The sequence below is a fragment of the Morchella importuna genome (genome assembly GCF_003444635.1).
Source record: "Morchella importuna strain M04M26 chromosome Unknown Morimp01GS026, whole genome shotgun sequence".
NCBI classification, from domain to species: Eukaryota; Fungi; Ascomycota; class Pezizomycetes; order Pezizales; family Morchellaceae; genus Morchella; species Morchella importuna.
Genome location: NW_025763423.1, coordinates 484,837 through 758,495, shown reverse-complemented (window position 1 = coordinate 758,495; position 273,659 = coordinate 484,837). Strand labels below are relative to the sequence as shown.

General features: G+C 47.0%; 62 protein-coding genes across 62 annotated transcripts; 33 read left to right on the top strand and 29 right to left on the bottom strand.

Moving 5' to 3' along the window:
- Window positions 1-789: 789 nt before the first annotated feature.
- LAJ45_07937 (uncharacterized protein) lies at window positions 790-1,305 on the top strand (the record flags this gene model as incomplete). The annotated part of the gene is made up of 2 exons (XM_046117492.1): window positions 790-807; window positions 928-1,305. The coding sequence occupies 2 exons, from the start codon at window positions 790-792 to the stop codon at window positions 1,303-1,305; spliced, it is 396 nt and encodes a 131-aa protein (XP_045969477.1).
- Window positions 1,306-7,990: 6,685 nt separating this feature from the next.
- Window positions 7,991-9,719, top strand: LAJ45_07936 (uncharacterized protein; the record flags this gene model as incomplete). The annotated part of the gene is made up of 4 exons (XM_046117491.1): window positions 7,991-8,566; window positions 8,620-8,781; window positions 8,831-9,079; window positions 9,132-9,719. 4 exons carry the CDS (start codon window positions 7,991-7,993, stop codon window positions 9,717-9,719), a joined length of 1,575 nt encoding a protein of 524 aa, XP_045969476.1.
- A 3,508-nt stretch (window positions 9,720-13,227) lies between these two features.
- On the top strand, window positions 13,228-13,638 carry LAJ45_07935 (uncharacterized protein; the record flags this gene model as incomplete). The annotated part of the gene is made up of 3 exons (XM_046117490.1): window positions 13,228-13,333; window positions 13,422-13,496; window positions 13,547-13,638. 3 exons carry the CDS (start codon window positions 13,228-13,230, stop codon window positions 13,636-13,638), a joined length of 273 nt encoding a protein of 90 aa, XP_045969475.1.
- A 1,937-nt stretch (window positions 13,639-15,575) lies between these two features.
- On the bottom strand, window positions 15,576-17,065 carry LAJ45_07934 (uncharacterized protein; the record flags this gene model as incomplete). The annotated part of the gene is made up of 2 exons (XM_046117489.1): window positions 15,576-16,179; window positions 16,254-17,065. 2 exons carry the CDS (start codon window positions 17,063-17,065, stop codon window positions 15,576-15,578), a joined length of 1,416 nt encoding a protein of 471 aa, XP_045969474.1.
- A 3,690-nt stretch (window positions 17,066-20,755) lies between these two features.
- On the top strand, window positions 20,756-21,814 carry LAJ45_07933 (uncharacterized protein; the record flags this gene model as incomplete). Its single annotated transcript, XM_046117488.1, has 3 exons — window positions 20,756-21,217; window positions 21,283-21,430; window positions 21,489-21,814. 3 exons carry the CDS (start codon window positions 20,756-20,758, stop codon window positions 21,812-21,814), a joined length of 936 nt encoding a protein of 311 aa, XP_045969473.1.
- A 124-nt stretch (window positions 21,815-21,938) lies between these two features.
- On the bottom strand, window positions 21,939-23,251 carry LAJ45_07932 (uncharacterized protein; the record flags this gene model as incomplete). The annotated part of the gene is made up of 5 exons (XM_046117487.1): window positions 21,939-22,058; window positions 22,111-22,633; window positions 22,693-22,884; window positions 22,937-23,065; window positions 23,172-23,251. 5 exons carry the CDS (start codon window positions 23,249-23,251, stop codon window positions 21,939-21,941), a joined length of 1,044 nt encoding a protein of 347 aa, XP_045969472.1.
- Window positions 23,252-24,997: 1,746 nt separating this feature from the next.
- On the top strand, window positions 24,998-26,732 carry LAJ45_07931 (uncharacterized protein; the record flags this gene model as incomplete). The annotated part of the gene is made up of 5 exons (XM_046117486.1): window positions 24,998-25,186; window positions 25,250-25,308; window positions 25,373-25,779; window positions 25,845-26,335; window positions 26,388-26,732. The coding sequence occupies 5 exons, from the start codon at window positions 24,998-25,000 to the stop codon at window positions 26,730-26,732; spliced, it is 1,491 nt and encodes a 496-aa protein (XP_045969471.1).
- A 6,719-nt stretch (window positions 26,733-33,451) lies between these two features.
- Window positions 33,452-35,537, top strand: LAJ45_07930 (uncharacterized protein; the record flags this gene model as incomplete). Its single annotated transcript, XM_046117485.1, has 8 exons — window positions 33,452-33,599; window positions 33,661-33,897; window positions 33,964-34,041; window positions 34,221-34,543; window positions 34,603-34,705; window positions 34,760-34,926; window positions 34,990-35,048; window positions 35,105-35,537. 8 exons carry the CDS (start codon window positions 33,452-33,454, stop codon window positions 35,535-35,537), a joined length of 1,548 nt encoding a protein of 515 aa, XP_045969470.1.
- Window positions 35,538-36,272: 735 nt separating this feature from the next.
- Window positions 36,273-37,031, top strand: LAJ45_07929 (uncharacterized protein; the record flags this gene model as incomplete). The annotated part of the gene is made up of 4 exons (XM_046117484.1): window positions 36,273-36,502; window positions 36,561-36,678; window positions 36,746-36,835; window positions 36,897-37,031. The coding sequence occupies 4 exons, from the start codon at window positions 36,273-36,275 to the stop codon at window positions 37,029-37,031; spliced, it is 573 nt and encodes a 190-aa protein (XP_045969469.1).
- A 482-nt stretch (window positions 37,032-37,513) lies between these two features.
- On the bottom strand, window positions 37,514-39,092 carry LAJ45_07928 (uncharacterized protein; the record flags this gene model as incomplete). Its single annotated transcript, XM_046117483.1, has 9 exons — window positions 37,514-37,517; window positions 37,602-37,741; window positions 37,811-37,961; window positions 38,012-38,096; window positions 38,159-38,536; window positions 38,596-38,683; window positions 38,742-38,852; window positions 38,975-39,006; window positions 39,080-39,092. The coding sequence occupies 9 exons, from the start codon at window positions 39,090-39,092 to the stop codon at window positions 37,514-37,516; spliced, it is 1,002 nt and encodes a 333-aa protein (XP_045969468.1).
- Window positions 39,093-39,785: 693 nt separating this feature from the next.
- On the bottom strand, window positions 39,786-41,125 carry LAJ45_07927 (uncharacterized protein; the record flags this gene model as incomplete). The annotated part of the gene is made up of 8 exons (XM_046117482.1): window positions 39,786-39,896; window positions 39,963-39,978; window positions 40,066-40,110; window positions 40,187-40,277; window positions 40,359-40,398; window positions 40,474-40,497; window positions 40,559-40,746; window positions 40,963-41,125. 8 exons carry the CDS (start codon window positions 41,123-41,125, stop codon window positions 39,786-39,788), a joined length of 678 nt encoding a protein of 225 aa, XP_045969467.1.
- Window positions 41,126-42,225: 1,100 nt separating this feature from the next.
- LAJ45_07926 (uncharacterized protein) lies at window positions 42,226-43,060 on the top strand (the record flags this gene model as incomplete). The annotated part of the gene is made up of 3 exons (XM_046117481.1): window positions 42,226-42,518; window positions 42,610-42,797; window positions 43,035-43,060. 3 exons carry the CDS (start codon window positions 42,226-42,228, stop codon window positions 43,058-43,060), a joined length of 507 nt encoding a protein of 168 aa, XP_045969466.1.
- An 11,051-nt stretch (window positions 43,061-54,111) lies between these two features.
- Window positions 54,112-56,538, bottom strand: LAJ45_07925 (uncharacterized protein; the record flags this gene model as incomplete). The annotated part of the gene is made up of 4 exons (XM_046117480.1): window positions 54,112-55,154; window positions 55,214-55,384; window positions 55,442-56,261; window positions 56,434-56,538. 4 exons carry the CDS (start codon window positions 56,536-56,538, stop codon window positions 54,112-54,114), a joined length of 2,139 nt encoding a protein of 712 aa, XP_045969465.1.
- A 9,514-nt stretch (window positions 56,539-66,052) lies between these two features.
- LAJ45_07924 (uncharacterized protein) lies at window positions 66,053-71,704 on the bottom strand (the record flags this gene model as incomplete). The annotated part of the gene is made up of 16 exons (XM_046117479.1): window positions 66,053-66,194; window positions 66,259-66,274; window positions 66,346-66,393; window positions 66,452-66,485; window positions 66,565-67,230; window positions 67,297-67,432; window positions 67,492-67,826; window positions 67,890-67,907; window positions 67,970-68,077; window positions 68,132-69,591; window positions 69,649-70,029; window positions 70,081-71,047; window positions 71,101-71,306; window positions 71,379-71,409; window positions 71,464-71,603; window positions 71,683-71,704. 16 exons carry the CDS (start codon window positions 71,702-71,704, stop codon window positions 66,053-66,055), a joined length of 4,710 nt encoding a protein of 1,569 aa, XP_045969464.1.
- A 7,366-nt stretch (window positions 71,705-79,070) lies between these two features.
- Window positions 79,071-79,613, top strand: LAJ45_07923 (uncharacterized protein; the record flags this gene model as incomplete). Its single annotated transcript, XM_046117478.1, has 3 exons — window positions 79,071-79,154; window positions 79,228-79,425; window positions 79,530-79,613. The coding sequence occupies 3 exons, from the start codon at window positions 79,071-79,073 to the stop codon at window positions 79,611-79,613; spliced, it is 366 nt and encodes a 121-aa protein (XP_045969463.1).
- A 3,369-nt stretch (window positions 79,614-82,982) lies between these two features.
- Window positions 82,983-84,077, top strand: LAJ45_07922 (uncharacterized protein; the record flags this gene model as incomplete). The annotated part of the gene is made up of 4 exons (XM_046117477.1): window positions 82,983-82,995; window positions 83,238-83,570; window positions 83,665-83,750; window positions 83,850-84,077. 4 exons carry the CDS (start codon window positions 82,983-82,985, stop codon window positions 84,075-84,077), a joined length of 660 nt encoding a protein of 219 aa, XP_045969462.1.
- Window positions 84,078-86,497: 2,420 nt separating this feature from the next.
- LAJ45_07921 (uncharacterized protein) lies at window positions 86,498-87,608 on the bottom strand (the record flags this gene model as incomplete). Its single annotated transcript, XM_046117476.1, has 2 exons — window positions 86,498-86,823; window positions 86,891-87,608. 2 exons carry the CDS (start codon window positions 87,606-87,608, stop codon window positions 86,498-86,500), a joined length of 1,044 nt encoding a protein of 347 aa, XP_045969461.1.
- Window positions 87,609-91,085: 3,477 nt separating this feature from the next.
- Window positions 91,086-94,326, top strand: LAJ45_07920 (uncharacterized protein; the record flags this gene model as incomplete). Its single annotated transcript, XM_046117475.1, has 11 exons — window positions 91,695-91,737; window positions 91,789-91,816; window positions 91,876-91,953; window positions 92,075-92,094; window positions 92,176-92,249; window positions 92,322-92,375; window positions 92,589-92,597; window positions 92,744-92,811; window positions 93,360-93,438; window positions 93,654-93,724; window positions 93,792-94,326. The coding sequence occupies 11 exons, from the start codon at window positions 91,695-91,697 to the stop codon at window positions 94,324-94,326; spliced, it is 1,059 nt and encodes a 352-aa protein (XP_045969460.1).
- Window positions 94,327-95,250: 924 nt separating this feature from the next.
- On the top strand, window positions 95,251-98,296 carry LAJ45_07919 (uncharacterized protein; the record flags this gene model as incomplete). The annotated part of the gene is made up of 8 exons (XM_046117474.1): window positions 95,251-95,343; window positions 95,426-95,485; window positions 95,547-95,625; window positions 95,722-95,838; window positions 95,896-96,456; window positions 96,529-97,284; window positions 97,338-97,768; window positions 97,829-98,296. 8 exons carry the CDS (start codon window positions 95,251-95,253, stop codon window positions 98,294-98,296), a joined length of 2,565 nt encoding a protein of 854 aa, XP_045969459.1.
- An 830-nt stretch (window positions 98,297-99,126) lies between these two features.
- Window positions 99,127-99,582, bottom strand: LAJ45_07918 (uncharacterized protein; the record flags this gene model as incomplete). Its single annotated transcript, XM_046117473.1, has 2 exons — window positions 99,127-99,268; window positions 99,335-99,582. The coding sequence occupies 2 exons, from the start codon at window positions 99,580-99,582 to the stop codon at window positions 99,127-99,129; spliced, it is 390 nt and encodes a 129-aa protein (XP_045969458.1).
- Window positions 99,583-101,221: 1,639 nt separating this feature from the next.
- LAJ45_07917 (uncharacterized protein) lies at window positions 101,222-101,995 on the top strand (the record flags this gene model as incomplete). The annotated part of the gene is made up of 3 exons (XM_046117472.1): window positions 101,222-101,313; window positions 101,378-101,590; window positions 101,656-101,995. 3 exons carry the CDS (start codon window positions 101,222-101,224, stop codon window positions 101,993-101,995), a joined length of 645 nt encoding a protein of 214 aa, XP_045969457.1.
- Window positions 101,996-102,794: 799 nt separating this feature from the next.
- On the top strand, window positions 102,795-104,293 carry LAJ45_07916 (uncharacterized protein; the record flags this gene model as incomplete). The annotated part of the gene is made up of 5 exons (XM_046117471.1): window positions 102,795-102,863; window positions 102,923-103,387; window positions 103,439-103,493; window positions 103,557-103,607; window positions 103,659-104,293. The coding sequence occupies 5 exons, from the start codon at window positions 102,795-102,797 to the stop codon at window positions 104,291-104,293; spliced, it is 1,275 nt and encodes a 424-aa protein (XP_045969456.1).
- A 1,931-nt stretch (window positions 104,294-106,224) lies between these two features.
- Window positions 106,225-107,032, top strand: LAJ45_07915 (uncharacterized protein; the record flags this gene model as incomplete). The annotated part of the gene is made up of 5 exons (XM_046117470.1): window positions 106,225-106,390; window positions 106,461-106,478; window positions 106,549-106,616; window positions 106,685-106,803; window positions 106,867-107,032. The coding sequence occupies 5 exons, from the start codon at window positions 106,225-106,227 to the stop codon at window positions 107,030-107,032; spliced, it is 537 nt and encodes a 178-aa protein (XP_045969455.1).
- A 2,535-nt stretch (window positions 107,033-109,567) lies between these two features.
- Window positions 109,568-111,059, bottom strand: LAJ45_07914 (uncharacterized protein; the record flags this gene model as incomplete). The annotated part of the gene is made up of 3 exons (XM_046117469.1): window positions 109,568-109,822; window positions 109,906-110,971; window positions 111,034-111,059. 3 exons carry the CDS (start codon window positions 111,057-111,059, stop codon window positions 109,568-109,570), a joined length of 1,347 nt encoding a protein of 448 aa, XP_045969454.1.
- Window positions 111,060-111,537: 478 nt separating this feature from the next.
- Window positions 111,538-113,799, top strand: LAJ45_07913 (uncharacterized protein; the record flags this gene model as incomplete). Its single annotated transcript, XM_046117468.1, has 5 exons — window positions 111,538-111,669; window positions 111,738-111,807; window positions 111,884-111,928; window positions 111,990-112,763; window positions 112,853-113,799. 5 exons carry the CDS (start codon window positions 111,538-111,540, stop codon window positions 113,797-113,799), a joined length of 1,968 nt encoding a protein of 655 aa, XP_045969453.1.
- Window positions 113,800-116,667: 2,868 nt separating this feature from the next.
- Window positions 116,668-122,743, top strand: LAJ45_07912 (uncharacterized protein; the record flags this gene model as incomplete). The annotated part of the gene is made up of 7 exons (XM_046117467.1): window positions 116,668-116,675; window positions 116,756-116,948; window positions 117,003-118,529; window positions 118,580-121,372; window positions 121,423-122,230; window positions 122,299-122,509; window positions 122,569-122,743. 7 exons carry the CDS (start codon window positions 116,668-116,670, stop codon window positions 122,741-122,743), a joined length of 5,715 nt encoding a protein of 1,904 aa, XP_045969452.1.
- A 186-nt stretch (window positions 122,744-122,929) lies between these two features.
- LAJ45_07911 (uncharacterized protein) lies at window positions 122,930-123,577 on the bottom strand (the record flags this gene model as incomplete). Its single annotated transcript, XM_046117466.1, has 1 exon — window positions 122,930-123,577. One exon carries the CDS (start codon window positions 123,575-123,577, stop codon window positions 122,930-122,932), a length of 648 nt encoding a protein of 215 aa, XP_045969451.1.
- Window positions 123,578-126,321: 2,744 nt separating this feature from the next.
- LAJ45_07910 (uncharacterized protein) lies at window positions 126,322-130,282 on the bottom strand (the record flags this gene model as incomplete). Its single annotated transcript, XM_046117465.1, has 6 exons — window positions 126,322-127,389; window positions 127,443-127,540; window positions 127,601-127,676; window positions 127,742-127,763; window positions 127,825-128,459; window positions 128,513-130,282. 6 exons carry the CDS (start codon window positions 130,280-130,282, stop codon window positions 126,322-126,324), a joined length of 3,669 nt encoding a protein of 1,222 aa, XP_045969450.1.
- Window positions 130,283-131,971: 1,689 nt separating this feature from the next.
- On the bottom strand, window positions 131,972-133,871 carry LAJ45_07909 (uncharacterized protein; the record flags this gene model as incomplete). The annotated part of the gene is made up of 5 exons (XM_046117464.1): window positions 131,972-132,604; window positions 132,671-132,864; window positions 132,949-133,126; window positions 133,201-133,330; window positions 133,462-133,871. 5 exons carry the CDS (start codon window positions 133,869-133,871, stop codon window positions 131,972-131,974), a joined length of 1,545 nt encoding a protein of 514 aa, XP_045969449.1.
- A 2,007-nt stretch (window positions 133,872-135,878) lies between these two features.
- On the top strand, window positions 135,879-137,358 carry LAJ45_07908 (uncharacterized protein; the record flags this gene model as incomplete). Its single annotated transcript, XM_046117463.1, has 5 exons — window positions 135,879-135,922; window positions 135,973-136,238; window positions 136,297-136,840; window positions 136,911-137,234; window positions 137,289-137,358. The coding sequence occupies 5 exons, from the start codon at window positions 135,879-135,881 to the stop codon at window positions 137,356-137,358; spliced, it is 1,248 nt and encodes a 415-aa protein (XP_045969448.1).
- A 2,269-nt stretch (window positions 137,359-139,627) lies between these two features.
- Window positions 139,628-144,908, top strand: LAJ45_07907 (uncharacterized protein; the record flags this gene model as incomplete). Its single annotated transcript, XM_046117462.1, has 9 exons — window positions 139,628-139,936; window positions 140,001-140,249; window positions 140,301-140,580; window positions 140,647-140,756; window positions 140,807-142,613; window positions 142,663-144,141; window positions 144,193-144,359; window positions 144,417-144,661; window positions 144,716-144,908. The coding sequence occupies 9 exons, from the start codon at window positions 139,628-139,630 to the stop codon at window positions 144,906-144,908; spliced, it is 4,839 nt and encodes a 1,612-aa protein (XP_045969447.1).
- Window positions 144,909-148,242: 3,334 nt separating this feature from the next.
- LAJ45_07906 (uncharacterized protein) lies at window positions 148,243-150,182 on the bottom strand (the record flags this gene model as incomplete). Its single annotated transcript, XM_046117461.1, has 5 exons — window positions 148,243-149,271; window positions 149,332-149,547; window positions 149,635-149,738; window positions 149,824-149,944; window positions 149,997-150,182. The coding sequence occupies 5 exons, from the start codon at window positions 150,180-150,182 to the stop codon at window positions 148,243-148,245; spliced, it is 1,656 nt and encodes a 551-aa protein (XP_045969446.1).
- Window positions 150,183-151,379: 1,197 nt separating this feature from the next.
- LAJ45_07905 (uncharacterized protein) lies at window positions 151,380-153,221 on the bottom strand (the record flags this gene model as incomplete). The annotated part of the gene is made up of 5 exons (XM_046117460.1): window positions 151,380-152,105; window positions 152,340-152,474; window positions 152,544-152,722; window positions 152,939-153,028; window positions 153,113-153,221. 5 exons carry the CDS (start codon window positions 153,219-153,221, stop codon window positions 151,380-151,382), a joined length of 1,239 nt encoding a protein of 412 aa, XP_045969445.1.
- An 862-nt stretch (window positions 153,222-154,083) lies between these two features.
- On the top strand, window positions 154,084-154,859 carry LAJ45_07904 (uncharacterized protein; the record flags this gene model as incomplete). Its single annotated transcript, XM_046117459.1, has 5 exons — window positions 154,084-154,132; window positions 154,205-154,290; window positions 154,361-154,531; window positions 154,607-154,776; window positions 154,853-154,859. The coding sequence occupies 5 exons, from the start codon at window positions 154,084-154,086 to the stop codon at window positions 154,857-154,859; spliced, it is 483 nt and encodes a 160-aa protein (XP_045969444.1).
- Window positions 154,860-159,099: 4,240 nt separating this feature from the next.
- On the bottom strand, window positions 159,100-159,799 carry LAJ45_07903 (uncharacterized protein; the record flags this gene model as incomplete). Its single annotated transcript, XM_046117458.1, has 4 exons — window positions 159,100-159,195; window positions 159,280-159,468; window positions 159,530-159,666; window positions 159,790-159,799. The coding sequence occupies 4 exons, from the start codon at window positions 159,797-159,799 to the stop codon at window positions 159,100-159,102; spliced, it is 432 nt and encodes a 143-aa protein (XP_045969443.1).
- A 1,777-nt stretch (window positions 159,800-161,576) lies between these two features.
- Window positions 161,577-166,829, bottom strand: LAJ45_07902 (uncharacterized protein; the record flags this gene model as incomplete). Its single annotated transcript, XM_046117457.1, has 4 exons — window positions 161,577-164,063; window positions 164,119-166,280; window positions 166,343-166,442; window positions 166,512-166,829. The coding sequence occupies 4 exons, from the start codon at window positions 166,827-166,829 to the stop codon at window positions 161,577-161,579; spliced, it is 5,067 nt and encodes a 1,688-aa protein (XP_045969442.1).
- A 952-nt stretch (window positions 166,830-167,781) lies between these two features.
- On the top strand, window positions 167,782-170,584 carry LAJ45_07901 (uncharacterized protein; the record flags this gene model as incomplete). The annotated part of the gene is made up of 2 exons (XM_046117456.1): window positions 167,782-167,935; window positions 168,003-170,584. 2 exons carry the CDS (start codon window positions 167,782-167,784, stop codon window positions 170,582-170,584), a joined length of 2,736 nt encoding a protein of 911 aa, XP_045969441.1.
- Window positions 170,585-172,895: 2,311 nt separating this feature from the next.
- Window positions 172,896-176,455, bottom strand: LAJ45_07900 (uncharacterized protein; the record flags this gene model as incomplete). Its single annotated transcript, XM_046117455.1, has 6 exons — window positions 172,896-175,294; window positions 175,368-175,476; window positions 175,536-175,585; window positions 175,668-175,885; window positions 175,951-176,083; window positions 176,155-176,455. 6 exons carry the CDS (start codon window positions 176,453-176,455, stop codon window positions 172,896-172,898), a joined length of 3,210 nt encoding a protein of 1,069 aa, XP_045969440.1.
- A 5,168-nt stretch (window positions 176,456-181,623) lies between these two features.
- LAJ45_07899 (uncharacterized protein) lies at window positions 181,624-182,224 on the top strand (the record flags this gene model as incomplete). Its single annotated transcript, XM_046117454.1, has 3 exons — window positions 181,624-181,895; window positions 181,990-182,078; window positions 182,163-182,224. The coding sequence occupies 3 exons, from the start codon at window positions 181,624-181,626 to the stop codon at window positions 182,222-182,224; spliced, it is 423 nt and encodes a 140-aa protein (XP_045969439.1).
- Window positions 182,225-184,777: 2,553 nt separating this feature from the next.
- LAJ45_07898 (uncharacterized protein) lies at window positions 184,778-185,998 on the bottom strand (the record flags this gene model as incomplete). The annotated part of the gene is made up of 3 exons (XM_046117453.1): window positions 184,778-184,988; window positions 185,048-185,513; window positions 185,680-185,998. The coding sequence occupies 3 exons, from the start codon at window positions 185,996-185,998 to the stop codon at window positions 184,778-184,780; spliced, it is 996 nt and encodes a 331-aa protein (XP_045969438.1).
- Window positions 185,999-189,789: 3,791 nt separating this feature from the next.
- LAJ45_07897 (uncharacterized protein) lies at window positions 189,790-190,458 on the top strand (the record flags this gene model as incomplete). Its single annotated transcript, XM_046117452.1, has 6 exons — window positions 189,790-189,809; window positions 189,934-189,958; window positions 190,029-190,174; window positions 190,243-190,249; window positions 190,315-190,348; window positions 190,415-190,458. 6 exons carry the CDS (start codon window positions 189,790-189,792, stop codon window positions 190,456-190,458), a joined length of 276 nt encoding a protein of 91 aa, XP_045969437.1.
- Window positions 190,459-194,034: 3,576 nt separating this feature from the next.
- On the top strand, window positions 194,035-196,292 carry LAJ45_07896 (uncharacterized protein; the record flags this gene model as incomplete). Its single annotated transcript, XM_046117451.1, has 5 exons — window positions 194,035-194,161; window positions 194,333-194,432; window positions 194,515-195,271; window positions 195,373-195,944; window positions 196,004-196,292. 5 exons carry the CDS (start codon window positions 194,035-194,037, stop codon window positions 196,290-196,292), a joined length of 1,845 nt encoding a protein of 614 aa, XP_045969436.1.
- Window positions 196,293-200,741: 4,449 nt separating this feature from the next.
- Window positions 200,742-201,778, top strand: LAJ45_07895 (uncharacterized protein; the record flags this gene model as incomplete). The annotated part of the gene is made up of 3 exons (XM_046117450.1): window positions 200,742-200,975; window positions 201,091-201,208; window positions 201,303-201,778. The coding sequence occupies 3 exons, from the start codon at window positions 200,742-200,744 to the stop codon at window positions 201,776-201,778; spliced, it is 828 nt and encodes a 275-aa protein (XP_045969435.1).
- Window positions 201,779-203,197: 1,419 nt separating this feature from the next.
- LAJ45_07894 (uncharacterized protein) lies at window positions 203,198-204,687 on the bottom strand (the record flags this gene model as incomplete). Its single annotated transcript, XM_046117449.1, has 5 exons — window positions 203,198-203,375; window positions 203,426-203,681; window positions 203,753-204,170; window positions 204,233-204,537; window positions 204,594-204,687. 5 exons carry the CDS (start codon window positions 204,685-204,687, stop codon window positions 203,198-203,200), a joined length of 1,251 nt encoding a protein of 416 aa, XP_045969434.1.
- Window positions 204,688-205,530: 843 nt separating this feature from the next.
- LAJ45_07893 (uncharacterized protein) lies at window positions 205,531-206,105 on the bottom strand (the record flags this gene model as incomplete). The annotated part of the gene is made up of 3 exons (XM_046117448.1): window positions 205,531-205,674; window positions 205,754-206,041; window positions 206,097-206,105. The coding sequence occupies 3 exons, from the start codon at window positions 206,103-206,105 to the stop codon at window positions 205,531-205,533; spliced, it is 441 nt and encodes a 146-aa protein (XP_045969433.1).
- An 808-nt stretch (window positions 206,106-206,913) lies between these two features.
- On the bottom strand, window positions 206,914-208,471 carry LAJ45_07892 (uncharacterized protein; the record flags this gene model as incomplete). The annotated part of the gene is made up of 2 exons (XM_046117447.1): window positions 206,914-208,173; window positions 208,436-208,471. 2 exons carry the CDS (start codon window positions 208,469-208,471, stop codon window positions 206,914-206,916), a joined length of 1,296 nt encoding a protein of 431 aa, XP_045969432.1.
- An 84-nt stretch (window positions 208,472-208,555) lies between these two features.
- On the top strand, window positions 208,556-210,819 carry LAJ45_07891 (uncharacterized protein; the record flags this gene model as incomplete). Its single annotated transcript, XM_046117446.1, has 6 exons — window positions 208,556-208,733; window positions 208,839-209,377; window positions 209,463-209,666; window positions 209,732-209,862; window positions 209,926-210,416; window positions 210,485-210,819. 6 exons carry the CDS (start codon window positions 208,556-208,558, stop codon window positions 210,817-210,819), a joined length of 1,878 nt encoding a protein of 625 aa, XP_045969431.1.
- A 4,231-nt stretch (window positions 210,820-215,050) lies between these two features.
- On the bottom strand, window positions 215,051-215,617 carry LAJ45_07890 (uncharacterized protein; the record flags this gene model as incomplete). Its single annotated transcript, XM_046117445.1, has 1 exon — window positions 215,051-215,617. The coding sequence occupies one exon, from the start codon at window positions 215,615-215,617 to the stop codon at window positions 215,051-215,053; it is 567 nt and encodes a 188-aa protein (XP_045969430.1).
- Window positions 215,618-216,060: 443 nt separating this feature from the next.
- On the top strand, window positions 216,061-217,464 carry LAJ45_07889 (uncharacterized protein; the record flags this gene model as incomplete). Its single annotated transcript, XM_046117444.1, has 2 exons — window positions 216,061-216,186; window positions 216,274-217,464. The coding sequence occupies 2 exons, from the start codon at window positions 216,061-216,063 to the stop codon at window positions 217,462-217,464; spliced, it is 1,317 nt and encodes a 438-aa protein (XP_045969429.1).
- Window positions 217,465-224,187: 6,723 nt separating this feature from the next.
- LAJ45_07888 (uncharacterized protein) lies at window positions 224,188-226,247 on the top strand (the record flags this gene model as incomplete). The annotated part of the gene is made up of 7 exons (XM_046117443.1): window positions 224,188-224,656; window positions 224,737-224,816; window positions 224,871-224,971; window positions 225,021-225,445; window positions 225,513-225,971; window positions 226,100-226,145; window positions 226,199-226,247. The coding sequence occupies 7 exons, from the start codon at window positions 224,188-224,190 to the stop codon at window positions 226,245-226,247; spliced, it is 1,629 nt and encodes a 542-aa protein (XP_045969428.1).
- A 4,587-nt stretch (window positions 226,248-230,834) lies between these two features.
- LAJ45_07887 (uncharacterized protein) lies at window positions 230,835-231,587 on the top strand (the record flags this gene model as incomplete). The annotated part of the gene is made up of 1 exon (XM_046117442.1): window positions 230,835-231,587. The coding sequence occupies one exon, from the start codon at window positions 230,835-230,837 to the stop codon at window positions 231,585-231,587; it is 753 nt and encodes a 250-aa protein (XP_045969427.1).
- Window positions 231,588-234,180: 2,593 nt separating this feature from the next.
- On the top strand, window positions 234,181-234,748 carry LAJ45_07886 (uncharacterized protein; the record flags this gene model as incomplete). Its single annotated transcript, XM_046117441.1, has 2 exons — window positions 234,181-234,589; window positions 234,690-234,748. 2 exons carry the CDS (start codon window positions 234,181-234,183, stop codon window positions 234,746-234,748), a joined length of 468 nt encoding a protein of 155 aa, XP_045969426.1.
- Window positions 234,749-235,080: 332 nt separating this feature from the next.
- Window positions 235,081-235,943, bottom strand: LAJ45_07885 (uncharacterized protein; the record flags this gene model as incomplete). The annotated part of the gene is made up of 2 exons (XM_046117440.1): window positions 235,081-235,382; window positions 235,460-235,943. 2 exons carry the CDS (start codon window positions 235,941-235,943, stop codon window positions 235,081-235,083), a joined length of 786 nt encoding a protein of 261 aa, XP_045969425.1.
- A 2,414-nt stretch (window positions 235,944-238,357) lies between these two features.
- LAJ45_07884 (uncharacterized protein) lies at window positions 238,358-240,273 on the bottom strand (the record flags this gene model as incomplete). Its single annotated transcript, XM_046117439.1, has 3 exons — window positions 238,358-239,316; window positions 239,409-239,532; window positions 239,596-240,273. The coding sequence occupies 3 exons, from the start codon at window positions 240,271-240,273 to the stop codon at window positions 238,358-238,360; spliced, it is 1,761 nt and encodes a 586-aa protein (XP_045969424.1).
- Window positions 240,274-242,407: 2,134 nt separating this feature from the next.
- On the bottom strand, window positions 242,408-243,343 carry LAJ45_07883 (uncharacterized protein; the record flags this gene model as incomplete). The annotated part of the gene is made up of 5 exons (XM_046117438.1): window positions 242,408-242,430; window positions 242,501-242,545; window positions 242,616-242,752; window positions 243,068-243,099; window positions 243,290-243,343. The coding sequence occupies 5 exons, from the start codon at window positions 243,341-243,343 to the stop codon at window positions 242,408-242,410; spliced, it is 291 nt and encodes a 96-aa protein (XP_045969423.1).
- Window positions 243,344-243,625: 282 nt separating this feature from the next.
- On the top strand, window positions 243,626-246,063 carry LAJ45_07882 (uncharacterized protein; the record flags this gene model as incomplete). Its single annotated transcript, XM_046117437.1, has 3 exons — window positions 243,626-244,558; window positions 244,665-245,582; window positions 245,644-246,063. The coding sequence occupies 3 exons, from the start codon at window positions 243,626-243,628 to the stop codon at window positions 246,061-246,063; spliced, it is 2,271 nt and encodes a 756-aa protein (XP_045969422.1).
- Window positions 246,064-249,148: 3,085 nt separating this feature from the next.
- LAJ45_07881 (uncharacterized protein) lies at window positions 249,149-250,282 on the bottom strand (the record flags this gene model as incomplete). The annotated part of the gene is made up of 1 exon (XM_046117436.1): window positions 249,149-250,282. The coding sequence occupies one exon, from the start codon at window positions 250,280-250,282 to the stop codon at window positions 249,149-249,151; it is 1,134 nt and encodes a 377-aa protein (XP_045969421.1).
- Window positions 250,283-252,496: 2,214 nt separating this feature from the next.
- LAJ45_07880 (uncharacterized protein) lies at window positions 252,497-257,914 on the bottom strand (the record flags this gene model as incomplete). The annotated part of the gene is made up of 11 exons (XM_046117435.1): window positions 252,497-252,504; window positions 252,561-252,587; window positions 252,650-253,073; window positions 253,127-253,717; window positions 253,775-254,816; window positions 254,878-254,965; window positions 255,022-255,298; window positions 255,352-257,248; window positions 257,306-257,495; window positions 257,560-257,695; window positions 257,768-257,914. 11 exons carry the CDS (start codon window positions 257,912-257,914, stop codon window positions 252,497-252,499), a joined length of 4,827 nt encoding a protein of 1,608 aa, XP_045969420.1.
- Window positions 257,915-259,444: 1,530 nt separating this feature from the next.
- Window positions 259,445-260,968, bottom strand: LAJ45_07879 (uncharacterized protein; the record flags this gene model as incomplete). Its single annotated transcript, XM_046117434.1, has 5 exons — window positions 259,445-259,495; window positions 259,554-259,879; window positions 259,947-260,666; window positions 260,750-260,829; window positions 260,916-260,968. The coding sequence occupies 5 exons, from the start codon at window positions 260,966-260,968 to the stop codon at window positions 259,445-259,447; spliced, it is 1,230 nt and encodes a 409-aa protein (XP_045969419.1).
- Window positions 260,969-263,307: 2,339 nt separating this feature from the next.
- On the top strand, window positions 263,308-264,938 carry LAJ45_07878 (uncharacterized protein; the record flags this gene model as incomplete). Its single annotated transcript, XM_046117433.1, has 5 exons — window positions 263,308-263,377; window positions 263,447-263,713; window positions 263,843-263,934; window positions 263,993-264,636; window positions 264,701-264,938. 5 exons carry the CDS (start codon window positions 263,308-263,310, stop codon window positions 264,936-264,938), a joined length of 1,311 nt encoding a protein of 436 aa, XP_045969418.1.
- A 3,480-nt stretch (window positions 264,939-268,418) lies between these two features.
- Window positions 268,419-268,947, top strand: LAJ45_07877 (uncharacterized protein; the record flags this gene model as incomplete). The annotated part of the gene is made up of 3 exons (XM_046117432.1): window positions 268,419-268,598; window positions 268,652-268,658; window positions 268,748-268,947. 3 exons carry the CDS (start codon window positions 268,419-268,421, stop codon window positions 268,945-268,947), a joined length of 387 nt encoding a protein of 128 aa, XP_045969417.1.
- Window positions 268,948-271,693: 2,746 nt separating this feature from the next.
- On the bottom strand, window positions 271,694-272,987 carry LAJ45_07876 (uncharacterized protein; the record flags this gene model as incomplete). The annotated part of the gene is made up of 4 exons (XM_046117431.1): window positions 271,694-271,816; window positions 271,940-272,590; window positions 272,669-272,743; window positions 272,886-272,987. The coding sequence occupies 4 exons, from the start codon at window positions 272,985-272,987 to the stop codon at window positions 271,694-271,696; spliced, it is 951 nt and encodes a 316-aa protein (XP_045969416.1).
- Between the last annotated feature and the right edge of the window lie 672 nt (window positions 272,988-273,659).

The window sequence follows — 273,659 nt, the reverse complement described above, 5'->3', positions numbered from 1 at the left end:
ATGAAGGGTAGGGATCCTGGCGAGCAAGAAGTCTTATAAGTCAAGCTAGGCGACTGGGACCAAAACTAGAGCAGAAGGACGAGCATGCCAAATAACGGAAGGGTAACCCCAAACATAAGTTTACCCTACCTTGGAAGTCAACCTTTGAGGTGCAATAACTTAGCAACCGATGCTCGGAAAATATGCTTTTAAACACGTCAGGAAGGATCCTGACGATGCTCCGGTCCATTTGGGGTGGTTGAATGAACGGATTGCGGAGTTGAGGAAACACTGCAAAATAAACACGTTTTAGACCCCAAAAATAACCCCCGGAGCGTCGAACCGCCGGAACCCTCCTGTTTCAGCCCGGAGCACCTTTGAGGGGGAGTAGGAGTACGACCCAAGCTACTAAAAGCAAACCTCGCTTTACAAAAACACCAAATCTGTTCTAAAACAAATTGAATAAGCAATTGCTATCTGGTCGGTTGTTTCCGCTAGTTCTTAGGATCCCGACCAGCTCTTGGCAGAGATTGCGTGATTTGACTCGGGCGGAAGTTCGTCCGAGGGGTGGCAGCAACTCCTCTCGCCCCTCATAGAAAAAAGTCGCGGTGTCCCCGGACTAGGGGGAAAAAACGAAGGGTCTAGGGAGAAAAAAAAGCGGAACTTCGATAAAAGTACTCGGTTGCCCCCAGTTTGAACTCGGGGAGGGATGGAATCTTTACTAGCGAGGAGACCCCTTAAAGTTATTAAGTTTTTAGACTACAAATACGATCAAACAAATAAACTCCATCTTTCGATCGAACGAGCCCAATGAATCCATCGTTGCCCGTTTACCCTTTCTATGTCAGATCGAAGTCACGGTCGTGTATCATCCTAGCACCCCCGTTACACCAAATACCTTAGGAAGTATCCTTTCGGTGTCGGGGTTGCTGACCAAACTTCTTACAGGGGACGATCTGGATACCTGCCGGGATAGCAGCCAAGAGAGCTGCTGACGCACTCGCGGCTGCTTGTGCTGGAGGTGGTGGTGGTGGAGGTGGTGGTGGAGGTGGAGGTGGTGGTGATGGAGGTGGTGGTGGAGGTGGTGGTGGTGGTGGTGGTGGTGGTGGTGGTGGTGGTGCTGGTGGTGGTGGTCTAGGACCTCCACCGCCTCCGGGCGGACCTCCTCCTCCTCCGGGCGGCGGTGGTGGTGGAGGGCCAGCTGGAGGCGGTGGTGGTGGTGGTGGTGGGCCAGCTGGAGGCGGTGGTGATGGTGGTGGTGGGCCAGCTGGAGGCGGTGGTGATGGTGGTGGTGGTGATGGTGGTGATGGTGGTGGGCATCATTAGTTCCCTTTGGTATAATCTCTAACTTCCCTTCCTGCGGAATTGTCACTAACCTTTTAATAGTTGTTAGGATTACTCCCTGAGCACTCGCGATAGCTATTGAGGTGCGGTACGATTTGGTGTTTTGGATTTCCCTTTGTCTTGCGAGAGTATATCAATGGATGGGTTATATCGGGTAGGATTAGATTAGATTAGATTAGATTAGATTATTCCAGGTAGTAATTGCATTGCTTTTATTTCAAAGTCGAATCAAACTCCTAGATTGCTCTCAGAACACTCGGTACCGCTTCAGAAAGTGCAGTAAAACAAGTGATGATAAATGATGCGGTTGAGTGCAGAAATTGTGGTAACATAGGATGATCCCTGCCGTAAGAGGATTAGCGGTGCAAATTTTTCTTGATTAGCGGCGCAAATTTTGTCGCCAAGAATTGATTTCTAATCGAAGATATCGCGAGTGCTCCTAGAGCACTGCGGATATTCCTGCCAGTCATCAGAATGGCTCCCACCAAGCGCTCCTCCGGTTCAGCACCTCTTGCCCCAAAGCGCCCACGACTCCCAAAACGACCTGAAGAACATGAAGATTTACTGACTGACGAGTCTGAAATATCTTACCGAACATTGACTCCACTGCCAGCCCGCACTCGGAGTAGTCAGTCGACCACCGCCGCTCAAATAACTCGGAAAGGTCTTCTCCGTTCCTCCGAAACCCCCACTGGGAGGAGCAGTCCTAGGAGGGTAGAATTTCATCTCCCCGAGGATCATACTGATAATTTTGAAGCGCAGGAGGAGCCTGAGGCAATTGAGGCGCCAGAGGCAATTGAGGCGCCAGAGGTGGAAGAAATAGTTCATACTAGCCACTCAGACTATGATGATGCTCCGGAGAATGACCACGAGAGCTCTGAGGAGGATGAGGATGAACCGGAGGATGAACCTCAAGCCCCCCCCCCCATCTTACACACAGAAGTCTCAGACTGTCGGAAAGAGACCTCATACAGTTCAGCCGACTACTGCCAGAGCACTGGGCAATGCTCGGAGGAAACCAACTGGCGCGGTAGCGGAGGTCATTGCTTCTTCCAACGTGTCGGTGGACGTGGTACAGGTTCGACTCTATCTCGCTCATTGATGCTTTTTAACATGTAAGTATTAGTGGCTAACGATTCAGAGGGGAACTCGACCGGGCGCGAAAGTAATACGTAAACAAGGTCAAGGGAGAGCAGCACCCACTTCAGCACCCAGCCAGAATGCATCCCAGAGAGCACTCCCGGCATCCCAGAGAGCACCCCCAACACCCTCACAGTCTAGGCCCTCTGCACCTGTTTATACTCATGAGTATACCTCTTCTACGCGCCATATCGATTTTTCCTCGATGCGCTCTCGATACGGGGAGTCGTCCCCCACTTACCGGACATATCGTTCTTCACCGCTTAGCGAGGTAATTGGCGAGAACTCTGTGAGCAGTCGTCAGATTCCTTCAAGCCAACTTCACGGTCAAGGTAGATCGCGAAGAGTCTACGAAATCGAGTACCTTCCCTCATCTAGGGAGGAGGACGAGAGTACTCCGATGCCGGAAAGCGAGGGTATTTTGATTCCGGGAAGCGAGGTTTGTATTCCGGAGGACACTCACGACGTCTTTGAGAACACTGGCGACATTCCTTCGAGCCAATTGACTCAGAGGTCTGTGGTCCCTAACTCTAGGAGTGCAAATGTGCTGTCAGTGCAGGCTCAGAGGATTGAGAAGGAGTGTAGCGTGTTAATCGGGGAGCATACTCTTCTACATGAGCCCTTTCCACCTGCAGCAAGACTTTTGGTACTGGTAGTGAGCATGTGGGCAACTGCTAGTCGCCGAGTGGGGTGTAGAGTAGACCTTGATGAGGTCGTTATTAAACAGGTGAGTGCCCCCAAAAGGATTACGAGTGCTCTGGAAGCATAATTGAGGATGATAGGTCAGAAGTCTGCACTCCCGTATCCGTTCCCACTTGATGCACGAGGTGAAAGGGCGCCTGGCGGACTCTACGATATACGGGCTTGGAAATTTTGTGGGGCCTGAGGCGAGGGCGGCTCAAGTGGAATACCTTTTGAAGAATGATCGTTTCTTGAGCCCCCAACAGCATTACGAGGTATGATGCCAGTGGATGCCCAGAGAGCACTCAGGATAGCCGGTAACAGATTCTAGACCTACCGACTGCGCTTCCTGGCTCCGGAAATTATCGATATATTGTATTTTAAATACTTCGATGGGGTAAGAATGCGAGGGGTTAGGGATCCCGAATTTCTAGAGCGGATAACCCCTACCCTTATTTGCCTGATATCGACGGCGATCTGGCACGGCATTCGGGCGTGGTCAACAGGGAGTTACGTGAAGCCTGATAATTTTCAGTCGCAGAATGAGAGTGTTGTGAGTAAGTATGGCCCGATGCCCTCATTGATATGGCGAGTGCCTTGGGAGCAATGACGGATGCTCCTAGGGCTATACGGGATTGCCAAGATAACATCCAAACACGAGTAGAAACGTTCAACAGGATGAGCAACACTTGGAAGGGGAGAAGTAAACAGAACCAGGAGGCAACCTTGGAGGTAATCAAAGATAACCTTCGAGAAAAGGTATGATACTTCTAGATGCCGGTAATGCGAGTGGTATTCTAAATGCTAACCCTAATAGATACGAGATAAAAAAGGGGTAACGATTGAGATTATACCGGAGGAGGGTTTTAGTGAGGACGATGAAGCTCTGGCTGCGGATCTTGCCGCATTCCGAAATGCTCGGAGAACACCCACGAGTGCTCCAGGAGGTCGGGTTGATTCCGACAGCGCCCAGGACGAAGTGATTAATGCCCGACTTCGCGGCATTGACACCGAATAGGAGGGGGAGGAGGAAGAAAAAGAGCCGGAATTACCTGTAGCGGGGGATTACGAAGGGGGGGGGGAGGAGGATGTGTAGAACAATCACGAGTGCTAAGGGAGGTAGTGGGGGATTTCTTCTGATTCGTATATTGTATTAGGGTTAGTTAGGGTGTTAAATGGCGTATTGTATTTAGTATTAGGCGGAGGATCACGGTGTTGAATACACCAATTCTCAAAGTGCAGTCGCGAGTGCTCTGGAGACAGTAGAGATCGTCGTGCGAGTGATGTTTTTGTAATCTCATGGGGGAATTGTGAATACCAGAGGCCGGAACGGCGGAGAGGTGTATGCCTAGAGAGAACGGGGCGCCGACATGTAGGAATCGGTACGTCGGGCATGAGCCAGATTTCAAAGCACCCCATCCGGCAACGTCAGGGGGAGTCAGGGCAATCATTCTATCCCCAGAGCCAGCTGGAGCAGTGAAGAGTGCTCCAGGAGCAGTCAGGATATCCAACCGCGCAACTGGCGTTCTCTAGCGGGTAGAGTGACATCCTAGTTACACCGGGCGCTATTATTTAGTGTCGGGGCCCGTTGTGCGGACTAGTGTGCCCCGGGGCGGAATAATGTTCGCCAGACCTCGCCAGGAGCACTGGCGGTATCTCTGGAGAGGTAGTTTACCTACCGAGCGCCCTGAGCGCCCTGAGCGCCCCGGGCGTCTGGCGAAGGCTACAGGTTTGCTGATGAACAGAGAACGGAGTCCTTTGGAGTATAAGTACTCGGGACCCTTCCCGCGCAACTATCCAATCTCTCCAGTCCTCATCAGAGTTATCAAGTATATTCTACTCGGTAGCAGAGCCCTTACAGATTATTGAGTTCTAGTGATAAATCTTTGAATAATCTAAACCTAATTTCTATCTTGCATGGCCACATCTCTCTATCAGGTTCTAGCGATACGTGGAAAGACTGTCCCCATTACATAGTGTACTCTTGTGGTCTGGTACGCATCCCTCACAGGTTCCCCACTGGATCATATACAGGTTCGTATACCAAACAGAAAGGAATGCGAACGATGCAGGTTCAGATTTAGAAGAGAAGGGATGAAGAGAAAGCGTGCCCCTACGTCTTACTTTTCCTGTAGTCTCTGCAATTTGGTCCTGTGCTGAGCATGCTTTGTAGAATATTAATGCTCGTAATAGTACATCTGCTTGCAATAGTACATCTGCTCGCAATAATACCTCTACCCGCAACTACCTCTAACAGTACCTCTCCTCGTAACTAACTACTCCCTACTAACTACTCGCAATAGTTCGTCAACCCGTACCAGTTCCTCAACCCGCAACAGTTCCTCTACCCGCAATACTTCCTCAACCCTCAGTCGGTCCGCAACAGTTACTCCACGAAATCTGATATCACATGACTTCCAAAAATGGTTAGTACTTGCTTGGTGCACAGTCCAGGTCGCGAATTTGACAAAATTCATCCGCCCAAGCGATAGTTCTAGTCGCGATAAATCAACATTCTTGCCATTGGCCAAGGGGAAAAACGATATACCAATAGATATATTGTGGTTTTCGGCCTCAGTAAATGGTTTAGTTACGTAGTTAGCTGGTTTGGTGACGTTTAAATAGGTTATCTGGGTGTTTTTTCACCACCACCATTAGGCTGGAAGGTCCTAGGTTTTTGAACCGTATCTACTCTTTCACAAACTGCAGATCGAGGAATCGAAAACTGAGAATACGTAGTACTGGTGATTACCTACAGATTTTCTGTCCAAAATTTGACTCTTATTTTCGAAGGGAAGGATATATTTGAGCCGGGTGAGCTTTTTTTGGATGTGACCGGAACCATACTCGTAGGTTACTCAATTCTCTGAGACATGCGCCTAGCCTTTCTCATTCTTTTTAGGTCTTTCGACCCCCACTGAAAATGGTCAATCTGCCAGACAAATTGAAGAGATGCAATCAACTAGCTTTATGTAATGAGCGGTGAACAGTAACTACAATATAACAAGGTTCTTCGGTTAATTCGGTGACATATTGGGATTTGGCTTGGACGGCCAAGGGGTACCTGATCTTGATATATATCAGTTCCGGAACGCCCTCGGCTGAGGTTTAACTTACTTATATGTAGTCCCCCTTTGGCGTTTCCTGCATTATTTCTACGTAGCCAGATTGCTAGATCGAACATTTAGCACGAATTTCATCCCTAGAGGGGTTGAGCCACGAGCACACATGTTCAGGACAACAGGTACCTAGGTAGGGGCGAGATTTAAGAGGCCTATCAGATTATTGCTGAAGTCCCGGCGTAGTCGACTTTCCCTATAACGGTGGCGCAAAAGTAGCGTGAAGTCTGTCACGTTAAATTTGTATATACGAAGCCCGATATAAACCGAGCACTAATCCTTTGTAAATAGACTACCCTCATACTTATAGGGAGAGTTGGCTGTAGTATATCATATATCCTTGTCGAAATATTTATTAGCTAGGAGCTTCAATTAATGCCAAGAGAAACGACGAATTAGGCGCCGCTGGTCGTTAGTGGGTCGAGTGAGTATTTGTGCGCCAAGCCATACGTGAACTCTGCCGTTGCTACATGTATATAAGACGCACCTTGTACTACATACATACTGCTCATGCGTTAATTAAGTTCTGAGAATTCTTGGTAGCAACGACCTCACAAAATTTCTCAGGACTTAATTAACGCGCGAGTACATGTAGGGAAGAAATCTAGAATGCTTGTATTCGACGTATGGATATAGTAAAATTGTGTGGCCGCTGGTTTACAATAGGAGGGATATACGTGTAGTTCACAATCGAGAAATTCCTGACAAGGTCGTGATGTATCCTTAATTCATTTCAAATACCATTCTCACTTGGGATAAACCTCTGCTCAGCTCTCATTGTATTTGTAACCGGATATCTTCCTTTGTTTAGTCACAAACATTGTAAATACATGTACTAAATGTAGCTTCCCATAATTCCACATATTTCTAGTTGCGCACATCCAGTACTGTAATAGTATCTATCACTTACAAGACATCATATGTGCCTCTCTGTGCTGGAAATTGATCACCGGATACCAGGCATACTAGTACAGGATATAAATTTACACGTACGTGTTATCACCGTACGGGTATTACTACATGTATGTACACTCCAATCATTTTGGACGTTCTCGATTCATGTTTTCTGAAATATTGTAGAGGTGCGGGACGATGTATAAGTATGTACATACATGTAGCTATAGTAGTACATGTATCTAGCAATATGGAATAATACGTGTACCACATGTAGTAACGCTTTTCATGTATAACACGGGCACCTGAACTTTCATACTATGTTATTTTTCTTACGATCTACTGCTGAAGCCGACTGATGAATTCAATTGGCAAGGATTTCGCCGAACATTCTTCCGGCACCAGAGATCACTCGTCACATTCATCACCTCCAACGCTGATAAACTACATGTATATGTACATACATGCGCATGTACTGTAGTACATATAATACATTATATACATGTAATTCGATACCCACCTCCGTCATACATTTTCCCACTACATGTAGTGTTTCCCATTTCTTGCCATACCCTTTCTAACTCCCGCTACATGTACTGTATGTACCGCCTATCTTCCTATACAACCTATCACCACCGCCGCCACTACGGCCACTAACCACTTCCTCTATCCTCCCGTTCTTCCTCTTTATCTCTCCTCCTGTCTCACGCTACTTCTACCTCTTACACCTCGCTACTCCAACCCAATAGACCCTGACAAATACGCTATTCTTGGCGTTTTGTTCGCTCATTCTCCACTGAGCTATTGGCAAGAAATAAAGTATAACACTCATCATGGCTTCACCTGGGTCTCTCTATTCTGGATCTCTGGAAAGCAAAAGTACTCCCGATACTCCCGAAACTGGACCTTATGACGGGTATTTCAACCTGAACACGCCATCACACCTCCGTCTTTCCCCAGGTGATGACTTTTATGCTGAGTGGAAAGCACTCCCTTCACGGCTACTTGAATCCCCATCACCTATCCCACCTAATGTACAGTTTCACTCACATAAATCGTCCCATGGAACGGCGACTCAACATAACCTGCCTAGAGACTGTACGTTTGACCTTGCTGGAGCTCAAGGAATACAACATTGTCCAAACGAGAACAGTGTCGAATGCTTCGCTGCGGTCACGGATAAGTCCTCTCCAAACTCTGAAATATTCCGCTACTATCTCGAAAATACCGACTCAGGGGGTCAATTACACTCCTCTCGGGTACTAAGCGATATGTGCCTCACTTCCAACAAATACCAATCAGATTGGAGTATGGATCAAAATGAGCTATCAGCTGCGTCCACCCGTCACCTAAAAATCTGTAATATTGCTCCGGCAACCTCCCTCGTCATTCTTTATGAAACTTTACAGGTACGTCATTGTGCTCGTTGCAGCTTGAGAAATCAAAATTCACAGTTTGTCAGGAATTTGGCGATATCCAAGAGTTTTACACCCAGAAACTTCATCTCGACGGATTTTGTGTGGTTTCCTACTTCGATATCCGCGACTCGATGACTGCTTACCGCAAACTTCAAGCCGAACACCCTCTATCGATACAGTTTTGCCCTAGTGGATATGTCACTATGGTGTGTACCCGGTGTGTGTGCGTTTCCGGGCATACTGCTAACGCACCAGAAGCTTGTAATTGGCAGTAACCTCTCAGGACGAGAGATCGACAATCAGTCAGATATTATGTGTATAGTTACCTCTGGTGGTTGCTCGAGTAATGTCCGCCGCATTCTATACTATGTTCTTTCCGACTTTGGCTCCATCTCCAAGTTTACGGCACTTGAAAACAGTAGTCCTCCGGCGTTCTTGGTCACTTTCTTCGACACACATGATGCGTTTGACATCATTGATACTCTCGACGGGCAATATGTCGAGGTAAGCTGATCTATTTCTTCGATATATAGCTATCAATCTTACTTTTCAATAGGGTTTCCGACTTAAATTGAGTTTTTACGATCCCGATATTCTCGCCTGGAACCCTGGATTCAGCGCGCTTCGTACTCGAACGGATGAAAACGGCCGTGTGCATATCGTATCTTCGCAGGATACAGATGTTGGAGTATATAGTCCTAAGTCTAGTCACCCGTCTATTGATTTCACTTGTCGACGTGACTCTAGCAGTTCTGTCGATAGCAGATATGGTGCGGATCGAGAAGGCGAGAAATACTTCGAAGCAGTATATTCTGGTGGTTATGTCACTCCCAAGAGATCCGGGCTTACTCCACTTGGTTTAAAACCAAGTTATAGGCGCACCCCAGATAACTTCCGGACTGATAGTGGTCAATTTCAAGATTCGTTTTCATATCTTCCATCCAACAAATCCCATGTACCAGACATAAAAATAAAGGATCCCACAGTATCAGCTTCTCCTACATGTCCATACCCACTCTTTGGCAATGAAATATCACCAAAGTCAAACGAAAGGTTGCATGGTCAAGTTCAAGTTCCGGGGAAGAATGTAATTGATTTGGAGCGTATTGCGCGCGGTCTTGATACCAGAACCACGGTGCGATAGGAATACTTCGAAAGTCAATGCCTAAGTTTACTCACTATATTAGGTCATGCTGAGGAACATCCCAAATAAAGTTGATCAGGTATGTATGCCCCCGGCAGTAATGCCACCACCATTAACCTTGGCTGATCTTGTATTTCAGCAAACACTGAAAGACTATGTCGACACGACCAGTAAGGGTCTCTACAATTTCTTATATCTGAGAATAGGTGAGTAAATTTATAACCTATCATTTTTAGACCGTCGTTGCTTACGCATTCCTAGATTTTAGAAACATCTGCAAGTAGGTCCTTGAAATCGATATTTTTTGCCTTTTATCCTGAGCCTTTCTAATGAGATACACAAATAGTGTCGGCTATGCCTTTATCAACTTTATTGATGTGAGATATCTAAAGTGATCCTAATTATTACAGGCAAAAAGCTGACTGTAGTCAATGACTAAGCCTCTTGATATTATTGATGTTGGTTCCAACAGGTTTAGACCATTTTGATGTGATAAAATTTGGCTGACCTTCAACAGTTTGTGAAAGCAAAATCTGGCACGAGATGGTTAGTAGTGCAAGGCTGTTGTGTTCAGATCTTTTACAGCTAATATAATTTAGGAATAAATTCAACTCGGAGAAGGTTCTTGATGTTACGTACGCGAGTAAGTTTATGCTTATTTAATCAGTAATTATCGGGGTCGGGCACTAACTACAGTTACAGATATTCAGGGGATCGATCAACTTGTTGAAAAGTTCCGTAATAGCTCAGTTATGGATCAAGATCCTTCGTACAGACCCAAGGTAGGCTAAGGTTTTAAAAGACCTCAAGAACTCGTTACTAATGTTTATATACTGCCATTGTTTAGCTGTTTCACTCCTCGGGCCCACTCACAGGTATGGTCTTTCTTGATCAGGAGACAGGGCGGTTTCCTGACAATATTTTATTTTAGGTGCTGAAAAGGAGTTTCCTCCAGCGAACAATATTTTGAAAAAATGCCGTAGCATCTCGGCAGCTCAGCAGATTGGCAAGTACAGGCGAGATATCGCTTTCATATCTGAGGAAAACATCTAACAATTTGTAAGGTCTTTTTGCACCAAAGATGTCCACCAATGGTAAAGGCATTTGGAGGAAGCGAGACTAGGACCGTTAAAAGTAAAGAACCTTCTCTTTGTGAAACCTAGAGACATTGAAGTCTCGGTTTTTCTTTTACATGACGCTATTGCGTCTTGGAACTTTTTGTTTGGCAACTTTGGCATATTCACTGGATGGAAGCGGACATCTTAATTGTTTCTTTGGTTTTGTTGGAAAAGGACACTCTTGGTGGGTAATAGTAATTTGTGATGGAACGAGAACGCGAGTACTGGAAACCGGACAACCAGAAATTTGTTGCTGATATAAGGAGTGTGGTTTGTTCACTCTTCTACCCTAAATTGGAGGTGTGTATTTAGCTAGATCGGCAGAGATTTGCTTCCATTATTATTCTAAAAAAAAATATAAATGCAATCCACTCATTGCAACTACAGGAATCAAGGGCTTAATCGAAAAGGGCGGTTTTTACGGGAGATGAAGTGGGGGGTTACAGTTCTCACGGAAGATCTTGCTCAATGACTTCCACTCGCCTATATTAGTAATGCGGCGGAAGTTGAGGCTTGAAATATTAAATTCAATATGCACTGCCACTTTTTATTTGTTATTGATATATCACATGACACTCCCGAGCAGTGATGTACCTCCCTTAAAAGAAATACACTGGAACCCGTAGAACGCGGCTTTATACTTGTACAGAGGCCGATTCATTCTAATCTTACTGTATTGGTCAAATAGTTTTATAAGGTATATCGCTTCGATTTTCAGATGCACATGACCCTTCTTTGAGGGGCGTTTTTTCGCTTCGTTTTGTTCATTAATTGCACGCATTCTTTGAAGGGTGGGCATACTTACGTAAAAAATTAAGCAGAACACTAATTCAGATAAAATAATGATTCGGTACTAAAAAGTATACTAGATATGTGTATGCATTTTAAACATAACATTATATGTACGTAAGTACATATATGTTCAAGGAATACTACATCCATCCATCTATACATGTAGTACTAGGACAGAAGTTTTGGTAATATACCCTTTTTCCAGCCAAAGTAGCCATGTTTAGCTACCCGAAGCAACCACCCAGCCTCATCCAAAAAATTTCAAAGTTTCAAGGACAGTTGAAAATTATCTCAAGGCAGAGCACAGAGAATTCTAGAATTTTAAGTCCATTCTTCAGGTGTGTGCGATCTAATTTTTAAAGTCATGATTTGAGTGTTTCTGATTTTGTATAGTGTTCCCATGTTGCAACGGCAACCAAAATTTACCAAAACTTCTGTACCCCGACTGTACTTATATTTAGTACATGATGTAGTAACGAATGCCAACTTGAACATTATAATACATACATGTATATGAAAGTATTCGCTGAAAAATAATTTACCTCCTAGAATCATGTACATTGTATTTAATAAGACACGAGGTACGTACATACATGTAGTACCGATACATTCTAAAAATTACATGTACTACATGTATATACATGTACCCAGGGTCACGGTGTTGGAAAGTGATGCACATTTGGTTTGACAACGGCCAATTACCTTACCGTCGAAACGCATACAATTTTGAGCCTTATTCAGTCGGCTTATCCAGAACATAGGCTCACAATAGCCTTATGAATACAATAAGGTTCAAATAAGTATTATTTAAGCATGTTTTAAGGATGAAATAAGGTTTAAAAAAGGATTTTTGTACTGATAAAGCGGACTGAATAAGGCTCAAAATTGTATGCGTTTCGACGGTAAGGTACCCCAAATACCTATATTTTGGCGCAACGCAACACGCTCCCTAAATTCAAATTTCGAGTGTAGAGTGTCTCTACAATGGCTAAGAATTCATTTGGTGTTAATTGAATACAAAATAGTTATTCTTCAAGCAAGAAGTCTAGTACTATCCGGTAGCCAAAATCAGTGGTAAAACAACCAAAAAGTATCGATGACAGACCTTTTTTATTTATTTTTCTTATGAAAGGAATCTACACACTTGAATTGACCTCAAGATAGACTTGTCTAAAGACTAATTCTCTCGTGGTTGAGATATCACCCAATGTGCATCATTCCCCGACACCCGGGTACATGTAGTGAATTCTGAGGCAGTAGGTAGGGCAAACCCCTGCATTAAATGCAGTGATCCACTTAGATCTTCAGATAAGTTCATTTATTAATTTCTTGAGCCTTACCTACAATCATTTTACCAGCTGCATCATTTTAGGTCACTCGCTCTACTGGCTAGGATGATGTGGCTTGGCAAGTGAAATACATGTATAATGTAATGTTTAGTAGCATCTTGGCGTAGTGAACCTCATGCTGAGAAAAACATTGCGTTAAAACTCAACCCTAACAAGTCCCACGGTTAACAATTCGGCAATCCTCTTCATAACATACTAAATTCGCCATCAATATCACCCTCACTACTCGTCCAATCATCTCTCGATATAATGGATTCCCAGGCAGCGTCTAGCATGTCCGATTTCAGTGATAAGGACCGCAAAGAGTTGCAACAATTCATCGAGAACGAACAACAGAAATCAAAGTTTCAGACAAGTAAATTCCCAATGAAATCTTTCCAGTTTGAAATTCCTTGTCCATAATTAAAGACCTATACCTGAACCCTTTCTAAACGGTCCAATAGATGTCCACAATTTGACCGACATGTGTTGGTCCAAATGTATGACGTCCAAAATTACTGGCACGGCAATCGACAAAGGTGAAAATTCTTGCCTGGAGAATTGCGTCAATCGATTTATCGACTCCCAGAAGACGATCGTGAAGCAGCTAGACCACATGGGCGGCAGGGCCTAAAAGACGATGTTCGAGAGGAAAGGAATAGAGATCAGCCTGTTCGATAGTTACTTCGGCAAGAGTGTTTGGGATCGATATTCTTAATCAATAAACTGCGGCGACTAGATACAGTCTGCTATCAGGGGTGAATATATAAAAGTTCATTTTATGATATTCCCTCGATTGTTGGACACGTGATAGGTGGCTGTTGAGGAAGATCATTGTATTCCGTATACATTAGTGCGAAGAATAAAGCCCATTTCTTCTCAATCAAGACTTGAGAAGGAAAGCAGTTCCTTCCTTACTCGTTTTTCTGTGGGTAACCCGCTGCGGTCGGAATGCATCACTCATTCAAGAATCAATAGACAGCGGACGACTTCCCGTAGCCGTTCTCAACGCATCTAAACCAGCCAGATAATGACCCCATAATTAATTTTCGAAAAGATAGAATCTGGGGCGGCCCCCACCGCCATCCCCAGGCTGTCTGAAGCATTCAGGACTATATTTGAAGCGCGAATCTGATCTATGCAAGTATGCAACCTCTCAAACCTGAAAACCAGTGGAAACCCATGACATATATGTAGTTATTAACACTCTCCACATCATAAACTAGCGTTCAAATTCTAGAGCTTGTTCTAACTACGTAGAACGACTACGGGAAGTAGTGATTTATGAAGTACACGGCTTTCCGTAAGAATTCCGACTTTATCTAGAAAACAATCTAAATGATACCCTTAATCCCCAGTGTTTTAAAAAGATAGAATCCAGAAATCTCTCCCCAGACTGTGTATCTGGAGTGAAACCGGATGACTCCCCGTAGTCATTCTGAGTGTATCTAGACCCACCAGAATATATTCAGATAGCGATTTGAATGACAACTTCACTCTCCAGATCTTAGAGGAATATATAATCTGGGGAGGCCCCCAAACCCCCTCCTCAAATATATAGTCTAAATACTTCAGAACGATTTCTCGAAAAATAAGCGACATTCCACCCTCTCTATTCCATTCTTCGACATCAATACATCTGTAGGCTGGGTATCACCCTGCTGGAAATGAGACTAATGGTCCGCTTATGGGTTAGAAAACCATCTTTCAAATATCTCCTGACTGGATTCAGAATGACTACAGGAAGTCATCCACTAATATCAAAGAAACGACAAGACAGGGGGGAGGGCTGATTCAAAGTAAATGCCCAAATCGATAAATTGAGGCGTGGATGAGATATTTAACCTTTAAATGTTTAAAGGATATCTTGAATTCAAAACGGGAAATTAATCAATAGATGATTTGTACCAAACTTTACACATCCAGCAACCCTTAGTATTTTAACCCGAGCAACCAAAATCAACCATGTTACGTTCCAAACCTCATATCAAAATCTTGAATCCATCACATCACACCTAAACGTTTCCGACTTTTCTCCCTATTCCAAAAGGAGTCATGCCAAACTTTGTTCATCCCTTCCATTCATCCCCCAACTTATCGCCCTCAATATCCATCGATTCATAAATTCACCGTCTTTTCCGCTCAATATAACCGAATCCTAACCACAGTAATTATCGATCATACTAGATACTCTCTTCCGTAAAAGAAGAAAGAAGAAAGAAAAAACTCAAAATAAGGGGGTGTACATATAATAACGTATCAACAAGAAGATAATTTGCAGATAGTCAAAATCAAGAAAGAAAGAACAATACCTTATATATAAAGTGTCATCAAAGGGGTATAGAACATTACGGAGAGTGAAAACAAGTATATAATGCATTACAGTATTCCGCAACACATGTAACTTCGTCACCTATGGTATCTTAAAACACCATGCCCTGTTCCATTATTATTGCAGGGGACACGACGTAACAGTCATTGAATTCATGAGAAACATAAGAGGGCAAGGGTTTTATCAATAATGCAAGTAGAGAATAGAAAGAAAGGAAAAATACCACCCAGAGCCAGCTAAGGCAACACCGAAAGAAATCCGTGAGAGGAATGGGCATTGCATGCAACTAAACACCCCGTGTTGCAGCAAGAACACATAGTGCAATTATGGCACCGATAACGAGTAGTCCAACAACGGACATTGTTCGATTTACGGTTCGCCACCATTTCGCGTTCTCATACTTTCGTTGTTGTTTTACAGTATTATTTGATCCAGCCTCCGCATCGACAATATAATGGGATGGTTGGTCAACGATTTGAATGGGTTGCTTGTAGTTGCGTCCGTGTACCTCTGGCAGCGGAAGGAATGCAGCAATTATCCAGCATACTGGTAGAAGAAATCCCAGGCAAAACATTACAAGTTGGCGGTCGATGGTCTCAAACCTGGACAGCGGTGTGTGATCTAGGTGTGGTGTTGACCACTGAGTCGCGATTTCGGCGTCCATAATTTTGGTTCTGGACCCCACCCAGTCCACGCCAGGAACACTCTCAGAAGAGCCCCATTGCCTTTGACCTTGATATAATGTACCTGGCGGGATGACTTCTGTTATCTGCATTGAATCATCGCTTTGTTGATGTCTGATTTTGTGCTCTGCTGTGTCTTCATTTCCGTACCTGGGCATTTCGGGCTCAATAATACTTCCTCGTCCTCCCTTCTTGCTATAGAAATACCTGGAGACAAGGCCGTGTAAGCAACATGTGCTAGATTGTCCAACAGTTCGCAAATAAGAAGCGCAGGAACGTACCTTGCCCATGCCGGAAGTTGTTTGGCTGAGGCGAGAAGAGAACCAGCAGTGCCAGGGCGTTCCATAGAGGCATTACTTCGAGAGCGCACTGGGGCAGGTTGTGGGTGAACCATGCGTGCACCTTGAGCGCTCGACTCACCCAATCGCGGTGACGGGGTAACTCTCGGAGATATAGTGACGGGGCGCTGACGATTGACAAGCCCCCCGAGTATATCGCCTTGTTCACTACTTTCATCGTTACTGTCCTCGCTGCTCCCTACTATCCTGAGTGTGTGGGAATTCATTCTAGATCCTTCTGAGCTTGTTGGGCTTTGGGCACTGTTTGCTATCCATGAATTTGATTTTTCGTTGTATTCTTCCACTGTATATGGAGGCAGCGCGGGCCGAGAAGGCTTTTTTAGGATGGACTTTGGAAATGTCTGCACTTTTGGGGGCGTTGTTGTATTAGGGGCTGGAATCGAGCCACTGGCCAGTGTGTCTGGGTTCTGAGACTCCCCGATTACAACGCTTGGTGGATCTCGGGACACAATAAAGGCAGATTCCCTTTTGTAGATCTTCAAGGGAGGTACTGGAGGTAAACTATCTATGGAACCAGAAGGTCCACGGCTACTGTTTGTACTTGCAGTGTGCGAACTCGAGCGTGTGCTGTCCCTCGATATGGAGGCTGCAACTGGATGAGGGACCCATGCTGAAACGTCAGTTGCTTTGTGTGAAACTGACGAATTATTGCTGTGAATAGAAGGATTTGTCCGGACTTCGTTCGTTTCGGAATCGGAGCGCTGGTGGAGGGCAGCGCGACGACGGTTGTTCATTTCCATAAAAACTCGAGATCCCTTAAGCTCTCCGACTTGATTGTTCTTTGACCATAGAGCAAGCAAGAGACAATGGTAAATTCCGGCTCTAGGTAAAGCCGAAGAGATGTGTCAGATGCTGGATAAGCCGTAACGCAGCAAAAGCGACAAAAATATAAGGATATAAAAAAGATGCGATAGAATATGTGGCGGCAAAACAACTGATAAATAATAGTAAGAAACAAAAATACAAAACTCTTCGATGTAAACCGAAGAATCAGAACAAAAAATTAAGGCACCAAGGAAGGACAGACAACGGAGCGTAAACGTCAAATTAAGTGGAGAAACCGAGCCAAAGAGGGGAATGGGCCAAGTGGTTCAGATAAAAGAGTGTGGAGGGATTGAACCCAAGGAAAGATTGTGGGGAGGGAACGAGTGAGGGAGAGTGAGGTGAGTGAGTGTGCGAGAAAGAGAGAGAAAAGGTTAAACGAGTGCGCATGCCTGAGAAGCGCTTTGTTTTGTTTACCACCCCTATTTCTGCAATCTACTCCTCTTACTGCTAGGAATATTTAGCCTGACATATAAGCAATCTGCAGGAACGGTACGTATCTAGAGTTTATTCTTTTTCTCTCACTCTCGTTCTCAGCAGCATGCTTTCTGTGCGTGCCGGCACACTCCAGAGTCGTTGCTGTGATTGTCATGAGTGGTTAATGCAGAGAAGAACCCGCAGCTCTAAACTTATCTACCTAGGATACCACTTACCTAGCGCATTCTAGGCTAATGGGGTGTAGATTTTCCGCTTCCGTCTGAATCTCTGAGCTGTTCTATCGACACTCGCATTCCCGACCCCTGGTATGTTGTATGTATAATGCATCACTAGACTCTAAGGTAGACTGTTCCTGGGGGCGTTTCCCCAATTTGAGCATGGCCCTGACAGAACGTTGCATCAGACATATCCCTGAGATCCTGAAACACAGCTGTGTACCGATTCGCCCTTGCGCTTGCCCCGTGCACGATAAAATTGGCGATGTAGCGGGTAGGCACCTACCAAGTAAAGTCTACTACATTGGGATGGCACCAACATCCATATTCGTAAGGTCTTGGCACATCCGGTGGTAGGTATGTACTACGGGTGCCGGGGTAAGTCTGTAGACAGGTGGCGGTGACACACAAACAAATATTAAGGAATCTCCTCCCTATGCACCGCCACCTGTCTACAGACTTACCCCGGCACCCGTAGTACTACGCCTGTGACGGTAAGTCTGTAGACAGGTGGCGGTGACACACAAGCAAATGTTCAGAGATCGTCCCCCAATGCACCGCCACCTGTCTACAGACTTACCGTCACAGGCGTAGTACATGTATCGACAGCCGAACTACATACAATTCAGATATTCGGCCTATATTGTGCTATACATATATAGATCATTGCGTTATATGGGTGAGAGGGCTAAAATACTTTATTTAATTGTTCTAACCATGGGTTCTGACTCGCAGGGCGCCAAAGGCCTACGGACACGGTACCTAAGCGTGGATGCACTTCGGGGAATTCCTCCAATTCTTCACGAAGGCAAAAGCCGGTTCACGCTTGGTGAACTCTGATAATTAAAAAATGTAGTTATGTATGTAGGCACATACTTGAGGAGCTGTAGTGGTGTCTCGTTACCCGGACGCGTCTGTGGCGCTGTCCTTCTAGGTTTGTGGCTTTTTATCATGATTTGGCCCGTAACGTACTGTATTTTGTAGTTGCTGTGCCAAGACTTTCTGTGAAAGTTAGCGCAACAAGAAGTTTGTGGATGGGATCGAGCTCACCCCCGGCCTACTTGTGTCCATTAAATCACTTGTATTTATTGGGTGGCTCAATCTTACTTGAATCTCGGCGTTTGTGGCGTTGGAAGAATATAATATTGGGTGGTAGACTTTGTTCGGACGGACGTGGTATTTAATACTATGGTAAATTCAGTTGCATGCTTTCAGATAAAATCAAATAGACGGCTTCCCTAGTCACCCGAACACTGAACAGTCAACGTCAAAAAGAAAGGATCTTCGTTGTAACCGATTTCTGTACAGCGATGGGTAATAAGTCATCAGACGGAACGCCACCAAAATCCGCGTTTGCAAGCAAAATTGTGGCTAGGTCGTCCGATGACTTATTACCCACCGCTGTACCAATCATACTCAACTGTTTGGGTGGGGGGGGGGGTGTTCGGGTGGCTAGGGAAGCCGTCTATTCGCCAAAGACAAAAGTATTCGGATGAAGTTAAGGTATTGTTAAGTAGACATATAACGGGAAATAAATACCTCCAGAGGTATTTGTATCAAAACCAATAATTTGGGCTCGAATACTACACTGACTTACTGGGGGTGAATACCATGGCATTGACACCGTCCGAACAGAGCCTAAGCTATAAGCAGTGTATTATTATATCATCCCTGTATTGCAGAGCTTTACGTAGTCCAGCCCTATCAAGTGTTTACATAAGTACTTGCTTACCAGCATATGAACCAGAAAATGCGAGTTCGAGAGTCAAGGATTATTTGTATGGAGTGGCGCGGATCTGCCGTACAAAATAGACATTTGCATTTTCTGGTTCATATGCTTGTAAGCAAGTACTCGTTTACCACGAAAAGAACCAGAAAATGCAGTTGCTCAGGGCAAGGATTATTTGTATGGGGTAGCGGTGATCTCTCATACAAATCATTACAGTTTCCGTCACTTGCATTTTTTGGTTCTTACCCTGGTATACGAGTACATAACTTTGGTATTAATGTTCTGCCCAATAGGCGAAACCCTCCGGTTCACAAACTGGATGCCCGGTTCAGTAAATTTTCCCAATGGATCATCCTGCTCAGATGCACCATACAAAATTTGAACGGGTTAAATTTGCCCCATTCGGAGGGTAAATCCGCATAAGAAGCCCCAGCCCAAAATATTCCTCCTGGCAGATCATAGTACTCGAGCTCATTAATTTGATTGATATTATATAATTATGTTAATTCGATTAAGTACTGTATATATTCAATTACTTCTTGATATTTTAAAATAAAACCGTGAGTTCGCTACTAACAAGAATTCTCATTACTTAATGAATGAGTATATATATGGCGATAGCCTTAGAGAATTAAAAATAAGGTTGATTAAAGTTCATACTTTCCCAACCGTGCCTTGTTCAGAAAAGCTATCCAGTTCACGAACTTATCATCCTATCGGGGAAATCAACTCAACCAGGCGCCTAGTTCATGAACTGGAAAATCCCGCCTATCCGGCAGAACATATACATGTATTATCATGATAAATCGCTTCGTGCCGGAGTACTGCTTAACCATTCATCCAATTGTTTGTATATCTTTAAACCAGCCTGTGATTTCTGTGGTAATTCGACCAGCACCTAATCAGATGGATGGTATTTGATTTTCTCTTTGATCGAAATTATCACCTAATTATAACCTACAATTAAACATGTATCCTTCTACTGAAACTTAAGGTCTTGGAAAAATATTTAACAATTACCAGGGCTTATGGGCTTCAATCAGCACTTTATACCAATATTGTATGTTTCCTCCAACGTTTCTAGATAGGGACCCGGCAGTCGTTGTTAGGTCAAAACATCAGCACTGATCGCCAGGGACACACCATGTTGACTTAGCGCCCCTGTGTGCCCAGCAGCAAAAGGTCTCTGAATCCAAACTCAACAACCACAACACACTTCCATGATCATGGTGTACACTCCAGAGGAATTTCCTCGATTCACACCCCTCTATGCCAGCCTCATCTCAATCATATACACAATAAGCTATGTCGGTGTTCTTTACCTTAGCCCCCTCTCGCGCCCTGATCCATCTCTTAACCGCGATTCTCCCTCCGTAATACGGATCCGGATCCGCGCTGTAACAGTTGTCACTATCGCAGCCCTGGCAGTTACATCCATCATCACTGCTTTGACAACGCCGAGACGAGCATTGTCCGAAGTTCTCTCCTTCTTAGGCTTATTATCGCCGACACCAACATCTATCCTCGACGTTTTTAGATCTTTGCTTCTCACCGCAATTCTATTCACGGGTCCACTCGCGCAGCGGCTATGGTTTGATGTAGTCGACTATGGTTGGGGGGAGGTTAAATCTGATCTGCAGAAGATGTTCTACACCTGGACAGGCTGGAGAAATTTTGTAGCTGTAGGTCATGCCCTTTGGGGCCTCTTTGAAAGCTTAACGAGCTTAACCGCTCGCTTTATTTTCAGCGAGCTGGGATTAACCGTTTTTTATTTGGTCGTCAGGCGCCTTTCACTGAAGAAATTGTGTTCCGGTCATGTTTGGCCCCACTGCATCTGATAGCAGGGAAATCGCCTATCTCTGTAGTATTTTTATCTCCACTATATTTTGGAATAGGTTTGCCCTAGCCCTTCCCTGTAAGGATGCTAGTTTCCTGACTTTCCTTTTAATGCAGCGCATATCCATCATGGCTATGAGTTTTACTTGAGCCACCCCAACTCTCTCTTTCTCACTATCGCGCGCTCTTTAATCCAGTTTGCGTACACCACATTGTTTGGCTGGTTTGCAACATTCATACTGCTTAGGACAGGGTCCGCTTGGGCGGTGATCGCCGTCCACTCATTCTGTAATCATATGGGTCTTCCTCACTTGGGCATGGTTGATGGCCCTAAATGGAGATCGGGAGTTTACTTTGCGAGCTTACTTGGAGGTGCATGGGGTTTCTACACCCTTTTGTGGACGTTATCAGAGTCCCCAAATGCCCTAGCATCCTTCAGTTGATTCTTGGGCATATCCCATCTTTTCTCGTTTCTCGACCCATTACCCTGTTCATACACATATGGGTAAAAATAATTCGATTTGAAGTAAAGAGAATTTATAAAATGCGTCCAATACCCTGCTCTGTTCATTTAGGAACAAAAAGTTCTGGGTGCATATTTATTTTTGATAATCGTGCCACGCAGCCTTTCAGCTGTAGAAGGGTTGAGACACCTTCGAGGATACGCATATGTGTAAACCCAATTTCCTGACAAGCTGTTAGAAGTGAAGTGCGTGTACCACAGAAGTATTGTTCCCACCTTAATGAAGTTCAACTTAGCATGTTCACTCAAACTATCAATAGTCTTGGTAACCCTAAACATAGTACTAATTATATCAACAGCTGAATACCCTTTATCCCATAGTTCTTCCAATTTTTCGAGCGCCGAGTCAATCTTTCCCTCATTGCAAGCCTTGATCATTGCCTGTACGGCAATTGGATGTGGGGAATCAACTACTTTGAACACATTATCCCCGTTCACAAACCCAAAGCCTGCCACAGTGCTCTGTAAATTGTTGATTGCCTGCCTCATGTCTCCCTCTGCCGAAAATATCAAGGCTGCGATTCCATCATCTGAATAATCAACTTTCTCTGCCTCACAAATTTCCATAAGTCGCTTGAGAACTTGCTGGTCTGTCAAGCGTGAATATCGGAGAATTGCACAACGGGACTGAAGAGGTTCAATGATCTTGTTGGATTGATTACAAGCAAAAGCGAACCGGGTAGTGGATGAGTATATTTCCATTGTGCGGCGAAGGGCCTGTTGGGCGCCGGCAGTCATGCTGCGGGGTGGTTAATAAAATTTAATTTCCCTAAAGGTATCGGAATATCGGCAAAGTACCTATCAGCTTCATCAAGGATAACGATCTTCTGTCGACCAGCAGGTAGGGTGACTTTCTTTTGTGCAAATCCCTTTATACGATTCCGAACTACGTCGATTCCACGTTCGTCAGACGCGTTCAGTTCAAGCACAGCCTCTTTATAGGCATCGCCTAATAATGCGCGAGCGAGACAAAGCACTGAAGTTGTTTTCCTAGGCTTAAAGTTAGATATTGGGAAGTATTAAAGAGACCCGATAGACAAACCCGATACCCGGCATCCCAGAGATGATGACGTGTGGCATATTCCCATCCTTTGCAATAATCTTGAGACGTTCAATCGTCTCATTGTTGCCCACAATATCGTCAAGTAGTATAGGTCGATACTTTTCAACCCTTTGAAATCCGCCCAAATTAGTCAATATACATTGGTGTGGGGATGAAGCAATCTCGAATGCGCTGTCTCGCAAAACTAATGTTAGGAATTAGGAACTTAGCTCACCATGGCAATTCGTAAGCAGGAGCAGATGAGGGTAAAGTATTTGTAGCAGTGCCATGACCAGCTGATGATTCCCCACCCATGATTAGAATTTTTTCAGTCGAGATGTATCTTGGATTTATTGAGTTGAAGGGGTCTCCGTGCGATCAGATTGAATTGATTTTCTAGCCCTAGATTACTCTCTCGCGTAGGCACGTGAAGTTGAACTCATGACTTGGCGCCAACCCTAATGATCTCCGGCCTACAGCATCTACCATCTCTCGGCATTACACTCAATTTGTACTCTCCCGGTACTAGCCAACTAAGTCTCCCAACGTGCCGTTCCGTACCGGAGATTTCTGCGGAGATTTCTGCGTCAAGGAATTCTGAAAGATCTACCCGTAACCTCGAATTCCCCTTTGTCTCAATCCTCCGCCGCGGGTCACCGTTAAAAGGAAACCAAAAGACATTATGAACGCCCCTCTCTCCCCAAAAAAGAAAGAGCTCCAGATTTTACCTCATCTTAGTCCATCTAATGATAAAATCTGGGATATTAAGGTACTCGAGCTCCTCTATTTAACTCACTCTCAGCAAAGATGCTTGAAGTATCTACATTCAGCCCCTTATACCTACATGTATGTACATGTACATACTTTCACGCCCCCCAGCACGGAACAAAACGCTTTTCTGGTATGTAAATGTGCGCATAGAACCAAAAGTACCTACATACACATGTACTATCATACATGTAAAGACACAATAAAGATACATAAAGGTAGCTTTAGATAAATGTGAAAATGCAGCATCGGGACACAGATATCGCCTCATTGAAATTTCAGATATGTCGGTCTATCGCACTTTGGCCACGCGGGGACGTCTTTTAATTGATATAGGAACAATGTACTCTTGCAGTCCCTGCGTTCTGCACATATTGTTTGAGGGGTATTTGTGTTTGAAAAACGACGCTGTTGCATGAAGGTATGGTATCTATTGCTTGACCCTTTGCTTGACAGTTGTTTGGCGACTTGGCACAACCCAGCTAATGCAGCCAAGGTCGATCCGCGGGTAACTTTTACACTTTCGGTGACACTCTACCTGAATTTGCCAGTCTCTCGGGTCGTTTTTTTCCCCCCGGTCATAAGCTCCGATGTAATCAGCTCCTAGGCAGTATAACTTAAATAGGTACATGTACTGATGTCACAAACACCATAGAGTACATGCAACTTCCAGGTACGAATTTCACATTTTGCTTGTCATTGGGCTTGAGGCAAATGCGGGTTGTCGTCGTCCTCTTCGCAACCTCAGCAAGCCGAAGAGCCGTGAACCTCAAAGCGTAGAAAAACGATGAAGACAGCTTACGCGGCGAACGACCCACCAATACTAGGATCCATCCACCCAGCATGGCTACAACACGTATCTATTTTATTCCGCATCGTAGTTTGGCCGTCTTGCTCAATTACATGTATCCTTGGGTTAGACAATGTGCATCAGGTGGCATTGCCACCCCCGTCAACCTGTATTTTATTGAAGAAAAAAACTCCTTTCGTTCTTTCTTTTTTAGCTCTTGATCCTCTGCATCACACCTGGCTATACATACATATTTAACTGTCCTCCCCCCTTCACGACGTTCAAGATACAATTTCACTTTGGTGATCTACCTATAAGTCTGGGTTTGTTATCTCTTCAAGCCATTGCAATCACCCCCCCCAAACCCCCACCTCATCCACATCTCACATACTCTCATTATAAGGTCTACTTTGTTCCTGGCCTCCCTGTCATTCGCTCCTTGCCTTAGTTAGTCTATTCTAGTCCTTAAGGTCGACTCTCACAGCAGATAGATCATATAGACGATGGGTTACACTACATGGTTTTGTGCCACTTTGGCATTGCTTGACGGAGTGCTTGCTGTAAATTTGTCTCCACCCACTGGCTCTACTATACCACGCTCCTTTGGATTCGATAAGGTTAAAAAAAACCTTGACAATATCCCCAAATTGCGGAAAAGAGCAGACACAATTTTACAGCGCTTAGATAATATGGTATGCCCTCTTTAAAATATATTTTCTCGATAAAACGTTCTATATCTAACCGTTGTGTTTAAGGATTATTTATATTATGCAAATATTAGCATTGGTACACCGCCACAGCAATTGCGTCTACAGTATGTTTGGTCGATCCTTCCCCGTTTCATCAAAAGTACAAGTATAAATAATAATTTATAATAGTATCGACACTGGTTCTTCGGACATTTGGGTTGAAAGTGCGGACTCTTCTCTGTGTATGCAATCAACCGATCCGTGTGGCTCTACCGGAACGTTTAACTATAACGATTCTTCAACATACTCAAAGATTGCAGATGACTTCAGCATTTCTTACGTCGATGGAGAATATGCGAAGGGTGACTACGGCAAAGACATATTTTATTTCGATGATGGTTCAAACGTTACGGGTCTTCAATTCGGAATTGGACTTAGTTCGAGCTCCAGCGAGGGAATCATGGGAATTGGTTTCAATCTTAATGAAGTTCAGGTCCAAAGATTGGGCAAGGCACCCTATAGAAATTTGGTTGATGTGATGGCCGATCAAGGACTTATCAAGTCTCGGGCATATAGTCTCTGGCTTAATGATCTTGGTATGTAATATAAAATTTCGGGGTGCAGGCCTAATCGTGAACAAAATGATTGATTAGGTTTCTAGATGCTACTACTGGACAGATCCTCTTCGGGGGTGTGGATACGGCCAAATTTCACGGCTCCTTAACCACCCTCCCTATCGATAAAAGAGAGGGTGAAACTCAATCCCGTGAGTTTGCGATCACGCTCACCTCTGTCACACTTGTCAATGATAACGCCGATTCCCTGACTATAACTAAAAGTGGCTTCGAAGTCGCTGCCCTCCTTGATACCGGATCTACATATACATATTTACCAACCGATCTTGCCGCCGCACTGACGGATCAGGTTGGCGCCCAAACAGTCGAAAGTCTCGGATGTGCTATTGTGCCTTGTGATGTTAGAAGTTACAATGGTAGCATTACCTATGGATTTTCTGGAGCAAATATCACGGTGGCGTTGCGCGAGTTAATCGTCGATGCGTATGATAATGACGGAAACCTGGCTACATACACCGACGGCACACCTCTCTGCTATTTTGGTATATTGGATGCTGCTGGTGGTTCAAATGTTCTTGTGAGTATTCGTCTGTGGACAAAACCAAAATTATTTTCTCTAAATCATATAGGGTGATACTTTTCTCCGATCCGCCTATGTCGTTTACGACCTTGACAATGAAGAAATCAGCCTTGCCCAAACACTATACAACGTTACAGATAGTAACATTCTCGAAATTGGAACTGGGAATAATTCTGTTCCAGATGCAACCGGGGCCGCCAGCGCGGTGACGATACCCGCAACTGGTGAAAGCGATAGGTCAAACACAATGCCATACGTCTCTGGATTCGTCACTAGGACAGCTACTGGAGTTATGGCTACAAGTACTTCAGACAGTGTGCCTTCATTCAACCCATCGCGCTTTATTCTCACCTTTATAACAGCCGGCTGTGCCCTTCTGATCTACATATTGTAGAATTGATCCTCTCTATTTTTTTATTTGCTTTCTTATTTTTTTTACATACGCTTGGGAGTTATCTTTGTCGGGAATTGGACGTGGTTGGACACCCGTCCCTTTAACTGTTTTATGGAGTTTATACACAGGATCTGGGGTTGCTGTCACTCATTATGTTACACCTTTTGTACAAAGAATAGCCCATTTGTTAATATTTGATTTAGACGGTTAGAACACGAAAGACGAATTGTTATGATAGGAATTACATGTTCTTTATGAAATAAGAAACTAGGTTCCCGAAACATTTATGACCGGGCTCTACGGTTTCGTTTTGTGATTTATCAACGAGATTTCCTTTTCTTCTTCTTTTCCTGAAGCTCATCTCTCATTTGCGCAATTAATGAATCCACAAATCGTTCCAAAAAGTGTAAAACCTCCAAATTAAATTGGAATCTCAAGTACCATTATTAGCGTAGCAATATAATATAGAAATACTGTAGTCTCGTAATGAATACATAAACTAGCTGGTACTGTAGATTAAATACTTACATCCCTTCGTCTATTCCTGAGGTTATAGCTTCCTGCCGGAGAAACGGCGTACCGTGGCGATCGACACACAATCCCAACGATAAGTGGTACACCACTACTTTTTAGACCAATTTTGCGTGACACTAGTGGTCAGTTTTGCGCCGCCGACTAATATTACTTCAAGTTAGCTTCTGAATTTTGTATGGTGAGCTACAAATCGCCATAAATCTTGAATATAGACCAATTCGAAGGGATATATTTATATGGACTATAAAAACGGCAAATAGTGGAAGCCATCCCGTAGATATTTTTGAAGGTTTGCAGGCGCTCAAATGTGGTCTATAGACTCCCCACCCCCCAGGAGGTGTCTACAGATTTACCCGCCTGGCAGTCTTCTTACCACTCTCATGCTTTGATTAACTACCACAGATTTTTGGTGAGAATTAAGGACGGGTGTTTTGCGGGGGAAAAAATATTTGTAAATATGCTTAGAACTAGTACAGTCCGTATATATATATATATATTCCGGAATTCTTATATTTCTGTACATTAACAAAATAATGATCATCAAACTAGGCTGGTTTCAGTTTCTTTGGCGATCCCGTACGTACTCAAGATGAAAAGGTTAATTGGGTACGCAACCCTGATCCACTGCTGATACTCCAGATGCATGTACTCAAAGGTCTGTAATTAAATGCATAGACAAGCCTATAATATGTAGTCTCTTACGCAGTATACACCCCCGGTCCCCTCAAAACACCAAAAGCGTTTATATATCAAATCTAGAAAGTACGAAGTATTGTAATTATAATTACAATTATATCTTTGGCAGTTGGATCCGATACTGTAGCTTTCAGTTTCTATTAGTAACTATAATATATAGAGATCAATTCTATCGATTTTATGGAGTTCCGTTCATCAAATTTGGGATGAAACAATTGGCGACAGAACTGGTACATGTATTAGCTACATACAAAATATATTTCTCTATATAAACTACATGTATGATGATAGTATAGCTCTTACGGATACTCTGCACGAGTTTTCTCAAACTTACTATCGGATGCTGTATCATTGACCTTATATTTTCCTGCATTAGGTCATCACGTGTGGCCTTGTTATTCTATCGGTGCTATATACATGTATTACTACGCAACCCAATGTTGCTAGTCCACCTAGCGACTTCTTTTTGCACTTTTCCTTATATTCCAGTGTGTGGATATAAGGATGTTTCAAATTATTCTCGGAACATAACCACAGCCGTCATGGGTTGCAATTAATAAATTAAACAAAACAAAAAAAGCCGTCATGGGCTATCACTCGCGCTAGCTCTAGCACAAGACTACATGTACCGGCGCAAAGTTTGTACTCGGCGTTCCTCCAGATCCGGCTGCTATTAATGAATTCGAATCCCCTACATCATCAGGGTTAAAGAAATTATCTTCACATGTACGTTATGTGCTTACTACCTATAACAACATTCTATTTTCTCATACAGATGTTTTGCACATCCTAGGATACACGATCCTAGACGCCGAGCACGGGGTGATAGTATATACAGTTGGGTCTCCCTATAAGGGTACGATGGGACCGCAAGAGGGTACGATGGGACCGCAAGATGGTACCCTTATAGGACAGGTACCCTTATAGGCTGATAAGGGTTAGGGTTTATGTCCGGGCTTGGTTTGGTTTTCGAGATTTTCGACAGTTCTAGGGGTAAAATAGTCTACCTGCATGTTGGGTAGGATATAACCTATAAACCTAACGGATATGATACATGTATATATATACTCCAGAATACACTTCTCCTGCTCTTTCCGGACACCCTTCCGACATCTTTCCGACGATTGCAAATGTCCATAGGCAGACTGCACATTGCTGATGCACTACCTTTCTGGATGCTCTTCCTCATAGCTATAGTACACGCTTCTGATACTTTTACAGCTGTATGCAGATATATTACGTTAGACGCATTTCTTATATTATTTGATAAGTATGCTGATAAATAATAGTCAATTATATGTACTCATTCACCTAGGCCTTAAACACATGTAGTATAGTGATGTAACTAGGAAGGTGGCCCATTCATAATGTAGGGGGTGTCTCAGAGAGGGTATCGATGGTGATGGTTCTATTACGAGGTTTCGGAGAGAACCTCCCTTAAGTACATGTACTCTAGCTCTACGAGACTGTCATAATGACTACACGTCTCCTCCGCCACGACATCCGTAACTATATGTACATGCACTATTGCACACATTGCTATAGTCACTTAACAGCTCCCTACATATATGTATATATTAGAAAATACATATCTTTAACTACATATATTTAGCCTACGACAGTTATATATACGTGTACTTTTCTCTTTATAACTACAAGTAATTTCAGTAATAGAAGCAAATATAGCAAGGACATACGTAGCCTCAGGATCACGTGTAGGTTTTTTTTTTTAGCGCGCTATATGAAGGAGAGTGAAAGTAATGAGACTTGGTGACTTTTAAATTTCCTCTTTGCTAGTTTGGGTTTTTCGGCCACTTGGAGAAACGGGGATCGAGTTGAGCCAACAGAAATCATAACTATAGTTCTAGGCCATAAATCATGGGAAGGCGCGGCGTAGCAACCTCCCGGGCCACCACGACTACCCACCCAGCAACCACAATTGATCCTTTAGAGAGCTGGTTTTTTATACAGTTGTTAAATAGTAGATAAATAAAAATAATTTGACATTTAATATCTTGTGTACTAACCTCTTGCCTTTATAACAGCTCTATTCTCCTAGGCATGCTCTCAACTAGCTACCAAAGAAATCATCAGGTAACAGTTCCCAGCAATGAATTAGACCTTCCTCCATGAGGGGCTTTAATACTTAAGGTGATCCAGTACCATATGCCAAATGGGGATACTGTTGATGGTAAAGCTTCTTAAGGTGTACCCAAACATATTAATGGAATGGAATAGGCAAGCCAGTCCTCCAGAATGTAACGGGGACAGTCTTTCCACGTATCGCTAGAATCCGATGGAAAGATATGGCCGTGCAAGATAGAAATCAGGTCTAGATTATTCAAAGATTTATCGTTAAGAACTCAATAATCTTTAAGGGCTCTGCTACCGAGTAAAAAATACTTAATAGCTCTCTTGAAGACTGGGGAAAACAGATAGTTGGGCGGGAAGGATCCTGAGTAGTTATGCTCCAAAGGATTCTGTTCCGCTGCTCCTACTTCCTTACTAAGTTCCGGTACTGCCTTCTAGCGGAAGGGAAGCAATAACATGGCTACCCCGCTTCTCTCTAAGCGTCAGCGAGTGCTTCCAGTTCCGAAGGCAACCACCCTTAGTCAAAGCCTTTGTAACACCTGCAGTCTTGGCTGTCGAACAACCGGAACCTGCATGAATGAGCTGCCGCTCAGGTGTAAGCTTAATCGTTGCTGTAGAGCTCTTCGCTTATTGTAAACTTTTCAGGCATGGTCCCTACCGATACCGGTGGACTCACAATGCTCAGAGGATATAGAGGATTGCCGAGCACTCAGAGCTTCACTCTGGCTGGCTTTCTAATCATTGGTGAGGCATGGACTCGTCAGTCATTACTTCCATGAATAGACACTCTTCCTAACGCTCAGAATGTAGTTACTCTAATAGCTGGTAGCTAACCACACTGCCGGTACTTGCATGTCACTGTGCAACTGGCTTCTATCAATAACTCTCAGCATGTAACTGGGCCCTGTGTGTACTCATACACCAGATAGTTGAAGTGGCTCCATTACACTGCTGACTATATGTACTTTAATGGAATGGAGGAGCCGGCCTTTCATGAGAAAAAATAATTTATCTCTATTCTATACTGTCAATATTACTTTAATAGAGCACCCGCCAGGTATACTGCACGTGGTACCTGCCGTGTATATGATCCTGTAACGGGGGTGCTATGATGGGGCACGACCGTGACTTCGATCAGGTAGAAATGATAAAGAATGCGAACGAGTTATGATGGGACCCGTTCGACAGAAGGATAGAGTTTGTTTTTTGTTTGATCGTTATTTGTAGTCTAGAAACTTAATAACTTTAAGGGGTCTTCTCGCTAGTAAAGATCTGATAATTCTGAGAGGCCAACCTGGAACATTACCGAGTTCTTTATAGAAGTTCAGTGCCTTTGTTCAGGTTCTTTGTTTCTGACGGCAAACTGCCTGTCAATAGTCGGGGGCACAGCGACTATTTTCTATGAGGGGCGAGAGGAGTAGCTACTACGCCTCAGACGAACTTCCGCCCGAGTCAAATCATGCAATCTCTGCTAAAAGCTGGTCGGGATCCTAAGAACTAGCGGAAACAACCGATCAGATAGCAATTGCTTATTCAATTTATTTTAGAATAGATTTGGTGGTTTGTAAAGCGAGGTTTGCTTTTAGTAGCTTGGGTTGTACTCATACTCCCCAAAGATGCACCAGGCTGAAACAGGAGGGTTCCGGCGGTTCGACGCTCCGGGGTTATTTTTGGGGTCTAAAACGTGTTTATTTTGCAGTGTTTCCTCAACTCCGCAACGCGCTCATTAGATTAGCCCAAATTGACCGGAGCGCCGCCAGGATCCTTTCTAGCGTGCTAAAGCATATTTTCCGGACATCGGTTGCAAAGTTATTGCACCTCAAAGGTCAACCACCAAGGTAGGGTAACTTATATTAGGGTTACCCTTTCTGTTTGGCATGCTTGTCCTTCTGTTCTAGTTTTACTCAATCGCCTGCCTTGACTCATGAAGCTCGTTGCTCGCTAAGATCCCTACCCTCCATACCAATAGAGGTAGGGGCTCACCTGCCCTTGTCTTCACCCGTCGATGAAGAACAAGCTGCGGTTACCCTAGGGTCGTATGGCTCTGACTGGTAGAACAGGTATTATTATAACAGCCTGATAGTAGCCCCGTTATAGATCCATCCCCAAAATTACATGTAGATTGAGCTGGCCAAGGATTACTAAATGTAAACAAGTAGTTTCCAGCCTTCGGCCGGTACTATATGTATATCAATCAGTCCAATATATAGGCAAGCCGCTTTGCGTCTTATTCTCTTTTGAATGTCAGTCGGGGCTTTCAGGCCGATGAGGGGCCCTCGATCCCTCCTGGCAGGCAATGTCAATCACTATATCTAGATCTGCTCTGGTCAATATGTGCCTTTTCTGATATCCCCGATATATCAACAGATAGGTCAAACAATTTCTTCAGTTAAAACTACAGGTATATCCCTTTAGCAGCCACCAAGCTGCTAAAATCGAACTACTAACTGATTCCCAGAACCAGTAGAAACTTTATTAACACTCTGGCAACACTCAGCACAATACCCTATGTTAATATCCAACATAACATGTTTCAAGTGAAACAAAAACAGCTCTCAATGAACCAATCAGAAGACTATAAAAGCACATTGCAGATGCAGGTTATAATTATATACTTATTAAATGTAGTAACCCATTCAAAATCATGAGTGGGTACAATGCACCAGTAAAGTACATCCATTGTATCCGCTCTTAGATTCAGATAGGCACTTTAGTTATTCTTATTTAGGTGATTCTATAATAAATTTATATATCTAGCTACTGATTGGGAGTATTCGGAAGCGTGCGTTTCTGAAAAAAATTGAGTTACTCGGCTCTACAACTAGAATCGAACATGAGAAGTTTCTTTGATAGTCAGAGGTCATCGAGCTATAAACAAGCTGGTATGTATGTAGATATTATACTATGAATCTGCTTTGACTATGGGTACGATTTTCTCGAAGTACATGTAGGTGCGCAGGCACAACCTTACTATTAGTACGGGTACCAGATGCAGAAAGGTTGAGCACATGTAGTTAGGATGGGTTACCCTACATCGATCGATCAAGAACCCGGTCACAGTCGCGATAGGATACATGTAACTACATGTAGGGATGATACTATACCCTGCCCATATCGCACGTTCACTAACCCATCGAGAGAAAACGGATTGACTGTTGCATAACAGCCGAACCCTCTCAAGCCCGCCCACCACCACATCCTCCCCATCGCCGCTCCCCGTCCATCTCTAACGTCTCGGGGCATTCGTCTATATGCCTTCGCATTCTCCCCTTCCCACCAACGTCTCTTCCTCTTGTTTGTAGCCCTAATTCGCGCGCTTTCAAACCTGTTTAGATATTCCACAAGCATTTGTACTGTTCTACATCACTCATCCGCCGTCCGCGTTTGGCTTGTAACAAATGTCCTCGTTCTCCCGTAATGATAACCAGCATCTCATCAGGCATGTATCGAACTCTCTGATTGTTCGCCAGCTTCAGGCTGTCTTGAAAGCAGAGGGTCAGCCTGCAAGTGGTTTAAAGGCTATGCTGCAGAAGCGTCTGGTAGCATGTATGTCACCTCTTAGTTACCCTTGTCCACCACTGTTCCTTCTTTCTAATTCTACCCAAAGATATTGAAAGCCTCATGAACGCCAACGACACCGCAGGAATCGATAGAGTTAAGCAACTCATCTATCGTTCAGATTCACCTACACCTAACAGGGGCGCAGCCTCCCCGGCAAGCTTCCCTTCATCCAACGGTTACGGTTCACCTCCTGTGGTCAATATGGGGTCAGGACACTATCCGGCCTCCGCTGCCGCAGCCGCAGCCGCGGTGCCTCAGCCGTATCCTCCCCAAATTAGTTCAAGTTGCGCTCCTGCCCGTTAGTTGTTCTTGGCCCTGACGCAATTACACTAACTTGAAGCTTCTATAGATATCACTCGGATACATTTCAAAGAGAGCCCTTTTTACACAGTTTTAAAGGCACTTAGCAATATCGAACAATGCCCAGGTACGAGGGGTAGACCTTTTTTACCTTTTTTACCTTTTTTTTTACTCTTACCTTATTTCTTATCTCTCTCTTCCTTTCCTCCCACCATATAATATATATATATATATATATATATATCATTATTATTATTATTACTCTTTCTCTTTAGGACAAGAGTAAAGTATTAACATGTAAATTAGTGATGAACACCCATCGCAACACCGTTACGGCCATAGTTAACTTACCCCCCGCGGATACGCAACAGCTCACAGATAAATCTTACCGTTGTATGGTATATTGCGCAGCTGTTGATGGCATAACTCCCTTTACGAAAGATACAGAAATAGCTTTTCCGCATCAAGTTGAACTTCGTGTAAACAACGAGCAAATCTCAGGGCTTAATCTTCGCGGACTAAAAAACAAACCTGGATCTACAAGGCCTGCTGACATCACCGACTACATATTAAACAAGAAGGCATTATATCGTAATGAAGTTACTCTTACTTATGCCCTTACCCAAAAAGTGAGTGTCGAATTTTTGTACCTAGTTTACGGCTAAGACTAACTCACCTCCCCCAGAAGTTTGCGTTTGTAGTGAACCTTGTACAGCAAGAGTCCGTTGATCAACTTGTTGAGAAACTTCGTGTTGGAGCATTCATTGCAAAAGAAACCGTAATTGCTGACAGTGAGTATTCTGATTCCCCAGCTGGTATTTAATCTGATACGAACGGCACTGTAGTGGTCAAAAAGAACGAAGATTCCGACCTTGTAGCCACAGCTAGTATTATGTCTTTAAAATGTCCACTGTCCACACTTCGCATCAATCTTCCTGTCCGCAGTACATTCTGCAACCATATCCAATGTTTTGATGGTACATCCTTTTTGCAATTGCAGCAGCAAGCCCCGGTAATTTTTCCTTCTCTTTCCTGACATCAACATTCTGTCTAGACAGATAGCTGACAGTAATAGACATGGAGCTGTCCAACTTGTAACAAAAGTATCGGATGGAAGAGTCTTGTGGTTGATCAGTATGCTCTCTATATCGCCTGTTTTTTTATTTTACAAAGATTGCTAATTCTTCAAGATATTTCCTCAACATCTTGAATAACACACCAAAAGCTGTGGAATCAGTAACAATTGATGTTGATGGTCGATGGTCCATTGCTGCGACGGCGACAAATTCGCCAATGCCTGACTCTGATGATGATAATTACGGCGATGAGATTATTGAGATATTGGATAGTCGTGTCACAAAGATCAAGGATGAAGCAACCCCTTCATCTGTTTCGCCTATTGCTCAATCTTCTGGGGAAGTGTCACCACTGACCAGAGGTGGCAGCGGCAAACGGCCATTTTCTCAAGTTATTGATCTTACGCAGAGCGATGACGATGACGAACAGCTACACCCCTCAAAACGGACAACCCCGTTCATAGCACCCGCGAGCATCAATTCTGGCAATGGGAGACTTCCAGGAGTTCCGTATTATGATTCGTTGCCAGGGCTCGACAGCCGATGATATGCCCAATCATGTTCCCAATCCTACCCTCAATCAATAGTAACTTTACTATATCCTAGTCTTCATTTAGCCGATGCACCTCTGGTCCTTGCTTGACGGGTCTGGGACCATCACTTGCCCATCCTTTACTCTGTCTCTCTCTCTAAACCTTAAAGCCTTAGTCTTATGTTAACTCTTTTTCTTGCGGGTATCGGTGTTGTTTTGTTACCAAGGGTTTTTCTTTTTTTTTCTTTTTTTTTAAGAATTCTATTATGCGGAGTAATGGTTTTGTGCTTTTTCGTGAGCTTATCTCAGCTTGAATGAATGGTCTACTGGGTCAAGGGGGCTTAAGTGTACGTAAAATGCCTCGGATCTTTTGTGCTAGCTCAAATATGTACCTACAGTAATTATATCCTATCATCTAGCTTGGCGAATTTGGTTCTATTTGGATATCACGTGACAACTGATAATGCAGTTAAAGTGGCTTGAAATCCCCTGTTCAGCCACATGGGGCTACAACTGAACTCTGGAGCTGCAATCTTATTGACAAACACCACGCTCAACGCTTAAACGGTATACAAGCATCCTTTCCCGTGGGAGATGCACTGCTGTCCCTCCCGTATTCCCAACGACTGACGATCTATACATCCCTAATAAGGGACATTGATTCCTCCGATCCATCAACACTCCTGCCATTCCCACCCGCTCCCGCCTGTTACCTTGGGGACATCCGAATTTCTACTGGAAAGAAGAATAATGTCTTTCGATGCGCCGTTGCCCCCATACAATGCATCCGACCCGCATGCCTCTTTTCTAAACTCGACGTGCTTAGACCTCTTACTCATCGAGATTGTCCCATTGGCGCACCGACTAGCGAATGAGTTGAGCGTGACGAATGAGGCTCTGGATGATGAAGAAGAGAGGGAGGCCATGTTTTATCGCCTCGAGTCGTTAGGGTATCGAGTTGGACAAGGGCTCGTAGAGAGGTTTGTTCGGAAGCTGGGAGCTGGTTTGTTCTTGCAACACTAACAAAAGAATGTATAGGTTTTCGAGAGACCGGACCAGAATGGTTGATACACTCGATGTTATAAAATTCATCTGTAAAGACCTGTGGACTATCGTTTTTAGGAAGCAGATCGACAACTTAAAGACAAATCACCGTGTAAGCTATCCATCAGTGTATAGAGCTTTTATCCGGAGGTGAGGGGTGTTAACAAAACGGGGTATAGGGTGTTTATGTATTAACCGATAATACTTTCCGTCCGTTTGCACGGATGAGCTCAGAGGCTGGCGGAAATGCTGTTGCCAGAGCTCAACCTGTAAGTATAACTATACATCCATCGTTACTCCTTATTTTGTGCTAATCATGAGTGGATGTAGTTCCTATGGTTCCCTTGTGGTATTGTTAGAGGAGCACTGGCGAATATGGGTGTGAATGCGAGCGTTCAGGCCGAAACAACAGAACTTCCAGCTGCGACGTTCAAGATAGAGACAATATCTAAATCCGCGGTATGAGTTTCCGGGATTTCGCTTTAATGGTGTTTCTACTCTTTCGCCAAGCTACAAGCAGACGGTGGTTTTATAAAATTGATATATCCTCGGCGTGAACTTGAAATAATTCTACGTTTTTTTTTTTTTTTTGTTCATTGGGCAGACTGGAGAAGAACAGTCTGGGAGTTAGGGGAGTTCGTCAAATTCAAGATTAGTACCAATCAAATTCACCTTATATCGGTCACAAAAAAACTGATTCGATTGATCTTGCTGAAAATACGCATGTCCGTTTCCTGGGTATATATTATGCAACAAACGAGCCTTTAAAAAAAGTTTCTATCTCAGAATTCTCCCATCACAATAATCCTTTTGTATCTGGGCCTCAATTGAAGGGGTACAAAGGAAATCCAAGTACACAAACGACAGTTGGTGACGTTGAATTCTAACCCCAGTTGTTTTTTTCTTCTTTTTTCTTTGTTTTCTTTTTTAAATAGTCGGTAAAATATTTATCTACAAATACATCATGAAGCCCATTGTTAGCTTCACACCCAAGCATACGAGTGATAGGAAAGAGCTTTTATCAGGGTTTACAACTTTGCAGGCTCAGCCGCTCTCGCGAACTCGACACCCTTCTCAATGTTTCCCTTGAGTCCCTTGATCGCTATCTCGAGAAGCTTCTTCTCGTTGTCGTTGATCGTGGGGATGGGGTTTGTCGCCTTGACGGCACCTTGGGGCTATTCAATAGTTAGTATCTCATCCCAACAGCATTATTTCCATTAATAACAGGGTGGGTAAATTCGTACTCCGAGCTCAACAGGGACAGCGAAGAAGTCGATGCCACCACCAAGGGACTTGCTGACTTCATCACCACCAGAGACACCAGGTAGGTAGACAAAAGTGGGTTCAACAATGCCCTTCTCGCCCTTGAGGGCCTTGATCACCGACTCAGCGAATCTATTTTCAAGTTAGCTTTGAAGTCAACCATTTAGCTAGATGTCATGCACCTGAAACCAGCAAACGCCATGGACAGGGTGGCTGAACCACCACCGTTCTTGGCCGCAACAACCTCGTCACCTCCGAACTGGATACCTGCAAAACCAGATCTGTCAGATGAAAGGCCTGAAAAACAAGATGCCAGGCGGATAACTTACGGTGGACAAGTCCATCCAATTTATCAGCGGGAATGTCGCAAGCAGGTTTGGCCAAGCTCAATAAAGGAACAATGGTCTCTCCACTATGGCCACCAATGACGGGTACCACGATCTTGCGCGAGTCCTTCTCCCCAGTGATCTGGGCGGTAAAGGTTGAAGCACGAACAACATCAAGAGTAGTTACACCAAAGAGACGGGAGGGGTCAAAGACCTTGTGGGCCTTGAGGATCTCTGCGGCAATGGGCACAGTTGAGTTGACAGGGTTGGAAATAATCAGAATGAAAGCCTTGGGGCAGAACTTGGCAATGCCAGTAACAAGGTCACGGACAATTCCGGCATTGATCTTGAAGAGGTCATCGCGAGTCATTCCAGGCTTTCCTATCAGTAGTTAATATTTAATGCCCACGAAGCCTGCTAACATAGATGACCAAACTTACGGGGGATTCCAGCAGGAATAACAACGATGTCGGCACCAGTGAGAGTCTTCTCGAGGCCATCATCGGCAGGGAGATATCCAGTTATTTGCTAAATATCAATGTAAGCTCAACTATTACGGTACAATATGGATGAAAGAGGCACCTACTGCGGGGGAAGAGATGTGGGAGAGATCGGCGGCAACACCAGGGGTGTTGACGACGTCGTATAGTGACAATTCGTCAATGAGGGGGCTAGCCTTGAGGAGGAGGGACAGAGGCTATGGTTGTAGGACCTCGTTAGCATGACTGAGCTCTTCCATTTTTTTCCCCCTTCTTTATTTCTCTTTCGTCCGTTCTCATCAAAAATCTAGAACGAATCCTCAGGAGGCGCTTTGTTTACCTGCCCGATTCCACCGGAAGCACCAAGAACAACTATTACATCCTTTTTTTTTAGCAAGAATAATAACGACTATACCAAATAAAAGAGTCCACATAGGCTTCTTACCAGCTTTGACCATTTTGATTACGGTGTCGGATAATAAAGAGGAAATAAAGTCGTAGTGTCAAGTAATCTCTTAAGTAGTGGACGAGTAAGTGAAGATTGGAGAGAACTTTGAAAGGGGGATGAGGAGGATCAATTGATGTTTTATGTATTTGGTGGGGTCATGGTGGGGTGGGTTGACGTTGCAAATCCCGCAGCAGCGGGGGTGCCGGCTACGAACACATGCACTCCTCATCGAGTCCTTCATCTTCATCGTAGCCAGATGTACCCCACGCTGTGAATTTCACACTTACATCTCCCGTACATCCCTACCTTTCGCAAAACGATTCACGTATTGGATTCTACAAATTCGCCGGCCGAAACTCCGCCTCGGATGATTGCGGGGATGTCTACCGCGGGCCGAACTACGGTCGCACAAGCATTGTACTGAGTGGTTGGCTCGGAGGGAAGCTTACAACACCATGCGCTTAACCGCTTTGCTTTACATGTGGGTTACTCCAGACCTACTTTTGCTTCTCAAATCGGATAGATGGCTTAGTGCCTGGTAGCTGGGTAATTATTCCAGTACCGTATGCAGACGAAAAGAAAAGGAAAGGAAAAAAGTAAAGGTAAAGAATTCCGAGATAGTAAAGTTTTTCATTTATTTTCACTACAGGAGAAAAAAAAAATGCTTCGACCCCCACTCTCCACACAAAACCGTTTATTTTATCTAAGCCTTCTCGGCGGCGGCCTTGGCCTTGACACCTCTCGGCTTGCTGGCAGGGGTGGCCTTGACGGGTCTCTGCGACCTCTTGATGGCACTGGCACGAGCAACAGCCTCCTGTTCCGGTTGTTAGGATCGGCTATCGGGTAAGTACGGGAGTTAAGGGAAACAGGAATAACATGCCTGGCGGAGGTCGGGTCTAATTGAAGTGAAAACCTCAAGTCAGCAAGCCATCCGAAAGATACCGAATACCAAATATCAAAAAGAAGTCAGAATCATAACTTACCGGTAGTGCTTCTTAGCGACACGGTTGACAATCGCAGCATAGGTCCTTGAGTGATCGATTTGTCAGCTAACCCAACCTATCATTGGCCCTCCCCCGGGTAATTATTTCTCCGTGAACCTACTTGCGCTGAGACTTGTTCTTTGAGAACGCGGTGGTGTCATAGAGGGAGGCGGGCTTTGAGCCGTACTTCTCGTGGCTCTTCTTGGTGATCACTGTGGTCCATGTTAGTGTCTGCTTATATCATGAAGTGCCCCGGCCTCTCCCTCCTCCTCCATTTCAGAACTGAAACATACAAGTAACACCGCCATTCTCGTTAGCCTGAACGCCAACAGCCTATTTACAGAAAATCACTCGTTAATCAATAGCCCTGGTTAATGCACCGAGCACGTGATGTGGAGCAATTCCAACCTTCTCGTTGACAAGTCCGGAGTGCTATTACTAAGTCAGCAATCGACTCGAGAGCCTCTCTATCTCAAAATATAAGGGGAAATACCTTGCGAGAGTGCTTGTTGGTCAAGTTCAAAGGCTCCTTGGAGAAGGTGACCCGCTCATTTCCAACACCACGCTTGACGATGTAGGAGGAGTTGTTCCTGGTGATGGCCCACAGAAGGTCAGAGGAGACATTGACGACAACGTTCGACATTGTGATGTTTGGTGATTTGTGTGATGTGGGAGGGGTTCCTACAGGAGCTTGTATTTAGTAAAACTCATTTAATTAAGCTTTGATTCTTTTTGAGGTACATCTCCTCCATCCAATATCCCCAAAACCCTAAAACCCCAAAACCCTAAAATTCCATACTCTTCAATATTTCACCCAAAAGAGCGAAGCACAAAGGCACAAAATTCCAGCAGAACTAGACTCAAATGACGACGGGACTTGAGAATGGCATTACTGACCTAAAAAGCGATATTGACGGCGTCGAAATGGTGGGTGGTCGTTGTAATGTTTGGGGGGGGTGAAACTTTCGGTCAACTGGCGTAACGGTTTGGGTTTGTGGGCAATCCGTGACGGTAACCAGGGTTTCCCACGACCTAGCCCCAAACCCCAAACCCCATGCATCAGGCGCCCTACGACTATACTTTATCCAGGCCAGGGTCCTTTTGACGATTGACGTTCTAGAAAGCAAGAATCATCGCTTCCCGTCACCCTTGTGGCCAGACTCTCGTCTCTATTTCTAGACGCTAGTCAAGTCTGGAATGAATCCTTTCTGTTTGCAGATGCCTCTCCCTTTTCTGGCATGCAGCGTTCTGTAAGTTACACAAGTTACCGCCCGATTTAGACAATAGGCTTTGTTTACCTCACTGACTTCTGCAGAACATGCAAATGCCTAGTTTGTACAGCGGTGGGTAATAAGTCATCAGACGGAACGCCACCAAAATACGCGTTTGCAGGCAAAATTGTGGCTAGGTCGTCCGATGACTTATTACCCACCACTGTATGGCAGCTCAGCGCCACTCCATACAAATAATCCCTGCTTTCTCACTTGCATGTTCTGGTTCTTTTTCCCTGACGCGAGTACATGACGACGCCCACTTTTAATCCCCCCCGGCCAATCCGCCTACGATCCACCAAGCTCCCGGGCGCGCGCGAAACACACACCACTCCCTCCATCTTACTATGTAGAGTAACCTGTAACCGTACCCAGTGATTTCTAAAACACCGCCACAGCCAAGTAAAGGCACCCCAAACATCCCCCGTCATGCGTTTCTATTTCCATTGACGGTTCCGGATCAACCGCCTGGCGTTAAGTTCTTGACGATCCTTTCCTCCCCAAAACTATTCCTCCTTTGCAAACCAAGATCTCTATCAGCTCTTTTCTACTTTGGCAGTGAAAAACACCAAACAGCACACTCTATTTCCCTTTTGTCACATCCTAAAACTGCCGCTCTGCTGGATTCCACTCATTCCTTGTTTTCTTTTGTCTCGCCTTTACCCCCTCCGCTTACCCCCCGCATATCGATTCCTCTCCACACAGCTACCTACATCTGCATACAGCTACCCCAAGCCCAGAAACCCGCTCGTTCCAAAGAAAGGGCTTCTCCCTAAAGCCATACCGAGAAAGAACATACAAGTCTAAACTTGGAATCAATAGAAAAAAAATAAGGTGCAGGTAAATCACAACATACATAACATCCGCACACACCCCCCCCCCTCTCGTCATGGCCATCTTGACAGAAAACTACATCCTCTGGTCGTGGGCCATCTTCTTAATGGTGATCTCAACCGGTATGTCGTCGCCGCCTCCATCCCCCGTTCGTTCTGCGCAACAATATTCAGTGCAATCGCAGCCTAACTCTTCTTCTGCTTCCCCTTCTGCTTCTCCCCCTGCGTCACCAATAGGCCTCTATATTACTCGTTCTCGTTGGTTACCGTTTCTCTCAAATATCATTCCCGAGAATGCATACCATCGTCTAAGCTCTTCATTTGAGGGCGATATCGAGGCCGGATTAAGGTAAGCGATAGCTCCGGGTAGCTAGCTAGCTATGCTAGCTCCCAATACCGCGTCTTGATGATATTCAGAAGTTGATACTAATTCTACGTAGTTCCGATGCCTTTAGCCTCGCCGGCAATGTCCAGGACGGCGACTCGCGCGCCGGTCTAGACGTCGCCTCCAAGAAAGAAATCCTCAAAATCATGAGGAGCCAGAAAGTCGGCTTTGATGAAGCCCGCCAGCTATACATGGTTCAAAAGCTCGCAAAGAATGGAATCGCTCCTGACGGCAGGCCCATGGGTAAGCACCACACAATGTTCTTTATTTTCTCCAAAAATAGAATTGCACGAGGTTTGAGGTTTCGGGCAATTTGGACAGAAATGGTTGGGTGATGCAACCAGTAAGACATGCAGAAATCGAATCCGCTTTCTGTCCAAATTCCCGGCCCTCTTCTCTGTCCAATTCGTGCGATTTTCGCTAGGCGTTCATGAATGTTGGTATATTGCAGAGCATCATGGCTAACAAGTTCTTTTTTAGATCCCCGAGCTGTGTTTTTCTCGTAGGGATATTCAAACCGCATATTTGCCGCATACGTCTAGCTTGGCTATACCCCCCCCCCCCCCTGTTTCATTGGATTACTCGACTCTATCATATCTGGTCTTCCTTTTGTGTTTCTTGTGTTTTTCTTCTTTTCAATCCGCTCTGTACCGAAGAGGGATGGTGTTTGGATTAGGGTGGCCTGGAATTGGGTTGGAGTTTTTACTTTGGTTGTAATTTTGGGGGTTTATACTGGTGGGTTGGTTGGGTTAGGCTGGGTTAGGCTGGGTTAGGCTGGGCTGTGGTTGCATCACTACTCCTCTCCCGGAGCGTCCTGCGACCGTTGCAGTGCTCGTGCAATGGCCCCGGGAGTGGTGTTTGTGCCAAAAGGGGATATAAAAAAAGGATCAAAAACCGAACAAAAAAAAAAGGGATACCCTAACGGCAGCTCTTGTTGTCATGGGTAGCTTGCAAGGACACTGCCGATAACAACCACAGCAGAGTGCCAAGGTTCAATGGCTAGGTGCTAGAGGATTCAATTTACTTGGGAGATCTCTATACTTTTTTTCATTTTCGATTTCTGCACTTTTATTTTGTGAACTTTGAAGGGGGATTGAGGTTTTCCCTTTGTTGTTATTTCTTGTCGCCTCTCTACCGGTCAAACAATCATTTGTTTGCATTTTTTTTTTCAATCCCATTTGTTCATCTGCATCATCATCATTATAACATATTACCCCCTTAGTTACCAAGCTATACGCTCCCTCTGTACTATTTTCTTTATCTCTCTGCATGTATTCTACTATCTATCTGCATACCGGGCGGCCCCTTCTGACCGGACGTTATCTGGATCTAATTTATATTCACCATCGATCGGGAAGACCATCTCAATCTCCCCCGCACCGGCACATGTAGTCCAGATGAACAGGAACAGCCGGACCTTCACGGCCACGGTTACGGCCACGGCCACGGTCAATGTCGGGGGTTGATAAGGGGGGACAGGCAGGTGGGCAGATAAATCTATAGAAATTCACCCACCCACCCATCCATCGATCCATCCATGACATGTCAAGGCTTTCCCCCCTAGGCTTCTCCCCCTTTTTTCTTACTCCCGGGGCGCTGGTACCTTTATAAGGCCACCCTTTTACCCTCGTTCTACCCCGGGTACCAAACGTCGAGACGGGGGGGCGAGGGGGGGCGTCTACCGACGTTTCAGGGGGACGCTGGAAGGGTTTCAGACAGAAACCAAGATTAAGCTTTCGTCTCGGTAAGACTAGCTAGGTACATAGAGTAGACAGAGAGCAAGCGAAGGCAACGGTTGCTGCGTGTGTTTTGTTTCGCCGCAGGCGTGCAGGTAGATATGGTGCAATACGTACCCACATGTATGTATGTATCAGGCAGCAGGCAGCACACAGGCGGTTGGTCGTTGGTTGCTCACCGGTAACGTGACCTTCACCGGACGCGGGGGGGGGGCGATTGGTGGAGCGATAAGAGCGAGAAAAGAGGGGGAGAGAGGGGTTTAGCACGGTGCTGTGTCTACGTGTTGGTGTTGTGCTTATGGGCTGTGGTTGTTGGTGGTGCGTGGTGTGGTTACATACAGCCTTCGTGTCGTGGGCTGGCCAATGATCGGGATGACGGGTTTTTGTGGTTTTGGCGGGGCGCGGTGTCAGCTTGGGCGGCCGGGGCGTGGGTTATGGCTTGGGTGCGTTACGTGTGTTACGTTCGGAGAGGGAGACAGTGCATAGGCGGATCGGAATTGCTCTGGCTGGTTCTTCGGGCCTTGCACCCGGCGTTGCGGGGTGGGCGGCGAGTGAGAGCGTGTGATGCTATTGCGGGTAACGTATCGACACGACCGGGGTGGTGCGGCACGGGTGCGAGACACAGCGCTGATGGTCGGCGGGTACTCGTGGTTGAGTTCCCCCGCCTCTAAACCACACTCTCGGTTTTCTTCCCGTGGGAACTTCATTGTCATCCGCTGCGCTACATGCTTGGTCTCGCCTCGCTCTCCAATCTGTGCGCTATATCGACCCTTAACAGCTATACCTCCCGCCCCGTCGCACGCCCGTTGTATACTCGCTCTACTAATCTCCGCAAAGCGGTGTATTCAGCCCTAGGCGACCGCGCAGGAATACATCCGAGAGACCCGGGGCTTCATACGACGTCAGCGAGCGCAGAGCGCCGTAGACATTTCAACCCGTCGCCCGTCTGCCCGACCCACCGGCGGCCGGACCATCTATAGCAACAGCCCCCCCGCGCCGGTACACCCTGTGGGTGCGTACCCGCATACCCGTCCTGTTGGTATGGCATGGTAGATGCCTCTGTCGGCGAGGGTGGGCGGGTCGGGTTGGTGCCGGAGTCATAGGTTATCACTCGGAGTATTGGACTCTTGTGTTGCCGGCTTCTTGCGCTTCGTAGGGGGTATCTACCTAGGGCTGAAGGCTTTAGGCTATTGATCATAGGTTAGATCTGATTGAAGATTTCATAAGGTTTTGATTGTGTTTCCATTTCGCGCGGTGGGCCGGAATTGAAGACTATTCGTAATATCTCCCACCAAGCTCTACGTCTCTTTCCGCGGATACCCGTATATGTAGCTATAATACATGCCTGCAGTTGGCTACCAACTAACCGCAGACATAGATGGGCTAGAGTCTACAAACATCTTTTAAACTAAGCCAGCCGGTCAGGGCCGTATTAATAGGCCCATGCATCGTCTTTAATTTACTCCGACCCCATTCCAGTCTCTCTGTTCCCGGCGCCAGGCTCTCCCTTCCTTCTACCCCTGTTCCTACACCCCTCTCGGTTCCACTTTTTTTCGAATATTACCACAGAGAGAGTATTTGTGTATTCGAGATAGCTTGACTGATGTGAATTGCAATCATGGAGTATCACTCGGTTTTCAATGCTTGATATATCGGATTTCTTCTCACCTCTAATTGGCTTGCTACGGGCTATGGGTGTTCTGTAGATATTTTAGGAACGGTCTAGGCTTTGATTCTGTTTTCTCGCCATATGTAAGAAAAGTTTACCTTGCAAGGTCCACCGCCTGACTGCCGTTCCACCCGAAAGCCCCAGTCCCTTTTCTTTTCTTTCTTCTCTTTTTGCATACGATATCTACACAGAACAAAACAAGGTATTTAGTACTAGCATAACTTAATCCTGGCGCCTTTAAACCTGGATATACAGAGAAACCTATCATGATTCCACCCTCTCGAAATTCCATCTTTACCAAACTTCCAGCGGTTGGAGGGAACGATACCTGCAGTTTGTTAACAAATACCTCTCTCTAAACTCCATCCCTACGATAATTCCAGCAAACTTCGGCTACCGCGGGGTGGAATTATGATAGGTTTTGCTGTAGCCACAAACACCATATATAGCCACACACACTATAAAGCGAGGACTTGAGGCTAGATGATCTGTTACTTTCCTATCCATATTTTCCAGGAAAGAATTGGAGTAGCGTAGTATATGGACAATATCAACTATTTCTTCAAAACAGCCTTACCCTCCGAGTACCGCTGGCATTAATGAATTAAGCAGAATAAAAGAAAAAGAAAAAGAGCTCCGCTGGCTCTGTAGCTACCCAACAAGAGTAAGAAAGATCACAGCCTTTTTTTTTTTTTACCAGTTCCGGGTACAAACAGACTAGACTGAAATTAAAGTATCCCGGTCTACTCCTGCGGGTCGAGAACTGATGTTATCGGAGACATATATCGGTCAGAGCCTTCTATATGGAGCCACGCGCCGGCCTCGGCCATGCGATTACAGTTGATATCCCCGTTTATAAGAGGTCTTGCGCGTAGTAATGGGCACGAGATATCCAGAGGCATAACCCAAGCTAGTACATATAGTGATGTCGATGTATCTCGATGAACAACACCTCACTCTGTCCAGAATATTGGAGATAATTATGTGCCCTTCTAACTCAGTCTGGATGATAGGAGTATAATTGATAAAGAGGTCTTCAAATTTCTTACGCCATGAATGTTGCAATACGTCACCGTACCTACTGACAACTAAGTACTCGAGGCAGATCAAGACAACTCGAGGCCGACCTCCTTCGAGGCTGAAGAAATCGAATATATCCCATCATTCTCCCTCAATATGGTTCTCCAACCGCAACACTACGGCGATCAAGGACAAAGAAAATTCCATATGATAGGTTTAGGTACAGCTCCAGTTCAAAAGTCATCGTACGACAACGAAAACACACCAAATTCGCCAAAACGTGGCATTTCCCCATAACGCAGTAACACTGATAAATTCTTGGTATTACATGAACAGATAAATATACTTATAAGCACCTCAATTTATGAATTTCACGCCCAGAAAACAGTTACAAAAGCAGCCAGACCGCCCAGTATGGATGTGATGTTGGTCTTGGAGTTTCAAGAAGAAACCCCACAGTTCATGCAAAAATATATATTTCTGCAGTCCGAATTTTTGGGATAGACATTTTTATTCCTGGAATATGTTCTGCAAAGCCTCATATTATCACTCACCACAGGTGTGGCGGGGCATGAAGTTGAAAAGGGTTGCTTTTTGGTGTGGTTTTGTCGTTGGACGATGACTTTTGGACTGGGGTGTACATTATAAGGTAGACTATCGTCATGATATATCACTCGTGTGCCAAGAAAACAGGCCTTAAACCCTAAACCACCCCACCAAAGCCAGGTGAAGAGTCCTAGCCACTTCATCATACTTTTCATTCTCGGCCCATCACCCACCCTGGTAACACCATTTCTACAAAGAGTTTCCTCATCCAAAATCTAGTTCCATATACGCAACCATGCACTACACATCAACGGTTTTCGGAGAGATAGAAAGAAACCCGCATAGGGATCGTTGTTCAAACTTTTGGAATCCTCCCCATTCTGTCACGAGATTCCGACCCCCGCTATCTCCGCTATATGGACTAAATTTTCTATAGTGAAGTGAAGAGCAAACGTACCTACACTCTCTTTCGCACCCGGAACAGCAGGAGAGGAAGAAAGGGAGGGAGTTGGTACCCTGCTTGTGGTGGGCAATCACCAAGTTAAATCGGTGCCCTCCTGGCCCGAGCTTGGAGCCATCAATGGATCGTTTAAGTGGTGTAAATTATGATTCATGGTGCATAGTTCGACAAGGTAGGTCCCGAAAAAGGCGAAAGGCACGGGGTTGAATGATTTCCCTCCACTCTGAGAGTCCAACGAGACGGGAGCAACAATACAAGCCAGCAACAATCGGAACTCATCCAAAAATTGATATACTTCATCCCCTCCGGGGATACAAGTATATTTACGGGACCAGCCGACAGAGGCAGCTCAAGGACCTCAACTTCTACTTCGGCCTCAAGAGTTCTGTGTTCAACGTGGTCATATACCACGTTCTTCTGCTAACATGGTCAAAAAGCTTTAATTATCTTAAGAGTTGATTCACCCCCTGCGTGGGGGACAACACCTTGTGGATTGACCACCTATATACCCCGTTACTGTTGGCTTAAACTACTCACCGACCGAGGAAGCCTGCTCTGCTCGGCTTGTGGTATCACATCTGGTCGTAGCAAAACTCGGGCATCTCAAAAAGATTTAAAAAAAAATCAAATTAAAACTCTACTGATACATCAGACCAAGTACCCAAATATACACTTCTAGAAAGCCTGACTCATCATTAAGGCTCTGGCAAGCATTATGTTCGAGCTGTGAACTCGAGCAGACCCGGCTCGTCGACTACAATACCTATATGGGATAGTATTAAAGACCGTAACTTCAGTCACAGAAAGTTTTTTTCTCGCATTTGGTCGATAACCCTCCTGATCATCATTGGCACGACTGTTCACTATTCCTATTTGCCACAATCATGGATTGTGGTGATGTATTAATGAGCCAAGGACATACACACACTCCAGCTACGACTCTGGCAGTTCTGGCTGGATATATCATTCTCGTTTTCAAGCCAACGTCTAACGGGTATTACAGCAGTTTGAACTTACTAGAGAAATCTCGAGGTGCAGTAGTATAGGGAGAAGTACAGTTTATGATCTACCTCGAAGGCCTACCCCCAAGGCCTACTTCTAAGTAGTGCGGCCCACGAGGACAAGCGTCTCTATGCCCCCGCGCCCTTGCCTCAAGGACACTACCTGTCTTTTGCTCGAGGGCCCCTGAGGAAAGTTCTTGGCACACTATACACCTATATAATCTTCCCGATTGAGATGAGGTCAATTGCCCAAAGATAGATTATGGTTTTTGAATGAAATATATACCGCGTTTTGCTCTCCCGGAACCTTCCTCGAGGACAATGATGTTGGACCTCGAGGTCAGACAAGGACAGAGGTCAGCGAGGATGAGGAACCTCGAGGACACTCTCAAACCTCGCTTCGAGCCTCCTCGCAGACCACACTACTTCTAAGGGAGAGAAAATACAGTATATATACACACTACCTTGTGTTGATGTTTATCCTAGACTATACAAGAATTGGCGCCGCCGCCATCAGAGTTTATAAAGAGCCGGAGAGCTCGCCGTAACAAGAACTCCTCGCCCTGCTATACTCAATTATAGAGGGAGAAAATAGGAGGAGCTATTCAATGAAGATTCCCATCAGATTCAAACTACTCTGCAGAGGGGTCGCCGAATTTTCCTTTGAGATACAACGAGTCGTCCAATGCAATTAATGAATTAAACAAAAAAACAAAAAAAACAATGAGTCGTCCGATCATGAAACGTCACTCGGCTTTATCACATCTCACCTGACCTAGTCGCTGAAGCGCGTCCTTGCATGTCCCATTCCTGGTACAACATTGTGTTAATTTCAGTTTACCTGCATAGAAAAATTACCACAATTACCTATCTTTCGATACCTAGGTCATTTTAGGTTATCTATATTAAATCACTTCTGGGTTTCGTAACTCTAGTTCAACTTGTAGCTTGTCAAAAGTTGAGAGCGCGCTTAGGGATCTTATATCAAGCGTCAGCCAGTACATATTATATCCACAGTGGTGATACATTGCGCGGGTGACACCATACATACTTGAAAGCGTGTATCAATCAAATAAACCGGTCACCGCACACCAATGTCACAAACACTCATACACTCATACACTCATACTTATCTTATGGAGGAACCCCCACGGGTCTCGTACATAGGACTGCAACTCGATTAAAGTGGTCTCCATGCATGACTAGAAAATCTATCCACTTTTACGTGGCCTACTCACTCACAGGCCATCACTCGGCACGGACCTCCTACCATTCTTTCTTCGATTAATTGGAAACCTACTGATAGATCGACAAAATAATGACGTGGTCTTTAAAATGGTCACTATCTACCACACCATCAATTTCAAACATGAAAATTCATCGATATCATATGCAGGCATGCGCAATACAGCTCGGGGCCAAACATAACCAATTCATGACGATCAGTGTCAGTTTATGCTCAGTTTGATATATATTACATGTAAGGGGCGTTGATGAGAAGTAAGCCTCGTATCAAGCCTCTGCGCGTGCTTCTTAGAAAACAGGAGGTGTTAGCATGGGATAATCACATGCTGGACTAAGTCCTGCATCACTATTGGCAGGAGACCAATTCCCTTTGTAGATACCATAGGCCGCTAAGGTCAGCATAAGCACTAGTGGCCGTGTAACAGAGGGGTTGACTCTAAAATTTGCGAAACTCGCTCAAGATATTCGTGGGCTAGGGTTCTGCACGGGGACATCACCTAGATTTACCCGATAATCAATAACTTCATTGTTGACATTGGAATAATGCTCCATCAGTACCTACATCCTTATATCTAGGATCTACTCTAGAAGTCCAAGATTAAGTTCTCACCCAAGGCCGCCCAACTCCTGCTTTGTATGGTAGTTGATCCGCCCCTCACCGAATTAAACCTCATCCTATAACGACTCTAGACCTTCTAGGCCATAGATAAACGACGCAAATCACTACCCCTCTACAGTGCCTTCATTCTTCAAGTGCCTTCTCGGCGCGGTATGGAAAAAAAAACCTGTAGACCTCAAGCCAAGTTTCAACAAAGAATCAACATTAGTTCAACTAGTCTTGAGGCGAGAGTATTGGCGATTTAGGCAATCGTATACAGAACGGCAATGTCATCTCCTGAAGCTAGCCTGGGTTCCTATTTCAATCGCGCTTTCTCAACACTAGGTAGGTCTTGTGAAGATATCCAGTGCACTCATCAGACCTAACCTCAGTATTCTTAATGATGCCGTGGTGGTCATGGTCGCGGCACATCTATAAAGGATACAAAGCACAGAAGAAGCTCAATACTGTTCATCTTCACGGCATGTCAAAGTGAATTTCGGCGAGTGGATCTTGATCAGACCCATCCCCCCGACACAATTCTCAACTCGGTCCCCATCTGTGCCGATACATAACCCATGATCAGTCAGTTAATCGGCATCGGCATACCTCATACCGGTTACGTTCTTGCAGTTTGAGCGGCGACTCGCGTCGATACCAATCATACGTATACCATTAACGTGAATAAAAATTATAGCGCACGAAAGGGGGGATGAGGATGGCTTGCCTCTTAAGGCTACTGACACAATAGTTAAAATAACACCCCCGCAATGGCGTCGGGAACACAAAACTGGAAGTCTGGAACACTGTGGCGTGCATTAGAAATGCTTTAAACCCGTTGATGGTTTGTGCAAGAGACACGGGTCGGCCACAGGAATGCTGATGATCGACCGTGACCCATAAGCGTGGGCTGGCATTCAAGAGCCAAGAGTCATATTCACCACTTTCTGAGACCTGCCCGTAACCACGCCTCTTTGACTCTCATGAAAACCATGTGGAACACGTAACCTGCAACACACAATTCTGAGCTTGGACCAAGACAGACTAAGAAAAGAGTTTTGAAACTAGCTTGCTATGTAGATGCAACATCCCTTTCGGAGCTGAACTCCTCGGCCCAATAAAGAATGGCTGAATGATCTCGTTTACAACTATTGCGGGGTGGAGGTGGAGGCGGACCTGGGGGCGTGTTTAAGGAACGCATGGGCATTGGGAGGTAATAGGACTGCGGTGTTGTTGCAATAGGGGGTTGTCCTCCGGTTACTTTCAAATATGTTAGGCTACTAGCGCAAGGACCTCTATCCCCGCGAAGAACCTGGATAGGTGTATCAATATGAAATTGGAAATATACTGTCGGAAGGGAGACTTATCTTTTCTGTGAGAGTTAAGTGCATACACACACACACACATACTCTAAGTTTGGATGGCCACCGCTTGGCCGTCGTTGAGTAAAGATGTGGAAATGGAGATAAGGTGTGCGCGCTTTGTGCGTCAACTTCGGATATTTACCTTGGCAAGAGTAACGGCAGCGGTGAAAAGTGCAATTAATCTAGTAAGAAGAGAAATGACTTTTGGCAAACGCGGGAACCAGGCGAATAACTGAAGACGCATGATTTCCTCTTAATTAATTTCCTTTACTAACTGTACAGCTGTGTGGCCTAATTCTAAATACCACTTGCATATTTTATATATTCTACATGCTATTAAATACCCATACGTACTACCTGTATACATACTGAACTCACCATATCCATGGTACGAGCTATATGATTTGCAATTATATCATTACCTTCTTTGCCTTGTACCCCTGCTGAACTACGACCGAGTGATCTCACATGATCGATCCCTGTCTTCCGGATAAGATTCATCCAAGCCAAACCTCGCATGAAGACCCTGCATACATGTAGAGTAATGTGTTACCAAGAATAAGCTTTCTTATCTTTTGTTTTAAACGACGACGATAGATGTTTGTGCCGGAGTAGTCTGACTTCATGTATATATCTGGATCGTGTACCCTATCATTGAGCTCATTCGTCAGTTCCTAAATCATTAGCCTCTTTATATTCGTCAAGGCCGCCCTAGTCGTCTTGGTGATATGCAAATTTTCATAACTTCCCTTTCTTTCCACTTTCTTCTTCGGCCCCTTACCCCACTCAGCCCCCACTCGGTAACTCCCCGTCATGGCATCGCTCCCACTACCCCGCAATTATCCTACCCCCATCATGGGCTAGGAGGGTATGCTGTAAATCTTCATGTACCTACAGTCGGCCAATCTGCTGCAGAGAATTTGGGCCAGGGTTATGCAGGTAGATTGGTAGGAGACGGATATTAGCGGGATTGTCACCATTCCTGTACTAGCGGTAAGTCTGTTGACAGTGAGAACTGTTGCAACCACGGCCACCGTCAACAGACTTACCCCTACCCGCTAGTACACACATCCGTTTATTGTAGATATCTACTTTGAGTAGACACCGATACCCTATGGTGTTTTTTTTACATTGACAGTGAACGAATCGGAGGAACTGAAACTTTGATAAGATGCTTGATAGTATTGTGTATTGTAGTAAGAATAAGTGAAGTTCCTAGTGGTCCGCAGTACCTCGTGCCTTCTTCAGTCCTATAAATAACGAGGAAATTCAACCTTACCCGTAAAGTTATGTCTGAGAATGCACGGATTGGAGTAAAATAAAAATAAAACAAATCAACACAATATCTTTGTAAATCCCCACAAACACCTTGAATACGACTCCCAGCTCAACCCTCTCGCTAAATAAAAAGAACATCATACATGATCAACTGCCTAGTATAAAAATATAGGCAAAAAACATAACAGAAAGTACTTATATTGACATAAAAAATGATAAGGATAGGACGCTCAAATGCCTAGCAATTTAAATATACAGCAGAGCATGGGTATTAACAAATCTCTTGCCAAAACCAGTGAAGAAAGAAAATGGAAGCATCTCTGAAAAGGAAGAAAAAAAGAGGAATACCTCCAACCCGTAATGAAATAAAACCCAAAATGAACAAAGAAAAATAGAGAAGTGACTCAAAGAAATAGAGTAAAGCTTGCTTCCGACTCAATCTGCGGCACGTACGTATCATTGATACTAAAGTAAAAGAATAAAACTCCGCGGCGTAACCATACCTACGCAACGCCTCCATATCTTGGCAAACAAAACCCATGCAGTTGAAAAAAAAATGAAAAAAGTTGATCTCCTTACGCCAGAACCTTGAACTCACAACTCCACCTCCCCAATAGATACTGAAAGAAAAACATGCTATTTACTTGCTTGGCACAGCCTGCTGGCCATCATTAACATTCCCAGCAGAATTCTCAGCGTTTGCCAAGTCACTGGCGAGAAAGTCGGAGTAACTGATGCCGGAGTTGTTGTGAGTATTCCTCATAGGAGCCGGCATGGCATGGTTTTCGTACTGTTCGTTGCGATTCTCGCCTCCATCAATATCATGAGGAGGAGATGTGACCAGAGGTTGCTGATGCTGATGCATTGGCGGGAGAGGCGGGGGTAGCTGCATCGGCTGTTGGTACGAAGAAGCAGTCACGGGCGTGGGAGGTGTGCTTCCAGTCTGCGAGACACCATGCACTTGATGGTGGGGTCCGTGCGGGGACTGCTGAGATTGGGCGCTGGGGCTGTAAGGGGAGTACATCCCTCCCCCGCCTACCATCGAACCATTAGGCATGCCGCTGGGGATCTGAGAGTTCCAATTCTGATAGGCCGCTGATGTCTGGGGGACAGCAGGCATCGTATTGCTGCGTCGGAGATGCGGGGTGTTTTGCACCGGGAAATGAGACACAGAGTGACGATGTTGCTGTTGCTGTTGCTGCTGTTGCTGTTGCTGGTGGCTCAAGACACTGAAGTACATGGGAATCTGGTGGTTATTCATGTACTCCTGCTGTTCCTCTTGGACGGCTGATGATTGGGGAGCAAAGGCACCAGTGCTATACCCAAGAGCCCCGGTTGGGTTAAGAGGCTGAATGTTCGTCTGGGTTCTTGTCCCTGAGAAGGGATTGTGCGGTTGCAGACGAGGCATTGTGTTTGACGCAATTGCGTCGCCTGTGTTAATTCGGGGAGCAACTCGAAGATTGGTATCTCTAGTTGTGAGAACTGGAGAAAGCTGCTGTCCATCTGGGCTAGCCGCCGACATCCTACGACCCAAATTGGATCGAATGGATCCTCCAGCATGCACACTACTAGCTGGGGACGAGGATGAGTTTCCACCTCCAATCATTTTAGGGGAAGGCGCCTTTTGATTTGGACTTTTGACGATCTTTTCTGAAGCTGCAACGTAGCACAGAGTTCCAGGCGCTGTAATTTAGTTAGCATTGGAACGGTATAATCGAATATCAGAGATAAGTGGAAGGTACCAAGTCCACCAGCTAGAAAACGCTCTTCTAGCTTCGCAACACGGTAAATCTCTTCTAGGAGCGGTGCTTTTTCGAGGGGAATGTGGGCTGTAGCTTCAGCTGTAGCAGCTTCCAGTTTTGACACAGGAACCTTTCGGCAGCGAAGCATAGTTAACAGCAATCTTAGACGTTCTATGAATCAATTAATAACCGCTCTTCATGTTGATTTTAAAGATTGGTGTGACATACCAGGTTTCATCAAATGATCTGGCTCCTTGTGCCGGGCGTTCGCAGGCCACCATGATGGCTTACTTTCCTCGCCTCGATTGTAAGGGAAATTCGATTGCTTCTTGGGCTCGATAACCTTAATCCAACATTTTGCAACCACCTTGCAAACAAGCTGCTGCATCTGTCGGAGACGGGTCTCGAAAAAGGTATTAACCTCTTCCTCGTTCGTAATGTCTAATCCCTTGTATTCTACCTCCTCTTGTAGAACAACATCGCCAGATTCGCCCGACGATGATGATCTGCGCACATTTCGCTTTACAGTTGGGCGCCGCTTCTTTCCTGGTGTTGTCTCGTTGTCGAGCGATCGCTTGCGATGATTGACACGCATCATGCGACGCTGATCCTCAGGTGGTGGTGGAAGAGCATTGCGCATTATTTTATCAACGCCGTATTGTGGGGGAGTTTGCTGTCTGCTAGAGTGGTCACCATTTTCGTCCTCCCCCTCTGCGTCCGCCCAAGTTGCGCCATCCTCATCGTTTCCCTCATCATCGTCGTCTACGTCACCATCAGCAGCGATATCGAGCTGCCTTGGTGATTGGTCGTCCTTGTCGTAGTTCATTCCGTTGCTGCGCTGCTGCATCCCGCATTTTTGGACAGATTGTACTGAAATTTGGGCGGCTTCCCTGCGGACATGGTCTGCAAACCAGGCATCCAGGCGAGGTTTGAAAGCATCGGACCCATACACCTGAGAGGTTCCGTGCGAGTCGACTATAAGGAGTGCGTACTGGCTAGCAGTATTGCGGCAATAATTTTGGAGGTTCTTGACCTCTCCGATATGGGCCTGAGGACATAAATGAGCCACTTTTCAAGAATCACAGAAGTTTTGAAAGTTGAACGATTGGACAAAATATTTAAATAAGAATTGATATGGAAGTGTAGAGAACAGGATGTTTTTTCTGCAGGTAAAAAAAAAAAAGGAAGGAGGGAAATGATAGGAACATCAAAAAGCGTACCGCAAAGGACTTCGAACGAAACTGCATATTATTGGGCGACTTGTCCACCGGCGATGACACAGGAAAATGCGTTTCCCTAGTAGGGATTCGACCAAGCAAAGTCATTCCAGGACCACCTCAGCAGCTGGGTTGCTATTTGTGAAGGTTGTGGAAAACAAATGTCCACCAAACCACAAATAACTTCTATCTCAGCCTGCAACTAAACAAGCTTTCGCGCAGCCTCCTTTGTAAAAAAAAAGGTTCTATCAACCTCTGCCTTTGCTTCCTTGCTTAGCTCCCTACACCAACGCACTATTCTTCCGCGTGCGCTTCCTACACGACGTACGCGATCGAAGCTGCAATCAAATCGGCCGTTTTCTAGATCTAATGCGATCAGATCTCAATTAACCGGACTCGATTGCTTGATTGCTTGAGATGAGATAGATGGGCGATCAAAAAGGCGTCAAGGCGATATAAACGGCCTTCCGCGACAAAAAATCTCACCGCCTTCGATTAGTGGTTTTATTCTAGAATGCCGTTGTTGAGCACACAGGATGTCCTGTCAGATCTCCCAGAATACCCCGGCAGTCGCAGGGATTTCGATATGAGAATTGATGTGTGTCGGGAATGCGCGTGGTAACGATCGCGATCGCTGACTTTTTGTCGCGAATGTTTTGCAGCAGCAGCAGCCAGTGAAGGTAAATCTATTTTTCACGAGGACCGCTAGGTATACTTCTTTTTCAAAGGTACGTAGTTACTGGGGATCGACAATCGACGATCCACGAAATGTTGTTGGAGATTAAATTTGGGGGGGAAACCGAGGAGACCAAGGAACGATGGGGGGAAGGATATCAAAAAAGCTGGGGAAAGAAGCTTCTTCCTGGGATGGGTAAGTGCAGCAGCAGGATTGGCTGGCTTTGCTGGGTAGCTCGAGGCAAAAAAAGAGTAGCAAGGGGGAGTGAGTAAAGGGCAAAGGAAAAAAGTCACTGTGCGCAGGTTCAGACTAAGAAAGCGGTTGCGTTGGATCACCCTCTAGTAAGGAACCCACCAGAATTCCGCGGGCGCGAGGGAAAGGAAGGCTTGTCGAGGAGCGCTTCAAAGCAAAAAGTTGCAAGCAGCAGTAGGTAGGCAAGAAAAAGGTTTTGTGAGGCAAAGTGATATGTGATACTGATGAAGAACCTGCGGGGCATATATAGCACTGAGATGTGAGCGATTCACTCTCTAGACGACTGTGTGGTTACCCACTCGCCCCCAGCGTAAAACTACCGTTGCACAAAGTGCAAGGAAGGCGGCCTGGATCATCCATTGGAGGTCCGAGCGTATCTACATATCGGATTTTTTCAGCTCCTCAACTTGATGTATCACATTTGGCGCCTCTCTCGGTCCTATGCACGCTGCAGACAAGAGCTGCTGCGTGGGTGCGTGGATGGGTTATTCCGCCAGTCGAGGTAATGGATGTACTGTGCTGTGCAGCAGCGGGTGCTGCCCACCTCCAGCGATATTTGAATTATCTATTTGGTCCACAGAAGTCGCTGATGCGTATGGAAATCTATGTGGAGAGGGTGTAGGTACCGACACCGTGAGGAGCCTCTTGTCTAGCTCTCCCTCACTCATCACCAAACAAGACTCGGGAGAGCATCTGCGGAGTACATACATCCATACGTACATACATTACATGCAAAAGCAAAATACGGTTGTGTCTATCTGTCTGGAGGCGGGAGCGTCCGAAAAAGGGGGGTCCGTAGGTTGACATATCTGTGGCTGACTGAGACTGATTTGCACAGCTCCTACCTACTCCTCTCTATTCCCACAACCTCCACCCTACCACACCTCTTTCTCATTCAGCCCAGGACCATGACCTGCATGCCTGCAGGCAGCAAATAGAAACCGATGGCTCACAAACAAGTCCTGCCTCTGCCTAGCAATAGCAGAGTGCTGAGCAACAAACCGACGCGGTTAGCTGCCCTTCTCGCGGGCCAATGACCGGCCGGTGGGGCAGGCTAATCTCGGCGGAACCGGCATGGCATTTGTGGACGCAGGGAACAGGGATAGTCACAAGACTAGCAAGGATTTCTGGTTGGTCCAGGCTACAAAGCTGGATGAGCAAAAACGCGTTGCGCTCGCCTCTCGCGTCTCACATGTCGACTGCTCGAGGTGAAAGGCCTAGCAAGATGTTCGGCCAATCATTGACGTCCCTCGCCGCAGAGACGCTAGGCCTTGTGCGCAATTATCCTGCGCGTCCTTTATCTTCTGTGACCCATCCAGTCGGCTGTGCACCAGGAACCGCTTAAGGCACCGTGGGGAAGGTATTGAGGTACCATGATATTTATGTGGCCTCATCTAGGATGATCTATATCTAGGAATGAAGCGTAAGGGAACGCTGTAAATTGTACATGAAAAACAAAAAAAACAGAAAGACTGAGAATTCCCGAGCTACACAATAGCATGTTTCAACTAGGAACCGAGAGTGAAAACGCTAAGAGCTAAACTATATCTTGGTAGTGATGAACGCGACCAACCAGGTGCTTAGAGGGTTCCCTGGATTATGGCTTTTACCGAAGGCTTGCACTCCTCCTTGTGCTTTTCTTTTCCTGACGTGCTCGGTCCATGCATAAAAACGCCTCAGGAAAGAAAAAGAAAAATCCCGAAAGCAAGGGTGATTTGGTTTTCCGGGCCAAACAAGAATAATCCTATCAAACCCTTGAGGAAGACAGTCGACAATCCCCATGCCTTGGCTTATCTATCTTCGTATTTTTGCGTAAATATTGAACCCGTACCTTAGCCCCGAAGATGTTTGCTTTGTTTTGCATATCTACTCTATTAGATAGACTCATCATTGCGTTGCTGCAGGAGGACAGAAACCAACTGTTGGCTGACTCGAAACCTTGGTATCACAAAATACAGCCTTTACTTTCAGGGGGGGGGGGGGGTTGGGGAAGTGTTCGAGATAGGCATGCAGTCACGAATGATCACTCGACCCGTGTGGCCTCTTTGGTGGATAAAAAAGCTTAAAAAATGCATGGTAAATCCCGGTACACGTCGTATGAAAGGGAAAATCATGACGTATAAACGCGTCCATGCAGGGCAGCAGCAAAGTGATTTCATGCTCGCCTCTTTTGGTGACGTACAATATAAACACGACGTACTGCCTGCTTGCTGCTTGCTGCTCGTCAACGTCAACATAAGAGCCGGCAAGCGGGAGTGGGATAGACAGAATAGCAGCTGGAGAAGGAAGGAGAGGAAGAGGGGGGTGCGTGGCCAGGGGGAACATGTTGTTTGAAGTTTGGGACGGTGTGCCGTGTGGTGCTTGCTGGTCTGGGTCCGTTCTGTTCGCCTTCCCTTCAATATGCGGGGCGCGCGAGAGAAGGAAAAAAAACACGAAGAAAAGATATGCCATCACGTGATGACGCTCCTCCTCTGGTACTACTGTTGCAACCACCACCACCACAACCATCGCCATGGACCACTCGGCAGCTGTGTTTTCAGGAATGGACCCTAAGTCTCGACAGAGGGGGGGATAAGGGAGATTTCCCGCGGGAAAATAAAACCCATCCATACTCCGCCGGGTAGCACCAGCAGCTGGTCCATTCCGAAATATTGTCCGTTGAGATGAAAACATTGTGAAAGGAAGGGTTCGGCAAGTAGGTGGTGCGGTGCGAAAAAGAATGTCGGTGGACCGAAGCAGTATTTTCAAAGAGTGTTGTGGATCCCTTTGTGGATTGAGGCAAAGCTAACCGAGGGTCTGTAATTGTCTCAGTGATCAGCTTTAAGTCGACTGTTTGCAACCGTTGCTGATTGTGGGGAAAAATATTGGCAGACACACACCACCACAACCACCACAAACACAGTTACCACCACAGCAATATCAACTACCACACACAATACAAAAGAAAAAAGAACCACAAACATACATGGAATACATGTAGTACACATGGATCTGCCCCGAGAACTTGCAGGGTAAATTTGGATTTCCGCCGCCTTCCTCGAGAGGTGCAGACTGTTTGAAAATCATTTCTTTGCTGCACAATATGCCCAGACATCTAGACAACCCAGACCCCAATACCTCCCCCCACCCTCGTAAGAGTATAACCAGTTCATCCCGCCAGTATCAGCGCCATGGTCCCCCTACTGCGGTGATTATCTTCATTTTGCCGGGAGTGTAATGGCTGCGACCGATAATTTAGAAGACTCGACGGGTTCGAGAGAGGGGGGGGGGGGGGGGAGCATCAGACAGGTTCTATTTCCTTTTATTCCTTCTGGGATTGGTCCATTATCTTCACACAACATTATTATCCTCCTCCCACCGAGTTCTAAAAATGAACATTCGCGCGCTGCGTTAGCAGTAGGCAGGCACACGCAAAACCCAATGCTTGCTTGCTTTAAACGAAAAAAGATATCTCGAAGGGAAGTCCGGAATGTCCTATCACGCGCGAGACCGTCTTTTTCTTTCTTTTTTCTTTTCTTCCCTCTTTGCCGCCCGCGCCGGAGCGCTCTTTGGTATTACCGAGAATCCCTTGCTGGAGAAAACAGGCTCACTTACCGCATAAGAGGGAGGGGGAGGGGGGTTGTTGGAATTGAAATCGGACTGAGTGATGACGGTTAATATGGGTTGTTGCGAAGAACAAGTAAAAAAAAGCTAGCTTATCCAATCAACCAGCAAAGCAAGCTGTTCTCGGAGGGGGCGGGCGGTAAAAAATAAAAAAGCTGGACAAGAAAATAAGTAAATTGAGCATATATGCGGGGATTATCGAAGCTGTGAACTCGGCTCGCTATTCGGGAGGGTATCGGAGGGGGGGGGGGGGGGGCGGGAGAGTGGGTGCTAGAATAATTTCCAAAGGTTGAAAAGGAAGTAAGATGTATGTCTGTAGTTTATGTTGTGAATGTTGAAAAAGAAGTTGTTGGTATGTAGTAGGAGCATGGACAATATTTAAGCTTTGCGGCCCAGTCCCTGAGCGGATAACAACCACTGCCACTCCCTTACACCCCCCGCATGGCGCGCCAAGGGACCGTTTCATCAGATCGAATATTCAACACCGATCGAAGATCGATCATGAAAAAGATCGAGGAAATTTTTTTCTACGATGGAAAACAAGCTTTTTTTCGCTCGCTTCATCCCGCTGTCTGTCTCCCACCTGGTCTGTGTCTTCGTTTACCACTCCCGCTTTGCTGTCACTGTGACACAGAGAGAGAGGGTGTCCCCACACAACCCACCAGCCACGAGAGGGAGGGGAGGTTTGTTTATGGTGGTGGTGTTTGTGTTGGGTATATCATGGAATGGCCTATATTTCGTCCCTCGAGGTGATGGCAGATGGATGATGCAGACAGAACCTACTCGCGTCAGGGAAAAAGAACCAGAACATGCAAGTGAGAAAGCAGGGATTATTTGTATGGAGTGGCGCTGAGCTGCCATACAAACTAGGCACTTGCATGTTCTGGTTCTTTATCCTAGACGCGAGTGCATGATTAATTCCTACCTGAGATGACTTTCACCGTACTACACTGTATGTAAGTCTACGCTCCCGTCGGAGACGAGAGAGAGATGGTGGAATTTGCACATGCTATCACGAGTGTTTAGCATCATCATCATCCTCATTGCAGCTAGCTACCTACGCTACAGTTTGTACGTGAATCGGGATAGTACGCCTCATAAATCTCTCAAACCACGATTTGGAGTCTTGGGCCACCCACTATTCAAATAGTAGCTACTATATCCTCCCTGCTCCACCAGAGCCTTGCATGTGCAAAATGTGTGTGTTGTTTAGTTTGCTGTCGTCGCTGTTGTCCTCAATTGATGCCCTGAGCACACAGTCTCTAGTAAGTGAATGGATGGCCTATCAGCTTGGAGTGGACCCTTCCCTACCAATCTTCAAGAGCGCTCGCCGGTGGTGTTGTTTGGCCGTTTTGGTTCTATGCCGGTTCTACCCATCCACATGTTGACTACGTAGCTGATGTTGCGTACATCTGGTACCTATTTTACAGGCTACAGCACCGTACGTACGCCAAATCTTGGAGGTCTGCCTGCCTGCTACTAAATTGCTCACATGCGGTCTAGTATGAGATGTATTTACCCGTCTACTAAACGATGCACTAGTGCAGCGATCATTCCTATGCTGGCGGGATTGTTAACTTAGTAGAGAAGTAGAGTAGCATCCCTAACCCCGCTACGTACGATTAGCTTAGTTAGCAAAAGCATACGTAAAGCCTAGCTCGAATTCTAATTTCTCTCCCTGTACCGGATATTCTACAGCACTGCTTTTGCCCGCATACTGTCAAGTGTTTAATCAAGCGAAGATCCTCTCCCGCACCAGCCAACCCCCATATAGTAAAGATTCGCCCTAGCTTGGTGACGTCCATGTCCTGACCTCTAGGCTCTAGCTAGCGTCGTCGCGGTCAATGATCCTCACGCAATTTCCCCTTCCCTTCCCTTCCCTTCCTCTTCCCCGTTTCCTTAATTCTTGCTTTGCTTCCCTCTCTCCTTTTCTGCAGGCAGGAAAGGATTCACACACCGACTCATGGACTGACTAACTATTACAAATCAAAATACTCACCCCCTCTAATACTCCTCCGTTCTGGCTTATGATAATCACGACATCCAGTCTGGTTCAGTACTCTAGCTTGAGGGGTTGAATGTTCTGTTCGCCGACCAAGTCAGGTCGCCAGCCAGCCAGCAAGCAAGCAAGCACACGGACAGAACAGGACGGCGTGGGGCGGGGCGGGGAGTTAGTGAGCCTTATCATGATCAGAGCGAGCGAAACGTATTAAGGTTGGTTCCGTAGCGTAAATGGTCTATCGGAGAGACAGACAGCGGGCCCCCGTTACTCTTACTCGAGTTTGGAATCGTGAATTGTGTAGCTGCAGGGATCAGTCTTTTTTTTCTTCTTCGTTCTCGTTAATTCAAGGTTGCCTGCAGCGCTAATTATAACTAGCGTGGGCATGGCAGTTCAACGTCGAGTACGATTTTTCCCGAAAAACAAAATGAAAGAAAAGAAAAGAAAAAAGGAATCTAAAAGATTTACTTTTTTGTATCTACTATCTACTGTATGTCGAGTAGTGCCCCGTAACGAACTCAGCCTGTCATAAACACTGTCAGATGTCATGAACTAACCTTGATTTCCACTCCAAATTTACCCCAAGATTACCCTAATCCACCCCAAATTTCATTTTTCTAATCCGATTTTACACCTCAAATCACCCTAACCCATACAAAAATTCGGTTTACACCAGTGATTAGTTCATAACCATAACACCCAGCTTTCCTCAAGCCAGTTTTTAACCAGTTTAAAACTGTCTGTTAGTAACTCAGTTTGAAACTCCCGAGTTCGTCACGGGCCCCTAATGTAGAGTGCCTACCTACTCTAAAGTCGCGAAAAGAGGAGGAGGAGGTACCTAGCCTCATCCTCACCCTTAGTAAGACGTAGATGATGGTATGTAGATAGATAGTCATCTCATCGCTGATAGGGCCTTCTTCGTTGATGATATTAGAAGAGGTATTGTACCTAACTATAGTAAGTATGAGGGGCTTTTGGATTCTAATAACGACCGGAAAACCCTGGCTCAAGAAACCAAGACGGACGACGGAAAACCAGCCTGCTTTTCCAGCCTGCCTGCAAGGATTGGAATGAAGGAGCAGGCAGACGGAGAGGGCGGTTGTGGCATGCATTTTGCTGCAGGTAGATCTTGTAGGCCTGCTGTGTTCGTCTGGTTCTCTCGCGTACTCACTTCACCGCGGGCGTGAGTGCGAGTGTTGGAGGGGGGGTTTATTGCGCATCTGCACGCATCTTGGTTCCGAGTTTTAAATTTTGTATGAGGTGGGTTACATGTAGGTTTGAATACGGATCCTACTCTACGAGTAAATACGTACCGGCTGTTGATATTTGAACTGCGTAGCCTCGTAGAGTAGAGTACTTACATGTAAGTAGAGTTCTCGTAGATTACATATAGTTATAGCATCACTCTGGCTGGGGTACCAAGTGAGTACCTACAGGATGCTGTACTCTACAGTAGGTACATACATGTACTCTCCGAGTGCACCCCCACCCCCACCCCTACCCCTACCCCGCGTCCCCATGTAGGTAGACCCCAATATTCAACTGGACCCTGAGAAGGAAGGAAAAGAAAAAAGTACCCAGAGAACACAAACACTTCCCCCTAAGCAAAAGCAAATACCAGCCCCACCCTCCTTCACCTCCACTTTCACACTCTATCTAGGTTGTTTAGACATACATACAAACTCGGACGGAGCTCCCCCAAAAGAAACCTCCGACAATGCACCATCGGATAACCCGGGTGCCACTGTAGATACCACTTGCAGAGTAAGCAAACATGTACCATATCTCTTTATCGCCTCTCCAAACAAACCCACATTCTAAGCAAGCCACCCTCGGGTATTCCCCTAGCCGGCGTCTGATACTCGCTCGGTACAGGGATTTGCCAACCCCGCTGCCGCCGCCGTCGTCTCGGTGTGACCACAAGGTCCGAGCGGAGGACGTCTCGTTTTACGCAATGGTAGCCTTGGCGAGGGGATGGGTGTGGATAGCGTCATCAGGCACCGGCAGGGGTTGGGGGCTGGCTGGGATGGGTCATTGATTAGAGTACTTACAGGGTCATTGATCAGAATAGATTACAGGGGTGGTTGTGGTGAGTGAGTGCCTTGAGTGTGCATATAAGATGATTCAGAGGACGCGAGTGCTGGGTTGTGATTGTTAGGTGTCAAACAATGGCCGGTGGGTGTGCCAAACATCCCAACAGCTAACGGTACGAACTCTTGGGCCGCCGCCGCCACCGCCGCCACTGCTGCTGCTGTCACGTCATTATTGGGAATGAAAACGTTGAAGAGGTGGGTTCTTTCTGGACCATGGATTCAGAGGACTACACACCAGGGTCCCCGTAGGGTGTTTCAATCATTGCCTAAAACTGCCGAGTGATGTTTGATGGGTACACACGTCTACGAATACTCTCTGTCGATAATCGAGGAGGCTCAATCGAATAGGGGCGTTTGGCAGCCTCCTGCTCGTCCTGTGTTTACGTTGTAAGTGGAGTACATAATAATAATAATTTCTGTCGGTAGCTTTCCTCATGGATTTCATTGACTTCGTAGGCTCTGACCATAGATTATGATTCCTTCTTCATGAGGTATCATAGTTTCTTAAATTAGGTACATAGTATCAATCACTGTTTCAACATCTATTCGCAACTAACATCTGAAGTTGCGCATTTCACTAGGATTGGACGGATACATGTATTATATGTTGAAGGAGTAATACTATATGTTTAAAACGTTTTGGTTTCTATCCATCTACTCATTCGTTGGCCCTCATAACACCTTCTCTTGACAACGCCACTACTTTCAAAACATACAAATTAATCATAATAAGTCTTTCCCTCCGCTTTTGCACAAAGAAACAGAGAATCATGATATATATAAACTTCTAACAATCCCAAACTTAGGAAAAAAGGAAAGAGCACCCCGTAGGCTCAGAACGGAAAATAGCCATAAAACCCAGACATCCGTACAGAGAATAAGGTTATAGTGGAATAAATAATAGTGCAGCCGAGGAAGAGTAAAAAGAGGTAAATAGGAAAAGAGATGATGAAATCGAAACGATTGAATTGCCTACTCGATGGGATATCTCTCTCTTACTCAACTTGACGTTGCACCGGCACCTTCCAACATACCTGCCTCCTTCACCAAAGAATAGAATTGTGATTCCTTATTCTCAAGTAATGCGGCGGGTGTGTCAAATTCAGCCACACGGCCAGCCTGAAGGACAATAATTCGGTCACTAATTCACGTTAGCACTGTGACCTTCTATTTTATATAAAACTAGAGAGATAAGCGTTAATCACCTGTCGATGATGGTATCTATTCGTGAAGATTCTAGTCAGCCCTAGTTCAAATAGTTGCGGTAATAATGAACAATGGTAGTAACTCACCTAAACGATGGGCAATAGTTAAAATGGTCCTATCGCGGAATCGGTCCCCTATTATTGAATTACATCAGCCAGTGGAACCACGAAGCCCAATTCCCGGAATGCTTACGGATGGTTCGTTGTAGCATATTATCCGTCTCAACCTGTTTATGGTTAGCTGGGAGCTTCGAGATGAGGAGCGGAGTTCTCCGCGGAGCGAGAGGGATGTCTGGAGGTACTTGCATCTATACTACCCGTCGCCTCATCCATCACTAAGATGTTGGACGGTGTCAGAAGCGCACGCGCAAGATTGACGAGAGCGCGCTCGCCAACGGAGAGATTAGATCCGCCCTCGTGTACTCGTGCATCAAGTTTTCCATCCATTGACGAGACCTTTTCCTTGAGGTTCGAAAGTTCCAAAACCGTCCAAAGCTCTGTATCATCATGCACGTTACTGGGATCTAAATTGTCCCTTACAGTACCTTCAAATAGCGATGCGTCCTGCGGGATAATAGCCAGTCGCTGCCGTAAGTCATTCAGACCAATAGCAGAAGTGTTGACCGAATCAATACTGATGTTGCCGCTTGCCGGTTCAATGATTCGAAACAGCGCAAGAGTCAAGGAACTCTTCCCCGCACCGGTCCTGCCGACAATTCCAATCTTTTCACGAGGCTTAATGTCCAAGCTGATATCCTTTAGAATCAAATCCAGTCCGGGACGATATCGGGCTGAGTAATTTTGGAAAGAAACTGCGCCATGAGCAGGCCAACTCGTGCTTGGTCTCTGGTTGGGAATAATCTCGGCTGCTTCGCTTGGGAGGGCCGCATACTCAAGCACCCTCTCCACAGAAACGATGTTTGTCTCGACTTCAACGGTTTGCCGAACGATCCAATTGAGTGATTGTGTAATCTGTCAAAAATGATCAGTCACATTGTTTTTATTTTTTTTTTCAATTCCGAGAAGTTCGAAACTCACCTGCAGAGCATAGGATAGGGTAAGTCCAACCATTCCCGCCGGGAGGTTGCTTCCACTTGCGACCGCAGTGATGGCAAGGCCTGCAGCCCCAAGAATGATAATTGATCCGATAAACTCCAAGCGTACAGCCAACCACCTACAAAGAGAGAATGATTAAAATATTCACAATATCTAGCCAAGAAATGAAAAACGCACCTGTTTGCGTTGATGGACGGGAAGTAAGCCCGGAGGTTGGCATCAACCCTCCACTCGTTTTCATTTATAAATCTAGACTGTTGCTGATAAGCTCGAATGGTAGAAATGCCTCCCAAAGACTCTTGAAAGTGGGCGTAGATTGGACTTCTTGACACGCTATCAAGTCGCTTTAACTCTCTTGACGTGCGCAAATAATACCGTTGAATGTATAAGTACAGACATCCGAGTGGTATGGCGAGGGCGATAAAAGGAGGCGTCGCTACTGAAATTATTACAATAGTTGCAATTGATTTGGCGCTATTCTGGAAGAGCATATTAAAACATCGGCAAAGCACCTATGGTAGACACTATTAGCGAAGGCTCAAAATATAACGGGCTGAAGTAGTCGGAATTCAAACCTCGTCAATTCTATAGATCTAAAGCGCGATATAAGTCAGCATCTAATACCTCAGCAAAAATCTCGCGAATCTCTACATACATCACTGGAAAATCGATTCAAAATACGACCTGCAGGCGTAGTCTCAAAGAACTGCATGGGACTACGGAATATAGCAACAGCCATCTTATCGTGCATTTTTCGTGCGGCCTAAATCATTATGAGCAAATGAAGGAAACTTTCGAAGAATCTGTTGATACTAACCTCGACAGCACAGAAAACCCAAAGGATCATTGTTTGAAGGACGACAAGGGCGGCAGCACCGATTCCAAAAGCAAAGTAGATCCCGATATACTTACCGACATGTGCATTCTCCCGCTTTTCGCTGTTCGACTCGGCCCATTGCTTGAGCCAAACATTCCCACCAACCGATGCAGCTTGAGCGCCAAGAAGGAAAAGCATATAGACCGCAACGGCAAACAAATTACTGGCCTTTGCGTATTCTCCATAAACACTCCACTTGACCTTCCCTTTCTCAGAAAACTCTTTTCCTTGAACTGTTCGTTTGACTGTGCCATCCTCCATATCAACCACCCTGCGCCTATCTTTGTTGAAACTTGCCGCAGATGCCCTTCTAAGAGATATCCGTCTGTTCTTCTGTTTTAAGGCAGAAGTATTGCCAAGTTCAGGAACTTCATCTTCCTCACTCGAGACTTCTTGAGACATGCCAGGCCCAGTGCCAATGATTGTTGAGGAGTCGCTACTTTTGTCATCAACCTCTTGATCGTGTGAATCCTTCATATGACGAATGATGTTATAAATGCCGCCCTTCATTGCCATCACTGAGTCATAGTCACCAGATTCAATAATTTCGCCCTTTGTCAATAGATGAATGTAGTTTGCTTCCCTCAATACCGGAATCGAATTCGTTGCCAAAATTCTTGTTTTTCCAGCCAAGAGTCCGTTTTGGCCGAGAACGTTGTCAATTAAATGCCTTCCAACATGTTGATCAACAGCAGAGAGAGGATCATCGAGTAAATAGATATCAGCCCTAGCGTAGACCGCACGTGCAAGAGTAAGTCTAGCCTTTTGACCTCCGGATAATGAAATTCCCTTCTCTCCAACTTGTGTTTCATCACCGTCGGGAAGTGCGTCAAAGTCCTCCAATAGAGCACAAGCTCTTACCGTCTTTTGGTAAAACTCGGGATCGAAACGGTGTCCAAAAACAATGTTTTCTCTTACAGAAGCGTTCATAACCCATGCTTGCTGAGCAACGTAGGCAGTGGATCCCTTCAATACGACTTGGCCATTCACCTTCCACAAATCACCCAGAAGTGCCTGTAAAAGACTCGATTTGCCTGCGCCGACCTTTCCAAGGACGCAATTCAGTTCACCTTTGTTCGCAGTGAAGTTGATGTTGTTTAGCGCGTTCTTGCCAATTTCAGCTCTATTCCAAGTAAAGGTTCCATTAGTAACTCTAAGAGCCTCGTCTCCGATATTAACTGCTGGAGCCTCGCGCACAACCGCATCAACTTGAAGCTCTTCAGCAGTCAAGAATGACGTGATACGTCCTACAGCTACGCCTGCTTCGACCACAGCTGTGATGACCATGGGAAGAACGGAAAGAGGGAACGTAAGAAGGTTGAATAGAGTCAACGCAGGAAAGACAATTTCGGTGGTCAAAGGCTTATCTTGCGTAAAGACAAAAACGGCGAAAGTCGAGCCTAAAATCAAGAGTAAGTTTCGTGAGCGTGTACCTTAACACTAGATGGAATACATACACGAGACCAAGAATGGGGTGCTCGACCAAGTGAAACTGGAAAATGCCTGAGCAACGCCGATTTTCTTAAGAGTGTATAACTCCTGATCATTTCTGACGTGGTCCAATTTCGCTTTGAAAGGTGTACCCCAACCATAAAGCTTGATACTTTTCATATTGGCCAAAATCTCCGTCATCAAACGGGTACGAGAATCTTTGTTCTTCATTTGAGTTTTCTGGAGTTTTTTCATGAGACGAGCAATAATGCCATTGATGGGGATCATAACAAGCATTGCCGCAATACCAGCGAACATGCTGGGCCCTAACAATTGATATAGCGAGAGCATACATAGCACAATCTGAAATGGGGCACTCCAAAGTTGTTGTCCGTATTGGGTTATATCTGTGAATTGTGTTAGGCTGATATCGAAAATATGAGGGTACTGGTTCTTACCTTGAAGTCTCTGGGTGTCTACAGCCTGTAAATTGACAATTTCTCCGGTAGATTTTGCAGCTCGCCCTTCGTTTGAGAGCCTCATGCTCTTCTTGTATATTGCCGCCGTTAAACTACTTTTAATCCTCATACCCGTTTCAAATGCATGTTGGAAGTACTGATGCAAAGCGACTGTTTGGATTAAACTGGTCGCGAACATCGCCGTGGCAATAGCGATACCTCGTACAAGAGGCTGCGGGTCATTGCCAAAATTATATGAGGCAACAAAAGAAATTACAAGTCTTAGTAGCTGTGGTTGTACAAAGGCGAGAATATCATGAACAACTTTAAAGAGTGCTCCTTTGAAGTAGGGACCACCAAATGCAGTGAAAAGGGCTATCCAGATGCTAGGGTTTTCCTTCTGAAGCTGAGTCTCCCATGCCTGGTTGAAATCATCGCTTGTAGTAAGAGTGCTATCACTTTTTCGAAGGCTCCAAAGGTCGTCTTCCGTCAAAAACTTACTGTAGCCTTCCTTCATGATAGGCGTCATCCAACCAAAGGTGAGCCTAGAGAAGACGTTTGCCGTCTCAATCGGGCATTCGTTTTCTACTTCCTCGTCGCCAATCTCACCATAATCGCTCTTTGATTGAGGTGCCATCAATTCTAGCAGAAACACGGCAATTCCCGCAGTCTCGATGACTGCCAAAGCTACGAGTCGCGGGAGATGACCATGATCATCGCGGAGAACCACCGACGAGCGTAGTCTTATTCCATGAGTGATGATGAAAAAAAGCCAGTAAAATAGGAGCACGCCATTTGCAACTCGAGATCGGTAATATTCAAGGTGGTGAATGGAAAAAGCAACACCTAAACCAATGCAACTGAGAACTGGTGTCCAAAAGCTTATCTCATGGGGCCATGAGGGTGAATATCCGATTTGTAAGGAGGCAAGCAATGATGTGGCAACGATTGTTACCCCAACCAAGATCTATATTGTATTTTATTAGTATGGGTATAGAGGCTACGCGACATGTCACTCACCAACTTCGACCAATATCCCAGATTCTTCCCACCAATATACCACCAGTTATCCTCTCCATTCTCGCTGGGATACGCTTTCTTGCGGGAGAGCCAGAATATCTGAAAAGATCCGAGAACAATAACGGCTAAATTAACAAAATCGATGGTGGCATCAAGAAAACAAGGTGTAAAATCACTTCTGCCAGTGGGAGACAGAGGACCCCATCCTACGCGGACCAGGAAGTCAGTTTATGTTATGGGTAGACGCGACAACATTAAGACGCGAAACAGGTACCAACCTTCAGGGTCGCCACAGAAAGCCCCTCCCATCTATCACCAAACTCCAGATAGTAGCAACAACAAAAAATCCTTAAGCCGCAGGACTAGAGGGTTGTTAATCGTACTGAAGGAGATCGCAAGTTCCAACGTTTGGAGGTTTGGCGAGAAAGCGGCGTTGTCGAAGGTTGGTGTTGAATCCAACTCGCTGACTGAACGAAGGAAAGATGAAGAAGGCGCAAGAGGTACTACAAATACACAGAGACAAAGGTGAAGAAGTTAATCAAAGATCTTGGATACTCGTCTCGGATTGGACTTAACGATTACACAAAATACTCCGAGAGGGCATCGCTTTTCACCGCGACGTAATCGGTTGTACTACCCTAGCTATACGGCTTAATAATGCTTCTTTTTCGTGGTCCGTGCTGGGTTCCTTTGCCGATTTCTAGCACTGGCGATTTCTAGTACTGGCGAATAGCCGGCATAACTGAACTCCGGTGGTAACGCCGAGAGCTTTTAGGTACTTTCAAAGGGTGAACCTGTGAAAAACTGAGCACAGTGAGTCAACTTTAACACGGGCATGTCACACAAATCGCACTGCACATGTAGTCATCTTCTATCCATCGACCTCCTCGACAGGTTTATCTATAAATTTCGATTCCTGGGAGCTCATGTAGGGCATTCGGTTTTAATCAAGTGATTTTAACTCGCATTTCAGGGCTGAAACAAAGGAGTGCATCGTACAGATGCATGGGGAAACGCCAACATCCGAGTCAGTACAAGCATTACTTCACGTTTTCTACGTAACACATCGCACCGATGATAGATCTTCGAACAACTTAATTCCAAATGCCCCTGTCTTCGATGCCAGGCAAACCAGATGCCTGGTCCGCACTTACATACTTCCACATGTCCGTCAAATATTCTCCAATCAATCACATGTGTGTGTCTACTATTGCATATGGCACGTCATATGTTCTTCTGATACAGTTCTACTCGCGCGTTAATTAAGTCCTGAGAAATTTTGTGAGGTCGTTGCTACCAAGAATTCTCAGAACTTAATTAACGCATGGGTATAGATCTACTCTATGGGGGTGCATTGTACCTACATACATAGACGCCTTCCCGGGCCACTCGAACACCCCCCTCACTCGAACAGTTAACTTAAAAAAGAAAATATCTGCGCTGTAACCGGTTTCTGTACCTCTTGAATTGGGCTTCTCCACCAATAAGCATCAACTGTTCGAGTGAGGGGGGTGTTCGAATGGCCCGGGAAGGCGTCTAATAGGGATTCAAGTCAGTCGATTTACGAATCGGTACAATAAGCAACAACCAAAAATATGAAAACAAGAGAATTATCGTTAGCGTCCGGTCCTAATCAGCCTTGAAATGCGAGTGCTCTTCTACGATATGTGTTTGTTACACAAACACAACTCAAGCGATATCAATTAAGCGCTACGCTGGGTTCAATATATCACGCAACATTCAATTCTGGTCTGAAACCTACATTGAGCAGCATAATACCTGAGTCACTAATGCAATAATTGGTAATCCGCTATTTACTAGTGCCATCCTTTAATTTTATACGGTATGAGTCGTACGGACAATAGAGATACACCATCATTAACCATCGGCATGATTACTACTACACCTTTCTAGTACCCACATACTATATGTGTATTCCGATTGGCTTATTAAACCCAGCAGTAATGCCATAGACAGGGAGTTTCCTTAAAACACTCTCCACAATCCTGGTCTACGCGCTCAAGCCTAGACGGCCTTGCATGTAATCATCGCTCTTCGACTAACTAAATATAAGCTTAAGCTTTTATTCATCCTCTTTAGGACTCTTGAGCCATTTTATTCGCTGCCCCGTGGTATATACGCGTACGATATTTCAAACCAACGCACAGCACATACATAATATCTACATGTATCTTACTTCCGTGGGCTTCATTACCGCTCGAATAAAAACTAAGCTGATTATAAAGATGGTTTTATGCACTCAAAGTTGGTTCATCTCGGCACTTTCATCCTCTCTCAGGAATATCAGTTGATTCCAAATCTATCCTAGTAATCTGAACATATTGTGTATATTGAGGGATCTCGAGCTCACCAGTCAGTACGTTTCCGACGGACCAGAGTTGTCCTATGGTGTTAAACGGTTAGAATGCACATCACATATGTGCCGGGCTTTGAGCTTACATCCAAAGGCTGTCTGGGTAGGTCTTTCGCGTCAGAAAATCGCACAGTGCTTTCTTGAAGAGTCAGAAATGCTTGCCTAGTCGATCTTATGTTCCAGGCCTGAGAATACGTTGAAATCTAGACATAGACGTATAAACACATGTACCTCAAGCCACGTAGGCTTTGAGGAAGTTCGTTTATTGAATAAGGCCTAGGCTATGTACCCGTGAGCTTGAGGATCGTGTCATTCGATGATGAGGGTTATCTCGAAATCAGTCTCGCCATGTTTCTTGCACACGGTAAGCATTTATAATCAGAAGGCTTTATGAGACATTAATACAACACCAATTTAAGTACGGGAAACAGGTTCTCCTCTCTATGTATTGTTCATGGGGTTGTTTCATAGATATAGCTAGGGCACTGCAAAACCAATAGTCCCATGAGATCGAATCTGATACCAATGGAATCCTGAAACTAGAAGTTCAAAAATAAAATCGAGACATTTAGGACATATGCTATCCTAACTATTTGAATTTGCAGCACCAGTCAGGAATGCCAATTATAAAATATATCAATGGATAAAACAAATACATCTGGAACTCTACATACTCTATGTCGTTGCCCTCTATAAGAAAAGCCACATCGTTACCTGATAATACGGGCTCCTGTTTTTTATGGCCAGAAGATCGGTCTGTCAAGCCGTCTGTACTTCACTGTAACACGATTAAATCTAAGAAATACATAATCTTTGTACAAGTCCTTGAAGAATTGATCTGGATCTGGGCCTGGGGCTTCACTTCAATGTTTGTCCGGTCGACGGGCACATTTACAACTTAAAGAGCGGGGCCTGCTATCCCATGAACCGTAGAAGCCTGAGGTTCCAATTGGGTACTTTGCAACTCTAACCTCGATAAAAACACAAAAACGATATAATCCAGCCCTGTTCACTAATAACAAAGAAGCGGGAAAGTTTATCAACCGATCCCAATAAGAGCTCCTAATATAGTACTCACGAAGCTGGTGTTGCTGTGAATTTAAGAAAGGTCACTTTATTTCAAGTGGGACCCAATCGGGTCCTTAACTCGGTTGCTACGGTTGATGGGATAGGGTCCTTATACCTCCCGTAGAGGTTCTTACTCGCCAAAAATATTCGTCCAAATAGAATTATTCCATACTAAATTTGGCTTCTTTATTCTTAGGCCGACAGTCCGCTTTGTAATGCTGTCTTCCAAACTGGATTACTAGGTGTATACAGCCTGATTGGTAATTTCCACTAGACGCCTTCACGGGGGTATGGGGCGCACTGGGGTGTGGTGCAACAACTAATATCAAAAAAAAATGAGAACAGAATACACCAAATAAAGCATGTATGTAGATATATTTCTCTGTATCAAATAAGGAATCTGCTGTCTTGACTTTCTTGATTCCGTCGATTGCCTCTCGCAACTCAGGAAAGCGCCATACCTCAGTGCGCCCCATGGCCCATACCCCCGTGAAGGCGTCTAGATTTGAACTCTTTATTGACATATAGATAATCAGAGGGGGGAACGGGCCTGGTGGGCGTATACACTTGATCCTGTTAGAAGGACAGCATTTCAAACAGGCCTGGACTGCCACCCTATATACATGTAGTTATACATACTTTATTTGTTAAACATCACCATATCATGCATGGCCAGAAAATCGGGGTATTATCTAGCGCTAACTATAGGTCAGCTATCCTATCCTGGCTGTGTCGCTTTCTAGTCTTTCCTAGGCGAGGGTATAATATGTAATCACCACCACACATTGCGCGCCCTATAGCTAATTATATATAACCCTCGCCCTCAACTACTGCATCGCCATATTGTCATGCGTTACTTACCTCTTTGTTTATAGTTCCCTGCGTAAACAAACCACAGCCCCAACCACAATCACAACACTTTACACAATCTCGACTCTCGAGTTTTCAGCCCGTTTAGAGTATGCCTTACCATACTCTACAGCGAGCCCTAGCTGCCGGCTCTGGCTGAGAGGTTCCTACTTTTGACTGGACCCATATGCATGGAATAGCGATATATGATATAATCATATTAAAGACTGTGGTGGAGCGAGGAGATCTGGACCATTGATCTAATTTAATTTTTAAGCCTGGAAGTACTTTTAGGTGATATGGCACTTCCGTTGCATTTGGCAGAATAATATCCTGCAATATCGATCATTGACATCCGGTTCGAGCCCATTCTGCGAGCTTGCTCCGAAGTTTTGTGCTCGGGCTCTTTGAACCTCAGTTTTCAAAGGGTCAGATCGTTTGATTGACCACACCATATCCCCACGATGATGCGCGTAACTGCATAGTCAGTATTTCGGATTGAATCACGAATATGTTTGAAGAGTTATCATATACATTCAGAGCAGACAAAACTGTGGGGGCTATGTGACTTATACGGCTATCAATAAAACACTCTAGACATGAGACTATTTGGTGCTACAGCGAAAGTTTGCTGTAACGGTTGCTATAACTATAGGGCAATCTCTCTATAAGGGTACTATAGCTCTATATACCTTTCAGTCATTTTTCTTTGGCCTTCAGTAGAAGTACTTTCTCTACAAGGGTAACCTCCATATACCTATATCGATTTAATTTAATTTCTGGTCCCTAGAGTAGCCTTGTAGCAAGCTTGTTCTGTACTCAGAATTTCTGCGGTAGATATGTCATCATCCCGACGACGTACCCCACCGAGATCATGCCATTAACCCCTCAAGAGATAATCACTACTTATGTACATATAGTACTTTATTCACTAGCCAAAGTTACAACAGAAGTAGTAACAATAAAATCTCAGCGCTCTAAAAAGTAGCCAAATCGTCAGTGCTTACTTACTGAAGTGGTGGATTTGGTTTGATACCCAGTGGAACGCAAAAAGTTATTTCCATAAACCAGATCCTCATGTCCATAAGTCCATCTCATCACAAGATGGCAAGGTTCCGTATATTAATGAAATATTTCCTAGGGTTAGTTATGAAATGCTTTAAGCACAATTAAGGGACAATATCGGTATCGGTAGCGCGAGCTACAATTGCAAGTCTTGATTCTGCAGCGATATAGTAGTAGATCTAGAGCACTGCCACAGCGCGCGCACGTGCTGTACAGCGAAAGGTAATAAGTGATGGAACGCCCTGAGATATAGTTATCCCTTAAGCTGTCGATGCTGACCCCCCTATAGCAGAAGAATTAGATTTGTATGAGAGATCTATTATTTGATAAGAGAGATAACGGGATCTTTTAGTAAAGCCACACCGAATTTGCTTTTTTGGGGGATCAGCATTTTCGCGACAGCTTAAGGGATACTAGTACTGTGTTCACTGGCTCCACACCATCGTTCTTATCTGAAGGGGCGTTTGTCCTCTTTTGATACTCTAGTAATCGAAAGTGAAATCGGATGTTATTAGATAAATGCCAGTCGAATTGTATCTGAGCTCTGTCATCACTCCAAATAAGTAATCACTACAGTGGAAGTTAACTTGTTTATATAAGACATGCCTTGCCCGACTATACGACATTATGTAGAAATTGTTGGAAGAAGACACTCCTATATTAGGTATTAGGGCCGGGATTTAGTCCGTTTCATTATCGTATGCATAAATAATGCCGTTATGGAGATGTACTCGGCACCTTCCCAAGCTACATATACTGTTATGCTGTGATAGCTATATAGGGTATCTGAGATGATCTTCGGAATTGAACAAGAGCATCTAAACACAACTGCATAAAGGGTTTGATCCAAACTAAATACGAGCCTAGTATCAATTAGTCCCAGGATACCTTAGTCATATTCGCCGTTTATAGCGATATAGCCATAGCCAATAACTTCATAAGTGTTGATCCGCTTCTCCCGAGCTCGAGTTTATAGAACTTGATAAAGTTGACGCGTAATCAATGGGGAGACCAGCGGACTAGTATTCCGCAAACTAAAATCATCAATTCGGCCGTACTGAGCCCAGGAGGATTATATGGAGGGCAATTAACTGAACTGAGATAATACCATCGTGCGTATACTAGAGTATGTTGTATCTGTCAGTAATGATTTTCATAGTTGAATGTACAAGTGGCTAACTGACCTTTATCAAGTAATGCTGTATCCACATAAATCTCGTGTACGTCTAGGTTGTTCTTATATTGAACTCTAAAATCCGTACCTAAATCCTGGAATATAATCAGACTTGAACCCCTAGGCTGTATTTCATTTCCATGGTGGATTTCATATCCTGATTTTCAGGCGGTTCTCAAGCTTGGTGTAACCCATGATTGCAATCGAGCCCAGTCTGTCTATATTCAATGCAAACAATCGGTCACAATCGCAGGGATTTCAATCACATCGCCGCAGCCACACGTCTGTATATTCATGAGGAAAGAGCCTATTGTGCTAGATGGTTTAAGTATTCGATATTGTAATCGTATTATTTCTATGGTCATATCATGCATGTTAAGGGTAAAATGAATATATCAGAAACACTATGACTATATGACGCCGTTATACCTTGACAATAGATCTTTGTATAGGGAAAATGCAGGTACAACCCCAGGACCCTCATGTAATCGCTCGGTTCATTATCCGGAGATTAAAACAAAGATCACCGACAAATCAAGAGGGAAACCTTGAGATGTCGATAGTACACCTAGCTTTCTGTTGGTTCTAGAATGCTTCCTGTTAGATGACGCAGAGTGCATCCTAGCCTGGACCATGCCATCCATTTGAAAGTTGGGATCCTATCAGCATATTGTATCATTTAGAATGCACGTGTGGTCTTATGGGTGTACAAGAGCCAGTCGACGGTGGTCAGCACAGACTTCTTGGAGTACAACGAGACGTAAGGAACTACATGTAGGATCGCATGTGTAGTACTCCATATACATGTAGTACATGTAGGCAGTACTATTGGGTTCATATTTTCCTCTATTCACTAACATACGTATAGAAAAGTACACTAAAGCTTCATCTAAGATACGGAGTAGATATTCATCTAGATATCAAAATTTCTCATATTTCCTAACCTACCAGCCCAATATACAAATAGTATCATAAGGTATCACTCGTATTAACATCCGTTCTAAGTTTCAAACATGCATTTGCCGGAACCGGAATAATCATGCATAGAAAACATACATGCATATACGCTTTAGAGCCACTTTACTACAGCTGTAATTAAACGTATATTTGGAGGATTTATAATTTATCTTTGGTCATGATGGATCTACAAGTGCCTCTCTTTCAAAACAAATGAGAGAGCCCTGACCCTTAAAAAGAAAGCCTCATCTAGATCTTGATGATAGGAGTGGGCAGTAGCTGATGTCAAGTTTATAGAATTCCGAGAAGTACACCAAATCTACTATCCGTTGGACGCTTGGTTTAGAAGGAATAAGGTTTTGGCCATCCTAAAGCGGAAATCTTAGTCATCCAATAGCTCGAGGTCCGAGCGCCAAAGGTACAACACCTTGGACCCTTTCAACCCTTTCGAGGCTTCTTCATCAACCACTTTGAACAGGAACAATGCCTCCTTCTAACTTCGTCACCACAGGCCAATACCGTAATTTAAGAGCCTGTATGGTTTGTTCGATTGTTCAAACTCAGCAGGTACGCCACGCTACTTCCCATAATCAGGCCACGTTTTCCTACCGAGGTGCTGACAGCAGCTGCGCTTGTCCAGAGATTTGTCAAAGAAGGATGTCCAAACTGCGAAGACATGCTCCATTATCGTGGGCAGGCTGATCTGATTGAGGACTGCACCTCCCCTGTGTTCGAAGGACTGATCTCTATGCGAGAGCCGACAAAGTCATGGGTAGCAAAGTGGCAGAGAGTCGACACGTTTGTCAAGGGCATGTACGCGGTGAAAGTCAGCGGAAATGTGAGTGGGAAAATAGGATTTTCGTTAATCATGGTGACTTTGGGGGCTTGTTGGTAGACTCAGGACTAAAGTACAGATTTGGCTAACGGCGATACCGAATACAGCTCCCAGAAGAAGTCATCCAAATGCTCGCCGATAATGACATCGAGTACCGACCGCGTGACGGCAGTGACAGTGCCAGGGAATAATTTTCACTTTTCACTTTCTCCCTTATTATGTAGTTATGCCTAATTCACCCTTTTTTTTAAAAAAAAGAATCTTTTGAGTGTGCCATACACCAATAAAAATTATCCTGAGATTGCTTGAGAGCTAAGCTTCAATAACACTTGTCCTATTGCATTTTACCCGCAATCCCCGGGTTAAAAATGGCGAATTCGATGTGATCTCACTAGTTTAGTTCTCGGTTATGTGCAACGTTCTAGAGGCAGAATTTTAGCAACTCGGATCATTGCCGCTAACGACCCGGGAGTGATTGTTTTGTACCGGCATCGTATGTATGTGGGGTCAGCTTGTTGGAGTGCAGGCACAGATACCCTCTACTCTAGGCACATGCATCGTAATTCCAAAACCTGGTAAAAAAAAAAAAAAAGGAATCTGTAGGAAAAAAAACAAATTTCATCAGTGATTGTAACGCCACAATAAAACCTCCAAAGTTTTGGCATACATCGTCAAACTTGTGCCTGATTATATCAACTAGCTAAGAAGCTAATTACATATAAACATATACTCTAACCCCAATATACGCGATTTCAGCCTGTAGCACTCGGTTTAAGGCCACCTCCTGAGTGATACGCGAATGCTGTGTACCTACAGTTACAAGTGGATCGGTCATCGAGGCCCAACCAAAAAGAATTCTGGACTGTGATGCATGGAAGATCACGTCTTGTGTTCCCTTATGCCTGACATGATACTTCCTATCTTGTATTGGGAAAGCCAAGCTTTCAGTCATATGTGCGAATGTATTTCTCCGATCAATGGTGTTCAATTAGAGCTCGAGCTCCAGCCACGACTGCGGCCTGGAATCAAAATATTGCCACTTCTTGAGTCCCCTGCAGCTGGTACCTTTATTTTACCCCTTATGCCATGCGGAGGTTCTTCCGTACCACGAATCAAGATACGTACCACAATAAAGTACAGTACCTACAGCACCAATATGCTCTTGAGAATGGGAAACGTAATTCTTTCTTTTTTTGATCATTGATCACCTACACAGTGCTATTGCACTTTAAACGCAAAGATTGAATTGATATTGCAGCTCTATACTCTATACAATAATTAGAATAACTCTTGACAGAGATCCGATCTTAAAAGACCGAAATGTCTATAATGTGAGGGAAATGATGGGCACAAGATTTTCCAGCATAGTCCATACTGTCCCATGTGATTTCTCAAGCCTGGTGCGGAATCTTACATCAATTATATATACTGCTGTCAAACTTGCTTAGAACGGCTGTTGGTATTTCCGAAGCTAGGCAATCAACTTTCGCAGGAAGCCGAAATAATCTAAAGAAGTTATGGCCATTATTTCAGGTTGGCCGTGGCTTGATCATGAAGGACGCAAAGTAATTGACCGACAAGAAAAACCTTTTATGTACTCGAGCTCGTGATCGAGACATTATGAAACCTGAATGATGAGTCTATGAAGTAGATGGCCCACATAGTACCTTGCACAATATACAGGCATCTTAGTTTCCGTTGGGGAGTTTACAAGCTCTCGCCAACTAACTAGTATACATGAGAAACAATACTCTCAGCCTTGCACTTTCCATTTAAGGGAAAATTTGGGTTCGTATCTTTAAAAAATTCTAGTAGTCTCTATCGTATCTACCAAATCAAGATCATCACGAGGACCTTGGGGGACTCGAGGCCCGCGCCACTCTCACCCAATAAAATACAAGCTGCAGTTAATATAAATTTTTTTATCCAGTCTCTCTTACTATCCACCCTTGCAGAAAGCTCCACTTTGAATCATGTAGGCTTCTGTCCCCTTCAAGCTTCTCCTCCTCCTGTCGCAGTTCTTCTCCCGGACTGGAATGGCTGAGGATTTTATGCATACCTCAACGTGAACATCCTTAATCCAATCTGTCATACTTCCCCGCTTTTCGGTTCGGAGTGTGAGGAATAAGATAGAAATTTGTTTTACGTGAACTAGTGGAAAAGAGTTTTTTTCCTCACCGTGAAACTCCTCTTTTATCATGATCTCGGCGGCACGGCCAATGATACTTTAGTGTATCCAGCAGAGCCAAAATGCATCTCACCCACACGCACCACACACAGGGGAAGGACCATTCAGGCATCTTTGGCCGCAGATACCTGCATCAGGCGTTATTCCGGACATAGCTGTTGATGTTCTTCGTCCACTAAGTTTCTTATGCACCTTAGCAGCTAGCAGTCGACTGTCCTTGTTTTCCTTTTTTCGGTTACCGACATGCACTCCAGATTCTCGGAGATGTGTTTTTGGGCGTATGAAGCAGGGCAATTCTGTGGGAGGGGGGTGCCAGGGGGACTCTTTCCCACTTCCCCCCATACCCTGTCTTTCCCTGCGGTCCCCTCGGATCTTCTGCCCATCAAATCGACTCTCTATTGGTGCGACGACGTTGCTTGCCAAGAAGCGCGGGGCCCCACTTTTTGACATTCCCGACAGCAGCAGCCACAGTGGGCTATCGTGTCTGTGAGCAGCGCTGACGGTGGTGACGCTTGGGAAAATTGCTAGAGACAAGGGTGCCCCTCGAGTAGAGAGAAGCGAGCACAACGCACAACCCGTATCGTTATCACGGACGTTCACCTCACCGCTCCCTTTTTCTGCTCCTAGTGGTGCTTTCTACTCCCTGATATTGCTCCTTCTGTAGAGACATATAACAGCGTTGAGCATAGCTGCGATCGCCGGCCCTCATTGAGCAACGTTCCCAATTACCGCATTACCCTCCGTACCACGTTGACTGCGCCCATCACAGCTTTAGTTGATATCCTCATCAGACTGGGTTGCTGAAAAGAGCCCACAAGTGTTCTGTATCTGTCCGAAATAACTCTTTACACTCTCACACCTTGCTACTCCCACCCCCTTATAATTTTTTCAAATTGTCACCATCTTCTTTGCCCTATTAAAACTACCCTCTCTCCGTCCAGCGGCTCTCAAAACTACTTTCCCCGTCCCTTTCTTTCCGGTCCCCGACATCCATATCCTCAGCCTCGTCACTTCTTCTCCGTTCATATCAAATTACATCCCCACACCCCTCCGAGCACCATCAGCACCAGGCCCTTCTCCGAATCTTTGAACATCCTCTCCACATCACGCTCTCATAGCATCTGGAGGTCAGCAGTCATGAAGATCGCGTGCCTACAGGTAAGCAAATACAAGATGGACTCCCGTTCATCCCTATCGTCATGCTATCCGCATAGCCGTTGTGATTGTTGTTTTACCATGGCAGAAACGCTTACATTGTAATTGCCCGCAGTTCAACCCCCAGTTGGGCAATATAGCTCACAACCTCAAAAGAGCGGAAACAATAATCTCTCGAGCTGACCCGGTCGACATTGATCTACTTATTCTTCCTGAAATGGCATTCTCAGGTGCGTTTTTTTGCCCATTACCGCAATGATCACATATTCCACCTCCCGATTTTGCCTGCATTTCACATACCTCATCTCATTTTTACCTCGATTTAAACTGGATATAATATGGTTTCACTACCATGTCCCGTCCCTTTTGTGTCGTATGATATCATTTCCCTTATCGCTGGCCCAAAACGCAATAATTCTTGTTGGCCAAGAATCTGTCCAGCTGACAACCATGTTTTCTTGAAAAACATCAGGCTACAATTTTAAATCCGCCGAAGAAATTGAGTTCCATCTGGAACCTACAGCTGCAGGTCCATCTACAGTATGGGCACGATCGATCGCCAGACGTCTTGGGTGTTACGTGGCACTGGGATATCCCGAATACTGCGCACATTCTCCATCGTCCCCTCAAGGTTCCATGTCTCGTTATAATTCAGCCGTCCTGGTATCACCACAAGGAAACGTGCTCGTAAATTACAGAAAACACTTTCTGTACACCACGGATGAAACCTGGGCAGAAGAAGGGAAGGAAGGCTTTTTTTCTGGGGAGATGCCCGATGGATTGGGGAAGCTTGCGATGGGAATATGTATGCTCCCTCAGCTATTCATACTTCTCGGGATATATAATTTCGTGGAGACGAGTAGGAAAAGAACATTATGCTGATATGCAATTTCTCGCAGGCATGGACCTCAACCCCCGGCGATTTGAAACGCCATTCGAGAATTACGAATTCGCGCACCATGTACTTGATAGTAAAGCAGATTTGGTACTTATGCCTATGGCTTGGCTCACCTCGCAACCGCAATCATCTTTAGTAGATCAAGCCCAGGTTCCTGATGCCGACACCCTTGCATATTGGATTCAGCGCTTGCAACCGGTCCTCGACAAAGGCCCTCAGGGACGATCGGAGGAAACTATATTTGTTACCTGTAACCGGATAGGGGTTGAGCGCGGGGCATCATTCGCTGGGACTTCCGTAGTGGTGGGAGTCAGCAAGGGAAACATCAAGGTCTATGGTTGTCTGGGTCGAGGAACGGAAGACCTGCTTGTCTGCGAGGTTCCGGGGCCCGGAAAGAACTCACGGCGAAGATAGACAGGATATTGAGTACGGATGTCGGCAGCACGCCGTTAGATTTGTGGTACGAAGGAGACATGCCGCATGCATTCGGACAAATGGGAGAGGGGAGAGAGGGATGAATCATGAACTGATGCAAGAACCCGCTATTCAAAAATTGGAAATGGCGTGCGGCGGCATGGCAATGCATAAATTTGGGCATTTACGGGTAGCTGGCGGGTGGCTTGACGGCAAGCCAGCCGGGTTCAATATGGAGTACTTGGGGGTGTCATTTGTTTCCTACGGCGGCTCTTCATTTCTTTTCTTTCGGCGGCAGCCTCCAGCATAGTTTTGTTCGGTTTCAGTCATTTGTTACAGGCATCGGAATCTTCATCTTGTTCACCTATTTTTATTCTGTATTCATCATTGTCTTCTTGTAAGATATAGCATCTGTTAGGGGACACGCGCGCGGGAGGTCTGGTCTTATTAGGAAAACGGAGAATAACTAAAGGATCTTCCCTGGTGGAAGTAATCTAATTAAATACTCAATTCTTACTTATACCTACACATAACTACATGCACACATGTACTCATGCGTTAATTAAGTTCTGAGAATTCTTGGTAGCAACGACCTCTCAAAATTTCTCACGACTTAATTAACGCGCGAGTATTATTGCCATAACTGTAAGGTTGCATGCAATTAATGAATTAAACAAAAAAAAAAAAAAAAAAAACGCGCGAGTATTCACAGTACGAAAAAAGAAAAAGGGAAAAGAAAATAGAAAATAGTGAAGAAAAAAAATGAGAAAAAAAATAAGAAAAGATCAATGTATGTACATTTTTTTGTTTGTTTAATTCATACTCGCATGCAACCTTTCAGTTATGGCGGAGCACTCAATCTACAGTACAAGTACAGGGCTTCACCCTTTATGCCTACTAGTCGCTCAATGTATGTACATTAATATATGGCATGTACATGTATGTACCTCCTTAATTTTCAGGGCTTTGTATCTTGATGTATATCTATCTCCCTTTGGCTTTATATCTTGCGTCCTTCTCTTTTCGGCCCGTCTTTGTTCCACTTGTTCCCCGCACTGTCCCCCACTCACACATTCCCACGATTCCACCCGTTTAAGTGCACTGCACGCACAAGCACGTCATACACTAGAGTATGTACTCTAGTCAGGTCTGACGGAGGTGGCTTTTCGGAATTTAACATCAGCAATTGAGATCGCGATCAAGTGGCTGATGCTTGGACATAGAGCTCAGGGGGGAAGTACTGCCACTTCCCGCCCCGTCTCGTCTTGGTGTACGTATATACTGTTGTATGATATGTACAGATCCAAAAGACCATATCAGGTAATAGCTTAAGATATGGTATTTGCAGAAAAACGGGCCTGAGAGAAGAACGGAAAGGGAAAAGCGGAAGCACGAACACATAAACTAAGAACATAAAAAGAAAACAAGACAAATCAGGAGAGAAAATGAGATACCCACATAAGTACGTACAGTTACAGGTTGCCAACATCCGGGAAGTGAGAAGGGGTGTGTGCAAAGAACAAACATAAAAAAGCGGACCATGTAGAGATAAACGATAGGATAGGCGTAGCTCGTTTGGCGAGGAAATCCGAGAGTAAGTAAATACCTTTATGTACCACGAATTGGGATCTGTAATACAGATCCGGTGAAATAAAGCAGCCAAAGAAAGAGGGTTTGTGCGAACCCAAGCAAGATAAACCTAAAGGCAAACGGAACCCATCCCGGTGAGAGAAATACGTACTTCGGTATGGGTGAATAAGAAAATAAACTCGAATCCACGAGAAATACCACCCCAGAGGGAATGCCAAACTCCCATAAGAAAGAAAAGAAAAAGTACCCAGAACCTCTGGCATGTATCAACAAAATGACTGGCTCATTAATCGTCCCAGCGGACGCGCAGATACCTGATGTTGTGTAATCGTGATCAAGAAAACACCCACCTGTCCTTCATCCCTACCCCATATAAAGGAAACGAACATGAGATGACTGAGAAAGCTTCCATGACCCAAAAAACAAAAGTAGAAAGACGGAGGGAAATCATGACGTGAACTCTTGACATAAAAAGAATAATCCGGCCCGGTATTATCAATTCCAACCACGGTGGTCTCTCCTAACTACCCTTACCGGAAATAAATGCTCCGATAGAATAAAGCAAAAATGAAAAATGAAAATGAAAAACAATAACAGTAAAGAAAATAACCCCACAATTTGACTCCATAAGAAATGACGTGGGGAGTGGAAAGAACAGGATAGTGGCACCAATCGTTTGTGCGGTCGTGAGTTCATGTCTTTTCGTCGCTCAGAGTTTCATGGGTATCATGCATCTGGTCATCCCTGAACCATCACAGTTCACGTCCAACGATATGATTTTCCGAGATCCTTGCTCTCTAGACAACCCAGCGAGTCTAAATAACCGGATGTCATGACGAACCACCGGCCTGAGCACTGCCATCCCTTGTTACTCCAGCCTGTAAACAACTCTTTTTCCATGTCTCCGCTTCTCGCCATGCCCGCTCACATTCCTTCTGTAACTTCTCGTTGTTTGCACTGAGCTCCGAAATGGCCTGTTCAGTAAGGATCTTTTCTAGTGTCCATTTCTCAATGTTGGCAGCCTCGTTTTCTTTCAGCTGTTGAATGTATTGAACAGCGCGTTGTAAGATCGAGCCTTTGTTCTTTTCACAGCCTGGCACAATCTTGGCAAGCTCGTTGATGCCCTCGTTGATAGTCTCTCGACGACGGCGCTCGACTGCGATGTCAAAGAGGACTTATTAGCAACTTACTTATCAACCTAAATGAAGTTTTCGTAGACATACCCTCTTTGTGGTTATCCCGTCGAACCCTATGCCATTCTTCTGTCCCAACCTGGGGTTTTGGGTTTGGATTACCCGAGGACCCAACTGGAGGTGATCCATGATGACTGTGGTTTCCTGGAGCGTTATGGTTCCCGCCTACACCCTCGGTGTGCCCCTCCACAGGCGGCGGAGATAAGGCACCGAAACTGTTTTCTATCTGGTTGTGTTCTCCAGTCTTCCCACTTCCATCCACTGGAGCAAATCCCATGGATGTTGGCTGCGGGACAGTCATCTGAGGCAGCATCCCGCTCATCGCACCAGCAGCAACCAATGCAGCATTCGCTGCATCCGCGCCGGTTGAACCATTCATTGTTGTGATGGGAGCTTGAGAATTACTTAGTGCTTGGAAACCGTAGGGACTTCCGGCGGGGCTTGCTTTCGAGTTTGTGTTTACTGGCATAAAAGAGCCTGTGTTGGTGAGGTTGGGGGAAGATTGTTTGAAGGATGCTCTGCGACCACTGCTCCCTTCACGCAACGACCTCCCATCGTCTCGCCCCTCCGAATCGTCGATCGAGTCCCGTTTCCTTTTGTGCGATGCGGACGCGTTGGAGTGTTGAGGCGAAGTAGAAGTTGACACACCGGTGGCTGGATCCTGGAGATGAGACACCGGGGGGGACTGCTGTGGTTGCCGGGCGTCGGCCTGGTCTTCGTGGTAGAGATCGTGTTGCTGGTCGCCCATCGACATTCGTTACGTTTCGTTGTTGGCGCGCTTTTTTTTTCCCTCTTGGTGACAGACACGAAAACAAAACTCAAAACGGCTGCAAATTCTTAATGTATTGACTTCAAATATATGTGGCTATTTTTGATTTTAAATTTGTAGAAATTCGATATTTAGGGGAGCAAGCCCTTTTTAACGATGTTGGTGATTGATTGATTTCCGGGGGTGGGGGGGAGTGGCTGCTAAAAAAACCGAAGGAGGAATGGGCGCAGCGGTTTTATTCAGAAAGGCAAGAAGAGAGAGCTTTAGACGAGATAAATGTCAACACGTGATAGGGCTAGATGTGGTATGTAGTAAGAGAGGGCGAAAGAGTGAGAGGTGAGAGTGAGAGAGAGTCACGGGAACGTCTGGGCAGAAGAGTGTCTGCCCCGCGACCTTGCAGTGGGGTTATGGGTGTAATGAATGGTTTATGGTTTGTCCGAGACGGAGGGGGTGAAATGGGAAGGGTGGAAGATTGTGGATGGCTGGTGGAGGTGTGGGGGAATAAAAGGAAAAGAAAAAAAAAGACGAACCGGGGGGGGGGGGGGGGGGGGTTTGTTGTCTGACGGGAACAAACGTTGCTCCTTTGGGGGCGGGTGAATGTATGGAAATGGGCGCGCGGGAAGGAGGCAGGGGAGGATATGAATGATGCTGGCGGCGGCGACGGTCGAGTGCGAAAGTGGGAATATGGAAATTTATGAGAACGACGACCAAGCTTGAGAGGGCAGATACATGAAAGGTCCTTGTCTGGACAAGGCCCACAAGAGACAGAACTGATACAACTGACAGACAGTGAAATTGAATATGGAAGGAGATATCATTAACGTATTTGGAGCACTTTATCTACTAACCTTTTCAATCGGTCAATTGCTCCAGCTTCTCCAGCCCTGGTCCACAGTGACGGTCAGAGTCTATCACTCTCTTCCTCCTCTCACGCTCACTCGCGTTTCCTTGTTCAGATCACGAACTCTCTCCCCTCTCCCTGTCGCCCACTCAACTCACCTCCTCGTGCAATTAATTAACGACAATCAACCACACTTCCTTATTTCGACTTCTCCAGTTCTTTTTGTGATTCACCCCCGTGTGCTGACTCTCCCTCTCTGTTCACGATATCCCACAGACTCTCTCACTCACTGTCTGACTTCCTCACGCTCAACCTCTCACTCGCTCGCGTTCGGGCAATATCTCTGGTAACCGAAGTATGTCAAAATGACAAAACGTGATGGTGGTGGGCCGTGCGATTAACGAATGATTTAAAGATCTAAAAAATAAAAAATAAAAAATAAAAATAAAAATAAAAATAAAATAAAAAAGAAATGATAGAGGCAGGGCTAGGTAAAGCAAGGTGGGATGACGACCTTTCGGAGTTTCCTTCCTTTGTCTCGATCGGGGTCGAGTCGGGTTACGTCCGGACTCCGGTGTGTGGTCCAGCCTGGCTCAGAGTACCCTACGATCTATCTATTCAGAAAGCGAGCGAGTCGATAGCAATGTCGATAAAATAAGCTGAGGGCAAAAAAAAATGAAGATCGACCGGGGATGCTGGGTGGGTAGGGCGGAGGTTAAATTTCCAACGACTGGGGGGAAACAATGGTGGTCTATCAACTCCATGTATAGGCGGCCATACCATATAACAACACAACAATAAACTCTTTGAGGTTAATTCTTTCTAGTCTCTCTCATAACTCCTAACCTCTCCCTCTCCCTCCCTCCCTCTCCCTCTCCCTCTCCCTCTCCCTCTCCCTCACTCTCTCTCTCCATTATTTCCATTCTCACTCATGTCCTACTCTCTGCCTTTTCTTGTGTAGTCTACTAGATCAACGTGGTTGGTGGGTGGCTAGACCTGTTCAGCTATGTAACCCTCTCAGGGGGTAGGGTCAGGTGAGCACTTGTCGCCGGTCACCAGTCTCAGTATGTACTCAGAAGTACCCAGCGTTTGCATTCCCGCAGCACAACGCCATCGCGATCCCCCAGATAGATCTTCCAGATTCAGACAATTCCAAAAAAAGAACCTAGAAAAAGATTCAAAAAAAGCAAAAAAGCCTTGTTTCTGGCAACGAACAAATACCGCTGATTCAACTCAAGTACCTAGTGTGGATGTATTTACAGCAATTAGAGTACACATTTTTCATGTACCGGGTGTACATCTTCTCGTTGCCATAAGCGCCTGCAAGAAGTTGCCAAACTTGCCGAAAGTCTGTCCACCCGCTCTCCTTCCCATGCCCCGATCATCCATGTACGTTATTCTTGATCTTCGCCATTTCTCGGATCATCCTCCGCCAGGGTTAGCTGCCAAAACGTGCATATTCAAAAGTACTCAAAAGTGCTTATCCTAAGCCCGCACGCCTTCAAACTCTCCCTTTAGCTTTCACTTTTTTGAGTCAATAGCTAATCAATATGAGCCCTGGTAACACTTGAGGCGGACTAAAGCACTAGGCGAATTATTCTCGGGGTTTTCTTTTTTATAGGTACGGGTTGTGTGTCAAATAAATGGTTCAGAAGCATGTGTACGTACGTACGTGCATCCAATGTAGGATGTAGCTAGCTGTAGAGAAGAAACACTACATGTAGTGGAAGGGGTGCTATGTACCGCTATTGAGAGCTGATATATCAGTTTTAAATCACTTTCTTGTTTATTTTACATTTATTTATTTTATTTTTTATTTTTTATTTTTTATTTCTTATTTTATTTTTTTCCCTTTCACACCCCTCCCATCTGCCGTCGACTCAATGCAGCCCATGTGCCCCTCGCATCTGGTTAGCCTAATGGCCTAGACCGAGACAAAACTATTTTCGATGGCGCCTGTATCTTGAGAGCGGGGGGGGCAAGTCATTTTGACAATAAGACCAGCAGGATAAGCAAAGAAGCCGAGTCTGATCGTGCAGAATAGTCAGATAAGTGAGGTATCGTGAGAGATATTTCATATTCTCTTCCAGCCTCTCATCAGGGCTTTTTTCCCGATGGAGGGATGGTCGATCTACACGGAAATCGGGTTTCTACAGGTGTCATCTTCGAGTTACCCACCAATCATGAGCTATCACTCGCAATAATACCTTCGTCGAGTAACCGAGTAGCCAGGGTCAGAAAATGCAGTAAAAAGCCTTCTATCGGTATTAATGTATGAGCATAGACCTATAGATTCTAGATTCATGTGAGGACTGGACGTAAAGACCTATGTTGCCTAGTCTATCATGGAATCTCCTGGATGAAACCTTACTTCTTGGCCACGTGCGACAGAACAAACCTGTCGAATCGACCAAGTTACGGTTAGACCTCCTAGACACTGAATCACTGAAGTTCAAGCGAGCTCGAGCCATCAACAACCTAGCTCTACTCTAGACACGGACGTCAGGCGATCTCGGGGAAAGAGCGCTTCCCCGCACCTTCCAGCGTCTCACTCCCGCGGCGGCTGAGATACATGATCGACCGACCCTTCCTGAAGATCAATCAAGCGCGAACTGATGGCAAAGAGGATAAATCAAACTTCATCAAGTTAGCTGAGAGAAGTCGCCACATTACCTGTTCTAATCCTCACGATGTCAAGCTAGATAAGAACAACGGCCCCCGCGTGACTAGTTCCTAGCTAGCTGGAAGGCTGAGCACTCAAATACTTATCGTCACGGCGTTTACATTTGACTTCGCTATCTAGCCAGCTATCTTGCGGAATCAGCTCCGGAACTTTCCACATCTTGGAGCTGCATTTCCTGAGTTTTGATAGTTGAGACACACACCATCACCACCACCACCACCACCACCACCATCACCATCACCACCTTCTCTTCCTCCTCCTCCTCCTCCTTTGGGTTTAAGTTGTTTTATTTCCAAACTCATAATATCTTGTTTCATCCCTTGGCTGACGAGAGGAAAGGCAAACACCCTAGGGCGTTACTTCGCCATTGTTCAATCGAGGTCTAGCTTCCATTAGCTCGGAGGTCAATATTCACATATCTGTTTCGATAGATGGATATTGAATCTCGAGCCCGATATCCGGTTGTCGATCAGGGTGCCTCCATGCCTCAGATATATTTATGACCCCACACCATGCATAAAGGAATGAGCACAAAAAGCCTATGGATCCGTTATATTTCCTGCGCAACAGGCAACGCTTCAACGGTTACTATTCCGCTACTTGAGGGCGAGATATTAGTGCTCAACGTCTGCAAGGATCATCGACGTCTACATCTTTCAAAACGTAACTCGATCTCGTGTGCTCACCGATACGGCTTGGTCCGATCACTGACCCTGTTTGAGCGATATCTACCATTTTTATGGCTCTTCGACCTCGCCAATAAGGCCGCAACTTCTTTTGACCGAAGATCATATCCGAGGGTAATGATCAAAAGCAAGAAATACATTTCTGCTAGTTAATGGAGCTTGACCCTGAAAACGACGGCAAAAGGCGGCCCGCAATACTTACCCCTAGAAGTGCATATTGCTCCCAGATATGCAGCTTTTCGTTGAGGATAATGTGTAATTCACCCCACCTTTAGCGGTTACTGCTGAATCACCTATTGTTGTACAGTATTGGAAGCTAATTATATGGTAGTTTAGCAACAGTTATTATTCGTTCAGCGCTTAAAACGCCCTCTCTAGGCAGTTATCGCGGATCGATGATCCAGATACAGGTCTAGAGGCCGGGGGTCGGTCTAGAGCCAATAGACGAGCACGTGCATCGGAATCACGAAACAAAATTGCAGACATCTATTAATTCACAACTATCGACAGGCATAGAGGATGCGGTCAAGAACATGGTGCGCACTGTTGATTTCAGATGCTGCACGTGGATTTATACCCCTTAGATGCCCAATTATAGGCAGGGTTACTATCGACTGGGCGGGAAACCTCTCGATGAGAGCACGCGCAGGGCCTAAGGGATACTGACGAATAGTTGTCTGGACTGGATGTCTCCTAACTGTACAATGTTGAGTGCGTTGTGAATGCTAAAAACGCCTTCCCTCCTGCAGAATCTAAAAGTAACACCCCCTTCCACATTTTCATTTCCCCCCACGGATCCAAGACAAGGCCCACGGGAAAGCACCCACGCTTTAAAGTTAGGCGAGATCGGTACCACAACAGCCGTTGAATGTTTCATCTTCCTCACTAGAGTTAACGCACTCAGGAACCTCGGTACGGCGGCACTGATCACCGTGTGACGAATCGCATCAGTGCGAGCGCCGAGCTAAACAGGTAGATGTCGCGAAGTTGCATAAGAGTGTTTACTTTACGAGTCCTGAGCGCGCGCGAACCTGGGTTACGGGCGGCCTTTTCAACTCATCTATCCTAGCTTTGGGGAGCTTGGGGTCAAAAGAACCGGGAAAGATACTTAAAAATATGTAGTAGTACCATGAGTTCGTGGGCCTGGAATGATTGGTGTTACCGATAGCCTCACTACACACCGTACGGCGTAGTCGAGACTGGCCGGGATAAACAAGCCACACAAACAATTGTTTGTTGTATTAATACACTACAAGATAATTGTAATTGAAGTAGAAAATTCCTCAGACTTTACCGGATTCCTGTACAATATATATGAATAATTAGAAGCCAGAATATCCAGTTTTATCCTGTTAGTTTTGACCATTCATTCGCGCTCTAACAATTTCTCTGCTGGTCGGATCTTTCCTTTCTTTTTGTACCTTGACGGTTACTTTCCATTCTTTTATATTACTTTTTACGTTCAAGAGGCGGTCTAGACGACTATAATCTCACCTGATATAATCAATATCATTTTGTAGGCCTATCATCTTGTTTTCTTGGACAGATGCGAGGACAAGCGATTCTTACGGCGGCATTATCCGGACTTTTCTTTTCCCGGTCTGTGCTGGCTACTAATTTCATCCAAGGAGGTAAGAACACCTAGATTCTGACGTATGTATCTATCAATCTGGACTGATATATCACAGTCAATATTGGGGCCTGGCTTGTGTTGGAAAAGTGGATGAATTCTGAACCTTTTACGAATACCAACGCTGAGGACGAATACTCATTATGCAAAACATTGGGGCCTGATAAGTGTAAAACGGTACTAGAAGCCCATTGGGGGGGGATCCTGGTTCAACCAAGCCACTGTCACAGAACTGGCCAACTCTGGCGTCAATGCGTAAGTGCTTCTGAACTCTAAAAAAATGTTTCATATATCAACGCTGATTCTAGCCGTCTTGACGCAGGCTTCGTATTCCAATTGGATACTGGGCTTTTGACAATAAAGATACACCATATGTCCAAGGTTCAGCTGCATGGATGGATAAAGCCATAGAATGGGCACGTACTGCCAAGATGAAGGTCTGGGTTGATCTTCACGGTGCTCCAGGTAGCCAGAATGGATTTGATAACTCCGGGCAATCGGGAGAGGTCTCATGGCAAAAAGGGGATAACATCGAGCGTACAAAAGAAGTCCTAAAAATAATGGGGAAGAAATACGGAAGCAAGAAATATGTGGACGTTGTTGTTGGAATCCAACTCATCAACGAACCAATATCATGGGGAAATAACAATTTTGATACAACTTATCAATTCGCAGTCGACGCCTACTGGGCTGTAAGACAAGCGGCCGAAAACAAGAAGTTGATGGTCATCATGCATGATGCATTCAAAGGGGTATCCAGTTGGGAAGGCCTTCCTGAAAGAACTTCTGCTGGTGGTCCTGAAAGTGGTCTCCTGGGTATCGATACCCATATGTATCAGGTTAGTGATTTTTCCTAGATTCCCCCATAAGTGTTGGATTGTTCCTCATCACATCTCGTTAATACGATACTAGTGTTTTGTTAAAGAAGACAAGTCTCTTACCCAGGAAAAACACGTAGAAAAAGCTTGTGGCTGGGCCACTGAACTTAAGAAATCCAAAGGGTTCCTGTCTACATACGTCGGCGAATGGTCTGCTGCCACAGACATCTGCACGTATCCTGACGGTACTAACACAGCTGGGGCCACATGTAACGTTGACGGCTGTCAATGCCAAAGTAACGTAGATAGCAAACAGTGGAAACAACCCATGAAGGATGCCGTTAGACGTTATATGGAAGCCCAGCTGGATGCGTTCGAGCACGGTGCCAACGGATACTTCTTCTGGGCATTCAAAGGGCCGGGGGCGTGGAGCTGGCTGAATGGTGTCCAGCAAGGATGGATTCCTCAGCCTTTGGATGATAGAAAATTCCCTAACCAATGTAAATTTTAGCCATGTATTTAGATATCAACATATAAAATAGATAGACCAACAAGAGATAATTCCTGTTAAAGTTTTTGAGGAAGTATCGTGATATAGTTTCACCAAGATTGTCGACAGGTAAGGTGTCTTCAAACTACTATAGATGATTTGGATATTTGGTAAAGAGCAGCCCTATGACACTGTCAACTGGGCGCTTAAGCAAGTTTAGCTTGTATTAAATGGAATCACTGTTGTCACAAAAGTGTTGTAGTTTTCAGGGTTGGGGGTCTGGATATCATTGTCAGGTTACATCATGGTAACACCTGTTGTGTGACAGCCATGCGGGGATCGGTAAGCCAAAGCGCATACATCCCCCGTCTCTTGGCATTCAGGCATCGCGAGCGTTGCGGACGAACACCACTGCTAAACAACCTCGACAGAATTCCGTCATATCCAAACATAACAGTCGTTCTCTACTGTCAATGAAGATGAATGAAATTGGTGTTGACGAGAATAAGATCGAAGCATTAGTCCAGTTGGGCCTCCCACGAGATGCCGCCGTACAAAGTTTGAAGGTTCCGGCCCCGCAGCTATTGTCGATTTACATAGACCTCCCCTCAATCTGGCTTCTCTAATCCTCATAATATCATTTTCTAGTCTTGCAACGGCCAACTTGAGAGGGCAGCAGAGTATTATTATGGCGGAGACTACCAGAAGGTGAGCTATATCTGGATAGGTTTCTGTGGAGGAGCATAAAAAACTTATGATGTCACTTTAGGCCCAGGATAGTGTAAAATGGAGCGAAGAGGTTTGGGCCGCACCTAGGGAGGGCCCGACTGGTCCAGCCCTACCACCAGGTATTGACATAACTCACCTCGTATGCTTCATCAGCGGATGGAGCTTTTTTTTTAAGCAATGGAAACGACAGTTTTAACGGATTCATGCCTGTTTAGAGTTTCGCATACAATCATTGGATGTGCTACCCCCCAGTGTCTTTGAACCCGACTCTCGGCCGCCTTCTAGAATCTCAAACCGGAAACCAATCGATTTAACGGACGGAGACGAAAACGGTAGATTTTCATGCTTTAGGTTGGACGGACCGGTTACTGATATCTATGAAACGCCAGATCCCGAACTTGCTCGAGCTCTGGCAGCTTCATTACAAGAATCTTCTGGAGACCACTCTGGTGGCTACTTCAGTCAACAGGAAAGCGGAATTACGCATACTTCACCAACGAACCCCAATTTTGGGCGAGCACCGCCAGAACGAGAGTATGAACCCAATCAGTGGGCTTTGACCACAACACAGACCCATGAGATATTTCTTGACCCTTTCCCTGCAGATAGGAAGCGTATACAAGGAGATCCATCGTTTCTCAGACCTGATAAGTCAGGGGGCAATCTTGCTGCTCTCATCACAATACTTCACGCTATTCCAGGTGCCAGAGAGGCCCTCTTGTTCAGAACACTTGTTAGTCCGGATTACGGTCATGATGACCAATGGTGGAACGGGCAGACGATCAGAAAATTGAGGATTGTTAATGTCGATGAACATCTAGAGGCATTCGCACCCGAGGAGATAGTAGAGGCCCAGCGTCTGATGGCCTTCTTAGACCAAACAACAAGAGCTTATGGAAGTGTTGAAGGGCTATCTTCTTTACAATCCATACAGAATGATCCGCATAGTGGTAATTCTCTTCAGTCTAGCACTATCACCGAGAAAATCTCGGTCTACTCATCGTCTGACAGATTACTTGTAGCAGGGATCATAGCGGCTTTCTTTGACGCCTGGAGAATTGCCACTGATAAGGTTGTTTATGATCTGGGCGAGAATGTACATTTTGTAAACCCGTTTGTATCAACGGCTACCCAGCGCCCTCGAGAGGCCTCGATTTCCGAAGTTGAACCCCAAATTAGTCATCAGAAATTCGGAGATCTTACCCTCATATCGTATGCAGAAGATGCCACACTTTACGATGCGATTGACAGAGTGGTTTGGATACTGGATGATAATGATGTTTTCGTGGAATTTTCGGATGTTCTCTGCATATCAATTAAACCTGATATCAACGATATTCCGCGTATAGGTTGCAGGCTGGATATCCCGATGACTTTCTATCCAGACCGATATACTGAAGATTGGATTGAGCCTGTCCGAGAAATCAGAAAGCAAATAGAGGAAAAACGGGCTTTGATTGTCGATATTGAAATAAAAGAGGAGAAATTGAGGAATTTCAGGTCTAAGAAGATCGGCGGACGAAATCCTACATACGATCCGAAAATACTTTTAGAATCTGTGATTGAGCACCTATCGACTCCACAACCACCAACACCCTCTCCCGCTGATGATGGGCACGAGGATGTGCCCACCGAGAGCCAGAAGGATAAGCCAGAGTTGCAACAAGACGCTGATATACAGTCCCAAATGGGTGACAGTCTGTATTCCCAGGATCGAGATCAAGACACGGTTCATATGTTGAAAAGCATTCTTTCACAGCTAGAAAAGAAATTGGACGGTATGATATAACCCTTAAACGAATTAGCGATCGGCGGTCTGATCTTTAAATAGACCTCTCAGTGAAAAAGGAAGAGGCCCATAAAGAATTTAAGAAGCTCAAGGATTTATTAACATCACCCGAAACTTCCGATCCGAACTTACCTGCTCTAACAAAATATTCACTGCGTGGCTTCTCTACTGAACCAACTGTAGTTTACGTGCTTATTCCGGATGACACTATCGGGGTCTCTATCGATGGCGCTTCTTCAAGTTCCGCCAATACATCCGGAGAGCAATGGTGGTGTATTCACTGGGGAACAACCTCTAACTCAGGATGGGATGATACCCCTACAGCGAGTTATGAGGTCAAGAAGGTGGCCCTAGAAGAAGTTCAATCGACGATGAAAAACACAGGCGACGGTTCATTATTACTAGTTTACGCCAATGACAATGCCCTCATACCTCCAGATGGTGTACACATGTTTTTACCAACAGCCCTCCAAGTATGTGTTCTGGGTGGAATCAAGCTCCGGGAATTAACATGACTAATTTGATACTTTTAGACATTTGTCGAGAGGGATAACGCCGCGTTTAAGGCAGAGCTACAGCCTACTTCTCCAGGGAAAAAGCGACACAGCGACTGGCTAGAAGACGAAGATGAAGCGGTGGATATGAACAGTTTCTTGTCCAAAAAGGCATCTTCCTCGAGAAGCAGTGTGACGCTTGAGAACGAAGCCCCAGCCACGCGTCGAAACAGCTTGGAAGGCGCCGAAATGGAGATGACAGAAGGAGTAGATCCGACAGCAACATTAGGGGAGACAATGATAACCCATCTTCCAGATGGTAATTTTATAAACACTTCAGAACTGGCACCTCCTCCTCGTCAAGAGGAGATGACGGAGAGGGGGCATATCTCACCTGTTGCAAAAGCTTTCCATTTGGACAAGAATAGGGAAAGGGATATTGAAATGATGGATGTGGAACATGTGGAAAATGCAGGCACCGAATTAGAGGATTTGGCAAAGACCTGAATTAAAAGTAATTGGGACGGGGGGGGGGGGGAGATGGAATAGTAGTACTTTACTCTGTACGATTTTTAGGGGTTTGCATTCTTTTTTTTCTCTTTCATAGTTCAGGCTGATTACAGCATAGGGATCTGCTACATTCACATACACTGGTAGTGATTTATTATGTTTTACTAGTATGTACTTGGCTGTTTGATATTTCGATATACAAGGGAGAAGAAATGATAGAAAACGCTCCCGAGCTCCAAAAACGGACCAAGTATATATTCAAGAGGCGGGACATTGATTATGTTAAGATTCATATTAGAAAGACAGACTAAACACCAATTTGAAGCCCCATGCCCAATCCAACCGCCAATCAACCAAACCAGCCTTCTGGCAACCCAACCCAACCAAACCCCATGCGTTCCATACAAGGACAATCAAGAAAAGAAAGAAAAAGGAGAAAAAAAGAAAAAGAAAGAAAACTGATAAACCATCACGACACATGTAATATTACAGATATTCCGCAAAAATTTGTTGTCGACAGACGGAGGGTTTTCTACGGTCTATAAATGAAAATGGTATGGGGGAAAGTAGTAGTAAAAAAAAAAAAAAAAAAAAAACTCCATGGGGACCAATAAGATAAGATAAGAAGCTATCCAAAAGGAGAAAGAAATAGGACAGCCTGCATAAGTGGGACGTGGCAGACCGAAGCTGCAACCCCCACTACTAACCACCAACAACCACTCAGGGAAAGAAGAAAGAAAAAGGCCACATTTTATAGTTGAAGAAAGTTCAATTATAACAGAACAGTGACCCTCTGAGAAGTAGTAGAAGTGTTTCCTAACGGCCGTCTATTTGGCGATAGGGTCCGAGGCGCCGAAGGGATCAGATCCTGCTACCGACGAGGACTTGCTGGCGCCACCGAAGAGACCTCCCGACTTCGCGAGTCCTCTCGACTTTCCAAACGACTTTGAGAGAAGTTTTGGTTTACCCCTACAGAAAAATCATCAGTCTATATACTTAAATGGTTGGTTGTTGAAGTTATTGGTTACTACTGACTTTGCGAAAGATTTGCTCTTAACGTTCTGGAGCTTCTTGCTACAGGGTGTCATCATGTCATCGGTAGGAGAAGTGAACGGAGCATTTTTCTGCTCAGCAAGCTTCTGCTGGAGAAGCTGGCGCTGCATCTCAAGGGTTGTAGGGGCCGGGGCGTTCTGCGCCTGGTGCAATGCTTGGATGGCCGGAGAAGGTTCAGCAGAGCTAGCTTGGCTAGCAAGCTTGGAGACAGGTGTACCGGGTGCAGACATTGTACTTTCTTTGATGGCTGTAGAAATTGTTTGTGAGAAATAATTGAGGGTTTTGGGTTTGGTTTGGGTGAAGAGGTAAGATGTTGGTGGCAGAGAAAAGAAAGAACAGGATGGCTTAATTTGTAGTCGCCAGTCAACAAGAGAGTACCTTGTAGGTGGTTGCCAGAGCAACACCGCGGAGCCGCACCGAACAGTGGGCATAAACAAGACTGGGTCGGATTCCTGTGCAGTCCAACACGCGCTCCCCTGAGAGGAAGAAAAAGAAACTATACAAAAAGAAAATATCTTACTCCGTCCTCATCCCGTTTTCGGTTTTCTTGGAGTCTTGGAGTCGGTCTAGGTTTCCTTGAGCAGCAGGTGAATCATGTGATATTTCCAACTGGATCAGCAACGCCCGATATCGATGCAAGCTCTTCATTCTTGGTGCTAGTAATTCATATATAGGATCCTTAATATGTAGATCATTGTTATAACTATAAATTGGGCATTATGGTAAACAACAGCAAGATAGAGAAAATGCTTGGTATGTACGTCCCTGGATTATGGAACAACTATGAGAGTATATTACTGCGGACGCCTTCGAATCCATGAAAACCTCTATAGGGCAACAGGATTTTCGTTCTAGAATGATCTATTGAGGAGTAGAGACAAAATTTGGCTTATTTATTTTGGCTTCAAAACTTCATTGGTGTATTATGAATTCATGATTAATTTGGCTTCTTCGGCGACACAGACTAGTTTAAAGCTAAATTCAGGGACATCATTCAGCAGGTGCTATCAAAACTTCAGATATGTGCATGCCCTATATCCAGGTTTCAGCAGAAATTTAAGGGCCATATTCATTATCACAGTTGCCGAGCACGAGGAAAGAGCTTAGTGGAAGACAAGCTCTTATGAGAATATGGTGCATGTTGGGGAGTTCTCGGTACAGGCACATGTAGTTTTTCGCTACGAGAGTTGATCCATTCCACTACATGTAGATAACTCAACTGATCGAGTGATTTCTAATGATTCCCCATACCACATTAGAGCCATAATATGTATTTTACATTTCCCTGCACACACCCACAGGCTCACTCATACCTCACCACGCCGAGCTGAGCGGGGGAAGGCAGATAATTTCAACGCGCCCACGTATATTGAGTCACTACACCCCTGTCGCTCGGTGTTAATATGCATTTGAAATCATTTCCACTCAAGGATAGTACCTACGCGCCCACACGTATATCGGATCACTGACTCACAGAGTTTTCAAGTTGAAACCTGCTACTCCACTGGTTCTTATCAAAACTGTTGGAACTGCTTTGAAATCAGTTAAGCCAGCTGCAGTGACTCACAGGCGAGAGAGGAGTAATAGGTGTCTAATAACAACAGTAAATTTTGTATAAGTGACTTTTAAGGCTGACTCGAGAGACAATGCTTGTAATCACGTGATACCCCGCCGCGCCGCGCCCTCCCCCCAACTCTAGAGCATTCGCGTTCCTGAGGGTCACAACTCTGGGTTTGATATAAGAACTTAAGGTGAGCTATATAACGAGCCTCTCCACCTACCTTCACACGCTCTTTCATCTTTCATCAATACCGTCGCTACATACCTTCGATTCACCCAAAATCTACTCTCACATATTCCCAACGCAAAATGACCCAGGATATACAGGAGCTTAGGAAAGCCGTCGAACTTTTCGGCGGTGCCGTTGTATGCGCAGTCCCAATGGGCTTTCAGGACGCCTCGTATGTGCGCCTCATACCCTCTGCAGTTGTAGTCATGTACTGATTCTTTGTGCGGAAAAACTAGAAACTTCCGTGAAGTCCCAGACAACCAGGAGGTCTACGTCTCCATGACCGATGGCAACGACATCACCGTAATTTTCGATATTACGCAACGGGTCGAGGCGCCTAGTGGACCCTCTGACATGGACGCCGTGGACTACCATTTCGAGGACGTCGCAGTGGACCAAGATCGCACTGCGAAAATTTGGAACAAAAGATCTATCTCTGTCCCCCATCAGTATGTAGTTTCCTCAGCCTAGTTGTTTGAACTAGAGTATAAAAGCTAATATTTCTTGGTGGCAGTTCTGATAAGCCGGCTTATCAGGTCATTGGTACGGTGTCGGCGCGGCCGACTGAGCAGCCTACAGACCCACCGACCTTTATCGCCATCATAATGACGATATTGAGATTGAAGGAGCAGACGGCCGATATCGTGATCACCGTCAATATACCCTTCGATAATCCTGAAATGGTGAGGAGCGAGAAGTGTATTGCAAGCCCGACATATACTGGCGGCGACATCGATCCGTCAAGTGGAGTCAAGAGTGTGCTGTTGGAGTATGGGATGAAGGTATCGCAAGATTTAGTAAATGCGTTCCAGATTCTGGACTTCGGCTTGTTTTGCGAGGATCCAGTGGAGTAGGAGCATTCATTGCAAGTATTGGATAGATAGATATATACGGGAAAGAGATCAATTCGAATAGGAAACGTAGGAGATCACTTGGCCGGGACATGATGAGACGAGTGATATTCGATGCAGCGACACGTTGTTTAATTCATTAATTGCATGCAACCTTACATGCAGCGACACGTGCACCACGGATACTTCTAATTTGTTAACTAAAGGCTTTATTTATTACCGCTGGGACGTGCCATAATTAAGTCGGCGTTATAAATCTGGTGGCAAACATCCGATACAGAATAAGTACGAACATGTAGAGATATATGTGGAGTAGCTCAGACCATACATGGCACATATCCTATACAGTCGCCCTCCGATGTAACGAATGCCACTATACCGAATATTTTCTGTACCGAACCACTTGGGCCAGCTTCTTTTTTGTTTCAGCAAAGAATTTAGTCCGCTATACCGAATAATACCGAATAATCTGCTGTACCGAACGAAAAATGGCCCAATATGCACGTTCGTTATAGCGGAGGGCGACTGTATATCCCCACCTATCATCCCCGGCTCCCCCACACATTTAGCAGTGCAGGGGATATGTTTAGTCTTCCCGACCCCTTCCCTTCCCCAGTCTTGGCAAGACACAGATGTGGCCTAACACACCTGAGCCGAGCTACCGAGGCTCAACCAACCCTCTTCCTGTGACGACCCTGAACTACATAACCCGCGTGTCTTCTCGCTCTCAGCTCTAACTTGGATAGCCCATACCTCAATTACGTACCGTAACTCTCCCTCAAAACAAACAATTACAAACAATATGGTCTACGAAGTTCCTGCCATTGTGGCGGACAAGGTGTCGCCGAGAGCTAAGCAACTGTTGCAGAAGGTAGCTTCTTCTACCACTAAATTTTATAATTAGTAATACTCATAAAAGATAATTCTCAGGTCTCAGACTTTGTTGAAAACGAATGTATCCCCGCCGATTCCATCGTCGACGCCCAACTCCCTACCGACCCTTCAAAACGCTTTCTTAACACCTACCCTTCTATAATCGACGAGCTCAAGGCGAAAGCCAAAGCACAGGGCCTCTGGAATTTGTTCTTGTCACAGATCCACTACAAAGAGGGTGTGGCATTGACAAACCTCGAGTATGGACTCATGGCTGAGCTCTTGGGGAAGAGCTTCGTAGCGTCAGAGGCTATGAATTGCTCGGCACCTGACACGGGGAATATGGAGGTTCTGGCGAAGTACGGGAATGAGGCGCAGAAGAAGGAGTGGCTGGTACCGCTTTTGAATGGCGAGATTAGGAGCGCTTTTGTTATGACGGAGAGAATGAAGGCGAGTGCGGACGCGAAGAACATCGATCTGGATATTAGACAGGAAGGAAACGAGTATGTGCTCAATGGATCGGTATGTTATTATATCCTACTCATCTCTACAAAATAGAGCTGACTCGGCCAGAAATGGTGGAGCTCTGGTGCTGGAGACCCACGGTGTAAGCTTTACCTTGTCATGGGTAAGACGGACTCCAACAATCCCAACCCCTACAAGCAGCAGTCAGTGGTTATCGTACCCGCAGGGACCCCCGGAGTAACAGTTCTCCGCTCTCTGTCAGTATACGGCTATGATGGTGAGCATTCCTTCTATTAAAAACTGATTATGAATATTAACCCCGTTGCAGACGCTCCTCACGGCCACTGCGAACTCATCTTCAAGAACTGCCGTATCCCTATTACAAACATGGTCCTCGGCCCCGGGCGTGGTTTCGAGATCATCCAAGGGCGTCTTGGTCCAGGCCGCATCCACCACTGCATGCGCTCCATCGGCGCCGCCGAGATGGGTCTTGCCTACATGATTGCTCGCGTCAACGACCCTGCGCGCAAAACCTTTGGAAAGCTTCTCTCCGAGCACGGCACTATCCTTGAATGGATTGCCAAGTCTCGTATTGAAATCGATGCTGGAAGGCTGCTAGTGCTACAGGCCGCAGAGAAGATTGACCGTTCCGATGCAAAGGGCGCCATGAACATGATCTCAGAGGCGAAGATCTATGTCCCCTCTATGGCATGTACAGTACTTGATAGAGCAGTCCAGGCACACGGAGCTGGTGGTGTAAGCCAGGATTTCCCAATTGCAAAGATGTGGGCACACCAGAGAACACTAAGAATCGCGGATGGACCTGATGAGGTGCACCTGAACCAGTTAGGCAGGACAGAAAATAAGAGAGCCGAAGAGATTACGGCAACGTTGAAGATGCAGAAAGCGAAGGTTGAAGAACTGATGAGGCAGTACAAGATCCAGGACAAGTCGAAGTTGTAGGATTTGGGGGATTAATGAATTATGAAAGACAATACCAGTGTGGTGCAATGACAGTCTGTACTTTATAAAATTTATTTTTATTTTCCCCTTGACCCTGAGATAGATTCCCGTATAGTTATCGGGTGATTGTTCCAAAGTTGTGGTAGAGAAAGTTTGATCTTAGCACAAGTTGTCGATGATCATATCCAAGATTCATCTAAAGTTAGTACACGGCTCCTTTGGGTGAGAGTAATTTAAGATTGTAGATATTCGATATTCTTTTAGGCATCTGAAGAGTAAAAGAGGTTATGGCATTTCTGATATTCATGTACTCGCGCGCTCATTAAATTGCCGGAACTTTTGTAGGGGTTTTACTGCAATGATATCCAGACCATTTAATGAATGCACGAGTAAAAGCCCACACTTATTCCACTGTCTGAGAACATGGGTGAGATAATAGAATACTCGAGTGATAATCTGTGATTTAGCGTTCCTGATGCCGTGCCTCTTTTCTCGAGTCCTTTCTTTGTGGGGAGGGCTTTTAGCTCTCCTGTCTATTCAATTCTGTAGTCAGCCGTCTTTATTAAGAGAGAGAGAGGGGAAGAAGTGCTGAAAGGTGAGTAGACGGGATGCATATGGAGGACAAGGAGTGGACAGGAAGGAGGATAGTCGACGAGTAATGTGGGGATGGGGGGAAAAGAGTGTAGAGAATTTAGAGGGTATATATCTGGTGTCTGCTTCCTCGGATGAGTTTTATTTTCCGTCTCTCTCCTCCCCACTTGAGGGAGTAAAGCAAGTCGTTGTTGCTCGAGCTTTCTATGTACTCTACTGGCGCGTCTGTTTAATTGGCGCCTTGGCGTTTAAATATTATTTCTAGTCAAGAACACACATAGGCGAGTGATGTAACGGTTCTTTGCACGACTCGCCTGCTGGACACCGAGAGGTTGTGCCTGGTCTTCGATTACAGAAGGTCCACGGTTCAATCCAGGGGTGGGAGTAGTAGATTTCGATCTGCAGTACTTTTTGTTCTTTTTGGGTATAAACGAAGAATGGAAACAGCTACATGCATGATGCCTTGGCTACGGGGAAAAAACGAATGTTCTATTTCTAGAGAAGGCTTTCTACTTCATGGCCGGTGATTAGTTTTTCCGAGTGGTTGTATTTGGTGAGGGCAGGTGTCCGCTGTGCTTGTGGGGTTGTGGTCCTGTTTTTAGGAACGTTACTATAGAGGAGTGGACTGCTGCGGCACCTGTGGAGATGTTGTAGCTTTAGGGGAGAAAGAATAGAGGTATGGCTGTAGGTTGATGATGGGTTTAAGTCTGTTTAGGTCCTGTAGATTGTACCCGATATGCGATCTAGAGTTTATCCTGAATCTATCTATTTACGTAGCATTGGTGTATTTGTGTATGGGGGGTTCATGTACATATACTCTAGTTGACCATGATGCGTGCTTGCAGTGGACAGGACCTCTAGCTCTGCTAGTAAGATCGGAGCAGGGATCTTTCATCTACTTTATCTCATCCTCGCGAGGAAATTTAAACCATTGACAGAGGGAATTGACAGAATCTACAGTATCCACAGTAGTTTAAAATGCAGGTTCATGTATGGTTTTTAGGACTCTATCAATGATTCTACTAATATCAATGATCAGCTTGACTAGCACTGTGCTAAATGAGTGACACCCCATGTCGCACTGCATCGGAAGCGCTGTGGCGCATCACACCAACTGTGGCTCGTGCTCACTAACAGCACAAGGCTGATTGGCCCATCCTCGTTGGCGGGGATTCCCTTCCTCCCTCATTCCCGAGGTAACGACTTTCTCCGTCTCTGAACTTCCCGGGCCCGCCCCATCACAAGCAACCGCAACCCGCAACAACCACCATTTTACAAAAAACCACATCTACACCCTTTCCTTCGCCCCATCATCCATCACAAACCTAATTAATTTTTCAATGGCTTCCGCATTCAGAACCTCCGCCCTGCGCACAGCAGCTTCCGCCTTCAAGACATGCGCTCGCCCGGCCCTCGCCGCACCAAAGATCGCCTTCTTGAAGCCGCAGCCTAGAATCGCCGCTTTCCACACATCAAAGTCCCTCAGCATTCTTCCACCTGGCCGCCGTGAGTCCCGACCGAGTCTTGCAGTGTGAGGAGGAGAGGGACATGTGCTGACTTAATTGCTTCACTATAGAGGTCATCGAGGGAACCAGTATGATATCCCGCCCGATCTAATCGGCTTGTTGCGTTGTCACAGTACTGATTACACCCTAACTATATAGTTAACGACGCCGCGCCCGTTCCCGAGTCAAATCCCTCCCACGGGTCTTACCACTGGACTTTCGAGCGTGTACGTTCCCCCGCCCCTCCTCTCTCCCCCCATCACGCACCATACTAACCTAGTCCTCACCAACACAGCTCGTCTCTGTCGGCCTCATCCCGCTCACCATCGCCCCCTTCGCCCTTGGCTCTGTCAGCCCCGTCACCGACGCAGTCCTCGGCGCTGCTGTCGTAATCCACTCGTACATCGGCTTCGAGTAACCCCCCCCCCCTCCTCTCTCTTTCTGAGAACATAAGCTAACATAAAGGGCGCGGAAAAGATCTTCGATCATTGACTATATCCCAGGGCGGAAGCACCCCACGGCGAAGAAGGTGTTCATGTGGATCCTCAAGGGCTCCACAGTCTTGGTCCTGGTCGGGCTGTATGAGTTTGAGACGAATGATGTGGGCATTACGGAGGCTGTGAAGAGGGTCTGGAAGGCTTAGAGGGGGCTGTTTGTTACTGGGCGTGAGAGGATGGACTGGGTAAAAAGTGGAGCCTTTTTTTTTTGTTCAACTTTTTTTTTTTTTTTTTTTGACGGTACCGCTGGGCCCTTGCGTTGCGTTGCGGTGTAGATAACTATATTAAAGTTTATTTTACCGGCGGGCCTGCTTATGAGGATTTGGATTCGGGGGGGGGGGGGGGGGGATGGCGGTATTGACTCTGCGGGGAAGAAATTGGCGTGAGGATGGATCCGGCTGGCGTCATATATCTATATAATAATTAACCGGCCAGCCGGCCAGCCAGTCAGCCAGACAATGGAAACCGCCCATAAACCAACCACACCATCAATTGCGACTTCTGGAGGTTTACATGTCTATCCAGTAGAGTACCGTTACGTCAAGTAGCTGAGCTGTGGAAATCAGTCCAATCCTGGCTAGTATCCGAGTGATAATTCATGAACACACGTCAAAAAAAACGTAAACCGACTCTACTGGTTGGCGGGTGTGTGAATATATAAAATGGAAAAAATCTAAAATAACACAGTTTTCGGCAAGTATACGTGCTCTGAAATAACACATGATGCAAAATGACACAGTTTGCTATGGTCGGTTGATTGGTTGGTGGCCCACCAGTTTGCTATGACCCGAATAGAAGCTCTGTTCGACCTCACATTCGGACAAAGCCAGTAAATGTAGGGATCGATTCCCAGCCCCACTACTCACCCTTCCTCCTCTAGAGAAACCAAAAATCAAAAATAGCCTCCTAATCTATTTAGCTACAAAAAAAGAAGAAAAAAAAAAGAGAAAAAAGAAAAAAAAGTACTGCAACCGGCGACGAAATCCAGTTACTACTCCCACCCCTGGCTCGAACCCAGGACCTTCCATCGTCCCGATCGCAAACACTCGGTGTCTAGCCTGACGAGCAGCCTAACCAACTAGACCACTCACCCATGGTGGATGCTGCGCTGGAAGTGTTATCTGAGCTAGCTTGGTAGTGTACCAAACCAAGAAGAAGTAGAACCCCTACTGGAGCCCTTCGGTGTCAATGCTCAGACGTCCATAATACAAGTACTACTACTTAAGTATTCATTTTAGACTATAGCATACTACAAGTATTTGCGTCGTGTGCTATTATAGAGCACCTCTGCTAAAGGCTGTGTCATTTTAGCTACATTTTCCGTATATAAAAACCTACAATTATCCTTCGGCCGCAGGATTGTAGGTAAAAGAGCCATCCTATCTGCCCTACTTGTAGCCATGCTATATATCGTGCGTACATATAGCAGGTTACAACGAACACTTCACATCCTAGCACCCAAAAGAAACTCTTCTGTCCCAAAGGCATCACGTACTTACATTACCGTCGGAATGGGTAAATTAATAAGGTTTGCTGTAGGCTTATCGTCGAAATATGGCATATTTGAGCGTTTTTTGACGAAAGGTTCTGTCTGTAGCCTTTTCTACATATAAGGTCCAAAATAGGGTAAGCATGAGCCGAAAAAAAGGATTGTATACACCTTTATCAGCCCATAAGGATTAGTTTAGGGTAAACATTATCCGAAAATCTAAGCCTTTATACCAGATATATCTTTTTTTATAAATAAGACTTTTTTCGGCAAATAAGGTTTATATAAGATTTGTAATTTCCGATTTTACTAGCATTTCATCGGCTAGCCTACTTATATATTACCTACAGCAGGGAAATTTCAGTTCTCCCATGGTTCAGTGGGTAGTATGAGGTATATGCTACCTACAGTGCTCTAGGTTCAAATCCCTTCTTTTCCTTTTTTTTAACCACCAAGGACATAATCTTATCCAGAAATAAGTCTTCAATAAGTCTTACAATATGGAAAAAGTCATATTTCGAAATAAGATTTTCCATCTAAAGTTTATTGCTGTAGGCTTGTCTACAGAAAAGCGATATATCAAATAAAAGCTTTATTTTAGGCTTATATAAGCTTCTCCTGAACCTTCCGCAAGCTTTATTTTTTTACCCGTTCCGACGGTAAAGTAGCTACATGTAGACTTTCCCCACCACCGGACCAAAGGAAGCATTCGACGATGTCTACAGAACCAGCACAGTTCAGTTGGAGAAACAGTTTAGTTGCCTATGTATATATATAAGTGTCTATCTTAGATTCCTAAAGTCCCGTGGTCTAAGGCCGATGGTGGTCTAGTAAAATTTAAAAGCCGCCTGGCAGAAAACCGAGTGACAATCCATGACGCCAATTACAAACTAAGCCCAAAGAGGGCAAGCGGGGGAGGAGGACCGGGCAATGATCATAACGTCAAAAGAAAAAAGGAACTTTTTTAATTTGGGGTCTGTCTATGTACTTGTAGATCTACTTGGAGTAACGAGATCCACGCACTGTATAGAACCACTAGAAGGAGAAGAAGAGAAGAAAAGGAAGGGAAAAAAAAAGAAGCACTTTTACCCAGCCATCCATTCACAAGCAAAAAAAAAAAAGCACACAAAAGAAAAAAAAGAGAATACGGCAATCTATAAACACCCACAAAAAAATGAGACTCTCTACCTCTCTACCTAACCCTCGAAGACCTCTTCGCCGGCTTCTCAGTAATCCGCGCCTTGCCCAGCCCCTTGCGGATCTCGTCGAGCTGCTCAAGCCCCGTGAGCGTCTTCCCCTTGCGCACGCGCGGGTTGTTGCGGCCGACGACGTTGTACCCTTCTAGGAACTCGTCCATGATGCTGTTGAAGTCCTGGCGCGTCTCGGGCACGGGGGCGGCGGGCGCGTCGTCTTCCTCTTCGGAGTCGTCGGCGTATTCTTCCTCGATCTATGTGACATATGTTGTTAGCAAAACAGGCTGTTACAATAAACACACAGATGGGGGGAAGGAGGGGGGGGGGGGGTTAGTACCTTATCGAATCGGGCGTCCAGCGTAGTAAGCCCCTCAGTACGGAAGAGGGAGGAGCTGGTCATGGAGTACCCTGAGCTCTCGGTACCCGCCTTTCTATGCCGCCGCCTGGTCCGCCCCGACATGGACATTGTGCCGCCGAAGGACGAGGTACCGCCGAACGACATTGTGTCGGCCATGGAGGAGGCGTCGTCGGCGCCCGCCATCTTCTTGTTGCGCTTCTCGGCCTTTTTGAATTTCGAGAACTCGCTCATCCAGGCGTTGTTATCGGCGGCGGGAGCAGCAGTAGCAGCGGGCGCATCCCCTTCTTCCTCCTCCTTCTTCCTGTCTGTCTCTTTCACCTCTGCTTTCTTCTCCCCGGCGGCGCTTTCCTCAATAGCTTTCGCCTTCTGGTGCTCCCCCGGCTTCTCCGTCGCATCCGACTCCCACCCACCATCCTCCTCCTCCTCCTCATCCCAGAAGTCCCCCTCATCATAAAACTCATCCGGTGTCGCCTCCCCGCCCTCCGCCAGCTCGCCAAAAATATCCTCATCATCATCCACATACGCCTCGTCCTCGAGCGCCTCCAGCACCTCCCTCAACCTCGGATCCATGTCCGGCCTGAACCCGCGAATCTCATCCTGCACATCCTGCTGGTCCCTCCACGTCCTTTGCAGCTGCACCTCACTCGCCATGAGCTCCTTCGGGATCAGCCTCTTTGGCTCTTTCTCCTCTGGGGCCGCTGCAGCTAGCGCGGCGGCAAGGTCGGTCTTGCCCTTGGCCTTGGGCGCCTTTGCGTCGATGATGACGGCCTCGGCGGCGCCGGGCTCGCGCAGGTGCTGCATGTAGTCGTAGGCGCTGTCGTCGTAGTAGATGCCGTACATTGCGGCCTCGCCCTCGTTCTTGCGGGGCGGGGCGGCGCCGGAGGCGGCGAGCTCGGTGGAGAGTTGGGTTGCATTCTTGATCTTGGTGTTGGTGTTGGGGGCGGCGACGGGGGTGAAGACGAAGTCGGGGGCGGTGGAGTCGTGGATGAGCGGGTCGGCTTGCGAGCGGTAGCGCAGTTGGTAGGTCTCGGAGGACTTTTTGTTGCTGCGGGGGTTGTTAGTGGGGGAGGGGTTTTGGGGGGAGAGGGAGGGGGAGGGGAGACTTGCATCCAGCGTTTGGTGTTGGGGGCCATGGTTTGTGATTACTGAGGAGGGGAGGGAGTGCGGTGTGTGTGTATCTGCTGTGTGTGGGGAAGGGCTCGGAGATAGTGGAGAGAGAGGGAGGGAGAGAGGGAGAGAGAGAGAGAGAGGGAGAGAGAGAGAGAGAGAGATCTAGAGATGTGTGGAAGAGTGCAGATGTCTGATTTCCAATCCTCAATTGCGCTGAAATAAATATTTATATGCAGCAGTCGAGCAGAACTTCTCTCGCCTGCGCCTGTCATGCATCAGTCATTCCTCAGCCAATCGCCCCACCGCAACGCTTCAACCCCACCACAAAAACGACAAAACCGCTGCCTGAGACAACGTCAACCCCGCTACATAAAAAAAAACTGCCCCCAGAGAAGAAAAAAATAAAAAATATCAACCAACCACAACCACAACCACAACCACAACCACAACCACCCACAAAAAAACAGATACAGAAATAATATCACCGCAAACACACACACCATGGGCCTACCAGAGAGCAAGAACCGAGTCGGCCTCGGCAGGGCACTCATGAACTCAAACAACAAGACCCGCAGACTCGCTGGTCGGGGGCGCGGCGCTGGCCGTGGCGGGTCATCGGGGCCTGGTGAAGTCGTACGTAGGAGAATCGCACTGTATGAAAACACCGTAGACAGAGGGCTAACAAACTGCGCTGCCTGTAGATGCTCACGGAGAAGCACGAGGTGGACTGGTACAAGATGCGGTCCATCACGCAGCAGAACGATCTTGACGGTGCGCATGCATTTGCAGTCCCCCTGTTTATAGATAATGGACAAGAAAGCTGATTGAGATATCATTGCGACTGCAGAGTTCTTGACGACGGCCGAGCTGGCAGATACAGACTTCACAGCCGGTATGGCTTCCCACGCCCAATTCACTCAAACCAAATACTAACCACCCCCCCCCCCCCACAGAGAAAATGGACATGAAAATCATCCACAGCAGCCAAACCAACCCCTACCTCCTCAACCCCGACCAAGAGCGCACCACCCTCGCCAAGCACACCGAATCCAAGCGCGAACTCACCGTGCCCCGCCGCCCCGCCTGGGACTCCACCACCACGCCCGCCGAGCTCGACCGCGCCGAGAAGGACTCGTTCCTGCAGTGGCGCCGCGGGCTCGCCCAGCTCGAGGAGTCAAAGGACCTGCTCATGACGCCGTTCGAGCGCAACCTCGAGGTGTGGCGCCAGCTGTGGCGCGTCATTGAGCGCTCCGACCTCGTCGTGCAGATTGTCGATGCGCGCAACCCGCTGCTCTTCCGCTCCGAGGACCTCGAGCGCTATGTCCTCGAGGTGGGCGCCGACAAGCGCAATCTGCTGCTGGTGAACAAGGCCGATATGATGACGCTGGAGCAGAGGATGGTGTGGGCGGAGCACTTTGAGAGGGAGGGCATCAGGTATCGGTTCTTCTCGGCGGCGCTGGCGAAGCAGAGTAATGAGGAGATGGAGTTCAGTGACGAGGAGGAAAGTGGAGATGAGGAGGTTGAGGTCGTGGATGAGAATGAGGAGGAGATTGTCAAGAGCACCAAGGACTTGAAGATCTCGAAGGAGACTGCTGCTGCTGCTGCTGGTGAAGAGGACTGGGAGGACGATGCATCTGACGCAGAGCCCGAAGAGTCCATTCGGACGAGAATCCTCACCATCGACGAACTGGAGGACCTCTTTCTCGAGCACGCCCCCGCACCTGAAGGCAAGCCCCCCCCTTCAAACCCTCTATATCATAAACCTCTATAAAAAAAATCCTCTGTATATAAAACAAAAGACTAACACCCCCCGCAGAAAACGCCGACCCCTCCGCCCCCCCGCGCAAAACCCAAATCGGCCTCGTCGGCTACCCCAACGTCGGCAAATCCTCCACCATCAACGCCCTCATCGGCGCCAAAAAGGTCTCCGTCTCCAGCACCCCCGGAAAGACAAAGCACTTCCAGACCCTGCACCTCAGCGACCGCATCATCCTGTGCGACTGCCCCGGCCTCGTCTTCCCCAACTTTGCCACCACAAAGGCGGAGCTCGTCTGCAACGGCGTGCTGCCCATCGACCAGCTGAGGGAATTCACCGGCCCCGCGGCGCTCGTGGCGAAGCGCATCCCGAAGCCGTTTCTTGAGAAGGTGTACGGGATTAAGGTTGTCACGCGCCCGCTTGAAGAGGGCGGAACGGGGATCCCCACGGGTGAGGAGCTGCTGTATGCGTATGCCAAGGCACGCGGGTTCACAAAGACGGGTGCGGGCAACCCCGACGAGAGCCGGGCTGCGCGGTACATCTTGAAGGACTACGTCAACGGCAAGCTGCTGTTCTGCCACCCGCCCAACACGGACCCACCCATTGACGCGCTGCACTTCAACCGCGAGCTCTACTCGGACGAGCATCTGCCGTCGCACCGGCGGACGGGGGGCGAGGACCACCACCACGACGATGATGAGGAGGGGGCGGAGGATATGGTGGTGCTGGGACACCAGGAGACGGGCAGGAAGAGTAGTAATCTTGATAAGCAGTTTTTTGGCGCGGCGGGGGGGTCGGCGGGGCATTTGAGGAACCCGTTTCATCAGGCGGCGGGGCAGGCGGGGGCGCTGCAGGGGGGCAAGGGGCTGTCGGGGAGGAAGGCGAGGACGATGATTGCGTTGGATAATGGGTTGAGTCCGGAGGATGTCAGGGCCGTGATGGGGAGTAAGAAGCATTTTAAGAAGGGGAAGAAGAGGGAGAAGGTTTCGACGCATGCGGACTTGTAGCGGCGGGAATATAAAAGTTTCGTTTTTTTAGGATAGTATTTTTTTTTTTTTGTTCTTCCTGCTTGTTGTGTTTGTGCTGTGTGTTCTTGTTGCTTGTTTTTCGTAGTGTAAATATTGGAATTTGGAGGACTAACAGTATACCGGGAGGGGCGGTGTTTTTTACTTTCTTTTTCTGTTCTGGCTTGTTGGCGCGGTTTTATTTACGATAACTACTTCTCTGTGGGGGTTTTTACTATACGTATGTACTACAATGGCAATGGGGCGGTCGAATACAACGCGGTTTTCTTTCTTTTTCTTTTCTTTTTTTACAGCTCTAGATCTGAAGGTGTGAATCATGTGTCTCGCTCGAGTGGGTTGAAAATGTGCTTTGGGTGCTGGTGCCAGTAAGGGAGTGAAATTATCTAGATCTATGGTATCTGATTGGTTCCGGTTTTGTGAGTTTTAATTCTAGCATCTAAAGACTCGTCGAGGTGTTTGTTGTGTTGTCTCGATGTGTTTATACTGGCCGTTGCCAGGAATAGGTATCGGTAATGATCACAAACACATGTTTTCCAAGCTACCTACCGCCCCCCGTCCGTCACTGGAAATCTGCAAATATCGAACTACTAAGACCACTCGATTAACCACCACCTCAATCCAGCCAAGCCCAGACAATTAACCTACAACACTCACGCCGAGACCGAGTGGTCTCGGCGCAACACAAACCAGCCCTTAAGCCCTACCATCGACCAAAACAGCAAAACAGTACTGGCAGGCAAACCGGCGTTTTCTTTATAAGCTCGACCAACGCCCCCTCTCTTTTTTTCGGACCAGGGGGGAACCTTCACCCCTCCTCTCCCCTCTCGTTACCCCCCTTTCCCACTTTTGTGGGGGAGGGGGAGACCTCTTCGCACCTCCTCCCTTCACCCTTCGGGGTGGAGGCAGGGGCCTCTTTCCGTTCGCCGGTCTTCCCCCGCATTGAGTGGGAAGGCAGGGCCCTCCTTCCAGCCGCCTCCCTTCCCTCCAATTCTGGGGGACTCAATGTGGAGGGAAACATTGAGTCTTCCCGCCTTGGGGGGAAGGGAGGGAAAATCTGCTACGCCCTGCCCCCCTCACTCCTTTTGCCCTGCTCTCTGCCCCCCCTTGCCCTCTGCCCACTCCTTTGTTTGCCCCTGCCCTCCTCTCCTCGTCACTCAGTCCCTGGCAGGGGGCTGGGTGGGGGGAGGGGCATAACTTGCGTTAGGTCGTTTTGATGCCCTCTCTCTCCCCTGTGTGGGAGGGAGGGGCTTTTTTGCGTTGGGCTGTTTTGTCCCTGTTGCGTCCTGGGTGATACCGAGGGCGCAAAAGGGGTAGAACGCTTGTTGTGTGGGCTTCTGGGGGTTATTGGGCAAGCACTGGAAGATCTATCGCTTCCGATATCGATATCGATATCGCTTTCGGTGGAGGGTGAAGTACGTCCCAGTGTTATGGGTATCTGCAATGAGGATAAAGCCCTAAAATTAGTGATGATGCGGGATGTAATCATCCTTCTTCTTCTTCTCCTCGCCCTCCAATTCACAGGTGAAATACTAAAAAAGGATCACTTACGGGGCTCGAGAGGGAGTGGAATCATAGGGAAACGGGACTGAAGTGAACCTGAATCACAGGCGATCACTCGATACGTACATCAGCTTTTAGGCACACGTACGCTAAACACGCAAGGATGTTAGTTGGCCTTCCAAAAGTGCATAAAGATGCATGAAAGGGCATTTATGGACTCTCGACTCTTTCTTCACTTTGTTTACTTCTGAGACTAGACATAGAGGATGGGTGCAAGGTTAGCTGTAGATGAAATAGTCCACCACTTGCAAAACGGCCTAGTCCTGATGTCTGTCAAGATCCTTGTAGAGTTCCCACGACTGAAAAGTATGAGATCAATTGGCTCAAAGGCTTTACATGATCAAATATAAAATTATCGTGATGGGCCCATAGAGCGAATAAGTATGTGAGGAACGGACACAGAGTTATGATAGAATACGTACACTAAGAGTATCGGATAATAAGATAAGCCTTAGATCGACAACTCAACAGCGCCTAGAGGGGCGGGTCAATGACCTGGTGGGGAGAGTATGGGGTTAAGATCGAGTAGTGAGAGGGAATCTTTTTTTGATACGCATCGTATGTGTTGCTAAAAACTGAAAGTGGTTGGCATCCAGCTGAGCTGCGCGCTGTTACTGCTGGAGGCGGCCGTTGTCAAGTGAAGCGTGATGTGATTTGATAGGTGTCAGATGACAAGGTATGGTAGCGAGTGATCAGGACCAACATAAAACAATCGAAGAAATGGTAACCTCTAGACCTGGGTTAGATGGAGACACGAATTTGTAGATTAGAATACCGTAGTATGTGTGCGCGTGTATCTATATCCTATAAAGTGTGAGGTCTGATAGTATTAATTTTTAGTTTATATAATCATAGCTATATAGTCCTTCCTCAAGGTTCTTAGATGTTCTTCCCATCACCCCCTCATCAGCCTTCATCTCACGCAACTGCAAGCCTGCAACTCTAATGGTTTTTAGGAGCTTTTTCGTCCTGTCTAATCATTGGTTCGCTGAGTGATATTGCATGAAGAAGACGCGCTCGGTGTCATCGCCAAGACCTTCAGGGACCGGGGCACAGACACCCTTGGCTGTCAGCGCGTTCCTCTTCTGGTCAATCCTTGTTTCTCAAATCTTGAAAGTCTCGGAGCCTCTCCACGAGCCCGCGCCTTCCGGCAGCAACCCGTACCGGAGGTCCCATTCAGCTCCCAAAAATACATTCCCTTAACCTTCCCTTCCCTGCTTTCTGTTCTCAACTCTTCAAACCCCGTTCACCAAAGCTATCAGTATAATCATCGTCTATTGAACCCTCGTCATGGAAAGGCAAGTCATCTAAATCGTTTCCCTGTGTCCACGTTTCCCAAAGCATCCAAGGGCTAATTCGTAAGCTTCGTACTCCTTAGATCCACTCGAGGGCTCCGGCGCAACGCCCTCCAAAAACTCGCCGCCCTTTCAGCAAAAGAACCATCTACAGGTTCCCCAAATGCCGATCTCGAACGTCTCTCGGAAGGTTGTGTATCCCACAGCACCCGTTACGTCAATGGCGGCATCAACGGGTTTTCCAACCGACCTACAAACACCAGCGACATCCCTATGGTACCCCTTAGATCCCGCCCGATCGTACTCGGTCTCTATTAACCAAAGATATAGTCCCTCCGCGAATTTGAAGTGCTCCTCGCACTTTGCAAAGCTGTCCCACAGCTCCAATCCCTTGACGAAGCAGAGAGACTTCGTCGTCAGCTTTCACCATACCTAATAGAATCGTACAACCAGCGTATCGCCGCTACCCCGTTTTTCCGCGAGATCAAACCGAGTCCGTGGGAATCCCTCACCTCCCACCTCACCTCAGCTCTCCTCTCATTGGGCTTCAAGTTTCCAAGCTTAAGACCCGAGGTTCTGGAGACTATTAATGTCTACCTTTCAAACGCAGTTGACCACTCCCTGTGCGAGCTCGATGAAGAGGAAATGCTCGTGTTTGCACCCCCAGTGCTTTCGTTTCTCGGGTTCCTAGATGGGACTGCGAAGAACATCAATTTCTGGTGGTCGGCAGACCCAGAGCACTCCTCAGCACCCTTCGTAAGTCAGGTTCGCAGGGTGCTGAATGACGACTACCTCAAGAACGTGGAGATCGTGTTTTCCAACATTCGCGCCTCACAGGAGGAGGAGGTTCGGATCTGGAAGACATGCGTAGAAAACTATGACTCGTCTAATCGCCCTGTCGGTGCGATGTTGCTTCAGCACGGATTTACAAAATTCCTTGCTGCCTCTACGGCCCTTTTGGTCGTTGATACACCCGTGCCTCAGCAGCTGGGGATCCTCGACGCTATGATGTCCGAGCGAGGAGTTCCTCAAGCTAACGCAGATAAATCGTGTGCTGTGGAGCCACTCTCCGAACTCGCGGTCGAGGTAGTCCAGCTGCTTGAGAACGGGGTGGATTATGGAATAGAGGCGTGGCAGCAAAGTTTGGGATACAGCGTGAAAGCTCAGGCATTGACTGCCTACGCTTGCTGTGCATTCTTGTCTGGAGAAATGGTGGATGATGATCTTCTTAACAGCTGGCTCTCCACAATCATTACAGATCCAGTGCAGATGGGTAACCATGATCTTGCCTCGGCAACCCTGAAGATTCTTGCTTTTGCCTCTAAGAACGATGCACGAGCTGCGCCAAACTTTATCAGCACACTTCACAAGCTTATCGTGGAGGGTACGCCAAATCCTGAGACTACAAAGGTGGCCGGGAAATGTCTGGCGTATGTATTGCGTTACCAGCCGCAAGACGCTACAATAACCACTCTAAATACACTTGGACATGTCTTGTCTTCAAACAACCCAGAAAAGGCATTGAAAGCTGGAGGATTACGGCCGTTTGATGCGACGGCGAGCTCATTGTCTTTGGTAACCAGTGGGGAAGAAGAGAAGGGTGTTTACGCGGTAATTATAGAGACGATCGTCGGCGTTGTTGAGAGCTGTCGGGACGAGAAGATGGTGTCACTCGGTCAAAGCATCATGATACAGAGACTGAACAAGGTCAACGCCCTGGTTAATGGCAGGATTCTCGGAGGATTGGCACAGCTAGCGGTTATTGGGGCTGTGGCGGATTTCAAGGGTGTATTGCAGACCATAAATAAGATGGGTATTGATGCAGTGATAGCGGATGACCACCAGGTCATGGCGGCTGTAAGTTTCCATTTTACTGTTTATGAATTTTGATCACTGACCGTGCCAAGGTCCTTAATGCACGCATGTCCATGGCCAAAAACATCCCTCGCGATTCGCAACTCTACGATGTTTATCTTAATGACCTTCTTGAATCCGCTAGCGCGATCGGAGGTGCCAATGCAGACCCACAATTGGCTCCCCGAGAGCTAAGTCAGTTGATCAGCCCTCTTGCCCGCCTTCTCTCCTCTAATGGGTTTGAAACCAACTTTGCTCTCCGCTATGATGTTGTTGCGGGGCTGTTACGTGATTTCTGGTTCAACTGCGCACAGTTAGGGGTCATCCAGGGCTCTGAAATCTTGAAAAGATATAACGTTGATTTCCAGATAATTGCTCAGTACTCACCTCCGCTGGTATCCGGTATCAACGAGGATGAGACTTTGGAGAATAAACTGGATCAGATGCCTATCTTGAAGAGAGGAGTAGTCCCGCAGAGTACGGTGGAGCACAAGAGGCGCCTTGTGGTTATGCTTCCCTCCAATGAAGTTGACATCAGGACCATCAGCCACCCCCGAACGATATTTTTGGAAGCGGCAAATACGCTCGAATGTCTCCGGGCTGAGGGCGGAAGCTACTCTAAGGTACTGGCGTACTTTGTTGAGTCTGGTTTCAAGGCTGGTGAAGGTAGCAACTGCATGATCACGATCGCATCAAAAGTTACGGATCTCTACATGCGGAGGGTTCTCTCCGGGAACTATCCGCAGTTCTCCGCAGGCCGTGCAGCGGAAGAGCTGGCAGAGGTTTTTATAGGATGTTGTCATCGACTTGAGAAGGTTCAGGCAATGGCAATAAATACGGCTGATCGTATGATCGCTGCTATTCCCTCTTCACTCTGTCAACGGGCGTCGTTGTTTGCGTTGCTGGAATTATTGACGCTTCTGTGGATTTCATGCTTGGACGAGGAGACAGACGAGTATACTACTCGATCCACGTTCACTTCTTCAAAGGGCAATGTCTCTATTGAGCTCCCTGATAACTACCCATTCAGACGCAAGACCTTGAACGCTTTCAAGAGTCGTGCGAAGGGGTGGGTCCAAAAGGTGCTAAATATCGCACCTTTGGATGTTAAGGGCCTGTTGCAGACATATCTCTCCGAATTTGAAGGGGAGGATGAGGGCTCCTTTGGGCATGTCTCCTTGGGCCGCTCCTTCGCACTCGAGATGGGATCAATGGTCCCAAGCGGTGACCAGAAGTTGGCAAGCATTGAACATCTAGGTGACTGTGAGGCGAACACTGCTAGTGATTTCGTAATGCAGTACACTACCAGACAAGCATACAGGTACATTGATTCGTCTGTGGATAATTCAAAAGACCTAGTGTTTAGACCACTAGGAGCAATGAACACAAATGCTGGACAACTACCAAGACCGGATTCAGCGCAGGCAGTGTTGGACCAGATGGAGAGTAAGGATTATGAGAAGGAGTTTGTACCGATTGAAGAGGTGAGGGATGTACTCAAAAAAGCGGCAGCGCTGGTTTGTAGAAGTGAGAAGGACCAGGGACCGCTCATTCGTGGGCTGGTCGGGATCCCGTTCTCAATGTTTACGAAGAAGAGCATCAACCTTGGAATCTCACTTTGGACAGGTATCATTCATGAGAAGCCAAAGTTGCAGACAAGAATGCTTGCGGAGATTGCTAGGAATTGGGAGATGACGGTGGAGAAGAGAATGGGGCTGTACTCACCCGAGTTGGTTGCTCCTGACGCTTTTGATATGAGGATGGAATACGCTCCCAGCGATAAGGAGCAGCAGCTCCAGGACCAGCACAATGCGTCGGAGCTTCTGACTCCCCATTTGAAACTACTACACCTATTGTCGAGTCATTATCACGCAAATCGACATGGTAACCCGCACATTCAGCAAATCTTCCTTAGGCTTGTTAGGATCTCGTTGGCGGGTCTGCATCATGCTACTGGCCATCCTCTCGCGAGAGAGATTAGATTCAGACTGGTTTTTTTTGGTCTTCAGGTGTTGCGTTATAGCACAGGCTTGAATGAGCGTCAGCAGATTGCATTTAAAGACCTCATATTGTCTGCTGCGTTGTCGTGGTTTACTTTTGCGCCGAGATGGAGCTTTGGTGGTAATAAGCTCCAGGTAAAGGCGGAGGCTCATGTGCTACAGGATGTCGCAAACTTCATCAATACCATGGCAAATATCGGTGGCACCAACAAGAACATGAGGTTGAAGCAAGATCTTCTACTATTATTGGTGGAGAATGAGCAGACTAGATTGGCAACCTGGCTGTATCCGCTTGACCATTCGAGGAAGCACCATTTGCTGCCCACATACACTGCGCGCCCAGCTACAGATAACAGTATTGCGATTCTGCTTCCAGCGGCGTGGCACGAGAACCCGGCGATTGCGGTGCAGCTGTCTAAGCGGTTCCAGAGCCCCCGACTGGAACAAGATATTAGGCGCCTTGTTACGACCTATCCTGAGAAGGTTGTGGACCAGCCGGATGCCGTGCAGATTATGATGGGAGATAAGATTGCTAGTGGGCTTGGATTCCAGTTGAAGTATCTCCTCTTCTGGGCGCCAGTTAATCCTATTACAGCCACAACTTATTTCTTGCCCTCGTATGCGAACAATGCGTTTGTGCTGCAGTATGCGATGAGGTCGTTGGAGAGTCATAGCATTGACGTGACATTCTTTTACGTTCCGCAGATTGTGCAGACGTTGAGATATGATACTTTGGGTTATGTTGAAAGGTTCATCCTGGAGACTGCCAAGTTCAGTCAGTTGTTCGCACATCAAATTATCTGGAACATGAAGGCGAATGCTTTCAAGGATGAGGACTCCACTATTGTAAGCACTACCCGTTGGCTTATTTTAAACACTTGCTAATCGTTTTATAGCCGGATCCGATCAAGCCTACGCTTGACAAAGTTATGGAGCATCTTGTCAACAGCTTCTCAGGCGTAGACAAAAATTTCTACGAGCGTGAATTCTCATTCTTCAACGAAGTGACCTCTATCTCTGGAAAGCTCCGCCCCTACATCAAGAAGACCAAGCCCGAGAAAAACGCAAAGATCGCCGAGGAGCTCGCAAAGATCCAGGTCGACGTCGGAGTTTACCTTCCGTCCAACCCCGACGGTGTCGTCGTCGATATTGACAGAACCAGTGGTAAATCATTGCAATCTCACGCAAAGGCGCCATTCATGGCGACCTTCAGAATCAAGAAGAAGCCCATCCTTTCGTCACATGAGGACACAACTGTGGGTGGCCACAAGAGACGCCAGGAGAGTCAGAGCACCATCACCAAGGAGGTCTGGCAGGGTGCTATCTTCAAGGTTGGAGACGACTGTAGGCAGGATATGTTGGCTCTGCAGCTCATCTCTGCGTTCAGGAGTATCTACAATAGCGTGGGATTGGATGTCTATGTGTTCCCGTACCGTGTTACTGCTACTGCACCGGGTTGCGGTGTCATTGATGTTTTGCCGAAGTCGATCTCTAGAGATATGCTTGGGAGAGACTACGAGATGGGGCTCTACGATTACTTCATTAGCAAGTATGGTAGTGAGGATAGCATCAAGTTCCAGGAGGCGAGGAACAACTTTGTCAAGAGTATGGCCGGCTACTCGGTCATCTCTTATCTGTTGAAGTTTAAGGATCGTCACAATGGTAACATCATGTTGGACGAGGCTGGGCATATTTTGCATATCGGTAAGTTTTTTCTTTTCTGTTCTTGGTTAGATATAGATGGTGGGATAGCGACTGACTGAAGTGGATAGATTTCGGTTTCTGCTTCGACATTGCTCCGGGTGGTATCACTTTTGAGAGAGCCCCGTTCAAGCTTACTGCAGAGATGGTCTCGGTCATGGGAGGCACGACGGATTCCCAGGCTTACTTGAGGTTTGAGGAGCTATGTATCAAGGCGTTTTTGGCGGTTAGACAGTATGTCGATAAGTTGGCGCATTGTGTCATTTTGATGTTGGACAGCGGGTAAGTTTATTCTTTTGATAATGGTTAGTTGTGATAGAGCCTAATATGTGCTGCTTTAGATTGCCTTGCTTTAAGCCTGAGACTATTCAGAACTTCAGAGATCGTTTTGTGTTGGAGAAGAGCGAGAGGGAGGCTGCGGATTACGTGAGGTATCTGGTCAAGAAGAGTTATAGCAGTTTGTCGACTGGACAGTATGACAGGTTCCAGCACTTGACGAACGGTATTCCCTATTAAGAGGAAGTCTTTGGGATGGAATGAGTATAGACAACGGGGCATGGCATTGGGATTCACTTGTATACCACAAAAGTATCTGTATTAACAGGCATTTCTTTTATTTTTCATTTACTGTTATTATTTGTTAGGCTCTTAGCGATATCTAGATAGAAATTTATTGTAATCATTTTTACCTCTAGCCACTATCTAGCTCTTCTCCAACCTCTCCCTCCTCTGATCCAACGCTATCCTCGTAGCCTTGACAATCTCTACATGCTCAACAGCATGTATCCTCTCCTCCACCCTCTCTAGCGTATCCCCCTCCACAAACGGCACCTCCCTCACCACGATCGGCGTCCCCCTATCCACCGCAGTGATAACATGATGTATCATGACACCAGTCTTATCGATCTCGCCCCTCTCCCACGCCTCTAAAGCTCTCTCAATTGCCCCGGCACCATCAAAGCACCCCGGCAGCGCCGGGTGCAAATTAATAATGTCGACACCCGCCCCCTGCAGCGGGCCCAGGCATGTCGGCGACAGGATGTGCATCCACCCCGCACACACCACCATGTCCGGCTTGTGCTTCAGTATGTGGGCGGCCAGATCGCGGTCATAGGCTTCGCGCGCGGCCTCCGTGGTCGGGTGCTTCTTCTTGTAAGGGACGAGGTTGTGGTATGTGGTTGGGATCCCGGCGTTTGCGGCGCGCGTGAGGCCGTAGGCGGCTTTTTTGTTGGAGATGACGTGGGTAATGGTGGCCGAGAGGAGGGGCGGTGTGGATTTGGTTGCGTCGATGAGGGCTTGCAGGTTGCTGCCGGAGCCGGAGATGAGGACGAGGAGGGTTGGTGGTGCCATTGTGGTGGGTGGTGGGTGAGTTTGAGCGGAGGTGAAGTTTTGGGGACTCGAGGTCGGTGGTGAGGTAGACTCGTATGGTATGGTACGGGTGCCCCACTATGTATGCAGCTGGGATGGGTTGGGCCCCGCGTTTGGAGAGTTTTTTTTAAACCCTGCCCTGCGTTCGGAGGGGCCCTAACCCTATGTGGGGTGGTGAGGATTGTAGAGCCGCAACCTTATTTTGACAGCGGCGAGTGAGAGTCTGTGCTTGGGTGTGGAGTGCCCCCGGGGAGAGAGTATATACATATCCAAGGAATTGGTTTCACGTTGAGTGCCTTGTACATGACGGGTTAAGTATGTAATTGTACTTATGGGTATGGTTAATGCCACCGGTTGTGGTTGGGCATCAGCAGGTTGTAGGTGCTTGTCAGTTGGGGCGTTTGGGCCGTCTTTCGATGTCCAAATATTGGGTATTTGGTGTTGACGAAATTTAGTGATACTAATCTGAATCCTGGTCTTGATCTAATACTTGATTAATTGAGTGATCCCAATCGATCAAAACACATCACTATCAGTGGGTCATGGTGGAGGAGGGAAGCACACTACTACCGACGTACTAGTGCTAATGGTATTGTAACGGCGTTAGAAAATCATCTACCATCTACCATTTCCGTGGTCTAATCAGCTGAAGTGTCGCCCAGAGGGGCCGAAGTCGATAGTTTGAACCTCCCAGACTTGGTGGGAAAATATACACCGTGTGACTGGGCAAAGGAGCAGAGCGGGTCGCCTCTCCTTTTTGCTGCTCCGTTCATTCCCTTGGGGCAGAGTATCCTTTTCTTTTACCCCATTTTTTTTTTCCTTTTTTCTTTTTTCCGGAAACTTTGAATGGTGCCTATGGATTTCTTGAAGGTGATTGATTGATAATTCATCAATTGTATACATAGTGGCTCCAGCCTTGAGGGTCGTACATGTAGATATTGCACCACCCACACCAGCAGGCCCCAGAAAGGGAAGAAAAATGACTAGAAAACGGTGCTATATCTTCCCCAAATTCATCTAGTACTAATGCAGAAAGTAGGGAATACTGACAGCGAGGATTACGCGGGTTGTGTTGAGTCATATAATATCACTCGCATTCAAGATCGCTGTTTGTTCCCGGAGTCTGCGTTCTGGTATAAACAGACCTGCCTATTTATCGTTGTCCACACCATACATGTATGTTAATAGCATTTTGGCTAGTTTGGGCTCATCATCTAACCGCAACAGCACGCGAACCCATCGCATCTCGGGCAATAACGTCTCAAGAGGGAGTCAACCTGTAGTCTTTACCCCGAAGCCGTCATCCCACAAACATATGGAAAAGGTCTAGAACGACACAGTTTTTCGGTATAAGTACATACTCTAAAATAACACATATATGATGCAAAGGACAGCTCGTCATGGAAATTCTACTCGACCTTACGCTAAGCGAAAAAAAAAAAAAGAAGAAAAGAAGACATTTTACAAAAGGTACTGCAGTGACTTATTGATGAATTGTGCACTACTACCCCCACCCCTGGTTTGAACCCAGGACCTTTGGCATCCTGAGCGCAAACACGCGGTGTCTAACCCGACGGGCAGTCTAACCAACTAGACCACCCGCCCATGGTGGCTACTGCGCTGGAAGTGGTACTTGAGCCTTGGCGGTGTGCCAAGATGAAGTAGAATACATGTACCTAGCCCTTTGATGCCAGTGCTCGTGTGGCCATCTCATGTGTTGTAGAGTACGTCTACTTGTACCGAAAACTGTGTCACTCCAGGCCTTTCCCGATAATAGCAAAAATGAACATGACCCGTGCATTAATCCATTTCATCTTTAGTCTACCGAGATACCACCATAGATTAAAACTACGGCTGAGAGTGAGAGAAGAGGGTGGGGGTGCGCACTTACCAAAAAACGAGATCAAACGCTGATCATGAAAAATCACTCGCATCTGCCCAGCAGAGAACCGGCGAAATAGTGCGGGTTTTTGATACTGGTTAGATGTAGGAAGAAGCCCAAAGAAAGAGCAAACGCGAGGGAGGGGATGAGGGGGGATGGAGACCGACCAAACCATCACCAGCGCAATGAACCCCCAATCCTCTCCTCCCACTACGCAAAAAAGAGCACGGAAAGAAATCACAGATCCCATAGGGCCTATCTATTCCTCCTTTTATTTTACTTCTCAGGCATACTCCGATAGACTAAAGGGGAGGAGCGTGAACTTACCAAGATAGAAAGAACAAAACCGCGATCAGCATTGTGTTCAATCATGGTCGATCACTCGTTATACTAAGTTATAGGCTAAGCTGGTTACAGGTCGCGCGATGAGCTATTGCTTGTGGGAGATAGCCCTCTTAACGTGTGTTCTCTGTATGGTGAGATTTAGATATATGATAGAATATATGCCCCTTTCTTAGGGAAACTGGGGAGAGCTGCGTGGAAACATCAGAAGAGAGTTACCGTGACTTTTCCATCATAGAAGCATTTGATATATTAACAGATTTAGCAATTATATTCGAGAATTTCTCTGTTCCTGGTCCATTTCCCAGTACTGCGTGATTTGTTCCAGCGTATTTAAATATAGCTATCTTTAAGATCTAGCGTTATTAGCTGATTCTTCTATACAAAAAGCAATCCCCAACCACAACAAAGCAAGTTGTGGCCGCGCACTATATTACCTTCTCCTCCCAATCCAAAAAGCAAAACTTTTAACTAACTAACCTACAAGTCTACTATACACACCCTACTCCACCACCCACTTCCCCGCCACCTTCTGCTGTACGACCTTCCTTGCCGGCAGCGGCCACCCAAGCTCACTCCTCCCCACCGCGCCCCCCATCCTGGGTATGACCCACACCTCCCTACTATTCCCCCCCGAGCCCTCCACCACTTTCGGCGCCACGCTCTCTAACGGCTTCGAATACGACAACAGCGGCGTGCCCTTCGCCAGCGCCGCCAGCTGCGTCCCTGTGACGGGCGTCAGCGGCCTCAACCTCACCTTCGCCACGCCCCTCTTCAGCTCGCTATACACCACATACTCCGGATAGCTCTCCTGCTGCGCCAGCGCCGAGCCAGGGTGAACGTACGCCGCAACCTCGGCCATGTTATCCGAGCCGTGCGCCGTCGACGACGCAAACAGCGTCATATATGGCACGTCGCTCACCCGCTTCAGCGACGCCTGGCCAAGCTTGTACGTCGAGTTCGGGAGCAGATCCGCGCGGATGGCGACCTGGTCGATGAAGCCCGCGGCAATGATCTGTTTGATCGCCTTCACCTGGAGCTGGGATGGCGGCGGGATCTGCGGCGAGAAGGGCGCGAGGATGCCCGGTGGGCAGTTTGTACGGACGATGTTTGTGAGCTGTTGCCGGAGTTTTCGGGTCTCCTGCATGGCCTTGAGACGCACAAAGTTGCGTTCGCAGAAGGCTGCGGGTGAGGGCTCATACTCGTAGGCGCAGACGACGGAGAGGAGCTTGAGGGCGTCGCTGGTGGGGTCGAGGGCGGAGAAGGCGCGGTGGGCGCGGTTGTAGGCCTTGCGGCGGGTGGCGCGCTGGTTGCGTTCGTGGGCGGTTTCGACTGCGGGGGGGGCGTCATCGTCGCTGGGGGGGTCGGCGATGTCGAGTTGATGTTCGGGGATGAAGACTTCGCCGACGGTGAGGGCGGCGACGATGGCGATGATGTAAGGGAGACAGCCGTGTTGTTGGCCGATGATGAGGATCTTCGAGAAGCGCGGGGAGAGAGGAAAAACGTTCATTGTGCGGCCAAGCTCTGTAAGCCCGCCTTTGGAGTCTAGAGCTCCAAGATATCCCAGCAGCTAGTAGAACGCGTCAGCAACGAACACACCGTGGGCCATGGAGTATAACAAACCCTCTCAGCCTTCTGCAGACTCGGTCTATCTGGAGGTGTCGGGAAGGGGAAATTTGTGATTGTGTCAATGTTCATACTCTTCATCTGCAGCACAATACCTGCACCTAAAGTCAGCAGATCTCCCAATCATAGGTCATCACTCGGTGCCACAAACATACCCTCAATCGGCATCCTCAATATCTCCGGCTCCGCAAACTCGTCAAAGTCTCTCTCATACACAGCACTAGAATACAGCTTATAGCAGTGTCCCGGCCCCGTTCGCCCAGATCTACCTGCCCTCTGCATAGCACTCGCCTTACTAATCCAGCCGATATCAAAGCTCTGCACCCCCGTCACCTTATCAAAGTTCCGCTCCTTGCTGCGCCCGCAATCAACCACATACCTGATCCCCGGGATCGTGAGCGACGTCTCGGCGACATTGGTCGCAAGAACACACATCCTTCTACCTTCGGGCGCAGGCTCAAACACCTTCATCTGGTCCTTCGTGGGCAGCAGCGAGTACAGCGGGAGCACATGGAGCGGCGCCTCCGTGTCTGTTTCTGCCATCTCCTCGCCGAGATCGTCGTCGTCCTCGTCGAGGATGGAATCGCCATCGTCATCATCATCGCTGCCAGCCTCTTGTGTTGGGCGAGCACCGAACTCGACGTCTTCGGCTTCGACGGCGGCGTCGCGCGCGGAGATGCGCACTTCGGGGGCGGCATTTTCTTTGCTTTTGGGTGCGCCTTCAGAGGCTTTGAAAGGGAAGGTGGTCTTGAGGCGCTTGAGGAGGGTGGTGATCTCGTTCTGGCCTGTCATGAAGACGAGGATGCCGCCGGGGGGGAGACGACGGTGGATCTTGCAGATCTTTTTGCAGGCTTCTTCGACATAGTCGTGGGGGGTGCGGCGGGAGAAGTGGTTGGTGACGGGATGCTGACGGGCTTCGGCTTTGAGGAGCGGTGGAGGGACGGAGAAGAGCTGCTTATTTTCTATAAAGTCGGAGACACGGAGGGTCGCGGACATAATTATGAGTTTTAAAGGCTGGCGGATGTCAGCACTATTTCTTTAGGACTTTGTGGGTTAATTGTACTGACTTTTGTGACTTTGTCTTTCTTGCTCATCTCTTCTCTCAGCTTCAAGACTCTGCTCATGACACCGATCAGGATATCGGTGTTAACGCTCCTCTCGTGGGCCTCATCGATCACCACCGCCGAGTATTTTCTCAGCAGAAAGTCGTCCGCAAGCTCTCTCAGCAGCACACCGTCGGTCATGAACTTGATGGCTGTATCTTTACCCACTGTGCCCTCAAAACGGATCTGGTACGCAACCTTATCCTTCCCCCCCGTGCCCAACTCCGTGCCTACACGGCTCGCCATCGACACCGCCGCAACCCTCCTTGGCTGCGTGACGCCAATCAGCCCCGGCGTCTCACTCCCGGGCGAGCCATACCCGGCCTCATAGAGGAACTGCGGCACCTGCGTTGTCTTTCCACTTCCCGTCTCACCGCAGATGACCACACACGAGTTATTGTGGATTGCCTCCATGATGCGCTGCTCCTCTGCCACCACGGGGAGCCCAAACCGCGTCTGCTGGATCTCAGGGCTGCGGTCAACGGCGATGTAGTAGGCCTTGCGCTCCACGGTTGGGCCCTGGAGCTCGGGCGGCGGTGTCATGTCCTGTTCGCGCGGCCGTGGGATATGTACGTGGACGGCGCTGGGAGGCATATTGAGGAGGTCGGGCATGCTAGTGTCGGCACCGGTGGGGTCGTTTTCTTGTGCGACGGCTTTGACTTGAGCCAGGGCCCAGGACTTGAAAGCGTTGGCTTTGTCGGACTGGCCACGCCTCATGCGGGGGACAGACTCGGCTTCGCCGGAGGAGTCGGACTCTTCTTCTCCAGAGCTTCCAGAACCTGAGCCTGACTCTGAGTCTGAGTCTGACTCTGAGCCCTCTTCGTCTTCTTCAGAGCTGGCATCGGAATCCACCTCTGCGTCGGGCTCGGTCTCTGCAGCGACACTTCCTTCACTGGGCGTGTCCTGGATTCCACCCCACTCTTCCTCAGACTCCTCTCCTTCAGAATCGTCTGCGCCGCTACCATCATTGTCAGAGTCCATTTCCTCGTCTGAATCCTCGCCTTCGTCCGAAGATGCGCCTTCTGCAGCAGCCCGTGCTTTCTGCTCCTCCTCGAGCTCTATAGCCTTGATCATGGCCATCAATCGCTCCTTCTTGGCCTCCTTCGACTTCCTAATCTTCTTTATTATCGGTAGCCCCGTCTCATCGATCTCCAACGGCCTCTTCAGCCCAGACCCCACCTTTATCACCACTGGCTCCGGAACCTCCTCTTTCTCCTCTACAGGGGCTTCCGGCACCTCCGCCAGCACCTCCGGCGCCTCAACCTCCAGCTCGTCCGCATCGCGTATGGTCCTTTCCTCGTAGAGGATCTTCTTATTCTCCTCCATATTGATGCCGAATTTCTCTTCCAGTAATGCCCGCCGCATCGTCTCCCGCTTGCTTTCGCGTGCAGTGCCCATCGTCTTTGTGCTCCGCAGCAGGCTCGTGTCGACCTTGTGCGGCTGGTCCGCCAGCTTCTGGATCAGCTCCACACGCTCCTCCTTGCGCAGCTTGTTCTCAATGTATTTTGCGAGACGCTTAGCCTTCTTGCTGCTCATTTTTGGCTGCTGCTGCTGGGATTGCAGCTCCGCGCGCAGCTCGGCGCGGCGAAGCTCTTTGGCGCTTTTGGACTCGGGGATGAGGATGGAGGCATTGGGGTCTTGTACGGCAGCATCTGTGGCATCGGAAGGGGCGTTCGGCTTTGGCTTTCTGTGCCGTTGCTTGCGGTCGCGGGTCGGTTTGTATTTCGAAACCATGGTGGGGGAGATTGCTGCTGGTGTTGCTGCTGCTGGTGGAACCGTGATATTTTTTTTTGTGGTTTTTGGGTTTGGGGGCCAAGGTGCAGGGGTTGAGAAGAGCCGCAGTGGAGGGGCACGCTAGCCGTGTTGGGGCTGGCGGCTCCTATCGCGGGCTTATCACAAGGAGATTGATATCAAGGTATCAATCAAGGGAATATTACTCTAGAACATCGCCGTTAACTCCGCAGCAGTCAATTCAAAGCGCTCAAAGCAGCGATAGAGCTATGGGTGCAAATGCAAGCAGACGACTCGAGTACATACATACATGTACCTACAGTAAGCAAGCCGTGTGCATTAAGAATAGAGCACAGGTACAGTAAGGTAAGGCATGATGTTGTGCATGTGCCGGTACTTCAATGGCTGACACAAGGCCAAATTAACTACCACCACCAACAAAGATGGGAAGAGTGGAGACGGAGGCAGAGAAGCACCAGTTCAAGCTCCTCTGACGCCCGTGAGCGGCAGTGCTTAAGCATGAGATGACGAGAGAACGGGATGATTGATGCAGCAATGTCAGAGAGACAAAAAGAGGCTCTAACTCGACGGTGGGAATACAGGGCACAGGTCTAGAACACAGGACACGCATCCCATACGATGGCACCATAATAGAGGCTTTTAGTCGGTTGCAACTTTTATTATTTGCATATATAAAAATGCGCCAAGATGCACCCACATATGATAAATTTGTATGTGCAAATAATGAAAGTTGCAACCGACTAAAAGCCTCTAATGAAGCCCTATGCCTGCCTCTACTCCCCGAATTAGAAGGATTTCATAACTAATATACATGTAAATAATATACCTCCATGCAGACCTATGTAGAGATATAGGCACTCTCACTCTCGCCTACGGCAGGTCTGTCACGCACGGTCCCAAACAAACATCCACACACGACATCGCATACTTTAAATTTTTACTTCATCGATAACCAAGCTCCCGATCCCTCCACATTGCTAAAAATTACATACCCACAAGCACAGCTCGCGTTTATCCATATCCTGCATCAATAAATCGATCTGTGTCTGTCTACCAAGTACTACATACATGACACTAATATGTAGCTAGCTCTATCGTAAGTGTAGTGCGCCCTTTTTGTGTTTTTTTGTGTCTCATTCTTTTTCACCTGTATATCTTCTTCAGCACCCCCTTCTTCCCCGCCCTCTGCCTCTGCCCCTGCCTCTGCCTCTGCCTCTCCGCCTTCACCCTGGTCATGAAAGAAACGGAGCACAGGAGAAAAAAAAAGTATAAAAGGCTAATGATCCTTTAGAGAGAAAAAAAGAAAAAGAAAAAAGATGAAGTATCGTACAATATAAGCAGGGATGATAATTGGTGCTTGATAGGATGGGATGGGGGAAATGACAATATTGAGTATAAGACTTTAAAGTAAGTACTTAGGTAGGCCATATAGGTAAAGGTAGGTAAAGTTAGGTGGTAGATGGGTAGATGAGGAGTACACAGAGTAAAATAAAGAGTAAAGACTGGGAAAGATAGAAACCACAACAGTAATAATACTCCCCTCCGTCCCAAACATGTAGAAAAAGGGAATAAAAAGAGAGATCAAGAAAGCGGGCATATTTTTTCCCTTCCCATCATCAAAATCATCATCACCTACTGAGACCATCGATCCTGCTGTAACTGCCGCTACCACTATCCCTTCCCATTGACCTGGACCTCCGGCGCGTCCGGAAGTACATCAATCTCAGTCCTCTGCTGCATGTGGACACCATTCGCCTCTTCGGCGCCGCCGCCAGCATATCCGTTCGCCTTGACCTCCTCCTCGGCGCCGCTCTTCGCCGGCGGAGGCGTGGACTCTGGCAATCTCGATTTATTAACCCTTAGGATGATCCTGAGGCTCTTCTTTGGCGCGCCCTCCTCTTCCTCCTCTTGTAGCGGCCACTCATCCTCCTCGTCCGAGTAATCCTCCGACGCCGACTCGTGATCCCAATCCTGCGTGGCATCGCCGCCATAGCTACGCTCACTGCCGGCGTACGGTGTTGCATCGCCCGTCGCCGTGCCGTTAGACCCGTTGATCTTGAGCTCGCCGTATACTCCCATCGCCGGCTTCCGGATCTGTCTTCCGCTTGCTGTGAAGCGGGGTTGGTGGTCTTCAGTCTCGGAACCAGGCTTGGTGTTGTTGGCGCTGGCAGGCGTATCTTCGTCGTCGCTAGAGAAGGTGTACTTAATACGCTTACCACGCGTGCGCCCTTCGTAGAGGGAGGTGCCGTTGGGCTGCTTGAAGAAGGCCTTTCGCGACTGGCGGTACTCGCGCTTTTTCCGTCTCTGTGTGATCGCTTGTTAGCCTTGCTAGTTAGATGTAGAGGGTAAGACGGATGTGGAGAGGCATACAATCTCGCCCTCTTCAAAGCGCGGAATGGCGCTGAGGATCTTCTCCTTCAGCGCGAGTGCGTGCTTAGTGCCGTCCTCATCCTCGAGCTCTTGCGCGACTGCGCGGACTTCGTCGATGGTACCCGCGACGTTAATCCACGAGACAGTCTTGAGCGCAGGATTGCTTTCCCGGTACAACCTGAATGGAGTATCCTCTGTAGCCGCCGTATTGTTAGAGAAATGTTCTGTGTGAGAGAAGGTGTAATAGAGAAAGATAGGAGGAGAGAGGAGATAAAAACCTCGCCCTTCAATTAGCCAATACCGCCTTTTATCGCCGTCCCGACCCCACGGCTGGACCGATATAGGGATGTTAAGATCGTCCTCATGACGGCTTGATTTGTAAGATTCCGCGACGAGTGCGCGAATGGTTTCCGAAGAGGTTAAGGCCCAGTTTATCAATGCCTTCAAAACCGACAACTACAAGTTCACCCTCGTTAGTAAGCCTGTTGCGGGGCGAGTGCGTAAAAAAATCTCGAATCGACCAAACTCACTCTTTGTGGGGCATCTAAGGCGCTGAAATGGCGACCTCCCGCAAACGGGCTTTTTCCATCCCATGATCTTGGCCATTGGGTGACATGAGCGTGTACAGCCTCTTCGAGTGGACGTTGATAATGGCCGCGCCTACACCACACAAAGTCAGTACCTAACCCTCGACCGCTCCCCAAAAACAAGGGCTGAAAGAAAGAAAGAAAGAAAGAGGGCATCAAAAGAAAGGGAGGACAATAATAATAAATAATAATAAGAAAACTTACTCAACAGGCTTCTTCCTATTCAGCACCAGGCCCAGCAGACGACAGAGCAGTACCTCCACCTGTTCGCTCGGTGTAGAGTCCACAACACCCCTCTCAATGTCCTGGCACCCCAAGTTCGGCACGCCCTTGAACGCGTCCGCGAACCGCGAGCGGAACATGACGATGAACGCCAGCTCGGGGGCGTCCGACAGCGTCGCTACATGAGGCTGTTCCTTGCGTCGCGGTTTTCGGGGAGGCGGTGGTGTGGAACTCTTCCGAGCCTGCTGCTGCTGCTGCTGTTTCTTCTGCTGTTGCTGCTGCTTCTTCTTGGAAATCTTCTTGACGGGGATTTCGGGAGAGGATTGGTCCTCTCCCTCGTCGCCGCTGGATGGCACTGACGAGAGTGGGCTGTCGGAGTCGGAGAGACTCATCAGGGCCTACTTTTTTCTTCTTCTTGGGAGAGAGAGCCGATGTCCTTTCTGTTTTTTTTTTTAGTTTTTGCAAGCGATTGGGCAGATGGACGTGAATGGGCTAGGTAATGTGATGTGACTCGGGAGATATATCGACGCGCAGGTATTTGTTTCTGTGCTTTTCCCACTTTATTTTTTCTTTCGTCAGTGGGAGGCCAAAGGAGTGCAATCTGCTTGTGAAGAAATCTGGCCCGTGGAGAGGTTTGGTTGCGTAAAGTGGTAGTGTAGTAGACAAGTGATGTTCACGCGGAAGAGCAGGGACTTGAGAGAAAGAGGGCGAGAGTTAGAGCGAGCGAGTGAGTGTGCGATGACAACACTGCCTACCAAGAGGGGAAAAGTTGCAGGTTACGGCCGATCAGAACCACAAGGGGAATCACAATTTGTATATATTGGATGCTTTCCTGCCAGCAAAGAAAGTACCGCCCCTTTATTATCTTCATCTTCATCATCTTCTTCTTCTAGGTATGAACAAAACACTCAAGGCCACAACTCTCCTCTAATGAGGTTCTAACTTTGTTCCGTAAAGTTGCCCTTCTGTTCTTTCTCTTCCAAGACACTTAAGGCCAAGGTTCCAAAACCCTACCGGAGCTCCCAGAAACCAACACCCCAAATCTACTGATAAACACTCCCAGAAGGGCAGGCTGCGGCGAGCAAGTGGTGCGCAATCGTCACTGATGGAATGTTTGCATTTGTAGAACTCGTAGCTATTGAGTTGAGCTGCCTGAGTACCCTACTCCAAATGGCGTGCCAACGCAGAACGTGAACCGAACTGAACAGATTCCAAGAAGTGTGATTCTGTCGCACAACGCAAACCTCAATTGGAAGTTCTGAAACTAGGTTGACCGAATCACCGTTGCAACATGAACACTTCCATATCGCCGCCTTGCTATGAAACCTCCTTGCCTTCCCAAAACTTCGGACCTAAAAAAGTCATTAGAAACAAATAACATCATAGGCATGGCTCGAAATGGACGAACGAAAAAAAAGGAAAGAAAGGAAAAGAAAGTGTGACCCTCTCACCAAAAATATTCACAGTCTCGACAAATCTGGAATGATAGCAAAGCACAGAGCTGTTCTGTTCCCAGAGATGGAACTTATAACGCCAAATTTTTGGTAATTCACTGAATGAATCCCGAATTTTAGGGATATTTGGAGCGGCTGAGGGTCCGAGCGGCCGGTAGCTATCGAGCTCACAAGCCACTGAAAAACCACACCTTCACTGAGAAAATGCACATCACCAGAACATAGCCAAAAGGAATCATTTCTCATCCAGGCAAGGGGGAGAAAAGTCGCCATGTTCTCGCTGTCCAATTCGAAAGAATGGTGGTGAGGCTGAGCCAACAGAAGACCTATCGCGAGCGGAAACGACGTAATTCCGTCAACGAAGCTTCTAGCTGTCAAATTTAACATTATAATCCGGGCAGACAGTTAACCCCACTATTTGAACCCCAGTTTCAGGTCCGACGATCTTATCCGGGGATGGAGGTCCAAATCGCCAACATTCAAAGCCAACTGACACAAATTTGACTGTAGCGCATAGTTAATTGACTGCAACTGAACGTTAAAATTGAAAGCGTTGAGAGCTGATGGTGTTGAGTCCAACGGAGGGCCGGTGGAAGGCGCGTCTGCGAAATCCGAGTAGTGAGATGGACGAAGGAGGTTGGAGAAGACGAGCTTGGCAAATTACCATCGTGTGGTGTGGTGTGTGGCTGAGTATGTTTCACAAGCCACCGGCTCCATGCTTGACAGCTCCATATGACGTCATAGCCGTTACTTACGACTGCCCAGACTCCAACTTTGACGATAATAACTCTTGCTTCTGGTTTCTATGTCAGATAAGGAACTGTTAGATATAAATTACGATGGCTTCTCTTCCTCTTAATCTTCAAAATCCTTACACCCAAAACCCACCAAAGAATTTAGAACGTGAACTAACAAACGCCACCTTCGTCACAGTATTATCGCATCATGGTTCATCACCATAACCCTAATCATCCTCAGGGCGTAGAAGAGTAGGTTTGTTTCCAGCTTATTTGTTACCCCGATTCTAAAATTCTACAAGGCCTCAATCCTACGACTGGGCCCAAATATCAGATAAAGGCATCATGGCTCGATTAGTCTTACCATTTTTCTCCACAAAATATAAGACAGATGTGACAATACACTGCCTCCTGAAGGCGCTTTCAACCTCTGTTTATACAGAAGACGAACACCAGCTTCACAGCGAGGAATCCCACTCCTTAATCCGTCACCAACCACAAAAAGGTGACGGTTGGTCATCACCAGAGGTCAAGAGACAGTTCAGGCTTGATAGTTTTTTCTCGTTATGTATGCCTCTAATTGGACGATATTTGCATCTTTGATAGCTAAATACTTCTCCTTCCAGATCATGCGCATTTCCAGAGAGCAGCACCATTGCTATTTCAGAATCTACGTGAAAATGTGTTCAAACTATCAGAGGAGCACTACCAAAAACAATTCACCAAGAAGCTCCGACCAGTTGACGGCCTCGGTTTTAGTGGCTCGCTGTTCTTCTATACGGATGACCGAAGCTTTATAGTAAAGTCAATTGGCCGAAGATTCGAATATATGTTCCTATACGAGACTTTACTTGAACCACTTGGAAAATATTACCGTGAAACACCCAGCACTTTGTTATCCCAGGTGACGGACGTTCTTTACAGTTTCGAACACCGCCTTGGTAGCTACTTTGGTGTATCTCCTTCACACTATATCGTCATGACAAACGTGCTTGGGGGCCTCGACAAGGAGAAGGGGTGTAAAAAGTGGGACTTGAAACCACAGAGCTTCTTTGAACCGACACGAGACCTAGTCCCGGATGAATTGAAGACAGAAGCCGCAAAGAGCGGGCTAGCGGATGAGTTGGATGAGAAAATAGTATTGAGCCGGAGACAAAAGGACCAATTGATGTAAGACCCCTCCCTCCATCCCCACATTTCGAGAATCTGGTTCTGGTTTTCTAACTACCGCCGCCAATAGGTATCTCGTGGAACACGATACCGAATTTCTCTCTAAAATGGAAACGATCGACTATAGTCTACTCCTAGGGCGGTACCCAATCGAGATGTTCCACGACAAACCTGACCCGCACAAACACCCCGACCCATTGGTGATTCCCGGAAAAGACGATTTTGTTCGTGGGGTGAGGAGTCCGGATGGAAAGTGGGTGTATAAAATGTGTATACTTGATTTCTTCTGGAATGTGCAGCAATTGCATCCGAAGATTATCAAGGCTGCTGGTACGGCATTACCGGAACAGACGGTGACAACTGAGCCCGCTAGGTATCGCAAAGAGTTTTTGAAGTATGGCCCCAAGTTCAATCCTTATTTGGCAAAAACAATACTAATTGTATAAAGGATGTTGGATGAGTATATCGAGGTCTATGAAGAACAGGATTCTGAGTTGTCAAGCTCGGATTCGGAGTAGCTACGTAGAGCTGGCTGTAGCATTTATCTTTCTCCCTTTCATTTGTACCTACGGGTTTATCTAGAATATGCCGTATTTTGTATTTTTATTTGTAATGGAGCTGAAACCAATTCGACCTTTACCTCACCTCGCCTATGATTCTTTGAAGCTTCCTATTTCCTATCCGCTAGAGACCCACAAGCCTCTGGCTGAACATCTGGTGATTGCCAGCAACTACTCTCATATCTTCTGCTGTTTGTTTACAAGTGACAACAACGCTTTTCGCCCAGTCCCAGCAGTCCCATAGCCATGCGGATTAGGAACTTGACTGGTGTTGCATGCGGAGTGTTGCTCCGGCCCATCGATAGGGTTAGGGGAAGAACGTGTGATACCATCCCTGGAATCTAGATCTTTCCTCACCGCCAAAAAAGTCTGCAAGGCCGATGATCGTGAGTTCTCGTAGGCAATAATAAATAAATTCACATATTTATCCTTCTCTTCGCAAAAGGTTAGCATCACATGTCGATGCGAGATGAGGAATAGGCAGGATAAGAGAATGGTTTGTTGAAGTGGCGGACACGAGAATTCAATGATAAGAGATGGTGCTTGGATCTCTTGTTTGCTCGAAAAAAGAAAATGTGCAAGGAGGTTTTGAAGAACCGACAAAGGGAAATTCGGCTGTTGCGCCAGAAGTTGCGTTCGAGCCAGGTGATCCACTTTCACCCTCATCCTGGGAAACCTTCCACCTCCACCTCCAAAAGCCACTTAACCCCAAGGAATTCAAAATCATTTTGATATGTGTCCTTTGGTTTGCCGACTGGCCTCAAGGGTAATGAAAGGGTAATGAATGATAGAGATATCGCAGGATTTAGAGATGGTCGCCCTGATATTCCTCCGAAAGAGCTCTCGTGACTAACCAAATACACGTATGTATCTACATGCAGTTACCATGAATTTCGGTTTCCTGGCCCCTCTGATACGCTGTTCCCCTGATATTTAAACATGACCATGGAAAGAGAGTAAACAGCAGCAAAAAAAAGGGGGGAGGGGAGGAAGAAGAATGATTTTCGCTGCAAGTGCCTTGCTAGAAAAAATACCCGATTCCGAGGGTGTAATTTTTCCAGTTACCAGGTTAAACTCGTGATCACTCACTGGTGCATTAATTCGCCATCACGGAATTTTGACATGAAGTCTTGGAGATTAGGTTCTCTGCAGCCGAAGTCGCCTTGGATAGGGGAGGTATCATAAGCTCAGACAGGGTACCGTACCAACAAGAGAGTAAGACAACCACAACTACATTTAGGGAATCTAGATTGTATTTAAATCCACAAAAATAAAAAGTAAAAGTATAGAACTAGAGGTCCAAAAAGATTATCAAAACTTAAAGTATCTACATCTACACAAGTATCTGATCAGGATGAGCCTGAAGAGAATTGATATCAACGGCCCAGCCAAGGGGAGACGTCGCTGCATGAAGGAAAGCGATCTTGATTCTGGGGGAGGACCCGTGGTTGAGGCTCTGCGCTCCCCAGCAGCAGCCCTGGGCCGGAACGCAAAGCCCATACAACGTAACGTAGTGCAGTAGTGTGGGTGTGTGGCTATCTCGAAACTTTGGGCTTCGCGGCTGCGTTCCATCTCTGTGGAGTTCCCACCCCAAAATTCCCCCAGAGGGGGATCTCGTTAACCGTCCTGCAACCCGCCGTTGGGCCTGGTCTGTCTTGTTCGCTGGTTTTCTTCTTTCCCTTGCCTTTTGTCCGCACCCTCATTATCGCCATTCTTCATCATCGTTTCTCTTCATATTCATCTCAGAGAACTTCCCCCCACTAACCCACCATCGCCCTTTTCATACCCCATCGTACCGTCATATCTTGCGTATTTGGTGTATCAGCCAAAAAGAAATCGAGCTTCGGGGAGAAAAAAAAAAGAAAAAATCTCTCTCCGAGGGTACCCCCCCAAACCACCCCCTCCCCCAATCTTCACATCGAGAAGAAAAAGAGAAAAGAAGCAAAGAAAGAGGAAAAAAGGATTCAGTCTCTGGATCCCCCGCTCTTTCTTACGAACTCTAAACCGCTACTCTCTTCTCAATCTTTAGTAGCTATCGTTTATATTTTTCTTTCTGTTTGCCTTTTCGCTGCAGAATTCACGTAGCCGGTTTTTGTCCCTCCCACCGTAAGACGCGCCAGTTCCCTTCGCTACAAACAGCAGCAAACTTTGAGGGTGGTAGTGGTGCCAGTGTTATTTCTGTGTTGGCCTTCTATGGGGTTTTGTCGTTCATTGTAAAACCAGAATCATGTCGGGAAGTCAGCATCACTCCCCTTACAACTCCAATCCTTCCCCCAATTTGCCATACCGGCCCTCCTTTTCGCCAACGGAACAACAACACCAGATTCCGTACCAGAGTCCTGCCCTTCACGCCCCTCCACATCAACCCACAAACGGCCATTCCACCACTCCTTTACCACCCTTAAACTCCACGTACGGGACTGGGACTCGCTCTGGCTATTATGATCCGGTAGACCGCTCGGGGGATATGAACTCTAATAGCTGGGCCTACCAAAACAACGGATACGATAGGAGACCTTCGATCCAATCCCAACCTGTAAGTAAACGTTGGCGCCTTGTGTGTGGTGTCAAGCCTCCCATACTTTTGTTGACTTTTAAAGACGCGAGAACAACGTTATAGCTACGGTGGTGATTCTACGGTCGATCGCTCTCACGGAGGTCCGCAGTCGCCAGCTCATCTTGTCGATCAAAGCTCAAGGCTGAGCTATCCCCTACCCTCACCATCACCAGTTACAGGACGAATGGATACGGGGAGCATTCAATCTGATTTGAGGAGAACTTCTATGGCATCTAGCGTGCATCATTCCGACTACGCAGGAACCCAGCCTGAACCAAGTTCGCCCACAACGGTAGGTCGCCAACTTGCAATCCTCAAAGATGACTACTCACATAAATAACAGAAAGCTACCCCTGTGCGGCGCGGCGGCGCAATGTCTATATCTGCCCTCCTTTCCAACGCCGACGAACCTGCCAACGATAATCACAACACAAACGCTCGCGCACCTCAACCGTCTAAAACAAATTCTATAGATCGCGTCATCCGGCACAGTCCTGAATCAACCACAAAATTGATCGCACGACAAGGCCCAGCTGCTCGGACCACTTCAACTTCTTTCCATTCTATAGACAACGAGGCTGTGGATATGGAACCAGGGACCAAGGGTAGCGGCAAGAAAAATAGTTCGTTTAGGGACTTCAAGTACCATGACTCAATGAATCTAGTCGATAACGATCCGGATAAAACAGATACCGAGGTTGATGATGATGACACTTTCGCGGCCGAGAGAGTGGAATATCTAAAGAATTCGCGAAAGCGGCAGTTAGAGATTGAAGATCAAGAGTCGGAGAGGCGAAAGGTTGATACTGTTCCCCTTTGTTCCGGCAAGCTTTGCGCTAACTATTATAGCGACGTCGCGTTATTTACCAAAACAAGCTTCACTTCCAACTCGACAGCCACGCCAAATCATCACGTGACCGCGCACGCCAAGTATTCTACGAAGAGGCAATGGAGCAGGTAATGAAGAGGGAGGAGGAAGATGAAAAAGAACGAAAGAAAGAGCAGCAGAGGAAGCGTCGGAGGGAGAAGGCTGAGGTGGAGAAGCGGGCAAAGGCAGAAACAGCAGTAAAAGCAGCACAGGAAGCGGCGGAACGAGAGGCCAACGAGAAACAACATAGAGACGAAATTGCTAGACAGAGGTCTGCTGAGAGAGCCGCACAGATGGAATTGGATGGGGCACTTGGTCTCGACGCTCAAGATTCTGATGCTAGTAACGCCTTTATGATCATTGATGAAGATGGTGGGAAATTGAAACGTAGAAAGATCGCGAAGAAACGGCCATCGAAGGAAAACAAAGAGGAAATAAAAGAAATAAAAGAACCAAAACCGATTAAAGAGGTGGTTAAAGAAGAATACGTTCCGCATGCCTCTAAGGGTTATGTTCAAATTTACGAGCAAATTTGGAAGGATATTGCCAAAAAGGACATTCCTAAGGTACATAGGATCCAACAGACCTCACTTTCTACCAGGCAATCAAACCTTCGAAAAACAGCTCAACTTGCATCGAAAGAGGCTCAGCGGTGGAAACTTCGAACCAACAAGAATGTCAAGGACACCCAGGCTCGTGCAAAGAGGTGTATGCGCGAGATGATGTCTTTCTGGAAGCGTAATGAAAGGGAGGAACGAGATCTGCGTCGTCGCGCAGAGAAGGAAGCAATCGAACGTGCAAAGAAGGAAGAAGAGATGAGAGAGGCCAAACGACAAGCAAGGAAGCTCAATTTCTTGATCTCTCAAACCGAACTCTACTCTCATTTCATTGGGAGAAAAATTAAGACAGATGAAGTGGAGAGATCAACAGACACAGTTGGGGCGGAAGGTGGTGCCGAAACTGTCAAGCCGCCAGTCCGGACACCCGGAATGCCGCATGTGGCCGGTGATAATTCCGGGAAGGCCGCTGCAGTTACAAACTTTGAAGATCTGGATTTCGATGCGGAAAGCGACGAGGCACTCCACCAGGCAGCAATGAATAATGCACAACATGCCATCCAAACTGCTCAGGACAAGGCCCGTGCGTTCAACAACCCTGAAGGGACCGACGTTGCAAATCTCAACTTGGATGATGGCGAAATGAATTTCCAGAACCCTACGAGTCTCGGTGATATCGATATTGAACAACCAAAGATGCTTAATTGTCAGCTCAAGGAATATCAGTTGAAAGGTTTAAACTGGCTCTGCAATCTGTATGAGCAAGGTATCAACGGAATTCTCGCGGATGAGATGGGCCTTGGAAAAACTGTTCAATCTATCTCCGTGATGGCTTATCTTGCCGAAGTTCACAACATTTGGGGTCCGTTCTTAGTCATCGCACCCGCATCAACCCTTCACAATTGGCAGCAAGAAATTGCACGATTCGTACCCCAGCTTAAGGCCCTTCCATACTGGGGAAGTGCAAAGGATAGAAAGGTTTTGAGAAAGTTCTGGGATCGAAAACAACTCACTTATACTAAGGACTCCCCGTTCCATGTTCTCATTACATCATACCAGCTTGTTGTCCAAGATACGCAGTACTTCCAGCGAATGAGATGGCAATATATGATTCTGGACGAGGCGCAAGCTATCAAGAGTTCTTCTAGTTCTAGGTGGAAGGCCCTGTTGGGATTCCATTGCCGTAATAGATTGCTACTAACTGGTACCCCAATTCAGAACTCTATGCAGGGTATGTTCTCTTTTCACTTTGTATTCAATCGGATATTAACCACTTTTAGAACTATGGGCGCTGCTACATTTCATCATGCCAAGTCTTTTCGACTCCCACGATGAGTTTAGCGAATGGTTCTCCAAAGATATCGAAAGTCACGCCCAAAGTAATACACAGTTGAATGAGTCCCAACTACGCCGTCTGCACATGATTCTTAAGCCTTTCATGCTTCGTCGTGTCAAGAAGCATGTTCAGAAGGAACTAGGGGATAAGATTGAAGTTGACGTATTTTGCGACCTGACATATCGCCAGCGTGCAATCTACAAGGGTTTGCGTGACAAAATTAGTATAATGGACCTCATAGAGAAGGCCGCTTCCGGTGGAGACGAAAATACTGCAACTTTAATGAACCTTGTCATGCAATTCCGAAAGGTTTGCAATCACCCTGATCTTTTCGAAAGGGCAGATACAAGGTCACCATTTTCTTTGACGCAATGGGCCGAAACAGCCTCATTTTTGCGGGAGGGTCCCGTTATCGATGTTGCATATACATCAAGGAATATGATAACCTACTGTGTTCCTGCATTGGTTTATCGCGAGGGTGGGCGGCTAGATTTGCCAGGACCCGATTCAAATCATGGCAGCCGAAAGTTCCAGCTATCTAATATTTTGAATATCTGGAAGCCAGATCATATCCATAAATCAATTAGATCTGATAGGAACAGTGCCTTCTCATGGCTTCGATTTGCCGACACCAGTGCAAGCGAAGCATCAGCAGCGTTTCACAAGAGTCAATTCGACAACTCTTTAACTTTGCGGACAAGGCGAAATCTAAGCCAGTTTTCCACCGTTTACGACGAAGAGAAGCCATGGATTCCATCTCATGCGATGTTCCTCATCTCAGAACTAGCAGACAAGAGACCTGCAGCGGAGGTTACTGTAGAAGGTCATATGGCTGCGTTACTTAATGTGTCTACCAATGTATTCCGCGAATCCAGAATGCATTGCATGGAGCCGTTATCATACCCGGCCGCCACTGCGCCACCGATAGCCCTACTTTGCTTGAATCAAGGTGCTGTGATTGAACAGGAAACTCACCTCTTCAACCCGCGCGTTCGAAAGATCCTCTACGGCCCATCGATGCCTGAGGAAAAGCATCTCTTGGAGAACCATGTTGAGCCCGCTGACTATCCTCTTTCTAAGGCATTACCAGCTCCGTCTTCGGAGAAGGCAGGCTACGCTCGTATTCAGGTTCCGTCTATGAGGCGCTTTGTTAGTGACTCTGGGAAACTTGCAAAGCTAGATGCTCTCTTAACAGAGCTTAAGGCTGGCGGTCATCGTGTTCTTTTATACTTCCAGATGACTAGAATGATGGATCTTTGTGAGGAGTATCTTACCTATCGCCATCACAGATATCTTCGGTTGGATGGGTCCTCAAAGCTCGAGGATCGTCGTGACATGGTAGCGGCTTGGCAAACCTCTCCCGAGATATTCATCTTCATTTTGAGTACTCGTGCTGGTGGCTTGGGTATCAATCTTACCGCTGGTGCGTTTATCTCCCTTCTTTAGCTTTATATAATACTAACTTTTGATACAGCCGATACTGTCATCTTTTACGACAGCGATTGGAATCCTACAATCGATAGTCAAGCTATGGATCGTGCCCATAGATTGGGTCAGACTAAACAAGTCCGTGTATTCCGTCTCATCACCCGGGGAACAATTGAGGAGCGAATTCGAATGCGTGCTCAACAGAAAGAAGAGGTAGGATTGCTCTTACGTCTTTGATATGATTAATCACCCACACTAACATCGGTGTAGGTTCAACGTGTCGTCATTCAAGGTGGTGACCCAGGTGCCAAGAAAAATGTTGACTTCAAGGGCACTCGAGAAGTTGCCACTTGGCTCTTTGATGATGATGATGCCGAAAAACTAGAGAAGACCCTGGCGGAGAAAGAGCGGGAAGCAGAAGAGGCTAAAGCCAAGGGAGGTGCGAAGAGAGGCAAGAAAAAGAAGGCCGCCCCATCAGCTATGGAGGGTACCAAAGCGATAGATCTCGAGGATCTGTAAGTTCTTTAGACTTCCCACAACCCATTCACAGTTTATTAACGATTTATTAGATATCACGAAGGGGAAGGGAGATTTGACGATAGCGGAAAACCCAGTGAAGCTGGAACCCCAGCTGCTTCAGGTGCGCCAATCTCGTCGAAAAAAAGAGGGCCAAAGGGTGGCAACAAAAAGAAATCCACCCAAGAGAGACTTAATATGATCGATGGGGTTACGACCAACAATAGAAACGGAGATAATGCGTAATTCTAGGTGTTTTTTTTTTTGTAAAGTATTTTCTTTTCTGGAAGGCTGGTGGAAGTAAATTAGATCTTTCCTTTTTTCCCCCCCTCTACCCACTCTCGCCGTTACTTCTTTTACTCTGTTTTATTGGAAAAGGGTGGTTATTTTTTTAGTGATCGGGCTTCAACTATCTAGGCATTTGGTAGTCGTTTCCTCTTTGTGGTGCATGCAGGTCCCCTCCTCCCCGATGTTCTTATTTCTAATGTTTTCTTTCTGTTTCCCTTTGTATCATGGTTGGGATTCTCATCAAAAGGCTCTTGATAGGATGGAGCTAGTGTATTGTACAGGTAAAAGGCGCTGGCTTGGAAAAATATATATCCAGTGATGCTGGGATAACTGCAGAATGGAAATGATGTGCCCATAGTGTATAATGTTGGGTTTTCGGAACCGATGAACCGGGTTCGGCTTCTGCAGTTGAGGAGGGTTCCTTCATCTGGCATATTTATTACGAGAATAGATAACACCTATTGGGGGATCTGCTCTGTATGTGGTGGTGGGTGTGTCTGCCAAGCCTTGACTAGCGTTTATTGTAAGTGTCAATGATCAATTTACCGAAATCCTATTTGAGGCGAACCAATGAATTTTCAATCGGAGGCCTTCAACAGAGTCCATGGCAGTAAAGCAGAATTCGAGACGGGCTAAGATGACACGTATGGAAGTCACTGTCAATTACACATCGTTCAAGAGGAGGAAGAATAAGTCTTGTCCTAAACAGTACCATAATCCTACCCAGGGCCACAGGCATTACAGGCCCAGCTGAACGACTTGACAGAGCATGCAACGATTCTTGCATAGGAAACTCGAGATACCCGCTCAGGTATCTGAATTTAAACTTTCGGCCGGATTCCCTAACGAGGCTATGGGAATTACCTAGAGAGGTAATGGACTGAACATTCGCACTATGTATTGCGACGCTCACCCGAGCCTAATATTATGCAAATAGCTGTAAAGGTACTTGTTACGGTATGCGTATAGTCAACTGAGTTCATGTAGTCTTTTACGAAATTTACAGCGCCCTGGGCTCTGATCACAAGCGTTGAATGAGATATGAGCAGTATTCATTCTCTCACGGCGGCAACAGAGAATTTCAATCAACTCCCACCCGCTTTTCCCTTAACATAGTGGTCTAGGAGTTCCCTCGCGAGTGAGGTTGCATGATCGATGCTGCCAAGACTGCTTCCCCCACAAAATCAGAGACTGCTTCTAGGGCACAAACCCTAGTCACCCACGACCCGCCCACCTCGCATAGCAACATCATACGAAATTGAACACCCCAACATCACGACCGAAGACAACACTCTCGAAACCCAACGATCGAGCGACACACCCAATAGTCTAGCCATGCCTGTATGTTGCTCCCCTCTGAGATTCCATCAAAGCTATCTCCATCGTAAGGTCCGGGATTTGATTTGCTGATGGTCGGGGTTTTGCTTCAATAATAGAGTCACAAATCTTTCCGTACCAAGCAGAAGCTTGCCAAAGCGCAGAAGCAGAACCGTCCCATCCCCCAATGGATCCGTCTCCGAACCGGAAACACCATTAGGTCCGTCCGATAGGCACCCCACTCCTCTTTGCCCCCGCCCTACGGCCGCCGTTGGATTATACTTGGAATGGAATACTGACGAGGCTCTTCCGGTAAATAGGTACAACGCTAAGCGCAGGCATTGGCGTAAGACCCGCATCGGCATCTAAACGGATCGCCCTTGCTCTTTCTTTCCCATTGTCTCATTTTCTTTACCGGCGGAAACAAAAAAAATACAACAAACGGCTGGTTTTGTCTTTTCGCTCTTGGGGTTACGGGTTGGTCGGTCGGTCGGGCTTTCTTCTGCTTTTCTTTTCTCTCGCGGTCGGGCTTTGCAATAATGGGGGGAACGGCATGAACATAGGACGGGAGGAAGGGGGAAAAAGATCTGAGCTCGGGCGGAGGAGGAGATGGGGAGGCTTTGTTCGCTGTCTTCTCTGTCTGCCACTCGCGAAAATGTTAACCTCAAAAATTAGAGAAATTTCAAGTCTTCTGCCTGCAAGCTGTTTCCGGTGCTTCCTTTCTTGAAACCGTTCTGGGGTAGGCGTTATTTGAGGTTCCAATATGAGAGTCTTGTTTGGGTTGGGTTTGATTCTACGCCATCTTTTAGGGATATCTTACCATTCCACCATATCTGTGTAGAAAAAGAAAAAGAAAAATCCTAATTATGACTTAAAACATTCTCCAAGTGTTGACTTTTCTCTCAGATTACACTTTTGCTTTCTTATCCCATTTGCAGTATATTTCCAGTTCATTTCGCACTTTACTCGACTCCAAATAAAAACTCAGCCAAGGCTTCCAATTCATACAAACAGTTTCTTAAATGTCTCAAATTTATTTAATGGATACTTGAATGCTACAAAGTAGAATGTTCTTTACTATCTCAAGACCTTATCGCGACGTCATCAACGAATAAAACGACATTTACAGGAGCTAACATCAAAGTACAAGCACACCTACTATGAAAATTGTATGCTGCCATCCTCCAGTACCTGGCCTCTACCGTATATTCTAATTTCATTCACCATCTACATGTGCCTGTAGTTACTGTTTATTACGAGAACGCAGTATTGACGGTCGACTACTCTAGTCTAGGAGCAAGCTGATCGTGAGCAACTATTACATAATGGGCAAGGCGCAGCTACTTCACATGGCCAAGATACCAGGCTTGGCCGAGTGAGCGAACATGACCCGAGGGACCGTTTCATTGGAGTAAAGGTGCAAACTACAATCCAACTTCGACCCATGGCTGTATCCCAACACCAATAGTACAATATACTTATCCGTTAGCCCTGACCGTGGGTCTCCTGGCGGTCTGGCGGGCTCGCTGGCTCGCTAGATTGAGATGGCCGATGATGATGGAGCCCAGACTTAGGCAGTGGCTTCATGCTTTGGTAACTTTATCATAATAAAAGCTTTCTGATATGATGTATGTTCTCCTTGCTATTCCTCTACTATATTTGCCTTCAATCGCAATTGTTAAGTGAAAATGTATATAGACACATGTACTCTGGCTTCATTCCAGAAGGAATACATAACCCACCACCCTTTCCAATACCCAAACTACAGAAAGAAAGACAAAAAGAAGGAGGCAAAGGAAATCAAAATGAAATGACATCAATATATCAATTCATGGTTTTACAAAAAGTGAAGTAAGGAAAAGGAGGGAACCTAGACCCTAGACAGAATCTCCTTGACCAGACTACTACATTAATCGTGTTTTAAAAGGAAACATACGTACCGTATTTAGATCATGTACCGGTGGTCATAGATACTTTATTGGTTTTGAAGCAGCGCTACCATGTCAATATGTCCACCTAATACCGCTGTCTGGAGCGCTGTTCGGCCATAGTGATTCACCGCATTGACGTCGGCACCCCCTTCGAGAAGCAACTTGGCCATTTCAACATGCCCACCTTTTACTGTTGTATAGAGAATATCCCTGCTATAACTGTTCCTTTTGATATAATTAATCCGAGACAGAGTTTTTATAGTCCCTAAATCGCCGGCTACTAAGGCCGTATCAAAAAACTCATCAAATAGACTACGGTCAATGTCAAGTTCCTGTTTAAGTATTAATACGAACAGGCTATATCCCTCCTTAAGTGCACGTTGTAAAATATCGGCAATTTCGGTCTTTAGGAAACACTTATGCAAAAGGGCTTTGGAGCTCGACCCTCCTCCACGATTTATTAAGGTATTAATAGTCCGAAGACTGACTCCCATGCCGCAAGCAAACATCTGACTTCGTAGAATCTCGGGTTCGGTCTTTTGTTGGTCATATATCACTCCATTGGATGATTGAGGTAATTCGAGTAACCATTCGCTCTTCATGGCATTTGCCGCAGATGGTCGGGACCGAGGATCAGGAACTAGCAGGCTTTTTATAAATTCTATTCCCCTCTCGCTGATGTTGAATGCACGTAAAGTCCCCGTTGAAAGATTGGCATTAGTTCCATAGCAAAAATCAAAAAAAGCCTTGTTATCGAACTCGAATTCAGTGCTAGAAATTGGAACAACTCCTGATATGGTGCTATCATAAGTCCGTGATGAGTCTACTGTCGTAAATGGTAGCTTTAATCTCAAAACTTCGTGTAGCAGACACCCAAGCGACCAAAGATCAAATGAACTTTCGTACTCTCCGTTTAACTTTAGAAGGTTTAAAGGAAGACTCCTATTCACTTCAGGTGCGAGATAGTTACGAGTGCCGATCTGAGTAACTAATCGTGTATCTGCTGTACTCTTCGAAATTCCGAAGTCCGCAAGTTTTATGTGAATCGGAGAGAGTGAAGACAAAAGGATATTCTAATATACCGCTCAGTATTATGTGACTGGTTAATAACAGCACATCACAAGGGAGTAAACCTCAGGTTTCAAATCGCGATAACAAATGCTCCGTCCATGCAAAATCACAAGTCCTTCGAGAACTTGCATTGCAATCTCTTTGGCACTTTCTTCCGACTGCTTCCCAGACCTTTTGAGAAATCCTCTCAAGTCGCCATGCTCAACATACTCCATAGCAAGTAAAATACAACCCTTCTCCATGTACCAACCGCGGAATTGCACAAATAAATCCCTATGCTAGTAATATATACTCTTCTTTTAGCTGTCTTAGTTCTTGCCATATCTGCAAGTTTAAGAGTGGCAAAGATATGTAATATTACTCACGTCTTTCAGTGAGACCAAGATACTCAACTCACGTTTATGATCCATCTCCGAACCCATGCCTGCATGTAGTTTCTTGACCGCCCTCAATTCGTTTGTGTTTTCTTCTTTTCGAGATGAACAACTCCAAATCCACCTCGCCCGAGCTCTTTCACATACACCCATTTCACCTGTTTTCTCGCTCCCACCAACTTGTCTGACTCTTTGGATGACGTACAGAGTCCTCGCGGACTATGGTTTGTAGTTGCTCAGGGAGTTCATCGAGGCTCGGGGTTGAGGACGCCGTACTAGTCCGACTAGGCCTGGAACCTTCCTGTCATTGTGGTTAGATTAGATCAATGATTTGGCATCGGAACCCCACATACCTGTGTTCCATTCTGGTTCCAGATATTACTATAAAGTCTCCGCATACTCAAAATCGAGAGAGAAAAAATAGAACGCTGTGTTACTGAGAATTTAACACCTACACTGGAGCGGGGAGGATTGAGTTTGGTGCTAGCTCCAAACATCGTCAGCCTCATAAGAGCTGGCCTATGGCATGCCAACCGCATATTTGAGGTTACACTGAGGTCTTGACCCGACTTAGCAAAGTTGCACCAATTAAAACAGCTCTTGACAAGGCTATTTTGAGCCTACGTTCTGGATAAACCTACCGATAAGCCTTATAATTCTATGCGGTTCGATGGTAAGATTGTATCTTTCTATACCGAAGATTGCATGGTATATATCTGGGAACAATTGCAAGCTAGAGAAGTTGTCTACGTTGGAGAGTATTATGGCTCGAGAAGCTATGGTGGGTAGGTGTGTAAACTTCGGCGTTTGCAGCCAATCAATCTATAGGAATTGAGAGATCTACTCCCATAATGGTACTAGCGCCTAGCCTGACGGTGGAATTTTCTCTAATTCCCATACAAAAAAAGTTCCTCTGAAGTTGACACACCCACCCCCTATGCCTTCTCGCGCCATAGTCTGTCCAAACCTTATCTCACATAACCCGGCTCGTTAAACGTCATAAGAAGTCCAGGGACGAGGCGAATGGGGCTCTTTCTGGTCCTTGCGATACCAGTATATATGTGGCGTACTGAACTTTATTCTTTCGTTCGGAACTATGCGGTAAAGGGTACATATAGGTACATAATAAATGTACTCGTAAACGAGTACTCTATGTACTCTAGGTAGAGTATGGTGCTTATATCGTCCGAATTAGCCAGAAAGAAAAGAAAGAAAAGAAAAAGAAAAAGAAAAAGAAAAGAGAAAAGAGAAAAAGAGAAAAGAGAAAAAAGAAAAGAGAAAAAAGAAAAGAGAAAAAGAGAAAAAAGAGGAGGAGGAGGAAGAGGAAGAAATCAGATATACCTACAGTCACTCACGGGGTGAAGGCGGATCCTGTCTGATGGCGGTCAGGGACTTGAGGCCAATAAAAGAGTTAGGTTTTGGACGCCAAGGGCAAATTACTGCAAACAGAACCATCAGACAGGATCCGCCGTCAGTAGGTGAACGACTGTACATGTAGTAGCCAGATAGATTTGACGGTTTTGATGGTTTTGGCAAGCGGGGAGATGCCAGTTTGATTATTATTGATAACCTTTTCTCTCCCGGCCCGTCAAGAATTACTGTAGGTTTTTATCTTTATATACTATGCTCTAAAGATGAGCCCCATATATAATTAGTTCATAAGAAAATGCGGCTCATTCCCAAGAAAATTTAAGATAATTATATGCTCATATCGAATGTATGTAGAAAACATTTTACTAATTCAACTTTCGATCATCCCTCTCCGGGCAGTCTGTCCTGACGACCCTCCACACACCTAAACCCCTCCTACCCACCACTCGCTCAATCGTTGGGAGGAACCCATCATCAGCAAAATCCATATCATCCATGTTAAAATGGTTTCGGTACTCCCACTCCTTCTTGAGCCAAAAGGGCAGACTTTTATTCGTCCCTAGAGCAAACACGTCTAAATCGATAGCAGACAACGGAGCAACAAGATAGTTGTTTGCCTGTTGCTCACCCGTATCACACTGAGCCAGTGGCTGAAGGGTATTGACCAGAACAGAGATTTTGGCACCCATGAGATCTGTAGTAAGGAGTTGGGGAATGTTGCCGTTCTTTGATGGCTCACCGAGAAGCCATGTTGGAGGCTGGTAGGTTTTCCACCAGACCGCATTTGCTGCATTTGTTACATTTCCCATATGGAGCTGGACAGGTACCACCCCGCCTTGGTGGAAAATACCCATAAGGGCTCCATATACCACATTAAACATCACCCAAATGACTATCCAGAGTCTTTGCAAGATGATATTTTTTGGCAACGAAATGCTTGACAGCAACAAAGGTACAAGAGGTACCAAGAACCTAGCCTCTTGGTGCTGGAATATACTCAGTACCGCGATTCCAGAGACTGCTGAGAGAAGTGGAAGCTGGAGAGGCCACGTCCATGAGGTGAAGAGCGAAATCAGTGCAGGGCCTAGAAGCTGAGGTAGATTGATGAGTATATGGGTATATCGCGGATGGAGGCCATGGAGAGAGAGATTCGAGGATTTGGAGTTATAGAGTAGGTTATTAAGGGGTGTGATCACGAGCGGATGAGAGAGCGGATGAGAGAAGAGGGCGTATAATGATGGTGCCAAAGACGAGGAGTAATACACAGTGTCCAGGTAAATTGCTAGCCCTGTTGCTCCCAGACCAAAAACGACAAGTGGAATTACAGTGGTTGGATGCCGGAGGAAGTGGGGTATTAGCGTGAGCCCTGGAAGTAGTAGAAAGGCCGGGAATGTAATGCGGTTGAAGATGGAAAATATAACTGTAAATCCTAGTGCCGCACTCGACAGCCATGCAGCATCCTATTGAAAGAGTGAATCAGCCCTATACGCTTTTAGGAAATCTATATATTCTATCTGAGTCAAATGTACTTTTGAGGATGAAATTCTCCGAATCAGGACCAATGACCATGCCACTCCGATAGTTTCGATCGAGTTGGAGAAGGTATGGGTTTGATATGTCCATGTTACGTAGCTGCTGGCCAGTAATAAAAGGCTGATGCGTCGACCTCTCGGCGATGCGATGAGCTCTTGGATAGCCCAGTCCTCTTCTTAGTGTCAGTTCATATTCATATTTCTTCGACACCTCCAACCCACCCACCACCAACTATCAATCGCTCTTTCTCTCCATAATAAATATGAAATAACGCCCATACCTAAAACGAACGATATCAAGAAGAATAAAATGCGCAAGCTGTAGAAAACAAGCATTGGACTGGGCGATTCAGCTCCGGGCATTATCCAGCGCACCAAGTGCATAGGGATACCATATGCTGCCCATAATGGAAAGACGCTTCGTATGGGAGCTGCGGAAGTAAACTCCCAGGTTTTAGTGATGCGCCAGTCGAATATATCGCCTGCAGTGCGCAGTAAGTTAGTTTCAAAGGTTGAGGATGCGGCGCGGCACAGCGCGGCGCGATATAAAGGGTCCGAAAACATACCAGCTATTACTTCAGGCCCCTGGAAGTGCTCGTCGGGATGAATATAGGACGGCGAAAGGGCAAAGTAAAGTCTTACGAGCGCGAGAAAAAGGTAGACGCGCCTCCACATCCTGGGCGATTATGATGCTGTCGCCGGAGGAGGAAGACAGGGAGAAGTGAAAAAAGAGTTGAATGAGGGGCAAGAGAGAAAGTGCAAAGAACGGATGGGAAAACCCCCGAATGAGTAAAATTTCCTCGTTATTAATGGCTACCCACATAAAATAGATACATCTAGCTACTATCGATAGACAGCTGATACACCGGTAGGCAGATCTAAAGACTTCTGTGACCCAATATTGTCTGTGCAACCACAAGCAATTTGGTGACAACTGATCATGGGGGGCGCTCATAATAAATACATGAGGTTAAAGCAACACTTCAAGTCTCCAACGAAGAATATGGGTCTATATGTAAATGTACATGAAGCCTACGTACATGTAGTAATGTATGATACATTTTTGGGTGAGCCGTCCGGTTTACAGGGTCACATACGCCTAAATTAGATGTGCGCCCAACGAAGCTCTCAGAGCTCTGGAAGCTTAGGCTTGGCACCAAAGATGATAGAATTGGGTTAAGAAGCCTCAAAAACTCAAAAAAAATATGTATGAGCTAGCTTGATGGCCTCAAGGACACTTGTTGAAGGGATTGAGCGAAGCGTAGAATATTGAAACCAGGTAATCCGGTCAGTATTTACGGCGAAGAGGATGATGGAGGAGTCATCCATTCTAAACCTATCTTGGCGTCTCTTGAGGCTAAGCCCTCATAAATGTGTAAGGTAGCGGTAACCCCCCTCCTCCTCTCCATCCCCCCACCACCACTTCTTCTCCATCTATCTCTTCTTAACGAACAACCACAGCACTCCAACCTCCTTCCCATCAATAACAACTCCTCACAACTTCCTACCTAAATCTTTCACGACATTAACAACAAGCATGTCTGAAATTAAGCTTCTCAGCTCAGATCAAGCGACAATCACCGTCCGTAAGTTTTAATCATTTCTATCAACGCCATCCTGCTTTACTCTGCTAATACCCGTTACTTCGTGATAAATAGAGAAGGAGGTCGCCGAGCGCTCCATCCTTATCAAAAACATGCTTGAGGATGTCGGTGAAGTCACCGAGGCCATTCCCATTCCTAATGTATTTTTCACTTTCTGGCTTCCGGCTTTTATTATAATACCCTCGTCATCGGTTTACTAATATTGAAAAGGTGAATGAATCTGTCCTCAAAAAGGTTATTGAGTGGTGCGAGCACCACAAGGGCGACCCGCCTGCGCAAGCCGATGATGACTCCGACAGTCGGAAGAAATCCACAGACATCGACGAGTGGGACCAAAAGTTCATGCAAGTCGACCAAGAAATGCTCTTTGAGATCATTCTGGTAAGTTGCGCTTCCATATTTTGCTTATATACCGTGCTCGCTTAATGTTTCATTTATGTTAACATTGTCTTACAGGCTGCAAATTACCTTGACATCAAGCCACTTCTTGACGTCGGCTGCAAGACCGTCGCCAACATGATTAAGGGAAAGTCCCCTGACGAGATCAGAAAGACCTTCAACATTCAAAACGATTTCACCCCTGAGGAGGAGGAGCAGATCAGGCGTGAGAACGAATGGGCCGAGGAGTAAGTTACCCCCATCCTATTACCAATGCCAAGTCATTTCCTCTTGATCAGTGATATTGACAAAGTTTGTTTGTAGCCGCTAAATGCCGAACTAAATGCCAAATCCGAATTCAACCTCCAACAAACATCATCATAGAAGCCATGTTACACTTTCAATGGAGAGGTGGAAGGTTGTTATATGAATAGCGGGGTAATTCTTTTCTTGGTAGCAGGACGGCTATTTGTTTAGTAAAGACACGTCGTAAAGGGCCATGGAGTTCACGACGATTACGATTCTTTCTGGTTCTGCCTTTTGTATTTTTCTTTGGTGGGATGCGCACGTACCCATGTTTCTTTTCCTAGGATTCTTTGCTTTAAATATGACGGCGTTGTGAATCATTATTCTGGGTTGCCACTGGTCAACTAGTATTGCTCACTCCTCATGCCGTGAGGGTGGTTTTTTGCTGGAAGATACAATGATTCAACCGGTATTTTAGATCTGGAAACGCGTAGTTTTTAATATGAGCAAAGACTTATCAACCCTCCACGATTCTTTAGCTCTTTCAGAATTTTGTAGAATGAACATGTAGGTACACTTTTCAGCTTCATGAGGTAACGTTTTACCCTATCAATATACATTGAGCCTCCCAACCATCCCATGAAATAATTAAAAATAAACGTCATAGTTAGGCTTTTATCATTGATAGATTACTAATGTGGTATAAAACCGATGTAAGCGCCAATACAAACCACGTAGATTACAGGATTTGAACTCGCCACCTACAGCTTGCGGTAAGATTATTGTAGAAATATGGGAACAATAATTTTACCTCTCGCTGTACTAAGTAGATATTTGAACTTCTTTCTCCTTCTTTGCATTTAGAGCTCATTCGATAATACTATCCTGGAATAGAGCTAGGTTCGAATAATATAGTATGCTGCTGATACTGATGTTTTATACATAGTGCACAATACTCTGGGAATGATCTGTGAATTATTGGGTTGAGTCAAAAGGACGGTGATTGCTATTAGCATTTGGTTATTTGCAAAATCGCGTTATTTCTACATAGATGAGCGGGTCCGCGGATTATAGGGGACTATCTTGGTAATACAAATCCCCAGCTACGTGTAGCTGAACCATGACCTAACGAATAGATTCTAAGTAGAGCTAGAGGTACATGGGTATATTATATATAGGCAGCAAAAATCACGCACATGTAGTTAGTAAAAAGCCTGGATATAAAATCATTGATAACAGTTGAGAGGGAATCGACGCATTCAAATTGATCTTGAAATAGACCTTTAATGGAAAGCAATCCTATGCTGGGTGGCCCATGATATTAAACCAAAGCTACTACTCCGCCAGCTTACTCGCCCGCTCGGTATTTTCTAGCCCTCTTTTAAGGGCAGGTGTTAATCGGTATAATCATATAAACCAGGCACTATACTCTTAATTTTGCCTTCAAGGAGTGAATAGATACTAGATTTACCACTAGTAGGATGCAGAATCTAGACAAATTAGTACTCCAGGGGTGCTCCGAGTGTATGGGTTTCTTAGTTGGGCTTTGGGAGGTATTTATTAATAGAGATGTGTATTGGGCTATCTTTATCGGGATTGGTAGATATATAGTTATCCCCAAGTTAATCAATTACTTGCGATCATTACTCGGTCGTTAATTAAAAGGTCGGAAATTTTAGTAAGCATTTGGTTGCAACGATATCCGACCATTTAATTAACGCGCGAGTAGTCTAGAGATAAACACTGATTCCCATGATAGATGTCATCCACAGATATATGATATTTAGCAGCATTACGTATATATATACACACACACAAAAAAAAAAAGAGAGTACAGACTTCTCCAACGACCTCAGCTCCACCGTCATCTCTCGTGTAGATATAAAAAAAAGTAAACCAAGGCATCAGCTACCGTCGAAGCCTCTCATGGTGCGAGCGTATATCGATTACCCTACGGCACCTCGTGACGGCTCAGCAATATCTTCCGCACGCCATAACGCATTACACCATAGCTACTACAAAGGCACAGCTGGTGTTAAGATACAAACAATAAAACTATGGCTGTCTCTTCGAGGATTGTGCCGGATGTGAGATCATAATACTAGATACCCAACTATATTTGGTCCTAACTGTTCGTAGTTGTGATACCAACTCCCACCCAACAGTCTATCAATCAATTCAGACGCATATCTAGTGGTAGTCAAACCGTCGATATTAGTATATATATAAAAATCCACAGCTTGAGAAAAGAACATACGTATAGGCCTCCAACCCAAAGCTATGTTCAGCGCAAAAGTCCCTTCACACTATAACAGATTGGTAAAGCATCCGAACTAATCCACACAAACAGATCCCGACCCTTCTTTCTTAGGAGCATCAGCTTGGGCGGTTCTTTCTCCGCAAGTCAAGAGGCGGTCGTTAGACGGTGCTGCTTTTTTTTTTTTTTTTTTGCAGGTATAAAATGTTGAGCCATGGCCGGGGTAAGTAAATTCACGTTTGTAATGCCTAGCAGTATCATCGGATGTGGAAGTTTAAAGTTTGCGATGCGCTGCGGGAGTAGCAGGCCTAGGTGTATGGCACCTACCAGCCGGCACTGACATTGAACGTTATGAAAGAATCCGATACCGCTTATGCCTGGCTGTCTGGGTTAACTCTCACTTGCCCGGTCGCTCAGGAGGAAGTGGCCTCTCAGGACGCGACGGGTTTACAGCTGTTGTCATGATATTAGGCCCAGCTGAACGACTTGACACATACAACGATTCTTGCAAAGTTTAAACATGATTACTTCATTAGGAAACTCGAGATACCCGTTTAAGTATTTGAATTTAAACTTTCGGTCGGGCTCCCTAATGAAGCTATGGGAATTACTCAGAGAGGTAATTGACGACGTTCGCCTGGGCCTAATATTATGACAACAGCTGTAATCACACCTAGTCCCATAGCCATCCACCTCCCCTACATGTATGGCGCAAGAAGGCCTAGAGGGCGGGTGTGCCAACTTCAGAGGAATTTCGTTTGTATGGGAATCTGAGAAAATGCCAGGGTTAGTCTAGGCGCTAGTACCATTATAGCCAATTTCTATAAGTTTGATTGGCTGATTCTTTAAAAAAACGCCGAAGTTTACACACCTACCCCCCATAGCTTCTCGAGCCACTGTAGTTGGTTCGCAGTCCGGAGGCTGGGAATGAACTTGTGCATAACTGTATGTAGCTATAACTACATGTAGTGCATGTACGCTGCAACGGCGAAAATCAAATCTTCTGCCCTTACCAGAGGCAGAGTTTAAAGTTTCCCGGACACGCACAGACAAATAACACCTGGCTTACTCCACCGCCGAATTGACGCGCTAGGCCTCTCCTCCCCTTGCACGGGAAACACCCTCGATAGGAAAGGGGTCACTGACACCGATAATACTCTGACTTCTTTCTCAGCCTAGCCTCCCAAGAGTTGAATCACATGGTATCACTCGACCGGCTCTATCACACTTATAAAAAAAAGAATATTAAGAAGACACGTTCAGAATCAATGAAGCCCTATCACCGCCATGCACTGGAGGCGGTGGTATAAAGACGACATGTACTCTTCTTTGCTCTGTATGTTTGGGAGGTGGGGGCCTGGCCTTCGAGATATGGATCTCACACAAGCTGATCCTAGACTTAAATCATGAATTGTCACTCACGAGGATGCTAACTGTGATATATACTCTAGAACCCACGCACAGCAGCTTTAAATCAAATCATGGAGTAGAGACTGGGGATTATCGAGCTGGTGGCATTTTTAAAACTGGACAAAAATTGTGCTAAATGTATTCTATAAAGTGTCGATTGTTTTGGAGAGTCTGTTTACCTGACTACTAGTTTCACTCACATATCTGGTGCATTTATAGGCCGGGTTTACTTACCTCAAAATATAGTATTTAGCTTCAGGAACAATTTCTAAATAATACTCTTGGGACGAGGCACTATGGATATATGCATATCAAGGTCTATCATCACTCTTGCATGTAGCTCATATTTGACAGTTTAGGCGTATAAAGATCGGCGTTTAGAGATCCATCCAGTGACATAGCCCATCCCTTGATACTGGGGTTTCAATATTCCATAATTCCCATGGGATCCACAACAGCATAGAGAAAAGGGGGATGATATTCGTTTTTCCAGAATTTCCTGATTTCAAAAGCCCGATACTCCAGACCGACCCAATTCCCTAAAGAAAGAACAAAAAAAAAGATATCCCAAACTTTTAAATTGGAGGACCACGAAGTTGTTATATTTAATTGTTTTTTATTTTTCCACCACACACAGACCAAATTAGATAGACGCTATCTAATCCCTTCTTGGAGGGCGGTCACCACGGAACCTCCTGGTGTCCTGGGGCTGCTGCTGGGAAACGGCAACGACGGTGACGGGGATGGAGTCGAACTGTTTGCATAAAAAGTAACCTTGTCAGCATCTCCAAACTCCCCATTTCGGCAAAGCAAAATATATAAGGAGGGAAAAACTTACGCCCAAGTTCTTCAACAAGTCCTTGGTGTCGGCATCGACTTCAAGGCCGTTCTCGGCGGTGTCGAGAGCGGAGACCTCGGGGACATACTGGTCCTTCCTCTCACGCTCCTCCTCCTGGAGCTTGAAAGAGATACCACGGACGGGTCCACGCTGAATACGCTTCATCAAGTGGGTGGTGTACCCAGCGATCTAATACGTCGGTCAGAATACATTCTTCCTGGGAGGTCTTGACGCAAAAAAAAAAACTGACCTTGTTCCTCAGCCTCTTGGAGGCGATGATGGCGATCTCATCGCAAATCCTCTTGTTGGTCTCGAAGTCGAGAGTGAGCTTGGGGTAGTACCTCTCAATGATGACCTTGGAGGACTTCTTGACGGTCTTGGTGCGAACTATACATTCGATTGATCAGTTTTAACCCTACTTTGGCCTACAACCCGGTTAAGGGGAGACCAGGGTTTTGGAGAAGGGGGAGGTTTTAATCCCCCCCGCCCCATGGTGTGGACTGAACGTACCGCGACCCATTTTTGATGATGTTTATTTAGTTGAAAGGGGGTGGTTTTCGGTAAGTGGTGGTGGTGAGGTTGAGGATTGTCGTCGTCGTCGGCCTTTTCGTCGTCGTAAATGTCGTGGTGGTCTCGAATTTGCGGATTGGAGTTAAGGTGTGTGGGCGGGTGAGGGTTTAGCCCTGGGACTGCCGTGATAGAATGTCTTGGCTGTCCTAGAATGGAAACTATCAACGTCTCTCTCCTCTAGATCCTCAGTAACAATATGTAGGTTTTATTTGCCTGCAATACGGGAAAATGCGATGTAGTCCGCACCGTTAGTGATGCAGTATTGTGTGAGAATACGGAATAAACCCCGCATACTGCCAGAAATATCGTAAAAGAGTTACTACCACTGCAATTTAACCAACCTTTCCGGCACTAGTACACTCCATGCGAATATTGTGAACCCCGAGCAAAGTACAGGTAGGCATATGGATGTGGGTGCTTAAGTAATCCGACTGCGAGTGATCTTTCATGAACTGCCACATTGAAACAACTCTCAAAATATACCTACCTGTCTGTCATCTGTCCCGATGGATCATATATAACCATGTAGAGATTGACACACCTTACCTTTCACGGAGATTATGAGATAGTGCAGTCGTGCCATCACACCGGAGCTCGAGGTCTTGCGTCAATTGCGAACCCCTCCTCAAGACGACAGGATATAACGCATTCAAGGTTATATATATATTCAATAGCTGCATGCCATAATGAGAGTAATTTACGTTCTCGTCATTGCACTATATATACGTATTTACACCCTTCCCCTAGTCCAGGGCCACCGATATATCTACTTTTTTAGTATACTGACTTATATCCTTAAAGTTGTAACTGCGCTCATAACCCCTTCAACCGCATTACCGGACCTTTTCGCACGCCGCTCCATATACCATGGCCCCCTCAGAACGTGCTATGAGACCGTCCAAGCTGACAAGAACTGGTTCGCCATTGCCTGGAAGTCGGGCAACGAGAAGGACAAAACCACATGCAAGAGTCTGAAGTCACTCATAGGTAAACAGGTTAAGCTGAAGGGGTTCAATTGTTTTTGGTATTGGAGTGACAGGGGGGAGGAAGGAATTACGAAGGCAACGGGGTACTTAGAGAGAAAAGAGGGCATGGCACGGAATGCTTTGACAGGGCCAGTCGAGTCGCTTTGGGGAGAGGGAGCAGTGAAACATTGTACGTTTGAGTAAGTTTTAATTAGGTGCATGTATGTGTAAAGGTCATAGGTGCTTGCTATGAACCTGGCGGTTTCCGTTCAATGGCTATGCCGCTTAGGCTGATTTAGTTGATATTGTACATTATATAAACGTGCACCTGTCTTTCGTTTATCCTGGAGTTCTTGGTCCATTCAAAAATAACGCAATTAGATAACGCAATTAGGTTGGAACGCTAGTGGTGATAGTAGCTCCGGTTCCCAAAATTTAGTATTTGATGAAAGAAGAGAAGCACAAGGTGCTAGGTATTAAAAAAAAAGACTCACGATACATATGAGAGTGAAAAGAGACCCTGTGATAGAAAAGATAAAAAAGAACCCGTACAAGGATATGGATGATTATAACATCCAGTGAACACAGGAAACACCTAAACAAAAGTTTGCATAGTACGCCAGTAACCCCTCCAGACCGACCGCCAATATGTGACCACGCACCAAAACAAAAACAAATTAAACAGGTAAGTACGTGACTGGAATGACAATTGCAGAACGCAAGTGGTAACTTGAACAAAACCAATGAAGACACTAAAAACATTTACGCCAGATAATAAAACACCATAGCCCCCGTCCTATAGTTATAGATGAAACAGCTTTTTTCGCCCTCCGTAGCCAGATTTTCTAGCATTTCATGAAGCTGCTGCACATATCGCCTGTCTGCTGCAGGTGCATTCTGTATAACCTTCTTCCAGACCTCGCCATTCATCGTTGTGAATTTGATCGCTTCTAGAAGATCATCGCGGATGTCAACGGCCGCGATAGGAGCTGAGCGGAACCCTTTGACTTGTTCTTGTGCTGCGTTTTGGGCTCCATCAATAATTGTATTTCGAGTGATCTTGCGCCCTTTCCTATCACGGGGAAGGATGCGAACATCCATGTCAACATCGTCTACTCCACTGCTGCGAGGGACTTCATTTGTACTGTTATGGCGAGGTAGACGAGAGTTGGCGTTGCTGCGTTCTTTACGATCACGTTCCGCGAGCTCGCTCTTAAGATATGTGATGAGGTCTGTGGTGCGAAGCTCTATATCCTCTTTTCTAAAGAGATTTCTAACCTTGAGATTTCTTTCGCCAGGACCAACAAGGCCTTGCTTGATGATAATGATGTATGAGATTCCATCGCCACGATGCATATTGACAAGTTTTTCGTGCGAGGTTGCATCACCTGCTAATTCGGCATTGATACCATTCGACCACAGCTCCTGGAGCAGAGCTGTTCCTTGGGTCCTGAGTGTAGTGCTGTCAAAGGATGCAACCAGAACATCGCATCTTCGAGTAGCCCAGGTACCAATATTCTCATCCTCGCCTTTCTTACTCTGAGATTTTGAAAATGAGCGCTGGTATCGAGACATAGATATAGTAAGCTTCTCCCATCCAAGGTTGAATCCCACCGCATGAGTTTCCTCTCCAAGTCCTCTCATTTTCGGACGAAGGCTCTGAATCAGGCTATCATACCTCCCACCTGCTGCGAAGACATCTCGTTTCTTCGAGTCCACAATGCATTGGAATACAATCCCACCACGGTAAAATTTGTCGTTCCAAGTTCCAAGAGGGTTGACATAGATTTTGCGGCTGATGCCGAAGCGTTTCATATAATGAATAACAGAGTTTATGTGCGTAAACACAGCCTTTGCTTTATTCCCTAAGTGAGACTCTTCGAATAGCACTTGCAACCGTTGAAACGCCTTTTCCGACTCGTCTCTCCAGTCGAATCTTGCAAGATCATCAAGACTTGTGGGTAAAATCCCTAGCTTTGATGTAATGAGTTCACTTCGAATGCGTGGCCATTGCCATTGTCCCGTATTGAGTTTACTCAATATCTCCTTAGCAACAGGTCTGTGAACAGGGTTGATTCGGCAAAAATCCATTACCAAGTCGAGAAGGTCTGCGTGATTGATATGATAGCACATTTGTGCCGATTTTAGGCTCGGAAACGCATCAATGATCTCGTCAATCACCTTCAACACCTCTGCCTCCTTAAGAGCCAAATCCAAAGAGTCATACGAGACAATATCAAAGTCTAGCTCTCCATGGCTCTTCGGCTGTCCGCCTGCAATATTTTCTCTATATACTGTCCCAAAAGTGAATGTCTTTGGGCTTGGCGCTTCCTGCCTTGCGAGTGACCGTGCATGCGGCAGTGTAAAATCATAAGGTAACTGCACCAATGCCCCACTAGAATCAAGGAGTTGGACAACTTCGTGATTGTAGAACTTACTCCTCGGAAGAAGCAATGGTCGAGTAGTCTCAACAGCGCCATGATGTCGAAAAATCGTTCGCAAGCGCTCTTTGACCATACTCTGAAGCAATAAGTCTTGAGCAGTGAGATTGCTCTTTCCTGGGTCGTATGTATGGTCTTTATACTCCTTTGTGCTTTGTGAAAAAAGTGCAGACATGACTTGTTGGTGATAAGGTGTACCAGGATCCGAAAGACTTTGTAACGCCAATCGGATGGTCTCGTCTTCAACCTTCAGTGGCAACTTCCCTGAATTGAGAAGTTCTGTACTGGATGGACGCTCAGCAGGATCATGATTCAATAGCGATTTTATGATCAACCCTTGTACTGATCTCTTCTCCGTCCAGAATTCTGCTGGAAACTCGATTTCTTTTTCACGTAACTTGCGGACCACAGCATCGCGCTCCATGCCAGTCCTGAGAGGATAGCACATCTCGAAAAATATAACGCCTAGGGAATACATATCTACCTTTTCGTTATACTTCCCCGCTTTCTCCCTCAATTCTGGCGCAGTGTACAATGCTGTTCCGACATTCGTCGTCAAGTCTTCCGAATCCATATTGTCCGGTGATCCATTACCAGTACCATGTTTACTTGTGACCTGCCCAGTTGTAGCAAGCCCAAAGTCACCAATTTGGGGGTCTCCTGCAAGATCAATGAATATATTTTCCGGTTTTAGGTCCCGGTGGATTATCCCAAGCCCATGGATATGAGCCAGTCCTTCTAGGACTTGGCGGAGTAACCTCCACGCCTCATCAACCTCTAGACCATGACGGATACGATCACGTAGAGTCTAGGAGAGAAATTAGATAAACCGCTAGGTGTATGAAAGAGCTTTATGAACATACCTGGCGTTCAGCGAGAGACATCTGAATATACAACGTAATATTGCACCTTCTGCTCTTATCACTACTCATCCTCCTCTGGACAACCCGATGTTTAGGGCTCCTAGTTCCGGATCCACTACTGCTTTTCGCATCCCCTCCCGGCGGGGTCCCTTCTTCCGAGCTCTCGGATTCTTCCGTTTCATCACTGTCATCATACCCAAACTGAACCTTTGGGTATCCGCCGCTAGAAATGAAATCTAACCCACCAGTACTACTCGCAATAAACTCTACCCCACCATCGCTAGCATGACTACTCTTTCCTTGCCTTTCGGCCGCATCAGAACTCTCCCCGAAGCTGATAGCTTGGCTATTGCTATCATCATCGTCATCCTCACTGTCATCCTCACTATCGTCTTCACTATCGTCTTCACTGTCGTCCTCCTCTTCTTCCTCTGTGCCCTTCATCCCACGTCCACTTTTCCCTGTGCCTTGATACTCCTCCTCGAGCCATGCCGTAAAGTAGCGAACAACATATTTATGATTCAACCGACTTAACAACATCACCTCGTGTAGGATATGAGTCAACATCGTCCCACTTTTTTGTGTGATTTTTTTGATCGCATAGACCCCTCCATCTAGCCTATTCCTAGCCTTCACGACCTTTCCAAATCCTCCCTTTCCAAGACTTCCGAGTTCGGTGAAATCGTTCTCGTATCTACTTGATCCGCCCACTGGACCGCTAATAGAATCACGGCGGTGTTTACTGGTATTCTTGGAACCGGAGCCAGAATTTGACCATGAGATGCGTGCACGCGAAGTCATAGGCGAAGGTGGGGCCTCTGGAGGGTATATAGGGTCATCATTACGGAGAAACTCGGATGGTAAGAGCTCAAATGCGGTAGGACGCTTCTTGGGGTCGTGCTTGAAAATACGTTCGAGAAAATCTGAGAGTGAATCCGACACTTCGACAGACTCTAATAAGGCCCCAGGAGAATTGTACTTTTGGACAATGTTCAAGCCAAAAATCATTTGTAGGAATACGACACCAAGATTCCATATATCGGTCTTACGGTTTGGGCGAGAGTTCTTTTCGTGTGATAGTTCCGGGGGAAACCAGAATGCTGATTTGGGGGAGGATAGAGAGGATGCAGTAGGGGATACATCGTCAATACGGTCGATTATGTGAAGAAGCGACGCAGTATAACCTATATCTGTGAATTTAGGGATAGTTGAATTTCCAATGCTTTGACGGAAGAGTAGAATATTTCCGGCATGTACTGCTCTATGGACTGCATTCCTATTGTGAATATAATCGAGCGCTTCTAGGAGAGAAATTGTCCAGGATCGGGCTGTAGCAACATTGACAGTATCCACGGTTTCCAGCAGGTCGTGAAGGCTTCCTCTATTTGAATATTCCATCAAGACAGAAATCCTCCATCCTGCTTCTGGTTCTGTGGTGCGGGAGACTTTACTCTCGTATAGTTCGACTACACTACTGTGTTTTAGGGACTTTAGGGCTTCCAGCTCAACCTCTAGTTTTGTGATCTCTTTCTTGCCATCTACACCTGTTATATAGCGGTCGGGTATATCTACCTCTTTGAGAACAAGTGGAAGATCGTTTACTTCGCTTGATTGGAGAACAGGCCGGACTGTGTATACGGACATGGTGGGCCCTGTAGCTATCTTCACCATTCCGCAGACTTTGCGGAAAATATATGAAGTACCCGAAACTCCCCGCTTGATCTCGACCTTACGGTCGAACAGAATATAGTCCTCGGTTGTATCGGCATCTTCGTACTCGAGATCTAATGGCTTATGTTTCTCATGAGACTCTCGAGCTTGTTCCCTCTGTCGTCTGAGCTCCTCGGCGATCTGTCTTTCGAGTTGGCGTTGCTTTTCTAATTCTTCCTTTTCTTTCAATTTTCGTTTCCTTTCCTCTTCTTGCTGTGCCTGTAGCTGCGCTGCTTTTGCTTTTTGTGTCCGCTCTTCATCTAGGGAAGGTTTCTCTTGAGATGCTATTCTTGATCTAACGATATCCTCAAGTGCATCCTCAATTGCTACGGCAATAGCATGTATCATTTCTTCACCGAGTAATGTTTTGGGGGTCTCCTTGATGATTGACTCGAGCGCCCCGAGCTGGTATGGGCGGATGGATTTATACTCAGTCAGGCGTAAATTGGGGACTAATGTATATCGTAAGCATGCAAGGCCCCACTATAGTTAATTCCACAGCAATATCACTCACCAGTCTTGGGATACGTAGCGGTCAAGGTAGCAGAGAGCACACAGGAGACTTCTTTATCTGATGGAGCTTTTATGCGGATTTTAAAGGAGATATTCGATATCTATATCGAGTACAGAAACGTCGTATTAGATTGATATGTTTATTTAAAGCAAAATTCTGGCTGGCTCACATTCCAGGCACTCGCCGTCTCTACGTGCTCATAGTCATCCCCAAAGATTGCCTTAAGCGCCTCCACCTCATCCCGTTGGATCTTATCATAGTCAAGGCCAGTAGCGGCAGCGGGGGTAGCAGTAGGTGCCATTGGTTGAAGCTGCGGTTTAGGGATATTCACAGAGCTCCGTTTTGCAGTATTGTTTTTCAGCGGTGTCGCTGCTGCGGACGGAGTACGGTTGTGACCACCGTTGTTTTGAGACGCCTTCTTAGTGGCGGTAGTGGGGTTAGTTTTGTTTGTTTGTGGAGTTCGTGGTAATTTGTTTTGAGCCGGCATGCTGTGATATAGTTCTGGATAAATCCCGGAGGGGGAGTTAGTGTTCACACACAGTTATTGTTATACTTTTCTCTTTGCTTCTTCTAGCTTTCTTCCTCTCTCCTTGATTGGTGGGTCGGTTATGTTCTTTTTATTCGATCGATCGAAGTACGTATCATTCAAGAGAGGCGAAGTGAGATAGATAGGTAGGAGGATTTTTCTTCTTCCTCTTCTGAGATATCACAATAGCTTCTAAGCCGTGGGCTCTAGAAGCAGCGAGAAGCCATGGACGTTATTGAAAAGGGGCGGGTATTGATTTTTGTGTTGTATCTGGGATTGATGTTTATTGCAAGAGGGGTGAGAGAGATTTATATGCACATGCGATACGAAACGCTGGCTCGCCGGGGTAGTGAGTTGTTGATCCTATGATAGGGAAAGGTTAGTTTCTTGCCAAGACTCAGGCAAACAACTGCTCGACTCTACTCCATGTAGGAAACGGGGAGGGGTTATCATCATGTAGCTACTCTCTGACACCTTAAACCGTTGGGTGACCCGTCACTTTGGATGCCTCCAACCTCAGTTTCGGGTGACTATCAGCTGACCCTGCATGATCGTATGTAATCTCATCGCGTTGTTATAGCAACGCGCGTTCGCGTCTGGATGAGCTTAATACATGTTGTAATATGCCGGGGCTCTTTTTTTCTTTGTTCCTTCTTTTCTGCTTCTCCCATAAACACCAACACGCATACACAGGCACGGCAGTGCGTTCCTGTGACACTAGCACCCCTAGTTTTGCCCGACCCGCTGCCACCCCCACCACATACCTGCCCAAATTCCCGGAGACTCCATCCTAGTAATAGCTGGTAGTCATTCAAACAATTCCATTACATTCGCAAAGGTAGTGGAATTCCACAACATCCAGCAATTTTCCCCTGTCTGGCTACATCTAGGACCCATTCGCAATTACACTACTATGCTCAGTTGGCTCAAAGGCGGTCCAGCTGCCTCTGCTTCACACGACGCGAACATGTTCGGTTCTACCAACCACCAAGACCTCCGAAACAGAAACTTGGCTACCCCGCAGGACGAGGATGCCTATACAGACATGTCTTCAGAAGACGATGAAGGTCGTAACCATTTGTTCTTTGTCATGACTTTCGGGAGGCGAAGAGTAAATCCTGACAGGCCGCGCAGATGTTACTATCGATGACATACAACCGCAGCAAACCCCAGCGCCCATGTTTGCCTTGAAGGCACTCCGAACGGTAGTATGGGGTACACCAGCCCCACCAAAGCCTCGAGAGCGTCCCGCCCGAAGGAAAAAGGCATCGCCAAGGTCTAAAAGATATGCAATTGCAGCAAAGGAGGAACGTGGGAAAAAAAAGGAACCATCGCCTGCTGAGCAAAAGGATATCTTTGCATCAACTAGGCCTTTGAGGAATTCTAAGAGCCTGGATCCAATTCCATTCAGAATCTCCCCGAAACTCAATCTCTTCGATCCATCGTCGTCGTCATCAAACACACACTTTCCGCCAATATTTGATGTGCCCACTCCTGCTCAGCCTTCCTCGCCCTCGAAGGGCATTTTGATGACCCCCGGTACTGCATTGGCAAGGAAGAAAGCCGTGTCTTTTCATCCTTCAATTGGTGAAACCACACCTCCACCGAAGAATTATATCCAGTCTGGACTTCCGGAGGAATTCCCGGGGAAGTTTCCAAGCCCCTGGATTAAAAAAAACACTCCACAGCACAGACGATCTATGTCGATTCCTGGGCCTGGAAGCCCGACTCGCACTCTTACATTTGAAGAGGGGCCATTGAATTTGGATAAGGGAAAATCAAAAGGCAAGAAGCCGGAGAGATCCACTGCCTCAAATCCAACTGGCTATTACGAGGTCGGGGAGGATAGTCGTATCGCAGACTACCTAGAAGACTCAGATGATGAGAGAGCCGCCCAGCAATTACAAATGGAAACATCGATGCACGAGGTTAATAAAAATATCAACACTGATATGGGTGGTCCTCGGTCCAGTTCTGCGCAATTTTGGAAAGAGCGTACACAGAAAGTCGAGGCTGCTGCCTTAGAGAAGGTCGACAAACTTAAGGCCCGTTGCAAGATCGCCACCGGGTACGCCAAGAAGAAGGATGAACTTTGCGTCGATCTCGCTGAAAAAATGCGAGAGGTCATGGAGAAGAACAAAAGATTGAAGGCGGAGCTTAAACGAATTAGTGCACAATCTGGTAGCACTGCAGGTAATTATGCCTCCAGCGGAACCACTTCTTCTAGGGCTACCGGTCATAGTCATGCGCTTGAGGAGGCCATGAATACTATAGAAGAGAAAGACGCACAAATTGCCTCCGACATGGCCGAGAAGGCGCACATGGAGAACGTTATCCAAAAATATAAGGAGAGGTTGGAGGCCTTTGAGGAGATGCTAGATAACAGGGAGAATAAGATTACGGAACTGTCTATGAGCATGTACACTGGTCACGAGGATGAAGATTTAGGTCAGGTCGTAATAGACTTGAAAAAGAAGCTTCGGGCTGCGAAGCAGGAGGTCAAAGAGCTAGGCATAGTAAAGCAAGAAGCACGTAACCTGAGGGGCAGGGTCGATAGCCTAGAACGTGGTTTCATGAATGCTACAGAGGAGAAAAAGGACATGGAACAAGAATTAGAACGGCTTAGGGTAGAGGCAGGTGAGATGGGTGCAATCAAACGCTCACAATCTGAAAATCGCCTAAGGCAGCAAATTGAGATTCTGGAAAAAGCCAAGAGGGACTTGAGGGCGGAGATGAGGGAAAAGACTCTTGCTGATGCCAAAGACAGGAGGGAGTCTGAGAGACAACTAAAGGCAGAGTTGGCAGAATTGAGAGCAAAGGTTGGGAGCGGGTGGAGTGTGGAGAAGCTAGAATTTGAGGCGAATGACTTGAAGGAATACGCGACAAGGTTAGAGAGAGAGTTAGAAACCATAAAGAAGGAGAACAGCGAGTTGAAGAAAAGGCTCTTCAGTGATACCCCTGCCAAGGATGATGGTGCGAGAGAATGGCAAATTAAACAGAGGTCAACACTGCAAGAGCTAAGAAGAGCAAAGGAAGAAGCTTCAACACTCAGGACTCAGAAAGCGCAGGTGGAAGAACGGTTGAAGGATGCGAAAATAGAGATAGAGACCCTCGAAGAAGCTAGGGTGGAAACTAGGCCCGGCCTATCCTTGAAGTCAACCTCAACCCCGGCAGAGACCAAGGGAATTGAAAACACAAGCGATAACAGTGCAGTTGATGGTAGTTTCGATCGCTGGGCAAAAGCGGGCGCGGATTCCATCGCAGATGTTTCCAGTTTTACTCCCAGAGCTAAGAGCCATCTTACGGAAGCCTCAACATTTAATTTCAACTCGCCTCCAATTCCGGCTCTCGCAAACCGCCAGAAAAGATCGTACTCTGACGAAATTTCTCAGAAAGAAAACACTGACATCATGGCAACACCACCAGATCTCTCTAGCTTTATGCAAACTCCCAAAGCATCCGAGAACACTGTAGACGAGTTCTACTCGCACCGCCGCCAGAAAGAGAGTCCTAGGCCTAAGATTGTTCACATGCCGATGTCTCCTCCAGCTCCTGCACCCACGCGAAAGGTTTCTGGTGTTGGAAAAGTTGTCTCGAGAAGGGGTGCGAGTGGTGGTGCTTCTTCCAGACTGAGCATGGATCCTGCACGAAAAGCGGCAGCGGAGCAAAGACTTGCAGATAGAAAGAGGGCCAAGTTGACTTCAAAGAACACTTGATCCAACGATTTTTTTCTTTTTTTTAATAGGCTATTAGACTAAATACCCCGCATCTTGTTTCATAAAAGCCGTTCTTCATTTTGGGTTTCCAAGCTCTTATATCCATATTTGATCTCATCCCCATCTTTGCTTTTTCTTTCTTCCTTGCTTTGTGCGCCTCTTCTGAATTGTCCGGGTATCTTGTGCTTAACTTTCCTTGGTAACAGGAGAAATATGGTGTTTTTCCCTTTTTCCTTCCTAATTTCGTCACGTTTTTCAATAATGTTGTGAGGATGCTGTAATTATAGTGAAGAGTGAACGAATAGTTACTTGTTTATTCTAAAAATGAAGTTCTACTCTTGATTGCATGTATGTACGGAAATCTATTGCCCACCCTTCTCCTATATATACCCTCTCATCGACCGAACTCGCGAGGAGTGTGTTGCGGTAGTAAGTATTTGGGGGCATGGGTGGAAGAGGTACAAAGTGCTAGTGATGTGATGGCCACCTAATACCCCAACACATTAGACAAGGTGGAAGACGGAGAGGTCCAAGACCACATATCCATTGAAAAAATCTTGATAGTAGCGCACCACTCTACGAAAAAAGACTTGGTACCTACGAAAAGTCAGCCAATTTTGCTAGAGGGCATTAGGAATTATGTGTAAAACGTCCACCACCCTTATATTAAACCACGAACACATCTAAAAACAATTGTTCATGACATTACACCATGCATACAGACAAACCGTGTTCTTAGCAAATTTTATGCTCTACCAATCAACCCTTCAATTGCCTCAGTGCTTGAAATGTCGCAAGGGACCTACGAGACAGGCCCCCAAAGTAAACACGATTATGACCCGATGATTTTTGGTTGAGGTAAAAAGACAAAGTGGGCTTGCCTTGAATACGCGAGTATGCTCAACTTCTACCCATAAATTCAAATGTGTGTGTTTGCATATAATTAATGAATTATCAATCTGCATGCAATTAATGAATTAAACAAAAAAAAAAAAAAAATGAATTATCAATCAATCAATAATACCTACGTGGAGTGCATCTGTTTCCTTAGTCATCACCCGAGTGAGAACTCATGATTCGAATACTTGTCCCTTAGAGCCACTTGGCTCCGAGCCAACCACCCACACTGGAACTGTTTCGAGAGTTGCGCATATATATCAGAGAAGCCTACAATCTCATCATCTACGTCAACTCCCCCGCATTATTCAGACTAATTGTTTACTTCATGAACTATCACTCGATAGATATTAACTTTTCGGCGACACAGCACCTGCAGCATCCCTGCTCCGTCGCCGCCGCCGCCACATTTTGAAATTTAAATTAATCCTATACCCATACTAGTATACTACCGTGGGAAGCTTATCCCACCTAGTAGGTATATGTACGCCCCGAATTAAATACACCTCCAGATTACACCCTCGTAAAGTTGTGGTAGCCCGCATCGCGCTAGCCTTATTTCGTAGCCTTGCTGCTTGCGCATAAACAAAGTCATGAAACGTCACAACCAGGCAAACACGACATGTTTAACCACTACTCAAGTTTGACAAATCCAAGGTCAACGAAATAGGCTCACAGGACTTGAGACCTAATTTATACAATCTTTGGTACCACTTGCTTTGAGTGAATATTGTCAAATCCCAAGTTTACGCCCAGTGCTTGCGTTCCCCTACTTGTAGTGATTTTTAAGTTATTTTATTGAAGTCACGCATGCACACCACAGCCCAACGCATCTTCCTAAAAGTGCAAACTATTTGCTTGTCACACAAAAATTCTCTTATTACTACTAGTTATAACGTTGTTCTGAACTTTAAACTAACAAGACCTCTTATTCTCACAATCTCACAATTTTATATAAAAACCATAAATAAATGAAGACTTGATAACCAGAAGTGTTTAATCAAAGCCGGCCCCAAATGAAATGAAAGAAACAAGTGTGATTGGGAGATTGAAGTCAACCATACATTGTATAATGTATGTAAATCCCCCTGAATAAAGAAAGCCCTAGATTAGAAGAAAGCTGAATATGCAAAGTTGTAGTGGGGGAAAGAAGTATTACGACCAGTGTAAAAAAAGAAGACATAAGAAACTTGAAAATCCGTCATCCACATAAACATTCCTCTCCCGTAAAGATCCCTATGCAATTGCCTTCAAGAAATTTCGCAGAAAAAGATTGCCGAGCTTAAATACTCACAAATCAAGCGAAAGAAAAGAAAGAAAGAAAAAACGCCACCGGTAAGAGAAAAATATAAAAGCAGCAAAAATGACAATACCACCCTGTTATTTCTCAATCAACGAAACAACCTCACTTGTTTCATTTTTTGATGTGCTTGTTAGCACCCGCCTGCATCCTTCTCAATGCCTCCCTGTGAAGCTCGAGCATATCTTTCTGCCTCATCCTCTCATCAGTCGTATCATCAATGATGGTCTCCTTCTTTCTCTCCGCCGCCACTGCCAACACATGTTGTTGACGTTCACTCGGGATCTCGCCCCTTCCTCCTGAGGCCACGCGTATGGTGTTATTAGGGATGCTCGAATCGGTCTTAAGATTGTCCCTCCAGGTCTGGAACATTGTTTCACGCTTATCTGCTGGCTTCTGCACAGGCGAGAAAGCTCGACGCCCTTGACTGGGCGCATTATGAGAGCCCGAATTGATGAGCTCGTTGCGACGGTCTCTAAGAGACATGTCATCATTGAGAACGGCAGCCCGGTACTGGTGACTTGGAGAATTTGCATTGTCGGCAGTGGGAAGCATTGCCGGATGAGGCGTGGATGTACGCTGGTTCATGAAAGGATGGTTTATGAGACCTGGTGTTTTCACCCTGAAGCCATCTTGGTTCTCTGATGTATAGGGAGAACTATACTCCGGGTATTCCGGAAGAGGAGTAAAGTTTTGGCGACTACGGACCATACTCTCTCGTTTCCCTATAAGGGTATGCTGCGGTAGCGGCGAAGGTGTTTGTCGACCTGGCGGTGAGATGCAGCGTTCGACGGGCGAGATGCACCGCTCAGCAGGAGAAAGTGTGTATGACCTTTCGTCCTGTGGCAACTCCGACGTGGAGGATAAACGTTGAGTACGAACGATTGGAGGAGTTGCTGTCGAAGGAAAGCTATTTGACGACGCCAAAGTCGGAACAAATTGCTCTGCCAACGACATCCTTGACGGAGCTCTCGAGGTTGGCAGAGATGGAATATCAGATGTCTCCTGGAGCTCTCTCATATGAACTGGGGCCGAAACCTCAATCTTGATATCATTGGTATCATCCTGAACTGGCTCTGCTAACTCATCCAAATCTGGCTTTTCGGCGTCGCCCAAATGCTTTGCCCATTCATTTGTACGGTAGTTTTTTACAACCCTAGAACACTTTGCAGGTAGTTGGGGAACACCAACTGTCGATGATTCCGGTTCATCTTCTTTAGGAGACGACGCAGGTGCCAAGTTGACCGAAATTTTTTGAACCTTCAAAGATGTATCCGCGACTGATGGAGGCGATGTAACAGTAGGTGTGGTCGGATGAGTCGAGTTCGCTTTCGAGTGATCACCTGTGAATATACCCTTATCCCACGAACTTACGATCGAGTCTTTGCCACTCTCAAAGGTCTTCAGTCCAAGAAGCGGGAGATACTGTGGGTCTTCCCTCTTGGGGATCGTATCCGGAGTTGTCGCTGGGGTTATCTCCAGACTATTCAGATTAGTCACGAAATTGGCTGATGTGATGGTAGGACTTGTATCATCATCAACTGACAATGAAAATGCTACATCTTCTGCCTCGTTGAGACTAGGTAGGTCTACTCGGGAAGCCATTGCATCGTCCTCTTCGTCTAAAGTTGCAGCCAGACTAGAAGCTCTATCCTCCTCTTCTTCTTGCTCTCGCTTGAGAAACCTGGGTGTGGTGATGATGTCTACAAGTATTTGATCTTCCTGCATATCGCTCCTATTAGACTCTCCTGCCCATGTAGCAAGTGAAGAGACATCGTCTCCATCCTTTTCATCGTCTTCCATAGGTATCGGGATTGGTAGGGGTATGACTTCGGGTGTTGGTGTGATAACTCTCCTGTCGGTGGGAGTTTCCGGTGCTAGAGACGCGGGCTGGGATGAGACTCTCTGAGATTGACTCGACCTACGCATTTTGATTTCCTCGGAATAGCGTGCAACTTCGTTGGTAGACTCGTCTGTGCCTACCGGTATGGGCATGATCCTATCTTGCTCTTCTTGTCCGGCTTGTTGGCCTGGAACCTCAGCCGACTGGTTTCCATTCTCCATTGCCATATGTTCCTCTCGTTCTCTTCTCATTTCCTCAGTCTCTACGAACTCCTCTGTTTCTCCGTTCTTGGCTTCCCCGCTCTTCTTTCTGAGATCATCGTCTCCAATTCCAGAATCTGTGCGGCTCATCTTACCGGTGTTCGGCCTCTCGTTCACAGTGACTTCCTCTGATGATTTTCCGCCATAAACCATTTCCCATTGTGCACGTTCCTCTCTATTACCCTCTTCCACTCTTCGGCCAACATCCTCGTCAAGTGCTTCAAGGTCGGCTACTTGTTGACGTTTCTCAGCGTCTTTAGCTTCACGGCGCTCTTTGAGGATTTTCCAGAGTTTAACCTGGGACATAATTCCAAATGCGGTTATGAGAATTATTACGGCAATCTCAACACGGATACCACGTGTGTGGGGGTACGTGTTAGTCTCAAGAGGGAATATATTATCATTGAGATCTATCCACGCAAGTGTTAGCCAAACAAATAACACATTACCAACCTCCGCGTTATTGTTGGGAATAAGCATTACCCCAGATATATATCCAAAACTCTTTCAACCCAGCCGTAGAAAAGCAATCAATCCCCAGCACGATTGCCGTAGCCCCGAGAACGAGAGCGAAAATATCAACGCATATGGCCTAGTAACCCGATGAAACGCTAGCGAGAATGTCAGGAAACAAAACACCGCAACAATCACCAGCTTTCCATAAATCGAGTCTACAAGCCCACCCGGCTTGAGCACAAGAACTATATGCATGCAGCAACTACCCGTTAGCTTGTCTCATGCGGTGACCTCTTGGGCCTATCGGCGAGATATGACTGGACATACACCACATGGAAACACAGAAACCACCAAGAAGACAACCCAGTGCCTCTGTAACCTCTGGAAACACAACAGCGAGGCCGCCCGTTAGGATCCCTGTTATAATAACTGCAGTGACGTATGCGCCCTGAATTGCATCTATGACTGGTGGGTTCATAACGTAGACGATTAAGACCGTGACGCCGAGTCCAGATAGGAAAAACGTCGATAAGAATATTTGTAGACTATGTTTTTCCTCTTTGTTAGCGCAACCATATATTCTCTTTCTTTCTCTTTTGGAAAAACATACAATTTTATCTTTATGCCAATTAGGCAATAGGGAACTCCAGTGAGCAGTAGGGCAACGCCTGCAACGGCCATTCCTGGGGTGACTTTAGGCTTGATGGGAAGCCCACCCTTGTAGACCTCATCTTCAGGATTTACTACTATACAATATGCCGTCAGCTCTCTAAACTCCTCATAAATACAACAAAACAAATGTCCAAGCACGCACTATTTGGAGAACCAAAATTACTCGCAACAGTCGTCCCTTCAGGTGTATTTGAAACTGTCGCAGAAGCTGTCTGCTTCACACTGCTAGATGTTGAAGAAATCTCATTCTCGCCCGTACTCGAGGACGCGACAGAGGAAGATGTTGGGGAAGGTCCATTATTCTCGGAAGAAGTGCTAGCAGAAACACTATTCTGTTCCTGTCGACGCACGACTCCTACTCCCCTCGAGGACACGAGCCCATTGAGTTCCAGGAGTGATAGCGCAACAATTGCGAACAGGACAAACAGACGGCCAAAACGCATGGCCGCGGCGGATATATAACAACGCTACAGGGAAAGGGACAAATATTATATTATAAAGGGAGTGGAGGGGGCAGGGAGATCAAGTTGATCTCTAGATAGGTAACTTTGATGTCGAGAGACGACTAAAACATGTGTGGAAGTGGCCGTACGCTCGCTCCGCGGTGAGATGGGATTGTAAAAGAAAAGAAAAAGGAAGAAGAGGGTGGGCGAGTGAATGAGTGTAATGTGTAGTAAACAGAACAGTCGAAAAAGACAACAAATGAATGGATTACGGTGAATTAGTGGTTGGTTGAGCGAGTTGAGTGACGGGAACGGATCGAGATGGGGCAGAAAAGAGCGTGCGAGGTACTGTGCTTCAATGCAGTGACGTGACAATAGTAGGAACGAACGAGAGGAATTACCTAGAACACTACCCGGTCCACAGTTGATCATGCAGGATGAACAACAGTCTGCGGAGGAAGAGAGAAAAGGGAAAGAGAAAAAAGAAGCAATGGTGGAAGGAACAGGCACTCCAGGACCCTACATACAGAGACAGAGCTAGATCACCCTCTCCTTCAACCCAATTGTAACGGCAACACAGGTGCATAAAAGGGTTATTTGGATTTGGTTACAGAATTACTTACATGATTGTGGGTGGACAAAACAATTTTTAGAAGGCCTATCAGATCATTGTTTTCATCTGCTTTTAGAGTACATGTAGTTAAGGTAACTCTACCCAACAGTATTGATCAATGGGTCCCCCGCCTCGTATGGGTGGAACCCAATCGTGAAGCGTAATACTTGCTGAAACCAGTCTGCAGTACAGTATTAGCACTCCACAATAGAGCAGAGCACGCTAGTATTCTCACCCTTCCCTTCATTCCTTCCTTCCCCCGGTTGAAGCGACACGATATGCAGCATCGAGCTCTTCACCATCCTCCCCTCCTCCTCCTCGCTGTCCGAACCAACAGACGTCGCAAGTCAAGATATCCTTCCGCTACAACCCACCCACCCTCCCCTCTGATTTCTGCACAGACATCATCATCATCAATCAACCAAGTTTCAGGAACAGGGGCATCCACTAACGAACGCCAGCCAATGCAACCCCCGCCATTTTCTCCACCCCCGGGGGGGCGAAAGGGGAAATTACTATGATTTCCAGCGCCGCCAGCCTAGGATTTGTATTCAAGAAGCCTTTCGCTCGTTCGCTTGATCCCGCCGCAATGTTACACAGCTCGAGATCGCTGGGCCCTAATCCGGGCTGCAGTAGTGTAGGAGTGGGTATAGCTTGCGGTAGAAATATGGGAGGAGTCCTATTGGCTTGCCCAGCCACAGAAACCCTGTTTTTAGACCCCTGTTTCTACCTCTCGCTGTACATGTAAGTAAATTGAATGCCAAGGCTTTACTAATCTCAGGCACCAGAATCATTTAGTAAGTAACTGTGCCTGTCACTCAGGAACCCACGCAATTGGGTGATGGACTCGACTCGCTGGAACAATCACTGCAGCCAACAATTAATAGCTCCAGGCACATACATACATACTCGTGTTTTCACAAACGCTATGAATAGACGAGTACATAAATACCCGTAGCTTCATAGCGTTTCCGAACACGACCAATATTGCATGGCATACAAAAAGGTGGATTTGGCGCTTTTTTGTATGGTATGCAATAGCAGTCGTGTTCGGAAACGTCATGAATCTACGAGTACATACTCGCGTGTAGGGGAAAGAACCAGAAAATGCAAATCCGTATTTTGTATGGCAGATCAGCGCCACTCCATACAAATAATCCCTGTTTCGTCACTTGGTTCTTTATGCTGTACGCGAGTACTCTAGGTACAGTGCCTGATTGTCAGCTACGGTAGAATACTACATATAGCTACGTAAGTATGATCATTCACCTAGTACTCTCCACTGCTTCCCACTCGTTAGATTGACCAAAAGCCGCTCGGCAAGGGTGATGCCTGCCTCCACCTCTTCTAGCCTGCCTGGGAGTGAGTTGTTCATCTTCTCTTCCTACTTCCAGGAATTTTACTTTATTTTACTTTTTTAATCTACGTGGGAATCTACATACAGCGGCACGAAACCTAAATTCCTCGCTGGGGGTAGCTGAGGTATAAGGGGAGAGAGAAAACAGCTAGAGAGGAAAAAAAGAAACGAAACAACTCATGATTGACCTGCTGGTTGTCCACCCCCTTCTGTGCAACTGCCGTGCTGCTCCGTTCAGGCGCAGGCATGCGATGTCAAAAGACCAAAGGGGATCAATCTGCTTCCCGTTTTTTTTTGCCCTTTGAGGTCGAGGCTGCTGAAGAGTCGAAAGAAGTGCGATCTCGCACCCCAAAAGGAAAAAAGCTCTCCTGGCGCCACGGGTTCGGAGCATTGATCAAAAGAAATAAAAATTAAAGACCACTACATGTTACTTACCCATAGGCCTACCGGTGACCTATTTACCATGACATCTTACATTACTCTATTCTTCTATATGTGCTCTACTCTACTTGGTCTGAAGTAGAGTGGCTACTACAGTCGTATGACTGTAGGTGTCTGTCCCTGGAATGAAGAGCCGAAAATAGCGCGTCACGCCTTTGCGTAATGATTGTCTCTCGATAATTTCCTTTGGCGAGTGTTTATTACAAGCGAATCGCCATGTGGCTGTCCAGATTGGAGGGAACCGGGGATAACCCCCCGTCTGAAGATTAGGCTATCGCGAAAACCCTCCGGAAGGCCCGGGGACCAACTTGTTTGAACGACATCGACAAATTGACAAAAAAAAACGCGTCTAACTAGACTGTGTGAGGTTGGCTATCGATGTAGGTTACACACGAGGACAGTCGTGGTCGTGATACAGTAGACTCGTGTACCTAGGTACATAATGTATCTGCTCTACTGTTTCAGCGCCCTACCCGGCGCCGGTGTATGTACACCTGCGCTGCTACTCTCTTTCTTCGGTACCTGTGTTATTTTCTTCTGGACTGCCCTTCAGCGCGAGGGGGAGACGGGTCTTTGGTACATACTCTATCTAGCTCAGTAGCTCTGTCTAAGCCAGCCGGCCAGCCTACCTGCTAGCCTGCCTGCACGCACAGATTGAGTTGAAGTGCAGATACTCTATGTAGGTACGTACTTTACTCTACGAGAGCAGAGCACCCGGTACACCCCCTCTAAGTAGACGGCGTCCTACCTATGGAGCACATGTCCTTGCTGTTGACGTGACCCGGCCGAGCCGAGTGCGCGTCCGTCCGGCCAACAGAAATCGAGTGACACTGCATGAAGATGAGTTATGTATCATCTCCGGCGCGGCGCGCACCACTACTCTATGTACCCTCACAGCAACAACTGATCTGTCTTGATATACGAGCGCTGAAAAGCACATAAGGTACCCCATTTATGCAGGCGTAAGTACCCTACATAACTGCTCCAACAGCATGTCCTATCACCGCACCTGTTCTCACGTCCTGCTATGGGCTGAAAATGTGTCTCAGGAGGATCCCCATGGTGCCGCGAAGCTTCTTCAATGGGGGAGGAGCTATCCCTTGCATAAAGAAAGAAGAAAGCCTTGCCGGCGCGCGCGCTCCATCGTATACTCTACCGCAGTGCTCTATGTTTTTTTTTTTAACCTCTAGCTCTCCCTTTACTTTGCTTTGGTTTGCCCAGGCCTACGCTGCCCTGCGTCGAATGGCTCGGGAGAGGGGAATAATCGAAAACTCTAACCAGAGTAATAGTGTCTCAGCGAAATGGCTACCGATTGGTACAGTGCAGCGGGTTGAGTGGTTGGTTTGGATACACCTGCTTGAAGCGGGTCGGTTTCTCTGTCAGTCGGTCGGTCGGCGCGGATGGTGAAACGTTGATGCGGTGGATGTATAAACATGTTTCTTGCAGCTGTCGCTCGCTCGTTCGCTCGTTTGCTCGTCCGTTCAGCCAGTGCAGCGAGCGCAGCCATGGATAGGCCCTTTGAGATTCTGGTTCTGGATCATTGGATGCGTTCGGTTGGGGTGCAAGTGTGGGTTGGATGGCTGTTGTGCCCGTCGCATGAAATGTTTATTGTTAGATTGTACCTACTTCCTAAATGACTTACAGCTGTAACAGTTACGTTGCTGCAGGTGCTGGTTTGATGCTGGTTTGATGATCTGGATATATACTCTACATACAGCACGGAGACGGCGGTTATGGGGAGTGCAGCGCCAGATCTCTAGTTTCTGGGGCACTCGTTTCTCAGCGTGCATTGATTCGTCTGGAAATTGTCCGGGCATTGATCATAGAGTAGCATGCAAGACAAATCGATACTGCACACTTATTTAGAAGTGTCTAGAGTGCCTACATACATGGTGTAGTTAGAAAATATTTACATACGTTGATTAGAATATGGCGTAGAGTATTATATCGATATGGAGTAGGTTATCGGCATGCCGATCTAGAGTATCTGGCTGCCATCTCCGAACCAAGCAAAACACAGCAGGAGAGCAGCAGAAAAAGCAAGAGCAGCACCAGGGCAACAACAAGTATGTACATGTACCTACTCGCGGCAGGTAACAAGTACGAGTACAGTCGCCCACCGTTGTAGCGAACGCTTGTATACCGAATATTTTCTGTACCGAACCACTTGGGCTGGCTTTTTTTTCTCCCGGCAAAGGGTTTGGTCTGCTGTACCGAATAATCTGCTATACTGAGCGGAAAGTTGCTCAATATGCACGTTCGTTATAGCGGCGACTGTACCCGAAAATGCACGCCCTAATCTGCAATTTCCATTGGAGTAGAAGTCAAAAATACACCAAAACCTTGCAGCTGCATTTTTGGGTACTTCATGCTTGTCGCGAGTACTCGCGCGGCCGAGTTTCGACTTACTCACGTGACGCTATTTAACAGGTTTTTTGCGTTACCCATAGGTCATGTGATTAAGTTGAAACTCGGCCGCGCGAGTACAGCAACAACAGCTGAGATCTCGTCCATCCCATTTCATCCAGCCAAGCCTCTCTTATCCCATCCTGGCAACAGTAGTACTACTACTAGCGCTATCCATTTTTTTTTTCTTCGCCCGCAAACCAACAACCTCACTCCAACGGCAACCACAACCCCACCAAACCCCTCCACCCTCCCCGCCCAAAACACACAACCTACCACAACCACCCCTCCTCCCAACCAACCAAAATACCCACATCTGCATACGCATACGCATACGCATCTCCATTAACAATGCTTTCCCTCCTCCGCACCAACACCTTCGCCGCGGCCGCTGCGCGCCGCACATTCTCAACGTCCCAGGCGCGCGCAGACGTTGCCCGCATCACGCTCGTCGGCCGCCTCGCTACCGAGCCCGAGATTGCACAGCTGTCCGACGGCAGAGAGGTCATGCGCTATGTTATCGGCGTGTCCAAGGGCACAAAGGGTGTGTCGTGGTTCAGGGTTGCGAATTTCGATCTGGAGGGCCGCGGAGGGAAGGAGTATTTGGCGTCTATGCCAAAGGGGTGAGGGCTTTCTTTATTTTTTGCAATTGGGTTGTGGATTGGATTGGGGGATGGTGGGGATAGTGGGCTAATCTTTATTTGTGCGGGGGTGTAGAACTCAGGTTTTCTTTGAGGGCGATATTAACTTGTCTGTTCGCGAGCTTGAGGACGGGAAGAAGTTCACGGAGCACAATATCTACCAGCGTAGGCATCCCCCCCCCCCCCCTTCCAGTAAACCTGCATCGGGGATCTAGACGCTGGCCGGAGAAACTAACGATGTATATGTAGACTCCATCAAGGCCCTCAGGCGACCAAAGGAGCGCACCGCCGAGGAGGCGGCGGAGGAGTAGACTACTACCTGCTAAATAGCCAGCTAAAGCTGTGTAATTAGTTGGGGCCGCCGACGATGTCTATGGGGACGCGTGAGCTTTTCCTTATTTTTTTCTTTCGGTTTTTTTTTCTTCTTTTTCTTCTTTCTTTTCAAGCTGCTTTTGATAGCCCATTATGTACAGTATTTCCTTCACCATCATCAACACCTCCTCTCATCCCTCTTACCCTATTAGCAGATTGTTGTGGTTGGGAGAAAAAAAACTAAGGAGTTTATTTCGGGCTTGCGTGCCGGTGCCATGACGGTCCCAATTGAATCTATTGTGTACTCTAGTTGGGTAGCCTGAGTAGTTTAGTTATGTAGCTTTGCATGATTGATGGATTGAGGTATTGTCCGTCCGTTCAGTTCAGCTGGTGGGGTAGAATCCCAATTGAGAAACACCGCGCTTGATCCCGCTTTGGGAAATACATCCGAGTGCAGTGCTTCCCCACACCGGAGCATCATCGTCATTGTTTTTTAATTATTTTTGTTGTTTCTGTTTCTAAGCCGGACCGGAGTGTTGTCTAGTCCCGGTCCCAGTGGACGGGGTGTGGGTTTTTTTCTTTTTCTTTTTGTTTAATTCGGGGTGTGGGGTTGGGAGTACGTGTAATCAGCATCAGTAAACAAACAAGAGCCGGAGTTGTTTTTTTGTTATTGTTATTGTTGTGGTTGTGGTTGTTATGAATGTAGGTGTTGGATGGGTCTGGAACTGTGGCGGCTATCTAGGTGGGTTGGGGATGTTGACATGTTTGCTGTGGTGGTTTGGTGTTTTGGTCATGGAGTATCACTCGGTTATATACACCGGGAGGGGGAATATCCGACCGCAGCCAAAACTCCTCCGGCTCGGTGGTGCGGTGATCTTACGCTTACGAGTGTCCGTTTTCAGCGGGGGGTGGTTGTAGAACGGTCTGCGGAGCGGGCCCGGGCCCTGGTTGTGGTAGAGCTGGTAATCACTGCTTGACCCGGATTCGGAGGATTGCGCTTCTCTCTCGTGAAATCTTAGACGAGAAGCGTAACTAATTTGGCATCGCAGTTATTAAAAACTTTGAATGGATAGGTAGCTATAGCCATGGGTGAATATTGAAGTAAAACCCGTAGGGAGGGTTGTGGGTCTTCGTCATGGGTTATCACTCGCATGAATTACCGGTTTTTTAGGCTAATAGTCATAACAGAAATCCGTCCTATAATTGACTCCTATTATAGTGATAGTACATATATTAGTACCTAGTTATAAGAATAGCAACCAGCGGTCCCAAAATGCTGTTTTACCTATCCCTCCTGACTGCTTATAGTGATCTCGCCTTATAAGGATACAGATTTTCGGTTCCGACCGTACCCCCACACCGAGAGTGGACTGTACCTGCATGTAACCTAAAGCTCATGGCGGCGCACTGCGTATTATCTGCGGCTTCTGGGATTGTTTGTTTGTTTGCGTTCAACTGCTACACCGGTCCCTGCGCGGGGATAGTGGGGTTTTGGGGGGCTCGCCGCTCGTAAGACAGAAGTTAAAAAATGCGTAGAAAGTATACGAAGTAAAGATAGAGAGAGACTCTGGTTTGGTTTGGTATGGATTTGACTTTTTATTATTGTGCCAAGTGCATTTGAGTTTTTGGTTTGATGTCCGTACTCTAAGAAATTAGCTGGGTACTCAAACATACATGTATCATGGATCAAAAACCGGGGAAACTATAACAGAAACCAGAGCAGATATTGTAAATATGAGGCCAAAATGAGCGACCTATTAGTAAGAGACTTTCAGGTACGTCCTTCTTTTGTTGTAAGGTACTACTATTTCTATTTGAAATCATTTTTGAGTTAGTCGGATCCGTTACTTTCTCCCTCTTATGTATAATTACATAGAGGAATCAAACTACCAACACGACGTTATTAGAACATTTACTAAAGTATCCGACCTCCTGCCTATACACAAGTATTCAACAGCTGGTCTTTAAATCTGGGGCGAGAGTATAAGCCGGTTAATATCTGAGTACCTTGAAAAAGTATGTATCCGTGTGTGCTGTTGAGTTTTGGAACGTGTTGATAAGAGTTTAGCCAATTGGTAGGTATGTACGCTTAAGATCATTAGTTTGTGGTTGTATTCAGTTTGGTTCGGTATACCTGTTATAAGAAATAATATGTATCTATGATTATTGTAACGCCTGTCCCCTAGCGCCCTTCGGTTTCCACGACATGAGTTGCATATTGTAAACTAAATATTTCTTAGAATACTCGCGCGTTAATTAAATGGTCGGATATCGCTGCAACCAAATGTTTACTAAAATTTCCGACCTTTTAATTAACGACTGAGTACTCCGCTACATTATATTATTCACATCTTCGAAAGTCCTGTAGAGCTAAAGAACTAACATTGAAACCCAAGTACTATCCCTATTAATAAAAAAATACAATCCTAGTCTAGATTATCCTAAAGAATACTTTCACAAACATGTCCAACCTAGCTAACGACACCCTAAAGGGTATTATGTCAAAAAAAGTCCATTATAATAAGGGAAACCCCACGGATCGGATTTCTACATCAAAAAATCCTCCCATCGTCCTCAATAATCACATTTAAACCCCTCTCAACCCATATTCCTTCCTGGTTGTGTCTCTTCACGATGCCAACAGAGGCTGTAGACCCAATATGGGTAGGTTCAGCCGTGATAACGGAGGTCATCTCAGGATAACTAAAAGAATCGCGGTTTCTCGAGGCGTTGCTGTCGGTGGTTGAGTTTGTGACTCTCGATCTGGAAAAAACGCGAGTGGTCAGTACGTAAGGAAGGGGTATAGCCAGGAGAGTACTCACGAGGCAGAAGAAAACATCTTCCCTGAAATCCAACTGCTCATAGAAGAACTACCTTCAGCCTTCTTCGGCGCCATTTTCTTCAGGAGTGTAAACTGCGCCCCGAGCCCGAAAAACTCGAACCATTCCTTGCATATTTGTGATGCCTCCCGCCCCGTTCCAAAGAAGATGAAGCACACGATCCCAGCGAGAACGGGGATCCAATGATCAAATTGGATAGATGTGCCTTTTACATAAGGGACATAGTCCCACCCAAATGTGCTGTGTACAAGTTTCCATGAATAGGGCACCATTGGATACTGTAGGTTGTGGTAGAAGATATAGAGGACGATTGGAAAATTGATGCTAACCATGAAAGTGCTGATTACGAAAAGACGCATGAATCGTGACTTTGTCGAGTCGGAGAGAGTGCTATTGACATTCTCTGAATACTGTCTCTGGTACCTGCGGAGAAGATAAATGACGCGGCCTGGCAATTGTTAGTGGACTCATGAGATCGAGTGAGCGGGAAAGAAAAGAAAACAGGGAAAGGATTGGGGCACTACCTGCGTAGTATGCTGCCACAAAACCAATTATCGGAGGCCATATGTAAATCAGCGGTATAGTTGGCCAGGAGTTATCCACGCTCGGTGTACATCCAACGTAACGAACGATGTAATATCGATTGGGTTGCACGATGTAATGGGCAGACATCAACCAAATCGGCGGCCCAAAACAGATGAGTAAATCCTGGATCAACTCGACCCTCCGCATGGCCTTGGTCTTGTGTGCAGGACCAACTTGCTCCATGACTCTGGCCAGGTTGCGTGAAATCGCTGCTGTGGCTGTCATCATTCCTGCTGAGGCGGCAATGATGAACTTGATCTCGATATCACAGAAAACGGCTCCATTCCAGGCGATTTCGAATTCATCTTCGGAGCCACCCCATATGAGTGCGTTTACGAAGCTTATCATATTGAAGATGGTAATCCAGCATATCAGACAGACTGCAGGAACATTTCTGAGTTTTATGTGCCATGTAAGAGGTATTGGTGTAAGGATGATCGCTATAAAGCAGACGATCAGGAAGAATATTTTGACTGACATCTCCTCCCTGTAGCGTCCGACCAGGGGATATTCCTAAGGTATGTGGTTGTACGGCGTAGATATTGAAGAAAAAGTGTTGGAAGTATATGGTATAGGCTGATTAGCATGCGGGAAAGGGCAATATATCCTGCACATGAAATATCGAGAGGACGATGGTTTATGAGTAGAGGCCTTGTAAGAACACTGGATTTTTCTTTAGGAATATACAAGTCTCATACTTATGTGATTCAAACATAGCGAGTTGTAAAGGGAATCCGAAGCTCACGGATGATCAGTAGAGGCCAAAGGCACCAAGCATTCTCTCATGCCATTCTGATTGCTCTATACTTAAAAGTGTATGTGTGGAAGCTTGCATTTTCTATTTACAGCATATTGTTAGACAAAGTGTGGTGCAAGTGCAGTTCATAGTACAGTGGTTTGTTGCTGGCACTGGGTGGGATTGGTGGTATAACATTAAATGATCTACGCCCCAAATACTATCCAGAAATGAATCTCAACTATTGTAGACCAATTAGATATTGCCTGAAGTCGCACTGGAAGAACTGAAGATGCTGTTCAAAGGAATATGTTTGGTTGTGATGCTGCGTTATATGCTGCAACGGGCTCTCAATAGGATATTACCTACCCTTTCGGGCCCTCAATAAAGGTCTCAATTCATAACGTGTAACCACCCTACAAAGACAGGATGTCATGACTCTCTACAGACCGGGACAGAAATTAGAGATATGAGACTGAAATTTATAGAATCGGCATGCTTGCCGGTCCCCTAGGTATAACACATGCCAAGCATTGCGCGCTGTAAATGAATTGTTGGAGATGCCTCTTCAAAATTGAACTATCGTGTGGTACCAAAAACGTAAAGATACAGAGACACGTATGATAAAATCCTGCTGTATCCACCACAATGGGTTTAATGTTCTTGCGTGGGGGAGTTTTATCAGCGCCAGGCGTGGAGGCCTTCAATTGTAAAATCCTGCGACCTGTGTGAAGTCGGTGACTTTGGGGACCGGCGTCACCAAAGTCAAAAGCTTAATCGTATTGTGTCCACTTAGGGCATGGGATGTCGTCCTGCCGTTTGCCAAGCCGGGGATTCGACGAAGGGTACCGAGTTGCACCACTCCTGCACCGTGACGTCAAGCAAACACTGACTACCAACACCATCTAAGTGAAATTTCAACGTCAGTTCTTTAAATTCCGATTTTAGAACACGTATTTTACTCCTATATCCACACCTCCTCCATTCCATAGACTAAAACCGCCACTCGCCACTATCCAAGCTACATAACTCACACGAAGTCAGGAAAAAAATATCGGCTTATAAAGATGCTCTGTTCAGAACTCCAGGAGTCGGATTTACTTAAGTACTAATAGAAGGATCATATAATTCACGAGTTCCCCTTCCAGAAACAAGGCATGCTTGAGCTGACAATCGGGGAATTTTGAGGGCAGCAACTTATCCAAACGCGGTTTAGGTAACCATTACCCGGGTTCCATCTACTCATAAATATCAAACGGAATACTTCTACAATACTTGGTCGAATTGATACATTAAGGGAAAGAGGAAGAAGCTCAATTTGAATTTCTATAGCATTTGGAAGCTTTTTATAGCTAGTTCAAAGTCTCATCAATACGGAAGTTCAATGAAAAACGTGCAGTTTAATCCTCAACTCACAAGGCGGATGATAAATCAACGAGAAGCACGCGTGCCGATTCATCGTTGATTTTGGATAAGAGCCTGGGTGTAGTGTTTATCCTGTTAAACTGGTAGCGGTTTCCTCTAACACAGTGGGAATACCGGCGTTTATAACGCACACTCTCAATGAGCGTATCGGATTTTTAAGCAGCACGATCCACCTTCACTTACACTTAACCGCCACAAGTGTAGCTACTTCAATTTCTACCGTTCAGTTTGGAAGGTCATAACTGAGTCTAAAGAAGACTAGTTCTCAATATCTGTTTGAGATTCTGTGCAGATCAATCGTTACTCGCCGCAGGTTCAACGGTTATCCACGAAGCTTCCTTTTTGACAACTTCAACGCATATCTGCCGTGGATGTTAAGCACGGCCGTTGTGATGACTAGCATTCTTCCCAGTATATCAGTGCATAACCAAGCTTTGCTGTCAAACTTTAACGGTTTCAAAGCGTTACCCCGGCCTCTGACCGCCAGTTGATCGTGGTGGCGGCAATGCATAATTACGATAGTCTAGATTTTACTCCGCGCGGTTGTGCTTCCGGTTTCATTCCCTAAGAAAACGCGCCGAATAAATCCTCTCTGTTTGGATTGGTTTTAAGTGTCCGGAACAAACCGGCGGTACAGGTGCACTTGTTTCATAGTTGATATCACTCGACATATAGCTTTCGGGCTTGTTCGCGAGAACTATAGACAAGGATGATAGTTTGGAGACTCATCGAGAATGAGTCCGACCAATGGTTTCCAATCCTACAGGAAATGGTGGAAGATCAGTAGTCAACGATGACGAATATGAGAGTGTACAATTAATTGAGGTACCAAACAGGACGAGCCATAATGCACTCACGCAAACTGTTTTAACTGATTGCCCCGATTATAGCCCACATGTTTGGAAAGTTCAATGGCACTACATCAACAGCCATAGTGATTCGGGAAGCGCACAGTAATAAATTATTGGAAAGTCGATAACCAAGGACTAGATTGGGCTTAGGATAACACTCTATTGATTGCACCAGTGGACAATATGCTCACCCGCAGTACTAAAAATATCGACTTGTAAGAGATATAATCTTGATCCAATGGATATGGATTTGGAATGGAGAAACAAGCTACTGGTAAGCCCCGTGAGATTTTCGAATTGAGAGGATCTCTGCAGGCTAAATTAGATAGACTAGTGGGTGACTTTTGGAACACCCCCTGAATTTTTACCTGCCTTCTTAATACATCACGAGGTCAGTCAAAAGCCACACAAAGGCATGCATGTACAGAAACCTATTGTTACCAACTAACCCTCATACTACCATTCTATCCAACCCCACCTTTATTGCTATCACACTTATCAGTCTGCGTTTTCGAATCACCGGCTGTCTCAAGTTTACAACCGTCTTCTGGAACCGCTAGGCGATTGAAGGATTTAAGGTTAGGGTGATTGACGTGCTTGACAGGATCCCCAGGTTCTTGGTTGAAACGCTCGTTTGAGATATCTGATGCTAAGCGATACCAATCATCGGATGGAGGGATGCAACCGCGAATATTAGCTTGATGGAATGGATGAAACGCGATGAGCAATCGACAGACTACCTCACTGGCCCAAGCGAGGCTGTATGTATTGGTGCGGTCGGTTTATCCGTGTTTCTCATGTTGTACATGGAGTTGGAAAGCAGCCAAATACCAACACGGTATGAACTTGAGGTCTCAAACTCTGGAACTTGAGCTCACAGCTTTGTTAGTTTTTTTTCTGTGCTGCCTAGTACAAGAACTACACGGACTACAAATCGATGAAAGTAGACGACTATTAGTACCAATGTGTCTATTTTGTCTCATGCCTTTGAGCCTACTTCCCCCGGAAATATTACTCTTTTTTGTGTCGTCCATTGGGACAGACCAAAAGAGCACAATCACCAATCTCTAATACCTCGGCTTCTGTACGATTCTCGCTAAAAGTCAAAGAATAGGTTCATGTTCAATATGTATGTGCGCGAAGAGTGGTTTATCACCACTGGTTTCTCCGCAATATGATTTCCACTTGAAAGAGATGCAGGACCTACAACGCTGCGCCTCACTCGCTTGACTCTCATCGCGACCAACTAATATTCCTTTACCCGGCTACAGGATTGGAAACAATCGCCTCTTAGTGGTACGTTGGAGGTCTTCTCTGAAGCGGAAAAAGAAGTCGCAGTGACATATGCAGGTCCCTCTTTCAACAGGCTAGGGTTTGCAGTAACATCAACGGCAGCGGATGGGGGACACGAAGAGTGGGCTCGCACAAATCATCCAGTTTCGTCTACATCGCCGTTAGTATTGTGATGACGGGAAAACGATCCATGCTGCAGAAGAGGGCTGCATATGTAATGTACGTGGGGTAGCTCCACTTAAGGGGACAAGGGAGAGTATAAGAAATTAGATGCTCACTGCAAAAAGGGGCGAAGTTTTCATCATCGAGAATACTGACTAATGAATGACTACCATCGAAGCTCTGGATAACATCGCTAGACATTTGGTGGTGGTGGTCCATATGTCGTGGAAGGCAGATCCCCTGTTCGATTGCTTCACAACCAGTACTTAGGCATGGGATTCTAATTCTGAAACACAGCACACGGAGTTGAGAAAGGGAAAACAGAGTTTGAGGATCGATAGTACCGTGAAAGGAAGTATCTTATTATTTACGTCCAAAAAGGGGATGAATAATCTTAGGAAGAAACTAGATGGCGAGCCTGATAGTCAAGTTCAGGGAACAAAGAAAAATAATTAATAGCAGCAACATACAATACCGTATCTAGACATATGGGTCAGAATATTCGCTTCTTTTTTATTTATGGGCATTTCTATGTCTTATTTATGATGATTCATTTTCGCCGGATTAGTGACTTTTTGGCGCCCATTACTTATTATTGGGGTCCAGAATAATCTTCAGCTGGTTGGCTGGCTATTATTGTTAAGGTGCCTAAATAGTTCCTTTTTGGTACGCGTCTAAACCCCTGGTGACCCGAGTATTGTTAAATTATGCTGGGAGATCGACGGTTGGCTGATAATAATAATATCGGCGAAGAGGATCACGATTCACCGCTAGACGGATTAGAAATAGTATACTCTCCAAACAACTCAAAGAAATTCCTCTGCTGGTACGAAATAGCTGTTGGCCAATGTGTTGCTGTTGGTAACTATCGGGAAACACCGTAAACTGGGCATGGCGGCAGCAGGATTTCAGGAACAGGAGTTACAGGGACAGCAAGACAATTCGAAACGAACAGAACCGGAAAAACTCCGAGAGGCTGCCGTTCGGAGAATTATCTTGCGTTATACCAGGCGTTTATATCTACAGTCTTTTACCGTCTCTTGACGAATACTGCCAGTTGACAAACAGGGGACTTTGGGCCAATAGAAATTAAAAGGACCGGAGATCTCGTAGCTTGGCTGTTGCTTGACTGTTTCTTTCCCTGTTCGTCAAGTGGCAGTATTCGTCAAGAGACGGTAAAAGACTGTAGATACATGGAGTACCTACTCTACTCGGGGCAGGCAAAAAGTACCGGACAATGCAAGTTTTGTCTCTGGGCTTTTTTTGCAGTAGTTCACGCCTAGCACGCGCGCCCATTGGTGAACGAAAACCTGCATTGTCCAGTACTTTTTACCTGCCCTGAGTATGTGCCTCCAACTGAGCGGGTCCAAATATGTATTCCTTCTCTAACCGGTTTAGGCCAGTTGGTTCTGTAAGCTTTTTAAACCATAAGCCTTTTATAGGCATGGAGTAATCCGGACAAAGCGCTCCTGCTCTTTGGTCTGTAAAGTCCCTTTACAGGTATGAGTTCAAGCATCACGACGTTTTGATCCCAATTAGTCCATGAGATTCATTGGGCCATTGATTGGAATGAACAAGGTCTTAAGAAAAAGAGGAGCCTACCCACTCCCAATTTCTCAACCGCCGGGTGGCAATTAAATAATCATCCATGTGTGCTCACTCTAAATATCCTCGTGCAGTTGACATAAAAATAAAATAAAAAATTGGGATTTTTACTTTATATAAATCGTTGGCGCTTTCAGCGTTGCTAAAGCTGCGCAAGAATCAAGAAAGAGTTACTGCTGGTGTTGAGCCATGATCCGACAGCTTCTGTCGTTCTTGGCCTCACGCGAAATGATGGAGACAGTTGATGGAGCGACGTCAGGAACAGGTTTAGTGCCTATTTCCACTTCCTGCAAGCCACCGAGTTTAGGCCCGGACGTTTGTCGTTCGCGTATTCGTTCGTTAGTAAGGATCGTCCGGTTGACCAATAAAAATGGAGAGTCCCAAGGGGGTAAGTAAAAAAAGCCGAACCAAGACAACACATCCACGAGATTACGCTCAGGCGGTCACACGTCGATGTTCTAATTGGTTCCAATAGGGCCTCTTTACGAGAATAATTTTTGTCATTCACAGCCCGGTCTCGTGTATTGGATTACAAAAGCTCCGAATGCGCTGAGTGGCCACTGTTCATTCTCTACGTATTTTGCATTGCAGCGGAGGGGATGGAGTGTGTGGACGGTAAAAGAAAGGGAAAATTACAGTGAAAGAAAACAAAAAAAACAACCTGGACGTTGGACGTCCAGATGGATAGGAATTGGGTGGGTGATGTCGAGGGGTCGCAAGCGCGTGTTTCAGGTTTCGAAAAAGTAGGTACCGAATCAGCAGCCAGGACAGGCATTACTGTGCGTTGAACAGGAACAGGCATCTCCATCGGACAAGGCACAGCCAGGAAGCAGCGGCAGACTTTTTTGGAGAAGGCAGAGAAGCAAAAGAGAGGTGGGTGGTGGGTAGGTGGGTATGTCGACGGGGGGTGTAATAATTTAATAGAGAAGAGGTAGAGATGGAAAGAGGTAGCAAGCAAGCACCAAAGAACCGTGACCGTTGGGCAAAGAACAATGTATACTGGGAATACCCCTTTTCTGATACACCACCCACTTGCATTTTTCGTTTCCTTGGGCGGGGAAGGGATCAAGTGGCCATTGTCCGGGATCACACAAAACGGTGCTCTGATCCAGTGAGGGCAAGATAATAAACCTAGACCAGAGCAGTGGGGGAAGCGCGAGAGATATACCTTGGGAATAGAGACTCAGGGAAGAGGCCATAGAGGACAACTAGGGTATTTGAATGTTAGGATTAATTACAGAGTGGGAATATCTACTACAACGAAGATAACCAACCCCAGACGAGAGATCCAACCAAAGTCACTGTGGGGAGAAAGAAGAAATAGAAGCAGACGAAGAGTGGGAGAAAGAAGAAACACACAGAAATCATCCACGAATCCATGAACAAGCAGGTCCAGCTCCACCCGCCAACCAACGACAACAACTGCAGAGGGTTGTTAAAAAAACCTCCTCGTACCTAGAGGGGCAGGGCTCCCATTTTTGACCAGCATCCAGATCCACCAAAGACGAGGATCACCTCCGTATCCATATCCACATCCATATCGAAATTCTCAACCCATATCCATATCCATCCACCCGTTTTTCCCAAGTCAGCCAGCAGCCCGCTTGCTTTCCCGCCCTCACTGCTTGCCTCTCTCTCTTCCCCCTCAAGGTCCAACGCCCCTCCACAGTAAAAAAAAGTGAACCAGGGCGCACTCCACTCAGTCCCCCCCCTTAGGCGCCCTACCCAACTCCACCCCCTTCCCACCACAAACATCCCTTCATATACACCGTGCATCATCTCCCTTCTCCCCCGTTCTCCCCTCTCTTCCCCCTCGTCGTCCCAGATTTTCTTCTCTCTCTCCTTCGCCGCTTCTCTCTTCTTACCCTACCTCCCCCTCCTCCTCCTACTTACCTTCCCCTCTTCCCAAAAAAGGCTCTTGAAGTTCCTGTGCTTCATACGCTTTCTTTGTTTTTTATTTTTTTATTTCAACGTTCACGCGTCTAAAGACTGGCCTTTCTTTACGCAGGACTACAGAGGCAGGACCCTCAACCCCATCGTTCATTCAAATCCTTCCTCACTCTCGCTCTGTCCCCCACCTACAACCTGTGTCTTTTCCATTTCTAAAAAGGAATCATACACGCGCAACCGCGGCTTGAGAAGATCATTCTGAGAACGTTTAACATTGCCCTAAACCCACCTTATTTGCTGGTCACCTCCTAGCACACAGCGACCCCACGACAGTTCTGCACGCAGAATTCGCTTAACCCCCATTCGCCCTTTTCCCCCAATCAATAAAGTGCCGGTCGCTTCATAGCGCGACTATCGCAGCCATGGCCCACCTAATGTACAGCCAGCATCAACTTGTGAACCAAAAGCCCGAAACATTTATGCTTTCAACAGAAGCCCAGCAATCGCTACCTCAGGAAGTCCAGGTTGCTCTTCAACAAGTCGATAACTGTAAGCGCCTTCTTTGGATATATATATATATATATATATATAAATCATATATATATTTTATATATAAATATCTCTTTACGTGATTCGATCAAAGAAATATCGCGAACTTCGTGAACTTTCGGAAGATCGGGCTACAGCGTTGAATTACATTGTGCTAACGGTTTGGTACAGTAAAATACTTTCTCATCTCTGCCCCAGTCGACTGGGCCCCGGAACAATACATTAGAAGATTTTTATTACCAACCGGCGAATATGTATCATGTGTTCTATGGTAAGAGGCTCTGATTGTGTGAAGAAAAAAAAGAAAATCCCGAAGATTTTTTGTAATTCTCGCTAACGAAAATACCTTGCAGGAATAACCTTTTCCATATTTCTGGTACAGACATCGTAAGATGCCTGTCTTTCCGCTTCCAGGCGTTCGGACGACCGGTGAAAAATTCCAAGAAATTTGAGGAGGGTATATTTTCCGACCTAAGAAATCTGAAGTCTGGTACGGATGCGTCGCTTGAGGAGCCCAAGAGCCCATTTCTTGATTTTCTCTACAAGAACAACTGCATTAGAACCCAGAAGAAGCAGAAGGTATTCTACTGGTATAGCGTTCCCCATGATCGCCTTTTCCTGGACGCTCTGGAGCGTGACCTGAAGAGAGAGAAGATGGGTCAAGAAGCGACAACTGTTGCCGTTAGCGAGCCGGCACTTTCTTTCGAATTCGACTCATCCCAGTCGCTATTCGAGCAGCTCACCAAGGCGCAGCAGGCAAATTCGTCATCATTTTCTGCACATGCTTCTTACTCATCCTCCACTTCACCCGTAATGCGCGCGATGGATTCGATGCCACCACCCCAAATAATTCCCCACTCCATGCCCGTTGTGCCCGAAGATATGCACCCAATGTCGTATGGCCCGATGCAGATGACCCCTGCTCCAGTAAAACAGGAGCAAGATTATGGTATGGCGCCATACTACCCTGAGAGAAACGGCTTGCCGCTCTCAAGGCCGATGCACCAACACCAGAGGACTATCTCTATGCCCAGCTACCTCGAGTATTCACCAGCTCCTTCTTTTGCGCCATCTGAGGATTACAGTGCACGAGGAATTTCCTACGAGCCAGTAACCCCTCCTCAACAGATGCTTCAGATCTCTGAGCCCCACTACTTGGCAAATGATGGCTACGACACCATGTCTGGTCATGCTGGGCATTCCATTAATAGCATGATCCTCCCGCTGCCACCTGTGAGCAACGCTCCTCCGTTCTCATCCACCCACGCGCATACACCAACAACGTCTACTCCGTCATTGAAGGATCTCCGACCTACAAACAGCGTCGTAGAAGATCATCAATCACGCCTGGTATCAGCGCTTTGGCCAATGCCACTAACGCTGCCGCTGGCCATGTTAGACGAACAAGCGAACAGCTTAGGCGCTCAACCACCGCGTCGGGTATTGACCACAGCGATTCGGAGTCTCCCCCAATCAATATGGGGCACATGCAGCCCCGCGAAATTGTGGATCTATCGCGACATGGAACACCACTATCGCTGGCTGAAGACAATAGCCCTGCACCACACCAGTCGATGATGCACCATGAAGAGGGTTCATTGCCCCCTATGTCAAATTGCGACCAGTCAGATTATGGTGTTGGATCCGAGGTTAAGCGCCCGACCGCAATTAGACGTGCCAAGAGCGCAACTGTCATGGAAGTCAGCCCCTACCCCCAGAAGTCGCACTCATGCCCCATCCCGTCTTGTGGGCGGCTATTTAAGAGATTAGAACATCTAAAGAGGTATGTGTTCCCCATCCGCTCATTGGCTCGTTTTCTTGATGCTAATAAAAACTCTTTAGACACGTGCGCACCCATACTCAAGAGCGACCGTATATTTGCAATCACTGCAATAAGGCCTTCTCTCGTTCTGATAACCTTGCTCAACACAAGCGTACTCATGAGCGTGATGGCACTGCCGGCCCAAATGAGAACTACAACAGCTACAGTGAGGAGGATAACGAGGACGACCAGCTCCAGACAATTGAAGATGTCTCAGAAACATCAGACCATGGCGGTTATCATCATCAGATGCCCATGAGTATGCCCAGTAGCTTGATGCACAGCACCATGATGCAACAACTGAGCTAAAGGACGAGCTGGATGAGTCTTAAATTACGTTATCTTGCGAATATATCTGATTTTGCGAGAATGTTTTTATTTTCAGGGGTTTTGGGTTATTGGGCCGATTTGGGTTTACGTAGGCGTCTTTCATATTTCGAGGAAAGATCTTACGTGCTTTCATTGTTTTTACTTCCGTTTCTTTTGGATGTTGGTGCACAGTGGGTTACATGTTGGGAAAGGGAAAGGGGAAGATATTCCTTGTGTCAGGGACGGGCGGGCTTTTTTTTTTCAACCTCCTTTTAAATATTGTTTGTATACCCATCATCAATCGTCTCTTTTGTCTGATACCTCTTGTTTCTTTTTCTTTTATGTTCATGTGCTATTTTTATCATACCCTCTTCCTTTTACTCGTTTTTTTTGGGCTATGGGGGCGAAATTCGGCGCATGCTGTTTCTCTGATTGACCCACTAGCAGGGATGGACAAGGGAATAGGTTTGTACGATTGCTTTTAGTTCATTTGGGTTATTTATAACCCCCATTTCTATTTCTTTTCTTTGACCAACTGAGCTCAGTTCGTCGGCCGGTCTTCATATACTTCTCTCTTCCAGTCTTGGGAACTTCCTTTGTCTTTCCTAGTTCGATTATTCACTGATATGCTTGCTTGCTTGTTTGGTTGTCATGTGGTACGCATGTCGTTGTAGCGATGGCATCGTCTCACTTGGTTTATTAATGATACAGCGCTGCACGGGAATAAGATGATAAAAAGAACATTTGGCCGGTCGATTTCACTACTAACTATACTAGTGGTTAATGATATCTTTTGCTGCGATATACCCGTTTTTAGTTTTCTAGTTATTCTATTCTTACTATTCACCTCTCTTTATGTTTCCTATGTTTTATTATTTATTCCCTTTTTTATGCTGTAGGGTGTTCTATCTTTCTATCGTTACTTTTTTCTTATGTCATATGGCTACATAGATTTGGCTTTTTGGTTTGGTTATGGATTCTCTGGTGCACGCGGGGTTGGTGCAATGGGAACAAGGAAGGGGCAAAACGGCGGGGAGAAAGAAATACAATTTTCAACTACTATCACTCTTCTCATTATCGCTATTCCTTTCTTTCTGTGTCTGGTCACACTACTGCTACTGCTGCTGCTGCTACTATTACTACTACTAGTCTACTACTAGTAATAGTAGTACCACCGCCAGTGCTACTATTACTCATTACTACTAAAGTATGGGATTGAGAGTTATAAGGCGGGCTCTATTATTCCAATATTACCAGCTATTATTAGGGCCAAATCCCGAGAGAGCCCAAGAACTTCCCCGCTCCCACATAATCCCTTCACTTCATCCCCCCCCCTTCTTTTTCTTTTCTTTTCTTTTCCTTCTTTTCTTTTGTAATTAATTGGACGTGAGCACGCATGCAACAAAATTCACACCTTACAAGATCAAACATTCCAGCTGCGCACGTCTCAAGGGGTCAAATTCCATGTTTTGGCCTGACGTCCCTGCCTGCCGCTGCTGTGCATATCTCGTCAATTGACAAATCAAAGACAAAAATTGAGCAGCTATGACGTTCCGATTTATGATCGCTCGGTCGACCTGGTAGGTGGGAGGAAAAAAAAAAACTTCATATCCTGTGCCTGAGAATGCTTTTCTTATCAACCGTCTCTGATTCGTGGCTGGGGTTTTTTTTCTCTTTCGGCCCCAGAGCTGAATACGAATGTATTGCAATGCCCTCCAGGGAAAAAGGAAGCATTCCGGGCTTGCAGAGACAGACAGACTGACTGCCGGATGATCTATTGGGGTATTTCCGATCAGCGTATAAAAGTCTACAACTACATTAATATGTATGTATAATGTATGTATACTCTACAGCCGTACAGAGAGCACAGAGTATTAATCAATACGTGCGTACAAGTCTTAGCGGAGAGTACCTACTCTACCTAGCGTGTACGTGCTCTACATATCATGTAATATGCAATAGCCACGATATTATATGCCGGTGTAGATAGGACTTCAACGCGGGATCATCCAATAGATCCATGGTTACCCCTGGTACGGCTACACGTGTTTCCCACGCTCACTCACACTCCCTGCCCTCCAAAGGGTTTTTGTGGGAAGCCCGGCTAGGGAGAAATCATGACTTGAAACCTCGGTGTCAAAACCGTGGTTCGAACGTTCACAGTCCACCATACATGGAGTTGATGCTGTCGAGAAAAAAAGCAGTTATACTTACACGATCAAGTTGCGGAGAAACTAAGCGCGACCTGAGGATGAGTATAAAATGGCGTCTAACTACCGGGTCTCATGCACATGTTATATGCGTCAATGATGACTGACTAGGTTCTCTAGAGTATGTAGCTCTAGCAATCATTGCCGCCCCCGGCCTACCTAGCTCGAGGTGACGATACTCTACACTTTTCGGACCAGTTCCGAACCATACACATATGCAAATCCTCGAGGTGCTCTCTCGTGGTATACATAGATACCCACCACTACCATTGCTTCGGTAAAATAGAGTAGTCTCGACTCTCGACCTTCTGGATTCTCGTGGAAGCCACCTTTCTTTTCGTCCGAGCTTGACGCTAGATCTGTGACGGGGATCCGAGAAGAATGAAGAAAAAGCAAGTGGGTTAGGGTCGATGATCAGAGAATAGACCCTGCATGCATATCTATTTGAGTATCTCTGCGCGGTAGAGTACTTATTCTACTCTAACTAGGTAGGTGTTACATTCGCATCCCGATTTTCAAAGCACTACATGTCCTTAATTCTGCGAGCTCAATCGCAGCTAGATCTCCAATTCCACCACCACCCAAGAATTTTTTTTCCGGGGGACCCTTTATACAGAATTAAAATAACAAACACATCACGATAGTACCTACAGTCGTTAGTGACGTCTGCACAACCTTTTTTTTTTTTTTTTTTTCCCACACCTCATGTGTTTCCTCTGCATTGGTTGCTCATCTCATATATCAGATTTTTTTAATCGGCCAATTGCAAAAGCTGGTACGTGCTGCACGTCAACGGTATATGTGTATTGAAAACCTAACTTGACTTAAATGTCAAAGGATGTTGTTGTCTGTGCTCTACTGTTGTTTGATAGGTGGACGACTGGATTGAAATTTGGGGGTCACTATTTGTATGACTTTGTGCTACGCTTGGATTATTCGGGAACGATACTGCCGGATTAGTTTGATCCAGAGCCTACCCGTGTTTATGCCTCGGGCTGAACCGGGATGGAGGTGGAGGGGTTAGGGAGGTTCAATACAAAGACAGCAGAATGGAAATGATTATCATGCCATGAACTGACCCCACGGACATATGTGTAACATTGCGAGAAGCTTTGTGAATGCTGTCTCATTGGGCCCTAGGATTGCAATTTCATTTTCTCGATTGATTATATTTTGTAGATCTCTGGTTTCCTTATCCAGTTGTTCCTCAACAGCCCTGTGGGCTTGGATTACTAACGGCCGATCGAAATTTATAGATATCGAATAGGGATGGGCCACCAAATGAAGCTACACGTACGAAAGGGGAAACGCCAACGACCAGATATCTCAAGGCGTTCTTCTACTTTGATCCTTGATAAACCCGTTCTGGTTACAGCTTGAGACCGTAAAGGCCTGCGCAGCTGCCGTGGAAAACTGCGTCTAATGATAGGTGATAGTATTGTGTCTTTCGATGATCTACATAATCGTCTACTGACAGTAGGGGAGTACATAACTTTGATAACACGGTTCCGCAGACGGGAACAGCATCCTGTGGTTATACATACATATACATGTACCTACATGAATAATGCTGTCCCTGCAAACAACGATTCAAAGAGGTAGTCGGAGCCAGATCTCAGGCAGAGGTCACAGATCGTGGGCAGATTAAACCTCTGCCCTTCGGAGATTTCGCTAACATGTAGCTAGGTACTACATGAGCGCACAAGCAAGCTGACTACACCGTAGTTAATCATTACCCCCCTAATTAAATTTCCCCTATTCCCAATCCATCGTTTTTCAAATGACAAATCAAAGCTCATGCTGGAAAAGTAAGAAAACCCACGTGGGGTCTACGCCCAGACTAACCCACCAAAAGCCGTATCATTTATTATTACCCGTAGCACCCTAATAGTAGTAAGTAATCCCCGAAAACCAGAGCTTGGCTTCAAGGCCCTAAGTAATTACCGGCCGGCGGCGAGGGAAAAAGGAAAGGAGGAGGGCAACAAAAACACAATCCCGTGAGAGCGCCCCTTGCGCGGATCCCACGAAGCCCGAGGAGATTAGCACCAAGGCTCCCAAATAAAGTCCCCCCCCCAGTCCCAAAATAAGCAGTGGATGAATGGGTAATTGGAATGAGCCAAGCCAATTCGCACGTGCAATTCACAAGCCTAGGCAGGGTGTGAGAGGCGCGACAACATACGACAAACGTCATAACCTTATCCGTGCGCCTGCCTCTTTTCACTCTTAGTACAAACCATCGATGAGCTTCATTCATTACCAATCCATCTACCGCCCACCCACGAACCAGTTCGACTCGACGGTGCGCATCAGACATCTCACGATCCAGACATATCTCCCCGCGATGGCCAGCTACATGCGATCCGCCGTCTCCTACATGGGTGCGCAGTTTGATAGCAAAGTCGCGGATCAAGATGCCCGAGAGAGGTTTTATCGGAATGCGGTGGTCTTTTCAAGACATCAGCCTTTCCTTGCTGTACGTGGCCATCGTCGTTATCGTCGTTATTCTTGTTGTTGTTGCTGCCTGCAGTAGTTGAGTGGTATTGGATATTGGTCTAATGTGTAGAAATGATATATATATATGCAAATAGTCGTTCATCGCGATCCAGCTGCTATTCGGTATCCTTCCGGTGTTGGGGTTGCTAGGCTTCGCACTAGGCGTCATCGGTGTTGCAGTAGGCTTCATAGCGTTCTGGGTCGGGGTTGGATGTATGTCCTTGTTTTTTTCTTACCCCACAACCCTTATCAGGCTGTAGATAGCAGCGATAGCTGGAGTAACATGACCTCTGACATAGTTCTGCAGTATGCATAATGCTCTCAGCACTCGCCTTTACTGCCACGATCGCAACCTGCATCTGGGCATCCCTCATCACCACCCTCCTCTTCTTCCGCTGGGGCATCAACACCTTCCTGTCGACGCCCGCCAGCACTAGTCCCAGCACCCCGCAGAAGAAGAAGCAAGAGGAGACCAGCCAAAAGCGTGTGGAGGCTGAGAGAAACGGCACCTACGACCAGAAGGAGAACAGAAGCCCCTCAGAAGTGCCAATCAAGACTGAAGAGCCCGAAGACGACGGAAACCAGAAAGTGTATGGTGGGCTTGCTGACACGAGCAGTGAGGAGGATGGGGACAGTACAGCGCCGCTGGCGTCATATGATGCGAATGGGCTGAGCCAGTCTACGAACTGCGTCAAGAGCGAGGACCTGAAGGCGGCGTATACGCCTGAGGTCATGTCGGATGCGGAGAAGATGAGGAGGGATATTGAGCGTAGCTTGAAATGAGCGGAGGTGGATAGGCAGGTTCTTGGAGGAGATTGACTAGACTGTGGTGGAGCTTAAATACATAAATCCTGGTTGATTGATTGATACACGAGGATGTGGGACTCAAAATAAATTGAATGCATTTTTTATGGGCAGCTTATCTTTGCACTGATATCTCTACATGCAGTTGGGACTTTAGAGGTCTCGACAACTAGAGGTAAGGGTACTACTACGGTGCTGTTACTAGAAAATTTGGGAATGCTTGTCTCAGGGCTGCAATTGTCTTGGTTGATCAATTGAACTTAAGCACAAACATTATTACCACTGACTGACCAAACTATCATTACCCTAAAGATTGGTTCTCCCACCAATTGCAAGCGGCCCTTCTAATAACTACCATCTCCATATAAAGAAATATAGGGCAAATGAGCAATCATAAAAAAGTCATCACCATACCTGCACCCAACCTCCTCAAGCTACAATATCTACAGGCCCATCCTAGAACAGATCCTCTGCATCCTGTGAAGGCGAATAAACAGAAGTAAAAGGTCATATACCTAAGACTGCAGCTTTCACGGGCCTGCATACTGTAAGATAGTCTTAGCAACGGTGTCCGAAGTTTAGCTTAACTAGACGTGTCACTTTTTTATGTATAAGTAGATGGCTTCCATCCTGCTTCGTAACAGAACTACACGTATCCATCGTGTTACCTATTGAATCTTCCTACATATATACCTTATGGTATGGCCATCAATGGCAGCACATCAGCTACGTCCATTCCATCATTACAGACCAGCTCTCCACGGGAGAAGCTTAGTTGGCCCTTCTTTCTTATGGGCCAATCTCTATCAAACGGTGGCAAGCATCTGCAATCATCATGAGAATCGGTATCCGGGGTCAAACAAAGACACTCAGGCCCGGTGAATAGCTGGCAGTGAGTCTCGGGTGTAGAGGCACCACTAAGAAATTAAAGGCTGGTTAGGGGTTTGTGGTTTGTGGTTCGTACTATTTATTGGAGGTCTACAGGACTAACATGTATATACATAGTCGCTCTCTATAGTATATAGTAGTAGGCTGAGTCGACCAATTGCAAGTCCTGAGTTTGTGGACCAAGGCCGCAGTTGGAGGGGTACCCTTGGCCTCATCATAGCCTATCACCCGTACCATGGTAATGATCATCTCAACACCAAACCAAACCATAACCACAATTAACCCCAAAGAACTCAAACTTTTTTCTACCACAGATATCTACACCACACCCACAGCAGAACAAACACATTCCTTCCCCACATTAGCCCCTCTGCTGGGGGTGTGATTGCTAGAACACGAGCACACATAAGAAAGGAAAAAAAAGCCCCCATAGAGGACTACAAAGGGCAAAAAAAAAGAAGAGAACAAAAAAATATAAAATCCACAACTACAACTACAACTACACGCAAATTACCTCCTCGACCCGCCAGCAGCCCGTCTCCGCGGCGCACTGGGGAACTCGAGTGGGATCTTGAGGACGGCGCGCTTGTGCTGTGTGGCTTCGGCCTTGGTCATCTTCATGTCGAGGTACTGAGTTTTTGAGTACTCCTTGACGCTGCACCCAACTTCTTTGAACGCCGCCGTTATTCTGCCGTTTGTTAGTAGAGTGCCAGGACAAATGGGGAGGGGGAGGCTTACTCTCGCATCTGCATCCCCAAGTCAATCTTCAGCTCATACAAATCCACCTCCCAAAAGTCTGCCATCAAGCACAGCACCGCCAGATAGTACAGCAGCTTATTCGACAACGACGGACTCACTGCCCATCTCGCCTCACCGCCCTCGCCCGACATTGTCGTCTCCGCGAACCTTCTATACAGCCCCTCCACCAGCACCTGATCCAGTCCCAGCGCTTTCTTCGTCTTCGCCATGCTCGGCAGCCGCCCCTGCTCTGCACCTGGAATAAGTAGAACTCAATCATGTACCCAATGTACTTCAGTAGCTTTAAGCTGCGCGTCAATGCCGCACCTCCACTTCTCCCCGTCGCCGCTGCGGCGGCGAGGAGCTTTGCAACGCGCGTGGCCACGAAGCGCGACTTTGTGCTACTCTTTACATCCTCGTTGCTGCCGGCGCCCTTCTCCCACTCGCGCACCCATAGGACACTCCATTCGTCCTTGGGGATGATGTCGTCGAGGTTGTAGACGTCCTCTGGGCGGGTTGCGTCCTTGTTTGCGGGCGGGATGGGCCGTAGGTCGAGTTGTTGCGTGCCAAGCTGCGCAGAAGTGGGCATGTCTTTGGTGTTTTCCTCGACCTGCGAGATGATGGAGGTGGTCACGCTCCTGTCCATGTCGCTGATATCGATCTTGTTCAACTCGCGGGATAACAGGGCCTTTTGCGCCTTCTTGGTACCGAATTGGCGGCCGAGGGCGGCGCGGGAGTCTTGATTCTACATTGCGCCATATATATCAGTACTAGCCTGGCATTGAGTATGGGTATGGGGGGGCATACGTTCAGCACAATGCCCTTCCCGTCAATCTCGCGGTCGCGCTCGGCGTGCGCCTTGATTGTGCGCGAGAAGTGGAGTTTGGGCGCGGCATGCAGCTCAACGGTGTTTGTGGCGGGGTCGAAGATGCCGACGTAGTAGCGGTGGTAGTCGGAGTCTTCTGGGAGCTCGCGGCCCTCGTAGTCGATTCGCTGGGTGGAGCCGTGGAGGAGGTGCTCGGACTTGCGCGACTTTTTGGTGCTGGTTGTGGTGGTGCGGGTGTAGGGAGTTAATGGGAGAGTTGGGGGGAGGGTGATGCCATGAGAGGTGGCTGTGAGAGGGGCGGGTTAGCTATTGGCGGAATTGGGGGGGAGTGGTGGGATTTACCAACGATGGGGGGGGTGTCGGTGGTGGGTGCGGTGGTGATCTTGATATCGGGGAGAACGGTGGAGGACCGTTTGCGCTTTTTGTCTGAGGACATTGTGGTGGTGATGTGTGGGTGGTGGTATCAGAGGAAGACTCGCAGTGTGGTGTTGAGGTTTTCGAGGATGGCTTTTTTTTGTTGCTTGTGGGGGAAAAATTTACCTACCCTTGCAGATGCACTTGAGCCGCATAGTGGTGGGGGGGAGGCACACGGATGTCCTAAAACCTTGGCTCTGGAATCCCCGGTACTAGAGACTGTAGTAACTAAGAGTGTCAGAATCGAGGTCTAAGGGCATTGATAAACCTCAATCGGCCACTGGATTGTTATTATGGATCGGTATGGTTGTGTTTCTTGTTTCTGGTGGTTTTGTCGGATCACAGGACATCACTCAGATGTATTCACTATCATAGCCCGTATGCCCGTATGTCTAACACTGGGGTTTGAGAGTTGATAGAAACAAAGTTGCTTGGCAGGCTCGGGGTCTCGCTAGTGAGCTGTGTGCCAGTCAGAGCCAGACAGTGACCACATGGCACGTCATTTGGGGAGCATCTACTCTACTAATCAGTGCCAAACATGGTGTAAAAAATCATTGATACCACAGCAACAGTAGTAGAACACTAGCACTAGGTATCGTATCCTTAACAACACTGCAAACCATAGTAATTCCCAAAGAGTAATATCCCCAATTCAGCAGCACCATAAAAACCTCGCAACACAATACACCTGCCTACATGTTCCCATTACATATCTACAAAAAAAAAACCACAGCGAAAAAGTATGTATCAAAGAGCAGCGATCAAAAAAAATACAGCAGCAGTAATAATATTTACAACCCCCCCCCCCCCCCGGCCCCCAACCAATCAATCGACTAACCAGCCGGGGAACCAGGAATAGCAGAACCTACTTCATCCTGATATACCCCTTCCAGGCATTCAACTTCGTCTCCCACCACGACCTCCCGGGCGCCTGCTCAAGCTCCTTCATCAGATTCTCATAATAATGCGGGTTCCCCCTCGGCTTCAAGATCCTATCCGACACCGGATACTGTCCCCCCCCGCCCCACACACCCTTATTAGCCCTCTCCCCCCCTCTCCCCCCCTCCAAGCAAAAAGAAAACACATACCCTCTTCCGATACCGGTCCTCCAACAAGCTCCCCAGCGCATTGATCTCCCGCATCGCCCTGCTCTCGTCAAACTTGACGACCGGCCGCCCATCCTCTGCACCGCTGCTCCCGGTCGTTGCGGGGCCCGGGTGGTTCTGGGTGGGGATGGCTTTGTCGCCTTCGACGGTCTGCACGAACTGGCGCGCGATGCGCTGCTGCAGGAGGGTTTGGAGGGTGAGGTTGGGGCGTAGGGGGTCTGTTGGCCAGAGCTCGGCGAGGGTGCGGTATTGTTTGTGCAGGAGGGTTTTCTGGTGCTGTTAGTATGTGCTTGGTGTAGTGGATGGGGGGAAGGGGGGGGCGTACGGCGGACATAGTAGTGGCAGAGGTAGGTTAGTTGATGTGGTCAATTTGAGGGTCGTGAATTGAGTGAAATGCTGGGGAATTGAATTGGGCGGGCGTGCGAGTGGGTGGGTGGGTGAGTTTAATGAAGCGGCGGTAGCGGGTGGATGGATGGATGGATGGTGGGGTGGACCAAAGGTCGGTATGATCTCATTACTCGTGGGGCGCGCGGAAATTTTGCCCATGTGACCTGACCCGCAGTTGGAACCCTAACCCTGGATGGTTGTGGGTTCATGGGGTGTCACTCGGTTTTGGTGGGGCGGGTGAGGGGGTGGGTTTTTGTTTGTTTGTTTGTTTGGCTTGGGAGAGAGGAGGTGGGGAGATATGGGAGGATGGGATGGGGTAAGTGGGATTGACTGGCTTTTCTGGGGGTATGTTGTATGTGTTTGTGGGTTCTTGGAGTGGTTGGGCTCGAGTGATGGTTTGTGAATGTGGTTGGTTTGTGGGGATATGGGGACGTGGTTGAGGCTGGATGGTAGCATTGGATAGGTAGTACCATTATTACTATTGTGTGGTGATCTAACTTTAGAATTTTAGGAGACGGGTCTGGGTGAGCTCTTGGTGTGTTTCCTTAACTACTATAATTATCTAGTCTTTTTTTGCCCAGGTCACGGAAAGGCATTCATGTAGGTACAGGTAATTATATTGATTAAAACACAATTTCTCCGAATCACGAAAACTTTTAAGAGTGACTGGCTAGCTGGATATCCACATGCAGATATGTAGGTAGAAGAATTCCCCAAACCCAATCAAACCCCCAACCAACCCCGCTATCCCGCAGTTAAGTAACAACACCCCCCCTCCCCCTACTCCGCCTTCCACCGATGCCCCCCCCCTTCTGCCACAACCACAACGCATCCGTCGCATACGCCTTGACACTCAAATGGCCGCCCATCCTCCCCGCGGCGGCCTCCTCCAACCCGGCAATGACCCTCCCCTCCTCCATGCACCTCCACAGCCCCTGCGTGATCTCCTCCACGCCATACACGCCCTTGCCCAGCTTATACAAGATCCTGCCGAGCATCTGCATCGCCATGCACCGCTGCGTCGGGAACGCGCTCCGTGCCAGCCTTGCCAGCTCGGGAACCGTGTACCCCGCGGCATTTGGCGCGTCTGCGTGGTGGTGTAGTCCGAGGTTGGACGGCAGCTCGCGCGATGTGCGCGGCGGGAGGAGGTCGCCGCGGAAGTCGAAGCGCAGCGCGGACACGGGGAGGGAGGGCTGCGAGGGGTGGTAGGAGAGGTCTTCGGAGGGCGTGGGGGCGTGCATCCAGGCGAGCTTGGAGGGGTCCGGGGGCAGGGTGGGGAAGTATTTGGTGTGCAGGTGGGTGAAGAAGTCTGGGTCGCTGGGGTCGAGGTCGTCGGTGGGGTGGGGGGGGACGGGGGAAGTGCACGTGGGTGGGGGGGGGAGGGCGTCGTCGGTGGTGTCTGTGACGGTGGGCGTGGGGTCGAAGCTGACCTTCTTGGATGTGGGTGGGGGGGGGGGAGCAGCGGGTTTGGGGGTCTCGGGTTGCGGGTGGGGTTCATGTGTCGTCTCTGTTTCGTCGTCGGCGCCCTTGAAGGAGCCGTGCACGGCGCCGTGGTCCAGCGCCGACTTCTTCAGCAGGCGCTCGATCAGCGCCGGCGAGAGCGCCTTGAGGAGCTCCTGCCGCTCATCGTCAATCTCCTCGGCGCTCATGGCTGCAATGCGTTGGTCGTTCTCGTCGCTGATGCGTTGCCGCTCTGTCCGCGTCGGCCCACCATCCTCCTGCGACGCAGATGCAGGTGGTGGTGGTGGCGGTGGTGGCGGAGGAGGGGCTGCTGCTTGTCGCCGCCGCTGTGCTTCGAGGTCCTGCTGGGCGCGCTGACGGAACTTTGATGGGCCGCCACGCTTCTTGTGTGCTGGGAAGCCGGTGGATGTGGCGTTTGGCGGCAGGACGGGGGCGGTGGGGGCCGACGAGATGGGCTTCTCGATGATGTCGCGGATGAAGCCGAGGTGGGCGTTGAGTTGTGGTGGAGGCCCGCGCGGTGGTGCTCCTCCCTTTCGTTGTCGGAGTCGGAGTCGCTGTCGAGCGGGAGGGTGAACTTTTCGCCGGGGATGTTCATTGTTTCAGCCGGTGTTTTGGGTGTGTGTGTGTGTGTGTGTGTGTGTGTGTGTGTGTGTGTATATGTGTGTATGTATGTGGGGGATGCGGGAGGGTTTGGGAGGGGGGTTTCATCGAGGGACGGGATGGGAGCCGCATGTCACGTCACGTGAGGTTGGTAGCTAGCTAGTGGACGAGTGAGATCTTGTGTTACGGACTTGACTGACTGGCTGGCTGACTGACTGGCTGACTGCGGCTGGCCTGTGCATAGATAGACATTGAGCGTGAAACAAGACATCTGGTCTGAGATATCTCCATTCGTGAGTGGTGCTTTTGAAGAGTTTTTCTTTGTGTCCCTCCCCGATGACCGCCACAGCGTGGGAAAATGACAGACAGCCAAAGGCGTCTTCTAGTGCTTTACCTACCCAGGACCCCAGAGCCGAGGACTTGGTGGGCCCCTTTGCGAGTATCAAAGATGATGCCATTGACTCTGGCACCATCGCCTCCCTGGTGGCCACAATGGCTGACGGAACGAGCTCCGGTTAGCCCCCGCTGATCCTCCCCTTATGCACAGCTATCACATTTCTACTCTACCCCATACATACATACATACATACATACATACGCTCTAACTACCCCCCTACAGTGCTCCACCTCCTCTCCGGCACCGACACCCTCATCGGCCGCCACCCCCACTGCACCTTCCAGCTCCCCCACCCCTCCTGCTCAAACACCCACCTGCGCCTCTACTCGGTCGTCTTCGAGGCGCGCTGCACGCCCCTGATCTACTGCGAGGACCTCTCGCTCAACGGCACCTTCCACAACGGCCGTCGCATCGGCCGTGGCACCAGCGTCCTCCTGAGCTCCGGCGACAGGATCGACATCCGTAACGCTGCCTGCTTCAGCTTCAGCCAGGTTGCAGAGGAGCAGGAGCAGGAGCAGGAGGGAGAGGAGGAGGGGAGGCGCGCGTTTGCGGGCGAGTATGAGCTCTCGCGGAGGATCCTGGGCGCGGGAGGCTATGGGCGCGTGTATATGGCGTGGGAGGTCGGGACGCGCAGACAGGTTGCGTGTAAGGTTATGGAGCTGCGGCCCGATGCGAAGGGGAAGGGCGGGAAGAGGAAGAATTGGGCGAGGTTGAGGGAGATGTACATGAGGGAGATTGAGGTCTTGAGGAGCTTGAGCCATGTGAGTTTTCTGATTTCAATTAAGCTTTTTTTTCTGTCTCTCTCTCATCGGTATGTGCTGACTGTGACTGGGGGGTTTTTTTTAGCCCAATATCATGAGCATCCATAAGGCGTTCTCGACGAGCTCTAGGATCTACATCTTTGAGGAGCTGATTACGGGTGGGGATCTGTTCTCGCATCTGGGGCAGAAGCTCTGCTTTGACGAGATTGAGGCCATGCCTGTTGTGTGGCAGATTCTGAAGGCGCTGGAATATCTGCACTCGAAGGGAATTGTCCACAGAGATCTCAAGGTACACCCCCACCCCCACGCTCTAGGATCATGGTTTATCACTCACACGCCAAACCAAAAAAAAAGCCCGACAACATCCTCTGCACCAGCAACGTAGCCGGCTCCCGAGTCGTCCTGACCGACTTTGGCTCCGCCCGCTTCTTCACCCCCGCTACGAGAATGACCAGCGCAGTCGGCACGCTCGAGTATCTCGCCCCGTCAGTCCCCCCCCCCCCCCTCTCCTCCTCCCACCAGTACTGAACAACCCCCCACCCAACCAGTGAAGTCATCCCGCCCACCCGCACCACACCCACCAGCGGCTACTCGCACGCCGTCGACCTCTGGTCCCTCGGCATCGTCGTCTACGTCCTCCTCTCCGGCTACTCGCCCTTTGGCGCCGAGAGCGGCCCGACGCCCCCGCCCGATGCGGTCCTGGCCAAGGCGCGCGCGGGGGATCTTCGGCGGCTGGATACGGGCGTGGAGTGGCGGGGTGTTAGTGTCGAGGCGAAGGACTTTATTAGGGCGCTTGTGTGTGTGGATCCGAGGAGGAGGATGACGCTGGAGGGGGCGAAGAGGCATGGGTGGTTGGGGAGGCATGTGCTGGAGCTGGAAGAGGTGTATGCGCGTGCGGTGGATGGGTGGAGGAGGGAAAGGCGCTCTGCTGGGCCTGTGGTAGAGGAGGAGGGGGGTACTCGTGGCTCGGTGCAGCAGCAGGGCGGCGGTCATGCGAGGGCTGCGAGGGGGGGAGTAGTTTTACGCCGAGCCTGTTTGGGTTTGAGCCTGGGAGCTCGCTTGCGAGGCTTGAAAGATCGGGGGCGGGGGCGGGTAGCGGTGGAGTAGCTGTAGAAGAAGAAGGAGAAGAGGAGGAGGAGGAGGAGGAGGAGATGTCGGATGTGCCAGAGCTCCTATTCGACCAGTTCGCGCCCAGTAGCCCACCGGCGCAGCAGCTTGATACGGGATTCGAGACCGAGGGGGAGGAGTGGCGCGGTGGGGCGCTGTATACGGAGGAGGAGGACGCGCTGCATGATGCGGCGGCGGGCGACGGGAGGTTGAGGAGTGCTATGGAGCTGGCGAGGGAGGTGGAGGCGAGGAGGGGGGAGAGGGGGAGGGGGTTGAGGCAGGGGGGTGAGGGGTGTGGTGGGGAGGGGGGTGTTAGGAGTAGGTTCTTTTGTTGAGTTTGGGTGGGGTTGAGGCGGTGAATTTGGGGGAGTGGGGTATGTGGTGTTGCTGGTTGGTGGGGGCGAGTGATTTTTAGTGATTGGCTGTGCTGTGGGGGTTGCGGCAGCAGCGCTGGGAAGCGGACAGTTATTGGGGTATTGAGATGTGGTAATCTATGATGCTCAAGTAAATGAAACAAAAATAAAAGAAAACTGGTAGACGTCTTCTCTACCCGATTCTTAGTCTCGAATAAACTTAGATGCTTTCCCGGATTCTTGGCCCTACACCACATACATATAAATACGCGAATTTACCTAATTACGCAAATCACTTGTATTTTTAATTCAATTGTAGTATAAACTAAATCTGGGACTTATTTGGGTGCCGTGTTTTATGGCAATTAATTGGGTGGTGGTCGGTTTTGGGCCGTTTAGTGTGAAATTAACCAAAAATGCAAGGTTTTTGTAATTGTATGCGTACATGTATCCTTATACAAAGTACATGTAGTGTCTTGGTATTAAATTTTTTCTTCAAACGCTAGAGTCACAAAGACTTTTACTAAAAGGTTTGGAACCCGCAATGTGGACTTTCTATAATGATAATTGGTTACAGTCGACTCTCGCTATAAGGGTACCTTCTATAAGAATATTCGCCCTATAAGAATACAACTTGATCTCGGTCCTTATTGGGCCTTTTGAGTACAAATTAACCCGTGCCATAAGGGTATATGCCATAAGGGTGCCGATTTCTGGTCTATATAGCGCGTACCCTTATATCGAGAGAGTCGACTGTATAAGGATACACATTTCCGGCCCCAGCCCTATCCTTATAGCGAGAGACTGCTGTGGTGCTAGTCCTTGATTGTGGTATCTTTGATCAGTCATTACCGCATATCCATTACATGCAGAGGGTTGCGGGCCAATCATTGTACGTGGGGGATACTTGTAAACTCTGTAGATCTGGCTGACATTGCGCAATTACAATATATACATCTACACACGAGTCCTAGGGTGCTCAATTGACCTCTACAGGGTAGCCTGGTACTCTGGCGCGAGACTACCCAATTGCAGTTCCTGCAGCGCAGTGTCCCACAGAATCGTTTGCTGGATCTCTCACAGTTACGTACTGCAGGGCCTAGGCATCAAATTGACCATCCCCAGCCAATTGCGGCGATTATCTTATCGGATAGTAGGCTTCGTCTCTGACGTAGAGTGCTATCGGTCACGTGGCTGGAGGATATACGGAAAGACATGTGGCTATGGAAACGTGACAGAGAACAACATGGCAGGGGGGGGGGGTGTCCGTGTTTATAGTGAGAGAGTGGGCGGTCACTTGGATAGAATCATCAGCACCCTCTCGAAGAATTCGGGCCGCAGTACATGTATGTGCAGCACTGCAGTCTCCGCAAATTTTTGGTACCCCCAGACGTATGAACTGTCTCGAAGCTCATGGGTTTAAGTTGTGATATTAACGATATCAACAGCCGGATAAGAAACAACTACAAAGAGGAATTTATATGATATTCTGCTGCGGCACATTATAACGCTTTGTATGACCACCTTCTGAGGAGGAGGACCAAAATACTTTGCTTGTTGTACTAATCGCGGATACTGTACAGGCCAGTGGGGTTGAGAAAAACCCGAGTCATTCCGAGACTTTTTATATTGCGTATCGGCACTACTACATGGGCGAATCTAACAAAATATATTGGTACAAAGCCCTATATGGCACTCATTAATTGGCACATTTGTTATTATGGGCCTGCCTCTGTCGACATGACCGCAAACCAGATAAAGTAATCAAGATACTGAAGGAAAAAAAAACATCTTTAGTTGGTTATTTGAGGAATTTTTTTTCAATTTTCCAGTACACTTGGTACAGCCGGCAACACTTCAGACAGTTCCGTCATTGGTACAAGATGCTAAAAGTGCCTCACGAAAGCCAAAGCTTTTCGTACAAAATATCCCTCTGACACCTGACGTCTCAACCTCACTGACCGGTACAGTACATAATATGCTATATAGGGTGCCAAAACTTTGCGGACACGGGCTGTACGTACTCTACCGGACTGCTCTGCACCCCCCCCCCCCCCCCCCTGCGCGTAGCAGCCGTCACCTCGCTCCCCCGCCCATCCAGTATCGGCGAAAAAAAACCACGGCCCAGGGCGGTTAGGGCAAGCCCTGCTCCACCAACCCCACTCTGTGTGTGCGCGGGAGAGCTTGGCAGAGCGAACGCAGCACAAAGCAGAGAAAAGTATTTAGGTGCTGCCTACTCCTCCCCTCCCTTTTCCCCACCAACCTCTCAGGAAAATCGAAACCCCCCCCTCCCACCACCACACCTTCGACGACATGAGAGCTAAGTGGAGGAAGAAGAGAGTCAGGAGACTCAAGCGAAAGAGAAGAAAGACTAGAGCGAGAAGGTGAGTTTTATCAAGAAACAATTAATTCCCCCGTCATCATCAATTTTTCGGTTCTTCTGTTCTTCGCTCTGAGTTCGTCATAACTAACGTCATTGGTGAAATAGCAAATAAATGACTCGCTCTCACTCCGATCCGGCATCGGTCTGACCTTGGCCCTTCAAGCGGTTTTCTCCCTCACGATTTTGCACGCCGATGAAACAAACACCATTTAACAACGCTGTCGATAACTCCTCGCCAATTGGGGCTGGAGGTTTGATGGAAAGTGGTTGGACAACTCTTTTTTTGGTGGGGCGATAGGATGGAGGAAAGCGGGGGGTGTTGGGGAAAGATTGGTGCTTTTACTTTTTTTTACGTCGGGGAAAAAGTCTGTCATCACAATATAAGTTTTTTTTTTGCAACTTTTGTTCTGTGTTCTGTGTTCTGTGCTCTGGTGATTTCTGCTCTCTTCTGTGATCTCCAATTTCTCGCCATTCCCAAAAAAACCGTAAATCTTGAAAATTGGCCTAATAATTGCAAAGTGTGGGGTAATGTCGTGTGACGTCTTTGCACTTGGCCAATCGCCTGGAAACACACAACTTCACCTCACACCTTGCACCTCGCATCTCTTGGAGATTCATAGGGCGTGCGTTGAGGTGAGCATAGGCTGCCTGGGCTGGGCTGGGCGCGGTCCTTGATATCTTGGATCCCCTGGCTAGCTGTTTGGACTCTAGAGTCGATCTAGAATGGAGTATCTAGTGGTTAAGCTATGAATAGAAACATCGTAGGTTTGCCAATTTTAGAAACATGCGTAGAGTAGCAGTATTGTGCAGCGCTTCGGCCATAATTGAAGCCTGAGATAACCTTAATTGCATGCCCGTAACAAATACTCCATGAACCAATAGCTACAGTCTCTACTCTAGAGTATCTACCCAGAGCTCAATTGAATCCCCCCCCATCATGCAGCTACGTGTAGCTATCGTCCCTAACGCTTTGCCTTTTGTTAGCTACGATGCCCTCGAAATCCGAGGCGTTCGAGGCCGTTGATAGATGTAGATGGAGTGTGCACCCCACCTTGATACCATCTATAGGAGCCAGCTCTAGGATATGTGATACATACATCTCTTTACATAATGGCAGCAGGGCCGTTACAGAAACCTGAGCATACATACATGTACCCACCTCGACCCTCGTGCTTTGGGGTATGTATGTACCTCGCACGAGTACGTGTCTAGGATTGGGGGGGGGGGGGGGGGGCTAGCTGAGATAACAAGATATCGAGCAAGCGAATCACATAGAGCTCAATTGATCGATGCTTGTCCCGCGCGCATCTTCCCATAGATGACTGAAACATCCAATATTATCGCAAGGCATTGATTTAAATCCCTTGCCTGATACCAAAGCTGCCTTGCCTGGCTCATTATTAACTCTCCGGCAAAGAGAGATGCCTTGGTACCTATATCGTTGCAATTGACCCCTCACTCCATCGGTATCTTAGTCAACCCCAGGCTGATAACGATTACTTTGCGGATAACAGGATATAATTTTCTCTACGTATTTTTTTTTTTTTTTTTTTTTTTTTTTTTTTTGCGCGGTAAGTATACATCTGTATCTTTGTTCCAGAATCACCGAATTGAAAAGAAAACGCCCTTTTTTATATCATTAGAAGTAAACACCCTTCCCCCCCCCCGTAAAAGTCTACTCAGGAAAAAAGCAGCAGCAGCACCTCTCACGTCGATATGATCAAGCCCACAAATACACAGTAAAGAGAAAAAAGAGAAAAAAGCACTCAAAAAAACAGCAGCCATAAAAAAAAGAATATTACAACCATCCCCCACACTCACTCCACCACCCTACTTCCTCCTCTCCAGCATCTCCCTCACCTCCTTCAACATATTACTCAACTCGGGGTCGCTCCCAAACTCCAACCCATACTCCAACCCATCCCTCGCCTCCTCCAGCCTGCCCATCTCCTTCAGACACTTACACTTCCTCCAATGCGCCTTCTGATTCCCGGCCTTCTTGAAATCAATACTGCAGCACGCATCCGCCAATCCCTCTGGCCAGCTGCTCATCCCAATATACGCCTGCGCGCGGTTCGAATACAGCTGCTGGAGCTCATCGCGGAGCAACGGAGCAGGCTCCCAGCCGGGGCGGGTGAGCGCCATGAGGATGGCGTGCGAGTACATGTCGATGGCGCCCTTGTAGTCCTGCTTGCGGAAGGCGGCGTTGCCGGTGTTGCGCATCTTCTCGATCATTGCCGTGCGCTGCGGGTGGACGGGCACGGGCGGCGGGGGCACGCCGTCGGTGATGCCGGGCTGCTTGAGGGCGCGGTGCAGCGCGTTGAGGGCTTCGAGCTCGCGATCGAGCGCGGGGTCCGAGTGCGTGTGGGCGGTGACGTCTTTGGTCTTTTCGTCCATGGTGATGGGGAGGAGGAGGAAGGTGCCGGGGGTTGTGGGGGCGGTGGCGGCCATGGTGGGTGCTTTGGGGGTATCTGTTTTAATGGGAGTGTGTATTTACTGACTTGAGGGTGCTGTAGGGCTTCTGAGTGTTTTGTAGAGTTCTGGGTGTTTGTAGAGTTCTGGGTGTTTGTAGATGCCCTGGGTGCTGTGGATGTTCTGGGTGAGAGCGATGTTCTGTCTGCGATCTCCTTCCTTGTGTCCTCGCAAAGACAGCTTGACAGTTGAGGACACTTGTGCAGCTCGCGGTGGCTGTGGCTGTGGCGCCTGCAGATTTGTCACCGATGCAGGGCCAGGGTTGGTTCAGCCTCTTCATCAACTCTCTGCAACTCTCTACTCTCATCACCATACACACAGACAGCTCTCCAAACACTCTCACAGCTCTCACAAATACACCCCCACAAATGGCCTCCAACTCGCAGGCCCTCACGCGCAAGGCCGACATGGAGCTCATGCCGCCCCCACCGCCCACAAAGCGGATCAAACGGCCGCCAAAGGTGCTTGACGAAGACACCTACACCGACGCCCTTGTACGTCCCCCCCCCCCCCCCCGCTCCCACCGCTCCCACCGCTCCAGCCCTTCTAGTACTCGTAGCTAATACCCCCCCCCCCCCTAGTCCGAGATCATCGCGCGCGACTTCTTCCCGGGCCTCCTCGAGGCCAAGCACCAACAAGAATACCTGTCCGCCCTGGCCTCCCACGACCCCTCCCGCATCGCCGAAGCCTCCCGGCGCCTGACAGAAGTCATGACGACCCCCCGCCTGCGCCGCGGCACCTCCTTCTCCACCCCACTACACACCCGCCCCTCCGACACGCCGCTCAAAAGCAACCCCATGGCCCCCGCCTCCTCCTCGACCACCACAACAACAGCCCCAGAACCATACGAAAAACACCTCTCCCTCGACGCCTTCCAGGCAAAATACACCTCCGAGGACAACGCCTCCTTCAACACCCTCCTCGACGCCCAAAACGAAAAGAAGCGCAACGCCTACGCCTTCCTCTGGGCCGGCAACCGCATCCCAGGCTTCCGCGCAACCGCAGAAGCAAAGCGCCTCAAAGCCCTCGCCGACACCGAGGCCGCAACCGGCGGGCCCCAAAAATCAATCGCATGGAAAGACGACCGCAAGGCAGTTCCAAACACGTGGAAAGCCGCGCCAAGAAACACACTCATGTTCGCCCCCGACGGGCCCGACTCCCCCCCTCCCCCTCCCACCGCTCAAACCAACGCAGAGGCAGCGCAGAAAGAACTACCCCCGAAAACGGTCGTCTATGCAAACACGCGCATGCCGCCGCCGCCGCTGCCAGCCCCGCCGCCGAGTCCGTCGTTCTCCGCCGTGCGCGACGCTATTGCGGGGCGGCCCCGGCCGCTGGCGTCAGAGAGCGGCTTTGGCGGCGCCGACACGCCCCGTGTGAATGGATATAGCTTCGTCAAGGACGCGCCGTCGCCGAGCCCCAGCGAGCTTGGTGCGCCGCCGCTGACGTGGGGGTCGATTGCCGCGATGACGGAGGGGGAAGGAGAGGGTGTGGGGAAGGGGGTGGCGCCGTTCAAGATTGCGCCGACGCCGAGGAGGGAGCTGCTGCATCATCGCATGGTGGATCGGGTGGCGAAGAATAAGAGGCCGGTGGGGAGGGCGGTGACGCCGCGGAGGGAGGGGGGTGCGGGGGGGAGGGAGACACCGGGGGCGGGGGCGGGGTTGACGCCGGCGGGGCAGAGGTTGTGGAGTAGTTTGGCTGGACGGGGGGAGGGGTGGGCGGGGACGCCGAGGGTGGGGAGGGGGGTGGCGACGCCGTTGGTGAAGCGGAAGTAGAGGAGAGGGGGGTGGGTTTTTCTTTTTATATTGTGTTTTTTGTATGTGGAGTTGGGGTGTGGGTTGGCTTTTTTTGATTTTTGATTTTTTTTTTTTTTTTTGTGTGTTTAGATAGTACTTTTTTAGTAGTGGGAAGTGTGGCTTCTCTTTTTTTTCTTCTCTTGCTCTTTGCTTCGTTTTTATACCTGCTTTTTATTCGCCTTCTATCCATATGGGTACATATATATTCATAACCCCCACCCCCCCCGCATCATTCCCCCTTGCGCAGCTGGCGGATAGATAGATAGATATCAACACTTACATGGCAGGTGGTCGCTCAGCTGTCAGTGGCCAGCATATAGTTAGAGTTAACACAATTACAACCGGGTTTATCGGTAGCTTTACACAATACTCACACATTTTTTACACAATTCCAACACAACATTTACACAACGATAATAGATGTAATTACCTACGTATTGATCGCTAACACAATACACATGTATAAGTCCCTACTGTGTTACTATGAGTTATCATTACATGCTATAGTGATGGGTCTACAACGGAATAAAATAGACGTAAATCTTTGTAGGTGTATTATCAATCAATAGATCGATGGATTAATCAATACATGGATATTGTGAGTTAGTGTGTTAGTGTGTGTATGTGTGTTTGAGTGTGACGAGTGATATATTGTGATTCAGCGTGTGGAGTGCATGGCCATGGAGTATATTACATACATAGCTAGTGGGGGTGCTCGTTTAGGATGCGCTGAGATGAGGTGAGTTGGGGAGAAGTGAAGCGAAGTGGGCTGTAGAAGATGTTTATGGGGTATTCCGATCGAACAGATCTGCAGAGTATACCATTCCCCTCATGCTCGGGCCTATAGCTATCGTTACAATGGATTCCTCTACTTACGTACTGGAACCTCCAGCATAACCCCAACTACCGGCCCTATAGCTAAGCTGTCACGAAATTAAAGCCGACCCTTTAATTCCGTGGGCCAGGTGCGTCAGTAGTGCCAGATCACTCCCTTAACCATTCGATCCTCATATATTAATAAATACGAGCCCCAGGCAAAATGGTCAGTCAGCATATTTCCAGTGCCTCAGGATGCCTACATGTAGGTCTACGGCTTTATAAGTCAAGCTCAATCGTACATACTCTACCAATTAATTAACCAAATAACTAATGCCTAGTTCAACACCGGCTATGGAGGCGCCTAGTTAAATTCCATATATTCAGTGATCTGGTTGGGAGCTTAGAAGCTACTATAGGGACAGCAGTAATCCACCCGCTATATACAGGAGTGATTGCGTCCACTGCAGGAGTTGGTTATTCAAGCTTACATGCCGAAGATACTCTTCGTATTGCCACTAGTTAGCTGAAATCTGTGACGTGTGTGCACCTTTTCAGGCTACCATTCCTTTACAATTTCCCAACTCACAGTGGGCTTTTTGCCTGGCAAGTGTATATTTACGCAGCTACCCTTTCGCATAGCAGGTGAAACATTTGTCTAAGGTCTGTGCTGTATCGCGATACTCCCGGGGGATTTGAGTGTTGCCAAGCATCATTTTCGCAGTACAATCACAATCCCTCACTCGCAGCCCACGCGCTGACTAACGCCCACAACCCAAACCCACCTCCAAACAAACCAAATCAACAAACCCCAACCCTCTCTACAACAACAACCACAACCACAACAACCCAAACCCACAACAGCAACAGCAACTGAGACACCAATGACCAATTGATAACAACTGCGGGGGCGTCTCCGGAAGTGCATTTTTCACCCGTTTTTTTTCTCTCGGTGGCAAGAGCTGATTCTCCACGCACTGGGTAAACAAGCGGTTGGTTTATGAAGATATGCAGGTGTGCACACTCATGAGGTGAAAGGTGGATCCTGTCCGGTGGTAGTCAAGGACCTGAGGCCAATTGTGTAGTTAATTTTGAGAAGCCAAGTCTAAACTACTGCAAACACAACCATCATACAGGATCCGTAGGTGAGCGAGTGTACTGTACATATGTACCTACATACGTTCGCAAAGTGCACAAACAGCCAGCTGAGCCGTGTACTTGTTTACCACGAAAAGAATCAGAAAATGCAGTTACTCAGGGCAAGGATTATTTGTATGGAGTGGCGGTGGTCTCTCATACAAACTATCCCTGTTTCCGTCACTTGCATTTTCTGGTTCTTTTCGTGGTAAACGAGTAGAGTAGAATGAGACCTGCAAAGTGTAGGGAAATTGAGGGGGCGGGAAAGTGGTTACAGGGTGCGGGGACGAACCCGAGGCTGGCTAGGTAGACCCGAGTAGAGCACCTTGGTGGTGGATATCGATGTAGGCTGAAGGATGGGGAGTGGTCCTTATTGATGGAGAGGTCGCAGCTCCCCGGGTGGTTAGAGGGCGGAACTGGAAGTACGGGCTGGGACGTAGTACAATATGTACAGTTACGTCCTGTCTACATTTCTCGCCCCAGTCGTAAACCCACTTGGTATCTGTTTGGTGGTGTTAGTGGTTGTGGTTATGGCGGCTGGATATTATTTTACCACAAATAATACTATACTTCAAAAGACCACACCAGAGACGTAATGGTATCGATGGGCACGAGACTATATCCCCCGATATCCATGGCTTGATGATCTCGATTTCTAGATGTATGCAGTTGATATATCTTTACTCGTAGTTTTCTAACGTTTGTAAACCAGGCCATTATTGCATACGATGCATGCAGCCCAGTCTAAAAAACGTCAGGAAAATAGAGAGCTTTAGCGGACAGGGTGGAGAAAACTTCAAGCTGTTTTAGAAAAAGGCTTGCAAGAATTCAGCCAATAAGAGGTGCAGGACTTTTTGTCCAAGTGCTCGACTTTCTGCTCAACTCGCGCAGCTAAAACTCTCTAATACGAGTAGGAAGTGCAGGGCGTATCGGTATACGTCGCCACAACTCCCTACATCCAGCGGTGTTCGTAGTTCGACTATTATATCTTTAGTGAGAGTGGAGGTTGAAATCACATCTCATTCTTTAGAGAGTATTCGTGTGCATTGGTGTTCGTAATTCGACCTAGATACCAAGTGTAAAATATCGTGGCGTTGTTACTATGTAAGGAAATATTAAGGGTAAAAAAGAAGAAGAGAGGATTTACCATATTTTGGTGGTATGCAGACCCAGTCTAGTCTGGAAACGCCAAAAAACTACGAATCGTACAGTGTCACATAGGGTTGTTAATGTCACGGCTCCCGGATGAACCGCCGATAGCTAGGCGCCAGCGCCTGCAGTGAAACCATCGAAAGGGCAGAACCAAATCTTCAAAAAAAAGGTTACTTGGACGTGTACAAGATCAAGATTAGAACATGTTATTCAGAGTGCAGTTTATAAGAGACTGGAGAGAATCGTATCGTATGATTGGCATTACAAGAGTCCATAGAAGGAACACGCTCATTTTATAGTGATAGGGACGTTGCAAAAAAAAAAAAAAAAAAAAAAAGAAGTGTTATTAACACGGTACCAAGAGAACAAGTAGCAAATATTCAACAGATCAGCCCCACAATCATCGTAGAAAACTCTCCCACCACCCTCCCGCCACCAACCTAATTGAAAGCTCACAAAAACAAAATATCTAGCCGTAAAACAATCACCCAAAAAATTCTCCAAAAAAAGAACAAAAAGTACATGGAACCTGCAACCTAACGGTATAATGCAAATCCGATCTCCCACACGGTGTGTCCCTAACCATTCGGCTCGTTATGTGCACTTATTTCTGGCTACTATAAATTCACTTCTGATTAGGGTATATGGTAGTCTTATGTAATAGATGGAAAATTATTATGATTCTTCTTGAGTTATCAACACTCTTGCTGAACGATTATGGAGTAACTGTAGCCCCACGGACAAAATAGATGATGAGCTCCGCCAGGAACCACCAAGCATAGATACTTTATGTGTCCATGACGGTGCATAGACTATGTACTGTACAGGGTGTTGAGGGTAAGTGATCAGAATCTGATAAGTGAATGTTGCGGTGAATACATGTATTTGTCTTATCAGATTCTGATCACTTTTCACTACACCCTAGTACATGTATATCCTCTGCAACAATCATGGAAGGGCACAAAATATCCCACTCTAGCCCACGATACATGCTTCACCAACGCCAGCCCATCCATCCACCATCCACCATCTCTCATCCTTTATCGCCCTCAGATACCCCAACTACAGCCCTCCCCCCACGACAACACCCCCCCCCCCCCCCAACTTCCACCTCCCAGGTTCGAAAGATACCTTCAACCCCGTATTTCCATCACGATGACCTTAACCTCGTCCACATAGTGATCTACAGTTGCGCCTCATTGGATTACACGTTCTCGGTCCACTACAGCCGGTCATGTGATAGAAGCTTATTTCTGGATACTCTGAACTAACGGCACTAGTACTACAGAACTACATGTATCCATAGCAGTTGGGGCTATTATGGTTGTCTTGGGAGGAAGCTTAGCTGCGTGTTAGTCTCACGTGTGTCTTCATGTATGTTTTGTTCCCCCATCGTGGTAACGAACGGCGCCCGGAAAACGACCTACGTATGTCTCTGATTAGGTTTATGATGGGCTATACAATGGTAAGTACAGTACTGTAGATAGATATTTATGCAGGTGGTTTCACAGCTGACATCTGGGGATTTTTGTTCCATGGAAATATAACGATCGCGGTCACAAACATATTTGGACCCCATTGGCGTAGTTTGGTGTGGTTAGTATATTATCCCATAATCCGGTGCTTAACAGCTGCAGATTAATGGATGTGTCATTGTATGTTAAGGGAACTCTATCGAGTAAATTGTTCAAAGCACGAAGATTAGAAAATGCGTATCTATCACCTACTTTCTGATCAATGGTATCCGAGGATCCTCCTCTTAAGGACAAGGTATACAGGACATGAGATAAACATCTCTTCAAAACTTTAACTGTCATAAACCCTTTGCTAGCAAGCTACAAATTTCCAGATTTGTGAACTTCGAATACCCTAAGTTCGTAATAGTGCCTTGTTGAACTTTGTATTAATATAATGTGAAAGATTTCTGATTAGCAAAGAAAGAATATACCCCAAGATCCCAAATCATCACCGAGCTTATTGACCTAGTCCAGAGCTAGGCATGATTTCCCATAGGTACGTACTAACAATTCACAGCCCAGTCATGGATCTAAGCTGCAGCACCGAGGTAAACCCGTCCGCCACTGTTCCTAAAGACATCCATTGTGCTGGCATTCTACCAGAACCTACCCAATCCCCTGGTCCCACGGTGGATGTTGTGAAAAGACATATGGAACTTGAACCAACGGGTAAGTATGTACGTTGGCAGAATAGGTAGCCAGGGCTACAAAGTCTGTATCTAGATCTCGAACTTACAGCCCAAGGCGGCGAGTTATACCCAGGAAATCGATGGAGTAGGTTTGATCTCAACCAAGAACGCAATCATCCCTACATCGGATTGAGTCTCAGAGGACATTTTCGCAGCCTTCTTTGCCTCCTTCCTTTCTTCCTCCCTCCTGCAGCAGTCGTCATGATCTTGCATCAGTGCCAAGTGAGATCAATGAGTGGGGGCCATTGCAAACACCTTCCCACTGTTGCAGAAATCGTCATTACTAGCCAGATGAAGCTCCGGCTCCAGAAGTTCCCGAATGAGTCCACGAATCCACGAATCCACGCAGCTCGCCATGCGCAGCGTATAGGAGAACGAGGCTTTGAAGTGTACCTACATGTAGATTATGTACTAGCATAGGAAAATAAAATGCTTAGAACAGAGCTAGATTACCTGGTCCATGTACATGTAGGTACTCTATTAGATCCTGTCTCAGTTAGGCCTCGTTCCATAACTACAGCCTGACCTGAAGCTTGGCCACCGCACTCGACCTACCATACACTGCCAGCTTTCTAACACGACACGGAGGTTCAATTAAAGTACTACTACTTCTACCGGCCTATGGTTCAGTCTTGGCGACGATCCTGTGGCGTAGTTACTATTGGCCAACAGGGGTTTAGCTTAGTATGCAGTCTCTGCGAACTGGAATGCAAGCGCCTATTTTAAGCTTATCCCGATCGCCATAATTAACTAGATATAATTGGCCCATGTGTGGATTTGGTCTCGAACGATTACTCTACAAACTCTAGAGCAGGTAGAGCACTCACGTATGCATAATGTTCCGCCATAGTGCAGCTATTTTTTCAACATCCAAGACATAGGGCTGATGATATTGCACTTTCCACGTCTAAGAGAACCGAAACAGCATTCGGTTCCAGAGCTGTTACCCTAGAGTAGAGTATTTGTGCTTGTAGGTAGTCGATAGGACTCGTTTATTGCCTCTTTCCGGCGTTTGTTCCGATGGGGGAAGTGTGGGCTGTCCAAATATGTACATCTGCCGTATTACATATATACTAGATTACTTATTCCGAGATGCGTAACTTCAAGTTATGCACTGCTCAAGGCTGTGGACATGTAACCTAAGAAAGATACTGCTTTCCTTCCTCGGGACTTAAGGAAAATATTCTTTGGGTCCTTCCTATGAGGCTTTGTGTTCGCCCAAAAAGGTATTCTTTGGATTATTGGGGGCTTGGTACACACTCAATACACAAATTTCCAATTGCGCACCCATTCTCCCTCCTTCTGCAACATATATAAACTCCATTCTCTCCCTCAGGAATTCTCCCAACCAGGACAGCCCCATCCCGTGCTCCCCTTTTCCAATCCCCAAAATGAAGCTCCTCTCTTTGTCCCTCCTCTTCTTCACCGCCGTACTCGGCAAAGAAATTAGCAATCCGGCCCGCCAGCTCAAATATGTCTCCGGTGAAGTCCACCGCACCATCATGAAGAACAAGAACACCAGTTTCGACAAATCACGGGCTGAAGGTTTATTCAATTCTTCAACTTACCCAAAGATCGACACCTACACGCCTTGCGTCGATGGGTATGCAGGTTCTGGGATTAACACCACCTTTAGGTGCAATAATATTGACCTAAGATACTTTGTCCCTCATGTTGAGCTTGGCAGTGCGACGGGCGAGGGTAGTAGCTCGTGGGGATGGACCTCGGACGATGGTAGAGAATTTATTATTATTGGGCAGGCAGATGGTGCGGCGTTCGCGGAAGTGACTGAGGACGGGGCGCTGGATTATATCGGGAGGCTGCCAAATACGAAGGGGAGTGATGCCATAATTTGGAGGGGTACGTATTGGGAAATTGGGCCCCTATTTCTTGATTTTTTGATTTTTTGATTTTTTTGCTAATATTGGTTGAACTGGTAGAAATTCGTGTGCTGAAGCATTATGCGGTCATTGGTTCGGAGGCGGAATATCACGGTGTCCAGATTTTTGACTTGAAAAAGGTGGGCTTAACAAGCCAATTCATCGTCAAAAATTCATACTGACATATAGTCCAGCTTATTGAGCTTAAGCCTTCCAGGGACGAGCCCTGCACATCACCAAAAGTCTTTGACCCCGAGACAGATGTGACAGGAATGTTCAGAGACTTGCCAATTGGGTAAGATCTCACCTTTCTACTATTCAAACCCTTTCTAACCCTCACATAGTGCATCCCACAACATTGTCATCAACGAGGACTTCGGATATGCCGTAAGTGTTGGCGCCCGCCCTCGCAACTCCACCTGTGCGTCCGGACTCATTTTTATCGATCTATCCGATCCCACCAACCCCACCAGTCCAGGCTGTGCTGCGCAGGACGGCTACGTTCATGATGCTCAGTGCCTCGAGTATAAGGGTCCCGACACAAAATATCTTGGCCACGATATCTGTTACGGATACAACGAGGACACGCTCACAATTTATGACGTGACCGACAAGAAGAATTCGACCATCATCTCCAGAACCTCGTACGAGGGCGCACAGTACACCCACCAAGGAGCGTTACTAGACACTGAATGGCAGGAGTTTTTGTTGATGGACGACGAGTATGATGAGTACGAAATGTCTGGCCTAGCGGCAGATGGATTTCCGGGTATGTCCATTGTCTCCCGCTTGAGTCTTCTATCGAATTTTTTATATTAACGCTAGCTGTAATATAGTAACCTTTATCTGGAATATCTCCTCCCTTGAAAGACCCCTGCAGACGGGTTACTACAAGTCCGACACACGCTCCATCGACCACAACCAGTACATCAAGAACGGCTTTTCATTCCAGTCCAACTACGGCGCCGGGCTGCGTATCCTAGATGTATCGAGTATCCCAGAGGATCCTACCGGTGCTGGTGTCAAGGAGGTCGGCTTCTTCGATGTATATCCCGAGGACGATGCAATCGGTGGGTTGGTCGACTTTGTGGGTACGTGGAGTAGCTATGGATTGTTTGAGAGCGGCTGGATTGTGATCAATACCATTGAGAGGGGCGTGTTTGTGGTGAAGATGCAGGACAACCATTACGGTGATGGCTGGGGGGAGGATGAAGATGGTGAGGGCACTGATGGCGAAAATACTGATGGCGAGGATGACGATGGTGAGGATGACTATAATGGTCAAAATAAAATCAGTAAGGGGTGGTAACTTCTCTTTGCATGCTTTCTTTTCTTTTGTAATTTCGGCATCCAGTAATTACATATTAAGTAATAAACGAATTTCTTTTCTGCTGAGATCTTTATGTGATAGTAATGGCGATAGTTATGGCGATGGCAATTGTGATAGATAATGGTAATGATGACTACTGGTAATATTATTCCTGGCAATGTCGATATTGATGACGTAGCTAATAATGTCCAGGTATACATACATATGTATCCCACTCTCGCTACAAGACACCCAATATTAAACCCTCAAATATACCTCTATCACCGCCCTTAGGTCCTCAAAAGAACACCTAACGTTCTTAGTGGTATATACGGCGACTCAAACACCCAACAGTCAGCGAATATTTCTCCCCCAAAACAAAAGAAGAAATATTGGATCATGAAATATCACTCTCCTACACACGCCTGCCCCGCCACTACCCCACAACCACATCCCACAGCCGCTCCCCACATACCTGTCGCGTCACGTCGCATCACGTCAAATCGTGACGCATTCCTTCTATCTAAATCAACTCCTCTTAATAAACGTGCTTCACATATAGTGCCGTGTCATTCCAGAAGCATTCCAGGATACCCCTGCCATCCGGTATTACATCTTGCTTTCCCGAGAAATTGCGACTGTATCTGAATCATGCATGATTTCCCGCAATACCGGGGAGCGCGCGTGTGCGTGCTGCTGGAATGATTGTGGAAGGACGGTGCACTGTGGACGGAAGGAATGGGTAATCGATAGAGTATGCTCTGGATCTGGATCTGTGAAATACTCTGCTCTCACCACTACTAGAGCTATCTTGCTTCTAGCCCGCGTACAATATGTGGCAATATTGTACTTTATTGCGCGGGCTATCTACCCAGATAGCTAGCCCACTGGGCAGTACCTAAACACCTATAATAAAGCTGCCGAAAGGGGGTTCTCACCTCCAGTTCTCGTTACAAAAAAAAAACGCCGCCCATATAGCAACAGGCATATACATTTACTATGTATTGTACCTGCAATCACCGGATTCAAAGTACGAAGATCCTGAAGCAGCCAGTTCCGCGGATCGCTTAACTGCGCCGTGGTGCCTCGGATATAAAAATGACGTCCTTGCAGTAGTGACGATTTTTTTTTTGTTGATATTACTCAATGATCTTCTTCTCAGCATACGCTTGCGAGTTAAAGAGAGCACGGGAGTGGTTTCTGTTTTATAGAGATCCACGGAACCTTCCCCGGCGAGTCCCTAGATATAGCCGATTTCAAGGCCTTTGAGTTATAGGTATGGGTCTCTGGTATAGATATACACCCTTTAAAACTGGGAGCGATGAGGCGGCGATACAATGCCTCTCCCCTCGGCTCAATACACAAGAGGGGAGTGGTCTAAAACCACCAAGGATATTTTTCATAAAAAAAAAAAAAAGTTAGTATTACTCCACGACCAGCCTTTGAGACCACTATAGATACTGTACCCATTTGAGTTCGTCACTCCACACACCAGCGCTAGGCCCTCTAATCTCGATGAGGATCTGCTCGAAATTTCACGGTCCGCTCATGGACATATTATAGCGAGTGATGGACTATGATCCAATTGATTTACTATGTAATCATATCCGGCCACTAGCTGTCAGTGCAGGGTTTGCGCATACAGAGTTTTCATTTTTACCGAAAAGAGGAGCTCCGCCCATCTCTCAGAGAGGTTGGGTAGAGAATCTGCTCGCGATCGTCATGGTTGAAAGCCCGCCTATATTGAAGCTGCCAACCCCCTGGCCACCCAAATGAATATATATGGCCGTGACTTACTATCGTTCAAGTTGTAGAGACATTCCGTAAACCCGTCAGACAATACGAAGTCTTGTCCGAGATCGAGATTCCCCACTTTAATTGAACATCACCACGGTTTATTTTCCCCGCCCTTCACAACGTCATGACAAAAGGATATAGTGCAAAAACACAGTATCGAGATATGGATTTTCTCCCTCATAACTGGATCATGGAAAAACTTTGCTCAGAGAGTCCGATTATCAAGCCTAGTGAGCAATAATCGCCCATGGGAACGCGAGCGCGATCTTGATAGAGGACTAAGAGATGATAAGAGGTTCAATTGCATAAAATAAGACCACGGGTAAATTTAATAATCACTCTTATCTAAACTTTGGGAACGGCGTCTTTTAGCGAAAGAAACTCACCACCATTCCCGTTTCAGCTAGGTTCATGCAGGTACATACGGACTAAGATTTAGTGCTGAAAACCCGAACCTAACCCCGCTCCTTGGTAAACCCTAAAAGGTCGGACGGATGATGCTCGCCGGTGGCGCGTGAAATCCGTTGTTGTCAAAACAAACATGAAAACGAGTGATACCCCATGATCGCTTGGTGTGTGTGTGTGCGCCCTCGGGATCAACACTAAGCGAGTGCGTTAGATGAGCGAGAAAAGCTTGACTCTGGAAAATAACGACGGCGCTGACGTATCCTCACCAGCGGTACGGCATGGGGTGTACGTTAGCTAGGCGCTAGTGGAAATGAGTGGTGTTGATAGAGATCACAACAGGTGTCAACTGTTACTCCAGAGACCAAATCTCCCACTTTCAAAGCCAATCAGATTACTCCCCTGGTCTTTTTCTTTGTTCAGAGTCAGACTAATTCAACGTTTTATCATAAGGACAGTACAGCCTCCCATAGCAATCTCATAGGCGGATAGATTAACTCCCCGCAGAGATGACGTTGAGATCTCAACGACTAATCAATTTTGCGGGGATGGTTTGGACAAATATACATGTATGTACATGTATCTAACGTTCGGTTTTACCGCTCCAGCGTCATCAGTGCATGCATATTCATGCTTCCCCATCTATAAATTTGTCATGGAACCCTGGACTTGGATTGCTTGTTGCTACGTGCGTTGCTGATCAGACATCTCGTCTACCTATCTGCTTGATCCCAACCTGCTAGTAGATAGTCAAGGGTACGGAGATTTACATATATGAGAATCGATTTGTGGACGCCTTGAAAGACGGGACAGATATGTTCTCTCCACTACCAACACTCCACGTCCGTCTGTTTTGTTCAATTATATATAGAGATTGGAGGTTTCCATGACAGAGCAGATAGAGACGACAATTGACACACACATGTTTTGTGTAACGCTTTGGCTTTGAGGCTTACGTTTGAAGCGAAACGACATGGGGACAAATATAGAAAGTCGGTTTCGGAGTGGGCTCCGAACGGGCCAACTTGGTGTGTATGCACAGAACGGGTGCCGCAGATCCAAGTGGGTTATCGGAACATTCGATGTTTCCCCTCAGATTTCCAATTTCAATCGACGAAATTAAACAAACAAAACGAAATTCCCACATCCACCACCGACCGTTCTGCCGGGCAATACCGAGCGAGTGAAGTGACAAGGCGAGACGAGATACCGAAGAGGGAAAGCAGGGCCCTCTCTCTCTCTCAGCATGAGACCTGTTCGGGGTTGTTGTTGTGGATGTATCGTATTCTAACGTCGTACCTTTGGAGAATTTCGTGGAATAAACAGCCCGCAGCCAAACACGTGCCAGTCTTAAGGACTCGTTTATATAAACAATTCCTCGAGATGAGGGAGATGTGCCAAATCGCTTATCGCGTTCTATCGATTGCCTACCGGCGGAACGGGGAGGGGGAAACTGCGAGTCATTTTTGGATAGTTTTGTGGCGGGGGGGAACGAAGGCAGATATATTTGCTCTCGTTTGGTCGGTCCCGCAAGATTTTCTGCAGAGGTTGACAGGTACAGTCGTTTCTGGGTCAACGACGAACCCGGCTCGATGACGAGTGGCTACTTTTTGGGCTGATAGTCAGTCAAAGCAAAGGGGTCGGGGCGCTTTTGTTGGCTTTTATTGGCTCCGATTGGCCTATTCGCCATCGAACTGGTTTCGTCGTTGACCCAGAGACGACTGTACACGACAGGGAGGATGCAGGGCAAATCTCCCATTTAGGGCATTGGCGCTTTTCCGTAGTGGGTGCAGCGAGACTGGGAGAGACAAAGTTGGCCATGTCTCAAAAGGACTAAAGCAGACTTGCTGAGTCGAAAGCGGACTGAGCACCTTACCAGAACGGGACACACAGCGTTACACACCTGGGGGAAGCGATGCGAGGAACAACCAAGAAGCCCTGAACGGGAAAGGCGCCACGTACACCCATGGCCCTTGCCCTGGCCCTGACCCTGGTTCCGCGCAGTCATCTGCCATGTCACGGCCCCCCCCTTGAGAGAGATTTCCATATTCATAACAATTTCCCACCACCACAGATTGATTCTATTACCACATACCCGCACAAGCACGTAGGTAGCAGCACGTCTCTGGTCCGTCCGGCTGGCTGTTTGGTCTATCCCCCATTCTAGGAAGAAACAACCACCCCCCCTCCCTCTCTCTCAAACCCACACACACACATACACACACACACACATACACACACACACAACCACCCCCCCCCAATCCGCCACCTTCTTTTTACTTTTCTTTCTTCTTTCCCCCTGCTCACTATAATAATCAACAAACCTTTTTTTCTTCTTACAATCTCTCTCCAGCCTCCTGGAAACACGACCTCAAAAGATAATCCGGATCAATACTGTATAAACAACGCGACTCCACATCATCATCTCTCTTTCCCCTTGCACCGCGTCCCCGCTACGACCGCGTCTTCCTCGCCCATACATAAACACATACATACATACCTGTCTTGCACGTCGTGTTTTACCGATTTGCTTGTCCTGCAAGGAAGATCATATAACTCGCCGCCCCCCCCATACTCAATCACTCTCGATAACTCACAATAACCTCGCTTCCGCCACACCCTCAACCAAACAATTGAATAGCCTATCATGCTTCTTCCGAGTGCAATTCCTTGCGAGTACCGCGCAACTACTCAATCCCTCGCCAGCCCTCTTCGTCGTTCGTCGCGACACGTACAGCAGGCAGCAATATCGTCCTCATCATATCGTTCCCCGCCTCTAGAGGAGGCACCTTCCTTCATTGCAAGCGCGCCTGCAGGCCTTTTTCAAACATGCAGACGATTGCAGAAGGCCCTGTCGGTTGACCGATTCTCAACACCTCCGCCTCCACCACCCGTCGCTGCAACACCCCCCAAGAAGAATAGCGTCCAGAAGCGGAAGCAGCAAGCACAACCCGCACCAAGCACACCGCGAAGGCCGGCACCAAGAACGCCAATTGCAGGAAGGAACAAGAGAGCCAGAGATGTGGCATTCCCGATTCTGTCTGACGAGAATACGTGCATGAAGAGCTTGGAGAGTGGTGACTCAGACCACGAGTTCCAAGACCCGTTCACAACACCCAGGAATAAACGCGTAAGGCTCACGACACCGCCATCACCGCCAAACAGAAACCTTCGGGTATCGAAAGAGGACGAGTCGAGCGATGCTGAGTGGTCGGTAGACGAGGACAAGCTACTGGTGGAGATGGTGTTGAGCAAACTAAACCTATCAAAGAACGACTGGGAGGAGTGTGCAAAGAGCCTAGGGGGACGGAAAGATGCAAAGAGCATCGGAAAGCGATGGGAGGGATTGATCTCATCACGGAAGGTGGGGTTGAAGGATAAGAAGAGGAGGCGTGTTTAAATCGTTTTTCGCGTTTATTGTCTTTCTTTTCTTTTCTCTCGGACTTTCGGACTCTTGGATTTTCCTTACTTTTTTTACTGGTGTAACATTTTTTGTCAGAAAAAAAAAACGGTTGGGTTTTTTTATTTTCTAGGTTTTATCTTCATGTATCTGCTTTACCCTTTACTTTCTCTTTTTTTCTTTCTTGTGTATGTGTGGGCTTTATGTATTTTCATTTCTTGTCATTACTAACCATTTTTCTTTTCTTTCAATGATCGGTCGGAAAACAGACTATGACCTACTATCAACTGGCATGGTGTTTCCATATAAAAACCTATCTTATCTTGTCCTTCTCTTTTCTTTCTTTCCATTGCCTTTAGAGCGTGTGCGTGTGCGTGTGCGTATATGTTGGGTGTACTATACTATTATGTAGCGCAATTCTTGTTTTTTTATCATGACGGTTTTTCTCGGATATATTCATTCTTGTATAGCATATTTTTTGTGGAACCAGGGGGGTATAGGATCCGGGAGAGATCTATCTATCTAGGGCGAGAGGAAAGTGGAGTTGGGGAGATAGGGAAAAGGGAAAAAGGGAAGGGAAGGGAAGGGAAGGGAAAGATGTGTATGTAGTTAAGTTAAAATCTTATCATATCATCATCATACTACTACATGCGGGACTCTATTTATGACATTGCTACGTCTTATTCAGCTGTGATTCCTCGCCGCACGTATGCCATGCATACACGCCGTAACGAATATTATACCTATACCTATACCTACATGTATATCAATATCGATAATAGAGTATACATGTATATATGCACAAATTACCAGTGATCTCTCGTAACCAGAGCGGGCCACACGGCACGAACCCCCCCCCCCCCTTCCTCTTGCCTGCTTACCAGAATGTTTCGTCCGGAGAATTGAGTCGTGCAGCTTGCGTTTTTTCCCTTCTTTTCTTTCCTTTTTTCTTGTGTGTAGCGCGTGGGATGTGTGCGTGTGCGTGTGTGTGTGTGTGTGTGTGTGTGTAGAACGGCAAATACATACAATACACAGATCCGTCCGCGCGCATGAAAAAAAAAAAAAAAAACAAGAGGCGTGTCTCAGTTATCTTAAGTTTTTGGTATTGCTGGGAAACGGGAAATGGGATCTGCGGTACACAGATGGATGGATGTTGGGTGTGTGCTGCGCTCGGGGGATGGTCGTTTGGTGGGTTACGTTTGGGTTTTTTGGGAATTGGGGGATTGGGATTTGGGGGGGGGGGGGGGGATTATTATGACGATGTGGTTAGCGTGTTTGCGTTTGCTGCGCATGCGTTCAGTTGTGGGGGTTGCTTGGGTAGGGTGGTTTGTTGGTTTTGGGGGGGAGTTTTGGAGCTTTGGAGAGCTTGGGGAGCTCTGGGGAGCTCTGGGGAGCTTGGGGAGCTTGGGGGGAAGCTTTGCTTGCTTGCTTGCTTGCTCTATCACTCGGCTCGCTTTACTCTCTCTACAGTTCAGAGAACTCAATACAACTCTCAAGCTCACGCTCGCCTCACCCACACCTCGTGTAGATATAATATAAACAAGCCTGCATATATGTTACGCTCGATAACGGATGAAGCGGACAATTAACGTTTTTTTATTATTTATTTTTCGATCATCAATTGCAATGGGACGGGTATGTGCAGCTTGCAATGGAAAGCCGTTTTGAGGACGGGCGGGGGCGGGGGTACGAGATAGCGGGTTGAGCTGCGATGGGTTGGCCATGGAGAAAGCTTCGATATAGGGCCGGAGAGAGAGGGATATGATGGGATGGGTGTGTATTTGTCGCTACCTGTAGTGTAGCTATGATAGTGTATCTGTAGAGCGGTGGTGGTATGGTGGTATGGCGCACAACGATAGAGTATTATCACAGTCTGTTTTACAGTCGTGCTAGCTATAGGTAGGGTTGTGTAGCTCTACATAGGGTACATATAGGTACATGTACGTCTTCGTACTCTACCTATTACCTACATCTCCATATTCTACCACCTGTAGACCACCCGTACCTGTGCCCATCACCAGCAGCAGTACCTACAGCCCATCTCACCGCACCCCCAATCCTCCAAACCCAATCGCCAAATCCAACCCAAGCCCGAACCCAAACCCAACCCACCTTCAAAACCGCAATCTGGCAGTTAATTATCACCCCGGAGATTGAGATTACAGGACCGTCCCAAATCGTGAAATGAAACGGCCCATCAAATAATAATTCAGGTCTCTCACGGGCCCCTCTGCATAATCACTTACATATGTAAAATGCTGGATCATGGAGATTACGAGGTTGACCCCAGTAAGCAGAGTAGCTTCCGGAACCCAGTGTGTTGGGTTGGGACTGGGGGGGGGGGGGTGGAAGGGGAATTTGGCTCATATTTTTACTAGCAGGGCAGCAGCCAGGCACACACACGCACACAGACCCTCTCTCTCACGTGGCCGGCATGTGGGTGTGGGGCCTTGGCGGTGGCCGATGATTGGTGTAACGGACGTCACTCTGTCTCCCCCATCTGCCCATGCAAGACAGGTCCTCTCACAAGTTAGGCTGTTAGCAACCCCAAACCTCCCCCACTACCTTACCACCTACGATCGCAAAGACAGTCATGGCCGACATCGCCCCCCTTGCCGCCCAAACCCTCGCCCAAGACACACACCTCACGTCCACACCGTCCACCGCGCCCCCGACCTCCGCCGACTCGGCCCCCAAGTCCGTTGTCGTCGGCGTCGGCCACGACTCTATCGACGACGACGACGACGCCTCCATCACCCTCTCGCTCGTCGAAGAGCCACACAGCGGCGGCGGGCGGCTGCCGACGCTGCCGGACCTCCGCTTCGAGCAGAGCTACCTGGCGAGCATTGCGGCGGCCGAGGGCGTGTGGTGGAAGATTGCGCTCATCACGCTCAAGGACCAGTGTCTGATGCCACTGCTGCAGGGCGTGGGGTATAATCTGTTTGTGATGGGGTTCAGGGTGTGGAATCGGGGGGCTAAGTTTGCGGGCGCGGGGGTGGGAGGTGAGTTTTTGATTATTCCTTGGTTTTTGCGGTGGGGAGTTGGGGGGAATTGATGGGCGTGGAGTGATAGAATGGGCTGGCTGACTGATTGCGGGTGTAGCGAGAGTGAGACGGTGGTGGTGGGGGGTTAATAATTGGGATATCCCGAGGCGGTACTAGATGGAATGGAGGGATTGAAGATTGATACATAGCAGGACTGAGAACTTGCATCATGAGCAATCACACATATCACTCGTTGAAGCCAATGATTCAGTAGCATGTAGTCCCAGCCAACCGCACCGCACATCACTCGTAGCCGAATCTTGGTTATTAGTAGATTAGTAGTAGCCAAACCTTAATGATTAGTAGCCCACACCATTATCTTAGTGGCCCAGCCAATTAGTAGCCCACTCCAATTAGTAGCCCCAGCCAATTACTCGCAGACCTATAACAAGTAGTGCCATTCCATCTATATAACAAACAAAAACCCTATAAACAAACAAAAACTCCATCTACACCGCCACCTCCGCGTCCTTCTTCCGATTCCACTCCACACAGTCCTCAAACTTGACCTTGTCCCCGCCAAAGATGTCCAGTGCACTCCCATACGTCAGATCCACCTTCCCGCCCGACAACCTCTCCACCGTCTCCAGATCCGCAATGCTATACGCACCTCCGGCGTACGTCGTCGGGATCGTCACCCACTTCCCCAGCGCCTCCACGAGCTCCTCGTCAATGCCCTTACACAGGCCCTCCACGTCCGCAGCATGGATCAAGAACTCAGCGCAGTAGTCGGACAACATATCGAGCGTTTCTACCGCACCGCACCCACCCATCAGTACCCCACCCCACCCCACCCCACACCAACCACCAAGAAGAGGAGAAAAATACCTTTATTCACCTCCATATCCGTCATAGTCTGCCACCTATCCATCGCCACCACCCACCGTCCCTCCCTGCGTCTACACGACAAATCCACCACCACCCTCTCCCTCCCCACCTCCCTCCCCACCTCCTCCAACCTCCCCATATCAAACCTGCCCCCCGGAAACAGCCACGACGTCACAACAACCTGCGCCGCCCCCCTCCGCACCCACTCCGCCGCATTCCCGCCATTCACCCCACCGCCGACCTGCAGCGCGCCCGGCCACGCCGCGAGCGCACTCGTCGCCGCCTCCTCGCACCCGGGCCCCAGCAGGATCACGTGGCAGCCGGTCACGGAGTGCGTGCGGTAGAGCTCTGCGTAGTGGCTCGCTGGGTGCGGGGAGGTGTAGTTGGTTTTGAGGGCGGTGGGGGAGGCGTCCGAGAGCGTGCCGCCGACGATCTGTTTGACGACGCCGCGGTGGATGTCGATGCAGCCGCGGAATTTGGTCATTTTTGCGGGATTGGGGTGGGCTTGTGGGTGGGTTGGGAGGAGCTGTTGGTGCTGCTGGCGCGGCTGGTAATGATCTTTGTGGGGTTTTTTTTGGAGGGGGAAGAGGTGGGGTGCCAAGCGTTTTTTTTTTGGTTGTGGGGTTAGTTGTGGTGGGTTAGGGTTGTTGTATGGATGTTTGGGCGACGGAGGGAAGGGAGGGAGGAGGAGGAGGGAGGTTATAATGGGGTGTTTGGTGCTGGCTTGGTGGAGAGCTTACTTCGCGGGTGCGGTTTGTGTTTGTGGTGGGAGATGTATAGCTGCATGAGCTATCACTCGGACGGGTATGCCGTCGAGATTCGGGCTAGGACTCCAATAATGGATACAGACATAGTGGACAGGACAGTACTATGTCATCAAGCCTAGTGGGATGTATAAAGAAAACTGTAATCCGGTGTAAGGAAATATCCGGGGCATCCAGAGATATGTGGACTCGACTTGAAACCGGCTACTAATATACAACTAGATCAAAGAAGTTCCTGTGCGCGATCTTCATAAAACGGCATAGGAGCAGGCCTAGGTGTTTTCCCAGACAAAACTAGATTGGGCTGCAAAAGTAGCTTAGTAGCTGCGGAGATGATTTATGAAGTAAAGAATAAAATTGTCCCATATCATACGCACGCTAGAAACGTGTCACCCCCAGCAGCTACTTCGTCGTAGGATTTCGTAGAGAACTTATAAAATCCATATCCAGAGAATACTCTATCTGTTATTCAACAAGAGTGAGGAAACAGTCACCCCTAAAGAAGACGGCCATGTGTCAAGAGCGGCCGGCGAGAGGAAGAGCGGGGGGTGTAAAAACCATGTTTTGTTATGAAGTGGACAAGAGGTTAATGGGTTACGACCTCGAAGACATGGTAGATTCCCAGGGTTAGGTGTCACCATTATATCTCTCATTACCTCACCCCCTTAAGTACCACTTCCAGTTCAATAAAAACTGTGTGGGGCGGGTTGGTCTAGCTAGTAGACGGCTCGTCAAGGAGGAACACCGAGTGTTTAAGCCCATGACGGTAGGTCATGGGTTCAAATCTTGGGTGGGAGGCCTGTACAGTACGAAAATACTCTACAGGGCTTTTTGTTTTTGTTTCTTATTGCTCACAAGAGAGTGGCCAGTGGGTCATTGTGTAGTAGATTTATTGCTACATACATGTAGCTTCTGGAGCTCAAGATATTCTCTCCGCCAAAGGCCTTCTTATGGGTTAGGGCTTTGGCGGACGCACTAGCGCTAATGGTATTATAATCGCATTAGAAAATTATCTACCATCTACCGCTTCCGTGGCCTAATCAGCTGAGGTGTCGCCCAGAGGGGCCGAGGTCGATAGTTCGAACCTCCCAGACTTGGTGGGAAAACATACACTGTGTGACTGGGTAAAGGAGTAGAAGCGGGTCGCCTCTCCTTTTTGCTGCTTTGGACCTTGGGATGGAATTCCCTTTTTTTATTTTATTTTTTTATTTCCTTCTATCCTTTCGCTCCCCTTTTTGAACGGCGCCCATGGGTGGTCCAATTAATGAATTAAACAAACAAACAAACAAACAAAAAAAAAAAACCCCCATGGTGGTCGGTGAGTCTAGAGAGTCGAGTGATATTTGGTGATTGCCATATTATGCACATTATGTTTACCTACGTAAAAAAAGGCAGACGGGGGCCAATCGCAGAGTATCTCACACCGGTACCATACTACTTGCTGGACTTTTTGTCCGAGCCTCTGCTCATTATTTGTTTGTGTGCATGTGCTAGCTAGCTGTATTTCGTTCAATTCTCTCCCCTCTTACACCAACGACCGGCGCGCGACCGCCTAACACTGGATTCCGTAGAACACCATATATAGGAAGTGAGGGCGCACACAAGAAGAAGAAGAAGAAGAAGAAGAAGAAGAAGGAGGAGGAGGAGAAGAAGAAGGACCGCATACTTCCTTCTCTGATATACCAACCGGAGGGCTAGAATTTCCCTGCGAAATCAACCTTTTCAACTTCTCTTCTCGAGCACCCGGGGCAACCCTCACACCATCTCTGACATTCACATTCACATTCACATTCACACTCACATTCACGCACTCTACTCAGGCAACACAACAATCAAACCGCTTCAAAGCCCAGCTCGTGGCGGGGACTACGTTCTATGTATGCATGCATGTAACTATCTACACAACACTACTTTACTTATAATAACAATCATACAACAAAGGAAAGGGTATCCGGGGGGGTATAAAACGAGCGTAAGACCATCATGCATAGACAATCACAAGGCATCATTAATCCATCATAAACAAAACAGGTCCATCTACAACCAACCAATCCGCAGCTCCAACAACAAAGAAAAGGAGTGAAAAGGGAGGAAGGAGGAAAGAAAGGCAGAAAAGACAGAAAGGGAAGCCCACCTAGTCACTATCCGGCACATACGCCTCCTCACCATCACTATCCCCATCATCATCCACATAACTCTGGTCCCTGCCCGCCTTCTTCCTGGCGGGACTCGCGCCCCCAACCTTACCAGGACTCTTCCCCCTCGCCCCCCTCCCTGGGCTCTTCCCCCTACCCGGACTCTTCCCCCTGCCACCACTCCCCGCCGCCGCCGACGCCGGCGTCAACCCCCCATTCCCACTACCACTCCCACCTGCACCACCGCTGCCCCCTTTCTTCGGCCCCACCGGCGCGCCCTGCAGATCCGGCCTCGCCGCCGTCTTCTTCGCCTTCGCGCCCGGGCTCGCCCCCTTCTTCGGCACCATCGGTGCCACGCCCGCATTCACCCCCGTCACCATCCCGCTGCGCTCACCATAGTCCATCCACTTCTTCACGACCGCATCAATAGCCTGCAAACCCTCGCGCGTCGCCTCAACGCTGAACCACTCCTTGTGCGTCTTCCCGCACGCGGAACACTGAATCTCCGGGTTCTCCAGATAGTCGCGCAGCTCCAGGTGGATCAGATGCTCGATCCTGTGCGAGTTTGGCACCTTCTTGCCAACCTGCTCTGCGAGCGGCGTCGCGGCCGTCGGTGTGGCACTGGCAGACACGTGCGGGTAGAAGCGCACCAGGCTGAGATTGTAGCCGCACTGCGTCGACCACTCGTGCAGCCGGCGCTGCACGTTGTTTGCGCGCCCGATCTTGAGAAGGATGCGCGGCTTTTGGCCAGGGCCGGAGGAGATGCGGTGTAGGGCGGATGCGGCGGCGGTGGCGCCGGGCGCGCCCGGGGTGCTGCTGGGTGAGAGGGGTGAGTTGGTGAGCCAGAAGATGTAGATGTAGCCGGGCTCGTCGCCCTCGGAGAAGGGCTTGGAGAGCTCTTGTTGCAGGCGGGCTTGGCCTTTGGGGGAGAGCGTCGGCGGGATGTAGGAGAAGAATGCTGTTTGGGTTGTATCGAGTCAGTATATTCACATTCCTTTCATATCAATCATTTCCGGAGGAGAGGGACAAAGAGGGTAGTATTAGACTCACGATTTGTGGTGCTATTCGGATCAAAGACCGGCGTGTAATCAAAGTCACTCGCGGGCGTCCGTCCAGGCGGTCCACCGGTAGCAGCAGCGGCTGCCTTCCCGTTCTTCGCCATCGCGCTCGAAACCTGTTTCCGGTCAGGATACATCTTAGGCAAGGGAGGTGTCGGCGGCGTAGTTTCAAACAAGACCTTTGAATCCTTCGCAGCCTGCGTTTTCGCGGGCCTCACATTCCCATTCCCCTCAACCACACCCGCCGCAGCGGCCCTCAACTCCGCCTCGGTCTGCTTCCTCCCCGCGCTCAACCCATACTCGACATCATCATCATCATCATCATTCCCAAAACAGAAACACAGCAGCCTCCTCAATAGACTCTGCTTCTTCTTCTCCCTCCGCGGCGGCCGCGGCGGCCGCGCATGACTCCCCGGCGGACTCGGCGGGCGCACCTGCTGCGGCGGCACCTGCTGCTGCTGCTGCGCAAACGGGTCGTCCTTTCCCTTGACCTTCTTCGTCTTTGCCGTTATCTTCGTCTTTGTCGTTGCGCCTCCTCCCGGCGCGCCGACGAGGACCTCAACCTGCTCGATAAACGTGTCCATGGAGCCGCGGCCGATGCGCTCGCGGCGGCGCGCGAACGAGGCCGTGTGGCGGAGGGCCACATTCTGCGATTGGTCCTTGTGCGCCTCGCAGAAGAAGACGCGGGTGTTTGCGATTGTGGCGACGATGCCGGCGGTGGGTGTTGTGCTGCCGGGGGTGGTCTTGAGCGTGCGCGTGCAGGGCTTGCCGGCGTTGGTGACGCCGCTGCAGGTGTCCGAGTCGGCGCGGGCGAGGAGCGTCGACAGCGACTCGGGCGTGTTGGGGATGAAGGGCATTGTTGGAGGCGACCACAACAACAAGACTTTGTTTCGGAGATGTTCTGGTTTTTTGTTTTGTTTAGTGAGAGAGGAGGAATAAGAGAGCTAATAAGAATGCAAAATAAAATAAATAGAATAGAACAGAACAGAGAAACAAGAGACAAGTACGGGAGGGGGAGGGCAGGCAGGGCAGTGCTGGTGTTTTATATCATACCACTTGTACTCTTTTCTAATCATCCATCCCCCAGCAAGCAAGCACAGACACAGACACTGAGAGACCAGCCATAAACACAGCTGGAGACACAGAGACACAGAAAAACACGGACCACGAACCACAGTCCCACAGACCCCAGAGAGCTAGATCTGATCTGATCAGATCAGTTTCACACCTCTCCAAACCCAGGCAAGCATCCATCCATCCACCCACACGCCCCCAAGTCCCCTCTTCCTCTACTCCTCCACTCACCACTCAGTAGGCGCGCGAGTCAACAAACACCGCCATAATTGGCCACAAGCATCCCTCCCCCCCCATGGCCCATCATCCCCATCACAACAGGGGGGTTCACCCCGCCAAGCACAAGCACAAGGCACGAGTGGCCACCGTTTAATCCCCTCGATCTTCGTCTTCGCCCTGCGTGGCACGCCCTGGGGCAGCAGCACCTTTCCCGGGAGCTCTGTGGAAACAGCTCATCCGATGACAGCTGCTTTTGCGGGAGCATTTCAATTTTAGAGCACATAGAGATGGATGGCCCCTCGCCCGCGTGAGCTCTTGAAACGACGTGGACGCATACCCCTAGGTGTCATCGGCATTGCGAGCTCTGGGATTGTATGTATTTCCGGGTCTCTGGGTATATGTAGCTCATGTAGCTACATGTAGCTATGGATAGTCGTGGTCAGGATACAAGCTACATACATATCTGTAGTTAGTACTGCGGATATCGAGCTGTCAGAAGTACTAGTACCAGGTCTAGGTCAGCTATAATGTATCTAGAGTGCACCCAGCACTAGTAGCTAGCTAGCTATCTAGCTACATAGGCAAAGCAAAGCAAAGAGGAAAGTGAAGAGGGGGTGCCCAACCGGGGAAGGAAAACCTCCCATTGGCCTAGCTAGCTACATCCACCGTCACATCATGATTTTTTTTCACGCCGCCGATACGGGTACGATCCATGGCACCGGGATCGTAAAGGGCAGAAAGAAAAAAGAAACCGAGCGAGAAAAAAAACCGAGCGAAAAAAAAAAAAAAGGGAAACCACTCAGGCCCACCATAGCCAGTATGCCCATTCACTCTGCAACACGTGCCTTCCCTTTCCTCGATCATAAGGTTTCATAGGCGGGGTTGGTAGGTGGAGGGGGGGCGGAGGGGGAATGTGGTTCTATTCTAGCTCAGCTGCCTGCTGATCAGATCTGCAGGGACTCCCGACCCGCTCATGTACGTTATACGATGTGCTACTAATCTGCTCTACTCTGGGTAGAGCACTGGTGGGGTGGGGTGGATAGAGTGCCTACTGAGCTAGAGATGTATGTATGTACATACTTGAATTGATTCAAGAGGCCGCGGCCGGCCTATGTCATTGCCATTGATAGAGTCGAGCAACGTACGGGCCCCAACTGACTGAGGGAACCCGAATGGATGGTGGATGTAGGTAGGATCGATGTGGGAAAATCACAAACACAACTCACAACTCATCACTCGTCCTCTAGCTCTTTCTCTCCCCCGCCAAGTCAACGGCGAACCTGCTGGGTCTGTCTGTGTCTGGGTCAATGGCGAATGACCGGGTAAGCGCAGGTTATCCGTTTTTCGTGTGGAACGGTGAAACGGCTAGACATAATTATAATTCCACCATGTATTATTGCAAGTTGAAAATTGGCTCTTCATGACACTTAAAAATATAAGGAAGATCCTTACTAGGGTGTAGGGGTGTAGTAGATCCACCCTTGTCACCGCCAGTGCAACCAAAACAGGCAACTTGGGAACCTTGGCAAAACGTTCCCAACCTACCGAAAGGTGGAGATCTACAGTCGAGTGTTCCCAGCGCGGGAAACGCTTATTCCCTTCACGCGTTCAATCCATCCCGGGTCTTTCGACCAGCCACCAGCCTCAACCTAAGCAAACGCGTACGCCCTATAGAAAAAAAGCCTCTGGATTTTTCCTTCAGATGTCTCCCTTTCTCACAACTGATCACAATACAGTTAACCCAATTTCCTGATGAAACCTGTTCCTTTTTTCCACGATTCCGCCACCCACCGGCAAATCTAAAGCCAATAGAAGCTGGTTGATATATAGTTGCAGCTAATAAAGGTATTGGAATTAGTACTTGTAGGTAGGAGAATTTCTTTCTGGAGGCTCAGGGCTCGCTTACCATTCAAAGCATGAATATGGGCACTCGTTGCCGGAAAACTTGGAATCAATTGTTGGTCTCTACCATACAATGGATTTAATGGCGTATTTTCATTCGTAATCTTGTAATTAAGCAATCGGGCAAAGCTGTTCTTCTGACTGTCTCGATGTCAGCACTGAGTCTCATTCATGTATGCCTACATACGAACGCCCAAGCTCCCGGAGTATGTTTTCTTCCATTCGTTGCAGTTGGGCTGCCATATTGGCCGCAGCCATATTTTAGATTTTCCCCATTTTAGTGGCCGCAATGTCTGTGAGCCCGTTTGCAGCATTTGTCATTCCGGCAGATGCATTCGCCATAGAAGCTTTTGAAACGTTGAAATTTGGTAGCTCGGCCATCACCTCCAAAGTACCACTTCTTACGTCGTGCCTGAGCTAGAAACCTCCGAAAGAAATTAAAGCTGGGATACTCACTATTGAATGCACTTCCTGTCTCTGTAGTTGCGCTGTGGTGCTTGTATGTAGGGTTGTACCGAACACCCATATGTATAGGGCGTTGAGGGTAAATACGAAGAATCTGATAAGGGAATATTGCTGTGTTTATCTTATCAGATTCTCGGTATTTATGGCTGACCCGGTATACAACTGAAATCCTCGGCCTCCTCATTGGTCGGAAGGAGAAGCTAAGCTACTTACAGTTAAATAGGCGTTCCCAGCGTTCCCAGCAGCGTGGGGAGTAAATTCCGTCATAATTTACATACTCGCGGCCAGGATAATTTACAAAGAACCAGAACATACAAGTGACGATTACAGGGATTATTATTATTGTATGGAGTGGCGCCGTTCTGTTCTGGCATATCTTCAAGACATCAAACCTGTCTTAGACAACTGACAACCCTTCGGAAAGGCAGACAGCGTCTACGCCGCCCAAACCCCGCAATTGAGTCCAACAAACGGTCCAATCTTCCAAAACTCACGATACCCATTTATCCAGAAAGAAAGAAAAAAAAAATATAGATACAAGCTTCTACAATGGCGGGCCGACGCCTCGTGGACCTGATCGCTCTGGCCAACGTCTCCTCCGCAATCGCCCAGCGCCATTTCGCCCTCCGAAGCCAGCAGCTACAAATCCTCACCACCTCGTCCAGCATCTTCAAGACCCTCCGGTACAAACCCCCAGTAGTCCAAGGTAGTGCCCGCCAACAGACCGCCTCCGCAGCAGCAGTACCAAAAGAAGAAGGAATCACTCAGGACCATTTCTACACCCCCGGCGCCGCCACAGTCACCGACCCCGAGCCAGTAGACTCGCTCAAAGTCACGCAGAAACAGGCTGCCTCCAACCCACTCCCCGACGGTACAATCCCGCCCTCTGATTCGCCGCTCGCATCTACACCGCCGGCGGCGAGACAGCACCTCTCGCCGGAGGCGGCAAAGCGGCTGCAGCATGCGTCCGAGTCGTCGATCCCCGAGATGACGGCCGAGGACTCGGCGGACGATACGGGGAACGATGTGTTCTATCTTCGCCAAGCTAGGGTATCCAGTGTACTGAGTAACCTGCCAAGGAAGAAGATTCCGAGAATGGCGGAGGGCGCACAGCCGGTGACGGGAGAGGGTATTGATGGTGATGTGTTTTATGAAACACCAGGGAAGAAGGAGGGCGAGGTGCAAGATTTGAGTAACGAGCTGTTTCACAGCAGAAGGGCAAGGAAGATAGTGGCTCAAACGCCTACTAAGGGTGTTGAGGAATTGAAGCCAACGGTGGCAGAGACGCCGAAGGACAATACTCCCTTGACAGAAGGGAGGGACCAAGACACTTTCTATGTCAAGGACTCCATCTCCTCTCACCCAGTCGCTGCTAATGCTGCCGCCTCCGATTTGAAGGCAACAGATGCAGAGACAGCAAGTCTAGCTACAGAGCTAGCGAGAGATGCCGAAGAGAGTGCCAAACCCATCACTGAGAAGCAGGCAAGTTCATCTCAAATGTGTGGTTCTCTTTACTAGCCCTTCGATCGATGTCCACACCCTTGTAAAAAAAAAACATGGTCAAGTTAACATTTCCCTCACGCAACAGCCTGAAACCGCTGCCTTCCAAATGAATGCCTCCCGCGTGCCCTCCTCCCGCATTGGCCGTCTCTTCCACTATGGCGGCCTCGCAACCGGCATGGCCTGGGGCGCTGCAACCGAAACAATCAAGCGTGCTACAGGCCTCAGCGACTCCTCCAGTGGCAGCGGCGTCATGATGTCGCCCGCCAATGTGGAACGCCTGGTCAAGAAGCTCTCCCGTATGCGTGGGGCCGCGCTAAAGCTCGGGCAAATGATGTCGTTCCAGGACAAAATGTTACCGCCTGCCATTCACGAGGTCCTTACTCGGGTGCAGGACAGTGCAGATTACATGCCTGCCTCCCAGCGGAACCAGGTTCTTACTGCAAACCTGGGCCCGAATTGGAGAGAGCTGTTTGGCGAGTTCAACGAGGTGCCTATGGCTGCTGCGTCGATTGGCCAGGTCCATGCTGCCACTCTTGCCAGCACGGGGATGCCCGTTGCGGTCAAAATACAGTATCCGGGAGTGGCTGATAGTATATCCAGTGATCTTTCTAATCTCGCTGTGCTATTGACTGCGTCGAGACTGCTGCCAAAGGGCTTGTATCTTGATAAAACCATTGCGAATGCACGCCTAGAGCTTGGATGGGAGTGTGACTATGTGCGTGAAGGTGAATGTGCAAAACGATTTGCCGAGCTGCTGAAAGATGACACAGATATTTTCCGCGTACCAAAGGTCATTGACGAGGCATGCGGCCCGCAAGTCCTGTGTATGGAGCGGATGTGGGGTGTAGGCGTGACAAAGATTATGAACGACCTGAGCCAGGAGGAGAGGGATTTCATCGGCACACAGGTGTTGAAGCTGTGCTTCAGGGAAGTGAAAGACTTCAAGTTCATGCAGACGGATCCAAACTGGACAAACTTCCTCTGGAACGCAAAGGACAAAAAGGTCGATTTCCTCCACACACTATCCCGCCTTTCCGGTCGTTTCCCACTAACACACCTTCCAGATTGAACTTCTCGACTTTGGTGCTTCCCGCGCATACGATGCTCCATTTGTGGAGACATACTGCTCTCTCCTCACCTCCGCGGCCCGCAACGACACTGCTGCTGTCATGGAGCTCTCAAAAGATCTGGGATACCTGACTGGCTTCGAGTCCGAGGCCATGCTAGATGCCCACGTTGGGTCGATCCTGGCGCTGGCAGAGCCGTTCAGCCATACCGCGCCCGAGTTGTATGATTTCAGGGACCAGACGGTGACGGACAGGGTGCGGGAGTTTATTCCGTTGATGATCAAGGAGCGGTTGACCCCCCCGCCAGAGGAGACATATAGTTTGCACAGGAAGTTGAGCGGTGCGTTCTTGATGTGCGCAAAGTTGGGAAGTAGAGTGCCATGTAGAGGTATTTTTGAAGAAGTGCTGGAGAGGTAGCGGGTAGACGTACGGGATAGTCGTGTAATGCTTAAATGATAGTTGGCTTGGATGATTAAGATTCCCTACTCTTGAGAAGTGTAATATGCTAAGGCGGATCCATGGGTATGGGGGAGATAGCATTGTCAACGGATATGAATTTTACTTTGGAATACTCAAGGTCTTATGAGTTTTGTATTAATGATGGAGCAAAGAGGGCTCGATCATGATATAGCAGAAGAACCATATGATGTCACCTAAACTTAAATGACAAGTCTTTGCCCATGATTTACTTATCGTCATTACGCACACGTATCTCAAGGGCCTAGGTAGGCTGTCATCAATTTATCGCCTCCCTTCATCCATCAACTCCTCCCCATCCATTGTCTCCCGCTGGCTCTCGTTTATGCCCTATCCTCTCGCCCCTATATGTAGATTTCCTCTTGTGTCCCGCCTGTCCTTTTCGAATACAGAACAGGTCTAAAATGACACTGGGTTTCGGTAGACGTACTCTACAATAACACATGATGCAAGATGACACAGTTCGGTATGATCCAAAACGAATACTTATTAGATGTATGGATGGCTGAGCAATGACATTGAAGGGTCAGGGTTCTGCTTTATGTTGGCACACTGCCAAGATCAAGTATCACTTCCGGCACGTAGTCCACTATGGGCGGGTGGTCTAGTGGATAGACTGCTCACCAAACACCGAGAGTACCCAGGATACAACCAAACACACATAAGGTCCTGGGTTCAAACCAGGGGTGGGGGTAGTAGTCGCAAATTTCTCAATAAGACGGTGCAGTACCTTTTGTATTTTTGGAGAACGCTTTGCTCTTTTCTTCTAGGAGGGCGTGTTAGTGCAGAGCACGTATACCTTTTCCGTTTCTGTCAATGTGAGGCCGTTTCTTGGCACCCGAGTGATGTTCTGTGATTCCTCTTCGATGAGGAGGGGTAGATGATATGGGATTGTTTGACGGCCTTATGGGTGACTGGGCCCATAACCACCAACCACTGTTGCCATCAACCATCAAGCCCACTGCCACTATTAACTACTATAACATCTCAACATCAAGCGGTGGGCCAATTTAAAGCGTCGTTACAAAACCTCTCTAAATTGTGCGGAGGGCAGGGGTTGAGGGCATCGATGAGAGATGTTTCTTGGCACTCGAGGGATTTTTTATGATGGGAAATTATATGCGTAGCTTATACCACATTTGGCTGGCTATTATGTTATTACAATATACTCCTTATTATTATCTTCCTATCAATACCGTTTGGAATAAGTAGTATAAGAAATTGTGCATCGACTCTTCAAGTTTTTTATGAAAACGGATCTGCCTTCAAATTCGCGGTGCCAGGCTGGACTCTGAAGCCAAAGAAAAGAGGTGTATTGAGACCCCTGTACTAGTTACCGAGGGATTGATCGTGAACTTGACCTGAGCTCGTCGAGAGGGCTTTGCTTTCTACAATGATTCGCCCCTAGGATTTTCTTATTATGGTCCTGTCTCTGAATATCTGTGCACCATCGTATTTGACTAATTTAGGCATACAGCACAGGTATCGAAGCTGATAAAACCAATTTTTGTGACTTACATTTTTTCTATTATCTTGGTTTTTTTTTCTTCCCCCATTTTTCTGTCTAATACGCTAACACTTGCTAATACTTGCCAATCGACCATCTAGATCACCATCAACCAATGACATTGAAATTTTAAGAGTAAGATCTTTGCTTCTTGAATTCCGGGCGTTCTCCAGCTCACAAATCACCTCATAAATCTAGAAGAGCTTGTTTCTCAACTTTTCGCTCCTGTCTATTGTAATGCCAGGGATTCGAATATGAATGAGATGCAGGCCATGACCTGCGGTGCTCCTACCCCTTAGGAGACCGATCCCAATTGGGCAAGTGAAAAATGTACAAGAACTAAAGATTGCGGATTGCGCTGAAGAACAGGTGCATTATAGTCAAGTCTCTCATCCCGTCCCCATTTGGAATTAGGACTGGTGCGTGAGATATGAGTAAGCCTTTAGTTAAATCTCACGTCACTCTAACGGACCCAAATTTCACAAGCATTGAACACGTTTGTGGAGATATACTTCCCTGCGCATATCTCATTGACCCTGTTAGCTCCTTTACGCTATAGGTAAGTATCTTCCCAGGGGGGAGTCTTTATATATGTTATAACCCAGAATATTATTCCTGGGCAGCGGCCCTTAATGGGTTAAGATTTCTGGGGCTATATCTGGGAGAAACCCGCCAATTGACCCGAAACAAACTCTACAAGTAGAACACCGAGGGAACAGGGATTCCAAGTCAAGTATCACTCGAGAGATGGCTAAGCTGTTTAGAATCCTAGCTTTCAATAGAGAAAGCTACGCCGATAGCAACCATTCACGAATATATAGTCTACAGATGGCCCACCATGAATAATAAAAAGGCCACCGAATGCCATAGAGTAGTTATGAACCTATAATGGCAAATGCCCAAACTCCGAAATGGCAAAAAAAAATCCCTGTCATATGTCTATGTGCCCTAGTTCAACGTTTCCACACTGTCGAAACTCCGAGTTCCGAATTGTCAAAACTCGGCTTTGCGTAATCCTAGCTTCCATGATTCCAGATTAGTCTAATACGTAACTAAGAAGTCTATGCTTATATAAATGCTTAAAAACTAATATCGCCGATATCAATACTTAACCCACCATTGCCATAACGAATACTAGCACAAGCCAAACTTTTAATAGAGTAAGCAATTGCATTATTAGAACTCATCTAAATACTAATGGTATCTAACTCGCCCATACTTGGAGCTTGAGAAAAGGAAAGAAAACAAATTAAAATACACTAAGCTCACGTAGTCCAAATCCATAACGGAACAGAACAAACTACACGCATCTACCACTGATTACCAAGTACTATGCACCCGCATCCAGTTCCCTGCAATGGTATCTAAATTTCCTAAAAACGCCAATATCCCATAGACTCTATCACCTGCAATGCAATGCAAAAAAAAAGTAGGGGGAAAAAAAGAGAAAGGAGAGCAAGATAAACGACAAACAGTTTTGAAGAAAAAACAAAAGAGACTTACGGGAAAATATATGCGCTATTCACGGGCGGCCTGCAGCATACCCCAGACCTTCATCCCACCACTCTGCACGGCTACCTGATACGCTGTTCTCCCCACATTGTCTCTAACACGAGGGTCTGCACCACGACCAAGGAGCACCCTGATTACCTCCTCGCTATCCTTCGATGCAGCCAAATGCAGCGCAGTCCTTCCATAGTGATCCACACCCCCTACATCTGCCCCAGCTTCTATCAGAACCCTGGCAACATTAGCCCTACCAAATTTTGCAGCTAGCTGAAGTGGTGTTCTGCCAAAGACATCCCTGGCATCTACATCTCCGCCGCGCTCCAACAGAACTTTGATTGACGGAACACCTCCATAAATAGCTGCTATATGTATCCCCGTGCGTCCCTCATGGTCCGACACGCCGACATGCGCACCAGTTTGCAGACATAGTGCCGTGAGTGGGACCCCCCAATACTTCACCGCCAGGTGCAGCGGCGTGCGGCCATGACTATCCTGAATGCTTGTTGAGGCACCTGCATAGATCAGGAGCCGCGCGACCTCCTGGTATACCCCTGCGAGGCAGAGCGGCGTCTCTCCATAGCTACCCTGGATGTTCGGGTCTGCACCATGCTCTAGAAGCGTCTTGACGAGGTCGGTAGCGCCGAGTCGGGCCGCGATATGTAGCGGAGTCCATCCTCCATTATCCTGATGGGCCGTTGAAGCACCTTTCTTCAGGAGTTTGTTAACAAGTGGGAGGGCCTTCGCCTTGACCGCGCGGTGGAGCGGCGTCTCGTTCGTGTACTGAGCGAGGAAGACGAAGTCGATATTGGGGTCTGTTGACTCGAAGAGGGCCTTGATGGTGCAATCTAGGGGCTTGCCGGGAACAGGGTGCACAGCGTGTTTATTTGGGGGCGAGACACTGATAATGACGATGTTCGAGGTCTTTCGGAGGATGTGATGAGTGGCGGAAGGGTTGTTGGTTACGACTGACCAGTAGAGGGCTGTGAGGGCGTGGGCGGGTTGGCAGGCGATGTCGAGGAAAGCGGGGGTTAGAAGGTGGTTGAGGCGATGGTTGGTGAGGAGGAGAGAGAGGAGGTCTGAAGGGGTGGTGAGGGATGAGGCGACCAGGAGGAGGAGCTCGTTGGGCAGAGTAAGGAGCGACATTGTTGATGCGCGTTTTTGAAATACAGCTATAGTAGATATACTTCTTGACAAGATCTGTAGAGTGCATTAGTGAGATGCCACGCAAGTACTGGGGGGGGGGGGGGTGTTGGTGCTTACCTCTGCAGCAATCTTGTCTCTCGCTGAATGTTGCTTGAGAGGGTTGACGTGAAATCAAAGTTTTGTGGGGAAACCGTGGTATTTAAATCGCCGCTGATTCAAAAAAGTATTAACGTCATCACTTCCCCCACAAACGGCTGGGTGGGGGGAATGGAGACCCTCTGGTTTGTGTTTGCTTTCTTCTTTTTATATTTTGCAAGAAGGGCGGGGCTCTCGCATCTACGAACTAGCACTTACTTTGCCTGCATGCGTTGACTTTTTTTTTCTTCTTTCTTTCTTGCCTTGGTCGTGTTTAGCATCATTACAACCAATCTTGCGGCCTGAACCGGAGTAGGGCTTGCCAATCAGCCAATCACAGTGCTGCCGCGGCTTCCCTGTCCGCCTTCGAGTGAGAATATGTGATATATCCTCCCCGGGTATAATACAAATAACTAACTACAATACGGGCAAGTAGGGTGAGCTCCAAACCCGGTTGTGAGGCTAAATCACGGTAGAAACGGATATCTTGTATTGTATGTGCCTACTACAAAAGGTCCAATCGTTGGAATGTGTATGCTTAAAATATCAGATGATGATCATGTTTTATGTAAAGTGCAGAAAGCGCATACATACAGCCACTCGTCAAAAGTGTTCGTGATACAGTTTTAATGTCAGTGCACAGTGTGGCGCACCCGTAATACTGATGTTATTAAAGTTGAGATTTAAAACAACGAAAAATCTAATAAGTATATAATTATAACCTGCATATGCAATGTGCTTTTATAGTCTTCTGATTGGCTCATTGAGAGGTTTTGTTTCACTTGAAACATGTTGTGTTGGATATTAACATAGGGTATTAATTGTACTGAGTGGTGTTATGTTGTTAACATGTTTTCTACTGGTTCTGGGAATCGATTAGTAGTTCGATTTTAGCGACTTGGTGGCTGTTAAAGGGATATACTTGCAGCTTGAACTTCTGATATATGGGGGATATCAGAAAAGGCAAATATCGACCAGAGCAGATCTAGATATAGTGATGGACTTTGCCTGCCAGGAGGGGTCGAGGGCCATGCAGCGGCCTGAGAGCCCCGACTGACAGGCAAATAGAGAAAATAAGCCGCAAAGCGGCTTGCCTGTATATTAGACTGATACACATATAGTACCGGCCGAAGGCCGGAAACTACTTGTATATAATATAGTTCGTGGCTATATATAAAAAGAAGATAGGTCATTGATCGTATTCTTCATTAATTTGGGTGCCATTGGTCACTGGGAAAGTCTTCTCTTGGGTCCGCCGCAGTTACATATGGAGAAATGTCTCACTCTGAAATCGGAATCACGAACACTTTTGCAGAGTGGCTGTACATACATCTAGAATAATATTATTGTATTATAGTCGACAACGGCTGCTCATGGTGTTTAGCAAATAAGTACATGTACTTTATTTTTGATATGCTCGTCCCAGCTAGCTAGTAGAAATTCTATGTGATAACTGCGATTTAGACTATTTGTAAATCTAGGAAATGAAGAGAAATAACAATGCCGAAGAAAAGAGATTCCTAACAATAATTGGGATATATGTGGGTTTCTTTACCCGAGATATAGATGCCAGACAAAAGCAACAGTAATAGAGATAAAAAATATAAGGGCAATAGCAGTGCAAGACAGGCAGGTGCGTGCTGATTAACATGAAGAGATATACTCAATAGAGAAAAGAAAGGAAACTCAAACTAATCTTTCCGGAATAGATGACTAAAAAAGTACGATGATAAAGAACATTACCACAGATGAAAAGAAAGAAACGAGCCAACGTGCATGCTCTGCAGTACTGTCCCCGCTCCCACAATCTCAAGTACCAAGATTCCCCTTCTCTAGCTCATCCAACGATTACACACACGCAACAAACAAGTTAAAACTCATATAAAAGATATCTCAAGTTTCAAACTCGCTTTCAACAATCCAAAATAAAGAAATGCACACGCAGCGCGGACCATGCTAGAGAAATTTTAATAATAGCTCCTTTTCTTTTAAAAAAGAATCCCCCCCTCCCCCTCCTCCCAGACCAGTAGGTGGCTTTCTTTCTGTTCGTCAGGGTCATCAAACTCGTTACAGGATAATTCAAAAGCCTATAAATACCCAATTAGCGTTGCGATGTAAGGTTGGGGTCTATTGTACAACTTACAAAGGTTATTCATTACTCGTGCACCGGCTCTAACTCAGCTAGGGGGGTCATTTCTGATTTGTCTTGCTTCTCATCCAAATCTGTGATACCAAGACCGGCGGCAGTGGTGGTGGTGGTGGTGGTCTTAATAGACATCATCTCTTCCCGTGCGGCTTGGTCCGCGCGTGCCTGTGCTGACGCAGAAACAATGTCTGCGAGACGTCTTAGGCGGGATGTCTGCAGGTACGATGGAAGGTATGTCTCAAGTGCGCTGATCTGTCTAGGCTCTGCGATCTCGTAGGGACCACTATCGTCCATATCAATGGCCTGCAATAATAGCACATCACTCTTCTCAGTGACCCTTGATGCAACAGCCTTCATGATCTCCCCATTGATAGGTTGCTCATAGTCAGCCACCAAATATTGATTGAGCAACTTCTGAATCTGATTCGGCGATAGCATCCAGCAGATGTCTTGGATAATCTCGATATCACTGAGTGTTGCCTTCTTGAGCTGCAAGAGTTTCGTGGCTTGCTAGAGGGTATATTAGTTAAGTGTGCTATATTTAGGGGAAAGTATCTTCTTACCATCAGGTGCTCTAACTGGAGTGTTCCCTCGGGCATATCGTGGCTCTTGCACCACTCTTCGATACGAGTGATGTTGTAGTTAATCTGCAGCCCACGCTTCCATGACAAGAAGTTCCTTCTCAATAGTAGGTCGTTAAACGCCGTAACTCCTACAAGTTTCAAGAGCTCGGTGACTGCTTGAGTAATGATTGAGTCCTCAATATAGTACCCCCTGAGCGCCTTGTAGATCTTGTTCAGAAGACTCAACAGGTCGTCCATGCTGTACGCAGGTGTACTTGATGTTTGCAAGAACTTATTCAAGAATCTGTTGCCATCGTTTGTGATAAAGCCGGGAAGTGACTGTGACTCGATGATCGCTGGGACAATCATCTTGTGCAATCGCCTCTTAAGAACCTTCATCCATGTGTGGTAGATATTAAACTCAAGACTCTCCAAATCATGCTTGACAATCTCCAGCAGTCGGTCATACTCGAAATCATCCTTCTTCTGCATCTCGTACCAGTCCTCGGCAAGGAAGACGAAAGATAGCATCTCGTGGACATTTGAGAGCCAAAATGCACCTTGGTTAATGGCATCGTCTCCATCGTGGGCCTAAAACAGATAGTCAGCTTCCCTCCTATCTTTATAATAGAAAACTATTTTACTCACCATAACTTCATGCTGTATCGATTGCATGACATTTGCCAAAAAGCGCTCAGATTCTTTGACAAACCCATTGTTCCACATCTCAGACGTAACCACATTGATGATATAGGCCGGGAACAGGACCTCCTTCTCCAAAGGCGGGGTTGTCGGGTTAGGCTGTGGGATCTTGAGGTTCCTTACCAAGCCAACGGCAACCTCATCACTGAGCCCTTCATCATCCTCAAGTATCCTGTGCAACTCGAACTCATGATTCTCGACGGGACTAAAGGTCATTGCCTCCGCGTCCCGGTGTCGCATAGGCACAGATTGGGGCATCATTGAAACAGGGCGAGTCTGGTACGAGGACCGATACATCCCATCGCCCTCAAACCTCCCAGTTGCGCCACTTACATCAGCACTGCGTCTTTTTGGCTTCTTATTCGACACAAAATTGATGAGTCCGTTGGCAAGGCCACCTGCAGGTTTCTCTGATACACCGTTCTCCTCAATCGGTGGACCAGCATGCTGAAGTTGATCTTCTAATGCCTGGATCTGTTGCCTGAGAGTCGTCTTCTCGTCCTCGTGTGCTTGGTCTCGAGACTTAGCAAGGTCGAGTTCTGATGTCCTGTTGGACAGGGCCTCGCGCAAGGACTTGCCCTCCTCCTGTAACCTCTTCATGTTTGCCGTTGACTCGTCAAATTGGCGCTGCAGAGCCTTCATCTCCTCGTCCATTTGTGACAACCGGGCTGAAGCGATACCAGCTTGATTGGCTTCTAACTGCAGCTCCTTGTTGCGGTTCTCGAGCGTCGCATGCTTTGTTCGCCAGTTCTTGACCTGGTTGTCGAAACTTTCTACCTTTTCCAGTAGTGCCTTATTGTCTTGTTTGAGCTTTCCTACCGTTTGGGTAAGCTCAACAACCTTATTTTCAAGCTTGTACGATATCTGCTTAAGGTCACGTGCTTCCTCGCGCATCGTCCTATATTGACGTCGAGCAAGCTTACCCCGCCAAATACTTTGAATATAGATAGCCCTCTTTCGATAGGTTCTCCAGGCTTTCAAGAAACGCCTTCAAAGATATAGAGTTACTTTCTGGTCTAAAATAAACTCATGGGAGAAAAACAACATACCTTGATCGCCAAGCCTTTTGAATATATCTTACAGCGTTTCCGATTATCCGATCTGTGATACTCTTCCTCGTGAGGTAACCCTTGGCCACTAATAGCAAGTTAGACCGTAATATCACAGGAACTTAAGGTTAATTTAATGCTTACCAGCTTGCAATGCGATCACGTTGTCGCGTATCTTGTGGTAGGCCTTACGTTCCTTTGAGCCGCGCCAGAACCTTTGGATTGTAGTAACAGCTCTGACAGTACGCATCTCTTGCGCCTCCTTGCGAGCAAGATACCCCCTTGACCATGCTTGGACGTGCAGTATCGAAGCACGAGCTTCCAAGTACTTACGCCTATAGTATTTCTTTCTCAAATTCTTCTGAATCAAGACAGCACATTCATTCAACCGACTCGTTCTCATGTTCTCCAGATATGCCAGCTAAACCCCAGTAAGTAACAAAATTCACGTCATTGTGGAGTAGGCTTTCTTACCATGCCGGCACGGAAAAAGATCTTTGACATTCCCAATTGGAACTTGTCTTTACCATCTTTTTGCCCATCCTTTGGATGACCCTCCGCCGGAATTGTCTTCTGCAGAATACAGAGCCCAACGTCCCGAATACTTCCCGACTTCCACTTATCTGACTCAATCAACATATAATAGCGGCTAGCAAATTCCTCATATGTCCATCGGGTCGGGTAACCAGCGCAACTAATCTTTACAGTTTCCAGTACACCACAGGCTTGAAGCTGACTGAGAACCATGGGACCTTCGAACTTCCACGCTACCTTTGCTTCGTTCGGTTTGATACAACGGATATAATGGACATTAGTGCCACCAATAGTGCTCATGAGGTCAATAAGCGAAGACTTGAATATACCACCCAAAGTTGGCTTTCGGACAGTGGCACCAGTTCTTCTTCCGGGTGGAGCGGGGGCGGCAGCAGGAGCACCCGGCTTGACTGGGGTAGATATCTCCTTATCCCTGACTGTTGATCCGGCCTGAAGAACCTCTGTGAGGAAGGGGTTTGTAGAGGCTCTCAGAAGTTCCAGATGCTCATCTGGCACCGTATCCCTGTTTTTCTCGATGAATCCCTCAGAATCGTACGTAACGTCGACAGCGTAGTGACACACTGTGAAAGCAGACTTTCCGAATCTAGGCTTCTGATAAGGGAAATCCTTGGGCTTGCCGGTACCGAAATTTTGGTGAAGCTTATTGACAAAACTTTCGTCCGTCCCTGCAGGAAGACGAGATTCCTCGTCCAAAAGGGAAAGTACACCCAGTTTTCCTTCAATCAAGTCGATACATGGCCTATTGTCAGAGAACTCGATGTATGCCCAGTTGATTTGCTCTCTCGCGTACTCCTCCTGCTCCAGCTTAAAGACGTGCTGGTTGAATTCCTGTTGTAGCTTTTCATTCGCATAGTTGATACAAAACTGTTCGAAAGAATTGCGCTTGAAATGCTCAAAACCGTAGATATCCAATACACCAATGAAGGACTTGACCTTCTCCCGAACCTCTTCCGTAGCCAATCCGGCATTGATGGTTTCCACGAGCCAGTCAAACAAACTCGAATAGATGAACTTGGAGATAGAATCACGGACGACAAGTGCCTGTTTCTGACTCAAGGGAGAAACAGTCTTCTCGTTTCGCATAACCAATTGCTTTTTTGTAGTCCATTTGGCGAATTCTTCGTTATCAACTCCGAGAAGCTCACAAGCTTTGACTAACGATGGTTCTGTACCAGAAAGTATAGATCCACCTCGGGCAGCTTCAATATTTGTGTTACCAAGATGTAGTAAGGCTGCCAAGACCTTCCATATACGGGATTGAGTGATCTCAGGAACACCAATCGTTCCAAGAGCGGAACGGGTATCCTTGAACTCGGCAGCATCATTGACATGTGGAATGTGTGGGTCTCCTCCTTGGTTCAGATAGGCGTAATCCTCAACAGCGCCAAGACCCAAAGCTTTTCTCTCCTCTTCTGTAGATCCAGCAATCAACTGATAGAAGATATGGTAGTTTCTCTCGGTTGCTGGTTGATAAACCAATCTAGATCTCTCGAGCAAGTACGTCCGAATCTTGGCTCCCACAATGTCGATGTTCTTGTCGAATAGAATCTCAATATACTTTCCGAAACGGGATGAGTTGTCGTTACGGGTAGTTTTCGCGTTACCGAAAGCTTCCATGATTGGATTGGTAGCAAGAATCTGCTCCTCCGTTTTGCTCATGGTTTCCCCCGCCGCGCCCTTCTTCCGCTTGCCAGGTCGACTTGGGTCTTCGACAGTAGCAAAGTATCGCATGATATATTTCGCGCTGACTGTTTTACCAGCACCAGACTCTCCCGAAACAACGATGGTTTGATTCTTATCATCCCGAACCATTGCCCTAGAAACCTCCGTCAGCTCCAATTCTGTGTCTGTTATTATTTCTAGGGGTCATTACTGGTAAGCAGTATCAGCGATTGCGAATAGATGAGGGTCCTGATCCTCACGCCTTTTCCCGGCATACGCCTGTACAAGACCTGGATCATATAGATAGTCCATTCGATCGAACGGATTTGTCGCAATGAGGACAATACCGGAATAGGTATAAATCTCACGCTTTGCATATCGAAGTTTGATGGCTTGCAAGACTGTACGAGAATTGAAAGGTCAGCTTCATAAAACACGTCAAAATTGATCTCTCGTGTTAATTACCTGCAGGCTCATTCAGATGTGATAAACTGGTAAGATCGTCTGATGCCTCAAGAATGGGAGGGTTCATTAACGGCGGAAGATCCTTATCCTCTTCATTGCCTTCGAGCACAACAAGAGATGTGGTTTTAGTGATTCTCTAGAATCGTGTTTTGTCAGCTATTTACTCCCATTATGTTGTCCTTTATCCGGGGAAGCAGCTGAATCTTACCTCTCCAAACCGATCACCATGAGTGATTTCAAACACCAAGGTGGCTGTTGTTCCAGTTATGTTTTTGGAGACCACCTTGGAGGAGACCCATCCTTCTGTGGGATCCTGGATCCACGCCCCTGTGTCGATATTATACGTGTGCGCCATGATTCGGCGGTAACTGCCCCCTAATGCTAGCAGGCAGATTGACTACAGTTCTCTTTCGGGGGTTTAGTGAAGATGAAGATGGCTAATTTGAAGTCAAGTAACTCGAACAAATAACAGTAAAGGATGAAAAGAGAACCAAGAAATGAGATTTGGGATGAAGGTAAAGATGGTTGCCAGTTGTAGTTGATGAGGGGATGAGGGTTCAGGGCGGGCGGGGTGGTGGTTGTTCCGTAGGGGAGAATAGCTGATAGAAGCTGACAGCTTTCCAGAAGAACCCTTTTTTTTTCCTGGGGTTGTCCAACAAAGTATGTAGAAAGAACCTTCAGAGATGGGCACAAGGAAATAAATCTGAACCAGGAATGATTGAAAGGTAACAGAGAGGTGAGTGAAGATATGATGGGAAAGACCCCGTGGATGCTTGGCACTGAATTTCCGCGAAAAGGGGCAGGACCAGGCGGGTTAAACTGTCTCAGGCAAGCCAACTAACTTTGGAGGCTTCCTCCTCCTCCTCTCTTCCGTACACATGGACACCCGTAAGAATGTCCACTTACTGGAATTTAAGCTTACATGTCCTACTAAATCCAGTATCTCTTGCTGTCACTGAATAATCAACGGGCTTTGTGTAACCATCCGAATTCATAACGCTGCTAGGTAAAATTGTTTGAGCATTCCTAAGGTACTTCTACCTACAAACCGTTGAATGTTCACCGCAACTGTACTGGTGTTCGTGTCCTTACCCCCACCCCAGGCACAATCAGGAACGTGACCTGCACCAACAGGCAAAAGCAAATCTGGGACCGTTTACCTTGAGCCTCACTCAAGAATCAATCTGTCTTCTGAAATCGTACCAAACACGATCAGACACTAGTGAAATTTAAACGGCGAATATAAGTACAATCTAGCTATCTCCTATGTAGTCTCAACCATAATCTATCCAACGAGAGATATTTCACCGGTTCAATGTTATCCAATGTAAATTTCGCACAAGAGTCCATCATATCAATCATGGCAAATAATATATATCACAACGCCCAAAGCCTACAACATGGAAAGCAATCTTTCATAGTTTGACCCCAATAGAGCATAGCATAGCATGTACACGACATACGTTCCCAGCCACACCACACGTGAAATTCATGAATAGGACACAGAGACATTCACCACAGGAAGAACATATAAGAAGGAAAAGAAAAAGAAAACCGGAGATAAACACAGCAAAAGAGTAAATAGGACAAGAACAAACTACACATTCCTGTCCTGCCCGAAGAAACGACAAGACAGAAGAAACACTAAAAAGGAAAATGTGATCCATAAGAGATCGTAATAGTTTATAAAGGGGGTTGAAAACGAAGAGAGAAACAAATTTCCTAGCACAAGATCACTTTTGTCTTTTCTACCCAGATACCCCCTCACCATTTTGCCCGCTCCAAAGTCCCTGAAAACCCCAAGAACATTTAGACATACACTCATAGGCTCGTGGTAACATGATAGCCAGAAATGACAATACGGGAGATGCAACAATTAAGGCATTTAGCTTTGCTTGCAGTCGGCAGCCTCCTGCTTAGGCTTTGTACCATCATCCTTAACATACAGTAAGCTCGTGTCCAATTCAAAATAAAAGATAGTAGTTGGGAGTTACCTCATCTTCGGACTCTTCATCATCATCATCCTTGTCCTCGCTGAGCTCATCGTCATCATCCTCATCATCATCGAACTCTTCGTTGTCCATGTCATCCTCCAGTTCTTCGAACTGAAGAGCTTCACCAGTGTACCAGTCAACGGCACGGGGGATAAGCTTTTCCTTGATATCCTCACCGAGGTGATAGTCGAGCTCAAGCCTCTCTTCAAGTTCAGTGGAGGCTTCATCGTCCTCTTCGTCACCACCGGTGGCCTCTGGAGGAGAAAAGAAGTTGAAGAAACTTTCAGTGGGAACAGTCCTCTTTACAACACGGGTCTGCTTGGTGTCTGCTAAGGGTGTTAGATCCAAAGAATGATCGGAACGATATGAATAAAACGGGAGTGGAACACATACTCTTATTGCGCTGCTTTTTGCTCTCAACCCTGACAGTAAGATCTTTGCCTTCTTTCCAGTTGATTTTATCACCCTCTGCGTGGTCGTAGATGAAGTCACCACCGTAACCACTCTCCTCCTGGTAATAATAGGTCTTTGTGATCTCCTTATTGCTGAAAAAGTCGTTTTCGGCAAACTCGAAGATAAGCTTGAAGCCGGGACGGTCAAGGTAGGTCATGCGGATATCGGTAAGATGCTTAAGGGCAGCCTCGTCCCTATCGGTGATGGTCTCGGCGAGCGAGAGGTGGTTCTTCATGGCAGACAGCCAGAACTCCGGAACACCCTTAAGGTCCTCTGCATCCTTCTTATCTTCGGTCTTAACATCCTCCTCCTTCTCTTCATCATCATCCTCCTCATCATCTGCTTTTCCGGCCTTGACCTCGTCTTCTGAGGGCTCAAGGGTACCATTGACGATCTTGGCACGCTTTTGATACAGAGGGGTGAATTTAGCAAAGTACTTCTTTTCGAGCTGCAAAACCTCCTCCTGGAAATCGGCCTCGATTTTTGAGTGCTCCTTTTGGACACCCTTCAAGCCAGCGATACGACGGCGGACAGCCGGCGGAAGAGACTCAATATAGCCGGAAGAACGCCCGACAAGCGAGCCAAGCTTTCCTTGAATCATCGAGACCAACCGGGGGTCGGAAGCAAAGATTGAAGCAGCGGTGGCGCGGTCAAACTGCTCTGTTAAGGGAATCCCGCCACAGGTCAGCAAAAAATTGTGCAAGAAAAAATTGTTTCGCTGAGTGGCAAACAGGATTACAAACCTTCCTTGATGGTGGAAACCTTTGGCTCAACAGCATGAGAGTTGATTGGGGCATTGACAGAAGGGGTATTTTGAGGGGTGCTGTATTTTTACTCATTTTTAGTCGGATTATTCCTGGCTAGATAAACAGAGGAAAAATCGGATAGAGAGAATAGGCGTTGACTTACGGAGCACCAGCGAGGGTGTCGAGCTTCTTATTTCTGATGGGTTGTTCGGACATGGCTAATTATGAGTACTTTTTCCGCGAGGAACTTTACGGCTGGGATGATATAACGAGAGGAACTTCCGCTCGCAAAAAAGAGATACAGAAAACCTTGAGAAGAGATGAGTTGAGCAGGAGAGATGCAGTAAGGGGAGTGTTCGGAAACGATGGAAAGTGGAGGAGGTTGATGGACGCAGAAAATTGATGAGAGGAGAATCAATGAAGAATGGAGGGGCCTAGTAGGGTTGGGCCCTCCAAGCAGCGGGGGAAGCTTAGTAAACAAGCACGTGACAGGGCGCTTTTACCCCACCACGGCCACACTTCCACTGGCCGGCCTTCAACATCTGCTGGGCGCGTCGCGTACAAGGCGGTAAAGCATAACCCCCCCCGGTTCCTTCTGCCTTCTTTTTTCTTTTTTTAGGCCTGCTTTGAGAGATGTTTTAGACAAAAGCTACATGCACATTTGAACTTAATGCCAGTTGAGCCGGTGAAAAAACGACCAAGGATTTCCTCGGCCAACGAGCGCGAGAGCTTGAAATCCAGACTATATATTTGAATCAATTGACCCCTTGCCCGAGCTAACAGAGCGATTTCCCGTTTCCGGCGTTTATTGATACTGATCCGCATACAACATTAGGCTGCGCAGAGCATCCTAAATACATTGATTGCGAAATCATTTGGTCAACGGTTGAGGTTGTTGGGAATTTAATCACCCGATCTCTGCATTAGAATGAAGGAAACTCGAGGGCACGAAGCTTCTTCTCATCTCATCTCTCAAAGACTGATGCACTACGCATCAATCCATTCTTGTGGGTGCATACATGTAGAGATCTGACCCCGCTGTTGGGTCTCTATTTCTTACAAACTACTAAACGACAGACAAAGCGCGAATCGTGACAAATACGGCCTTAGTGAGTCTTGTTTCGTGGAGAGCTTTGGACACTACTGCCAATGACCCAGAAGCGCAGGTCGGCGATCAAAGGTACATACATGTATACTCTACCCACTTGCGTGTAGTTACATGTAGTCATAGCCCATCACTCGGGCACTGCATTACTATACAAAAATATAACTTGTTGAATGAATTACTCCTAAAAATCGAGAACAACTTCCCCCTCTTCAAGTTCCGCTTGTTTTGATCATTTAAATCTCAAATAAAAAAGTATTCTTATTCAAAACTGCTTGGAAAACATTTCCTTGTTCAATCCTACCATTCTGGTTGCGCGCCCCAGACAGAGTTTGGAAGTAAGGCATACTAGCTACGTCACTAGCATAAAACAAATATATCTCCTTGGACTAGCTCTTCTTATCTTTGGTAAGGGCCTTGTTAAATGATAAGAACACAATCTATCACTCGATCTAAGATAGGAGCGAGCTTTGATCACCTTTGGGTATTTTTAATTGAACGATTTAGGGATGATACGATTCCAACTCATCACTTTTGTGTTTGTGTTCAGTCCAGTAGCAAACTCGACTGCTTGATTAATTAGCTGCTTCGGTGAGCTCGTCCATTTGAATATCTCGAGATAGAGCGGAAGCCTATTCTACCCCTCGCGCGCGTATTTTTATGCAAGTATGGACATCGCAGGTTCCATTTAATGCATGACATACGCCCACGCAGCCTGTTGGCTAGAGCTTCTTGGCCAAGGACTAACCTATGCGCAAGAGCGGGAGCGGCGCAAATCAAACGTTGTGGTTGGAATAGCGAGAAAAATCCGTATGCACTGCTTCTTGCGTCAGCAGAGGCAGGAGTGAGTGACAATTACCAGACCCAACAAAACCAGGCTGTGTTTCTAGGACCAATAGCAGACCTCCACAATAATTGTGGGGTTGCATGTAGAAGAGTACTTAGGGTAAAATATACGCAGAAGATGAAACTTAGAGTACATAAACTAGGGGCATTGTCGTGCTTGTTGTCAATTGCCAGCAGTTAGCAGTACCAGCGGCAAAGATTGTTAGCGGACCTTCAATTGAAAGAATTGCACTAAAACTATCACCAGTTGGCAGTTGCTATCTATTTTGATACCTATCTTGTGTTGTAGTTTATGGTTGCTGCCAAGCCTGGACACCATACCTACTCCCGTGATGTTCTGGAAGCAGGACAGACTAGGATCTGTGGTGTGCCATCTCGGCACCTCTGAAGCGACCACCCTGCAGCATCGAGCATCTCCCTGACATCCCCCGTGAGGACCAGAAAGCACACTCTGCTACCACCACTCTTCACAAGTTACAGTTTGTGGATTCTGGTTCCTCCTCGACAGTAATCCAAGCTCCAAGCCACCGTCAGCCGCCGGTCTCTCGAGCCGCACCGAAAGACAAAGGAGAGGACAGAAAGCGACAAATATAAACAAGTAGATATGCTCTCAGGAATACTTCTTTTCAACCAGAAGGGCGAGAATCTGATCTTTCGCCAATTTCGAAACGACTGTAAGCTTCGCGCCCTATCTATGATACTCAGTCATTTTAAGATCGTCTTCTAATACCAAAACAATGTAGGTCGGCCAAGACTGTCTGATGTTTTCCGAATCCAAGTCATATCGAACGCCCAAGTCCGTTCTCCAATTCTCACACTCGGGTCAACTACGTTCTCCCATGTAAAGCACGAAAACATCTACATTGTTGCTGTGACCAAGAGCAACGCCAATGCCGCATTAGTTTTCGAATTTTTGTACAGGCTGATCGCGTTAGGAAAGAGCTACTTTGGGAAGTTTGACGAGGAAGCCGTGAAGAATAATTTCGTGCTGATTTATGAACTTCTCGATGGTGCGTTTATTCCCCCTGGTCAATTATTTGCTGGAAGAAGTGGCGGGGTATGGCAAGAGTAGTGGGGTACTTTGGCAAATAGTTAGATAGGGGTTCGGACTCGGAATGCTGAAATCTTACTATGAACAGAAATCCTGGATTTTGGGTATCCCCAGAATACAGAAACTGATACACTAAAGATGTACATCACAACAGAGGGGGTAAAGTCTGAGCGAGCAATAGTAAGTGTTAATTCCTTTTACAATTTACTCCCAGAGCGGCATAGTAATTTAATTTTAGGAAGATTCAACACGCATCACTATGCAAGCCACTGGTGCTCTCTCGTGGCGGCGTGCGGATGTGAAATACCGTAAGAATGAAGCCTTCGTTGACGTCATCGAGGACGTGAATCTTCTCATGTCTGCCGGCGGTACCGTCCTTCGGGCAGACGTTTCGGGGCAGATCATAATGCGTGCTTACCTCTCTGGCACCCCGGAATGCAAATTTGGTCTCAATGACCGACTTCTGCTCGACGGAGATGGACTTACTAGACCGTCTGGAAATAAAAGTGGCACCAAGGCAACAAGAGCTGCTGCTGGAAGCGTGACACTTGAGGATTGCCAGTTTCATCAATGTGTAAAACTCGGAAAGTTCGATACCGATAGGATTATATCGTTCGTACCTCCTGATGGAGAGTTTGAGTTAATGAGATATCGTGCAACGGAAAATGTGAATCTGCCATTCAGGGTGCATGCTATAGTGAACGAAATTGGGAAGACGAAGGTTGAATACCAGGTCGCAATCAGGGCGAACTATGGTACTAAGCTCTTTGCCACTAATGTCGTTGTGCGTGTCCCGACACCCTTGAATACAGCTGGTATTCAAACTCGGACGAGCCAAGGAAAGGCCAAATACGAACCCTCAGAGAATATTATTGTTTGGAAGTAAGCATTCCTACCAAATACCACGATCTCTTCACGCTTCAGATTTCTCACAGAAATAACACAGGATCCCTCGTTTCACCGGCCAGAGCGAATATGTTCTATCCGCAGACGCTACCCTCACATCGATGACGAACCAGAAAGCTTGGTCACGGCCGCCATTGTCGCTCAGCTTCAGTTTGTTGATGTTTACATCCTCGGGCCTCTTGGTACGATACTTGAAAGTATTCGAGAAAAGCAATTACTCAAGCGTCAAGTGGGTTAGATATATGACAAGAGCGGGAAGCTATGAAATCAGATTTTGATGACAGGATTATTGGAGCAAAGAAGGGAGCTATTAAAAATGACCGAAAGAAACGGGGACGATAAGGGACTGAGCTGGTATAATGATTTTCTAATCTCATAAATGTGTTCTATCCTGTGTCATGTACTTTCTTGTTAGTTGTGTGCGAAGTGTTCAATATGGTTAAGTACATTGCAGGTACTGGTACTTACATCCTCGGTTTTCCGGTGTTTGTTTAGTCTATAGATTTAGTTAGAACCTTTGTTTCGGTGGCATGATATCAGGTTGTAGCAAGGTATATAGACAAGGTCGAACATATTTGCGATAGTTTCAAGCCTATATATACGTTTCGAGGGAATTAACTGCTTTTTGATGTGGGTGTTCAAGTTTGCAGAGAAACCCCAGTAGCTAGATAGTGCCCACTAGTCCATTTAAATAATACATATATGTAGGTACATTTGCATGCAGCTACAAATCGTACGCAGCTCAGAATCTAAATTCCCGCCGAAAGACATTCAAGTACGCGCATACTGGATTCTTATCACTTTATGATTGCCAACCTTAAACACTTCATATGATCATGATAGGAGGACATCATCTTAGCTCTCGAGTCTCACATGCTTTGATCCTTTTCTTTCACAGGAATCGTAATCAAAATTTACTTTTATATGAGAGATACCGCGTACAAAAGCCATGGAGAGTACACTGGTCATTCATGATGTTGGAGTGATACCGAGTGACAAAACATGATCATAATCATAATTACTATTTACGGTATTGTACCTAATACTCTACATGTAGTTACACTTGGGATATCCTTGTAATATCCATGTAACTTGCCGTGAGACGTCCTGTCTGCACCGAGACACAAACACATGCACAAGTCAAAACAATGCGACGGCCAGGTGTCTTCCGTTGCGCAAAATTTCTGATTCAGCTGGCCATTATTCTTTAGGAAGAAAACCTTATCGGCATATTAAACGTTTCCCACACATTCGCCTATATTAGCCGAAAGATTGGCGATTTCCCGTCGATCGAGGTGACTAGATGATCCCGGTTCACGATCCCATCCCACCCCATCCCGACCCGACAAGGGCTCTTCCTCGTTCATACCTCTTGGGGGAGTCCATGCGAGCTGGAATGTTAGTAGGAGCCGGCGGGTGGGACTTGTGGATGGTACAAGCGTAAGGTGGTCCAGGAAATTGGGTGGGGATGTTTTGATACCCATACCTTTTTATTGGGATATCGCATATATGCAGGCCTTACTGGTAAGACCCGTTTTGCGCTTGGAACCCTCCGCGCTGCTGGCTGAACTTTGGACTTCATATAATTCGGTCCTGTGGTTTTCTTAGCGAGCCTAGCTGATATCTTATCATATGCATACCCTTAATTAATACCGGAAGAGGACATGTGTGACATGTCTTTGATATAGAAAAGTAATTATCGACAACTCGATGAAGTAAAAGCTCCATTAAGACAATACCTATGGTCGCATAATTGATCCACAATGAACCGTTCCCTTCTGTTTCCATATAATGAATGATATGATATCAGATAATATAATTGTATGCCTAGCCTTGGTAAATATCTTATCACGAAACATAAAACAAAGGTATCAACATATGTATCATTGACACGCTGGCTTATGATATCGGTTTTTGGGACTAGCCCAAGCGTGTTCGAGCAACTCTCAGAATGGTGGGGCAAGAGTATATCTATTCATCTGTTAGCTTTCACATCTATTCAGGCTGGAGCTGTTCAATTGATTACACCAACATGTCAAAGACTATATATAGTACGGCATATATGGGGGGGAAAGTAGTGGCTTCTCATGAAAAGAGATTATTTTGTAAGACCGGAAACTTCGGGCTTACCTTCTATTACAGGCTGCCGATTTTACATAGTGGATCGAATGGTCACGAGGTCCGGAAGCCAGGTAGATACCAAAAGCTATATATTCGGGTTCCGGACAAACCATATGCAGAGCAATCCGGGTTGCCCTCGGGCCGGGACATACACGACTACTAAATCGAAATTAAATTTCTACTACACATCCAAGACACCAGGTGATCCTGCCACTATCGCAAATTTCCCTCAAAATGAGTATCATTAGATGGTAAGAATTCCATACGATATTATGATCTATACTGAGGGCGAGGTTGGGGATGATGGGTATCGCTTGGGGTATAGTCTTTGAAACACAAAATGTGTGATGGCTGCTTTTGGGAAGAACCGGTGCTCTACTCTTTATTTTTTTGGCGTTTCCGGACCAAACTGGGTCTGCATATGAGCGAAAATCGTGCATAACAACCATATTTTGGTGGTATGCAGACCCAGTCCAGTCCGGAAAAAATAACGAGTACAGTGGAGTATTTCAGCGATTCGGACTCCTATAGTAGAATCAGTGGTGTGGGAACGAATACGCACAGATCCTTCTAACGTCCAAAACAACCATCGGGGTCAGGTCTGCTCAGCTGTATGGAAATTGAACAACTTTTACCATCTGATTGACATTCACTGCTACCAGAGAGCGGGAAAGGACCGCCGCGGTTGTATGGCCTTATCCGAGCACTAAAAGAGCGCTGAGTAGATGTGTTGTAACTGGGCAGCCTCCTGATGGGCACATCTTATATATAATGGCTTGCTCGCACTGTTTGGCTAACGGAACGACAGGGGTTTTATAATTGATTGGGATACAGGAAATTAAAGGTAAAGAGGGCGGTTGTATGGTCTGGCGAGGCAGGGGTTTGTCGACGGCCTCATAGAGCAGCAATGGCTGACTTTGACGTGTGGGTAAGTGGCTTTGATAGGAGGTTTGTGCACTAGGCGCCTACCCGTCACACCGAGTGACACGAGATGATCGTCATGACCCAAGCCAGTGGTTATGAGTGATAGCATGTGATTCAGAGACAAACAAAATCATACCAGAAAACATGATAGGGACAAACAACAGCCCATCACCTTGTATGCTATCAACAAAATGCATCTATAATCTATATAACTCAGAGATGAGTGAGATGAGTATGATAACATTTCACTGAGACAAACACCGGTCCATCTTATCGATCATGATCGATGGCCGTCCATCTAGCTGTCGGCGCATTGAGAGCCAATCCCACGATAAAGATGGCAAATTGGATTTGTTTGCCGCCAGAGAATGCTGATCATGATCATGATCGTCATTACTATTGCTGCCTCATCAATTGAAATGGCTGAAGTGTGAGTAATATTCGAATATAGTCCACATCCACCAGGCCAATCAGGCCTCATCCGCGGTAGTTCGACGGCGGTTGTTACCGGCCTGCACTATGATTCGTTCTGGAACTTTAGAGAAATTTTTCTAGTTTCTCGGCATCCATTGGACTGCATGAATGATCGCCTGGAGAAGGAGCTCCCGGCCAATCTCGTGTACCTCTCATCATCAGCAAGCTTACTGGCCACTGCAGACCTCGTCGGAGATACTGTGGCCTAAAGAAATCAGCCCAGATGCACAACAAATACAATGACCAGACCACCCCAAGTATCCACCTTGCCCTCGCAACATGAAACTGCACCCCGGAAGCAATATTATCATCAGCACAACAGACCGGGACAGGTCCACTCAATTTTAGGCGGTGGAGCAGGCAGGCCAGTAAGATCGGCCGATTCTAAATCGATACTGCCGGAGGGAGAACTCTGTCAAGTAAGTTGAAAAAAAAATCCGCATATCTTCCAAATACTCAAAACCGAGCCTAGGGGTGGGGTATGATCCAGGCCGGTCTATCGTCAGAGATGCGGACATGCAGTATAGTACTTTCATAAGTATAATCTAACACTATCGGTAACATCAAGCGATGAGCTGTATACAGGTCCACAGACGGCGTGCGCAGCCTACGACTGCCTCCTCGAGGTTGATGGCACAAGATGTTCATCACGATGGTCATGATGATGCTGACTCCACCGGGGATCAAGAATTGGCGCTGTGGTTTTGTTATAACCAAGCCCTGCACGGGGTCCAAGGATGGACCCGGGCTGGCGTCGATTGCCTTTGATCCTGTGAGTGTCGTCTGTGCCGGCTTATGTACAAGGGCAAGCCGGTAGTACTGCTGCGGGGTAGAGGTCTCACAGATCGTGCTCTAGGAATTCCTTGGAAGTCAGAGCACGTGGAAGGAGAAAATCCACGGAGACGAGGAAGTGACGGATTTTGGAGATTGCGCCAGTGGTGTTATCTGACGGGGGGTGTTCGAGATACCATATCCGATGTCAAATGGAGGATTGAAATCCCAACAAGGCGGAAGATCTAAGCAAATATTATCCGGAAGAGATGTTGGGATCATGGGATATATAAGAAATATGTATGTTGTGTTCTTGGGCCGGCTGGTGAGTTCCCGATGGGTTCAAAGATACAAAGTACGTTGTGCGCACCCCGTCTGCTTAATATAGAGATTTGACGTCGAGTGCTCGAGTCATATATCGATATATGTATAGGATATACACAGTATTCTCAATCCCACACAGGTCTATCCGTCATTCCGTTTCGACGCTGATTGCGCAAAAACGATATGTACCTAAGTACAGCATTCGATAGAGCACTGATAGACGCGTGCTTTGAAACGTGCTTTTTGATCTGAGCACCCATTATATCTATCTGTCCTCAATTCATCCTAGAGGTACGTCTATGCGATGAAATCAAGCTGTCCACCTTGTATAATTGTCATGGATTGCCTTGGTTGCCATCTTATATGTGAGTTAAGGCTTTCGGATTTCACCTCGTCACCACATTAACGTCCACCCAACAGCAGACATGGATACGAGGGGGAAAGGGTCGGGGGAGAGGAAGGGGTGGGGGAAGCATCGCATCTTATTTCTGCGCCATTCCGAAATCCGCAGTCCCTGCCCTCAAGCTTCTTCAGGCTCTCGCGTCACCCGGCGTACCGAGAGAAAAAAAGGTTTGGGATCATGATCCATCTGCTCATCGCACTCATTACAGGTGTCTATTAGCGAGAACTCCTCAAAGCAAGTTAGCCCTCTGCATCCATGGCAATGTCAAGGAAAGAAATAGAGAACTCCCAGTATAGAGTAAAGCTGTCCTCTACTCTACACACCTAGCTTTGCACTCTACCTTACTCACTCATTCATCACTCACTACCTTGCTGCAAGTTTGCCTTCCTGGCTGGCCACGGTATGTACTGTATGTAGGGTACTTTCTCGGCGGATACTGAAAGAGAAGAAGTAAGAGAGAAAGACAAAAGAGATGTTCTAAAGCTCGAGCCTATTCTCCAAAAACGTCATTATGTCTGTGAATAGAGTAGTATCAGTAGTTATGTTCCCCAGTTACGGTGTTGAAACCTCCGCATATGCACGTAGCACTTTTATCGGTAGGGCGGGCAAGCAAGCAAGCAACACCCATCACGGTCTTGGAACATGCAGTTCACAGTAACGAACGAATGCATATCGCTATGCCCGAGAATGACCGCGAGGAGAGTGAAAGGTTTCGTTCGCCCCTAACCTACCCGGCCTCAATCCCGGTCCTGGTAGCTGCAAACAGATGCAAAACAGTTCCAACACGGAAGATTATATTAGTAGTAGTAATAGAGTAGCATGGTAAGCGAATAGTTCTCAACACCAACCTCATCCTTACCAGGTTTTGAATAGGGCATTTCGGAAGTTATCGGTAGGTACAGACGTAATCGTGAGACCCTGGGCCGAAAAAAAAAAGAATAAAGTCGGCAGATTAGCGGCACGAAATTAATTACAAAGAAAGAAAAGAAAGAAAGCGGCACGAATAAACATAAGTGCAGTACAATATGTACTCATGTGCGTACTCTACCTATCTTCTTCACAATCATAGTCCGTGCTGGTCACAAGACCGCGTAGTGATTATTGATAGACATGTATTTATATATATCTTCCGTTCACATACATACATGGGCTTTGTTCACTTCAGTGGAGGTTCATATGCTGTCCGATCACCTGGTGTTCCGGAGTTTCAATGTGGATTCTCATCTGTGACTTGTCCGCCCCCAACCGTCTAACCGGCTGTGATTCCCTGCCTACATATATGTAGTACCGTACCATGTATATCAGTACACAAGATAGGTAACTAAGGAGGTATGTAAAACTACTTTGAGTACAACTTTGATCATTACCAACCTCATTCTAGTTCCATATTGTAAATAAGAAGGGGGGTAGAAGCATATTTATATACTCATGTATGGTTGAAACCAGAACAGGACAATGATGACAGAGAAAAGGATTGGCAATAATAGCCCAAGGGTAACATAACTAATACAATTGCTTCGAAAAGAAAATGATTTGCAACAATAAATAAAAAAAAAAAAAAAAAAAAAAAAAAAAGGTGCCTCGGAAAAATATCCTGTCTGGTATCCAATCCAACCAACCCCTGTCTCGCCCAATCTTGACATCACTCATGTTAAAACGTCCATATCCAACCGACAAAAAAAAAATTGAAAACAAAGACACAAAAAAATACGAAGCCATTAGCCAAACGGGCTAGGTGAAAAAACGACTTCCAACTCCTCAAATTCCCTTGGTCAAAACGTATCCCATAAAAACGTAAAACGTCGAAAAACGGTCCCAGCACAAAAACAGTACCTCAAAAATGAAAATAATAGGTAAAAACCCATGCGAGAAAATATGCATGCAACCCATGCTTCAAACCAATTGAAGTTCAATCCGGAAAAAAGCGAGAGGCAGGGGAAAAGACAGTGTGAGTAATCCAAAATAAAAATAAAAGGAAGGGAACCAAAAATTTAGGCGTCAAGAATGGTCCCTGAATTAGGCGACGTCGTAATCTCGTTCGCCCTCAGCATCTGCATCACCGACTTCGCCTTGTTCGTTGCTACCCCCTGCGCTTTGGGGATCTTGTAAATGGCCACGTTGGTTGGGCAGTTGATACATCTGTTGATCATGAGCCAATGGAACAGAATTAGGTATTGGCAAATGGTCCCGTGCTCCAGGGTGTGAAACAAATGGGAAAGCGGGGGAAACATGGGAGGATGGTCGGTGATAGGAGGGTCTTACATGAGGCTGGTGTGGCATTGGTGGATATCCATACATCCCCTCTAAGCTCTCTTGGTAAATCGGATGCGATGGATAGTTTCCCTGCTGTGGGACCCCTCCACCATAAATGTTTGGCTGATTATACCGTTCCGGATCTTGAGCCATTGCAGGATGGCCAAGGTAATCTTGCCCAGCGGGAATCTGAGGTTGCTGCTGGGGGGGGACCTGTTGTTGAGGCTGCTGCTGCTGTGGTTGTTGCTGTGGAGGTTGTTGTGGTTGTTGCTGTTGATGACTTGCACCACCTCCGGACCGTTTGGTATGCGATGCTTCCTCCCGTGGGACAATATCAATAAGGAAATCAAACATGTCGCTCTTCGCCAATGCCGACGCAATATCGGAACGTTGCAGGGTGCGGCGTTTATTCTCCTCGGCGTGGATCCAGGCGCGCATTGTGAGTTCCGTGATGAATATGTCACACCCTTTTGCAAAAAGTATAGGTGCCTCTGCGGAAATCATCTTGACCTCTGGATCTGCCTTCATGACTTTCTTTATCCTTGCCAATGGCAATTGATGAAGCTTGTAATCGTGTTCTTCATTTTCTAATTGATTTATGGTCTGTTGCCAGTACGTTGTGAGGATATCGCGGTAATGACCGTGCAAACCTTGAGAAACCTGTGAATCCATCAATATTTTGCTCAAATGTGATGGAGGGAGAAGTCGGTAATGGTGAGAAGGATGGAGTTAGAATACATTTGCGAATGCGCCGCTGTATATATCTGGAGCTGGCACTGATGAAGATGCTACGAGCGCCGCGCTGGCTCCATACTGTTGAATCCATCCCGAACCGGAAGTCAGCATTCTGCGCGCAACACATCATCCATCACCTGGGGGTCGAGATAAAAATCCAGATAATTCTTAAAAAAGAATCGAAACGGGGTGATTGTTTCAAAAGGAAAGGTAGACTGACATGGCCCATCACGGAGATGTCGTAAGGAGGGACATTGGGCTGCTGGTGTTGCGACTGCGAAGGATCGTGCCTTGAGCCCGCAGAGGGGAATTGCGGATCCATTCTATTCTATCGACAAAACAATGAACGCTGTTGGAACAATAGTAAGAAGGCAGTTTGGATTGAATGATACTCTAGTGGCGCGAGGGTGAATGGCGGGACGAATGGCGGAAGAAATAGATGAAACTGGGGAAGAAGCGGAAAGTTCGAAGATTATGTATGTATTCCAGAGTACGACGAGTAGTAGTAGTGTATGTAAGTAGTATGCTTATGCCGTTGGGGACGTAAAAACACACACACACACACACACAACCACACACACAAGCAAGCAACTGCAGCAGCGAAACACAAGACTGTGACGTGAGAGACCGGGGGGATGTAGGTCGGGGGGCCCGGGAGGGAGTGGCCTTGTGCTTTGGTGCTTTGGTGCTTTGATATTAACTGGGGTTGTGGTAATAAAATGGGGTCCAGTTAGTGGGGGAGAGTGACAACTATTGGTGGTTGTGCTGCACAGGAAGAGACTTGGGACTACACTTGATGGCGCAGGACAGATTTCTGGGCAGGACGAGTGACGAACCAGGTTGGCCGACAACGTCGACCAACAGCAACTTTGACTGGATAAAGGTAAAGATTGAATGGATGGATGGATAGGTACTCTATGTGGATGCGGAGGAGTTGGCGAGGCAGGAGTTGCAGAAACAGCAGCAGGTAAGCGCACACCCCACTGACTGGTTC